Source organism: Haliotis rubra, unplaced genomic scaffold (assembly GCF_003918875.1).
Source record: "Haliotis rubra isolate DU_JTF1 unplaced genomic scaffold, ASM391887v1 Scf262, whole genome shotgun sequence".
NCBI classification, from domain to species: domain Eukaryota; kingdom Metazoa; phylum Mollusca; class Gastropoda; order Lepetellida; family Haliotidae; genus Haliotis; species Haliotis rubra.
The window spans coordinates 596,692-854,726 of NW_025766692.1; the positions used below are offsets into that span (position 1 = coordinate 596,692).

Here is a 258,035-nt window from a genome sequence, read left to right on the forward strand (position 1 = left end):
ATTGGTGTAGATGAATCACTTTAAAGTACGATAAACTCGATTGAATGAAACATCGTGGCTTGAACCAGAGGAAATATGTTCATAATTCTAGAGAAGTCAAGTTTTTTTTTCTTCCGTGAAAAGAAACTATCTTAGCACATTTTTGGTGAAGGTGACAGGACATGGTTAATCCTGGTGAATGTGTGAACATTTAATCGGAAAAATATTGAGCTTAATGGTATGCAATCTATATATTTGTACAGTCACTTGGTGTGCTAACAGCTGAACATCAGCGTCATTACCTTTGAAGCTGAAGTACACATTCCATTCTTTTGTAAGTGCCAAGGTTAAATGCCAACAGACCGGAAGTGAAGTTTAGACCGGAATTGCTTGTAAATGAGGAATTGGACTTTTAAGTCCAGGTGATGTTTTTACCCATGGGTTAAGTTTGGTACCCGGTTGTACCAAACTTTTTAGATCGAGTGATCAAGCTCAGTGACTTGCATGAACTTCAGAATATCAATGAATAGATTCATATGCCCTTGATGCTTACCAGCGACGTCATACGTCTGTCTTGTGTGAGGTGTCAGTGGGTGTATATGGCCCTATAACTGGCGATACTGCAATACAATAAGACTAGAATCACGTGGTGGTTGTTGGAAAGGTGTGTTCGTGGTCCACAAATACAAAGGGTGCATACGTGCGCCATGTTCATTTCTACAACTATATTCGAACAATACCTTCGCCAATTTGTGAACAATTAAGTATGGGCCAGGAAAACCAGTGGGCATATTCAACCCGTTTACGCATTGTAACCACCCTTTAACTGTTAGCCTGCGTTTAACGCTTTTGGATATTTGAGACTCATTCCGACCCGGAAACTCCACGAGAAAGAAGTATCCAGCTGAACCTTCCCAAGCTATGGTTTTGCAGGACGCTGCAATGCACACTACTGATTAACGGTACCACAATCTGCGGTCATATATACACGCAGTACACTAAACTGATGTACTGAAAAAGGTACACACATGGTGCTTTGGAAGAAGTTTCCACAAAAACACAACGTACCTATTGTAAAAAGTCGCCCTTTTGATTGTGACTTGCGAGTCTCAAACATTGTGTAGATGCCCCTAAAACAAGTGTAGTTTCTGTTGTACGTCAGTTTAGTTATGTTTGCTACGCCGGTGTTGAGACCAAGAACATGCCATGTATAATTTGAATGTTCAGAGATGCGCCTCATTTAATATCATCTGTGATGGCTGATGACGTTATAATGGCAAATAACTGTGTGTATTTTAAGGTACCATACTCTCTTGGTCCGGGTTAGAATATTGATGTTCAGTAACCCATGCTTGTCGTAAGAGGCGACTAACGGGATCGGGTGGTCAGGCTCGCTGACTTGGTTGACACATGTCATCGGTTCCCAATTGCGCACATCGATGCTCATGCTGTTGATCAATGGATTGTCTGGTCTAGACTCGATTATTTACAGGCCGCCGCCATATAGCTGGAATATTGCTGAGTGTGGCGTAAAACTAGGCTCACCCACTCTCCTGGATCAGCGGTATGGAATATGTCAGAAAAAGGGTCTTGTGGAAGATCGAGATAACAGGGAAACACACTAATGCTATGAAATAGCCTTGTGACTGTTCGATATGGCAATATGTATCTGATTACATTTTCAATTTCAGTAATTGCTACAACTTGGCGAACGAAATACGTTGTTCTTGTATAAGTTAGATATGTGACGGTAGTGATATATACTACTCACGAAAAGTTAAAGAGCACTCGACACCTTCATACAATTGTGCTAAATCCGTGCCATAGCAGATGAACTATAGTCTGTTTGCAGTGAAAACGTACCGATGACTTTCACTCTAAATAAAAAGTAAATCGATTAAAGCGAAATTAAGATTGCGAATCCTCATAATTTTACCTTGCCAATTGAACATTCAAATCTCAGAATTTTATTCAACTTAGGATAAAAGTTGTTTAACAAACGATCATAGTTTCAAATCGCTATTAATGGTTTGTATTACAAGGGGTATGCACATTAGATGAAACACCGAGAACAAGTAGGGTTGGTCTAAGTTAACGCTCATCACGAACCGCACGTGTATTTGTTTCACTGTTCCATCTACTGCGCTTACCCCCTTGTAATACAAACCAATAATAGCGAATTCTTTTGAGTGGTATCTGAAAACATAAAGGGTGGTGCTTAACTTATAACTAGGCGTGTAGCTGTTATATTTCTTATCTCAACGCGAAAACCCTGTTACCAACTCTCAAGGAACCCTTTTACCTTCGATGGCTGTAGACTTTTTGAATTACAAAATACACAAATGCACGTACACTTGAAATCTGTTCATACTTTTAAAAATCCGTGTTCCTGCCTGACAATGAAACTATTCATCAGTCACAGCGGGCATGAAGATTACACTATTCATAAAGAACACAACACCCATGTCGAATTCCCTTATTCATATTTTTATCAATTCCAACAGAAGCAATTAAACTTCGACCACTGCATACAAACACCACAGACAGTTCTCAATTGTACTTCAAGTAAACAATAAACTAGTGATTCTCTCTCTAAGTGAACAACGTCACCATACATTATCCACCAGACAATATATATTGTAATTCCTAATCTCGTAAAGGCTTATGGTTCAATCATATCGATCCAGGCATGGATTACTTATGTCAGTTTAATATAGTCCCTCGCCCCCTGACTGGGGCGTTGAATGGGGGGACACTGCGTAACGCCGGCTCGTGGTGACAGGGGGGTGGGGTGGAATGTTCGGCGGTGTGGTATGACTGTTTATGACAACACTATGGTTTGAACCGCCCCATAAACGTCATTGATTGTGCGATGTTTGAGTTAATGTTTGTTTAAGTTGTTGTTGTCTGTCTGGAATAGTTCGGGGTGTCAGTCAGCTATCATAACATATGGACATGGCCGCCATTATGTAGGTATTTCAACATATTCGTCGTTTGATTTTCTTTAGATTTTATTGTTTTGTGTACTGATATGAATGTTCATTCCTTGATATTATATACCCGTGAAGGTCCGGTTAGAATGAACCTTCAGTAACCCATGCTTGTCGTAAGAGGCGACAAACGGGATCGGGTGGTCAGGCTCGCTGGCTTGGTTGACACATGTCATAGGTTCCCAATTGCGCAGATCAATGCTCATGCTGTTGATCACTGGATTGCCTAGTCCAGACTCGATTATTTACAGTCCGCCGCCCTATAGCTGGAATATTGCTGAGTGCGGTGTAAAACTAAACTCACTCATTCACTTGATATTATATTGTATCCGTGAAGTAAGCAGCTTAACTGACTTTTGATGAACTTGATCATGTTGCTACGGTTTTGGAACTAGATGGCGGTATGGTGTCTCGGTAGAGAACGATCAAAATAAGGCTGTGGTTATGATTACACAATGCCATTTAGAAAGAGGTCAAATGTAAGACATGTTATATTTTGGATTACACATCCTCAGTAAAGAACAAATTCTAATTCTTTTGTTGGGTTGAGTCCCATCCGGGATACGAACCCACACCCCCTGAGTCAGGCACCTAATCGCCAGCACACAAAGTCAGCCGCCTAACCAACTCAGCCACTGCGACTTCCGGTTTATTAGAATCTGTACTTTACTTAAAAAGTGTAATCCCAGATATAACATGTGTTACAAAGTTGTGGTTGTTTAATATTAGTTGGGAAAGATCCTTTCCCAAGTTATACCTGACATTGTCTGTCACTGTCACTACGCCACTTTTAGCAATATTCAAACACTATCATGAAGGTTGGGAAAGATCCTTTCCCAAGTTATACCTGACATTGTCTGTCACTGTCACTACGCCACTTTTAGCAATATTCAAACACTATCATGAAGGTTGGGAAAGATCCTTTCCCAAGTTATACCTGACATTGTCTGTCACTGTCACTACGCCACTTTTAGCAATATTCAAACACTATCATGAAGGTTGGGAAAGATCCTTTGCCAAGTTATACCTGACATTGTCTGTCACTTTAATGAGCGAGTATGGTTCTACGCCACTTTTAGCAATATTCAAACAATATCATGACGGTGGGCATGGGCTTCACACATTGTATCCGTATAGGTAATCGAACCCGTTTCTCCAGTATAACGAGCTAACGTTTTAACCACTATGTTACCCCACCGCCTCTCGATTAAATTAACAGCCCATTGTTGAGTTTATTTACTACACGTCAACGCCAGTCAATAACCAGTTTCGATTATCTGTCGAAACAGATCCATTAGGTGTGAAGGCAAACCTATTCATATGAATTAAATACCATGATGAGTTATGACACCGGGTGTTCATGAAAAGGGTAAACATGTGCAGCCCTAAACGGTATCTTCCCATAAGACAGACCTCCCAAAAGTCAGACCGCTTGAAACAACACATTTTATGGTTGGTTACATAAGGCTTAATTAAGCTGTACCCTTGATAATAATGGTATGTGCCCAGATATAAAAGACAAAATTAGGTATTAACTATAGTTTTATCAATTCATGTACCGGGTAATGAATTATGATTTTTAAATTAAGACACATTGCATCAACATATATGTACATCAACATACATTTGCCAGATCACATTTACTTGTGAATATTATCAATAACAATAATTTATAAACATGTTCCTATCAAACATATGAGACCAAGCACCATAATATTTTACATCACATTTCAGATAAGAGCACAGAAAACACTTATTAGAAAGTCACTTGAACATCATCATTTTCTCCTTTCACCTTGCTCTTGGCATTTATGTATAACGTACGTGTTGAGAGGCTCAGTAACCGGTCGCGGCGCAGCACATCCCCTTAAAGATAATCTTGGCCCTAAACCTAACACCCGCAAGTCACACAATTTGCATAAACAGTCGACTTGTGCATGAACTCGCTTGCGTGCGTCTGTGTGTATGTATGTGTCTATTACTCAATTAGATAATCAGATTCACTTAGGTGCTTAGTCGATCCTTCTGTATCCACGAACCATTTGACGGGCGAGGAAAATGCATATGTATTACGCTGCTATTTATAAAGAAACGACGCTATTGGCTAAAATATACCCCAAACGATAATTCGCACAACTAAGGGTCCTCGGGTACAAGGTGGCTACGAAGAAAATGAAGTGATATAACTGATGATAAATCAAACCTGTCTACCTCACATCCATATATCACAGGCTCGTGATTGATAACGTATTTTGGGATAGTTTGATTTACCTTTATCCCCACCGACATAGCTGAGCCTTGAAAATCCGAATGTTTAATAAATATAATCTTATGTTGTGTGTCCCTAAAGCAGAACATTAATCATATCAAGTACAGTCTCGTCAGCTCCGTTGTGGGGAGCGGAAGGTCGCGGGTTCGATCCCCGGCCGCGTCATACCAAAGACGTTAAAATATGGTACTTGTTGGTCCCTGCCTGGCGCTCGGCATTAATGGGTACAACAAGGACTGGTCGGCTCGGAGTCTGTATAATGTGTCTGAGTGTATTCATGCTTAACTGCGACATGGTGTCTCAGTGAGCTAGCACTATAAAACCAGCTTAAGTCTGGGCTAGAACAAGCAGCCCCACATACACACGCATGCACGTCGTAATATAAGCGTGGTGTAGTGGGTACAGTGTCTACCCCACTAGCGGTCGAGAATGTTGTAAATATGAAATATTATAGCTAAAATACATGGAATTATCATGAAACGGCCCTCCCATTATCAGAAATTTGCGGGCCGCTGCAAATGATATTGGACCGCTCAACCTTAACGACGGGCCACTATCAGTTCTGTTGTCAAGTGATGTCATAGTTCGACATTAATTGGCCTTCGACTGGCAAATATTCTGGGTCAAACAAGTCAAAGCAACCCAAATTCCCGCTTTAAATAGCGGTAATATTGGCTTTCTTGTTGGTGGTAACCTTAACAATTGCACTATTAAGGCTGTTAATGGACCAAAACCGAACACTGTCATAGTTTGACATGTTGCAGGCTATGGTCTTGTCAAAGGCCAAGGTCGAATATCGTCACTTTCTGTTGTGACGTCACTTGAATCGTTCGATGACGTAATTGCATTCGGGTAGTCAAGCCCGTCAGAAGTTGATTTGGGTACACTTACAGTCAAATTCCTTCATTGTTTCCTTTTTTTTAACACAAATTCCATGTATTTTAGCAATAATAACGGTAATGCTATTTTTGAGGGCATTATCATTTGCAGAAGCCCTCGGTCTTTTTCAACTGCCCTCCTTCGTCGGGCAGTTAATGGAAGACCTCGGGCTTCTGCAAATGATAATGCCCTCAAACATAGCATTACCCTTATATTAATTGGCTTTCGGCTGGCAGATATTCTGGGTCAAACAAGTCAAAGCAACCCGAATTCCCGCTTTAAATAGCGGTAATATTGGCTTTCTTGTTGGTGCTAACCTTAACAATTGCACTATTAAGGCTGTTGATTGACCAAAACAGAACACTGACATAGTTTGACATGTTGTAGGCTATGGTATTGTCAAAGGCCAAGGTCGAATATCGTCACTTTCTGTTGTGACGTCACTTGAATTGTTCGATGACGTAATTGCATTCGATCAGTCAACCTCGTCAGAAGTTGGTTTTGAGTAAACTTACAGTCAATTTTCTTCGTTGTTTCCTTTCTTTTCAACACAAATTCCATGTATTTTAGCAATAATAACGGTAATGCTATTTTTTGAGGACATTATTATTTGCAGAAGCCCTCGGTCTTTTTCAACTGCACTCCTTCGTCGGGCAGTTAATGGAAGACCTCGGACTTCTGCAAATGATAATGCCCTAAAAATAGCATTACCCTTATATTATATGAGTGCCCATGTCATACTATGTTTACGACACGAGTGCCTAATTGTTGGTATTTACCGATATGTAGGCACGAGTGTCGTAAACATAGTATGATATGGGCACGAATATAATATTCTGTTTATTACCGAAGTCGTCAAATTGAGGAAAATAAACCCAAATCTACTTTGAAACATAGGCTGGCTACCCGCCGTCACCGCATGTAGAAGGCAACGTCATAGAAGAAATGTGACGTCATAGCATTGTTCATGACGTCACGCCACCATGACAAAGTGATATTTTGCCCTAGGGCATCGTATGAAAAATATTAACCCCGATATTTTCGCCCTCGTAGGTAATAATATGATATAAAAGGGGGTCCGATCCCAGCCCACCCTCAACCATTTACAAGATGACCAGTCCCTTAAATGTAAGTTTTCTACTCTCGTTGAGCACCCTGTACACAGTTTCAGCTGATGCAAACAGAAAGCACTGGTTCAGTGCCGCCGGGTATACCTTAATCGGGATGAGGGCGGTGGACTAGCCTAGTGGTTAAAGCGTTCGCTCGTCACGCCGAAGATCCCTGTTTGATTCCCATAGGTACAATGTGTGTTTCCCATTTCTGGTGTCGTGATATTGCTGGAATATTGCAAAAAGCGGCGTAAAACTAAACTCACTCACTCACTAATCGGAATGAGTCTTGGCCTTGAACTCACGTTTAGCTGATTGTGGTACAGGTAAGGGACATAACTCTGCCCTGCTCGCTTGGACGTCACATTCAGTTGTAAATCAGTAAGTACACAATGTGTCAATGTCTTCGGTTGATTAATTCCGTCACTTTATATACATGTACTTACGTTGTGTACATATCACATACATTACCTCACAAAGAAAAGAGAGTCCCCATAAACCCCCTGGAACATAGTCCAATGTGACAACCCATCAAACTCCACACACCAAATATTGCTGCGATCACATAGCTTCAGGATGTACGCGTAATCTTCTAAAAGCTCTTCACACCGCGTGTGTAATGTACCAATTATATTTACCTTTATGGCAGATTAATGTTACATGTACCCACTGTACTTCATTGTCACCTTGATCTACGCTGTTATGAGCTCGGTGCGTTGTGAATAATGTCCGAAAAGTGAAGGGCCACTTACAACAATGATGGCGACGCCGGAATTCATTCAATATCCTCTGATATTAGGGGATTATCCACGGCGCTCTAAATGTACATATAATCAAATTTCATTATATCTGTGATATTTTCATACGAGATTTGATAGCGGTATGTTGATATAGAGTTACTGAGAGGCTTAACAGACAGTTACAACACGTCTACAGAAATGACGCTGGGCTATTTACGTGGTGAGCGGTATATTGACTTGCTGCTCTGTAAGGAACTGCTAGGGATCTTATCTCAGGTTTCATCTCATCTGTATGTGTTTGAAGACGCTGTCAGCATTCAGGGTAAGTTTTTTATCATTTATCTTGTTCAAGGGTGGTGTCGGGACGGTGAGGAGACGTGGAAGGGGGTCACTTTGCAACTTTGAATTAGATGTCAATATTATAACCGTGATCACTGTAGACATCACCGCTTTGACATCGTGTCACCCTATTAGTACTATATAGGGGCGTGCATAGGACGGGGGCCTGTTAGATCTCATGGCACTGAGCAATGTGTGAAGCCCATTCCTGGTGTCCCCCCGCCGTGGTATAGCTGGAATACTGATAACAGTGGCGTAGAATTATACTCACTCATGACAATGTCGGTACAACTAGGGAAAGGGTCTTTCCCCTACACCAATGCGAGATTGCTTAGGCGTTTTATTTAGGGAATTCCGTTAGTTGGAATTGGTCTACTTCAAGCTGGTTTTCGTTTGGTGCGACATAACGGGTTATGTGGTCAGGCTTGGTGTCTTGGTGTTGACAGCGGGCCATCGCACTCCGACAACGTGAATATAGCTCATAGCATCCATCACTGGATTGTCTGTTCCACGTTTCGCCACACAGCTAAAGATTTCCGAAAGGTCTGTCTGTCTGTTTGTTTGCTGTGAGGTAGACAAGAGGTGAACGCATTCGCCTGCAAGGGGTTCAATGGCCCGGGTTCAATTCCCAACATGGCTACAATGTATGCTCTCCCCACTTACCTACCTCCATCAACCATTCATTATTTTGAAGCGGCCGGGTAGTTCTTGTTTATTTTTCCATACATAATTTCCGTTACAAATGTCAAGCTAATGTTTGGTGTCCCCCCAGCGTGATATCACAGGAATATAGCTTAAAGTGTTAACCATAATCCTTTACCAATCCAGCTGCTCATTCGACAGTTGCCGCATGTTTGACTATATTTTAGAAGTATATATACAATATTCAGTACACCTGTTCACATAGTCAAATAAAGTGGTCTTTGCAAAAGTTTATACAAATCAGCTCCGTGCAAAGTATAAAACTTTACTATCAAAGGGACTTGATTCCACTACATAGGTATATGGGCCAGCACGGGAAATATTAGCCCTGTAGCCCCCCGTATGTTGATGACTGTTGACTCCGGGGGGTCGGGTTACATCTCTGTGTGTACATTAAGGGGGCTGTTGTGTGACGGACAGGTATATAAATATGGAATACTAGAAAGGACATTTTCGCGCTTACGCGATCTCAACGTTTGCAAGACCGCCAAAAAAATAAAATATCACTTAATTGCAAAATTGGAAGAAAATCTTGCCTTCGCTATATATACGCTAGCGTACATTTTCAAATTCTTACGACTTGAAACTACGCGACCTAAAATCTTTTAAAAACGATTAAGTATTCCCTTTTCTCATAACTTTAGCATCAGTAGCTGTTTCTGAGGTGAACGTTTCATAAACATAGATTATCCAAAGGGACACCTTTGGATAATCTATACTTATGAAACGTAAGATTTTGACTAAATTTCACGATTTTTCATTCTCGCATTTTTTCAACTTTCAGGTGGTTTTAAATGTAAGTCTGTCTCCCAGGCAACTCAACTCAAGAATAAGGCAAGTTTAGCCTGCAATTAAGAATTGGTCCTTGAATTGTAAGTGCATTTATTAGACTGTCAGTCGATGATCACGTTGGAATGTCTGTTAAATGCTTCCATATATAACAGGCGACACCACACAGTATAATACTCCCATACACACCGTGCTTGACACGAGGACACCCGTTTGTTAGATATTCCACGTAGTACATATGTCTATGTATTGCGTACGTGTTGAGGGGCTCAATAACAGGTCGCCGCCCAGCACATCCCATTAAGATAATCAAAAACTCAAACACGTGCTTCACCTTGCTCAAACGCTGGTTTTTAAAATACCTTGATCTTTTCTATGACAAATACTTGTTCAAGTGGCGTATATGATAGCTGTTTTATTGAACTATGAATTAGCCTGACGAAAGCAATCAGTATTGAACTAAGTGTATTGTCAATATGGCAGTGGGTTCAAGGGGAGATAACTGATGTTGAATGTCGAGTGATTTCCAAATGTCTTTGATAAATTTACGATGTGCTGTATATCAACCTGGGTCAGATTTCTCGGTGGTGTTTATAGTAGGAGAGTGTATATAACCAGTATATACACTGGTTGCAGCTCATACTAAGGTGGGTGATAAATTTACAATTTTATTATTGTTATCATTATCATTAAGTTTCAGGTTATTTCTCATAATGATCATATATTTTCCGGTTTCATTATTTACGTTTGATTTTCACTATTTTGTTTCACTATTGCCTTGTGTTTATTAACGTAAAATGGACGGGGCTTTAAAAGCTGAAATGGCAGATCCATTATCTGTCCTTGATACTTTGGATTGTACAATTTGGATTGCGTGGGCAAGAAAGGTTTTACGCCGCTTTTAGCAATATTCCAGCAATATCACGGCAGGGGATACCAGAAATGGGCTCCACACATTGTACCCATGTGGGGAATCGAACCCGGATCTTCAGTGAGTTGGGTTTTACGCCGCTTTTAGCAATATTCCAGCAATATCATGGCGGGCGACACCAGAAATGGGCTCCATACATTGTACCCATGAGGGGAATCGAAACCGGATCTTCGGCGTGACGAGAGCGAACGCTTTAACCACTAGAATTAGCCCCCACCGCCACCCGGGTCTTCAGGGTGATGAGCAATGAATTAAAACGCTTTACAAAAGGTTTTGCCTCTAGGTTAGCTCACATCACAACCCACACGTAAAAATACAATGAATTAGCCCATAACATTGTAACATAACTTTTCATCAACATAGTCACATCGCTGTCCAATACTTCAGCATTATTTTTAGCCACGTCTAAGTGAAGCCAACCGTCATATCATGCATTACTGAAGTATAAATTACAACGACGCAAACAATAACGCCGCTCATTGCCTGCATTATTTTTATACATTATTATATAAGATCATATAACGCCGCTCATTTTAGTTTTAAAAGATCAGTGTTCAGCATACCATAAGGGAAAAGAAAGAAACAAACATGCAACAAGAATAATTAAACTTTACTTAAACTGGACTAGAATACCACAAACTGAATGTGATCATTACTTAAGCCACTCTCCTGTATGGGACTCGTGAAGATCCGGGTTAGAATTGATCTTCAGTAACCCATGTTTGTCGTAAGAGGCGACTAGCGGGATCGGATGGTCAGACTCCCAATTGCGTAGATCGATGCTCATGCTGTTGATCACTGGATTGTCTGATCCCATATAATCCCATATATCTGGGACATTGCTGAGTGCGGCGTAAACTTAAACTCACTCCCTTTGCGGAAGTCATTTGGTCAGGTTAGTTAGTCACACCTAAGGATCGGGTTCGATTCCCTACATGAGTTAACCGCATTTCTCGAGTCCTCATACAAAATGCGGCGTAACACAATATTCACTCACTAATCGTTTCCTGATTTCATTTTACAGAAGCAGCTGCATGAATGTTGATGCCTGAAAGACTCTGTGAAAGAAGGAAGGATGGCAGCCTACACCAAACTCAAGCAAATTCAACTGGAGAGCCTGCAAGAGAAAGGTAGGTGTGTCATAACGAGAAATAATAATACTACATTGATATGTACTTTCTTCAACTGCATGTGATAAAGAATTACAGTTAGTTTCAGGATACTTCCCTAAACTAATTTTTCTTATAGCCAGTGTAAAAATACTGAATGTAAATCACACCTTTCAATTTTGAAAATTTTGCATAGGTGTTTAAGAGTCTGTTTCAGCTTTGAAATTCGATATAATTTTGTAAAGATTGCCTGTGTAGGTGTTTAATATTTGATTTTTACATTGTATAACATGAAGGAACATAAACTTTGATTTTTACATTATATTACATACAGAAAAAATATAACGTTGATATTCACATTGTATTACATAAAGCTAAATAAAACGTTGATGTTTACATTGTATAACATGAAGGAAAATAAAACGTTGATTTTTTACATTGTATAACATGAAGGAAAATAAAACGTTGATTTTTAACATTGTATTACATGAAGGAGAAATAAAACGTTGATTTTTACATAGTATATAACATGAAGGAAAGTAAAACGTTGATTTTTTACATTATATTACATACAGAAAAAATATAACGTTGATTTTCATTGTATGACATGAAGGAAAATATTTTTTACATTGTAAAGTGACATGAAGGAAAATAAAACGTTGATTTTTTTGTATGACATGAAGGAAAATAACGTTGATTTTACATTTAATATAACATGAAGAGAAAATAACGTTGATTTTCACATTGTATGACATGAAGGAAAATAACGTTGATTTTTACATTGTATAACATGAAGGAAAATAACGTTGATTTTTACATTATAACATGAAGGAAAATAACGTTGATTTATACATTTAATAGCATGACATGAAGGAAAATAAAACGTTGATTTTTTACATTGTATGACATGAAGGAAAATAACGTTGATGTTTTTACATTGTATAACATGAAGGAAAATAACGTTGATTTTTACATTTGTATGACATGAAGGAAAATAAAACGATGATTTTTACATTGTATGACATGAAGGAGAAAATAAAACGTTGATTTTTACATTGTATAACATGAAGGAAAATAACGTGTGAGTATACATGGTTGACATGAAGGAAAATAAAACGTTGATTTTTGTTGTATGACATGAAGGAAAATAACGTTGATTTTTGAGAAGGAAGGCACATCTTGTCAGTATAATTTTTCGACAGAACATGGTCCCCAGTACCCCATGCTTGTCACTATAATTTCATGACAGAACGGTCCCCAGTACCCATGCTTGTCACTATAATTTCATGACAGAACGGTCCCTAGTACCCAATGCTTGTCACTATAATTTCATGACAGAACGGTCCCCAGTACCCAATGCTTGTCACTATAATTTCATAACAGAACGGTCCCCAGTACCCAATGCTTGTCACTATAATTTCATAACAGAACGGTCCCCAGTACTTCATGCTTGTCACGATAATTTCATGACAGAACAGGTCCCCAGTACCCAATGCTTGTCACTATAATTTCATGACAGAACGGTCCCCCCAGTACGATAATTTCAATGCTTGTCACTATAATTTCATAACAGAACGGTCCCCAGTACCCAATGCTTGTCACTATAATTTCATAACAGAACGGTCCCCAGTACCCAATGCTTGTCACTATAATTTCATGACAGAACGGTCCCCAGTACCCAATGCTTGTCACTATAATTTCATGACAGAACGGTCCCCAGTACCCAATGCTTGTCACTATAATTTCATGACAGAAAGGGTCCCCAGTACCCCATGCTTGTCACGATAATTTCATGACAGAACGGTTCCCCATGTTTGTCACGATAATTTCATGACAGAACGGTCCCCAGTACCCCATGCTTGTCACTATAATTTCATAACAGAACGGTCCCCAGTACCCAATGCTTGTCACTATAATTTCATAACAGAACGGTCCCCAGTACCCCATGCTTGTCACTATAATTTCATAACAGAACGGTCCCAGTACCCAATGCTTGTCACTATAATTTCATAACAGAACGGTCCCCAGTACTTCATGCTTGTCACTATAATTTCATAACAGAACAGGTCCCCAGTACCACATGCTTGTCACTATAATTTCATGACAGAACGGTTCCAGTACCATGCTTGTCACGATAATTTCATGACAGAACAGGTCCCAGTACCCAATGCTTGTCACTATAATTTCATGACAGAACGGTCCCCAGTACCCAATGCTTGTCACTATAATTTCATGACAGAACGGTCCCCAGTACCCAATGCTTGTCACTATAATTTCATAACAGAACGGTCCCCAGTACTTCATGCTTGTCACTATAATTTCATAACAGAACGGTCCCCAGTACCCAATGCTTGTCACTATAATTTCATGACAGAACGGTCCCCAGTACTTCATGCTTGTCACTATAATTTCATGACAGAACGGTCCCCAGTACCCAATGCTTGTCACTATAATTTCATGACAGAAACGGTCCCCAGTACCCAATGCTTGTCACTATAATTTCACATGACAGAACGGTCCCCAGTACCCAATGCTTGTCACTATAATTTCATAACAGAACGGTCCCCAGTACCCAATGCTTGTCACGATAATTTCATAACAGAACGGTCCCCAGTACCCAATGCTTGTCACTATAATTTCATGACAGAACGGTCCCCAGTACCCAATGCTTGTCACTATAATTTCATAACAGAAACGGTCCCCAGTACCCAATGCTTGTCACGATAATTTCATAACAGAACGGTCCCCAGTACTTCATGCTTGTCACGATAATTTCATGACAGAACGGTCCCCAGTACCTCATGCTTGTCACGATAATTTCATGACAGAAAGGGTCCCCAGTACCCAATGCTTGTCACTATAATTTCATAACAGAACGGTCCCCAGTACCCATTTCATAACAGAATGCTTGTCACGATAATTTCATAACAGAACGGTCCCCAGTACTTCATGCTTGTCACTATAATTTCATGACAGAAAGGGTCCCCAGTACCCCATGCTTGTCACGATAATTTCATGACAGAACGGTCCCCAGTACCCAATGCTTGTCACGATAATTTCATGACAGAACGGTCCCAGTACCCAATGCTTGTCACGATAATTTCATGACAGAACGGTCCCAATGCTTGTACTATAATTTCATAACAGAACAGGTCCCCATGCTTGTCACGATAATTTCATGACAGAACGGGTCCCCAGTACCCCAGTGCTTGTCACTATAATTTCATGACAGAACGGTCCCCAGTACTTCATGCTTGTCACGATAATTTCATGACAGAACGGTCCCCAGTACCCCATGCTTGTCACGATAATTTCATGACAGAAAGGGTCCCCAGTACCACATGCTTGTCACGATAATTTCATGACAGAAAGGGTCCCAGTACCCCATGCTTGTCACGATAATTTCATGACAGAAAGGGTCCCCAGTACCCAATGCTTGTCACGATAATTTCATGACAGAAGGGTAGTTCCCCATGCTTGTCACGATAATTTCATGACAGAACGGTCCCCAGTACCCATGCTTGTCACGATAATTTCATGACAGAACGGTCCCCAAGTACCCATGTTTGTCAAGATAATTTCATGACAGAACGGGTCCCCAGTACCCAATGCTTGTCACGATAATTTCATGACAGAACGGGTCCCCAGTACCCCATGCTTGTCACGATAATTTCATGACAGAACGGTTCCCCATGTTTGTCACGATAATTTCATGACAGAACGGTCCCCAGTATCCCGTACTTGTCACTATAATTTCATGACAGAAAGGGTCTCCAGTACCCAGTGCTTGTCACGATAATTTCATGACAGAACGGGTCCCCAGTATCCCCGTACTTGTCACGATACTTTCATGACAGAACTTGTCCCCAGTTCCCCAGGCTTGTCACGATAATTTCATGACAGAACGGTTCCCCATGTTTGTCACGATGATTTCATGACAATACAGGTCCCCAGTACCCAATGCTTCTCCCGATAATTTCATGACAGAACGGGTCCCCAGTACCCAATGCTTGTCACAAACACCTCCTTACAGAACGGGTCTCCAGTACGATATGTTAGTCACGATAATTTCATGACAAAACGGTTCCCCATGCTTGTCACGATAATTTCATGACAGAACGGGTATCCAGAACCATATGCTTGTCAAGATAATTTCACGAAAGAACGGTTGACCAGTACCCCATGCTTGTCACGATAATTTTACTTAAGAACTGTCCCTAGTTCCCCATGCTTTTCTCCAGTAGCCAATGTTTCAACGTATAATGCTTGAACATGTGTACTCTTACCCAATGACCCCACTTAATGGACAGTCTCGGTACACCTGCACTGTAAATCTCATTCAATGCGTACTCGCCATGGTATGACAGGAAACAGATCATTTGAGCCAAGATTGTATCGCCATGTTTGAGTGATTTGACCATTCTCATGGCTACGTAATTGACAGATCCGAATCACCCACGAGGCTGTTCAATATATTGATTCCGAGAAATATAAAACCGTTCTCCAGAAACGGTTTGGAACTGCACAGATATGGCACTTGGTCGGTAAATGCACAGATATGGCACTTGGTCGGTAAACGCAATAACTGACAAATTCTTCGATAAGTGAAGTGATCTTGGAGTTTCCTCATCAAGAGGAATGCCACTTTCAGTTAGACCACAATTCACTGCCATGTGTGCGTTTGTTATCGTCGTGGTCGAACGGAAGTGCGGGATTCATAGCCATTTAGTTCACCTGGGTCCGGTCTTGGCCTATAAGTTGGAAAACCGTCCTTCAAACTAATGGCATGTGTCTGTTGTGTGTATGTGTGCCATGACATTGTGTAAGAAGTTTGTTCTTGGACGTTGCGAATACCGGTCACTAGTTTGTTTGTGTGGTGACTTTATATTAGGGAAGCTGCTTCAGTTTTCTGAAAGTCTTGTCTTGCCCTGGACTTTGGGTCAAGGTGTTTAACCTCTTAGTGCCGTGAATAGCTGACTCTGTTCTTTGCATTTTACAGCTGACTGTATCTTCTTGCCGTTGGGTGGTGGGGTAGTCAAGTGGTTGTAGCGTTCTCTCGTCACGCCGACAAACCGGGTGCGAATTACCACATGAGTATAACATGTGAAGATATATATTTCTGTTGTTCCCTCAGTCGTATGTAGTATAGTAGTAGTAGTAGTAGTAGTAGTAGTAGTAGTAGTAGTAGTAGTAGTAGTAGTAGTAGTAGTAGTAGTAGTAGTAGTGCTTAGTAGTAGTAGTAGTAGTAGTAGTGAGTGAGTTTAGTTTTACGCCGCACTCAGCAATATTCCAGCCATATGGCGGTGGTCTGGAAAGAATCGAGTCTGGACCAGACAATCAAGTGATTAACAACATGAACATCGATCTGCGCAGTTGGGAACCGATGACATGTGTCAACCAAGTCAGCGAGCCTGACCACCCGATCCCGTTAGTCGCCTCTTACGACAAGCATGGGTTACCGAAGATCAATATTCTAACCCGGACCCTCTCACGGGTAACAGTAGTAGTAGTAGTAGTACAGCGGCAGTAGTAGTAGTAGTAGGTAGTTGTGGTCGTAGTCGTAGTAGTAGTAGTAGCAGCAGTAGTAGTAGTAGTAGTAGTAGTAGTAGTAGCAGCAGCAGTAGTAGTAGTAGTAGTAGTAGTAGTAGTAGCAGTAGTAGTAGTAGTAGTAGTAGTAGTAGTAGTAGTTGTATTTCTAAGGGCGGCTAAAATTGTAACCACTCACTAACATTGTAGCTGTTATTGTTATTATTTTCATTAGTTGTTTTAGTCGTAGTCGTAGTCGCGGTCGTGGTCGTAGTCGTAGTAGTATTGCTAAAAGCGGCGTAAAACTATAATAATCCATATACTCACAATCACAATTGATGCCAACCCATTGCATGAGCTAATTATATTTCAAATGTTGTTAATAGCGGCTCCTCTCCTACAGAATGATACATACATTTGTGCCGTTGTTTCATCAGATATGATTGTGTCTCAACATTGTCCTAACACTCCACTCGCGGGTTGGTCATTTTCTGCATCATTGGAAACAATGGATCTCCATGGAAACACCCAGTGGGGTCTGTCGGTTCCCGCCAGGTGAACAAACAACTCTACCATTAGCGTTACCAACTCGTGTTAATACCCCATCAGACGTCCATTATAGAAAGTCCGTCTACTAAGTTGACTGATTCAGAGGCTCTCATTGCTCGCTTGTTTTTGTCAAGAATCCTCTGATCGAAAATCGATTATCGATTGGTATTAATAAGGAAGTGCCTCGCCAGTGACCGAGGTGTTTTCCTGGATGTATATGACCGATTGGGTTTTGTAGTTCAGGCATGTGATTCGAGGATTATATTAGCCGAGTTACCTTAACCGCTCTCTGATATTTAATGGGTCATAAACAGTTCACCTGCTTTCGCTTTGTTTGCTCAATACGAACTGCTCAATGGACACTTGAAATCGTATAATGGCACTTATACAGGCGGACGAAATAATCCAACGGAATATGAAGTCGTACTGAATGCCATTTATTGCTGAAGTGACGTCTTTCGTGCATATAATATTATCCCTGGGATTTTACTGACGCACTGTTCACTTTAAAGAGAGCGAATTGTTTTAAATACTGGGAGTTAGTATGGTTTTACGCCGCTTTTAGCAATATTCCAGCAATATCACGGCGGGGGACACCAGAAATGGGATTCACACATTGTACCCATGTGGGGAATCGAACCCGGGTTTTCGGCGTGAGGAGCGAACGCTTTAACCACAAGGCTACCCCACCGCCCGTTTTAAATACTGAGCAGATATGTTTTCCCGAATGTTTTGAATACATCATGTGTTATATCTGGGATTAAACTTTCATAGTTAAGAACAGATTTTAGTACTTTCTTGGGTTGAGTTCAATCCGGGATTTGAACTCAAACAGAGTGAGATACCTAGTATCCAGCAAATAAAGTCAGCGATCATTACCCCTCAGCCACGGCTTCACAAATACGGAAATCTGACAGTTGCGCTGGCTGAGTGGGTTAGATCGTCCTCATTTGGCAGGAATGATAAGTGTTGCTATAAGTGTTCTTAAATCAGAGAGATTGTTCTAAACGCTGTCGTCTTTTCAAACTGGTTCTGCTGTCATGAATATTTGGAATAGAACCGTCAGACACATTAATATAGCCATCACACAGACGTTATTTAGCTACCGTTGAGATGTAACTTGTATATAGCCGGAATATGGCTGTGATATCGTTGATTTATAAGCAAGGCAAAAGGAAGTAAACACCTGAAAATTGGATTTGACAAAAACAAAACAACAGTTGAAACTAAGATGTAAACTGTTGCCAACAGCAAATATAAAGATATATAGTTTATAACCCAAACAATGGTACCCTTACATAACAAATCAGCATCGAATAACCATTCTTCATATATTTTTCCTTTGCAGGCACCAAACATGGGTGTATATTTTTACCCAGCATTTTATACCCTTCTTAATGCAGAGATATATGTTCGACATAGCCGTGATATAGTTGTGATGTAACCCTGCTATTGTATGCTGTATTGTTCGTTGTTCAGCTGCGCATGTGATGTATAGAGGTGATGCATTTTATACAATGTAGTCAAGTATATTATTTATATTTATAGATAGATAGTAGTTTAAACTACAACTATCAGCTACAACTAAGAAATAAGTGTCCTTTTGCTGTGTATGCTGTTTTGCTGTCTATGTATGTATTCTGTGCTGTGGTAGTCTACTGGTAAAAAATCGTTCGTTTGTCACACTGAGACTCCAGTTTCGATTTCCTGTATGGCTTTCCATATGTTTTATGCATCTTGTTTTGAGTTAGTGAGTAAAGATTTACGCCACTTTTAGCAGTATTTGAGTAATATCACGGCGTCGGACACCAGAAATGGGCTTCACACATTGTACCCATGTCGGGAATCGAACCCGGGTCTTTGGCGTGACGAGCGAACGCTTTAACCATTAGGCTACCATACCGCCCCGCACCTTGTTTTGTAAGCATCAAGCCGAACAGGAAGGCCAATGTAAATGGGACGTTTATGATTCAAGTGATATTTTTCATATTCATTATTTCTAAATATTACGTCTCACGAAACATAAGATCCGTTTAAAACTGCCACTGTCCGTTTCTGCACGTCCTCACTACTTCTCGGGTGTATGTAATAACGTTGATCAAAAACTGACGATGTTATACCTTGCTGTATACAGTAGAGTAGTGTTGAATGATGAAGAGCTAGTCATCCAGAAATTCATATCTTGTTTCTCGGTATTGTACCAAATCCCAGGGACCAATTACATCTCCCTGCCTGAGACCAGTCACGACCAAGGACAACTGCTTGCGTCTGAAGACCCTAGGTGTATAGCAAACGGTCTATTAGGCAGGGTATTCTTCTTGGCATTAAATATGTAGAGGTATAGAGGAATTCCTGACATCGCGTGTGGAGTTGATCATGTAAAGATGGCAGCCTACCCTCACAATAGATCAGCTGGACAGGCAGACCAGCATATAATTGTGTTTTTCCACACAACTGATTTTGCTCGTGTTGGGAAATGGAGGCAGATTCGCACTCAACTGGTCATGGGGAATATATATAGTCAGTAAATTAATTAGACACGCGTTTCTGAATTCAGTGTCGAAATGTGCTTGTTGTTCAATCACAGCAACAGTTCAGTTTGTCAGTTTGATGTTTCAAGAAATCCCAAAAGAAAGTAGATCTTGACCGGTAACCACTTTGGGTAAGCCCAATGAAAGGCTAATGATCATCAATATCATCAATAACCGCGATCTGCGGTTCCTGGCATGTAAAAGGGACGTAACTCTAAACCGCGCATGGTTCAGTACAGGAATATAAATGTTCATTGACAATGGCTTTCACATACAATTACAATGAAAGAATCGAAAGTAGTCGACCGAGCGCGTTAACCGCTTCGCCACCCAGAATAGTAAAACTAGAATCGTTTATGGTCCAACTGTTGGAAGCGATTAATATCGAAAACCCTACGACTTGAAATAATCCTTCAGACTAGCAGGTGCGTGTCAGTGTAGTCCCGCCGACGACCATGCTGCAGAGGCATGAAGCCGTCAATGCCCCAGCCGAGACAGCGTTGTGCTATTCCGAGTCATTATTGGCCACACGGAGACTCACATGATCCTGGCTGGCTGTCGTCTGCTGTGAAGGAAGCAGAGGTCGTACGCCTCCCTTGGTGGGCATGTTGCCAGGCAATCAGCCGAGACAGTGTCATGTTTTACTGATTCCAGTACAGTCTGTTCGTGTGGAAGAAGTATTTTAAAGCGAAGATACTGAGTGTGGTTTTCATGCCTCGGACAAGTAACCAATATCGGAAGTCGAAGGAGCTGGAAGGAAACTTATCCCGAGGGAAGAACCACTTTATTTCCAGCTGATGATGACATGCTGGTTAGATACCACCTATGTGTCTGTCTGTATCTCTCTTCATCTACATAGCAGTATCTATCAATCCATCTATAACTGCCTACCTACCTTTCTGTCTATCTGGGGCGGTGGGGTAGCCTCTGTCTGTATCTCTCTTCATCTACATAGCAGTATCTATCAATCCATCTATAACTGCCTACCTACCTTTCTGTCTATCTGGGGCGGTGGGGTAGCCTAGTGGTTAAAGCGTTGGCTCGTCACGCCGAAGACCCGGGTTCGATTCCCCACATGGGCACAATGTGTGAATCCCATTTCTGGTGTCCCCCGCCGTGATGTTGCTGGAATATTGCTAAAAGCGGCGTAAAACTAAATTCAGTCTCAGTCTATCTATCTACCTGTCTGTCTGTCTGTGTATCTATCTGTCTGTCTGTCTAGCTATCTGTCTGTTTGCCTGTCTGTGTCTGTCTGTCTCTGTCTATCTGTCTATCTATCTATCTATCTATCTATATCCCATTCTATCGTTACAATATGGCTGAACTAATGATGGTGTGAAATCAATTGTTAACTTTATCTCAGTCACTCACTCATTCTGCCCCTACGTCCGTCCATCTTTTGGCCTTCATGTCCGGCTAGATTTTGTTTAATTAGTTATTTGTACTTCTTTACATACCGCATTCGGCGATTTGTGTGGGACTGGCCATTTGGTTTTCTGGGGGGCGCCTGGATTTTAATCGAAAATATACATAGATTGTTATAAATATACATAGATCAAGAAACGTCTTGTGAAAAATATGCTCACAACTCGCGCACACGCACACGCGTGCACACACACTAAATAAAGACGTGACGTGAACTTTACATTAGGACAGTTAACGCTCTTCTAAATGTCATTCAAGAAGTTCGCACTTGATTGTTTAACCACCCAGATACCGATAATGTTTTCATCTGAGCCGTTTTCAATATTCCAATCGGTCGCAGAACCTTCAAACGTTATTTACAACCGTTTTGCCCCAACAGAATCCATCCAATAGTGCAGCGCGGTGTTACCAGGACAACGTGCCTGCCTGGATCAAGTGCAGTGTAATTTACTCCGGTAATGAAAAACATACGCCAGTGTACAGTTTTTTATGCCCCATCGTCCAACAAAAACTATAGATTTTATGGTCATGTTGAAATTATGCATCAAAAGTGATATCATTTGTTGCCGGCGTTCTATTAACGTGAAAATCAATTTTCAACGGTCTACTGGTTATGGATCGAGGTAGTTTCATCATTCTGTAAAATTGTTCATCAGTCGAACACATGCCTTGTAGAAGGAACAGAACCCCGTTGCTCTCAGGTAAAGGAAACTGGATATCAAGTCTACAATACACCTACACATAATCATTGCTTTGAAAGTAAGTAAATGTGAAGTGTTAAGGTCGGTCGCAGAACCATCAGAGCAAATCCCATCTCAGGACATGAATTACCGGCTCCGTTTCAGATTTATGACCACTGCTCTGGAGGAACCAGTCGAGCTGATTGGCCTCCTGGAGCGCCACCTACATGCTTATGTGTCAATTACCCGCCCCTGTTACGGTGATTGCGCAGTTTTCAATGCAGTGACTAAAACCTCATCTGTGTGTCTTAAGAGAGAAAATTCCCCTTGTCACTAATGGTCACAAGGCACGGTTTTGTTGTTTTTTCAGCTACAATGTAGTGATTAAATATATTGTGAAAGTCTGTGGACACAATGGTTGCTCTGTGGCGTCAACAACAAAATGTATTGTCGTATGAAGTAATTGTTTTCTCAACGCTGTTAGAGTTCATTGTAGAAGTTGATATGACAGAGTCATGCCACATGCTGCCTACAGGACTATATAGACCCATGCTGAGCCTCGGTGTGTCAGAGTGCTCCCATTTAGACAGCTTTGTGTATAGTAAGGGTGTATTGTGTCAGTGTTGTGTGAGCTGTTGGTAGGAGGGATTCCCACCCATACCCCATCTACTAGTCCAGTGAAAAGAGTCGGAACGGAGCCCCTTGGGTCACGCAGTTCAGGGACCCTCAGGTACACCCCGTCATATCCCCACTTACAGGGGCTCAGACTCCTAGTCCAGGAACGCAGAGACTCGCATCCAGATCTACACTCCTCCAGTACAGAGACTCGCATCATAAACCCTTTCTGCCCACACAGTACAGGGACCCTCACCCAGACCCAGTCATATCCCAAGTACAGGGGCTCGAACCCAGACTCCTACTCCAGCAACGCAGAGACTCGCATCCAGATCTACACTCCTCCAGTACAGAGACTCGCATCATAGCCCATCCTGCCCACACAGTACAGGGACTCTCACTTTGACCCAAGCACAGAACCTTCTGATCCGAAGTCAGACGCCTTGTCCACATGACCACATTAACCCCGTCCGCAAGCTGACAAGGTAAGGATGTCATCTGTGGGATGACTCCACGCCCTGCTACATACATTCCCGTCAACAGAAGGCACGTCCCGGGCCACACAGCAGGGTACTGAGACTCATTTTGCTCAAATTTAATATGAACGTGCTCAGCCCCACGTTGGGCGCCAATGTAGCGGCCATAAAATTTCCGATTCCCGTGCTGGGATTCGAACCACGGATCTTCTGATCCGGAGTCGGACGCCTTGTCCACATGACCAAAGAGGTTAACCCCATCTGCAAGCTGACAAGGTAAGGATGTCATCTGTGGGATGACTCCACGCCCTGCTACACTTCCATACCGACACCTTCTTCTTGTCCAGTACAGATGCAATGAACCACTAGTTCTAAGACCTGTACCCTTGGCGTTAAGTTCCTGCCTCTTCGAGGTCTCTAGTTTATCCCTGAACTTCATTATTTCCCTTCCACCCAGCCCTTTCTGCAATGCTAAACCCCTAAACGAAGCAAGTCTAGATTTCCTCAGGTTTTGAATCTCCCATCTCACTAGGCCTCCTTTTCAATTTAAAAGTAATCATTCATTTCTACCAAATGTATATATATTCAGAGAGTAAGCGTTAGTCTACGATGTCCGATATCCTCAAATAATCATCTGTCAAGCTATTGACATAGCTTCCAAGTTTTCCAGCTCACTTTGAATGTCAGACATAGAGCACACTGTTTGGGGCCATTGTAAATTCGATTTAGTTTGTTAGCTTTCTCTCTCATTGTTGACATATGGAGATTCTTTCTGATAATGTTTTTAAGAATACATTCAGTATTGTCCTAAATGAATATGCCCAGTGTGATCTTTATGGGCGTCGCTTGTACTTTGATCACGCTTGTATTTATGATGTCGTAAACTGGATCACCATTCCTTACAACAGGTTCCCACTGGTATCTCAAACACAAGGCAGGAGCAACACGCATGTCGCTCATAGATCTCATGAAACATTCACATGTTGATTATTATACTATAAAATGTATAACATGAGAGAGAATATACAAGCAGTATCTCAACTTACTGGAAGCTACCTGTACTTACCTGTACAGGTGAGAGGTGTGTGGCAAAGAGCGTTAAGGAACTTGCATTTCTATTATTGACTATTTACAACGCGAGACATAATATAAATGTGTTAGTTTAATTTATTTTTTCTGTTTCTTATCTGCATATATTGGTCCTGTTAGGGTGAGAGGTATGTTGCGTTAATAAACTTGCAATTTTATTACTTCTGATTTATAACGCGAGACATAACATAAAAATGTTATCTTAATTTATCTGATTTTTACCTGTACCTATCCGTTCTGTACAGGTGAGAGGTGTGTTGCACAGATCGTTAATGAACTGGGTCACACCTTGGACGAAAACATTCATAAGTGGATATAAAAATCTATATGTTACGTGATAGAGGATAAAGAAGGCTTATGTAAAGCGACCAGTGGCTAGGTGTATTACCTGTGCTACACGGGGTAGTTGCGTGTCGCACAGAGAGTTAATGAACTTGGTCACACCTTGGACGAAAACATTCATAAGTGGATTATTTTTTCTTACCATAAATTACGTGACATACATAAAAGAAGCGTTGTGTAAAGTTACCTGTTGTTACCGACAGATACCTGTACAGGTGAGAGGCGTTGTACAGAGCGTTCATGAACCCGGTCACACCTGTGACGAGAGTGAGGGTGTGTCCACTGTCTGGTCACCTGGATGTGATGGGCATACAAACTGCACCTGCGAGTGGCCAACCCTTGCCTGACAACACGAGAGACTGGAATCCGTCTTCAAAGACAATCCTGAGCGTTACGTGTGACTGATTAAGATCAATATGCGCTGAACCGGCGGCGCGAAACAATAACAGTTACCTGGATCTCGTGTCGCGTCCCTTGTGTTGAACCAGGTACAAATCACGTTACAAGTCTCGGAGTAACAATCACAGCACGTGGACGAGCGGTGCAGGAAAATCGAGCCCAGATTAATATTACCTCGATTTGATTAAGCCTATGTGTTTTTACGCCCGACCTGACCGTGAAACGCTGTTGTCGTGTAGATTAGATATGCGTAATACAACAGCGAGGTGACCCAGTCAAACGGCTCGTCATTAGATACCAAACCCTTAAGGGAGAACAAGCCATGGCGACTCTCCAGGATCGCGAGTTCACTTTACCTCTGATTAAAAGACAAGGATCGGTCAACAGAATTCCTTTAAGCAGTTCAAATTTAAAGTCCTTGGATCTTGGAGGTATTTCATTCGAGGGCGGAGGCGAGAAGGGGAGCTATGGACACGCGTTGTATGCTGGAGCTGGTGAGATGGAGGATAAGTTTAGTGAGTTTGGGGCGACGGAGTCGACGGCGTCATACGAAGACGACACCACGGAGGGTGGACGACGACGAGCTGAAAGGGCTGCTGAATTTGAGGTGGAGCACAACTGGATGCTTAAGGAAGCTGAGGAGATACAGTATAGGAAGTTCGACTCTATAAAACGTAGGGTGGCTATATATCTTCCAGATGAGGATCCCATAGAGAACATCAACCACCGTCTGGCCGAGATACAAGCGATGGTCAAGCCACGGGCGGAGATGTCCAGTTTCATCAAGGACTTGGCCCCTCAGCAGATGGAACGGATACTGGTAAGTACCGATTTCTGTAACATCCTATGAAACACCTTGGAAGAACGCTGTAGCATAGCCCAGTGGTAAAACGTTCACTCGTAGCGACCAAGAAGTAGGTTTGATTCTTCATTAGAACTATGTTTTAACCATGATGGTACCCCACACCGTGATAGTGGTAGAATATTTGTAAAAGCGACGTATATATTTCAAACTGCAAAGTGGGAGTACATAATCTGTAAACAGGTAACTGATAATGGTTTGAGGTCCTTTTAGAATAATTTCATTTTAGGAGCCGAACCTGCATTTTCGGTGAGATGAGTTAATGCTTCAACCATTGCTTTCGCTAATGACCACTGAAACAGTCAAGGAACAGACTGTTAGTTTTTGTAGACTGATATTCGTGCTTCTTCCCATTTCTGAAGTTGATAACTTTAGTTTTAAAGGAAAAACAATTTGAACATTATTGTTCAATTACATTTTTATATTACAACACAATACATTAAATTACACTGACATGATAATGGACTTGATTCCTAATACATGTTATCACTATATGTATCGTCAGCATTAAGAGGTCAATACAAAATCCCAATATATATTTTTTTCTTTCATATCAAATTTAAGACAAAGTTTCTTTTCATAGCATGAAATATAATATTAAAAATAAGAAAAACTGTGTAACTGTTTTGAAATTATTCGTTTTCGAAAAGCTGAATTGTTATTGCAATGTCTCCAGTTGTATACCACAGGTATATGAAAATACAAGGCTCCACTCTGTGGAAACTACTAATCCTTTTATCTGCTAACGATAATCGCTTAGTACAAATCAGATCAACTTTGTCTCGAGTAACTCAATGTGACTGTCAGATTATATCGCTCGGTGCTATCCACCACTGGCCTTTTTAACCTTTAGGAAATACCTGGCTTGGAAAACGTATAATCAATATCTGATTGATAAGTGATTGGTCCTGCCAATCAATTGATCATCTGAGTTATAACACCATGGTACAATGTAGGTGGCGGGGTCTGTGGTATTCAGGGTTCATACCTAGCGGTCAGAAATAAACATAGACTAAACGGCTGGCTGGCTGGTTGAGTAAGGACAAAATATTACGAGTGAGTGAGTGACTGACTGACTAATTGACTGAGTGAGTGAGTTGGGTTTTAAGGCCTCTTTGAACGGTATTCCAGTAATATCACTACAGATTTCTGCAGAATCCGGAATTATGTTTGTGAGTTTGTGTTTAGGTATGTTATCATACTGAGAAGAAATTGACCTACACAGATAAACACTTACAAAATACATGTATATTAAAGAGTATAGAAATAGTTTAAAGTATTACACGAATTATATTATTGTAAATCGACGAAATCAATGCATCATTTATGAAATTATAAATCAGTTTAACTAAGACTTTCACCTGTAAAGATCCGGGTTAATTGTAGTTAAGCAACCTATGCTTGTCGAAAGGCCGACTGACGGGATCAGATGGTCAATCTCGCTGACTTGGTTGATGCATGTTGTCGTATCCCAATTGCGTAGATCGATGCTCATGATATCAATCACTGGATTGTCTGGTCCAGACTCGCACAAACTAACTAGGTAACACTTTACCTGATTCATAGTTCATCGGATATTGGTTTGGAATTTTGAAATAGATATTTTGATAAAAGTTCTCTTTTCCACATACGCTTTGATTTCTTGTAAAATGTACTGTTTTAACCAATAGTGTCGAGACTATTGATTCACATTTTCTGCAACTTAAAGTAACCCTTCACAAATCCTTGCATATTACGAGTATATATGGATTTGTCATCAACCAGTTTCATAATTATAGAATAAATGATTGATCCTCAAAGATACTGAGGGAGAAATAAGACATCACATGAAAGCACAAGTGTTCCTATATTTTTTTCCAAGTTTCTTCACAAGCTGTGCGATGCAACACTTGTGAAGAAACCTTGGAACAAAAATAAAGGAAAACTTGTGCTTTCACGTGTTCCCTTATTTTTTCCCCCTCAGTATATATAAGCGAAGTCAATTTCATATTTCCGTCGAATGGTGATATTTTGATCCAATTATAGATACCATGAAATGGTACACAATTTGGCAAAATATTTGGGTTATCATCGATATTGCTGTGAATATAGACCGATGTATAATATAAAATATAAGAGATATTGCACTTAAATAGGCACATATTTGTACGAGTAAAATTGGTGTGACAAAAAGAAATGGACAAATAGTAGGATATGTATAATATTATTTTATCTATATAAAACAGTCAAATGAATTATCTATCACTTGCCTTCCTAATGCAATGTTTTAGGGAATGAATGGGGGTCTTGGGCCGTTTATATCGGCGTGAATAACCAGCTCACCGCCCCTGTATTCTAGGGCTGTAACGATGCATCGAACTATCGATGGATTGCAATTGTTGAGTCTCCGATAGCAATTAATCAATGGTAGAAACGAAAAACTATCGATGCATCGATAGTATGTGTGACTATCGATAGTTTAGTGATTGACTTCCGTTGATAAATTCGCAACGCGAAATACAGGATGTTTGGGTGCAGACTTGCAGCTTCATTGAGTTTATGTTTTAATTGTTTACTTGATCTGGGTTTCAAGTTTCTTAAAAGAGACTGAAACTACTTCAACTTGTCTTTATTTCATTTAAACTATACATTCATTTGGGAAATGAAAATTATTGCAATAGTATTGCCGCAATGGTTTAACGTCCCGCAATAGACTATCGCTATCAATAGTATTGCCGCAATAGACTATCGCTATCAATAATATTGCCGCAATAGACTATCGCTATCAATAGTATTGCCGCAATAGACTATCGCAATCAATAGTATTGCCGCAATAGACTATCGCTATCAATAGTATGTTGCAATAGACTATCGCTATCGCAATAGTTGTTGCCCCCTCAATAGTGAACCTGCCTGGCATGGCGACTTGACAGTCAATCACTTTGGCACCAGCGGGTAGCCAGATGGTTAAATCGTTCTGAAATACCTATCTTGTTATAAACACACCTAAAACGAACCATATTTTTAAAAATTAGAACCATGTAGAAATTTTCTTTGAGTGATATATTCTATGTTGGATTAGTTCCCGTGTAGGTGAAAAGTGGAAACTAACTGTACCGTAGACAAAGTTTGTTGTATGTGTGCGACCACGCCATATAATGACTTAATAGGTACAGCCTCTAAACGTCAGTACTGTAGACTGACTCACTCACTCACTGAGTTTGGCTTTACGCCGCTTTTAGCAATATTCCAGCAACATCACGGCGGGGGACACCAGAAATGGGCTTCACACGTTGTGCCCATGTGGGGATTCGAACCCGGGTCTTCGGCGTGACGAGCCAACGCTTTAACCACTAGACTACCCCACCGCCCCCAGTACTGTAGAGTAGTAATGTAGTGTGCAATATACTATTGTACGAGATATGCCTGATATATATAATACATATTTTAAAATATGTCGTTGATATTAGAGAAATCAGTAAGAAACGTGGAGGTGCAAGATTTTCATTACATTTAATTATTCTGTGTGTTCTTTGTAGTTACTTATGTAAGAATGTTTCGCTAACATGCTCATGCACTGCATGCAGGTTGAATTTATTGTTGAGTAGGTCAGTGGTGACGCGGTAGTTTTGTTGCTATTTACACAGTTCATCGAAACACTGAGCAAGGGTGTATTGTTCCCTGGTGAGTGTCATGAAAGTGTCACACACTGCATGGGTATCATTGTGAACCCGTGAAGATCCGGGTTACTATTTGTCTTGAGCGATCCATGGTTGCCGGAAGAGGCGATCGGGATCGGGTGGTCAGGCTCGCTGACTTGGTTGATACATGCCATCGTATCCCAATTGCGTAGATCGATGCTCATGCCGTTGGTCACTGGTACAGACTCGATAATTTACATACCGCCGCCATATACTGGAATATTGCTGAGTGTGGTGTTAAACAATAAACAAGAACAGGAAACAAAGATGTCATTGTGCAAAGACTGGTTCAAATCTGTATATGCGCTGCTTCACCTTTATATTAGTTAACAGTAGTGTTTGGATTTCTCTTTGTTATATACATGTGCTTGACTTTTATTTGCTATTTCATTTTCTAATTTCAAACAAACACAAACACGAAAAAAATAAAAGAGCGATATAGCACCTTACATGTTCCCATTTGTAACAGCAGACTCAAATTCACAATTTAATGTACGAGTTACATTGATGGTAATACACTTATTGACCAGGAGTCCCCAGCACCACCTACCCCTACCCCTACCGCTCTCTTCAGTCCCGGGACAGCCGCTCAATCAAATGAGAACTCATAAAACGTTTTAGAAGCCTTCATTCCCCAACAACAAGGAGGCATGAAAAACGAGCGTATTGGTTTCGTAAGGCATTATCAAGGCCTAGCGTCGGCTTATATTAATGAGCTTATTCCCGATTCATTTATCACGTTGAATGCTAGACAAACCCTGGGAGATCAATGGAGACAAAAACCTTAAGTTGTTGTTATGCTGACAGTTTCCGATAGCGCGGTATAAAGGGCAATAGCGTCCGCGTCGTGTTGGGGAGACACCTGACACTGTACACAAACTGTAGAGAGTTGTGAATGAGTGAGTTGTGTTTTACGCCGCTTTTAGCAACATTCCAGCAATATCACGGCGGCGGACACCAGAAAATGGGCTTCACACATTGTACCCATGTGGGGAATCGAACCCGGGTCTTCGGCGTGAGTTAGTCTGCGAGGAAGCCTGTACTTCGAAATACGATCTCTGATTCTCAGTGATTTTATTTTGTAAACTTCAAATTCAAGATTTAAGAATGATAACATTACCGAGTGAGTGAGTTCAGTTTTACGCCGCTTTTAGCAGTATTCAAGCAATACCACGGCAGGGGACACCAGAAATGGGCTTCACACATAGTACCCATGTGGGGAATCGAACATGGATCTTCCGCGTGACAGGCGAACCCTTTAAGCACTAGGCTACCCAACGACCCCTTCACTAACCGGACCCCAGCATGGCTTGAAGCAATGGCACTGCCAGTACGTTCAGCCTCACACTCCAGTTGTACAACCGAATAGTTACAGTGTTAACGGGTCGAAGCACAAATTCCAGCATACCGATATCGAATCACAACATCGCTCCCGGGGTATTTATCGAATTACAACATCGCTGTCGGGGTATTTATCGAATCACAACATCGCTGTCGGGGTATTTATCGAATCACAACATCGTTATCGTTGTGTGTATCGAATAACAACATCGATATCATCACATTTATCTAACTGCACCCCCGGTTTCAAAATATCAAGTTCGATTTTTTTCAATATATATTTATTTCATCAAGATAATTATCTAAATATTTGCAGCATTACCGTAGATATTTTCGCATTGCTTCAATATAATCGGGATAACTAACTTGGACATTGCTACTCTGTAATTTGGATGCAAAGATATCGGAATCCTTACCTTGATAGGCACACGACGTCCATAAAATGTTCATTAGATATTTGAAACGTAATCTTCTATACGATACGTGTCCTATAATTGTTTTATATATCACAGAATAATGAACTATTAAATCTTAAAGGGTGATACTGCATTCGACATAACAGAAGTACACATATACTAGATTAAAGGTGTGCCAATGTCAAGTACAGCGTCTCCGTCACGTGATCGATTCCCATATGCGCGGACACGTGTATAGAACAACGCTGGTCATACAGTGCTGTTTTACTAGAACTGACCACAGTACACTCGGAGACACTTCCAGTGCACCTACTAACCGTCTTGTACCATACGCTGTGAATGAGTGAGTTGTGTTTTACGCCGCTTTAGCAATATTCCAGCAATATCACGGCGGCGGACACCAGAAAATGGGCTTCACACATTGTACCCATGTGGGGAATCGAACCCGGGTCTTCGGCGTGAGTTAGTCTGCGAGGAAGCCTGTACTTCGAAATACGATCTCTGATTCTCAGTGATTTTATTTTGTAAACTTCAAATTCAAGATTTAAGAATGATAACATTACCGAGTGAGTGAGTTCAGTTTTACGCCGCTTTTAGCAGTATTCAAGCAATACCACGGCAGGGGACACCAGAAATGGGCTTCACACATAGTACCCATGTGGGGAATCGAACATGGATCTTCCGCGTGACAGGCGAACCCTTTAACCACTAGGCTACCTTCACTAACCGGACCCCAGCATGGCTTGAAGCAATGGCACTGCCAGTACGTTCAGCCTCACACTCCAGTTGTACAACCGAATAGTTACAGTGTTAACGGGTCGAAGCACAAATTCCAGCATACCGATATCGAATCACAACATCGCTCCCGGGGTATTTATCGAATTACAACATCGCTGTCGGGGTATTTATCGAATCACAACATCGCTGTCGGGGTATTTATCGAATCACAACATCGTTATCGTTGTGTGTATCGAATAACAACATCGATATCATCATATTTATCTAACTGCACCCCCGGTTTCAAAATATCAAGTTCGATCTTTTCAATATATATTTATTTCATCAAGATAATTATCTAAATATTTGCAGCATTACCGTAGATATTTTCGCATTGCTTCAATATAATCGGGATCACTAACTTGGACATTGCTACTCTGTAATTTGGATGCAAAGATATCGGAATCCTTACCTTGATAGGCACACGACGTCCATAAAATGTTCATTAGATATTTGAAACGTAATCTTCTATACGATACGTGTCCTATAATTGTTTTATATATCACAGAATAATGAACTATCAAATCTTAAAGGGTGATACTGCATACATCATAACAGAAGTACAGATGTACTGGATTAAAGAAGGTGTGCCAATGTCAAGGACAGCGTCTCCGTCACGTGATCGATTCCCATATGCGCGGACACGTGTATAGAACAACGCTGGTCATACGGTGCTGTTTTACTAGAACTGACCACAGTACACTGAGACACTTCAGTGCACCTACTAACCGTCTTGTACCATACGGGTCCCATGCGGAATTGTCTCGCTTCATCGACTGGACGTTCCATTATCTTCAAGCCTGATTCATCTCAATATTCTCAATCTACGTCAATGAAAGAGTTATCACCAGCCGTTATCTTAATTAATCAATTAATATCATTCCCTTGGCTGACCCGCGTGAGTGACTATTGCGTGATGGACAATGCCGTCTCACTAGCTGTCTATACGGCAGCATGGCTGGTGGGGTTAGTGCTACACACACCGGTGCTCCTGCTTTGAGTGAGTGAGTGAATATGTTTTTACGCCGCTTTTAGCAAAATTTCAGCAATATCACGGCGGGGACACCAGAAATGGGCTTCACACATTGTACCAATGTGGGGAATCGAACCCGGGTCTTCTGCGTGGCGAGCGAACGCTTTAACCACTAGGCTACCCCACCGCCCTCCTGCTTTGAGAGGCAACGATTCATTCCTGCTTCTCTAACAGATTAGATTAATTGTAATATATTTTCTTTATTCAAGTCCGTAACTTTTCCTTACATATTCACCATCGTTTAAAGGCAAGGGCGGTGGGGTAGCCTAGTGGTTAAAGCGTTCGCTCGTCACGCCGAAGGCCGGGGTTCGATTCCCCACATGGGTACATTGTTTGAAGCCAATTTCTGGTATATTGCTGGAATATTGCTAAAAGCGCCGTAAAACCATACTCAGTCAGTCAGTATAAATTAGCAGCAATGATATGAAGAAGAATATATTTCTGTAGCAGTTGTCTGAAAATATATCAGACATGCCATTACTTTCCGTCATGAAGGTTTACTTATTAAAATGCAACTTCTTACATGTGTGGATGTACATAGAATTGGTCGATGCTGGTCGTTTGAGCCGTCTAAGTGAATCGGGTGTCCAGGCGTGGACACAGGATCGCTGCTTTAAACATCGGACACATATTCCATTCAAGAGATCATTACAGCTGACGTGTTTGAGTACGCAATGTCTCCGGTTGACAACCATTGGACGTACTCTCTTCAGGATTTATGACATATTGATAGCACTTGGAATACCTATCACCTGGCAATATGTTCAGTGTGTTGACTAGATAGACATAGCACATCAATGTAAACAACTATTTGACAGCATATTAGTGTGCGATCTAAGAGCTGTTAAAATGAGATTGTGTGAACCAGCTCTTGAAACCTTAGTAATCTCGCTGGCTTGGCCGAGTTAAATGACAAACTACAATCGAAATTGCGGAGTGCGAATGGCTGAGTGTTTTAATGCCGCTTTGGACAGTATCTAAGTTCTTGTGTTTTGGACATTTGCGATCAAGGAGCGGTTGCTGTAAAACCAAGGTGAATTAAGGATGGTAAATATTATCAGCGGATACTCTCACAGCTAAGGGGCACCACTCTGCATGGTTGCTCGTCTTAGGTCAGCTTTAGGGTGACTTTGTTTGTTCTTACGCTGCACTTTGAATAATATTTCAGTTACATATCAGCACCGCTCCTTGATCACATGTTGACTGACGGAGTTTGGTTTTACGAATACTTTTTTAACGGTATTTCAGTTATACCACAGCTCCAAAGAGATACGGGTCTTACACGATTACCACTGTGGTGATAATCCACGTTGTGTTTCCAGACCTAGGAAAGTAATCATTGTGAATCTGGGACTCAAACTCACGATCTACAGATTCTGGCACTAATAACTCTGATTTAGAGGAAACTATCGATATATACCATAAGGCTTGAAGACTTTCAATGACACCTGATCTAAATAACGTGAATATATGTTACAGAAGGTGACAAACACGGACGTGAAGAAGATACGGGAAGAGACGCGCAAAGGATGGCGGGTAAGTAGAACGGAACCTTGTGATTCACAATACGCTATGTGAATGAGACGTACAGCCCATGTGCGTTGATAACTGAGCATTTCGGTTAGTGAGGAGTTGCTCCATGTTTACGTAAATCAAGTCTATTGCCATTGCCTTCTTTCTCAAAATGTATCATTTACTTGTACATGATATAGGAATACTTCTTTAGACGTCCCAATAGCGCAGGTCGATGCTCATGCTGTTGATCGCTGGATTGTCTGGTCCAGACTCGATTATTTGCAGACCGCCGCCATATAGCTGGAATAGTAATATAATATATTCTATAAAATAGAATAGAGTGCGGCTTAAAACTAAACTCACTCACTCACTCTTTAGACGTAGGATTGAAAGCGTAATAAAACATGCAACTAAAGTATATATATATATCCGTTCTTTAATCACACGGGCCTCGATGTTGATAGTTTGCATCCATTGTAGTGTAGTGTTTGATAAACTGAAACATAAGTGAAAACTGTAATAATTATCTACATGAACACCGTGTTTGCAGCCCCAGGACCGCCTGGCCTATGCCATCAATGTAGTGGGTCTAATAGCACGGTCAGCGGTCCCCAGGAGAAGGTATGTGTGAACTATGTGTTATATACCCTTATATGTATGACCTATATATAATATACCGTTATATGTATGACCTATATATAATATACCGTTATATGTATGACCTATATATTATATACCGTTATATGTATGACCTATATATTATATACCGTTATATGTATGACCTATATATGATATACCGGTATATGTATGACCTATATATAATATACCGTTATATGTATGACCTATATATTATATACCGTTATATGTATGACCTATATATTATATACCGTTATATGTATGACCTATATATTATATACCGTTATGTGAAAAGATCATTGTAAAAGGAAGCAACTGAGCGATATGTTGTTTAGTATTGTTTATGAAATATTTTCAATGAATGGTAGAGTGAGGAAGATCAAGACGCAGACAGCGTGCATTGTGTGTATGTGTGCGCGTGTGTGTGAGAGAGAGAGGGAGGGGCGGTAGAGAGAGAGAAAGAAAAAATATATCGATAGTGAGCGGCTATAACGTCGCATAGCAAAAGAACTATTACATATAATGTGGACGAAAGACTAGTATACTTATGGAGAAGGTCTGGGCGTATATTTCCCTTAGCTGTTATTCAATAAAGTCATGTCAGTTATTGTAATTGTGCAATGTACCTGTTGTGATTTGGACTTTAGTTGACACGGAAATAAGGTCAGTTTAGTTGTTCCGGATAAACTCTGATATTCTTCACCGTTTAATTTGCAGGCATTTTAACGACCAGGACCCAGAAGTGTCAACTTCAGTTCTGAGACGGATGCGACGGAAACAGGGCACCAACGGCCAGCAGAAAACAGCGTTCAAATCTAGTGTTAGTAAATGCTCATTGTTCCAAATTAATCTTAGCACAAGTACAGACTTCAGACGTTGAGCTACGATTGATTAAAAAAATACGGTCCACATGTTTTCAGCCAAGTAATGTTTTGTGAACGTTTGTAATGTTGTTGGTCAAATCGATTTGTTAGGTATACTTTCTTTTGACAGTCAGTATATATGTTATAGCTGAGTTATGACGGTCGTGGTGGATTGAGAGCTTTTGAACATTTAACAAAGCGATTCGTAGCGGTATGATTGTAATCCCAGTTTAACATTGAGCTACATGAAGTCGTAGTGCTTAGATTGCTTGTGAAACAAGGCCTGTGGGCACTTTCATGTTACATGGTGGAGGTGATGGTATTTGAGCAGTATGAAACCCTCTTGTTTTGTGGTAGGAAAGCCCAAAGTGATGCAGGTCACAAATGTTTACCAAGTTGCTGAAACCCACTAGCACGAGTATGGAGCTAACAAACCAAGAGATATAATCAGAGTGACGCTCGGATTCGAACTCATTCTTGCACATTTAAAGAAGGCATCGTCTCCAGGCGAAGCGGTGGGGTAGCCTTGTGGGTAGACCGTTTGTTCGTCACGCCAAGTACTCGGTTCGTTTCCCCATCATGGATACAATATGTGAATTCCATTTCTAGTGACCCCCACCGTGATGTTGCCAAAATGTTGCTAATAGCGGCGTAAAACCATACTCATTTACTCTTCTTTAAGCGCCATCGGCGAATGTCCAAGTCGTGCCCCTCTCCCCTGTTGATGGCCACTTTAGCCTTGACATTTAAACAGCTTATTTTTCTCTTTTGTTTCCAGCTGAGCTTCGACATGCAGTTAGCTCTTACAACACAACCCGAGTACAGAACAAACTACCACTTGAAGAGAGTAAGTTTGGAATCACATTTACTTCATTGTTTCATGTGCGAATTTTCTTAATTTTTAGTTGTTGTTTAGCGACACATCAGTATTCCAGCTACATGGCGATGGTCTGTAAATATTCATGTCTGAACCAGACAATCCCGTGATTGTAACCATGAGCGTCGATGTACGTCGATATACGATGACTTCTAACAACCACGTCAGTTAGTCTGGCCATCCGATCCAATAAGTCGCTTCTTACAATAAGCATAGGTTGCTGAAAACCACAGGTCTACCATGTTCATAGTTCACTGTTTACATGTTGGTTTAATTAGATCTAATTTATGCTGACTAGTGTCCATAACACGTCAACGTCATAAAATAACCAGTCTCGATAATCTGCCGAAATAGACTACATGTGGCGTAAAAGGCAAATTAGGGATGAAAGTTTTATGTGTGTATTGAACAAAATTCACTCACTTAAAATTTCGTGAGCATTTTGAACACTTCCACGATGGTGGCACCAAGCCTTTGGGGTCTTCAGCTACACTGAGCCTGTCCATTACTTCATACATCTTTGTTGATCTGATTGTGAATTCAAAGACGCTTCTCTGTCTCTGTAGGTGTCGTGGGTGCTGCGCGCCACTAAGGCCTTCAAGCACCTGTTCCCGTTGGAGATGGAGAGGGAGTTGGCCCGGGTTGTCGCTTATGAGAGGTTGGCAGAAATACGTGTGCCTTGTCACACACCCTTTTTATATAAATTGAAAACAGTATTTAAAAAAATATACTTGAAAACTGAATTTGACCAAAATAGATTTGGTTTGTTGATTAACGCCGCACTAACATGGCGTCGGTGTGTAAATCCTAGTAATCAACAGCATGAGCATCGCACTCAGCAATATTTTAGGCCACCAGCCCATACAAGCTGAGAGTTACTACATTAAGACATGGTTAATGGCGTCGGTAGAGAGAGCTAGATTGCGTAGGGTGGTCAAATAATCGAGTCTGGACCAGACATATCTCAAAGGGTAAAATGTAGTAATCAACAGCATGAGCATCGATCTAAACAAACCTGTCCTATATTTGACAAATATATTTCTGTTACACTTAAAAGTAAGTTTAGATAAATACAGTTCAGGTTGTAATAGAGTTTTAATGGGATACCATGACATGTGTCAACCAAGTCAGCGAGTCTGACTACCCGATCTCGTTAGTCGCTTCTTACGACAAGCATGGGTTGCTGAAGACCAATTCTAACCCGGATCTTCACGGGTCCGACCAAAATAGAACTTATATAAAAGTTGCTAGGATCGAAAACAGCTGCTCAGACACTTCAGATGTAATGTCCAAAACACAACTATTATATCCGTACCAAAGAGACTGACAGATAGTCGAAGAAATAAAGTTGCCTAATTAAACTGATTTATCTATATCTAGCCACTTACTGTATATATCAGTCGTAATCTAAGGTTATAACGAACTAGTCTCTTGAGTTCGTCGTTATCAAAATCTTGTAGTTCACGAATATTTAAGTTTATATTGGTTCTTTCCGACAGGACAACCAGAAATTATTGAGAATTTAAAGAAGGTGTAAATCATCCATACTGAGGATCACAGTGAAAATGCCGATGGATCTGGCAAGTAAACAAGAGGGGATGTTGCTAATCAAAATATTGATTAACGGAGTTGTCTAAAATGAAACCAAGCACTTGATATATGGTCGTAATCTTGTTATAACGAACTAGTCTCTTTGAGTTCGTTATAACCTACAATTCACATTTATTTTTATTGGTTCTATATCACAATGTTAGAAGGTTAACGAGCATGTTACAGTGTTTAATACTTATATTACGATATATCCCAGGTACGACGACAATCGCCATATCGCCTACCAGGGCCGGGCCCCGGAGAGGTTCTACTATATCCTGTCTGGCAGAAGTAAGTTGGTTATAAGATGCGTGACGTCATAACGCCTTAGGTCACTGACCTACCCGTACTTCCTTCATGGACTTGAAGACCGCCTCCGCGGTGTAGTGGTTAGAGCGTCCGCCCGGAGAGCGGAAGGTCAGGTTCAATCCCCGACCGCGTCATACCAAAAGACGTTAAAATATGGTACTTGTTGGTCCCTGTCTGGCGCTCGGCATTAATTGGTACAACAAGGACTGGTCGGCTCGGAGTCAGTATAATGTGTCTGAGTGGGGTATTCATGCTTCACTGCGGCATGGTATCTCAGTGGGCTAGCACTATAAAACCAGCTTCAGTCTGGGCTAGTACAAGCAGCCGCACATACACATACACACGCATGCACGTCGTCATATGAGCGAAATATTCTCAAGCACGACGTTAAACCTAATTTCACCTCACCTCATGGACTTGAAAGCCCTAGTGTCGATGAGAAACATCACATTATCATGTAAAATAATGTTTTACAAAACTTTTACAAATTTTCCAACCTTTTGGCGTCGATGGACACCAGAAAAGGGCTTCATAATAGTGACTAGTAATAAACCCTTTCTCTGTCGTCTATATTCCAGTACAACGACTACGTGAGTATCGACTGACGTCAGGTTGTATAAACAAGTCCATGGGTTTCCTCAGCAAGGGCATGACGTCAAACGTGAGTACTAAATATACGTAGTTCCATCCTCGTACATCGAGGGTATGTTTCTGTTCGTTCCGAGTACTACTCTTAATTCAGGCAGACTGCAGGGTTTTACAACCACTATATCTAGGGCTTGCTCTTTTATTTTACGAAGTAGAAGACAATGCAGTTTCATAGTGGTGACATAATACCATTTATTAGTTTCTACACGAAACACTAAAAGACGTCGATAAATGTTCGGTTACCGACATACCGCCTACCAATTAATCTCTTAAATGAGAATATCTATTTTTAATTCAACACCTTTATCTCGAAAAAAAAAGTACAAGAGACTTTTCTAATCAATAAGCTTTCGTTCCTACACATTAAAGGGAAATGCCATTTTACTAAAGACAAAATCGAAGCCTCGTTGTTCCGGTGCCTATCCCACAGAAATCGGACAGATTGAGAATTTAACAAATATGTTCCGTGTAAAACAGCCATCATCCACAACTAACGTGGTTTTAGCTCGATAATGAAACATGGATTGTTCATTTTACGATCTATCTATCTAACTTCATTCCGTGTCCAAGTTTCTTCAATCCTGATATGGGCTTAGCTGTATTTGTGTTGGGAATTGGTTAAAATCTAATGGAATTGATGATTGGTCTATTATACTTGTTGGTCCCGATCGATCATCGAAAATAATTGGTTAGCGTCATTTATCAAATGTTCCAGTGCTTATTTGTGTAAATACACACGATATGAGCGAAATATAAAGTAAAACTCAAAAACCTGTAGTAATTTGGGGGTTTTGCAATTGCATAAAGTCCATTTGCAAATTTTGCATATTTAAATGATGGTTAGTATGTTAGGAACACATATTTCCTGGATTCTTTAAGATAAATTCAATCATGACTTGGAACGAGCTTGTACATGTAGTGCTTATGAAATGTAAATTTAATGACACTGACAAAACCAGCTTTGTGAACAATATTGTTAATGCAAACAAGTGTTCAAAGATTGGTCGTGTTCGATTATGAGAAAACATGTTCGATTGCTTGGTCGTTTAGTCACTGAGACCAATCTTCGATTATTTGAATTAATCGGACCACCATTACTTAGCTGCACGGTTATAATGGAACTGTGCTGTCTGGAATAACGAGGTTTTCACTTAGTATGTATAGGAACGTATGTTAATTAATATTACAAGGGAACTTCTTTCCTTACCCTCGATTCTTTAATCCGGACATGGGATTAACTATATGGTTTTAATGGAACAGAACGGAATAACAAGATTTCCAATAGGTAATATGTAATAGGTATACAAGACATACCTCCTTCGGTAGTTGAACATGCTGTTCATAAAGCAGTAAAAGTCCCAAGAGAGACACTTATGAAAACAAAAGAAACGAATACAGAGATGGACTTTCTTCCATTTGTTTGTACCTACAATCCTAATAACTGTACAATTATGCCCATTATAAAAGCAAATCTTCCAATTTTGTATAAAACTGATACTATGAAAAAAGGTTTATCAGTCAGTGTAACAAAATGTCAAACACCTCGATGCGGAAATTGTTCAATCATAACTGAAAACTGCAAATTTACATTTTGTGAAGGCAAACTATCTACTATCAAAACCAACATGAACTGCCGCAGCAAAAATGTTATATATGTTTTATTTGTTTTATTCGTTTTGTTTGGCAAATCCATTAAGCAGACGCAGGGGACAGCATGTAGTTAATCTGTGCGGTGGACCATACCATGTGTTGTTTTAAGCTGTAGTTCTTATGGGAGGATACCTTCCACTTAGTCACATATAGTCACATACAGTATATGTAGCATCTTTGTTCCTTGGTTTTCAGCCGGAGGATGTGGAGAGTACATTCCCCAGTGAGTTTCACCTGGTTTCCAAGGGACCCGTTGAGGTGTTGATGCTACACAGAGATGTGAGTAACCCTAGCAACATAGTACATGACTTTCGTAGACTAACAACTAGTCTCTGAAATGAACATATTAAGTTCATTGTAACAAAAAATAAAATATAATGAAAGGGAGCCCTGAGACTTTCTTCATTTTCAGAAGAAGCTGAGGAAATCTAGACTTGCCACATTTTCTAGACTTGCGTGGGCTTTCTTGGATATATTTGCTTCAGGGTCTGTATGACAGACTAATGACTTTCGATGCTAACAGATACCCGTGTCAGAGCAGTTTTCAATGATAATAGAAAAAACTCCGAGAACCTGAATACGCTCTGGAATACGTAAGGTATCCAGGTATTGGCAGTATCTGGATGTTGATCATCGTTGAGTATGTGTACACGGATAATGTTCTTTCTGTACGTGTTTTTATCTGAACATTAACGTTGCTTCAACAGAACAATAAACAGAACTGTTTTTCTTTCAGGATTTCATCCGGCTTCAACACACAACCCAGAGCCCACCTATAGACTTTCTATGGTAGGTTCTCGGTAGCATACCTGTAGCATACCCGGAGCATACACGTAACACTCCTGTAATATTCCCGTAGCATACCCGTAACATTTCAGTGATACTAATGTATCACACCCGTAATATTCCCGTCGTATACCCGTAAGACACCCGGAGCATTCCAGTGGCATACACGTTACACTAATACAACACATCCGTTACATTCCGTATTGTCACCGTAACATTATCGCATCATACCCGTCATATTCCCGTAACATTTATGTGTCACACCATTAACACTGATGTAACACACCCGTATATTCCCTTAGCATAGCCGTAACATTCCAGTGGCAAACCCGCAACACTAATGTAATACACCCGAAGCATTCCCGTACCACACCCGTAACATTTCAGTAGCATGCCTGTTACATATCTGCCAATGTCCGTAATGCAAAGAAGCCAATGGTCAATTCAAGTCAAAACATTGATGACACAACAGTCTCGTTTCCTGCTGACTGGGTTCCGTCCTATTGCGCAACTTCGTACAATAACCAGTACAGAATTTTGAGACCAATTCATTCAACTGGATACATAAATATTAATCAGTATTATTTGATACATCTAAGCACCTGTATATTGCAACACTACGCTCCTTCTAATCCTTGCAAACACGTCGTGCAGCGTGCTCTGTCGTACAGCGTGCTCTGTTAATCGTGGAAATCTCAAAACGAGGCTCTGCCGCTAGAAAGTTTGGCGGTCTGGTACGGACTTGATATTATATCATTCAGATTGTGCGTTACAAAACTACACTGAATAAGCGCAAAGAACACATAACAGGTGTAACCAGTGAGCCAGATGAATTGTGAATCATTTTACGACCTCATCAAACAGGGGCAGTCTGTGACGTCTTAGTTAAGGTCATGCTGCCTACACCTCGCCATAAAATATAGAAATACGATGTTATTAAAGTTTAAAATTAAATTTAACTTGTAAATACCATTTTCTTATGAAACAAGAAATTGGAATTCAGTGTAACCATAGTTGTTTGTGGTGTCTCTTTTCACTTTCACTCGAGAAAATTCGCATCGGCTGAAAAGTAGGTCATTGTCTGAATAGGTTAATGAGACTCATGTTTCGGTTTGGAACCTGTTATTTTGTTGAAAAACTCCTATAATTTGGTTACCGAGACATATCATCACAGTCGTTGAATATTCATGATGTAATGTTTCACCCACAGGTCCCTGGACTTGTTCAAGGAGTTCCCCTGCGACCAGTTCCTACACAACCAAGAGGCCATAGAGTTCACTTACTACGGGTAACAACATGTCTCTTGACTGCTGCCAAATAATCGTGTCTGGACCTCACAGTTCAGTCCAGAGTAAAATGATGCTAAATGAACCAACCTGGTAGACAGTGTGAGTGTGAGTGAGTTGGGTTTTACGCTACCTTTAGCAATATTCCAGCAATATCACGGCGGCGGTCACCGGAAATGGGCTGCACACATTGTACCCATGAGGAGAATCGAACCCGGGTCTTCGGCGTGACGAGCGAACGCTTTAACCTCAAGGCTACCCCACCGCCCTTGGTAGACAGTGAGTGAGCTGGGTTTGACGCCGCCAGCTGTATCGAGTAGCCTAGTGGTTAAAGCCAGTTACGCCGAAAACCTGGGTTCGATTCCCTACATGGGCACAATGTGTGAAGCCCATTCCTGGTGACCTCCGCCGTGATATTAGTGGAATATTGCTAACCGCTCCTTAAAACCATACTTACTCACTCACTCACATCACAGTGGATCAATTTGATGTTTGCGGTCTTAGACATCTGCGGCCTTCGTGAAACCAATAAACACTGGTTTGGTGCTCACAAACCTAGAAATATAATCGGGGCAAACCTTCATTCGAACTCGGGATCATAAGTTTCTGGTTTGCCTAAGGGTGTTACCTCTGCGCAGCTAATTGACCTGTTTACTATAGATAAAGTCATCAACATGTGTAAGTATATATATGGAGTCAGAATGCAGCTTGCCCACAATTCACCATGGATTTACGTATATATATGTCTGTTTCAGTCAGAATCGAGTCATAGCAAAAGATGCCCACAATTCACCATGGATTTACGTTATAAAGTCGGTAAGTAGCATAATGCCTTTAAGCGGCTTTGAACAACTATCAGTTATGTCACAGCGTGTCAGCTTAATGTTGGAGGAATCCATGCCTAATGTGACCAGGGCCCTCTTGCACCTGCCACTACGATAACCTAGCATGATAGTCGTAGCGCTGGAATCGCTTCGTGCAAGTGGGCCAGGGGAATCTGGAGCTCGAACCCACCATCTTACATGTCCGTCATGCGTAAAAGGGATACCGAATTGCGCATGCGCTGCATACGACCAGGCTTGTGATAAAATCGAATTCGGGAACACATTTTCCCGCCACATCAGCGGATCCTGTCACAGTGATTGCTATGTTATAATTTACCATTTGACGCTTTTTCTGCAACATTTCAGCCATATGACGGTGGTTTCAATTCAAATCATGAGTTATCGCCCCTTGCTTCAGTAATCTTATTATTAAACCTATGATTAATGTAAATATCCTCGATTGTCAAGGGTTGTATTTCTATTCTGTATTTATATAAATACCCGGGACCCATTCACCAATAGATCGCCTCCGTGGTGTAGTGGTTAGAGCGTCCGCCCGGAGAGCGGAAGGTCGCGGGTTCGATCCCCGGCCGCGTCATACCAAAAGACGTAAAAATATGGTACTTGTTGGTCCCTGCCTGGCGCTCGGCATTAATGGGTACAACAAGGACTGGTCGGCTCGGAGTCAGTATAATGTGTCTGAGTGAGGTATTCATGCTTCACTGCGGCCTGGTATCTCAGTGGGCTAGCACTATAAAACCAGCTTAAGTCTGGGCTAGTACAAGCAGCCAGAAACACACATGCATGCACGTCGTCATATGAGCGAAATATTCTCAAGTACGACGTTAAACCCCATTTCACCTCACCATTATGCAACATGGCTTCCTTTAAGAAGTGTCGTAACCTTTTAGCTCTCTTATCGTTAACTTAATACATATATTGTTTCGTTAGTTCATTTTATCGTTGTGTCATTCAAATCTCCAAACGAAGGTCTGATTCCAGATATAACCATTGTTATAGATTACGGATATGCATTTGAACCTCGCTTATCCGAACATTGGCGTTTTCTCACATTTTGTCCGGATAAATTAATTTCCGGATATTTGAATCTCGTCATTCACTTCAATATCTTAATCTGCGGAAGCAAAAAGCCCTCTATGATATATCAAGCGTGTGGTTATTCAAGTATTTTTCGACGTTAAAATATTCATGGCGCAGGTGATAAGTAAGTTGGTTAAATAGGAGAAATGTTGGCTTAATTATCACTAGACACAATGATTTACCATTTATATTTTGTTGCCTCCTCTATTGGGCATTCTTTTAGATTCAGATATAGATAACCTTTGTCTTTTCTTGTAAATTAAGAATGATATAGTATCAAGGATGCACACGCTTTCTCCCATATCCGGGGCAGTGGGATAGCCTACTGGTTCAAGTGTTGGCCTGTCACGCCGAAGACCTGGGTTCGACTCCCCACACGGGTACAATGTGTGAAGTCCATTTCTGCAGCTGGCGTCCCCCGCCGTGATATTGCTGGACTATGGTTAAAACGGCGTAAAACCATACTCACTCATTCTCCCTTATGCCCCGGATAGGGTAGGATGGGTGATAAAGTGAGAAGTATAGCGTTTGGATACACTTTGAGATCGTTCATAGCATGGCCTTATGGTCAGAGCGTTCACTTGTCACATAACATTCTTCACCAGAATAACCCAGTTAATCACCCTACCCTCATTTCAGCTTTTGTTTCTTTTTTAGGGTAACGTGAAAGTAGTTCGTGTTCAGTTCGTCGTGGACGTGCGGAATGATGCAATGTTCGCGTCACAGAACACAGAGGAACTAGGTTGCGGAAGGGCTTTTAGTCACGCCTCTGGTAAGACCTTTCACCTGCAGGTGCAGAATGTTTGAAGTCCTTGGACCCGCAAATGTACGCAACGTTCCTTCTAGGATTCCGTGTGTGCTATGAATACATTCCCAGTATGTATTAAGGTCAAGTCGCGTTACTTCGAAATAGAAGGGACATGATATGGATTGCAGCCCCCATGCTCTAATTCGATATTGGTGTGACTTGATACACAGAGTTAGTGAGTGACATGTGTTAAACTTTTGTTCACATCATGCGGTTTTGCAGATCTCTGATCGTACAACATTGCTGCTCTATATGTTTTCAGATATGCTTGGACTACTTGCTAAACAGCGGAAACTGAGGGGTCACACTGATATCAATCTACCCGAGGTGAGATGGTAGGCAATGTGAGTGAGTGAGGCTGTTTTACGTCAGATGGTCATCTCTCAGTCTATACCTGTAGTCTGTACATAGTCAAGCCGTGATGTCAGGCAATGTTTGTGAGTGAGGCTGTTTTACGTCAGAACGTCATCTCTCAGTCTTTACCTGTAGTGTGTACATAGTCCAGTCCAGATGTCAGGCAATATGAGTGAGTGAGGCTGTTTTACGTCAGAACGTCATCTTTCAGTCTATACCTGTAGTGTGTACATAGTCCAGTCCAGATGTCAGGCAATATGAGTGAGTGAGGGTTGTTTTACGCCAGTATGTCATCTCTCAGTCTATACCTGTAGTGTGTACATAGTCCAGTCCTGATGTCAGGCAATATGAGTGAGTGAGGGTTGTTTTACGTCAGAACGTCATCTCTCAGCCATAACCTGTAGTCTGTATAGTCCAATATGAGTGAGTGAGGGTTGTTTTACGTCAGAACGTCAGTCTCAGTCTATACCTGATCTGTACATAGTCAAGCCCTGATGTCAGGCAATATGAGTGAGTGAGGGTTGTTTTACGTCAGAACGTCATCTCTCAGTCATATACCCGTAGTCTGTACATAGTCAAGCCTTGATGTCAGGCAATATGAGTGAGTGAGGGTTGTTTTACGTCAGAACGTCATCTCTCAGTCATATACCCGTAGGCTGTACATAGTCAAGCCTTGATGTCAGGCAATATGTGTGAGTGAGGGTTGTTTTACGTCAGAACGTCATCTCTCAGTCATATACCTGTAGTCTGTACATAGTCAAGCCTTGATGTCAGGCAATATGAGTGAGTGAGGGTTGTTTTACGTCAGAACGTCATCTCTCAGTCATATACCTGTAGTCTGTACATAGTCAAGCCTTGATGTCAGGCAATATGAGTGAGTGAGGGTTGTTTTACGTCAGAACGTCATCTCAGTCATATATCTGTAGTCTGTACATAGTCAAGCCTTGATGTCAGGCAATATGAGTGAGTAAGGGTTGTTTTACGCCAGTACGTCATCTCTCAGTCATATACCTGTAGTCTGTACATAGTCAAGCCTTGATGTCAGGCAATATGAGTGAGTGAGGGTTGTTTTACGTCAGAACGTCATCTCTCAGTCATATACCTGTAGTCTGTACATAGTCAAGCCTTGATGTCAGGCAATATGTGTGAGTGAGGGTTGTTTTACGCCAGTTGTCATTATATCACAACTGTGTCAGTTTTATATCAAGAGTGAGTGAGTGAGTATGGTTTTACGCCGCTTTCAGCAATAATCCAGCAATATCACGACGGGGGACACCAGAAATGGACTTCACACATTGTACTCCTGTGGGAATCGAACCCGGGTCTTCTAAGTGACGAGCGAACTCTTTAACCACTAGGCTACCCCACCGCCCCTTATATTGAAGGATTCCTGCTGTAATAGATGTTTATCACTTTGGTGAAACCAACGAACACGGTTTTGGCACTGACAGACCTAGTATCTTAAGGATGGAGATGGAGTTCGAACCAGCTACCAGCTGACCCTGGCTTGGCTACGGGAGCAAATCTGTGCAGTACGTGGCTTTAGCGCAATGGTGAAAGCGTTCGATGTCATGTGGCCACCTCTTTCTGGTGTCCCTTGTCGTGGTATTGCTGGAATATTGCTAAAAGCTGCGGAAAACCCCGCGTACGCTCACCGTGGGCTATGGAGCCCCATTACCTGCTAGAAGGCAGATACGTCACTATCAGGACTTACTTCAATATTCCGTGACACTGCATGTCACTATCAGGAGAATACTGAATTTGAATAAAGTTACGTTTCAGAAATGTATTAATTCACCCATCTTTCATTTTTTAGTTGATGAAGAGACGAAAGTTAAATGGACGTCTATCAGCTGGGTCCCTGACAGACCGATCGCACAGTCGAAAGAAAGCAAAATCGACCACTTTTATAGAGAAAGGTACAGCTGAGGATTGACTGTGTATTGGATGTTTTAATAGGAATAGGAATCGAAAACACTATATGCAAATAGAATGAATCGGTGATGATGATGATCGCTTAGTCTCTGAATATATATATGTAATTTTGATAATAACAGATAAACCATTTTAAATTGAAAAGGAGCCCCAGTGAGATGGGAGATTCCTTAACGTGAGGAAATCTTGACTTGCTTAATTTGGGCCTTTAGCATTGCAGGGAGGGCTAAGCAGTAGGGAAAATAATGTGGTTTAGGGACTGTGAGACAGGATAATGATGATGAAGCGCTGACCGATCCAGGTTGGTCTTCTCTCTAAGATGCAGACACTGAAGATATTTATTGATTTCTTCAGAAGTGACAATAATGGCATGACTGTATTGTTGCTATTACTACAGAGGTTCCTCCGATAGAACCTGAGAATGTGACAGCAAGCCCCACCCCAGGCCCCGACCCTGGGTCCAGCCCTGTCTCCACCCCCGTGTCAACCACTCCGGGAGAACAACGGTCTGAGGGATCCTCTCCCACAGACTCACCAGAAAAGGTAGGTATTCCAATATATTGGTTTGGTTGTTGTTTAACGCCACACTATATTACAGCTACATGTATATGACGGCAGTCTTTAAATAGTCGAGTCAGGGCCAGACAATCCAGTGATCAACAGCTTGAACATACGGGGATGCGCTGACATGTGTAAATAAACCACCCGATCGTTCGTTGCTTCTTACGACAACCATGGGTTGCTGAAGATCAATTCTAACCCGGATCTTCACGGGTCTATTCATTCCAATATATGCAGGATTATATCAGTTTATAATGTGTACACACAACTACGGATAATATTCTATTTTCTGCTGAAGCTGTTCAATATTCGTAACACCTTCATTGTTTATTCTTATTTTCTTTGAACCGTGAAGATCCGGGCAAGAATTGGTCTTCATCATGTCGTTAGAGGTAGCTCTAGGGATCGGGTGCTCAAGCTCGCCGATTTACGTGATGCATATCCAACTACGTTGATCGATACTATGTCAGTCACTGGATTGTCTGGTTCAGACTGAGGTCATGTAGCTGGAAAAAATGTGCGTCGTTGAATAGTTTTGCGAAATGTTGATGAAAATCCAGTTGCACAGAAGAAACTGTGTGGTCTAGTGAACAGAGGGCGTTAATCAAAATTTAAATCTCATTCATCCCTCCTCGTTTACATAAACTGCCGGGCAGAAGAAATTCCTGAAAAATGTGATTATGGCTAAAGATGATGCAAACAAGAGAAGCAAGAAATATTTTTTCGATTGTGATGCATTTGTTTTTTGGACATACATGTGCATTCATATTTTGAACCTAAGGTTTGCCGTGTTTGGGCGACTGTTTTCAGCTTAGTAACGTTTTGACGTGACCATTTCTAGTTAAATCCATTGTATATACATTGTTTAGCCCGACAAGTTATACATCTATGTACTCTATCAACCATATAACCTGTATAACACATCTACGTTTTCAGAAGAGCAAAAACCACTTCCAGCTTCCTCCAATAGTCGTCACCCAACCCACCCCCAGGCAACCAGGAAAGAATCCCCGGGGCAGTGCTTCCCTAGCTAAATCCACCCCGGGGGTGGCAGATCATATGACTCCCCACGGGACGTTCCTCACCAGAGAGAAGACAGAATTTGATGCTGTCCTCTCCCCAGGAAAAAGAAAGATCTGATTCAGAGGAGGGCCTACCTTCAGCTTGACACCCTCAGCCCGGGGGACGTGTTTGTAAGTGATGGGGAGGGGAAGCTAACGCCATGTTTGCTGTTGTTTATTAACATTATTGCTAAATTTCTTTGTTTTATCTGAGTTTAAGGTCAATTATAAAAAGACAAGATGTCCCATTTTGCTCCTTTTAGAAAGACCCAAGGAGCATTGATAAATTATATTTTGTTAATAATTTCAGTTTTAATCAATGTTTTTTGTATTGTTTGGTTTGTTTTGTTGTTTTTTATCCTGGTTATTTCTTCACTAATGTTGTATATGTTAGGTGTTATTTCTAGGATTTCAAAAAACCGTATATTTGTCAAAAAACATTTTTCAGATAAAGGCACAAATTGCATGTGAATTTGCTTGACATAATAGTTTGAATTAACAACGTGTGTTGAGCTAACCATTTTAAAGCATTGTTTGGATGTCTTCAATATGTACCAAACATACTATCCTTCAGACTCATTTTTCAAAAATGATAGATATTTATTACCAAAAACAATGCGAAATTTGGATTCAAATATACCCCGCGAGTAGTTAAAGCTGAATTCAGTTCAACAACCCACGCCCACCTAAAGTCTGTTGTGTACAATGTTAATCCCTAATAATATTTATACCCTTGTTTTGTAAAGAGTGTTGTTAACTGTTTTTATTTGCAGTTTGTGTTTTTGCTTTTGTTCCTAACTTGTTGTGACATTTATACCTAACTTTAGGGTTTGGACGAAATCGCTGTAAAGTTCAGGTATCAACCCAAGGATGATGAGGTTTGTATGACGTCATCTAGCTATGACGTCATATGGTTATGGGAAACGCCGTGTATTTTTCGGTGACGCTGAGGTAGAGATGTTGCATGCATTTTATTTCCGCCTGAAATCAAAAGCCTATCGACAAGAAAATGAAATAACTGAAATTTCAAAAAAATGTAAACACACGATCATCCGGTAGAGGTCAAATTTGATCAGTGGAAATATAATTAAAAACTGAAATATCACATGCACATATCCCAGCGTCTCTTAAGAACGTGCGGCATAGTATTAGCAAGTTAGCATAGAGTTTTCCCTTTCTGAATAATCTCTCTCTCTCTCTCTCTGCTTTTTAAATATCTATCTATTTCTTTCTCTCTCTCTCTCTGGTTTCTAAATATCTATCTATTTCTCTCTCTTTTACTCTCTCTCCCTCTCTGCTTTCTAAATATCTATCTATTTCATTTATTTTGTTAACTGACTACGACTCGCTTCTGTTCGCCCAATCCTGTGTATTTTGAATTGGGGTTGACATCGTCTTAAAATAACCGATATAACGGTGACATAATTGTACTGTTCTAAACATCTCACTTGTCACACAATCATGATTCTGCTTCTATATAATCACCATTAACTGCATGCTTGATCGGCAAATTCTTGCTTGTTAGCGGCTATCATTTGTACGTAATCGTCACAACTAGCCTAAGCTACTTCACGGACGCTCTGAGATAACACAATACATTATGAACACACAGTGCTCTCTGACTGTAGGGTGTTGGAGAGCGATTGTACTCCACGAACTTATAACCACTTTTAGTCGAATGACATAGAAACACTGTCTCACACGTGTTACATAAGTCCAGTCACATATAGTGAAACCCTGTCAATCCGGATACAAATTTACGGATAATAATATCATGCTTTCTTTTCTAAGTATTGGCTCTTTGTACTCAGGGGCCTGGCCCAGAGAGTGTTTGTTGAACCACGATATTCGTAAACCAGCGATAACACTTTGAGGATCGGGACCCTGTAATTGTATACAGCAGTAATTGCCCCGAAGGTGGGAGTCCGGTTTGGTAAGGTTTCACGCTATATGACTAGAAGTTGTAACTCCTGTCATAGGACAGTGCCGTTATGTAGTATCATACTAATAATAATCTGTTAAATTGATATTTGAGTAATTATGACCAACAAACAATTGCAACGAAGCAACTAATCTAAGTTTCCTTAATCTGAGGACGAGTTGCATTTACGCGTGTTCCTCACTTCAATCAATTCAGCCTGATGACAACATACGGGCACTTTCTGGCGAGCAGTTAAACCACGGACAGGTCGTTTTGAACCGGACCGCACCTCAGTATTCGTAATACGGTTTGAGTTGGCAGATCATCGAAATGGTGTTGGTGTTTGGGTGCACTGACCTTTCTCGACCCCAAATTCGAACAGGCTGTCATATTTGTTCATGTCATATTATGCACAATATGTCCTGCAGAATCTGTAAATCAGGTCAAGGAGATGGATTCCCACTGCAACATTTTGTTGTCTGTAGTAGGTGAGTGAGTTTAGTTTTACGCCGCACTCAGCAATTTTCCAGCTATATGGCGGCGGTCTGTAAATAATCAAGTCTGGACCAGACAATCCAGTGATCAACAGCATGAGCATCGATCTGCGCAATTGGGAACCGATGACATGTGTCAACCAAGTCAAGCAAGCCTGACCACCCGATCCCGTTTGTCGCTTCTTACGACAAGCATGGGTTACTGAAGGTTCATTCTAACCCGGACGGGTATTGTTGTCTGTAAGTTGCCGGCACAATATAGGATTGTAAATTATGACCATGCTTGGTACAACTGTAGTGTAAAGAAGGTCGATGGTTCGATGACCTTGCAGTGTCATACCAAAAGACGTTAAAACATGGTACTTGTTGTTACCCGGCCTCGGTTTTCGAATTAGTATGACGTGCAGATATACTTTACAGTTGTCAAATAGATAATGGTACAGTTGTATTTTTTCGAAAATTACATACATGATAAGTACAAAAGTTATATGGTAGGGAAATTCATCATGATAGATTTTAGCATCAATGACATAGATGTATAAGCAACCATGTTTCTCTCCCCCAGGGCCTAGAGAACCTTGACCCTCCCCCTTTGGCGTTCATGGAGGGGCCGGCCATCAGTCTAGTAAGTCTTATTTTAATTTAATAATAATAATCATAATCATGATGATAGTTACAAACGAACCGGGTAGTTCTGAATGTCACACTGTGGGATTCAAAAATTTTAAATGAATATTATTGATAAATGTAAAACTATATCTTGTTCATGTTTAGGATTTTGTTTTGTTAAATACGGTAAAATAATCGAGATATTTCAATGTGTTATATTGTTAAATCAAGTAATGCTCAAAAACGGGAAACAACACAGTAGAGGCATGTATAAATCTTCGCAGGTGAGCGACGGAGCCGAAGTGATAAAGATCAGCAAGAGATTCTTCCTACAGTTCGCCCAGAACAACACCATGTTGAGAGTGGAGACAATGGTAGGTAGGCACTATAGTGTGAGTTGGTGTGAGTTGGTTTATCGTAATCAAAACATCAGACCAACTCTGTCATTTGTGAGTTGGTTTATGCAAGCAATATCAAACATTATCTGCACGACATGTACCAATATTTTAATGATAGAAGGTACATTGTACCGTGGAAACATTGAACTCTGATCCATGTACCCAGAAGGTACGTCTAACCAACAAACCCTTGCACCATTGGCCTTCCAAGTGGTCATTATAGAGTGTCATTTACCCAGCTGCCAACAACGATCTTAGAACCACGACTGTTGTTGGTACATGTTGAATTATTGGTGTTAACATCTTAGTGCTGGGGTCGCTTCCTGGAATGGGGGACGGTGGGGTAGCCTAGTGGTTAAAGCGTTGGCTCGTCACGCCGAAGACCCGGGTTCGAATCCCCACATGGGTGCAATGTGTGAAGCCCATTTCTGGTGTCCCTCGCCGTGATGTTGCTGGAATATTGCTAAAAGCGGCGTAAAACCAAACTCACTCGCTCACTCAAAGCAGGAGCACCGGTGTCAGTCAGTCAGTCGTGGAATGGGGCCAGAGATGGGTGGTTGGTGAGTTGCACGGTCCGCTAAGGGGGGGAAATGGTCTTAAAAAGAGAAGAAATAATTCCTGGTTTTACGGAAAAGAATAGTTTTCAAACCTGGCCCTGCTTGACAGTCATGCTTAACATTGAACCATCTAGAGTGAGTGAGTTTGGTTTTACACCGCTTTTAGCAATATTCCAGCAATATCACGGGGGACACCAGAAATGCGCTTCACATATTGTACCCATGTGGGGAATCGAACCCGTGTCTTCGGCGTGAAGAGAACGCTTTAACCACTGGGCTACCCCACCCCGAACCATCTAGAAAGAGACGTTTCACTGGATTGTCCAGAAACGTGTCACACATGTCCTATTTTTGTGTAAAGTACACACAAGGGTAAACACGAAATATATTTTCGTATGTGTCTGGGGGGCGGTGGGGTAGCCTAATGGCTCGTCACGCCGAAGACCCGGGTTATATGGGCACAATGTGTGAAGCCCATTTCTGGTGTCCCCGCCGTGATGTATTGTTGAGCGGCGTTTTAATAGTCGTGCCCATCTCCCTGTTGATGATAATATATTGCCAAAGCGGCGTAAAACCAAACTCAGTCAGTCAGTCAGTCAGTATGTATCTGGTTTTATATATAGGTAGAGGTTTTTTAATACTTGATAATATTCTGTAACCGAACGCATACCTTTCAGCAACGCGAGTACATCACCACGGATGAGGCTAAAGACGTGTTGTATAACAAGGAGACATGGAGGCAGTATAAGAGTGTTCTCATGGAGAGGCTGGTCGGCAGTGTGACCTCTCGGACATAGTCAAAACATGGACTGGTGACCCTGAACACAGCTGTGGATCATGTGGCCACCTATTAATAACTATATAACATACATCCTTACTTGACATGGGAATGGATATGTGAGGGTTACCTGGGATTGTGACTCTATACATTGAACTCCCGCTGCACGCTTGTCAAGGATGGTGTACCAATTACAAAGGATGGGGACTTCATGACATAAATTCCTGTTGCACGTTTGTCACGAATGGTGTGTGAATTACAAAGGATGATTACCTCATAATATTTTTGTCAACAATGACAGGCTTCTGTGTTCCCGTAACATAAACGTTGCAGTGAATGGTGACAATGTTGCATACCTTCCCGTCTGGACATCTAGGCAAAGTGCAATGGCAGGGATGGTTCAGTATTCCATTTACTTCTGTGTTGAATGTGTTGGACAGCAATCGTCGATAACCTTATGTCGTGTTTGAATGTATGGGAATTCAAACAGGATCTCAAGATATTGGAGAGGCTTCAACACTAATACCTGTAACCAGGGCTTCCGGGTTGCATGAACTGTTATAGGTTACACAAAACCAAATACTTTCCCGTTGACTTCCATAGAAATATATTTTTTTCACTAAGCCATCCACAGCAATTACATGTTCATGTGTGCATAGTTTGACCTTAAAGCAGCAATGAAAAAAAGATGACTACCTCAGCCAGCTACATTTCCGTGAACTAAACAGACCAACGCCAGTTCCGCACAAAATGTTAACCGCTGGAAACTATCTGTGGTCACATTCAGCGTGAGACATCATGTTAAAAATATTACAAAACATGGTCAGTTTTAATTACTGGATGGGTGTACATTTAAAGAACAGAACACAAAATCATTCAATCTGCACTGAAGGCTACGAAAAGTGCTCGTTAAGCTACGGATTCTAATTTTGACAAGTGACAGTGCTGGTTCTTACTTCCGGTCCGCCATTTTGGAAAGTGAGGTGTGATGGGAAGGGGAGAAGATCCAACGAGAGGAGGGACATCTTATACACAGGTGTTGGTCATGCCCGAAACGGTTGTGTTTAATCAAGTCTATCGGATTCGCAGGACATCATTGTCAGAGCAAGCTACAATATGAAACAACACATCTTGAACTTGAAATGTCAACGGTAAATTCGTTTCATATTCTCCAGCATATGTTAAATAATTAATAAGGTCGAGACGGCGCGTTCAGCTTCATCCTGCACAAGCAAGCTATTACTTCAGATGAAGAAAGTTCCAAAGTTCATTATTATTTGATGGTCTAGAGACGCAGTGCTTGTACGTCACAAACTTCCCTCGACCTACGTCGAATATACAGGAATATCCCAGTCTTGTGTTATAATGATGTATGTGTTTTATTTATTTAATCTGACAGAATGACTGTTGTTTGTCAGGATAATACCAACCATGAGATAATATGTATGTATATTTATTGATAGTGATTTGTATCTGTGATGCTTGTTCAGTATCTGTGATAGCGCCATCTCGATTTGTCAGAAACCATGTCTGTGATAGCGTGTTGTTACGATCTGTCAGGACCGAGAGTGTATATTGTAAATTATGTAGATAGTATTTTGAAATATTTTGGGCATATATGTCGCTTTTTATACTGAATTAAACCACTTTATGTCTTGACGGCCTTACTGATAGTTGGACAGAGGTGGAACTACTGTTTACCAGGAATAATACGGTGAATAATTGTGTTCGTTTGTTGGGCATATGGTGTAAATAACACAACACGTGAGTGAGTGAGTAGGGTTTTATGCCGATTTAAGCACCAGATTAGTAACGGCGCTACGGGAGACACCATAATCAGGTTTCACGTATATATTATCAACATGGGGAAACGAACCCGTGCCTTTGATGTGACGAACGAACGCTTTAACATGCGTGCTACCCACCGCTCCACATGGTAGTGGACGGGATAAAAATCTTGACTAGTTTTGTTAGTGATATTATGGACAATCTACGGCAAACAACTAGTCTCATCTCTCTTATTTGGGGGTGGTGGGTAGCCCAGTGGTCGCTCGTCACGCCGAAGTCCCGGGTTCGATTCCCAACATGCGGACAATGTGTGAAGCCCATTTCTGGAGTCTCCCGCCGTGAGGTTTCTGGAATATTGCTTAAAGCAATGTCTCTTACTCACCTTTCTTGTGAGTGAATATTTTAACGCTAAAATCACCAGTACTTCAGCTCAGTAATGTCGAATGTAAATACTTGAGACTAGACCGGGCAAACACGTGACTGACATGACTGACTGACCCGTGAAGATCCGGGTTAGAATTGATCTTCAGTAACCCATGCTTGTCGTAAGAGGCGACTAACGGGATCGGGTGGTCAGGCTCGCTGACTTTGTTGACACATGTCATCGTATCCCAACTGTGTAGATCAGTGCTCGTGCTGTTGATCACTGGATTGTCTGGTCCAGACTCGACTATTTACAGACCGCCGCCATATAGCTGGAAAATTGCTGAGTGCGGCGTAAAACATTAGGGCGTGATGACGCATGACCAGCCAGATCACGGTAACATCTTTCACGATAACATCTGACAAGGAAGAAGTACCTACAACCTATTCTGTCCATAGATTCCCATTTACTCTCAGCTCAGAATTCAGTAGTTGATTATACTTATAATGAAGAAAACTAATCAAAGTATTGAGAAAGGAACATATAATTGTCAGATCTATTTACTCCTTCACAAGTATATATATATACATACATACATGGATTTGCACAACCTGAGTAGGTTAGTTTATATCAGATATGAATCTCAAAATATGTTGGAGATATCAAAGTAGGATGCTATATCTTTAAGATAAACATGAATTGTAAAAAACAATATTTGCAGTACGAACATTGATGTTAAAAATTTCCATTATATTCTACGATCACCCAAATTTGAATTTTGGGCCATACATTATAAAAGCATCCAAATTAAACCCACATAAAAGAAATTAACAATCTATCGAGGTCGCTGAACTAGGGTAAACAAACACAGATCGTAACTATGCAAAAGTCAAATACATACTACACAAAACGTAAAGAACACCCAAGTGTCTATGACTGTATTCATAACCTCTCAAGACAGATTAATGAATATTCTTTAACTTCCAGTGAGTAGTATATCTAACCAAGAGTGTCCCTCAGGGTTGGATTCATTCTACAATCCTTAATTTCAAATCTGTGGTGTAAATATGTTACTACGTTTGATATTAGTTAAAATGAGAGAAGAGAGAAATAGTTACTCAATGGCGATGTATTTTATGTGGGTATCATAGTTATGTTTGACATTCAGTTTGCAGTGTTTCTGCGACAATTTCAACCTTGTCACGTTTTTATTAAGTTTGTAATTTCCATATCAAATTTAATTTTTAAGTGTATATAAATTGCAGGGGTGTTCACGAGCATCACCTTTCGTCAACTATCAGAACGCATCCCATTCAAAATTCGGTTCCAGGGTGTCCGATTTTAGAGAAAACCTTGACGTGCGACTTTCAACGTAACCTATGACGTCAAGCATGACCTACGGTCGTAGAGTGAATCCAACGCCTGAAGCAACGTCTGACACACAGCACTAATTACTGTTCTAGACCTAGACTGGAAATGGAACCATAACATTAAGCAGCTATTCTGTTTTAAGGGCTTAGTTGGAATCAAAGTGTCACGAATACTGGAGGTTGTCAAGAGCCGTCGTATCTGGAAATCACCTCGCTCACTAGCCCGCGCTTGTACTTGACCCAATCTCGGTGAACTTTGACATGCTCGCGGATGAATACCTGTGAAGGGTAAGTCATCACCTATGAAAGACAAAACAGACCCATTTTACTGCAATCTGAGACTCTCCTCATCCCCAAAGCTATGTTGTGACAAATCAGTGGGACATAAACATTTATTAAACATGGCGACATAATACACGCAATTTGCATAAACGTAAATTATTGCGCAATATGTTGGAATTGGAGTACACTATTTTTTCTCATCACTGAGTTTACGCATCCCCAATCGATATGACTAGACGAAACTTAAGGTATATTTCCTATATTAGGAATCAGACCACGGTCTACCTGAACAAAAATGTTTCTCTAAACTGAGCTAGTCTCCTCCATGTGAAACGCTATATCTTTCCTTTCTGGGGCGTGGGTAGCCTAGTGGTTAAAGCGTTCGCACGTCACGCCGAAGGCCCGGGTTCGATTCCCCACATGGGCACAATAAGTGAAGCCCATTTCTAGTGCCCCCCGCCGTAATATTGCTGGAATATTACTAAAGGCGGCGTAAAACCACACCACCTACTCCCCATTAGCCGCGACAGACAGAGGTTTCTGGGGACCAATTCTGGGAATCCACACTGAGGTACGTTATAACTTACCATATCACTGACAACCCGGAGAGTCTTGATGTTGGCTTCCTGCAGGAAGAATTTCTTGGAGACGAAGAGGCACTCTGCTCCGTGGCTGACCAGGGTGAGTGAGGAGTTGGGCCGGTGTACCAAGGACTCCAAGCCCTGGGGACAGGGGTCAGGGTGCCGTTATACAAAGCAACCTTAGCTCTGTGATTGTCGTGAACTCATCTTCAGGTATGGGAGTTACGATCACCTGAGCGCTAACTGCGCTTTGTACAACGGGACCCGGGTCAAACAAAATGGAATTTTAACAATCAGTTGTACATTACGGAATGATAGACAAAGCTTCATCAACAATATAGACCTCGTATATTTATTCATAAAGATTTCAAAGAAGAATAAGTTCTATGGGTGGCATCTATTGCATTAAAGAACTTGTCAATCCGTAAAACGTGTTCTTCTTCGTCATATACTGATCGCGTTAGTCTGATCATCAAGGGTCCCGATCCACAAAGCGTTCGTAACGTTACGTCGTAGAACTCAGAAGTTTACCATTAGCTTACGAAGTCGTAGCGATACGAATGCTTTGTGAATCGGGACCCAGCTGTTGCTGTTTAGTGAACAAGTACTAGAAGGACTAGAATTTCACTATAACGAGGTCATGTATTGTGAACCAGTACTAGAATTCCGCAATAACGAGGACATGTTTTGTGAACCAGTACTAGAATTCCGCAATGACGAGGTCATGTTTTGTGAACCTGTACTAGAATTCCACTATAACGAGGTCATGTTTTGTGAACCAGTACTAGAATTCCACTATAACGAGGTCATGTTTTGTGAACCAGTACTAGAATTCCGCAATGACGAGGTCATGTTTTGTGAACCAGTACTAGAATTCCGCAATGACGAGGTCATGTATTGTGAACCAGTACTAGAATTCCGCAATGACGAGGTCATGTTTTGTGAACCAGTACTAGAATTCCGCAATGACGAGGTCATGTTTTGTGAACCAGTACTAGAATTCCGCTATGACGAGGTCATGTATTGTGAACCAGTACTAGAATTCCGCAATGACGAGCTCATGTTTTGTGAACCTGTACTAGAATTCCACTATAACGAGGTCATGTTTTGTGAATCAATACTAGTATTACTATGACGTATGTTTTGTGAACCGCTATGAATTCCGAGGTCATGTTTTGTGAACCAGTACTAGAATTCCGCAATGACGAGGTAATTATTCAAAAATTGAAACATTACTGTTGTAATAACTTTACAAATAATTAAATGAAGATTGTTTTTCGAGACAATTGGCGCTATTAACCGACATCTTGTGAATACCAGACACATTTAAACATTCAATATACAAGTATTGGATTGGATTGGATTGGATGTTGTTTTACGCCGCACTCAGCAATATTCCAGCTATATGGCGGCGGTCTGTAAATAATCGAGTCTGGACCAGACAATCGAATAATCAACAGCATGAGCATCCATTTGCGGAATTGGGGATACGATGACATGTGTCAACTAAGTCAGCGTGTCTGACCACCCGATCCCGTTAGTCGCATCTTACAACAAGCACGGGTTGCCGAAGATCAAATCCAACCCGGATCTTCACGGGTCATTAAATACAAGTGGGCGGTGACGACTTACAAACACAGCACCCTGCTTGAGCTCCGCAACTTGGGCGAACGACACTGATGTATTTTCTCGGAGAAAGTCCAGTTTCTTCATCTAAGAGTGAAACATCCAGCATGAACTCTGTTGGTTTGTTTGTTTGTTGGTTTAACACCGCACTCAGCAATATTCTAGATATATGGCGGCAGTCTGTAATAATCTTGACCAGACAATTCATTGACCAAAAGCATGATCATCGATCTACGAACAATTGGGATACGATGACATGTGTCAACCAAGTCAGCGAGCCTGACCACCCGATCCCGTTAGTCGCCTCTTACAACAAGCTTTTTCGAAAATTTAAAATTTAAACTCGATCGCCCATGGGCCAGCCCATGAGCGAGAATGTTTAATTTTGCTCAGAATTCATGTTTTGGAGGTTGTAAATGAATAAGTGTATGTTTACTAAAAAGCATCATGTAACACAAATTTCAACTCCTTTTGACTTAATTCGACTAACTTAGGTCGATCGAGTCTGGACCAGACAAAAATCTCGCCCATGGGCGAAAAAATATCAATTGGCCCATGGGCGAGAATGTTTAATTTCGCTCAGAATTCATGTTATGGAGGTTGTCAAAATGAATGAGGGTATGTTTATAAGCATCATGAACACAAATGTCAAAATAATAAGAAAGTCTTGAACAAAGTATCAAGCACCAGTGTATCTTATATGGTAGAATCAGTAACAGTTACGTTTTGGGCAGACGTTGCTCTGTAGTTCGACTTGGACCCTGCAAGAAACAACGGGCATTAAACAACAAGGGCGTTAAATAATATTCCTAGTGGAAATATAAAACATATATATTTTATGTATTTGTTTAGAACCATTCCAACACAGAAATCTATAGTCTGCAGAAAAGTGTCATGTATACTAGGGCTGTAACGATGCATCGAACTATCGATGGATTGCAATTGTTGAGTCTCCGATAGCAATTAATCGATCTAGAAACGAAAAACTATCGATGCATCGATGGTATGTGTGACTATCGATAGTTTAGTAATTGACTTCTGTTGCTAAATGCGCAGCGCAAAATACAAGATGTTTGGGTGCAGACTTGCAGCTTCATTGAGTCTATGTTTTAACTGTTTACTTGATCTGGGTTTCAAGTTTCTTGTCAGTAATTAAAAGAGACTGAAACTACTTCAACTTGTTGTTATCGCATATAAACTATACATTCATTTGGGAAATAACTTCAAATGAGATATATCAAGGAGAACAAGAAGACAAAGTCATCAATATCCCCCGCAACGGCAAAATACTCTTTATGAATATGTCTACTAGTTATGATTATGTCATATGTTTTGGAGTGTATACAGCAAAGTGGAAGGAGAGTATTGAAAGGTTTTAAGATCTGCTCCAGAAAGGAGCACTACCACCAAATTCAGTTGAAGCCTAACTTGTTGCCATGGAAATGCAACAAGATGACATCCTCATAGTCACAGCCTAAGTCATGTTTCCATGGAAACCGCAAAAAATAAAATTCATATCTGGGTCTAACCCCGAAAAGGCACATCTAGGGATCATGCTTGATATGCGAACGAAGTTTGATGAAGCTAGCATGTATAGTTTGGAAGATCTGCTCCGGACAAGATGATCCTCATAGCCTTCATAGCCACAGCTCTAAATGAACGTTTCCATGGAAACCGCAAAAAAGAAAAATTCATATCTGGGCAGCTAAGACTTCTACCCCAAAATGTGCTTTGAGACCAAGCCACAGCCTAAGTCACGTTTCCATGGAAAGCAAAAATAAAATTCATATCTGGGTCTAACTCCCAAAAGGCACATCTAGGGATCACGGTTGACATGTGTACCAAGTTTGGTAAAGCTATCACGAATAGTTTAGGATGCTTCGGACAAAGTGTGACGGACGCACGGACGGACGGACGTTGTTGCGGGGAATAAAAACACTATCGCAATAGTATGTTGCAATAGACTATCGCTATCGCAATATTTGCTTCCCCCTCAATAGTCATCCCTTATGTACACAGTATCATCCGGAGCTCCAATAGTCTTCATCAACAACATTAACTGTCAGCCTGTTATGGTGATGGTTGGTTGAGGTGTTGAATCAGTTGCCTACCGATTCTCCTTTTGCTCATCATCTGGCGGACGGAGGGTCCCCTCAGTCTCATCGCCCAGAACGTGCTGTCTTCATCCTCCCCGCCCTGGAGAGGAAATAATACACAACTCACAGTGTTAATACCCCCCTGTCTCCCTGTGGTTTGAGCTAGCTGTACCATGACAAGCCTATTGCTGTAGGTGGAGAGAGTGAGTTTGGTTTTACGCCGCTTTAATCAATATTCCAGAAATATCACGGCGGGGTACACAAGAAATGGGTTGTAAACACTGTACCCTTGTGGGGAATCGAACCCGGTATTCGGTGTGACGAACGAACGTTTTAACCACTGAGCTACCCCAACGCCCAATTATAGGTGAAGTAACATCGGTTTGCCTCAAGAATTCTGCACCGATGATGAAATGTGTGCGCCCACTCATGAGTGCGTACGTGCGTGCGTCCGTGCGTGCGTGTGTGTGTCTGTGAACTGCCTCCGTGCCGACCAGTCCTTCACTCATCTCCTTATTGCCATGCGCCAAGCAGGTCAAAACCAAGAACTATCTTTTAACTTTCTTTGACATGAAAAGGGGGTCGAAGTTCGTTTTATGGTCAGATGCTCTTAAGGTGCATTCTTACTCACATAGAGACGGACGGACGTTGTTGCGGGGAATAAAAACTATTGCACTAGTACGCACTAGTATGTTGCAATAGACTATATCGCTATCGCAATAAGTTGTAATAGACTATCGCAACAGTTGTTTCCCAATAGTCATCTCATATGCATACAGTATCATCCGGGCTTCCAATAGTCTTTATCAACAACATTAACTGTCGGTATGTTATGGTGATGGTCAGTTGAGAAGTGTTGAATCAGTGGCCTACCTATTCTCCTTTTTGCTCATCATCTGGCGGACGGAGGGTCCCTCCCTAGTCTCTTATCGCCCAGAACGTGCTGTCTTCATCCTCCCGCCCTGTAGAGGAAATAATACACAACTCACAGTGTTAATACCCTGTCTCCCTTTGGTGTTTGAGCTAGCTGTACTTTGACATTCTATTGCTGTAGGTGGAGAGTGAGTTTGGTTTTACGCCGCTTTAATCAATATTCCAGAAATATCACGGCGCGGGTACACAAGAAATCGGGTTGTAAACACTGTACCCTTGTGGGGAATCGAACCCAGTATTCGGTGACGAACGAACGTTTTAACCACTGAGCGCTACCAACGCCCACTATAGGTGAAGTAACATCGGTTTTAGAAGCAGTAAAAATATCCTATCAACTCCAGGCCGCCAGGCGGAACCCCTAACCAACTGAACTGGGCACAGCTGGCGTTCGGAAGTCCGGCGACCATTTACCCACCTTCTTCTAACCAGCCCTCTTGCGATCTACTGGGCGGTCCTCCGCTCCATGTGTGGTTTCCTGTGCTGGCTGCTGTGTTCCAGCCAGCGTCCCACTCATTGCCTCTCCTACTTACCTTTATCTACCTGGAATGGGGTTAGCCTGGTGGTTAAAGCGTTAATAATCACGCAGAGACCAGGTTCGATTCCACATGGTGCAATGGCGGAAGCCGGCTCGCAAATTGTCCCCGCGTAATTGCTCGAATATTTTATAAAGCGTAAAAAGAACCAGTACTTCACTGCTCACTCATTTCACCTACCTCCCAACTTTCATGCTCTGCCTCCTCACACTTTGCTCTCCCAGGGCTGAGCCCACCTTACGGTAAGCCCTGCCGCTTCCAAACCCTGACCACTGCATACCCAAACTGCGCACCCAAACGCAACGCTGATCCACGCTGACCACGTTACTGCCCTCTTTGCCTCTCCTCCCAAAACCCTGACCCGCGCTGCCCCACTTCCCAAACCTGACCCACCCACGCCCACTTCCCCAAACCACGATCCACCTGACCACGTCCCACCCTCTGCTCCACTCGCGGTACCCTCCTCCCAAACCTTGACCTGACTGTTGACCTTCTACCCACCTGGCCTCTTGATGCTGCTCCACCCCACGTTCCACCATCTGTCTCTTTGTCCACCACACCTGCCAACTCCTCCCCACCTTCTACCCACCTGGCCTCTGATGCCTCCACCCACGTTCCACCAACTGTCTCTTGTCCACCACACCTGCCAACCCTCCCCACCTTCTGGCACCCACCTGGCCTCTCTGATGCCGCCACCCGACGTTCCACCAACTGCCTCCTCATGTCCACCACTGCTGTCAACCTCCCAACCTTCTACCCACCTGGCCTCTCTGGAATGATCCACCCCACGTTCCACCATCTGTCTCTTGTCCACCACACCTGCCAACCTCCCCCACCTTTCTACCCACCTGGCCTCTCTGATGCTCCACCCCACGCACCCACCATCTGCCCCGTCCAGCCACCGCACCCGCCAAACCTCCCCGCACCTCTACCCACCCGGCCTCCTCTGATGCCCCACCCCACGTTCCACCACCAACTGTCTCTTGTCCACCACACCTGCCAACCCTCCTCCCTGCACCTTCTGCGTTCCACCTGGCCCCTCTGATGCTTCCACCCCACGTTCCACCAGCTGTCTCTTGTCCACCACACGCCGCCAACCTCCCCTACCTTCTACCCACCTGGCCTCTCTCTGATGCTTCACCCCACGTTCCACCAGCATCTGTCTCTCTGTCCACCACACCTGCCAACCTCCCCACCTTCTACCCACCTGGCCCTCTCATCCCACGCTCCACCAACCATCCGCCAACCTCCCCCACCGTTCCACCAACTGTCTCTTCCACCCCACGCACCAACCGTCTCTTGTCTGCCAACCTGCCAACCCCCACCTTCTACCCACCTGGCCTCTCTGATGCTCCACCCCACGTTCCACCAGCTGCTCTCTTTGCCCACCACACCCGCCAACCTCCCCACCTTCTACCCACCTGGCCCTCTGATGCCTCCACCCCACGTTCCACCAACTGTCTCTTGTCCACCACACCTGCCAAGCCTCCCCCACCTTCTACCCACCTAAGCCTCTCACGGTTATCCACCCTTTCGTTCCACCAACCGTCTCTAATGACCTGCCAGGCCTCCACCCTTACCCACCTGAAGCATCTCTGATGCTCCACCCCACGTTCCACCAACTGTCTCTTGTCCACCGCACCTGCCAACGCCTCCCCCACCCACCCACCTGGCCTCTCTGATGCCCACCCCACGTTCCCAACTGCCCTTGTCCACCACACACACCTCCCAACCTCTACCCACCCTTCTGCACGCCAACCTTGGCCTCTGATGATCCACCCCACGTTCCACCAACTGCCTCTTTGTCCACCGCACCTGCCAACCTCCCCACACTTCTACCCACCTGGCCTCTCTGATGATCCACCCCACTGGTGTTCCACCAACTGTCTCTTGTCCACCACACCTGCCAACCTCCCCACCTTCTGCACCCACCTGGCCTCTGATGATCCACCCCACGTTCCACCCCAACTGCCTCTTGGGTCCACCACACCTGCCAACCTCCCCACCTTCTACCCACCTGGCTCTCTGATGCTCCACCCCACGTTCCACCAACTGCCTCTTGTCCACCACACCTGCCAACCTCCCCACCTTCTACCCACCTGGCCTCTCTGATGCTCCACCCCACGTTCCACCAACCGCATCTGCCTCTTTGCTACCACCCGGCCCTGACGCCCACCCCACGTTCCACCACCACCACACCTGCCAACCTCCCCCACCTTCTACCCACCTGGCCCCTCTGATGCCCACCCCACGTTCCACCAACTGCCTCTTGTCCACCACACCTGCCAACCTCCCCACCTTCTACCCACCTGGCCTCTCTGATGCTCCACCCCACGTTCCACCAGCTGTTTTTTGTCCACCACTCCCGTCAGCAGACCCACCTCCAGCGAGTCCCGGAAGTCACTTGCTGTCCTCTCCAGAGCTAACCCCGTTTCTGCAATCACAACCTACCCGTCACGCTTTGTCATCTGTTGTAACTTACCTATTCCTGAGGTCAGAATATATGTTACCTGTACGTTCCGAACGAACGTCAGAGCTATCGCGCGTCTATTGGAGCCCTTTTGAAAATACTGCACAATCTTCTAATTACTATCTCACAGCAGAGCTTAAATACTGTCGCACGATTTTCGTAAAATGGGATAACAGATAGATTATTATAGGATATTTATATAGCGCACATATCCACGAAACTAGTGCTTGCTCAAGGCGCTGGTATTTTTTCCCCCGATCATTGAATGTCAATCTCAACGGCACATCTTACTATCAATCTCTACTCCATGTGGAGTATACAACTCTCGCAGCCACTTTTCCCATTCTTACGAGGTACCCACTCACAGCTAGGTGGACTGGGACACACATAGTCACAGCACTTTGTCCAAGTTCACTGCACGTTGCTGTACTCGCAACTAGGTGTTTGCACGTATGCATGTGGCCACCATCTGGTCAGATACCAACAGATTCGTGGGTTCTTTTAAGTGCACAGGGTTGTGTACTGTACACTAGGGGTTGTGACAACACGGAAAGTGTCTGCACACAATGTTGACTCCAAGGTTTTACACCCGGTCACTAAGTGGGTTTCGATCCCGACACCTCAACCTCGCTGATCACTTGCCTGGCGCTTTAACCGGCCCACTCGTTGTGTCGAGTTCGTTCGATTAGGAGAGCTAGTGAGCGAGTGAGAGTGGGTTTTACGCCGCTTTTACCAATATTCCAGCAATATCAATGCGGGGGACAGCACAAACTGGCTACACATATTGTACCATTGTGGTAATCGAACCCGGGTCTTAGGCGTGACGAGCGAACGCTTTAACCACTAAGCCACTAAGTCAAAGAGTGTTTAAACGTCCATCGTACTTGGTCTGCTGTTCATTTTGCGCTTCTCCGCGTAGTAAGGAAACGCTCTCTCCAAGTCCTCCCTTATCTTCAGCGGTTTCTCCTTACGCTGGCTCGATTCTTTGTAGGGTGCCACGAGAGAACACTTGCCCTGGAAACATATCATATCCAGTCAGGCTGCAGCACTTGCTCTCGTTCAGCGTTCAGTGAAGTTTACAGTGTGTGTTCCAGACTTCAGTGAATTTTACAATGTGTGTGTTTCCAGAAATTCAGTGAATTTTTACAATGTGTTTCTGACTTTAATGAAATCTACAAATGTTTCCAGATTTCAGTGAAATTTACAAAGTAAGTTTTTCATACTTCAGTAAAATTTACAATGTGTGTTTCTGACTTAGACTACAGTGAAATTTACAATGTGTGTTTCAGACTTCCAGTGAAATTCACAATGTGTGTTTCAGACTTCAGTGAAATTCACAATGTGTGTTTCCAGACTTAAGTGATCTGTACAATGTGTGTTTCTATCTTCAGTGAAATTCACAATGTGTGTTTCAGACTTCAATGAAATCTACAATATGTGTTTCAGACTTCAGTGAAATTTACAATGTGTGTTTCAGACTTCAGTAAAATTTACAATGTGTGTTTCAGACTTCAGTGAAATTCACAATGTGTGTTTCTGACTTCAGTGAAATTTACAATGTGTGTTTCAGACTTCAGTGAAATTTACAATGTGTGTTTCAGACTTCAGTGAAATTTACAATGTGTGTTTCAGACTTCAGTGAAATTTACAATGTGTGTTTCAGACTTCAGTGAAATTTACAATGTGTGTTTCAGACTTCAGTGAAATTTACAATGTGTGTTTCAGACTTCAGTGATCTGTACAATGTGTGTTTCTGACTTCAGTGAAATTCACAATGTGTGTTTCAGACTTCAGTGAAATCTACAATGTGTGTTTCAGACTTCAATGAAATCTACAATGTGTGTTTCTGACTTCAGTGAAATCTACAATGTGTGTTTCAGACTTCAGTGAAATCTACAATGTGTGTTTCTGACTTCAGTGAAATTCACAATGTGTGTTTCAGACCAGTGAAATTTATAATGTCTTCGATGGCTACAATGCTGTGATCCTGACTTCAGTGAAATTTACAATGTGTATTTCAGACTTCAGTGAAATGTACAATGTGTATTTAAGACTTCAGTGAAATGTACAATGTGTATTGTATTCCAAGATGACCTTAACTTGATTTGTAACAGTTGAAACAGTGAACGTTGATTATATACTTACTGATTTAACAACGATCAGATATCGGCATTCACGGCTATCTTTCACCACAATTGAATCGTCTCTGAAACATGCACGTGATGAAAATAGCTTTCATTATTTTAACTTGATGTACAGAAATGTACGTGAAATGGATTTAGTGCCATTATATTATTTATCATTCTTTTATGATTAGTTCAGGTCGGAAAAGATCGGGCTACGAGGCTTGATTTGACGGATTTTACGTTTTCCTTTGTACGATGATAAGCCCACGTGGATGACGTAAATACGCACAAGGGTTCGAATCACTGTTTGGACAATAATTTTTTTTAAATAAATAAACTAAACTTTTGCAATCGCATATTGTTTTTTATATGTTATGATTAACATATATTTCAAATTTGAACGAAATCGGTGAAGAAATGAATATTTTAGAAAAATCTACCGCTGCACTCATTACAAGTATGTAAGTGCGTATGTTATGTAATGAGTGAACGGTGAATATACGTTTATCATAACATATAAAACAATATACAATTGTAAAGTTATTGTCCCAACAGTGATTCGAAACCCTTTTGTGCTGTTACGTACCTTTTCGACAAAGTGTTTTAAGCTACGACTGTCGGATCATATTTTAGTGCCAAGAACACTTTGCGTGCTCGGACCATGGCCTCACATGTACTAAACAACACTTTATTTGCTCGGACCTTGGCTGAGCACATGTACTAAACAACACTTTATGTGCTCGGACCTTGGCTCACATGTACTAAACAACACTCTTTTATGTGCTCGGACCTTGGCTCACATGTACTAAACAACACTTTATGTACTCTCGGACCTTTGGCTCACATGTACTAAAACACTTTATGTGCTCGGACCTTGGCTCACATGTACTAAACAACACTTTTTACTCCCATTATTTAACATGATCGTACTACAATTCCTTTCTGCATATGGGCCCTGCAAATGTGAGATACACTTATGTATGACACTCACGGGATGTACTGGTAAAAGAAATCATCCGGCGCACTCGCAAACACGCCGCATGGGAAGTCTTCAAACAAAACAAGGGATCTGAAAAAAGTTTGTGTATGTCGTAGGTGTCAATGCATGATTAACTAAATTAAACCAAAAAACATATTACATCATAGTTGGTCATGAAGCACTCAGTCCAAGATGTTTTCTTCACTTGTTCTAAGCTTTTTTTCACATTTTACGATTTCTTGTTTGAAAACGAGGCTTGGAGTTAGGAGGAGTGAGTTTAGTTTTACGCCGCATTCAGCAATATTCCAGCTATATGGCGGCGGTCTGTAAATAATCGAGTTTGGACCAGACAATCCAGTGATCAACAGCATGAGCATCGATCTGCGCAATTGGGAACCGATGCCGGTAGTCGCCTCTTACGACAAGCATGGGTTACTGAAGGTTCATTCTAACCCGGACGTTCACGGGTTCTTGGAGTTAGGTAACATGAGTTATATCACTTTAGTTATATCACTCTAGTTATATAACATATAACGAGTAATTAAAATGCTAGACTAACATCTAGTCTCTGAAATTAACATATTTTACAGAATAAAAACGGTTCCTAAATTAAAATAATAAAATATCATGAAAAAGAGCCCTGAGACTTTCTTCATTTTCAGACTTGCCACATATTCTAGACTTGCATGGGCTTTCATGGAAGTATTTGTTTCAGGGTCTGTATGACAAACTGTGAAACTGCATGTACTCTTGAAGTGGGTTCTTTTCTCTTCCGTGATAACCATGCAACTTTGATAAGTACCGAACTTGCTGTATTCGAGGTATACTTACTGACAAAACCGTATATGACTGAGCCGCTGACGAATTAAAGGTTGACGGATTATTACGTCGAAATCCTGAAATGTATCAAAACAACCTATCATTTACGAATCATTGCAACATCACTCCGATTTAATATATTTCCCGTTTAAAACTGCTCATGTCCAAGTGATATTGAATTGCAGATGATAGAATCGTCATTTATTATTAAATGCTGGCCGTAATAGTTTTCGGCTTTTGCATGACCAGACGAGGTTGGTCTGTATTCCTACAATAAAGTATCTGACGAAGAATCGGGTAAGGCGTAAGATTCTGATATAAAAACTAGGCATCTAACAAAAGCAGCGTCGGTAACCAACTTATTTAATCGGTGTAAAACAATATGCCAACATTCAAAAGTTGTGTACGCAATCTAATTTACGTTAAATATGAAAAATGAATGCCAAATTCTATTGGTAGATATTTTACACTAATAGGAGAAAATGTCCTGATTTGATCATCCAAATCTAGATAAATTTTAACTCCAGATTTATGTAATTTATACCAAGATGTCAGAGGTTTTGTACATAATCTAATTTAGATTATATGAAGGATGTACATAATTTGTTATTCGTATGTACTTAATACATGTATACATTAATTATTCATACAAATCTAAATAATTTGTTTCTTTAGTGAAAATAGTTTACAAAAATGTTGTTCTTAACTAATCAATGTATATCAATGTATTTATTTAACAATTAATCGAACTACCGATCTATTGCACCTCGTCATCTCGGCTAATACCTCGTCATCATAAGTTTAAGTATTAATAGTTAACGTCCATGTCGCACTGGGCTCTGGAAAGTATCGATCCGACGCAATGAAATGACAAAATGCGATTTCAATTCCTTTTAAATTCGTTAGAATAACAAACATTGCTTGAAATTGATATGATAATAATTGACTCATCAAAATAGGACACAGGCGAGTGAGTTTTACACCACTGTAAAACCTATTTTAGATATTTCACAGCGTATCAGCTATAATGTCGATATCCCGATCACTTTTTATCCTACAGACAGTAATCCCACCTCTTTGAGGACGACCAGCAATTCCACGGTGGTCTTGCATATGACTGTAGCTGTGCGAGTGCTTCTCTCCAACAGAGCCAGTTCCTGCAAGTCAAGGAATTTAGAGTGAGTGAGTTCAGTTTTACACCGCTTTTAGCAATATTCCAGCAATATCACGGTGGGGGCACCAGAAATGGGCTTCATATATTGTACCCATGAGAGGAATCGAACCCAGGTCTCCAGCGTGACGAGCGAACGCCTTAACCACTTGACTACCTCACCACCACCAAGGAGCTTAGACGGGTAGGAGAACAGACAGGATGTAAGGAAAGGCGAAATGGTGTTTTAACGTAGTAGTAGCCAACTGAATGGCACAGCATACCTACTATGCCCCCACTAGTCTTATCTTATCTGCTTTAGCCGCTAGGCGGGGCAACATCAAGTACCATAGCTTAACGTCGTTCGGTGTGACACGGCCGGGTATCGAACCAGTCAGCAACATTTCAGTTATCTCATGGTGGACTGTAATCAGTGGAATTCGAGAAAGGAAAACCAGTGGTTGATACCATGAGCAACAATCCACGTATCATGTCTCCTAGCAATCAGTCTCAGAGCCTAACCACCCAAATCGATTTAACTCGGCTCTTACGATAAATTTTAGTACTTGGGGTGTATTCTAACCGAATTCCCCCCCAGACGTAAACTAAAACACGGGTATTTACCCCAAAACAGTCCCCTGCCGTCAGTTCTGAGACGGTCCTGGTGAACTTCTTGCCGTTGTTGGGGTTGATATCCTCGATGTTGACGATGAGGGCGCCCGTGAGGATGAAGTAGAAGGCGGAGGGAGGATGCCCCTGTTTCAGAACGATGCGTCTGTCTTCGTATCTGGAAACGTTGAAGGTGAGGTGAGGTGAAATTGGGTTTTACGTCGTGCTTGAGAATATTTCGCTCATATGACGACGTGCATGCATGTGTATGTGTATGTGCGGCTGCTTGTACTAGCCCAGACTTAAGCTGGTTTTATAGTGCTAGCCCACTGAGATACCATGCCGCAGTGAAGCATGAATACCCCACTCAGACACAGTATACTGACTCCGAGCCGACCGGTCATCTGTAGACAGGCTTTCGTTCCTCTTTGAAGAATCTCCTGACGGCAACCCTAACCTAAAATGGCACAAACTCTGTTATTCAGCATACACACATTAGGGAAAAATAAATGTAAGGCTTGCCAAGGAACAGTCCAATGCTTCACAAGGAAATGAACAGACTGGTGTTTCAGATGAAGGATACCGCTTTTCACGCAGGGGTACTTCAACAGTGAACTTGACGTTGTGTATTTTCTGTCACAGCTCTGAAAGCAAGCAGAAGACGAGCCATGTTTCTACCATAATAATACATTCTAAAGTGTGCACAAATGAACACAAGGTCTTTGAACATATTATAGACGTGATTGATTTAATAGCAGCCGAATCATGCTATCACATCTAAGTTAATTTCTGTGGGATGCCAAAAGAGCAGAAACTGACAGCAAATGAGCTGATATGGCCGGGGCTTGGTTGTGTCAGGAGTTATGTCACCGTGCAGAGAATGGACACATGTTTGAATTGTCTGCTGTGTTCATGAGGTACAAAGAATTAGCCTTTGAAGTAATTATGCACTTAATATGCGATTTTTGTGACCTAAACAGTTTGCCTGGAATATAATTCTGTCAACAAAAGGAAAAGATTCAGCCTTGCTTTGCATTTTGAGCAAAAATGGTTGTAAAAAGTAGCTCTTCACGCAAATACTAAAAGTCGCTCCATAAGGGAGATATTTGCAAAAATACGAAATTTTTCCTTCAGCATTTCCATGAAATCCAACATTTTGAAATCCTGAGGTACCATTATTAATCAATATATTCTAAACTGAGTTCATTGTATGGATGGAGAATGATAAATAAAACACTTTTTAAAAAATTTGAATTTTGCACTCATTGACCTTTGAACCCAATTTGTGACCTAATTAGGCATTTTTGCACGAAAAACTACCCCAGAAAATGTTGTTTGCTTGCTTTTACTCAAAAATGCCTCATGCATTCACATTTCTGAGAAATTTGACTAGTCTATTCTTGAACAAAGTTTATGACAACGTCCGGTGGACGAACCATGTTGTTGTTACATCATCATCATCATCATCAGCATCATCATCAGCATCATCATCAGTCAATCAATCCAACGTTTCCGACCGTCTGTGGTGTAGTGGTTAGAGCGTCCGCCCGGAGAGCGGAAGGTCGCGGGTTCGATCCCCGACCGCGTCATACCAAAAAGACGTTAAAATATGGTACTTGTTGGTCCCTGCCTGGCGCTCGGCATTAATGGGTACAACAAGGACTGGTCGGCTCGGAGCCCCTGCGTAAAAAGCGGTATCCTTCATCTGAAACACCAGTCTGTTCATTTCCTTGTGAACCATTGGACTGTTCCTTGGCAAGCCTTACATTTATTTTTCCCTAATGCCATTTTAGGTTAGGGTTGCCGTCAGGAGATTCTCCAAGAGGAACGAAAGCCTGTCTACAGATGACCGAACTTTGCAATGTTTCAATTTGTGCCTCAACTGGGTGGCCTCAAGAATGGATTAGATGCCCAGTTTTGTCTGGTTGTAGAGGGTATTTTTAGACTGACTGGTTTCCTGACATATGATACAAAGCTCAAATGATAAACCTTGGCCTGTGAATAGAAACAAACTTACACCAGTGCTACGTATATACCGCCACTGATGACCTCTCCTGGTACACACACTGCACCATTTGAAAAAAGAGTACAAGCAGTGCATCAACTAACAAAATCCTCCGGCACAAAGATTCCTAAAACCAAATGTGTGATTGCAAAGTCTTTTAGTACAGCCTCGATCCTTCAGTCATAGCACATGGCTTGTATGCATTTATGTTCCACTTTCGCCTTCATCTTCATACTATGTACATTATAATAATAATATAAATACTAGGGCATTTCTAACGTGCATATATCCATACTGAAATATGCTCAGAGTTCAGCAAAGTTGGAAAGACATCAGGAAAAAGGGTGAGTTTCAGTTTTGATCGGAAGCTAGAGAAGTCACTGGTGTTCCGGAGAGAGGGAAGATCATTCCAGGCTGTTGAAGCTGCGTAGGCGAATGATCTGCTGCAGTAGCGAACACTGTTTGCTACAGGAACAAGCAGAAGGTTTTTGTCCTGAGAACGAAGGGATCTAGCTGGTTTGTATGGCATAAGAAGATTGGAGAGATAAGCAGGAGCACATCCAGACAGGCAGCGGTAGGTGAGGCAGAGGAGTTTAAAGCGGATTCGGTTCTCGATTGGAAGCCAATGAAGAGATTGAAGAATGGGAGAGTTGTGGTCAAACTTCTTCGATCTAGTCACGACACATGCCGCAGCATTTTGGATTCGTTGAAGTCTCTGGATTTGTGATTTGTTTGCAACGGCTAGGAGAGAGTTACAACAGTCCAGGCAGGTCATTACATGGCATAAGGTGAGAGTTTTTGCCGAATCTATTGTCAGGTATTGCCTAATGGAACTGATATTGCGTAGAGCTGCAAAACAGATCCTAGAGAGATGTGGTATGTGATCATCCAAAGAGAGGTCGGAGTCAAGGATGACACCAAGATCTCTTACTTTCTGTGAGAATGGAATACTTTCTCCATCAAAATCAAGAGCATTAAATGAGCACTGTGAGCAACGTTTTGCAGGACCCAGTAGAATGCACTCTGTCTTTGAGCTGTTCAATTTCAGCATGTAGTCAAACATCCAGCTCTTGGTTTCCTCACAGCACTGTTGTAGGTCGTTCAAGGCGGTAGTTGCTTGATCCATAGTGGGTAAGAAGACTTTGTACATTCTAGGAATCATCAGCAAAGTGATGGCGATCAACATAGTGGGCTTCCATGATTTTCCCAAGATCTTTGATGTAAAGACTGAACAAGACCGGACCTAAGATCGGTCCTTGTGGGACACCACAAAATAGATGAGCTGGATTAGAGTAATGATCCTCATCAGTACATGCTGGTGACAGGACGACAGATCAGACTTGAACCAGCATAGAGCTGTGCCATCAATGCCATTATCAGATAGGGTTCCCACCTGTTCCTGTGATTTCCTGAACTGTTCGGTGGGTAATTATGTTGCTAAAATCACTAATCAAACTCACTGCATGAATGAAAGCAGTTCCATTTGACATGCATGTGAAGCAGTATAAAAGCATTCGTGTGGCATACATGTAAAAATGCCTATCTGAGCTGATATGGCCGGGGCTTGGATTTGTGTCAGGAGTTATGTCACCGTGCAGAGAATGGACACATATTTGAATTGTCTGCTGTGTTCATGAGGTACAAAGAATTAGCCTTTGAAGTAATTATGCGCTTAATATGCGATTTTTGTGACCTAAACAGTTTGCCTGGAATATAATTCTGTCAACAAAAGGAAAAGATTCAGCCTTGCTTTGCATTTTGAGCAAAATGGTTGTAAAAGTAGCTCTTCACGCAAAACTAAAAGTCGCTCTCCATAAGGGAGATATTTGCAAAATACGAAATTTTTCCTTCAGCATTTCCATGAAATCCAACATTTTGAAATCCTGTGGTACCATTATTAATCAATATATTCTAAACTGAGTTCATTGTATGGATGGAGAATGATAAATAAAACACTTTTTAAAAATTTGAATTTTGCACTCATTGACCTTTGAACCCAATTTGTGACCTAATTAGGCATTTTTGCAAACAACAGATTCGAAAACTACCCCAGAAAATGTTGTTTGCTTGCTTTTACTCAAAAATGCCTCATGCATTCACATTTCTGAGAAATTTGACTAGTCTATTCTTGAACAAAGTTTATGACAACGTCCGGTGGACGAACCATGTTGTTGTTACATCATCATCATCATCATCAGCATCATCATCAGCATCATCATCAGTCAATCAATCCAACGTTTCCGACCGTCTGTGGTGTAGTGTGGTTAGAGCGTCCGCCCGAGAGCGGAAGGTCGCGAAGGTTCGATCCCCGACCGCGTCATACCAAAAGACGTTAAAATATGGTACTTGTTGGTCCCTGCCTGGCGCTCGGCATTAATGGGTACAACAAGGACTGGTCGGCTCGGAGCCCCTGCGTAAAAAGCGGTATCCTTCATCTGAAACACCAGTCTGTTCATTTCCTTGTGAACCATTGGACTGTTCCTTGGCAAGCCTTACATTTATTTTTCCCTAATGCCATTTTAGGTTAGGGTTGCCGTCAGGAGATTCTCCAAGAGGAACGAAAGCCTGTCTACAGATGACCGAACTTTGCAATGTTTCAATTTGTGCCTCAACTGGGTGGCCTCAAGAATGGATTAGATGCCCAGTTTTGTCTGGTTGTAGAGGGTATTTTTAGACTGACTGGTTTCCTGACATATGATACAAAGCTCAAATGATAAACCTTGGCCTGTGAATAGAAACAAACTTACACCAGTGCTACGTATATACCGCCACTGATGACCTCTCCTGGTACACACACACTGCACCATTTGAATAAAAAAGTACAAGCAGTGCATCAACTAACAAAATCCTCCGGCACAAAGATTCCTAAAACCAAATGTGTGATTGCAAAGTCTTTTAGTACAGCCTCGATCCTTCAGTCATAGCACATGGCTTGTATGCATTTATGTTCCACTTTCGCCTTCATCTTCATACTATGTACATTATAATAATAATATAAATACTAGGGCATTTCTAACGTGCATATATCCATACTGAAATATGCTCAGAGTTCAGCAAAGTTGGAAAGACATCAGGAAAAGGTGAGTTTCAGTTTTGATCGGAAGCTAGAGAAGTCACTGGTGTTCCGGAGAGAGAGGGGAAGATCATTCCAGGCTGTTGAAGCTGCGTAGGCGAATGATCTGCTGCAGTAGCGAACACTGTTTGCTACAGGAACAAGCAGAAGGTTTTTGTCCTGAGAACGAAGGGATCTAGCTGGTTTGTATGGCATAAGAAGATTGGAGAGATAAGCAGGAGCACATCCAGACAGGCAGCGGTAGGTGAGGCAGAGGAGTTTAAAGCGGATTCGGTTCTCGATTGGAAGCCAATGAAGAGATTGAAGAATGGGAGAGTTGTGGTCAAACTTCTTCGATCTAGTCACGACACATGCCGCAGCATTTTGGATTCGTTGAAGTCTCTGGATTTGTGATTTGTTTGCAACGGCTAGGAGAGAGTTACAACAGTCCAGGCAGGTCATTACATGGCATAAGGTGAGAGTTTTTGCCGAATCTATTGTCAGGTATTGCCTAATGGAACTGATATTGCGTAGAGCTGCAAAACAGATCCTAGAGAGATGTGGTATGTGATCATCCAAAGAGAGGTCGGAGTCAAGGATGACACCAAGATCTCTTACTTTCTGTGAGAATGGAATACTTTCTCCATCAAAATCAAGAGCATTAAATGAGCACTGTGAGCAACGTTTTGCAGGACCCAGTAGAATGCACTCTGTCTTTGAGCTGTTCAATTTCAGCATGTAGTCAAACATCCAGCTCTTGGTTTCCTCACAGCACTGTTGTAGGTCGTTCAAGGCGGTAGTTGCTTGATCCATAGTGGGTAAGAAGACTTTGTACATTCTAGGAATCATCAGCAAAGTGATGGCGATCAACATAGTGGGCTTCCATGATTTTCCCAAGATCTTTGATGTAAAGACTGAACAAGACCGGACCTAAGATCGGTCCTTGTGGGACACCACAAAATAGTGAGCTGGATTAGAGTAATGATCCTCTATCAGTACATGCTGGTGACGGGACGACAGATCAGACTTGAACCAGCATAGAGCTGTGCCATCAATGCCATTATCAGATAGGGTTCCCACCTGTTCCTGTGATTTCCTGAACTGTTCGGTGGGTAATTATGTTGCTAAAATCACTAATCAAACTCACTGCATGAATGAAAGCAGTTCCATTTGACATGCATGTGAAGCAGTATAAAAGCATTCGTGTGGCATACATGTAAAAATGCCTATCGCATCCTGTCACACTCATTAACCTTTGAAGTAATTATGCGCTTAATATGCGATTTTTGTGACCTAAACAGTTTGCCTGGAATATAATTCTGTCAACAAAAGGAAAAGATTCAGCCTTGCTTTGCATTTTGAGCAAAAATGGTTGTAAAAAATAGCTCTTCACGCAAAAAATAAAAGTCGCTCCATAAGGGAGATATTTGCAAAAATACGAAATTTTTCCTTCAGCATTTCCATGAAATCCAACATTTTGAAATCCTGTGGTACCATTATTAATCAATATGTTCTAAACTAAATGGAGAATGATAAATAAAACACTTTTTAAAAAAAATTGAATTTTGCACTCATTGACCTTTGAACCCAATTTGTGACCTAATTAAGCATTTTTGAGCTTAGCAAACAACAGATTCGTATTCAGCACGAAAAACTACCCCAGAAAATGTTGTTTGCTTGCTTTTACTCAAAAATGCCTCATGCATCCTTAAAATCCACATTTTTAGAAATTTGACTAGTCTAGAATGTAAAAGCAAAATTTATCAACCACTTAAGGTTCTTAACACACCAGACCCGTGAAGATCCGGGTTAGTTCAGCAAATCATGCTTATCATAAGAGGCGACTAACGGGATCGGGTGGTCAAGCTCCCTGACTTGGTTGACACATGTCATCATATCCCAATTGCGTAGATCGATGCTCATGATGTTGATCACTGGATTGTCTGGCCCAGACAAGATTATTAACAGATCGCCTCTGTATAGCTGGAATGTTGCTGAGTGCGGCGTTAAACAACAAACAAAACAAACAAAATCTAAACCGTTCAATAAACTTAAAGAAGCGGAGGTAAAATATCTCTTTGATGGCGTATATTTACTTGAAAACGTTATTCTTAAATATTCAGGAATATTCTGGAAACGGGCTGCTGTTTGTCTTTTCTAAGATATGAATGTCATGTAAAAACTATCGGCTGACGTCACTATCTGTTTCTCAGTGGAGTTTTCGAGAATGGGGGATGGCTCCGAAAAATACCCTCGCACTAGTTCATGTTTCGAAACATTTCACTGAATATAGTGATCTACTGTACACGACCAACACAGTTTGAAGAAACATATGAATGACTTGACAATTCGTCTGTTAATATATATTGACTAATTATGTCTCATGACATAGCAAAGAATTTAAGATTTAATCAAACCGGAATGAAAGATGACAAGCATTCTCATACATTCGCACGGCGCAATCTCCCGTAGGAGACAAGGGGAACTCCCGATCGCTAAAAATAGAATGACGTAGAATGAAATAGCAAATATTTCAACCAATCAGAACTGCAATAACATGTGGAGGCGGTGTGTACAAACGTGAATGCTGTCGCCATTTTTATATCGATTCGGTTTGAATAAAACGCATTTACAGTCACCAGTTCTATATACAATAATGATCAACCGGTAGATACATTTTAGGGTACATTTGCAATGCAAAAACATGACTAAAAGACTCTAAAAGACAAATTTTACTCCACATTTCGGTAAATGTCGAATTATTGATCGTACGAGTTACTTCCCTTCCTACTAGTTCCGGGGCAGTTATGAAATGTCATGATTGGTCAAACATCATTAAAAAAGCTGTAAATCGCAATCAGTCGTGGAATCCCTGAGTTATGGACTTTTCACAGATATATGAACTATATCCATATACATTAATGTTTTTACATGCTATTACTTACTTCTGGTATAACATATGTTTGCACATATGTATTTGGACGTCCGAGGGATAATCACGAATGGAGGCATGCCCCCGGATATACGCCAGAATCTGAAGAATGAAAAAATCGATCTATTGCTGATACGAATATCTCAAAATATATAAAATGAATTTTTATCCTGGTAAACGTGCATCCTGGTAAACAGCGTAAATAATATATACTACAGCACCAAAATAAACATCTAATTTAAAATTTGGAGCATTTTATTGTAACTGAGCAAGTTATCAACATTGAGGTGTGTGATATTTTGTTACACTGACTGTATTTTGTGAATGCTCATATGGACAAATATTTGTTTATATCAGATTTTAGTCTGAATAGTGATGGGTATAAATTTACTCGTTGATAATCATTAATTACTTACCTCAATGTGGTACTCGCTCAATGAAAATTCAAAACGGCAAATATACATTTTGAGAAAACGAACTAATTACTGTCAAAAAACAACACGAAATAAATGTTTATTAAAATATCTCAGTGGAATAAGGATGAAACACAATGATATAATGCACAAATTAAATCATATATGGGATGTATGCCTGAAGGCATGGACGATAGTGTCAGTTATCGTATATAGTATTTATACACTGAAGCAATCCTATAACCTGACCTCAAGTTTCGTCTACCTTGACGACATTGGGGACAGGGGTGGTGACGTCGCTAAAGCGTTAGCTCGTCACTTCAATGACCTGGGTTCGATTCCCTCCATTGAAACCCATTGATAGAAATTTGCTAAAAGTGGCTTAAAACCAAGTTCACCCACTCTTTCGCCATTAAGCAAGCCATGTGGATCTGTGATACACATTTTTAAACTCTTACCATTTTGATATCCTTGGCAGTTCTATCCGACGGGGGTATTTGTAAGAGGTGTTCTAATCTCTCTCCCTTCCGGGGCTGAAATAGAACCAATAAAAGCGTGCAAAAACAGTTAATGTCACGTATAAAGTATTCGTGAGTTATTGATTAGAATAAATACCACGAAACCCAATATGCAAAGAAAAACAACATGGAAAAATCACCATATGGCGTATACTTAGACTTAGTACATGAGATTATTCTTGTGTTGTGTTTAACCCGTAATGTATACACTAAGTTCTGATGTCACCATTGTTACCTGTTTGGCTACCAATATGTCATCACTGTTAAATGTCTGTTACCGTCATGTCTTCACTGCTAAATGTCTGTTACCATCATGTCATCACTGTTACATGCATGTTACCCGTAATGTCATCACTGTTAAATGTCTGTTACCGTCATGTCATCACTGTTAAATGTCTGTTACCGTCATGTCTTCACTGTTAAATGTCTGTTACCGTCATGTCATCACTGTTAAATGTCTGTTACCGTCATGTCATCACTGTTAAATGTCTGTTACCGTCATGTCATCACTGTTACATGCATGTTAACCGTAATGTCATCACTGTTACATGTCTATTACCCGTAATGTCATCACTGTTAAATGTATATTACCCGTAATGTCATCACTGTTACATATCTGTTACCGTCATGTCATCACTGTTAAATGTCTGTCACCGTCATGTCATCACTGTTACATGCATGTTATCGTCATGTCATCACTGTTAAATGTCTGTTACCGTCATGTCATCACTGTTAAATGTCTGTTACCGTCATGTCATCACTGCTACATGCATGTTACCGTCATGTTATCACTGTTACATGCATATTACCCGTAATGTCATCACTGTTACATGTCTGTTACCGTCATGTCATCACTGCTACATGCATGTTACCGTCATGTTATCACTGTTACATGTATATTACCCGTAATGTCATCACTGTTACATGTCTGTTACCGTCATGTCATCACTGTTACATGTCTTTTACTGTCATGTCATCACTGTTACATGCATGTTACCCGTAATGTCATCACTGTTAAAAGTCTGTTACCGTCATGTCACCACTGTTACATGTCTGTTACCGTCATGTCATCACTGTTACATTCATGTTACCGTCATGTCATCACTGTTACATGCATGTTACCCGTAATGTCATCGCTGTTAAATGTCTGTTACCGTCATGTCATCACTGTTAAATGTCTGTTACCCGTAATGTCATCACTGTTACATGTCTGTTACCGTCATGTCATTACTGTTACATGCATGTCACCCGTAATGTCATCACTGTTACATTATGTTATCCACAATGTCATCGCTGTTACATGTCTATTACCCGTAATGTCATCAATGATACGTGTATGTTACAGTGATCAACATCATGAGCATCACAGTTACATGCCTGTTTCAGCTAAAGTCATAACTGATACAATGTATATTACCCGTAATGTAAGGCCTGTTGCACGTCCCACCCTTAATGCAATCCCCTACACGACATCACTGTTATCTGATTCTGACAGATGCAGAGTATCATGTTACCTGTTACCGTGAGTTACCGAAGTTTGATTCACCCTCTCGTTACCTGCATATGTTGCACCTGTGTGTTACTTGTGTACCCTTTGATTCGCTACCCTTTGTTACTGCATATGCTACTCATATATCTGCAAATTGTCCTTATGTTATCCGTGTTGCCAATGTATGTTTTCTGTGTTACCCTTCGTTACCTGCATATGTTAGCTGTGTATTTTACCAATGAGTTGTATGTTACCATACGTCATCTGCACACCTGACTCAAGCGTTTCCTGTGTGTTACACGTGCATGTTACCCTCTGTTACATGTATATGTTACCAATCAGTTACCCAAGCATATGTTCTCCCTTGTTGATTGCACACTCCTGCGTTACCCGTCTCTTACATGGGACATGAAGAGTCATCTTACCGGTGCAACCATGGTGAAGTTCAGTGGGTTGAACGCCAACTTCTTGTTGAGGTCATCCTGCACGTGCAAGTACATCTCCACCGACGACCAAGTGCGAGTGTCATTCTCCTTCACGTGTCTGGACACCCAAACAGAATCATTTCGTAACATCAAGATATGACTATAAAATTACTACGTACAATAGGAGGCTCGTCTTATGTATTTTTGCACTTCTCCGGAAGTCCATATTTCCGGAAGTTCTCCCGGAAGAAAAGTAGTAGAGCCCCTTTACAGACAATAGATGCTGACCTGCTCCCGCGTCTTGACCTGTGACCGAGACCGAGACAAAGACCGAGACGGTCTGGATTACGGCACTCATTTGCTGATGGAATAATCTAGGTTCTGCAGGCGAATGAATAGTCTAGGAATGTTTTTCTTTCTTTCATTTCTTGGCGTATGTTTTCTTTTTGAGTGTTTTCGGCCTGACAAAAATCCAGAAGTGCATTTTCCGAACCTATTTCTTACATGTAGGTATTACCATACAGAACCTAGTTAGTTTCAAGCCATCTTTTCGTCACTTCCGGTCTGTTGCGCACCAGCAAGTAGTCACTACAGGTGTACCAATGCATGACTGAGTGACAAAGTCAAGTGGAGACAATTACATAACGAGACCAGTTCGGCTGTACAGTGTTTTCAAGGACTCTTAAATGGTGAAGAAGAGTAGTTACCTTTTGAGAGTGCTACATATGCTTGATATGATCTTGACGGCCCGACCTATACGCTGGAATCGAGCCAGGCACTGTAAATGTATGATGTGAGAACTTTCCCTTCAGAACATCTTCACACATTTCAAGGACAACAGCAGCGCTTACACATTAAATAGTACGTTACGATCAGTGCATATACGTAAAGTTCTAGACTAACAACTAGTCTCTGAAATGAACATATTTTACTGAAAAAATTTCATAGTAAAAAAATATAAAATATAACGAAAAGGAGCCCTGAGACCTTCTTCATTTTCTGAAGCTGAGGAAATCTAGACTTGCCACATTTTCTAGACTTGTGTGGGCTTTCTTGGATATATTTGCTTCAGGGTCTGTACGACAGACTAGTAAAGTTCGATAAGTGTATTTTCTTTTCTCTCGGGTAACGTATTGTTGTTGATGATGTTGTTGTAGCAAAGTCACACTACTGGACTACGGTGGCAGGCAGTCAGTGAGGTGATTGATCATCATCGGATTCTGACACAACCAAGGGATGCAACTCTGTCACATGTGCTAAGTTCTAAAACCATTTGCTTATTCGGACCGAACAGAGGCCACGCTGTACATAGTCCTTGGCCAAAATCCTTCCATTCAGAGGCGGCACGGATGGTACCGCCGTTTAAGGCGCCGCGATTGGCTGTGGTGCGTAGCGCCCCTTGTCAGAAACCTGTGTTCCAAACTCACAAGGATTCGACCTCAGAATGTTTCTTGGTTTACCAGCAACATTTCGATATTCGTTAGTTGTACCAAAGTTGTAAACAGATGTTTTTTGTCACCTGTACAACTATCCATGAAGATCAAGGTTAGAATTGATCTTCAGGAACCCATGCTTGTCGTAAGAGACGACTAACTGGATCGGGTGGACAGGCTCGCTGACTTGGTTGACACATGTCATTGTATCCCAATTGCGTAGAACGATGCTCATGATGTTGATCACTGGATTGTCTGGTCCAGACTCGGTTATTTACAGACCGCCGACATATAGCTGGAATATTGCTGAGTGCGACGTTAAACACCAAACCAAACCAAGCCTACATAACTAATTTCGTCGAGCATTATTATGACGCATTTTGTTACCAATTTCATCATAAATAATAGACTAACATCTAGTCTCTACAATAAAAAACTGTATAAATTATAAAGTATCTATATCAAAAGCAGTTTCCTGAAAAAAAACTGTAAAATTATCTTAATAAAATATAATGAAAAGGAGAAGAGAAGCTCTCTCTATCATTTCAGAATCCGCAATTTATGTGAACTTGCATGGGCTGTATTGAATATGTTTGTTTCAGGGTCACTTTGATAGACAGTAGGTAAAGCCTCTATTTTAACACACAAGTTGGGTAATAGTCTGTCATAAACTGAAACAAATACACGTATATACAAGAAAGCCCATGCAAGTGTAGCATAGATTACTACCGTTTCTAAATGAAGATGGTCTTTGGGCTCGGGGCGGTGGGGTAGCCTAGTGGTTAAAGCGTTCGCTCGTCACGCCGAAGACCCGGGTTCGATTCCCCACATGGGTACAATGAGTGAAACCCATTTCTGGTTTACCCTGCGGTGATATTGCTGGAATATTGCTGAAAGCGGCGTAAAACTAAACTCACTCACTCACTCTCTGTGCTCATTATATTTCATGATTTTAATTTAGAAATTTAAGGATTTTCATTCCAGAGACTAGATTTTAGTCTAGCGTGGTTATATTGCACAGTGATAGAGACAATGTGAAATTGATACTCACCGTTTCTTCAGTAATGTAACTCTTCGGCGGAAGGATTTGTAGTGACCCTTTCCGGCTATCCCTCCGCCGTCGAATTGACGTAATTCCAAAACGAGGCGACACTTTCACACGGCGTTCCTTCTGAAAGACTCGGGGATAATTATCTGCACTTGTGTCGGTACTCGTCGTGGATAAATCTGTTCCAACAAACTCCCGCTGGATAATCCTAACATAACTATCCTCCGTTCTCGCCAAAGAGGCGCCTACTCGAACGCTGAAGTCAATTTTACGCTTGGTTGGATCTTCATGGTTCACGGGGTCACGCAAAAGGGGGATCCTGAACGTTGCATCGATAGCATGTAACGTGTCTTCTGATTGGTCAGAATCAGCTTCCTTCATAAGAACCGTTCTATCATTGGTCTGTTCTTTATGACTGGTTTCTTCTTTACTAAACCTATTCACAGTTGGTAATAAAGAGCTTAGTTCGGTAACTGCTGATCCTTCCATGTTTTATATATTGAGATCCGCTCGTTTCTCAACCCTCACTGGTCAGTTGATTTTACAACACGTGGCTTGGCCATCAAGAAATTCTCCCTGAAACATCACGAATAAGTGTGTAAGGTTTTAAGCCAAGCAAGCAATGATTCAGCGACAGCATGGCTGGGGACACGAGAAATGGTCTTCACATATTTTACCCATGTGTAGGATCGAAACGTTTGACGTAATTAACGGATGCTTTAACCAGTAGGCCAACCCACAAAGAGTTGATGAAGTTGAATATGCTACTGCCATCTTTACCATCTCTGTAGCCATGGTTATTAATGTTTATACTAGGAAAGTAACATGGTATTCTTGGTCTATGGGTCAAACTCTGTACGTATAGAGAAGACGCACGTTGCGCGTATCAGAAAAGGTCAATGCATTGCACATGATTTACCAGCACCTAACCCCAAACCCCTAACTCCATATCTCCATGCCCCCAAATAGGCCAGGAGGCCATTGAAAAGCCAAATTACGAGTGACATAACCACTGACAGTTAATTTGACACCCTGTAATCCAAAACCCTCCTGCGGGTGGATTGTTTTGGGAACGTCTTCATAATGTTGATATTTAGCTAGGAAGGTGACCGTAACTCCCATACCTTAACATAGCCTTAGCCTTAGCGCTAAGGTTGTTTTGTACAACGGCACCCTGTTTAACTATACTCCCCATCAAAAGTTTAGTCTCACTAGTGTAAATGTAGCCACTTACTTAAGTCAACTCTTCTAAACTAGATTTTGCAAACTTTTCCATACTGTTTAAAGGTACTGTTTACACATGAACTGATGTATTGTAAAACAAATTCGTAACGTTGAAAAGATTATTGTCATGGGTTAAAAAATGATGAAACTGAGTGAAAATTGGCGAATTTTTAACAAAATTTTACACCACACCACAGCTGTTCACATGCACGATATTTGCACATGCTTTTTAGCAATTTATTGCATGATCCTCGTGCAATTCATCTGCATAAAGTTTGCAGTTGGTTCCCCAAAGTTAGTGGAGAAATTCATCTTCGATGTAACCACACATATGTGCATAACATACAGCGAATGCTTTAAGTGAGTCTAAACTTTTGATGGGTAGTATATGTTGGCTAAATCTGGATATGTGATTCAAGATGCCATACGGAACAATAATGTCCATATTATATGTGTATTATGGTATTCGGTTTCGTAGGAAAAACATACACTTGGTTGAATTTACTAGAGTTAATATCAAAACGTTGGTAAATATACTAGAAACGATCACGCCAGAGATAAACCAGTCTCGGTTATCTGGCGAAACATATTCTGTTCCGCGTAAAACGCACAAAAGTGGTGACACCAGGTGCTGGCGAAAACGGCTTGCCATACTAGAAATCGTTTTCAATATCTCTATTCAAGATATCTCCAATTCAATTCAAGATATCTCCAATTCAATTCAAGATATCTTTAAAACAATGTAATATATCAGCAATTTATCAAAACATTATCTCTGTTTGAGATATCTTTAATTCATTGCAAGATATCTATATGTCAATTCAAGATATCAGCATTTTTCAGGATATCATTAATATGCTTCATCATATCCTTAATCCATTACGATATCTATAATTTTCTCTTTTCGAGATATCTTCAATTCAATTCAAGCTATCTCTAGTTTCATTCAAGATATCTTTAAAGCAATTTAGGATATCAGTATTTCTTAAATGTGAAAACGGTTTACCATATAAGCGTGTCCTACTCCACACACACACACACACACACACAATTTGTTTCCTAGAGCCCCACAGCACCGCTTTTGTCATACGACAATCCTCAATGGGAGAACTAAAGGTCAAAGTCCAAACCATCCTGGTGTAGACGCATATTTCAGACCAAGAATTAGCATTTGTTTCTCGCCATCGCACAGGTCTAAGTAGACTAACGCTTAGTCTCTGAATATATGTATTTTTATAGTAACAAATAAACCCATTTAAATTAGTGAGCCCCAGTGAGATGGGATATTAACTGAACTGAGTGAGTTTAGTTTTACGCCGCACTCAGCAATTTTCCAGCTATATGGCGGCGGTCTGTAAATAATCGAGTCTGGACCAGACATTCCAGTGATCCACAGCATGAGCATCGATCTAAGCAATTGAGATACGATGACATGTGACAACCAAGTCAGCGAGCCTGACCACCCGGTCCCGTTAGTCGCCTTTTATGACAAGCATGGGTTGCTGAAGATTTAAGATTCTAACCCGGATCTTCACGGGTTCCTGAACCTGAGGAAATCTAGACTTGCGTCATTTTGGGCTATAGCATTGCAGGGAGAGCTAGGCAGTGGGGGAAATAACGTGGTTCATTGACTGTGAGACGGACTAAGGTCTAAGTACGGGAGTTTCGATCGCCCTATCGCTAAGATCGCTTTGTGAAACAGCGTACTACCGAAGGGTCAGACATAATAATTACTTCCTTGTGTAAATCAGAAACTGTTCATATCTCATTTCAGGGACCGGTTATTTTGAGGACCAACCAGTTACTGGAAGTATGAAATGTATAAGTACGAATGTGGTTTCCGAGGACCGGTAACGTTTTTGCCTAAAACCGCACTGCAGATCTAATCAGTCAAATATATACTGAACAGCAAAAGAAACGCAAGTCTCGAAAAAATGAAACCTCATAAAAGTAAGCGTTCATGTTGATGGAACGTTCGTGGTAAAGTGACGAAAGGCCAGACTTGCGTTTCTTTTGCTGTTCAGTATATATTTGGATAGAGTAATTTTGGCGTAGCTAAAATTGTTGTGTGGTAAAAGTTATATTTACACATGTGAGAATGTCAAAGTTAAACAAAAAGTTCAAAGTGTTTCGAAAACAATATTCAGGTGTTTTAAGGACCACATGACAATAAAAGAATTGAATTTTAACACACGCGAAACATGAATCTATTCTAATGGATTAAAGCTGATTTGAACAGGTTCTCCAGTTATATCACGGTATATTAAAGGTTCTTTACCAGTAAGTGAAAAACATATAAGCATGGATTTGGTCCAGACAAACCAAGTAACATAATGATGGCGGACCAGGATTCGACCCCACGGTCCAGCTTTCCTATGGGGGAAGTGTGGTAGCCTAATGGTTAGAGCGTTCGCTCGTCACGCTGAAAATCCGGGTTCGATTTCTCACATGGGTACAATGTGTGAACCCATTTCTGGTGTCCCCCGCCTTGATACTGCTTGAATATTGTTAAAAGCGGCGTAAAACCCACCTCACTCGCTCACTAGCTCTCGTAATCGAACGAACTCGACACAACGAATTTTGTCAACTGAGGCGATTGGGTCAGTCACAGCCCCTCCGGCAAAAATGTTTTTTCTGTTAATTAAAATTAGTTGTACTTTAATATAAATCAGTTAAAATTAGTTTAAACAATTAGTTAATAAACATTAAACTCATGCATAGAGTGTTTACCTGTGTAACAGAAGCCTGAAGGTTATAAGTCTCCTTACATGTCCTGTCCTCCAACAATGTACGTTCTCATTTGCAGACCTGCCTAGCGGTTCTCGGCAAGTTACTGATAGCGAGCACATAGCTTTCTTCAACACCTCTTGACATTCAATGTTGTGTTGATAACAAACAATGTGTTGTAACAAATTGCCTTCATGCCGAGGCTGCTCAATGCGGTGTAAAGGTTTTCAATGAAGTCATTAAATGCACATTGATTTTCTCTGAACAGCATTTATTTATTTATTTATTTATTTATTTATTTATTTATTTATTTATTTATTTATTTATTTATTTATTTATTTATTTATTTATTTATTTATTTTTTATTTTTATTTATTCATTTTTATCTATTTATTCATTTTTTTTTTTTATTTATTTATTTATTTATTTTTTATTTTATTTATTTATTTATTTATTTATTTATTTATTTATTTATTTATTTATTTATTTATTTATTTATTTATTTATTTATTTATTTATTTATTTATTTATTTATTTATTTATTTTTATTTATTTATTTATTTATTTATTTATTTTTATTTTGGTGGGGAGGAGGAGAGGCCGGGGTGTCTGTTTCTTTTGTTTCTCAGCTTTCGCATGGTTTTGTTTTGGGCTTTTTTTTGTGTGTGGTTTTGTTTTATTTGTTTAGTATAAATTTTTGTTTGGGATTGGGGAAGGGGAGCGGGGGAACGTCGTTTGTGTTGCCTTCCTTATGCATATTTGTTTTAGCTCTTACAAGGCTTAGACCATAAAAAATATCATATTGACAGTACTGATGGGGTGGCGAAAATCAGGTTTTTCTATACGTCAAAAAAAGATACTGTCTATCCCAGGGAAGCATATTTTTTCTGCTTCTTTGTTTAACGCAAAACTCATTATATTTCAACTGTATCGAGAGTCTCTACATATTCGACTCAGGTCCAGACAATTCAGTGACTGGTATCAGCAGATCGATCTACGCCATGTATGCATCACCACCCAGTGCCGTTAGTCACCTCTTACCACATGCACGGTTTGCTGAAAACAGTCTCGAAACAGTAAAGTGGAATGAAAGCATAAACCATGGCTATGACTGGTGACCTGTGAAGACGCATATGAATACAGGTGAATGAACGCATGATTGTAGTTGAATGAACTATAGGTCGAAGTTGAGTGAATGTATAGACGCTCCTGAGTGGGTGTAAGCATGTTGTGAATGAACGCAAGCATGTTGTCAATGAACGCAAGCATGTTGTGAATGAACGCAAGCATGTTGTCAATGAACACAAGCATGTTGTGAATGCAAGCATGTTGTCAACATGTTGTCAATGAACGCAAGCATGTTGTCAATGAACACAAGCATGTTGTCAATGAACGCAAGCATGTTGTCAATGAACGCAAGCATGTTGTCAATGAACGCAAGCATGTTGTCAATGAACGCAAGCATGTTGTCAATGAACGCAAGCATGTTGTCAATGAACGCAAGCATGTTGTCAATGAACGCAAGCATGTTGTCAATGAACGCATGTTGTCAATGAACGCAAGCATGTTGTCAATGAACGCAAGCATGTTGTGAATGAACGCAAGCATGTTGTCAATGAACGCAAGCATGTTGTCAATGAACGCAAGCATGTTGTCAATGAACGCAAGCATGTTGTCAATGAACGCAAGCATGTTGTCAATGAACGCAAGCATGTTGTCAATGAACGCAAGCATGTTGTCAATGAACGCAAGCATGTTGTGAATGAACGCGTGGATGTAGTGAATGAACGCATGGATATAGTGAATGAACGCGTGGATGTAGTGAATGAACGCATGGATATAGTGAATGAACGCATGGATGTTGTGAATGAACGCATGAATTTAGTGAATGAATGTAGTGAGTGAAAGCATGGATGTAATTAAGTGAAGGTTTGACTTTGCAATAAACGTTAAATAAAGAATTCTTAGATCCTCGAATGAATGCTGTTGAATGACCACGTGGATCCTCCAATGGAAATGGTTGAATGAGCGCTTGCATCCCTAATGGATGTTGTTGAATAATCTCTTGGACCCTCGAATGGATGCATGGACGTAGTTGAATGTAACACTGGACCCATGTGAATATATATGGACATAATTAATAAATACGTAGCGCTAAGATCTTTAAGTCGTAAGTCTATGTTAAAGTATGGGAGTTACGATCACCTTAACGCTAAGATCTTTAAGTCGTAAGTCTATGTTAAAGTATGGGAGTTACGATCACCTTAACGCTAAGATCTTTAAGTCGTAAGTCTATGTTAAAGTATGGGAGTTACGATCACCTTAATGCTAAGATCGTCTTGTGAAACAGAACCAGTCGTAAGTCTATGTTAAAGTATGGGAATTATGATCACCTTAACGCTAAGATCGTTTTGTGAAACAGAACCAGTCGTAACAGAACCAGTCTATGGTAAGGTATGGGAATTACGAACCAGTCGTAAGTCTATGTTAAAGGTATGGGAATTACGATCACCTTAACGCTAAGATCGTTTTGTGAAACAGGACCAGTCGTAAGTCTATGTTAAAGTATGGGAATTACTATGTTAAAATATGGGAATCGATCACCTTAATGCTAAGATCGTTTTGTGAAACAGGACCAGTCGTAAGTCTATGTTAAAGTATGGGAATTACGATCACCTTAACGCTAAGATCGTTTTGTGAAACAGGACCAGTCGTAAGTCTATGTTAAAGTATGGGAATTACGATCACCTTAACGCTAAGATCGTTTTGTGAAACAGGACCAGTCGTAAGTCTATGGTAAGGTATGGGAATTACTTATCACCTTAATGCTAAGATCGCTTTGTGAAACAGGACCAGTCGTAAGTCTATGTTAAAGTATGGGAATTACGATCACCTTAACGCTAAGATCGTTTTGTGAAACAGGACCAGTCGTAAGTCTATGTTAAAGTATGGGAATTACGATCACCTTAACGCTAAGATCGTTTTGTGAAACAGGACCAGTCGTAAGTCTATGGTAAGGTATGGGAATTACGATCACCTTAATGCTAAGATCGCTTTGTGAAACAGGACCAGTCGTAAGTCTATGTTAAAGTATGGGAATTACGATCACCTTAACGCTAAGATCGCTTTGTGAAACAGGACCAGTCGTAAGTCTATGTTAAAGTATGGGAATTACGATCTCCTTAACGCTAAGATCGTCTTGTGAAACAGAACCAGTCGTAAGTCTATGTTAAAGTATGGGAATTACGATCACCTTAACGCTAAGATCGCTTTGTGAAACAGGACCAGTCGTAAGTCTATGTTAAAGTATGGGAATTACGATCACCTTAACGCTAAGATCGCTTTGTGAAACAGGACCAGTCGTAAGTCTATGTTAAAGTATGGGAGTTACGATCACCTTAACGCTAAGATCGCTTTGTACACGGCACCCGGGCCGTGTTATATAACAGGAACAAACTGCGGCCACCATGTCAACGGTGATCTGTTAAATATGGAATTAGTGCCACCCAAAAGAAATATTGCAAGTGTAAATGTTTCAAAGAAATTTTTTCCAACAGAAAACTGGGGATAATTCTCCTCGATGAAATTGTATGATAGGACACTTTCATTTAGGCACATATATTCTTTAGTCAAAGCAAAGCGGAGCCTCGGCGAGGTAACTTTGAAAAACGGTGGGATTCAAAATCCAGGTGTTTATATCAACCTCCAGATAAACCATATATTTGACGTACCCGTTTTGTTCCCACACAGTTTTTGTTCGGTAAAAGCGACCAGTGTTTGTACACAGTGACACGAGTAGATTACTTTTTAGCCTCCATTGAAACGACAACACGTCTCTTTCAGTGCTCAATTAATCACCCAGACACTTTTCAGTTATCGCATGGTCAGTATATAACATCGCGATTATGTTTTCGCCAATCGGAAACATTCTAAATTTCGAATCAGAGGCCACTGTTGGCCCTGGGACGGAGCGCGTGGCCACTATTTCACGGTCTGGTGACCCGAGGTCAAATTTCTCTTTGTGTTTTATATGAACTTGTCCGCGTGTCGTCTTTGTTTGGTGTAGTTGATCGTCATCGTTATAGAGTAATGTTGGTGGGACTGAGTGTGTGATACGGAGGACTAGAATGGCGGGGTGGCGAGCGGCAAGGAGATGTACTGTTACACTCACGCTTAGTCTTAAAAATATATATTTTTAGAGTTACATTTAAGTGTCATTTTAGAGTAATATTTAACTCTCATTAAACTGCAAAAGAAGCCCCAGTGATATGGGAGAGTCGTGAACCTGAGCAAAATCGAGACTTGTTCTTTTAGGGATTTTGCATCACATACAGGCTTGGGTGGGAGGGAAAATACCGTGATTCTGGGACTGGGAGACAGGCGGCTGAAGTGGGTGGGAAAGCGCGGGAGTGTGTGTATTGGTCTGTCGGCAGATCGGTGGGAAGGTGTATGCATGGGGACTACATAAGTGATAGTCGGGGATATATATGTGACGTTTTCAGGGATACATAGGTGATGTAGTCGAGGATATATATGTGACGTTGTCAGGGATATATAGGTGATATAGTCGAGGGCTATATATGTGACGTTGTCAGGGATATATAGGTGATATAGTCGAGGATATATATGTGACGTTGTCAGGGATATATAGGTGACGTTGTCAGGGAGTGGTAGACGAGGATGTATATGTGACGTTGTCAGGGATATATGGCGAGTGGTAGACGAGGATGTATGTGTGACGCTGTCAGGGATGCATCTAAGGTGATGTAGTGAAGGTTATATATGTGACGTCAGGGATATATAGGTGATATTTGGGGATGATAAAGAGGACATATAGAGGAAGGTGATGAGGATTTTGAGGGGAAGGCGTGGAGGACAGAGCTAAGATGTGGTGAAAGGTACTTGAGATATCACGAAGGTGTGGATGATATATATCGGGCGTAATAAAAGATATATAGGGGAAACTGTAGAGCATATCTCAAATTAACCATTAATTTATGTAAGAATAAGGGACCGGTGGTGATTATTGTGATTTCGCTTCTTTGGGACATTGACCTCTGGCGCGTTTACCCAAGGTAGAGTTGCCTCCCTTATGTTACTCTGCCAAATTGGTCTGCATAGGCGGACCCGGAGGGGGTGGGGGATGCAGGGGTGCAGCCCCATCCTGAAAGTTTATTAAATGACCATTGAACACTCATGAAAATGAAGTGCACACACCCCTTTTCAAGATTGCCCCCGCGCGCACGCGCACGCACGCACGCACGCACGCACGCACACACACACATTCTCAAAAAGCTGTATCCGCCCCTGGTCTGAATCCTACTTAACTGACCATGATGATACATAGTCAACATTAGCTGCTTCTTTGGTAAGACGATTGGAGAAACTACAAGATGTATGTTGTCTCTTCCGAACACCATAGTCTGAACAATACATTTTCCTATAAAAAAACCTGTTTTTACACTTGTCACGGTGACGGCCATATCATTTCCTATGACTAACGACGTTTTCGTAATAGCAATACGTAAATCTAAAGGTTATGCCCTACTATAAAACCTGATTGTGCCTTATGTCATGCTTGTTTTGACTAACGACGTGTAATAGCAAAGCACTATTTAGCTAAAGGAAGATGTTTCTACTAGGATTATCGGTTTCGGCGACTAACGGGATCGGGTGGTCAGGTTCGTTGACATTTTTGACACATGTCATCGTATTCCAATACCGTAGATCTATACTCATTCTGTTGATCACTGGATTGTCTGCTCCAGACTCGATTATTTACAGACCGCCGCGATATAGCTGGAATATTGCTGAGTGCGGCGTTAAACAACCAACCAACCAACAAACCAACCGTTGTGCAAAGCGTTCTTAGTGCTAAGGTGACCGTAACTCCATACCTTAACATAGCCCTTAAGTTAGTCTTAGCGCTAAGGTTGTTTTGTACAACGGCACCTACATGTGTAGGAGCAGGATATTTCATACTATATAAAGTATATTTGTGAAACATGATTGGAAATATCGTACCTTGTTGTATCGTGTATTAATTATATCATGCTTCCTATCGCATATTGTATCGTGTATTAATTATATCATGCTTCCTGTCGTATATTGTATCGTGTGTATTAATTATATCATGCTTCCTATCGTATATTGTATCGTGTACCGTATTGTTAACCCCAGCGCGTATCGTATTGTGTGTCATATCGTCTAGCATATTTTGTACCGAATACCTATCGTGTACCGTTATGCTGTAATGTACACTAGACGCCAAAAGAAACGTTACCCTCCTACCTTTATGAATTACTGAAAAAACTATCAAAGATATTTTAGAAGGTTTCAGTTTACAAGAAAGCTTAACAACACAGCTTTATGCAAATCACGAAAACAATTCTCAAACGCATTCATATTTGGGTGGAATGCATCTTTTTCAGAAGAGTTAAATTGTCCTATATTCGTCCATGCCGAAATAAACCAATAATAGTGATTTTGATGTCCAATAGAAAGGTTCAAATAAAATTCTGGTTTGGGACAATGATAAACCATTTAAACTCACAATTTTTCAACTATTAAACAAGAAACAGCTGTTGTAGAGTGTGTAAAATTGTAAAATAATCATTGCTATGATTTCAGTCTTTTAAAACATTTTCTGCTGATTTGCATTAGTGAAAACAAGTAAAACGTGTCTTTGATATTGTGAAAAAATGTTTAGGAACATCTACAATTATCTTTGTTAACATTTTTGCTTGCAAAGTATTTAAACAGTATTTACATCCATTCCACATGCAGAATGATTCTATAGGGTATAAAGAGAGCCTAGAAGACATGATCTGATACACAAGTACGAGAAATATGCCACGATTAACAGCTGAAGGGAGAGAAAAGAGCCATTGGGATGGTGCAGATGGGGTCGACATACAATGCTGTTGCCAACGCCCACGGATGCCACCGTATCACGGTCATAAGACTTATGAATTCAGGGCTTCAGACAGACTGGGATCACCGTAGACAGACCAAGAAGTGGACGTCCACGCATCACAACGCCAGCTGAAGATAGGTACCTCCGTCATTAAGGAAGGAGGGTAACGTTTCTTTTGGCGTTTAGTGTATTCTGTCGAGCATTCTGTTTTACAGATATTTGTTAAGATTGAAATCTTTGCAGCAAGATCGGCTACCATGTGTAATTCATCGATGAGCAAATGCGATTCCTTCCTCTTGGGATAATAAGTTTATGAATATCGTTAGACAATATAACTGTGCCCATTTGTTAAACAATAACTGGGGAACTAAATCTTGTGTAAAATATTTTTAAGAAGTTTTAATGTATGATTACGTATTAAAATGGCAGGCTAAGCTCTGGGATGATGACGGTTATGTTAATGAGAATAAGTTACGAACTTACAGAAAGTTAAGGTCTCCCGTGCTGCAGAATTTTATGTAAAAAAAATTATCTTTCGAGACTACCGTCGTATTTTAGTTAAATTTAGGTGTGGAATGTTTGCCATTGTTTGTTGAAACAGGTGGATATACCAAACCTTCTCTACCACTTGTAGAAAGGCTATGTAAATATTGTAAAAATGCTTGTACAGATTTTATTGAAGATGAATTTCACTTTTTGATCCATTGTACTTTTTATAAAGACATTAGATTTAACCTTTTTAAGGCAACTGCAGAAAGCAACCGTAATTTTAATCGCCTTTGTGATGAAGTTAAATATATGAATTTAGATGTTTTACAAAAAGAATTAGCAACTGCACTTTTTAAAATGTTTTAAAGACGTCAAATGGCGGAGTAATGTTAATTTTCTATATATATCTAATTTATGCTCATTAATTCTTTTTCAATTTTTGTAATTATTTGTCTTTTTAATTTAATTTTATCTCATTTTTGGACTTAATTAATGATTACTTTAAGAATCTCCTGTTATTCTTTTACTTTCTCTTTGTTGTTTCCTCGAGGACCCTGTTATTGTTATCAGTGTGTCCTATCTACAAACCCGTGAAGGTCCGGGTTAGGATGTGCCTTCAGTAACCCATGTTTGTCGTAAGAGGCTCGCTGACTTGGTTGACACATGTCATCGGTTCCCAATTGTGCAGATCGATGCGCATGCTGTTGATCACTGGATTGTCTGGTCCAGAATCGATTATTTACAGACTGCCGCCATATAGCTGGAATATTGCTGAGTGCGGCGTAAAACTAAACTCACTCACTCCTTATTGTGGACTTGTAGTTCAGTTTTGTTGAGGTACAGGTCAGTTTCACGATCTCTTCATTGTGGAAGCATGGTTCAGTTTCAGATTGTGTCTTACAGTGGAGGTATAATTCAGTTTCAGGTAGTTCCTCATTAACGACCCTGAATAGTACACTACATGGATACAAGTATCAGTACACTACGCTGGTACGAATATCACGTATACATCAGCATCCCTACGTAGGTATCAGCATCAGTACACTACGTAGGTATCAGCATCCCTACGTAGGTATCAGCACCAGTACACTACGTAGGTATCAGCATCAGTACACTACGTAGGTATCAGCATCAGTACACTACGTAGGTATAAGCATCAGTACACTACGTAGGTATCAGCATCAGTGCACTACGTAGGTATCAGCATCAGTGCACTACGTAGGCATCAGCATCCGTACACTACGTAGGTATCAGCCTCAGTGCACTACATAGGTATCAGCACCAGTACACGACGCATGAATCAGCATCCGTACACTACGTAGGTATCAGCACCAGTACACTACATAGGTATCAGCCTCAGTACACTACGTAGGCATCAGCACAGTACACTACGTAGGTATCAGCATCAGTACACTACGTAGGTATGAGGACAGTACACTACGTAGGTATCAGCACCAAGACACTACGTAGGCATCAGCATCAGCACACTAAGTAAGTATCAGCATCCATACACTACGTAGGTATTAGCACCAGTAAGCTACGTAGGTATTAATATCCGTACACTACGTATGTATCAACACCAGTACACTACGTAAGTATCAGCACAGTGCACTGCGAAGGTATCAGTACACTGCGTAGATATGTGCATCAGTGCACTACGTAGATATCAACATCCGTACACTACGCAGGTATCAGTACACCGTGTATGTATCAGCATCAGTATACCGCATATGTATCAGCATCAGTGCACTGCGTAGATATCAACATCCGTACACTACATAGGTATCAACATCCGTACACTACATAGGTATCAACATCCGTGCACTACGTATGTATCAACATCCGTACACTACGTAGGTATCAACATCCGTACACTACGTAGGTATCAGCATCCGTGCACTACGTGGGTATCAGCATCAGTACACTGCGTAGGTATCAACATCCGTGCACTACGTAGGTATCAGCATCAGTACACTATGTAGGTATCAGCACCAGTACACTACGTAGGTATCAACATCCGTACACTACGTAGGTATCAGCACCAATACACTATGTAGGTATCAGCATCAGTACACTACGTAGGTATCAACATCCGTACACTACGTAGGTATCAGCACCAGTACACTATGTAGGTATCAGCATCAATACACTACGTAGGTATCAGCATCAGTACACTACGTAGGTATCAGCATCAGTACACTATGTAGGTATCAGCACCAATACACTATGTATGTAGGTATCAGTACACTACGTATCAGCATCAAGTACACTATGTAAGTATCAGCATCAGCACCGTAGGTATCAGCATCAGTACACTACGTAGGTATCAGCATCACCAGTACACTACGTAGGTATCAGCATCAGTACACTATCAGCATCGGTACTCGTAGGCATCAGCATCCGTACACTACGTAGGTATCAGCATCAGTACACTACGTAGGTATCAGCATCAGTACACACTACGTAGGTATCAGCACCAGTACACTACGTAGGTATCAGCATCAGTACACTACGTAGGTATCAGTACACTACGTAAGGTATCAGTACACTGCGTAGGCATCAGCATCAGTACACTGCGTAGGTATCAGCATCAGTGCACTGCGTAGATATCAACATCCGTACACTACGTAGGTATCAACATCCGTACACTACGTAGGTATCAACATCCGTACACTACGTATGTATCAGCATGAGTGCACTGCGTGGGTGTCAGCATCAGTACACTACGTAGGTATCAACATCCGTACACTACGTAGGTATCAGCATCAGTACACTACGTAGGTATCAGCATCAGTGCACTACGTAGGTATCAGCATCAGTACACTACGTAGGTATCAGCATCAGTACACTACGTAGGTATCAACATCCGTACACTACGTAGGTATCAGCACCAATACACTATGTAGGTATCAGCATCAGTACACTACGTAGGTATCAGCATCCGTACACTACGTAGGTATCAGCATCAGTACACTGCGTAGGTATCAGCACCAATACACTACGTAGGTATCAGGATCAGTACACTACGTATTTATCAGCATCAGTACACTATGTAGGTATCAGCACCAGTACACTACGTAGGTATCAGCATCAGTACACTACGTAGGTATCAGCATCAGTACACTACGTAGGTATCAGCATCAGTACACTACGTAGGTATCAGCATCAGTACACTACGTAGGTATCAGCATCCGTACACTACGTAGGTATCAGCACCAGTACACTACGTAGGTATCAGCATCCGTACACTACGTATGTATCAGCACCACTACACTATGTAGGTATCAATATCCGTACACTACGTAGGTATCAGCACCAGTACACTACGTAAGTATCATATCAGTACACTACGTAGGTATCAGCATCAGTACACTGCGTATGTATTAGCATCAATGCACTGCGTAGATATCAACATCAGTACACTGCGTAGGTATCAACATTCGTACACTACGTAGATATCAGCATCAGTACACCGCGTATGTATCAAAATCCGTGCACTACGTAGGTATCAGCATGAGTGCACTACGTAGGTGTAAGCATCCGTGCATTACGTAGGTATCAACATCCGTATACTACGTAGGTATCAGCACAGTACACTACGTAGGTATCACCATCAGTACATTACGTAGATATCAGCATCCGTACACTACGTAGGTATCAGCCTCCGTACACTACGTAGGTATCAGGTATCAGCATCAGCATCCAGTACACTACGTAGGTATCAGCATCCAGTACACTACGTATTTATCAGCATCAGTACACACATCGTATCAGCATCAGCACCAGTACACTACGTAGGTATCAGCATCAGTACACTACGTAGGTATCAGGATCAGTACACTACGTAGGTATCAGCACCAAGACACTACGTAGGCATCAGCATCAGCACACTAAGTAAGTATCAGCATCCGTACACTACGTAGGTATTAGCACCAGTAAGCTACGTAGGTATTAATATCCGTACACTACGTATGTATCAACACCAGTACACTACGTAAGTATCAGCACAGTGCACTGCGAAGGTATCAGTACACTGCGTAGATATGTGCATCAGTGCACTACGTAGATATCAACATCCGTACACTACGCAGGTATCAGTACACCGTGTATGTATCAGCATCAGTATACCGCATATGTATCAGCATCAGTGCACTGCGTAGATATCAACATCCGTACACTACATAGGTATCAACATCCGTACACTACGTAGGTATCAACATCCGTGCACTACGTATGTATCAGCATGAGTGCACTGCGTGGGTGTCAGCTTCCGTGCACTACGTAGGTATCAACATCCGTACACTACGTAGGTATCAGCACCAATACACTATGTAGGTATCAGCATCAGTACACTGCGTAGGTATCAACATCAGTGCACTACGTAGGTATCAGCACAATATCGCCATGCACACTATGTAGGTATCAGCATCAGTACACTCAGGTATCAACATCCGTACACTACGCAGGTATCAACATCCGTACACTACGTAGGTATCAGCATCCGTACACTACGTAGGTATCAGCATCGTGTACACTGCGTAGGTATCAGCATCAGTACACTACGTAGGTATCAGCATCCGTACACTATGTAGGTATCGGCACCAGTACACTGCGTAGGTATCAGCATCAGTACACTCGTATTTATCAACACCATGTAGGTATCAGCATCAGTACACTACGTAGGTATCAGCATCAATACACTATGTAGGTATCAGCATCAGTACACTACGTATGTATCAGCATCAGTACACTACGTAGGTATCAGCATCAGCACACTACGTAGGCATCAGCATCCGTACACTACGTAGGTATCAGCACCACTACACTACGTAGGTATCAATATCCGTACACTACGTATGTATCAGCACCACTACACTACGTAGGTATCAATATCCGTACACAACGTATGTATCAGCACCACTACACTACGTAGGTATCAATATCCGTACACTACGTAGGTATCAGCACCAGTACACTACGTAAGTATCACATCAGTACACTGCGTATGTATTAGCATCAATGCACTGCGTAGATATCAACATCAGTACACCGCGTATGTATCAAAATCCGTGCACTACGTAGGTATCAGCATGAGTGCACTACGTAGGTGTAAGCATCCGTGCATTACGTAGGTATCAACATCCGTATACTACGTAGGTATCAGCACAGTACACTACGTAGGTATCAGCATCAGTACATTGCGTAGATATCAGCGCCAGTACACTACGTAGGTATCAACATCCGTACACTACGTAGATATCAACATCCGTGCACTACGTAGGTATCAGCATGAGTGCACTGCGTGGGTGTCAGCACCAGTACACTACGTAGGTATCAACATCCGTGCACTACGTATAGGTAGATTGATCTTTGTAAAATTTGACAGGTAAATGTGAAATTAACTCATAATTTCAGTTCAATTTCCCGACCACTATTTAACTTATGACATCACATTTATCAACTTACGTATTAGGGTTCCACAATGCACAATTCCACAGGCCGCCACGTTAAAGGAGTTTACCGCACTGTACATGTATACGTTGATGAAATTGTTGCCATTCTATAAATAAACAACGGAAAATTAAACAGAAATTATATGTGATGTAGGTAAGATGATTCCTCACAAATGTGCAAAAGTGGACTTGAATCTTACGAAAATTAAGTTCATGAAAATTATTTTGTCAGTCTATGGAAATTACATCAAGTGTCCGAATATAACTGGCACGAGTCTGTAGCTGTTGTAAGCTCGGCACGTGTCGATATATAGCTGTTGTGAGCTCGGCACGTGTCGATATATAGCTGTTGTGAGCTCGGCACGTGTCGTAATAGCTGTTGTGAGATCGACGCGTGTCTATATATTGCTGTTGTGAGCTCGGTGCGTAATGTTATAGCTGTTATGAGCTCGACACATAAATTTAAAGTTATAGCTGTTGTGAGCTCGGCACATAATGTTATATAGCTGTTGTGCGCTCGACACGTAAATTAATTTTATAGCTGTTGTGAGCTCGGCACGCACTAATATTGCTGTTGTGAGATCGACGCGTGTCAGTATACAGCTGTTGTGAGCTCGGCACGTGTCGTTATAGCTGTTGTTAACTCGGCACGTAATGTTATAGCTGTTGTTGACTCGGCACGTACCAATATAGCTGTTGTGAGCTAGACGCGTGTCAATATACAGCTGTTGTGAGCTCGGCACGTACCAATATAGCTGTTGTGAGCTCAACGCGTGTCAACATACAGCTGTTGTGAGCTTGACACGTGTCGTTACAGCTGTTGTGACCTTGGTACGTGTCGTTACAGCTGTTGTGAGCTTGGTACGTGTCGTTACAGCTGTTGTGAGCTTGGTACGTGTCGTTATAGCTGTTGTGACCTTGGTACGTGTCGTTATAGCTGTTGTGAGCTCGACGCGTGTTAATATACAGCTGTTGTTAGCTCGACACGTGTCGTTATAGCTGTTGTGAGCTTGGTACGTGTCGTTATAGCTGTTTTGAGCTCGGCACGTACCAATATGGCTGCTGTGAGCTCAGCACGTGTCGTAATAGCTGTTGTGAGATCGATGCGTGTCGATATATTGCTGTTGTGAGCTCGGCGCGTACCAATATTGCTGCTGTGAGCTCGGCACGTGTCGTAATAGCTGTTGTGAGATCGATGCGTGTTGATATATGGCTGTTGTGAGCTCGGCACGTACCAATATTGCTGTTGTGAGCTCGGCACGTGTCGTAATAGGTGTTGTGAGTTTGATGCGTGTCGATATATTGCTGTTGTGAGCTCGGCACGTAATGTTATAGCTGTTGTGAGATCGACGCGTGTCAATATACAGCTGTTGTGAGCTTGACACGTGTCGTTATAGCTGTTGTGAGCTCGGCACATAATGTTATAGCTGTTGTGAGCTCGGCACCTGTCGTAATAGCTGTTGTGAGCTAGACGCGTGTCGTAATAGCTGTTGTGAGATCGGCACGTGTCGTAATAGCTTTTGTGAGCTCGACGCGTGTCGATATATAGCTGTTGTGAGCTTGGTACGTGTCGTTATAGCTGTTGTGGGCTTGGTACGTGTCGTTATAGCTGCTGTGGGCTTGGTACGTGTCGTTATTGCTGTTGTGAGCTTGGTACGTGTCGTTATAGCTGCTGTGGGCTTGGTACGTGTCGTTATAGCTGCTGTGGGCTTGGTACGTGTCGTTACAGCTGTTGTGGGCTTGGTACGTGTCGTTATAGCTGCTGTGGGCTTGGTACGTGTCGTTATAGCTGCTGTGGGCTTGGTACGTGTCGTTACAGCTGTTGTGAGCTTGGTACGTGTCGTTATAGCTGCCGTGGGCTGCGTGTGCTGGTGAGCTTGGTACGTGTCGTTATAGCTGCTGTGGGCTTGGTGTGTCGTTATTGCTGCTTGGCTTGGTACGTGTCGTTATAGCTGCTGTGGGCTTGGTACGTGTCGTTATAGCTGCTGTGGGCTTGGTACGTGTCGTTATAGCTGTTGTGAGCTTGGTACGTGTCGTTATAGCTGCTGTGGGCTTGGTACGTGTCGTTATTGCTGTTGTGAGCTTGGTACGTGTCGTTATATAGCTTGGTTGTCGTTATAGCTGCTGTGGCTTACGTGTCGTTATAGCTGTTGTGAGCTTGGTACGTGTCGTTATAGCTGTTGTGGGCTTGGTACGTGTCGTTATAGCTGTTGTGAGCTTGGTACGTGTCGTTATAGCTGTTGTGAGCTTGGTACGTGTCGTTATAGCTGTTGTGAGCTTGGTACGTGTCGTTATAGCTGTTGTGAGCTTGGTACGTGTCGTTATAGCTGTTGTGAGCTTGGTACGTGTCGTTATAGCTGTTGTGAGCTTGGTACGTGTCGTTATAGCTGTTGTGAGCTTGGTACGTGTCGTTATAGCTGTTGTGAGCTTGGTACGTGTCGTTATAGCTGTTGTGAGCTCGGCACGTAATGCTATAGCTGTTTTGAGATCGACGCGTGTCGATATATTGGTGTTATGAGCTCGGCACGTAATGTATAGCTATTGTGAGCTCGGCACGTGTCGTTATAGGTGTTGTGAGCTCGACACGTGTCGATACATAGCTATTGTCAATACCTCCCAGACGAACACGTCTGATACACGGGCGGCGGGGTAGCCTAGTGGTTAAAGCGTCCGCTTGTCACGCCGAAGACCCGGGTTCGATTCCCAACATGGGTACAATGTGTGAAACCGTGATATTGCTGGAATATTGCTAAGAACGGCATACAACTATACTCACTCACATCTGATAGACGAACATAATAATCAGAAAAAATGCGTTGTACAAAATTTGTCCATCTGAAATCGTAAGCGTGTAGAGGAGTATAACCAGAAGACGTATATACGTCTTTGATGTAGCTAAAACACATGCTCTTGAAGACGACACAGAATAAGTATGATAGTCAGTATCTGTAAAAGTCTAAAGTGTGAATATAAAAACACTCTGTATATATGTGCATCAGTACATTCTGTGAGTATGACCATCTGTACACACCCCAGGTTTGTTTGTTTGTTTGTTGTGTAGCACCACGCTCAGCAGCATTCCACTAGTATACTAGTATAACGGTGATCTGTAAATAATCGAGTTTGAGCCACACGATCAAGTGATTGAAGTCATGAGCATCTCTTCATGGCTCAGCACGAAATACATACACTGGATGTAAACCGCTGTATCAAATTATCAAATTCGAAATTATGTATTATATGGTGCTTTCTTCACATATTAAAAACATCCTACAGATTGTATATGACAGGATTTTATTGATTCAGAATATTTTCAATAACATTATTTATGCCTAACATTTTAGGAGCTTGAGTGTGTATAAATTTACATACCCGTGTCAACTAGTTTTATATACATAACGAGCACTACTTACATACAACTAATTACCATTGTTGGTCATAAATATTTATAGGTAAATGTGCGCTCAACGTGTTAGATATGTATATTTAGGGGCGGTGGGGTAGCCTAGTGGTTCAAGTGTTCCCTCGTCACGCTGAAAACCCGGGTTTGATACCCCACATGGGTACAATGTGTGAAGCCCATTTATTGATGTCCCCCGTCGTGATATTGTTGTAAGATTTCTAAAAGCGGCGTAAAACTAAACTCACGCAGATATATGTATATTTATGCACACAACACGCACGTGTCATTCGAACTAAAAAGGTTTAAGGTATGTAATGATAAAACTTGTGCGAATTTCTATACGGATGTTTCCCTAAAAACATGTTAATGAATTTGATGTTTAGATTTTTCGATTTAAGGTCTTTATCCATGCGTGATTCTTTAAACATTACAGGCAACAAATTTATAGATGACGACTTAAATCTATACTCTATTAAAATGCAACGTTTCGGTATAGATCCTCATAGCATGATCAATCAAGGGTGCGCATGATTAATTACGCATGTGATTCATTAAAGATAGATCATACATGCGGATTAGCATGTTCTCTTTAAAAATATATTTATTTGGAATTTCTTTCGTTTCTTCATCCAAGGTATAAATTTGATTTTATTATTGATAGTCAGTGGTAATTCATTGCTAATGTAGACATAAGGATAGTCCAAATATGGTTCAATTATTATTCTTTTAGTTCTAAGTTACTTAATAATGTACCGTTTTAATCATACAAGCTCTTATTTCAAACCTCCTTAAATAAATACATGCAAAATTACACTAAATCAACAAAAACATTAAAATTCAGCTCAGTTTTATAAATATACATTCAATACCGCTACCCTTACATAATAATTCCTCATTATTTATGAAATATTACAAATACAAAAGGTGGGCAATTAAATTATTTTGGAACGATTAGTATTATTTTTTAAATGTTACTGATAACATAGAATAAAATAGTTCACTATAACAGCTTTCATAACAAATTCACCGCCTCATTTAATTATTTTACTGACAATTTTCTGTTAGTACGGACAGTACCAGAGCCGCTGTCTCCCAGAAGCTTTGACGCGAAAGGTTTGAGAGTATTTTTATTGCCTTCCCATAATTCTTAATCGTAGCGTTTCGGAATATTCCGTTATGTGAGGTTATGGTTCCGAAAATGAGCTCAAGGTGCAACGTGACCTCGTTTGGCCAATGAGATTGGCCAATTTCTGAATAATTAATTTCCGGTAAAGCTATCCCTGTTCGGGAATGTTCGGCGTGTGCTGTCACAAGCGTAAAACTTTTCATCAACAGCCGCCATCTTAGGTGTTCCTGATCGGAAAAATCGACAGATTTCCATCAAAAAATCTTATTTTTGAAGGAATTTTGTTCGACTTTTATCCTTTGAGGAGGTCTTTAGGATTCTAAGGGAGGCTTTAAGATCAAGAATGGCTGTCCGTAAGGTAACTTCGCCGGGTTTTTGAAGCGAAAAGTTGAATCGTTCGCGGCTTTGTGCTCACAATCATGGAGTAACACGGTTATCGGGAATTCCTGATGAGTGTTATTTGGATATCTGTCGAAGATATGGGAAGAATTAAAGACTGGAAGACATTTTGTATTATAATGAAGCCTAACTGAGGCTAAAACTCTTCGAAGAATCGGAAGAAGTCGTGCTGTTCCGCTAATTTTTGGAAGCTACCTCCAAAAACATGGCTGACCAGCTTGTGGATGGGCCCCCAGCGGCCAAGCGACAGAAGATTGCCTCGCCGACACTCACGCCCAGTGACAGTGGAGGTATGTTGCATTTGTTGCAAAAATAACGGAACACTACTACTTGTTACGAATTTAAAGTATGGAATAGGCATATGCGCAATTGTTCAATGCGATAATTTTATGCGTAAAATGTTGTTAATTTTCATGTTGACAGTCGGCCCCCGTGCATCGTGTAAAATTGCATTTTTAGCTCGGTGCAGGGAAAATTTTAGCTCAGGTGAGAGCGCCGACTGTTTCGTAAAATTCTTGCTTTGTTGTTGTATGCATTTCCTTCCTCTTTGTCCACTTAAAATGGTTATGTAGAAAATTTGCAAGTCCGTCCTAGTTAGCATTAATTTTCTACATAGCCACAGTAGGCTTAGGCATCGTTTTTGACAGATTGAGTTCCACGAAGAACTCCGCGTTTCTTTTCAAAATCAAAGTGCAAGATATATTTTCCAACTGATTTCTTGTCGTATTCATCTTTATGGAAACGTTTAGCACTGGATGCATGTGTTCCAACGTCAGTGCACATTTACCAAGACCATTTTAAATCTGTATTTCAAACGTCTCGTAGGTTATCATTTGTGTTTGATATTTGATTCCACGTCGGATTGGGGGTTCTAGAAATATCTTTACCAATTTCATTCTCATATGTAGTCAAGAGTCTTAATAAATGAATATATGTTAGTAGCACTAAGGAGCTAGTTATAGTAGACCTCGTATTTGTTAGTTCCTTGTTTGGTACAGTGGTGGAGGTGATTTTGTCTAATGATCAGGCATGATGTTATGAATACTACTCTTTACTGAGGTTCATTTAGTAGGTTTATGAAGCCTGTTATAACAACTTTTTCAAGCCAAAAGTGAAGTAGGAAGTAGAATTTATGTAGTTGTCTTTCCCTTGTTCAATTATGTTATGATCCATGCTCAGAAACAAAACAGGCACAGTACATCTACAGCCAAAGCAAAACTACAAATAGTTTCCCAGGACATGGAACATAATGAAAATGTTTAAGATGTTCATTAATTAATCTTTGTATGGACATTCTAGTTGGTATTGAGATTTATCAAGTATCTGAAACCAAGTGCTATATTGGTCAGCACATGAAGGGGACAAGTCATGATATATTTAAGATTTTTTACTTGTTTGAATGTTGTTACTTTCATTTAATCTGGGAAGTATTTTTTTCGAATTGGGAATTCTTACTTGTCATTTTTGTGCCATGAAACCACCCTGAGACATCATATGATTTTATTTTGAAAGGTGTAGTTATTGAGGTCCATAAACTGACACATTATGAAAATATCAATCTGCTAAACTGAACGATATAATTCTCTGGTCAAGGGGTTTATGTGTAAATGTATGTGTAGTTAACATGTAGTGTAGACATGTGTAGGGTCCATTTTTAAGTAAATCCTTGTGAATAATTTGTAGTTACTAAATATTAAGGTCTCTTGGTTCTGAAATGTTCAGCATTAGCACATTCTTATACATACTGTATATTACATGTTTTTTCTTTCAGAATTTACCTTGGATAACTTGCTGAATATTGCCAATGCACTCCCTGATGAACTGGTTGCTACAAGTGATAATAATAACCCTGGTACTCTCGATACTCCAAGTTTAGAGACCACTTCACAAAATCAACTTTCCCAACTCTTGTCAAGTTCCACTCCAACCCCACAACCAAGTGTCTCCTCTATTATAAACAGTATTGCTGCAAGTCCGCAGAATCAAAATGCAGGGCCTGCAGGTAGAAGTCCTGGTGTTGGAACTATGGCTAATGCCAATGTGAATGCAGTGAAGAGTCCCCATACAAACAATATGTCCCCAGTTCATGGTGCAGTTGGTAAAAGTGGGCCAATGAATCCACAGAACATGATGAGTATGTCAGACTCTAATTTGCAAAATAGTGGGTTTTCTCTTGTGTCAAGTGCAGGAGGGACAGTGAAGCCAATGACTTCTCAGCTTCTATCTGTCAGTAATGTTAACATGAGTCAACATAATCCAAATCAGCTGATGAATGGACCACACTACTCTACAAGTGGTATGGGACAAGCTAGAAATGTACCATCTAGCAGTATTGGTAATGCCAATGCAATATCCATGCAACAAGGCCCTGGGAATGTGATGGGGCAGTCTTTGAACATGTCTCCGTTGCCTGGTCATCAAAACATGGGACACCCAGGGCTTGGTTCGTCTGCAGCTCAGCAGCAGTTGGTCAAGGTATGTAACACATTTGAGATTCTGCTTTGCACCATATCAGCTCACTTCAATATTCACTTAGATGGAGGAGTAGTCATAGATATTCTTCTTTGGTAGTTGGATGGTACCTGTAGAACCATTTGTCATTTATAAATCCTGTTTCTTGTCATCTTTCACAGGATGCACACTATTATATTTTTGCCTCTCATAGTGAGGACCACTCTGTCTTTGCACTGTAGTCCATAACCTGCCATTGCTCTTTTTATTGTTTGATATCAGTGTGTGCACCAATCAGTAAGCTTCTCTGTATCTTTCTTGGTTCTCTGCTCACAAATCATCCTAAAATGTAAGATACTCGCTACATGTAGTTCCTTGATGCTTTTCAGCAAAAGAAATTAAAAAGCCCATGAATTATCCATAAATGTAAATCATTCACACAACAGAAAATAAGATGATTGGGCATTTTGACAGTGAGGATGCAAGTTATTACAGGCAGGGACCACGATGCAGTGTTATGTTTGTAGGAATGTTACGGATAATAATGTTTTTAACCCAATGAGGAAATCAATCAGTTCATATCCTAGTAGTTACCTGGGGTAAGGGACTTGTGAAGCTTGTAATTTTGTCAATAAACCAGCTATCAACAGTGAGATTAAGTTAACAGGTATTGAAATTGCAAGTGAAATTGGAATCTTTACAATTCAAGAATACTACCTTCGAGCTTGGGTCCAGATAAGTAGTTTTCAAAATGCACTGGAGAGAATCTGGCCTTTTCAGAAAAAAACTACTTTGTATTTACTAAGAGTACATTAGACTTTGTGAATGCACAGTGAAAAACATTGCCTTTAATTAATTTTGCTACAAGTCAGTTGCATGAGTATAGTGAAAATATTTGGACAAGTAAGCTCTGTTAACAATACTCAACATACGACTGAAGTCTACTTAAAATTGTACAAAGTCACATTTAAATTCACCAAGGAAAAAAGCAGAGCAGCTTTCTAATGCAATATCTACTTATAAGTAGGTCCATCTCATGTTGAAAAAAGCCCCTGGTTCAACTAACATATTCACTGCAGAGGACAATATTTTTGTCCAGTGGTTCTTCCTGTCAGTTGCCTTTGATTTCTAGCTGGTACTATGGAATCAAAGTGTCAACAACTTGTTACTCATACTAATAATAAGTCATTCGTTTGGTTCAATTTGAAATTCTTACTTTACAAGTATGATGTCATCAAAATGGCCATTCAGATGATAACATAAAATTTACAGGGCCTCTTTTCACAGAGCACTAAGGTGATCGTAAGTCACTAAGGTAACCTTAGTGCAATGTTAAAGAATGGGAGTTAAGGTTAACCTTAGTTAAGGTTGCTTCGTGAAAGGAGCCCCTGGTCTTCAAATGATGAAGTTATCCCTTCCATTGACATCTAATAACCTGCATGGTCAGGTGTCCTTCCTTAACCTTTCAAAGAGTAAATTCCCTTGAAAACAAGAACTGTTTGGTTGGTCTCAGTATTTTAAGATCCTGTTTCAAAATACTCACTGGATCTACTGAAACAAATCACTTTTGCAGATTTCATATAGGCATACCAAAATACTTAAAGGAAGGTGAATACAACAAATCCATCTGGTTCCATGACAGAAAAACACTGTTAAAAACAATCTGTCATACCCTCAGTAACTAACCGTTTTCCTGACCACAACAGTGTGCAGTATTCACCAATATGGCACTAAATTGTCATTGGTTGACTGAGCAAGATTTCACATAATTATCATGATGAAAAATCAATAACTTGCAGAATTCTAAGTGGTGTTCATATTCCTAGTCCCTCATTCACCGACCCACATTGCAATGTTGGTACTTTCTACATGGATGTTAAAGTCAAGTCCTAAAAGAACCATGCTGACATTCATCAACTGTTGTTATCCGGATGCTATTGTTTATGAATGCAGTGTTCATTAGTTTCTTATTCACTCAATTAATATCCAGTGACCCAGTTTCAAATTTTCAGAATTAAGATAGTTTTGGAGTCATGGGTAAAAATGATACATTTTGTTTAGAAATAAAGCTTGAAAGTTAATCGATCCTTGTCATAACCATTAATGATATCACTTGCAAAGTTCAAGGATCCTTTGATTCAAATACGTTTATGGGATCAAACATTCAAGAATCCGTTATGTTAGGTTTATGACCAATATTATTGGTAATGAAAAATCTGCTCATGGTAAAAGGTTTTCTAAAGTAAATGAATTACATGCAGGAGATATTCACAGAAGTCATATGCATAAGTTAAGAATTGTTGACAAATATGAAAATTAAACAAATAAGGATCTGAATGAAAACAGTCATCTGAAAAATGTTTATGCATAGGGTTGGTGATGATTTGATTAAGACATAGTAAATTATGTGGGGACATTTGAATTTAAGCAAATAAAACAAGATTGATGTCTGTTTGGTCATCTCTTACAACATTCAATGTTAGCCAAGACCTTTCATGATCTCCAAATGGTATGTCTGCTATCTTTCAGTTGAAAAAGTCTTGATCGAGGCTGATAAAGTTTTCATCCATTATTGTAAAATTGTAAATGTTGCCAGAATGTTCCTATTATCTGACTAAGGCTGGGTGTGCTTTGCTGAATTTTTCTCGATATTTTTTCTGAAAGAACAAACATGTCACTACTTTTATGAAGAGAAATTGATTATGGTAGTGTTCAGAATCAGAGATGAAGGTCATGGAACCTTTGTTAAAATCAGGGATGCTACATAACTAGAAACATTTAAGAGCCTGAATAGTGAAAACTCATGGAAACATTTCCTATAACTCCTGGAAGTTTATTATTAATCAGGATTGCTTGGAACATTAGACAAACTGATTCAGGCTAGTGAGCTATTGCAGATTATTTTGCATCAGTGTGATTTCATGTTAGGAAATGAGAGACAGATTCCTTCCTTTAAATTTCAATAGGACAAGACCCAGGGATTTATGGGACACAAATTCCTGCTTCCTATACGCATAAAAATTGACAATGGACACAGGGACGCAGAAAAAGTCTGAATACTTTTTGTAAAAATTTCGATCAAGAGTCTGAGTCTGCTACTAGCCTGGTTATGGTATCATTTGCAATTTAATTACTGTTATTGTAGTGTGTATCATGATCATCACATTGCTACAATGCAACAACATATTAGTATTAATAATAATATTTAAGAGCCTTGGACCCCCATTTTGTAGTACGGGACCCCTGAAAATTAAGAGTATGAGTCCCAGGGACCCTCAAATACAGGACTCAAGGTAAATCCTTGAAGACCCCTTAAAATCACTGCAAAAATAGTCAAGTTCACAAGCCTAATGCTGTTTAGTACCAGACTCTTATAGAAGGCAGGTAGAAACTTAGTTTGTTTTTGTTGTGCTGACAGTCTGTCCCACCTGGTGGTGGCGGTGGTGGTTCCTTCAACTTCTCCTCCGCCCCCGGTCATCCATCATCAACTACCTTCAATGCACCACTCTCAAATGCAATGACAACTACTCTGCCTATGGCTTCACCCCCTATAAACATGCCTGCCAATGCTATCAACAATGTAAGTATCTCACTCATCGTCATTGTTTTACAGTTTCATCATAAAACACATTGACAGTGCTATGCTTATTAAACAAAGTGCAACCTGCTACCTTGGACTAGTTTTGGAAATTGGTAGAGTTGGGGACAAATTTATAACAAGGCCTACTGACCATGCTGATCCAAACTAAATTGATCAGAAAATTCTAACAGAAAAATTTCACATGAAGGTCCCAACTAACAGGATTTGCATTTTGTTCATGCTTTAAGATAGATAATCACAGAAGTACATGGTAATCTTTCTATTACTTGTATATCTGAGCACATACTAGTTATAGTTTCTATTTAATGCCACAATAATACTGTGACTGCTAATGTTAAAAGATAAACAAAATGCTTACACACTATTAAGCTTTTCTTTTTCAAGATACTAAATAATGACCATGTTTATTTACCAGTGTATCATATGCATAGCTTTTTTATTTCCTCACACAAGATATGATAAATATGCTTTCTGCACATATTGAATAGCTATTGCTATTTTCTAATCAACTGTAGTATCTAAAACCAAAGACTGTGATTTCAGAGTACTTATGTTTTCTGTCAGTTACTGTATGTATTTTGTTTGTGACACTCAGCCTGGTCAGCCTGGCCAGCCAGGAGCAGGTCGACAGCCGACGGCAGACCCCGATAAGAGTAAGCTGATACAACAGCAGCTAGTGCTACTTCTACATGCCCACAAGTGTCAACGACGAGAGATGGCTAATGGAGAACAAGCATGTAGTCTCCCTTATTGCAGAACAATGAAAAATGTTCTCAATCATATGACAACGTGCAGTGCTGGAAAGGCATGTCAAGGTAAGCAATCCAGGTGTTTCTTGTAGTTTATGGTCTAATGATTGTATCAAGAACAGTGAGGAAATGTAGTTCATCTTATGTTCTAACGTCGTAAGTGCGTCTTCAATTCTGGCATACCTGAAGAACGAAATAAATTGTTTTTTCTACTTTGTCAATCAACAAATTATTTCATGTGGACTGTATTTCCACCGTCACAATTTCTACATTTATCTTGTAGGGGCAATATCATAATTTCTAATTTTATCTTTTTAAAACCTTTCTATAGATCATCCAGCCATTGCCTGAGATTCAGTAATGTCTCTTGATCAATATATCATGATTTATCCTCCAAAGAAATTGATGACCAAATATTTTACAATTCCTCTGTCCACTTCACACCGACAAACCAATAACCAAAGTTTCCAACATCTGTTTTCTTCTTTCAGTTGCACACTGTGCATCATCTAGGCAGATAATTACCCACTGGAAGAACTGTACACGAAGTGACTGCCCTGTGTGTTTACCTTTGAAGCATGCATCTGACCGTAGAAACACTGCTGCAACAGGTACTACATATTGTAGGGGCAATTACAGTCATGGTGGGAATAGGAAATATTGTATTGTATGTATGGTTGGTTTTGTTTTTGCTGACCTCATTTGTCTAACTACAGACAGATTCCTTGTTTTCACTTGGTCTGAAGGGTTTCTCAACACAGCTGTCGTGAAAGAATAGCATTTTTTGTTCAGGGTTTGCAAAGATTAGAAGAAATGCTTGAATTTATGTATGTCCTATGAAAAGTATTAGATTCTGTCAGGTTTACGTAAAGTTTTGGAAGAGCACTGGCATTTGACAGTTTTGTAAAGTGCTGGAATGTGAATAAGATTAGTATAGCTTTAACAAAATTGTTACTAAAAACTATTTTCCGTAAAACAAACATTTTCATATGAATAGTGCTTGAAAGATCTGATTAACTCTGTTGTTTTTTATTGGTTGTAAATACTTTCATAATCCATTTGCAGGGTTATTTCATTATCCTTATTTAGATGGTTTGTTGTGCTGGTCTGATATTGGTTTCCTCTTAGTCTTAGGACTGACTGCTGCAGGTGGCCTGCCGCAAAACACTCCTTCACTACCCCAGACTAGCAATGCAAGTGCTGACATAACATCTGATGCCATGAAGAAAGCCTATGACGCTCTTGGATTGCGCTACAACAGACCAGCTACCACAACATCACCCCAGATATCTCACCCACAAGTACCATCAGGCATGCAGCCAGGTAAGTTGTCTATAATCTAAGTGAGTCAGTTTTAACAGTGAAATGAATGAAAGTACCAGTTCTTTAGATAGAAAAGTATTGTTTAAATAAAAAAAAAATAGTCTAAGCATGGTGTAGAAGATACTATTTTCTACACCTGATAGTAAGTTTAAGATTACTTTCTGTTGTGATTGGTTTTCCTCTGTCTTGAATTTTGGATTCTTTATCATATATTCCTCCTTGGGGTACATATAAGCATTTAAATGTCCATTTAAAATCCCTACCACAGTTGTAACGCTATTTGAATAAAAATATTTACAAAACAAAAAACTACGTTTTTGTCTTGTGAGACCACCCCTACAGGGCCCACGGACCCTACAGCCAAGAGCAGGTAACTCTAGCCTGTAACCTCGTACCTCACTTTCCATGCTGTCGATTGACTGATTAGACATCGTGTCCAGATGTACAAGAGAGTTGATTTTGAAAATTCCTTGCTAAAGATGAGTGGTTCCGAAACAGCTACTGTATGTATGGTTCTCTTTTTTCCCTGCATGGGCGATTTTTGTTGTAACATTGTCATCCGTAACATTGTACCTCCCTGTCGGCTTGCCATGTACTTGTCAAGATGGCGGATGGGTACCTTCGCTATGCTCACCTTTTCATTGTATCCTCTTAAGGTTATTCAATGTTTAGTGTAGTTATAGCGTCTCAATTATATTTTGAAGTTAGGGCGTGTTTTCCGCTGCTTACATTTTTCCTATATACGATTTTTGTCGTATTATGGTGGTATATTGCGGCATATTTGCTGGTGTTCAACTTAATGCTTGCTCTATCTTTCACATGTATGTGTTAGTTACATTAGCATTAGTTTTTATCGCTCATGCATGTCTTTTATGTATATGTTATAAGGGTAGGTTGTTGCACGGTTTTTATTTCACTTTTTGCAGTTTAAAACCTGCGCTTTGTGCCTTGCATCTATCCCCCGTGAAAGACACACACAAGGTGTGTTTGCGTTGTCTTACGGAGGGTAAACATGAAGAGAAGGGTTGTCCAGCGTGCGCTAACGTTTTTCCCCCCAAGACTATTAAGTTTTGAAGGGCGGATGCGCTGTTCTCCAGCAAATTAATCAGGGCGGGGGGTGATATCTGGGCCCAGGATCCCCCATCCAAGCGTTCGCTAAAAAAGAAGGCCTTGATGCCCAGGCGTGGGTTCCACCAGGGGGCAGGGCGACCCGAGCCTTTTGGCTCCACTTGATCTTCTGAGCACTTCGTGTTCGGCATTAATGGCGCCCTCAGTGACCTCTCTTGATTATGAGAGTACGGGAGCCGAGGAGTGTGTAGAGGAGGATGAGGAGAGAGAGGAGTCAGAAGTCGGGGTTCAGTACTCCTTCGGGTCGTCCCTGCAGAAAGTTCGCGAAGGTATTGCGGAAGTGCTGCCCCAGGTGGCTATACCGGTTCAGGCGCCCGATCCTGAGGAGTTTAGACTCCCGGAGGAGGCTTTTACGCCTTGCCGGGTTGCCGAGGTACGTTTGCGCATTCTGCCATCACTGGTGAGTGAGGTAGTGAATCCTCTGCTGACTGGTGCACGGTCTCGGTTTGATTTACCGGACGTAGGCAAGCAGTATCAGTTGGGGGAGGATTCACTATTCGAGTCGCCAGTGGTGGACGAGTGTGGGTTTGCCTCAGTTACCCTCGGGGTGTCGTCCACGTCCTCCCTGGCTTCCGCCAGACAAGGCAGGCGGCTACCACCCTTTCAAGCCAATGCACCCACGCTGAAGTCTGCATACCGGTCCTTTGAGGAGGTTTACCGGTGTGCAGCTCAACAATTATGCGTGGCTGTCCACTCTGCTTACCTGTCGGCATTACAGGGGCAGCTAGTGGACCAGAGCACTACTGGTGACGACTTGTCGGCACCTGTGCTCGCACACCAGCTCACTGACGTTCACTCTCATCTGGTTAGGGACAGCATTAGGTGCTGTGCCAGCCAGATGATGGGTGCTGTCATGGGCATGCACAGGCTTTGGCTTTCAGTGGCACATTACTCTCCAGCCACTCAACAGGCACTACTTTCCCTGCCTTTCACAATGGGGTATTACCTATTTCCTGGGGCATTACAAGTAGTGCGGGAGGCGGCGGAGGTGGTGTCAACTTTCAAGGATTCTAAACCCTTGTTAGAACACCCCTCCACTTCTAGCCAACGGCCTTCCCCTCTTGCTGCCGCGTATCCTTCTGCCTCGGCAAAGGAGCCTGCAAAGTGGACTGCCCCTTTGCGGAGCAAACATAGCAAGAGAGCACGAGGCAAGGGCAGGCCTGCTCAGTCACAGCAGCCTTTTCGGGGCAAGGGGAAGCCAGCCCCGGCTTCCCGTTGATTCTTCCCTCAGAGCCCTTACTGCCCCCCACACAAGCAAGCGGAGACTTGCCGACTGTGGGGGTGCATTGCCTTCTGCCAAACATGTGCTCCGTGCTGAGGTTCAGTCCTTACTGGACAAGGCAGCCATCGAGGTGGTTCCAGAAGGTCAGCAAGGAGAGGGCTTTTATTTGACTTACTTCCTAGTGACCAAGAAAGACGGAGGGTTCAGACTCATTCTGAATCTCAGAGGGTTGAACAATTTAATAGAGGTACCGTCCTTCAGGATGGAGACACTCAGGTCAGTGATCTCATCCGTCGAGACAGGGGATTGGCTTACGTCAATCGATCTCAAGGACGCATACCTCCATGTACCAATGCACCCCAAGTTCAAGAAGTACCTTCGATTCTCCTTTGACGGGATGTGCTACCAGTTTCGTGTGCTCCCCTTCAGCATCTCCACGGCCCCAAGGATGTTCACCAAACTTTTGTCCTGGGCGACCACTCGGTCTCAGGCCTATGGTCGGAGCAGGAAGTCAGCCTGCACATCAATGTGTTAGAGTTGAGAGCAGTCCGCCGGGTGTTCGAGAGCTTTCTAGAATTTGTCCATGGCCGAGTGATTCGTCTAGAAATGGACAAGCTGACGGCCATGACTTACATTCTAAAGCAAGGCGGCACAGTGTCCCTGTCACTTCTTCAAGAGGCGTGGCAGTTTCTACTGTGGTGCAACCAGTTCAACATTCGGGTTTTGCCTGTTTATCTGCCGGGGGTAGACCACGTGCGTGCAGATGCTCTCTCACGGCATATACTAGCCCCACACGAGTGGATGCTCGACCGGGGGATATTCGGGATTATATCCCAGTTGTTCGGGTCGTTCCAGGTGGATCTGTTTCCTTCTGGGGTGACAAATCAGATTCCTGTGTTTTGTTCTCGGATTCCGGATCCGAGAGCGATAGCCAACGACGCCTTTCAGCTAGATTGGACGGGCAGGGTACTGTGGGCGTTCCCACAAATACCGCTGATTCGCAAGGTCCTATCTCAGCTAGCCGCTCAAGCAGCTCGACTGCTTGTGCTCCTTGCACACCTTTGGTCTGCTCAAAGCTGGTTTCCAGTCATCCTCAGGTTTCTGGCTCAGCCTCCTGTACTATTACCTTTTCGACCGGACCTCCTATCCCAAAACGGAGCGTCCCACCCAAATCCCAGGATTCGGTGGGTGGTTTGGCCACTGTCCGGAATCGCCTCCAAGCGAGAGGAATTCCTGCACCAGTTGCAGACACAATTCTGTCTTAGCGGAGGGATTTGACAAACGTTCAGTATGAGGATAGATGGGTCTGTCATGCGTGCTGGTGTGTCAACAGGGGGATTCTCGATCCCTTTTCTGCCGATTTAGTCTCAGTGTTAGAATTCCTCCAGTCTCGGTTGGAAACCGGTCTAGCGGCTTCAACTGTTCGAGGATATTCAACGGCTATTTTGGCATTTCATATTCCTGTTAACGGTGCACTCTTGGGGCAACACCCTCTTGTTCAGCGCTTTTTAGCAGGCGTGGACAGAATCCGTCTGACTATCCGGCGGATTAATCCCCCGTGGGACTTGTCAGTCGTTCTTGATTGGCTGTCTGTCCTCTATTTCACAATCTGTCGGCTCTTTCCCTCCAGCTGTTAACGTGGAAGGCAGCTTTTCTCGTGGGGATAACTTCGGGCAGGCGGGTAGGCGATATTCATGCAATGTCAGCCGACCCTGCGCTAACTGTTTTTCATAAAGACAGAGTTAGCATTCGGTTCCCTGATACTTATCGTCCTAAGAGATAGTGCCTTTGATGTAACGGCGCCTATTGAGCTCCCGGCTTCCACACAGCCTTCCCTGCCCGGTACCTCTCTACGACGTGCTCATGTCTTAGATGTCCATAAGACCCTTAAGGCTTATATCAAACGAACAAGGGGTATCCGTAAGGATAACCAATTGTTTTGCTGTTATGGCGGGGGCAAGGCTGGTCTTCTGGCGAACAAGCAAACCATTTCTAGGTAGCTTGTCTCTGCCATTTGTATGGGATATACGCACAAAAGTCGTATACCTACTAAACGGTTGAAGGCTCATTCGGTTAGGGCAGTGGCCACGTCAAAGGCATACGCTGCAGCCATGCCCATTGAGGAGATCTGCTCAGCAGCTATATGGAGCACCGAGTACGTTCATCCGTCACTATCAACTTGACAGACACTCAAGCGAGCGTGCTTGGTTCGGTCAGTCAGTTCTCTCCAGTGGGCAGGGTTCCACCTCTCTGGCCGATTGAGCTTTCGAGGTTTTAAGACATGAACCATTTATCTGCCGATTTTACCTGGTGTTGGGTATCTAGAACGTGCCTACCTATATCCTTGGTGTCAGGTTTTATGGTGGTGGTTTTATCCCATGTACTGTGCATTCCTCAGTACTGCTCTAGTCCTATTGCCTTGGAAACCTTTGCTTGTATTGTACGGCAAAAGATTTCTCAGGGTCTATTGATAAATTCCATTAACTTCGCTTCCGACTACTTACGGGAGGGAGGGGGGATTATTTGAGCAGTTTACATTAGCGAGGTTTCGCATTATAAACATAATATGTTTGACCCCCTGACCCTGGCTCATGCCCCCACCCGATTGGCTGTGGTGGATGCGTGACCAGATAAGTGAGCTTTTCTGCTCAGGAATTACTCTCATTGTCGGGGTTGTGTTTATACTGACAGAATACCGCTCCCTAGCTCAGTCTTTAGGAGTCTGTCTTATGCTTATATGTACCCCAAGGAGGAATATATGAAAAAGAATCGAACTAACCTGTAGTGGTTTCAGATTCTTTGAATATAGTCCTCCTTGGGGTACGGCCACCCACCTCCCCACATTCTGTCTGATTCGTTCAGCATAGCAAGTGAGGTACGAGGTTATAGGCTAGAGTTACCTGCTCTTGGTTGTAGGGGTCGGTGGGGCCCTGTAGGGGTGGTCTCACAAGACAAAAACATAGTTTTTCAGGGTTCGAAATAGCCCATATATTAGCGTGCCATGGCAGGGTAAATATCGAAATGGCACGGATAATAAATGTTTTCGGTGCCCTTATGGCACGCCTAATTCTTTAGAGATATAACACACCTTTGGACTCTTAATAACCAAACAAAACACTTATGCAAATGACAACCAGGCAAAAACATTTATTGACTTTATCACCAAGGAAATCACTGGAATTATGATGGTTCGTGTAAAGAAATCTGGTTGTTTTTTTTTTTAGAGTGTTAGCAGTACTGATAGTTCCGTTATTGAAGAGGAAATTGTGCATGTTAGATATATAGAAAAAAGTGAACCTCTCACACAATTCTTAGCTATTAAAGGTGTTGGGAAAGCAGAACAAATGAAACATAAGAAAGCCATCTTAAACAGAAGACATATCAGTGATAACAGAAAACTGGTTACATTTGTTGTTTTCTGACAATAAATTTCAAAAGATCATCATCCTTTCATCATTTCTATGCCTGTTTTTTGTTTTGTAAATATTTTTATTCACATATTGTTACAACTGCCGTGGGGATTTAAAATGGACATTTAAATGCTTATATGTACCCCAAGGAGGACTATATTCAAAGAATCTGAAACCTCTACAGGTTAGTTTCGATTTTCTTTTGTCCAATCTCACTACATCATGTATATTTTTTACATTTCAAGCCATTCATTAAAAAATTTCCTTTGTATTTGAAGGTGGCATGAGTGCTCCACCAACACAGAGCAGTGCTCTACAGCAATTAATGGCTGCCCAGCCCAGTCTAGCCCAAGGGATGCCACCTCCCAACTCAACAGAAGGACTAGGAAACATTGCCCAGAACAGTCGCATGACAAAGGAGTGGCATCAGCATGTCACCCAGGATCTACGTAATCATCTAGTACACAAATTGTGAGTGTTAGTCTTTGCAGTTTGTATAGAAGTAAGAAATCAAATAATTAGTTCTTAGGTTTGCATGACAAATTACAGATGTAATGGATTGCTTCTAGTTCATTTTAGAGATTAATCACAGGCTGTTGGTTTTGTCCAGGGTTCAAGCCATTTTCCCAACCCCTGATCCTGCTGCACTTAAAGACAGTCGAATGAAGAATCTAGTCGCATATGCCAGGAAGGTGGAGGGAGACATGTATGAGACGGCAAATAGTCGGGTATGTCAATTACTGTGTGATTTGTGCTTGGAAGCTTTATAAAACATGTTCTTCCCATGTTTAGGTGGTGTTTCGTCCATCCAATGGCAGCTATTACTTCAGAATATTATTTGAAGTAATTTCAAGTCTTTTATCTGTAGGGATCTCTGACTTTTCAAGTTTTCTAACTTAGGTGTTATTGGATGTAGCACGTGATGGTTTGGCACAAGTTTTGGAACTGTTGCAGTGCATATGCCTTGTATGTTCTTGAGATGATGTTTATAGTGCATCCACTGTATTTATCAAACAAGGAGTGACTGCAATCATTGTTTGCCAGTATCATGTACATTTGTTTTGTAACATTTCTGACAGTTAAGTGTTTGATTAGAAGTGTATTTTACAAACTTCTGCAGGAGGAATATTATCACCTTTTGGCCGAGAAAATATACAAGATACAGAAAGAGCTGGAAGAAAAGAGAATGAACAGAATGCGTCAGAGTGCACCCCCAAGGGGACCAATGGCTCCAGGACAAATCAGACCACCAACAACACAAAGTGAGTATTTAAGATGCTGCTTGTCTTGGCTTGAACCTAAGTCCAGTGGCCGATGAAAAGGTGTGTATCATGATGAAGTTCCTTAACCCATGATGTCAATTTGTCTTTTAGATGGAGCTGCTGGAAATACAAGTCAGATTCAAGCTGCCCTGAATGCCACGGACAGTTTCATGTCCCAAGTGCCCCAGGTTCCCCAGGTACCCCAGGTACCGCAGGTCCCTCAGGTCCCTCAGCTGCCCCAGATGCCCAACATGGCTCGAATGCCCATGGTACAGAGAACAACTCCTCCCCCAAACCAGGTATGTTATTGGAACTGCCTTTTAGTCAACTGTACAGGGAGTAACTTCAAAGTGTACTACTGTTGATTGAATGAATCTACAAGAGTTAAGACTGATAGTGACTTTGTTTGTGTCCTTCAGATAAATGCCCAGCCCAGTTCTATTGGCCAGATGTCTATGAATGCTGCCCTGCAAGAGTCTCAGAGACAATTCCAGGAGGTAATGAAACAACGTGCTCAAGGCCAGCAGCAGCAGCAGCAACAACAACAACAGCAGCAGCAGCAACAACAGCAGCAGCCTAGTCAGAACCAGACATTGTCATCACAACAACTGCCACCAATGTCTTTACAGGCTCAAGCTCAGAACCAGAATCAAGCTGGCATACAAGGAATGCACATGGTCCCAGGGACCCAAACATCACAACAGATGGGTATGCCACCACAACAACAAACTCCTCCGCATATGGCACGTCCACAGCCATCCCCACAGCAGCTGCATCAAATTCAACAGCAACAGCAAGCAGCAGCAGCAGCAACAGCAACAACAGGCACAGCAGCCCCAGCAGCCCCAACCTCAATCACAGACCCCAATACAGCAACAACAGCTGCAGACCAATCATCAGACATCAACACCACAGTCCCAGCTTCAGAACCAACTAACAGAACAAAATCAGACACACACTCAGCAGCAGCAGCAGCAGCAACAGCAGCAGCAGCAGCAGCAACAACAGCAGCAGCAGCAACAGCAGTCACAACTGAAACAGCAGCTGCAACAACAACAGCAGCAGCAGCAGCAACAACAACAGTTAACTCAAGCTGTAAGTACAAGTTCTAGAATTGGTGTGTGTACTTGGTTCCATGTTAATTTCACTTGCAGCTAAAGATGTGCCAATATTGACTATCATTGATATTTGATGGAGAATTTAAGCCAGTTCCATTATTTTTCTGTAGCATGTTTTCTGTGTAATTGGATTGTAAAATCAAGGAAGCTTTACTTTTCGTCTCCAGTTCTTGCTTGTCACGTTGAGATAATGATCAGCAAACCTTTTTCAGTCCTAGAATCAGACATTGAAATTTAAGGATGATGGATCCTGCTGTAGTTACATTCTTCATAGCAGTAGGGGTGTATGTTGGACAACATAAGTTAATACTTTTCAAAGATAACTGATGGATGTATAACATCTTATTCTAACTGCAGTTGACAGTTAATTGCCTATTTTCCATTAAAATGTGTGGTTGCTCTGTGCTCATTAAATATTATTCTCTATTTGAAGACAAACAGTTCAATGAAAGGAAAGCCATCAACAATATCTTTACAAGGAGACCAATCTCAGATGAATCAAGACGTGGTAGTGAAGCAAGAAGTACCAGAGGCTAACCAGCAGCTGGCTATTCTTTTGGCCAGTGATTCGTCAACATCAAATGCTATGTCACCACTGAGCACCAGCCATGTGACGCCAACATCTAATACTCAGCCTCTCAGTACAAGCACAAGCCTGGAAGACATTAAATCTGAAATTAAGCAAGAGGTCAAAACAGAACTAAAATCTGAGCCTTCATTGGACAGTGTGAACAGTGTTGGAGGGAAAGGTTTTGGGAAAGGGTCGGGAAAGGGATCGGGCAAGGGATCTGGGAAAGGCAAATGCATGCCAAGTGTTGAAAAGATGGACACAGAGGATTCACAGGGCTCAGTTCCTATGAAGGATGAGGCAGGTTCTGTGTCAGGTTCAGTGCCTGAAAACTCTACCCCTAAACAAGAACCAGCTGATTGTAATGCTGAAGCCAGCAACAACACAGAAGATAGTAAGGCCAGCTCAGGAGACTCATCTTCTACCAGTATCCAGTCATCTGTTCCTATAGGAGCTGCAGCTGCTGCTGCTCAGAAACCCAGGAAGAAAGGTAACATTGAGCTTAACTTGATGTCCACGTTTTGAAGGACAGAATCGAAAATTGTTTCTTATTTATCAAGTTTACCATCAATTCAGTGATTATTCTTTGCTAAAGAAATGATTATATCAACTTTTCATGTTGTATTCTCTATCAGATGTGAATGAAAATCCTTTGACATTTAGGATGACAAGCAGCAGAAAATTAACATATGAAACACTGCAATAATATATAGAAATTTCATGGGGTTCTTTTAGCTTTAAATCTCAAATAGGATATCAAATTAGGAAAAGTGTTTTTGTCTTGTTTCAGTATTTAAACCTGATGAGTTGCGGCAAGCTTTGATGCCTACACTAGAGAAGTTGTATCGTGTTGATCCTGAATCACTGCCCTTCCGCCAGCCTGTTGATCCCATTATGCTTCAAATACCAGTGAGTATTCTATTCAGAAAGCATATAAGCAGGGATGAAAATTTTCTGTGGACTTAGTTGAATGAGGGGTCACTTTTGTGACAGAAGTCATTACAATACACACATGAATTGTATAGATTCTCAGTTTGTGGTGGTGGTGGTTGTTAGGGGTCCCTGCATTAAACTGATTTCATGTGCTGCTCGAATGTACCTTAGGGTCAAAATGAGAACATAATCTTTAATAAGTCATCATGTTTAGATCAAATGTATAGATTATTTCCAGGATAGATAAATTTTTGCCCAAATACATGGACAAACTTGTTAAGATACCAACTTGACTTTGCCAGGATTACTTTGAAATTGTGAAGAAACCAATGGACCTATCAACTATCAAGCGGAAACTGGACACTGGCCAGTACCAGGACCCCTGGGAGTATGTGGATGATGTATGGTTGATGTTTGACAACGCCTGGCTTTACAACAGGAAGACATCTCGAGTCTACAAATACTGTTCAAAGGTAAGTTATAGAGGGAAATTATTTTTAAACAAAAATATTTGTAAATAGATTTAGCTAAGTTTCCAAGGATATTTTCAATATGAAGTTCTATTATTGAACATTTACATATTTTTTTGCAGCTCTCCGAGGTGTTTGAGAATGAGATCGATGGTGTGATGCAATCACTTGGCTATTGCTGTGGTAGGAAGTATGTCTTCAGCCCACAAGTTCTGTGTTGCTATGGCAAGCAGCTGTGTACAATCCCCCGAGATGCCATGTACTACAGCTATCAAAACAGGTCAGTTAGTCATTGTAGTTTCTTAAGGCTACTAAAAGTAACTGATGTGCATTTCAAAAACACTATATAAATTGTGATCTTAATGTAATCTTAATTCAGACAAGTCGATAATTATTTTTTATAACACTAAATATTTTGTTATAATGTTTTGTCTTGACATGTTCCATGCTTGTTTGTCACAAAGTATATATTCATATCTATTATACATATATATCTATATATGCCTGTGCTTTATGCTTGAACATTACTATTTTTACTCAAATTCATTTTTAACTCTCAATTCATATTTTAATCAATCTCAAGTAAGAAATAAAATATTGTTTTGATAATTTTATGAACATCTTAAGTGAGTTACATAATTGCCTTTTCTAATGAGACTGTCAGGATTATGCTCAAGATTATAGCCTAAACTGGCATGTGCACATGTAGCAGCAATCCACTTTATACACTGCATCCTCCTTCAATCACTGTGTATCACCAACTAGTTAAAAGCCTTGCATTCACTTCTATTCTTTTACATAAATGATCATCATCAATCATTCAATCATTTATAGAAGTGAACTTGCACCATTTCTTGATTGTGGAGCCCAGATGAGAACCTATCACTATGTTCTTTGCTAAACTGATGTGGGGAAACATTTAAAAGTAAAATTTGCATTCATGATTTTGCTGTGTTTTTGTGTAAAATGTTTCAAAAAATTATGTACTATTTTAACAAGGAATTATTAGGTTACCTGGATACAAAAGCATATAAAACTTCAGGTGGATGTCTGTTTTTGGTGGATTGTCAATATAGAATTATATTTAACCAATTCTTTCATAAGGCTATTAACTTTGTCTTGATCATTATTGCCTTTAGCTAGACTTTCATAGTAATTCCCATAGCTAGTAAACCTAGTAACCCATTATAATTCTAATGCACTAGCAGGAGTAAGACACATCTCATGATTTGCTTCACTTGGTTTTCTACCACCCCTGTTCATGCTCATCTTTTTATTTCCTCCCCCTGCTTATTTATCTGCTGCTGCCGCTGCCCTGCTGTCAATGTGGTGTTGGTGTCCATCACAAATACCAATGTCCTGCCCTGCCTGTTTTGCTGTGTCCCTTGTGTATTGGGGCCCATAGCAGACTAAAACCTGGAACTATTTCTGACAGATACGTGTACTGTGAGAAGTGCTTCCAAGAAATCCAAGCTGATGAGGTGGAACTGGCTGATGACCCAACACAGCCTCTTACGTAAGTTGATAGCAATATCTTTTTTCTGTTGACTTGTCATATCTTTTAGGTAACTCTTATGTAATTAATATTTTGTTGATACATTCTTCTTGTTGTTTTCTCATTCAGAAATGTGAAGATTAATGTATATGCTACATATGTGTTTAATGTAGCTAAATGATGAACAACACTGACTTTCTTCATGATGTTTTATGTTTGCAGGAGAATCAAAAAGGAGAAGTTTGATCGGTTAAAGAATGATCAACTAGATTATGAGCCGTAAGTTCTTTTGAGATGTCTGACAAAATGTCAAATCACCATGTCTCGAATATTGTTTGCCTGATAAGCAGTGTGGTTGTTGTTAGGCTTTGTTGTTAAATACAACCTCGACTGCACTAATGAGGCAAATGAATATCTCTATTTTCTCACCTAATTAATGGAACAACAAAATATGTCATATCTAGGGGATGTAATTGTTTAAACTTTGGTGTAGACACATAACTATTTCACCATGAATCCTCATTTCACCACAAACTAATACAACTGATTTTTCATGTGAATTGATATTTTTCTATCTAATCTATTAGAGTAGACAGTTAAAATAACTATCAGCAGAGTCAATTTAATTTTTATTTGGCTGTTTTTCGTTTGGGTGAATCCACAAACTGTAACTTTGTTCCATAAGCTACCTGGAAGAAAAAGCCCCCAGATGATGACATTATAGTTGAAAATACAAAATGTGCTTTTGAAGTTATTATGTTGCAACATCAGAAATGTTTTAATGTGTTTGTTTTCCAGATTCATAGAATGCTTAGACTGTGGAAGAAAACTTCATCAAATTTGTTGTCTGTGGTTCGAGCCAATTTGGCCGCAAGGGTAAGTATCCATGCAATATCTGTATTAATATGTTTTCTTTTTGTGAAGGTTTATGTGAGCAAAGTGAAATAGCTGTTCGCACAATAGTTAGAAAAGACATGATTGAAGAATCTGTGTGTTGTGGAATATTTAGGGACTACACCATACACAATATGTGGATATTATAATGTGTGTTATTTTATCAGTACATAAAGTAAGTATATAATGGGCTTCCTCTGATGTTGTAATAATATCTGCCACTTTGTGCAAATACTAAGTTTAATTCGTTGAATAATTGGTATGCAACATGATATTTTCATAGTCACTAGACCTTTCTTTATATTTCCTCATTTCTGTTACTTTTGAAATCTACTTGTCAAAAAAAATTTCTGTATTACTACAATGAAATTCTATGTTGTTGTTTTTCAGGTATACCTGTGATAATTGTTTAAAGGCCAAAGGTGCGAAGAGGAAAGAGAACAAGTATTGTGCAAAACGTGAGTTTGTTTTTGATTATTACCAATGAGAAATTTAGGAATCATTTGTTAATAAGTAATTATTCATGTTTGGGATTCAAGTTAGTTCAAACCAATAAAACATGAGGTTTCTTTTATGGTTTTGTGAAACGTTTTTTCAGTGATGTTGGGGTTAAATTGTGCAACCCAAATATAGATCAGTGTTTCCTAAACTGTGTTTGTTATTATTGTTACAAGGAAGCCAGACCTAAAACACTTTTTGACAGTGTAAGAAACTATTGTCAAGAATTACCTAAAATAATTGTCCTTGCAGTTCATTCCAAACCTACACTTGTTCACACTCACAGTTAATGGCTTTGGTTACAGGTGCCCATACTTACATTTGAGTGCCTTTTTCTCTTGGTTTTATTTAATATACTGTAAGCCATTAAAAACGCAATTTGACATTCATACTTTCTTTACTCACACCAATTTCAACATATATAAACCTAACTGGCAGATATGTTTTAAGTGAACATCTGTGAATAAATTCATCGGAAAATGTCTAGTCAACAACAACATCAGTGACGCAACAACGACATCAAACAAAGGTGGGGTCACTTGCAGTCAATATCATGTGTGCCCACTGTGCGCTGCAAGACATGCTCGCAGTCTTTGGGGCATTGAAAGACACACATTTCTCAGGAACAGCTGTTGGATGGTCTGCAGCCTCTGATGGTCTGTGGTCTGATCATGACACAACCCCCTCCAAAACGATCATGTTCAAGGACACAGTTTGGCGCAAGTCTTTCTCCTTTACGTCGATAAATCTGTGGACGTCCATCTGCAAAGGATAAGTTAAACCTGGATTCATCTGACAAAATGACATCTGGCCATGTCCTGTTGCCAAGATTGGCCCCATTTGCTGCCCATCGCTGTCTGGCAAGTCTGTGGCGATGCAATAAGGTTGGACCACGGTACAGGTGACGACACCGGATGTTGAAGGCAGCAAGGCGTCCTTGCACCTTTTGGGCGCTGAAATGACGTTGACTTGTCCCAATTGTCCTTCTTGCCTCATCATCAGCTGTTTGGAACCGATTTCGCAAGTGTGAAACTCGGATATTGCGGTTTTGTCGAGCTGTTATCACAGGTGGTGCACCAGGTCGCGGACGATCGGCAACACTTCCGGTAGCCCGAGAACGTTGGTTGAGTCGACTTCCAGTGGATGGAAGTGCCTGGCAATCATCACATCTGAAGCACCTTGGTTGACCATACCGATAACCTGATTCCTTTCGTCTTGTGTCAAGTGTGGCATTTTCTCAAAGTGATTTAGTTCCACAATTCCTTGTGCTTTTACAGGGCCTAGGTGCAGGTAATGCATGTGCACAACGTGTTTCATGAATGTGGTTGTGTTTACGAGAAATGACAAAGGTTCAGTTTTAAGTATCAAATTTCATGTGAGAGGAATGCTCCGGGACTCGAACTCGAAATGGGCCAGAATAACAGCCTTTTATCCCTACATCCTCTGTATCGCAGGCAAAAATCTTCAATAGAACTTTTGAGAGTTTCAGGACAACAAATACCAATTGCGTTTTTAATGGCTTACAGTATAGTTATATTTTATGGTTAAAATTATTGTCAAAGCTTCTGGACCAAATGAAATGTCTAAGAACGATGTTGCAACCTGCTCTCATGCTCAACATAGTGGTTTACTTTTGTATTCATTGTCCATGATACAGATGAATATGTATCTTCATCAGTTTTTCCACATATATACACATTTATATAACAGTTAAACATGATTGAATCTATATTTATTTCGGTATCCATTTGTTGCAAACATCTGTAGACAGTGTTTGATGATTGCTTGAAAAAAGTGTTTGATGATTGCATGAAAAAGCCTGAAATTTGAACATTTTACTCCGAAAGACCCTGAATTCAATTAAGCCTTGAAAAGACCCTAATTGCCAGTGAATTGTCCTGAAAAGACCCTAAAATTTGGCGAACTTGTAAAGTTAGGAATTTACAGAAAACTGAGACCCCCCCAAAAATATTTTGCAATGATAATGTTTGAATTTCCATTGCAAAGCAAAACTTTTGGAGTTTCCCATCTCAGTGATGAGCTAAGAGTTATTTCCCTACGATGGTCTGTCCTACAGTCTACCAGCCTAATGTTTGTTCAACAATATGTGTTTCTTTATTTGGCCTAAGAATTGTTTATTGGGCTTTAACCCATTCAACACCGTAGGCCGGAAAACCGGCCAAGACGTCACGAGTCCCCAGACACCGTAAGCCAGTAAACTGCCCAGGCAGTAGTCGCATCAAAATTATCTATAATTTTAGGAACCTAACTAACATACGATTCTTTTATCAAATCTATCACTTTTCACAATGTCTGAAAACACTTATTAAATTTCAAATGGCCATATATTATCGACAGGATTAGAATTATAAACTATTTTTTGCAATGTTATTGAAAAAAACAATTCTTGGACACATGCTTCGTCAAGGGTCCACGGCAAAGTTGTCAAAGAGCAAAGTAACAATGTTATTTGAGAAAATAATCAAACAAACTGAATAAACTGAAGAATAAAATCCACAACAGTACTCATAAAAGTTGTCAAACGTACATTGCAACTTACTATTTCCATCTTTTTGGGCGTTCGTGTAATGTAATTCAAGTGCATTCTTGGCTTTCGTCGCCTCGAACTTCACTCTCGGACACAATGTTTAGTGCTAAAATATATGCATGAAGCATTTTTGTCACAGGTCATAACCTAGCACGATACGTCCACTAAGTTCCGTAATATACATATAGGTGGTGATTTATTGCGTAACACGTTCAGAATAGCGTGATTTTACCCAAATCTTTAGTCTGAATCATTAGTTTTCGTTTACGAGGACGATTTCCATTGCTGTAATATGATTGGCTGCCTGAGGTCACGTGCAGGATTTTGACCAATCACGATCCTTATATCAGACTGTGGCGAAAAAGCATTAGAAACCAATTTTTATCCAATAAAATCGCTTCTTACAACTGTGAACATACTCTTAGCAAGGGTACAGTGATATTGTTGATGTTCACAGCTTTCGAACGATACCCACCATCAAACGAATCACCTCACATGTTATTCATACAAAGCTTCGAAAACCGAGGTATTTCCCACTGTTGTATCACGTAACCGAGCGGAAAGTCACTGATACCGGGAAATAGACGACCATACATATTATTTGAGAAATCTTTTTTATGATAATTTTCTGATTACGTAAAAATGAAAATATAGAAGAAAAAAGGGAAGTAGAGGTGTGACGATACAGAAATTTCACGATACAATACGTATTGCGATATCTTGGAATGATATGATTCGATGCATATCACGATATGCTATCTTTAGTTATTTTCTTTCAAAATGTATATTTTGATAACAAGTAACAGTGTAAATTTTTACATAACCGTCAATTTCTGGTGAAAATTAACAATTTTAAGGTCAACGATACATATCACGATACGAAAAAAAGTATCGATATATTTATCGTTAGATAAAGTATCACGATTATCGTCACAGCTCTAAAGGCAAGGGGATATATGACATGTTACAAATGGAAAGAGTTGCCGCATTTTGTGCTCCCTTTGTGGTTTATCTAGACATTATAAATGTTTAAGCTTGCATTTTCATTAAAAGTTAAATTAATTATGTTGTAATTGGATTATTTGAATAAAATGATCAAACATTTTTTTTCATATTTATGAACAGTAGGATTAGACCTTTCAAATGGTGTATGATATGTAGTAGCAATAACGTTTTACAAGCTGATATTTTCCTTGAAAAACATAGGCTCCATCTATGACCTCAGATTCTCTGGGAACTCGGTGTCATGGCAGTAAAATCCTCTGGTTGACTGGTGTTGAAGGAGTTAATACCCTTAAAAGGCCTTACATCTGAAAGATGACAATGTGTATGAACCGTGTAAAGGAAAATCAGTACACCAGATATACAGGCTTCGAAAATGCACCAGGGGGTTGTTCTATTCTGCAACTTTTGTCACCAGAGTAAAGTCAGAGCTTGAGAGAGTTTTATTATATAGAGTTGTTTTATTCCTTCGTGTATTTCTTGATAAACTTCACATTATGCAATATGCAAACTACATCACACCTCAGACAGTAAGTGTAACCTGATAATCTATATGTTAAAAATAACCCTAACTAAAAGTCCAAGTGTGACAGTTAAATATATGATAGAAGATAAGTAAGACATGCATGGGCTTGTGGATTCAAATGTTTTGCCAAGACTCCTATATACACTTAAATGTAGGGTTATTTGGGGATAATGTTCTATACACTCTGATTCTGCTGAAATGTAGGGATTGCCTTGGAATCTGATAATAATAGCCTTTTATTTCTGATATCCATTTTTCATATTTTGGTCTTTGTGTCTGAATTCAACTATTCCTCTTTTACAATTGCAGGACTTCCAAGTACAAAGTTAGGAACCTATTTAGAAAATCGTGTAAATAATTTCTTGAGGAAGAAAGATTGTGGTGCTGGAGAGGTGTCTATAAGAGTGCTATCAAGTTCAGACAAGCTCACGGAAATCAAGCATGGAATGAAGAAGAGGTAAGCAACACTTTGGAAATAGTTATAACTTGCACTTAGCTTGCACAAGAATTTGTTCACCACATTTCATAAATTGCCTGAGTTTTATTGTCACACGCCATGAAGTGGGAGGGGCATTTAGGTTTGAGCTCCGTCCGTCTGAGATGATGGGGACAGATTTTCTCAAAAAAACGTTATAGATAGGGAAACCAAATTTGGCATGTGTTTTCAGGAAATGAATGCCTTGATGGAGTTCGAAAAAGTAAACCGTGTTCCTCATGTCATGTGTTTCTTGATTTAGTGCATGTTATCCCCAATGGTGACAGATTTTTTTTAGCAACCGTTTTAGATAGGGAAACCAAATGTGTGAGTTTTCAGGACATGAATGTATAGTGGTGGAGTTAAAAAACAGGAACCAAATAGGAACAGGGCACTGTGGCGGGAGATATTGATGACCATGTCTTGTTATCATCTCTGTTGTAATGGAAATATTTTAAGAATTACCAAAAAAACTTGAAATTGTTCCTTAGTAGGATGAATTTTGCAAAGTTGTTGCATTATTTTTTTCACAGATTTGGTGGTGAAGTACCAGATGGCTTTCACTATCGATCCAAAGCGATGTTTGCTTTTGAGGAAATAGATGGAACAGATGTATGCTTCTTTGGCATGCATGTACAAGAGTATGGATCAGACTGTCCAATGCCCAACACAAGGTTAGTGCTTGAGCTTGTTCCCCTCTGCTGTCAAAATAAGGTCTTTTCAAGATCAAAGGAAACGGGACTAAGATTCCCTCCTTCACTTCTGTGAGGAAAGGGACATAAGTATTGAGAAAAGGATTATTGTCCCCCTCCGGAACGGGGGACTATGTATTCAGCGGCGTACGTCCCGATTCTTGTTAACCCGATATCTCATGAACTGTTGTACCCAATGTCTTGAAATTTGGTGACGGCCTACACTAGGGAATTACGCAGACACCAGTTGATTTGGGTGACCTTGACCTTATTTTCAAGGTCACCACGACACAGACCACTTTTCAAACTGTTTTTAATGTGATATCTCATGCACTGTTGTACCCAGTGTCTTCAAATTTGGTGAAAGCCTACATTGGGGGACCTTATCTTCAAGGTCACCATGACACTTTGCACGCTTTTAACTCTTCTTGACACGGCGTCTCATGGACTGTTGTACCCAATGTCTTCAAATTTGGTGACAGCATACATTGGGGGATTACAGAGACACCAGTTTATTTGGGTGACCTTGACCTTATCTTCAAGGTCACCACGATACTTTGACCGCTTTTTAAAGGCGATATCTCATAAAACATTGCACCCAATGTTTTCAAGTATGTTGACAGCCTACATTGGGTGATTATGCAGACACCAGTCATTGCAGGCATCTTGTATGTGACCCAAAAATAAAAAGTAGTAAATATAGATATTCCATTCTTTAGTGGCGGGGGACATTGCCATATCAGTGGCAAACACTTGTTTCTCTTTGAGTTGGAGGTTTGAGGCATTAATGTATGAAAATGTTGAAAATAACAAAATTGATAATTTCTTTTATTAGAACAATTGGAGATGTATCAGTTTTAAATCATGAATGTAAATATAAATATGTGATACTTATACCTCTCTTTACTCCTTTTCTGTCACATGAAAGATCTGAAATAAGATGGCAAAAAAAGCTTTTGTATATTTTGCTGTACTCAGCAACACATCCATATCTTCAGTGCAAAGAGAGAGACCTCAAAACCAGACGTTAGGACCTTTTTTAATTTTTATACTACATCTTATTTTACCCCACAAATTAAAACAACAGTTATGATTGGAATATTATTGATCATATTCTTGGTTTAAAACCAGCAACAAGTAACATGAAAGATATCTTATTGCAGCAGATGCTTATGAAAGTGAAACTTAGTAAATCATTTATGTGTGTGTGTTTCAGGAGGGTATACATATCATACTTGGACAGTGTTCACTTCTTTCGCCCTCGGGCCTTGCGAACTGCTGTGTACCACGAGATTCTGATTGGCTATTTGGAATATGCGAAGCAGCTTGGCTACACCATGGCACACATCTGGGCTTGTCCTCCGAGTGAAGGTGATGACTACATCTTCCATTGTCACCCTCCGGAACAGAAAATACCCAAACCAAAGAGACTGCAGGAGTGGTACAAGAAGATGCTAGACAAAGCTATCATTGAGCGATGTGTCACAGATTACAAGGTGATGATACGCATTCTTTTCCTATCATACTCAGATGATTTCTTATTGTCAGATTGTTTGTTGGTGTGAGAAGTAATATCTGCCTGTTATTTCTTTACAGATTTAAGAATTATTTTTATTATTACAATTGTTTTTGTCCTGCCCTACATTGATCAAATTTGGAGTCATGTTTATATGAATTTTACTTGAGAGGTATTTTTATATTTTATGCTAATTGATTTTTATTTGTTGCAGGATATCTTGAAGGATGCAATTGAGAACAATTTGACAAGTTCCAAGGAGTTGCCATACTTTGAGGGTGACTTCTGGCCCAATGTGCTGGAGGAAAGCATCAAGGAGCTGGACCAGGAGGAGGAGGAAAAGAGGAAGCGCGAGGAGGCTGAGGCAGCTGCTGCTGAGGCTGAGAGCCAGGAAGTCATAGATGAAGTTGGAGATGTGGTATGTAGAACTCATTTCCAGGCTTATCCACACTTTCCAAATACACCTTTCACAATTAAGCATTAAAAACAAGACGTTCTTGTAAGTTTGAAAGAGGTAGCCAACCCATTGATTGTCAGCCTAATATTCAGACTGTCATCTGGAAAAATGTATGGTCTTGCAACCAGTTGACATTTTATTGTTATTAGTGTTAAGTGGTTAATAAAATTGTGTTGGTAAGTGTTGACTTTACTTTATGTACTTTTAATTTTACAAGTTCTTACACCTTGTACAAAACTATGCTTGTTTGCAACAATTTAGATAGTTTTTGCATGGAAATATGTGAATCAGGTAAAGGATGAGACATGAGGGATGGTTTCAAAGTTTGTGTTCATTATATCTCATTCTTAAATGGTATGTCTGAGGAAAGTATAATAATACTTTAGATTTTTCAGTACTTTTTACAATAGGAAAGATCTAATACAAACAAGTCTTCGTTATTGAGATTATTGTTTGATGCATGATGTAAGATTGATATAAACCTTTCTATGAAATTGCCTGTCTATATGTTTTTTCTCTATCAAACAAAACACACACACACCGCCAGGATCCTATGACATACTGTTGCATTTGTTTTATAGAATGATGCTGACAAAAAGAAGGGAGAGAAGAAAGGTCGAAACAAGAAAGCCAACAAAAGTAAAAGTAGTAACAGGAAAAACAACAAGAAGACTAATCTTCCCCATGGTGGAAATGATCTCACTGCCAAGCTCTATGCTACCATGGAAAAGCATAAAGAGGTGAGTCATTGAGAATCTAGGCGTAATGCTTTTCTCTTTGTTGTGTCCATTCTTAGAAGACTCCTTGCCTTGCAGATCTTGCAAAGGTTTATCTGATTGGACCATAAAGCAAAAATAAAATAATTTGAAAGGGGGACCCAAATATCAAATGAGGATCTTGGGACCTGTTCCTCACTATGTCTATCATAACGTTCATGCATCAACATTGACTTATTTCATTTGAGGGCTGTGATTACTTTGTGACACTGGGCTCAGTTTATCAATGCTTGTTTTTAATGTGTTTGTCATTTTGCTATTTCCTATGGATCATATGGACATAAATAGATATGTTTTGCATTCTTGTGTAGTTAAACACAGTGTGCCTTAGATTCTAATTGTTCACGTTGGGTATATGTAGTCTTTGTGGCATTGTTTCTGTGACAAGTGATAGCCTTTTCTTTTGTTGAGTAGTACTAAGGATACGTACGTCTATTTTCAGGTGTTCTTCGTGATTCGGTTAAGACCACAAGCAAACCATGAACTTCCTCCCATTGTGGATCATGACCCAAACATCAGTTGTGAATTGATGGACGGGCGAGATTCCTTCTTGACAATGGCAAGAGAAAAACATTATGAGTTCTCCTCATTGAGACGAGCAAAGCTGTCCACGATGGCATTGCTTTATGAATTGCATAATCAGGGAAGAGACAGTTTTGTGTACACTTGCAACAACTGTAAGACGCATGTGGAAACAAGATATCACTGCCAAGTTTGTGATGTAAGTATAGAATGTTTTCTTTGAAGTGGGTAAATAATCCGATGCATGTCAATTGAAAAGACATTGTTTTCAAATTGTGTAGATATATACTCATGCTAACCACTTGATGTGTGGTCCAGTATTGCCGATTACCATGCTGCTGTCATTTGGCGGGAATATTATTGTGTGCAGTGTTGAACCACAAACAGTTGAAATAGAATATTTTCTCTCCTGTGTTTTGCCGAAGATGCACATGGGTTTCTCCAAACGTGTAACTGCATTGCTTTTAACTGTCATCTGAATTAAGCTTATCAAACCTTGATGAAACTGAAATACTGCAGAAAGCACCTTCTGTTTTATTCACTTGCATTTAGTCCAGCCGTAGTTACTTACTGGTGTTTTTGGGGCAATGGGGTAGCCTAGTGGTTATAGCGTTGGCTCATCACGCTGAAGACCCAGATTTGATTCCCCACATGGGTACAATATGTGAAGCCCATTTCTGGTGTTCCCCACCGTGATATTGCTGGAATATTGCTAAAAGTGGCGTAAAACCAAACTCATTAGCTCACTCACTCACTCTAGTGTTTTGTTTTCATACTATGCATATGGCAAGAAGTCAAATATGACTAATGAAAATATACTTATATATTCTTATAACACTTCCACTTGATGAACCTTATTGTAACCAAAGTTGTGAAGTGAAAATTGTAAAGCAAATTTCTTGTTTTAGCAAACCATCCAGACATGAAGGTATCTTGATGTTTATAGATCCTTTCTGTCCTTGTCAAAATACATACAGTATATGATTCATGTCCTAAAATACTGTCTTGCTCTTTTCCAGGACTATGATCTCTGTATAAACTGCTACAAGAAGGATGGCCACCACCATAAAATGGATAAATTGGGTCTGGATCTTGATGACGGCTCATATTCTGGTGACAAACAGGACAATCCTCAGGAATCTCGCCGTCAATCTATACAAAGGTGTATTCACTCATTGGTGCACGCCTGTCAGTGCAGGGACGCTAACTGTAGACTGCATAGTTGCAATAAGATGAAGCGTGTTGTCGCTCACACAAAGAGCTGCAGGAGAAAGACTAATGGTGGTTGTCCCATCTGCAAACAGTTGATTGCATTGTGCTGTTACCATGCCAAACATTGTGATGAGAATAAGTGTCAGGTGCCCTTCTGTCAGCAGCTTAAGCATAAACTCCGCCAGCAGCAGCTGCAACAGAGACTTCAACAAGCGCAGATGCTGCGGCGTAGAATGGCCATAATGACTGCTACCACAAGCAACGCCAATAGTGTGAGTGCTTCTACTGCTTCAGGAGCAGGTACTGCAACTGTCAGTGCAGGTGGAGGAACAGTGCCAGCCTTACCAGCTCCTATTCCACCAGCAGCATCACCTCAACAGTCAGCATTTGGTAATGGTGGGAAGCCTCCAGCAGCCCCACCACAAGGGGCCTTGCAAGCTGCTCTCAAAGCTCAGAAAGCTGCAGAATTACAACGTACAGCGATATTAAGTGGAAAGCCTGCAGCCATGCAACAAGCCATGCAGCCGCCAAAGATGCAGCCCAAGCCACCTATGCAGCAACCAACTCAACCAAATCCACAGATGGTCCAACAACGCCCACCCCAACAGTGGCCCCAGCAGTATCAACAGGCACCTCAGCCTCAGCCTCAACAGCAGCCGCAGCAACCCCCACCACAGCAACACATGCCTATGCCGAATATGAGAATGCCTATGCCACATCAACCACAGCCATCTCCTGTGATGAATCCTGGCATGGCAGCACCTCAACAGCAGAGACCACAACAATCCAGTACCATTACTTCTGCTGCTGTTCATCAGTTACTGCATGCTCTCAAAAATCAGACAACTCCACACACAGAACAGAAAGTGCTAGCTATGCTTAAACAGAACCCAGTGTTAATGGCATCTGTGCTGAAGTTAAAGGAACAACGCATGCAGCAGCAGCAGCAACAACAACAGCAACAGCAGCAGCAGCAGATTCAGCAACAGCAGCAGCAGCAGATCCAAAACATGTCCAATATGCAAACCATGCCACCTCAGCAACAGCCACAGCCATCACCAATCACCCGCAACAGTTCCGCATGCTGCAGCAGATGCGTCAGCAACACCAACAAGCAGCAACAACAACAGCAGCAGCAGCAGCAACAACAACAGCAACACCATCAGCAGATGAACCAGTTCCAACAACCAATGCAATCCTTCCCACAAAGGCAGCGAATGAACTTCCCGCCCCAGCAGGCATACCAGAATGATAATTCGTTGCAGCACCAGTTCCAACAACAACAACAACAGATGATGCAGGTACAACAAATGAAGCAGCACATGCAGGCTGCAAGTAGTGGACAGCCTATGAGTCCCAATCAGCTTCTGGCACAGACAAACCCCTCGCCACAGCACCTTATGCAACAGGTGCGATCACCCCCAGCTTCCGCTGCACAGCTTCCACAAAGTGTCCGATCTCCACAACCTACCCCCTCACCCCGTCAACAGCCCATCCCCTTCCCGTGCCAGCCACAACAATCACCTCATCACATACCTCCCATTCACTCCCCTCACCCAGGGGTAGGTGGCCCACCTGTACCATCCGATCCTAATCAAATGAACTCTGACCAAGTCATGCTTCCTCAGCTGTCATCAACTCATGCTACAATATCCCAGTTACAAAGCCCTGCTAATCCTTCAGACTTGGGACTGAGCCAAGCGGAATCTGATGTGTCTCCGCTTCCACCACAAGACCAGCTTTCACGCTACGTGGAGACATTGTAGTAGTGGGCTGGCCGGATGACCGGCAGTTGAATGTGTTGTGTACAGAGACAGAAAAGACTGAAACCCAAACATAAAACCCATGCAACAGATAATTTATGTATCATAATTATAACTTTATAGAGATTGGTCATCATTGTATTTTGTCATGTTTTTCATTTTTGCAGAACAAATGTGTCATGTTTTCATAAAGAAGATGTATGTTTTATTATATAAAGAGAATTTATATCACCTGCAGATAAAATCAGCCTAGTTAGTCATAAGTTAATCTCATTGGACTTTCATTGCCCATGGACTTGAAACATTTCTACTTGTGTACCATGAATATGTATGAAACTTTATTTGTATAGTTAGTTTCATAAGAACCACTCTGTCCTGTGTCTTGATTTCATTATGGCTCAGCTCTCTATGCTGTAGTTAGTTTTATAGCTTGCTAGTTTGTTTAGATGTATGTTTTTTTTTAACTGGCTGGAAGAGAGAGTGATGCGACACTAGAGGCAAACTGCCAGAGTGTCCAGTGAATGTTGTATGTGATTGAATGACCACGTGATGACCGTTAACGTATTCTTCGAAATTGGTATTTTATGTCCAGTTGGACGATGTACAGTTTCCAGCATGAAATATCAACTACTTAACTTGTCCTTGTACCACAACCAGTGAAAAACATGCTCTCTTCCTGCCATTAGGAAAAGTGCATCTGCTGTTCCTTCCCTCTCCCTTCTCTGCCCCCACCCCTGCTGAGGGTAGCTGGCTGGTGTGTGGGAGATGAGGAGGGTGGAGATTAGGGTACCTAAGTGTCTGTACAAACTCTACTGTGTGTATGTAGCTACTGTGTCTTGGAGATGCTGGACTGCCAGTGTCTCCAGTCTTTACTACAATCTTTCCAATTTGCATTTGAAAATTCATGAGTGACATATTGTAAATAAATAAAAATTTTCCTACAAGGAAATTGAATGAAATGATTTTGAGATTTTGTCATCTTTTTTGTTGTAGATCTCTTTAGGACTGATTTTCATTGTCTCCTTGAAATAGCGTTTAAATGATATGAATACTACAATGGACCAGTGATAACTGTTCATTGTGGGACAGTGATTTAGTAGGAGTACTATGATAACTTTCAGTCACTCATAAGGCTGTTATTGTCGCTGTATGTTGTGTCTGAGCACTGAAAAATCACACAAGTATGAAAGAAAAACCTGAGGTTGAAGTTGCTTTGAAAAGATGCAGGTGGCTTGAAATATTACCTAAATAGACTCAAGAAGTACCTGTTTCCCTTTCTTTACCAAGCTATACCCAAATTAAATCCTGTGTGCAGAATGAGTTTTGCCAGCAAAGCCGCCGCAAGCTTTACTCAATTCTTTTAGAATGTATAGCAGTTATTTGAAATGACAATTTTAGGTCCACAAGAAACAATCACCTCATCACATACCTCCCATTCACTCCCCTCACCCAGGGGTAGGTGGCCCACCTGTACCATCCGATCCTAATCAAATGAACTCTGACCAAGTCATGCTTCCTCAGCTGTCATCAACTCATGCTACAATATCCCAGTTACAAAGCCCTGCTAATCCTTCAGACTTGGGACTGAGCCAAGCGGAATCTGATGTGTCTCCGCTTCCACCACAAGACCAGCTTTCACGCTACGTGGAGACATTGTAGTAGTGGGCTGGCGGATGACCGGCAGTTGAATGTGTTTGTACAGAGACAGAAAAGACTGAAACCCAAACATAAAACCCATGCAACAGATAATTTATGTATCATAATTATAACTTTATAGAGATTGGTCATCATTGTATTTTGTCATGTTTTTCATTTTTGCAGAACAAATGTGTCATGTTTTCATAAAGAAGATGTATGTTTTATTATATAAAGAGAATTTATATCACCTGCAGATAAAATCAGCCTAGTTAGTCATAAGTTAATCTCATTGGACTTTCATTGCCCATGGACTTGAAACATTTCTACTTGTGTACCATGAATATGTATGAAACTTTATTTGTATAGTTAGTTTCATAAGAACCACTCTGTCCTGTGTCTTGATTTCATTATGGCTCAGCTCTCTATGCTGTAGTTAGTTTTATAGCTTGCTAGTTTGTTTAGATGTATGTTTTTTTAACTGGCTGGAAGAGAGAGTGATGCGACACTAGAGGCAAACTGCCAGAGTGTCCAGTGAATGTTGTATGTGATTGAATGACCACGTGATGACCGTTAAGCGTATTCTTGAAATTGGTATTTTATGTCCAGTTGGACGATGTACAGTTTCCAGCATGAAATATCAACTACTTAACTTGTCCTTGTACCACAACCAGTGAAAAACATGCTCTCTTCCTGCCATTAGGAAAAGTGCATCTGCTGTTCCTTCCCTCTCCTTCTCTGCCCCACCCCTGCTGAGGGTAGCTGGCTGGTGTGTGGGAGATGAGGAGGGTGGAGATTAGGGTACCTAAGTGTCTGTACAAACTCTACTGTGTGTATGTAGCTACTGTGTCTTGGAGATGCTGGACTGCCAGTGTCTCCAGTCTTTACTACAATCTTTCCAATTTGCATTTGAAAATTCATGAGTGACATATTGTAAATAAATAAAAATTTTCCTACAAGGAAATTGAATGAAATGATTTTGAGATTTTGTCATCTTTTTTGTTGTAGATCTCTTTAGGACTGATTTTCATTGTCTCCTTGAAATAGCGTTTAAATGATATGAATACTACAATGGACCAGTGATAACTGTTCATTGTCGGACAGTGATTTAGTAGGAGTACTATGATAACTTTCAGTCACTCATAAGGCTGTTATTGTCGCTGTATGTTGTGTCTGAGCACTGGAATACACAAGTATGAAAGAAATACCTGAGGTTATTTGAAGTTGCTTTGAAAAGATGCAGGTGGCTTGAAATATTACCTAAATAGACTCAAGAAGTACCTGTTTCCCTTTCTTTACCAAGCTATACCCAAATTAAATCCTGTGTGCAGAATGAGTTTTGCCAGCAAAGCGTCGCAAGCTTTACTCAATTCTTTTAGAATGTATAGCAGTTATTTGAAATGACAATTTTAGGTCCACAAGAGAGCTCTCCTGAATAGGGTGGAAAATAATTTGTTAAGTAATAATATTCAAAGGTTCCAATATTGTATACGTCCACTTTTATTGTAGTTATACATCATCACTCATTGTTGAGGAAGCCACAGAATTGTAAGAGATGTCAAAGAAATTTTAGTTTCATGTGCAACCACACAGACATATCAGCGTTATCAACATGAGTTTGGAAATCCATAATTGTAACACATACTATATATGCTGTATGAATATGGACAGCATAGCAGTAATTAGTGCATGATTAAAATCAAAGAGTGAAACAATTACCACATCCATAATTCATTCCAAATTTCAGTTCGAACCAAAAATTACCAATCAATATGGCTCTTGTGGTAGCCATGTTTAACATTGGAACATATAATTTTCACTTTAAAAAGCTTTAAATAAGATTCCCATTTCTATATAGAAGGATCACTGTCTTGCTGGTTCCAGTTCCCAGTGAGCACTGCTGTCCCAGTCCTCAATGTGTCAGTTTGCTGTGCAGAGTTGTGTCCCTTAGGCATGACTGAAACTATGATTGTTCATTCAAATCCCAGGCTCATCTGAAATATTTCAGATTGCACTGTGCATGTTAATACACAAGTGTTTACAGTTCCTCAGAAGCATCAGTGCCCCAAATGAATATTGTGCCTCAATTTGCTTTGCTGAATCCTGATCTTGGATTCAAGTCCCAGATTCCCATAATTTTGTGTCCAGGTTACAGCACATGCTGTGCCAGTGGGTTTCATTACGCAGACATGCTGTGACATATCTGAAACACTGTTCAAAGTAGCATTAAACACACTTTCAACTAACTTAAGTTGTCCCTAGACAGACAAGGCATAGAAACCAGGGTCCTGATCCATTCGTAACATTACGACCTGTCGTAACTCTATAGTTTATCATAGGCCTAGAATGTCATAGCACTACAAACTTTTTGTGGATCGGGACTCTTGATCCAAATGTGTGAACAAGCATCCACATCATCCACTTTGCTTGGCAATCACTGAGGCTGGAACTATGTAAACATAAACTAACAAGCATTTGAGTGTTACAAAGAAAGTAAACAATATGAGTTTAAACTTCCTTTATTTCATTTCTGAATAAATAAAAACTCTACTTCAAGTAGCCATCAAAAATACAAACATCACCAGACAATTCTACAAACATAAACACCTAGCACTTTCTACAACCGGTACAGATTAACAGTCAACAGGACTATAGTGTAGACTGGGAATAGCCTTTACAACCAAAAGAACAAATCACCACTTTCAGAGAATTCTGTCAATAAATTTATGCAGTTAGTGCCAAACTTATGAATACACAAGAGTACCACTAGACAGTTTGAATCACAACCACCCATTTCCAAATCAGTTAAGGAAGTAAGGGCAGGTTACTCTAATTACCTACCAAATTACCTCCCCTGCCCAAAATGTCTACTGTTGGAAAACACATTTCAGTATGAACTCAATTTGAATTTGCCAAAAAAAACGTATTAAAATCTTTCATAAAGCTAAGAAATGTTTATGATTATAGAGAAGGCAAAAGCATTCTTGTACCATCAGGGAAAAGGTTGTATCTGCATCCTTTGGTTGTAAGGCATCCGTCTAAACTTCTACAACATGAATAATCAGACATGACTTTCAGAATGTTAGCTTTGTGAAATATCAGCAAACATCCCAGTAGATCAACAAGATTTAAAAAGGTAAGAAATTTATAAATGTTAAAGGAATTAGTAATAAACAGACAACTTGTTTGAGCATACAAAGTGTTACATGACGCTTGAAACCAGCATGAATGGAAAGCATGTGAATTATAGCAGAGAAACAGTCAGTGGGTAACATTTGCTGGCTTAATATAAATAATGAATAGATGATTTGGGTGAACTTGGTTTAACATGGATAGCCTGCCCCTGCCAATTAATATCCGTTGTTTTTTCTCAACATTGCTAGAATGTTTTGTTTTTCATCATCAGTTTTCAAGGTCGAACTTTCACTGACATCTCGCAAACAGAAACAATACAATTACTGTTACTATGACATTTCATTGGAGGTTTACAACACATGTAAACTAAATCGAACAAGGCTTCAAAAACTTACAAAAAGGTTTGGAAAATAAACTTGGTATCAAGACTGAATCTACACCATGTCAATTTGAATTGACACATCAGTCATCCTAACAATAAGTCAAAATCAAATTTTATTCAAAACTTATTTAGAGTTTAACCACATTTTAACTGATGCACATATCTCAGACTTTGCCTATGTGTTGACAGAGTATGTAACTTGATATGAAGGGGAAATATTAATGTTCATTACACTTCAAAGTATACAGCAAACATCTGTTTCTAAAAAATCACATCTCAATATCATAAGTAATAATCATATTTATGGTAACCATATTCACAAGGTGGGAATTTATGGATGTCAACTTCTTCATTTGAGGTACAGGACGAGTCGGAATATATTCTTACTCATTCATCAGACGAATGACCTGATTAAGGAGTAAGAATATACATGTACTCGCAAATGTCGTGTTCTTCAAATAAAGAAGTTGGCTTCCACAAATTTTCGCCTTTATGTGTATCACTTCCAAATGCCGTTCAAAAGACCATTTTCTAATTTTAAGTCCAATAACATCACCCAGGATAGTGAAAAATACTGAGGAATATTAACTCAGATTCAGTAGTGAAAGAAGACAGCATGTAATGCTGATCCTAACAATTTTCCATTAAAGTTATAACAATGAGACACAGTATGGACTTTACTCTTGGTACCCTTGTGGAGAATTAAGCCAGGCCCCAAGGTTATAAAGAAAGAATGTTCAAGTCAATTTTGTGCTGAGTACAACTCTCACTCAATGAACTCTTTGTTTATGACACAAGCAGAAATGTGAGCTGCCATTGTTGACATCGGATTGGTGTTGAGCACGGTCCAAAACATCCTTAAGATCATAAGTTTTCATGCTCAAGTTGAGCACGAACACATGCTCAGATTTTTAATAACCCCGGATGAGTCTGAGTTTTGAGTTGAGCACAAAACCATATTTGAGCATGAAATCTTACCAAATACAATTTTATAACCTCAGGGCCAGGTCTTCTAACTGATGACACTAAGCTTTAACCCTCCCTGACCAACGTGAACATCAGGAACAGTCCTATTTTGCCAGTAGGAATACTTCTCTCTTAACATTCAACTCACTCTTAAACAGTACCAAACCTCAGCTGGGTATAGCTAGTTGGAAAGAATGTTATAAAAATGAATGAATATATTGTATATTGGATAAACAAATCAAAGTATATCAAGCACAACCTAGTGATTGTCAATTATACTGATATCGATAAAAAAAAGTATAAAGGTCAATATTTTCAATGCTATATATTTCTTGGTTTTAGCGACTTTTTTGGGTGACAATTATTCATGAAGAAAATACAATCCTTGAAATATGTTAGTATCACGAAATTTTTACAAACAAAATTTTAGATTAAAAAAAACAAGAGAATGTAAAATACTGGAGTAATATTTATGTAGTATACACTCCCTTACATTAAACAAAACTGTATTTTTCACATACTTGGTTAAAATAAAATGGTTTGAGTTGCACACAAGATGCTGTCATGAATATTTTCTATTTGATATCTGTGACATGAATCATAAACACATGCGACTGATTAAAAGACATAGAAAACCTCCTACATACCTTATTTCTATTTTCAATACTTTCAATTTGACAAATAACATTTTTGAAATATACAAAACATGATTTCACAAAATAATGATTTTTATTTGTGATTACCTCCCTTGATGTTTCCCATCACCTCAAACTTCCCATCCCTGATGTTGATAGTAACAGACAACTTTCCTACGACATTAACATGCTTATTAGAAAAGATACAATATTCATTTTCAAAAGCATACACCTTCATGATATGATGAATAAATAAGAAATGTCAAAAATACAGTAAATATATATATATATGTATGTATATGTATGAAATATTACACACACGATGGTTGACTGAGCACGGTGAAGTTTAGGTATATTTACAATAGACCAACAAATACACAAACTATTCAACACAAACGATCAGATCCTTATCATCAAATATAGAGTGTACACTTTATGTAAATGGTTTTTCCACATATTCAGGCATTCCAACTCTGAAATCGAAGGATTACTGATAATTGCGTTTCTCAGGGGATAACATTGAGCTATGGCATATACTCAAGTTCCACAGTTGCCATGACAACCAACACTCAGCTTATGCAACCTACCATTCTAATTTTGGGAGTACCTGGTATTTCTATTCAGGAAAAATTAATCAGACGATCAAAATAGTATGCTTTGGGCTAAAAGATAAATTGCTAGGTGAAAGGCATTCTTAAAATTGAATGTCTTAAAGGAATGACATGAAATAGTTTCTTTGCAAGTAATCAAGGGATTAAATGGTTGGTTGGTCCCCCAGTTCTGGAATGGGATCCAACCAGCATGAGGGGATTTTCAGCAGTTCTTTATGATCAATGCTTGGGATTGTTTCTTAAATCCCAAAGGAAATATATGATATCGAACAGCATGCTAGTCTGAGAATTATAATTTTTTATGACAATTGATCTTCCTCTTCCAAAGCAATTTCATGAATGGCTGAATCAAAAGAAAAATTTCCAACATTGATGCTGTTCTTTGAAGAACAATTCACATTTTCCAAGGAACGTATGAAGACGAACCCCTTTAAAAATTAACCAAGACCCAATTTTCATTGTTAAATTGAAGAGATAACTAAAACTGTATGCCAAGCCTTGACTATTACCGTGTCCCATGAATTTACTGTCATATTCGGATAATCTGCTGACTGCAAGAGTTTCCGACTACCAGTTTACCGTAAGTGACAATCAGCTGACTGACAGTATCTCACAATGAACTGTCAGTGTCTGACAATCACTTGATTGTAATGGTCTGACAGCCACATGAACTGTCTGACAATCAGTGACTGTATCAACAAATGTACTGAGACAACGTCTGACAATCTGACTGCAACAGTTCCTGACAATAATGTCACTGTGACATCACCTTAAAGTCAGTTGACTGTACCAACGATCAGTTGACTGTACCAACGATCAGTTGACTGTGTCAGGCAATGAGACATAGCTTCCTCGTAGTAATTTGTCCTACTAATCAATTATCCTTTCGTTGGAGGGTGCTTGGAACACAACACAAAACAATCATACAAGAAAACTACTTCAACTGGTTAGGTGCCCTGTAGTAAACACGAAAATAATACTTTCTTGGTTTTAAGGAAAAAGTCAGGTTCACAGAAACAATGAATATAGAATGGCTAAATTTCACAACTTCATAGTGTGTACAATTCAAGTCACTTCACGATATAATACAAAGCCAATATCAATATCTCAGCCATTGATCATAGTAAACATGACTAGTTGAAAGTGGATCGCTGATGTAATGGATAACAAAATATGGTTTTGAGTGACTATTTTGGGAGATCACCCTTCAAATTCAATGACATATGATCTTACTCACTAATTCTGCCTGACTTAATGGATAAAACAACTAAATGTTACCGTTCATGTGGGAATGAGTGAGTTGGGTTGAACACCTCTTTCAGCAATATTTCAGCAACATTCTAGCAATACCACAGCAAGAGAAGACACCAGCTTCACATACATGCTAATCAACCAACCTTGATTTGGAAACAGAAGTAATGTTATTTGAACTGCCTGTAACTGCTTTAGAACATCAGGATAATATGGCATCACTCAGACATGACGGAAGTTTAATAGAAAAATAACGTCCACAAAACATGACACACATCTCCAATTTTAAACTAAATCTTCAGCTCACTTGACTCCAGACAATGATGCATATAAATCACAGGATATATCTGCCAAACTGGCCAACAAGGAAAGGGTCAAGCAAGCCGTCTGCTCCAGATGACATTTTGAAAGCTGCTTCAAGATCCAGGAAGAATGATACTATCCTTGGAAGAAAATTTGATGATAAAAACTGTCCAATGGTTGCTTGGTTCCAAAATGGCTGCCGAAAATGGACACTTGATTACCTTTGACAGATGACTCTCACACAAACTAACATTTTCCATAATGTTCCTATTCCAAAACAATAACTTGAGAGCTGGAGGAGTGTTTAAGATAAGTTCAATGATATCCAAAAATTCAAAGTGATAAAACTGTTGAAGTAACAAAACTTGACAAGACAAACGGTAAATGCCAGTCGATATGGTTTGTGGAGTTATTTCCCTTTACAAGTTGCCTTGTCTTGACGTCAACTCGACACTGGTTCTTCATGATGACAATCAAGTGAAGGTGGTCAACACAACTGTAACAACACATTGTGTCACAATACGATATGTATCTAGATAGTAAGATGTGAAACTGAACACCTTTAAGGGTACAGGTTTCACTTTGACACCAGCTCACCAACGGTTTTCTAAAGAGGCGATTTAGTTAAGTTGGATGGTCAATCTACTTGGCTGTTCCCAAAATACATTTTGAATTTTAAGTATCTTTATATTGTGATGATTGTCATTAAGTTTACATTCATTTTGTTGTAAAAATTGGACCATCAGATGTGATCCTCCGTTCAGGCTGCAAGTATCACGAAACACCAATGCTGAATGTTTGAGGCACATGGCAATATTCCAGTTATAGGACAATCACCTGTAATAATCAAGTTTTGACCAGACAAACCAGTGATTGATATTATTATGAGCAACAATTCCTGTCTTCAGGATGCAATCCACCAAGTCTGACCACCATTAAATCACCTTTTACAACACACCTCTTCTAACTGGAATCATCAAATTGTTATAGCCAAGGCAACTCATATAGGGAGTGTTAAGGTAGATATGCTGGTATGATATGAAAAGTCGAGAGATTTATCTACATTTGAAGTGAATATCTTCCAACTGAGCATGCTAACCTTGCTTCACATTATCTTAAATCAGCATATTTACATATGAAAAAAAAATCTTCAAAGTGAATTTTTCTAAAATATCTAAATCTACTGCTGAAAACAAGATCTAACCAAAAATATCTAAAATAAAGCAACAAAAAAGTTTTAAAAGTGTAAATTCAGAGAAATTAGAGTTTAAAGAATTACTTCCCAAAACATTGTAGTTTTCCATAATAAAATTTTCGGAAAGCAAAAGCAGAAAATGTAAATCCAAGGAACACAAATCTAAAAACAATCGCACTGAGACGTATTCTTATTGATCTTTTTTCCATTTATAAACATGTATCCTGAGTTTGTCACTTTCCCAAATGCATATAAAACAATAGATAATTGTCATCATTGAAAACAAAAAGTAAAAAACCTTGTTCTCAGAACAGGGATTACTCTGGGGTAACAAACCACGTGCATTTGGCAAACAGTGAAAAATAGGTAATTTGTTCAAAAATAGGGTTTTCTGAAAACATCCATATTTTTGTAAATTTAGGGGTATTATAATGTTTCTTTCAAATGCAAAACGAAACGTTACAGATTTTTCTTGTTCATTGGTTCTGTTAGAAGTAAAATGCAAATCTGCCCTGCACTGCAGTAACATTAGTTATTCCTGGAACAACATTGTAATTTGTTCTGTTCCAATTTGGGAAGTTTAACCAATATTTCATTCAGAATCATGAGCCTCTGAGCAGGTATTAATTGTTTTTGCAGAAAAACCATTGTGTTCATAAATTCTTCTACAAAATAGAACACAGAACTGTACCGGTTATTTTCATTACATGGATGTTTGCCTCAGGTACAAATATAGATCTACCTTTAAATAAAGTTAAATACCTCTTGAAAACATCTACCAGTCACGGCATACTGTGTTAGATGTCCCCTGAACATCAAATAATGTTATATTTATACAATACTTTGGGACAGCAACTTCTAAATAAGAATTTGATATAATAACATGTCACAAAACTTCACTTCATATTACCGGTACACATATTTGTGGCATATGTCAGCTTAGCAAGGATACAGACGTTGAGGTATGAAAACATGATTCTTGTAAGCATGATAAATGCAATGTTAAAAACACAACAGAGTTTGAGTGTCTGTCTTGAAATATCTCTTCTTTTACACAGTGGTAAAAGAATCACATTCATTGTCAAGTAAAAGTGGATTCAGTGAAGTAATTATGCTGATAAATCACCAACAGATACTGATGCCGGAACATCTCTTCTGCCAGTTTATATATAGGACTTCCAAGCTAAGATCCTTCCTCCAAGTAATTACTGTCCTGTCTAGCAGCTATACAGGACTGAACAGTCTTTGCCTCAATCTTGTAATGCCCAGCCTCGGTTTGATATCATCCAGCCTCACTCTGATGTCTAGCCTCAGTCTGGTATCATCCAGCCTCAATCTGGTAAGCCCAGCCTCAGTCTGGTATTATGGAGACAATGAAACATGCTGGTAATAGAAGTAGTTCATGAAATTAAATGCAATGACAGAGTTGACATGTACTTTGAGCTCATATCCTGACAATACATCAAGGAAGGTCAGAGTATCTGAACTGCTGACCACTTCCAGACTTGTGCCAGTCTGTTGAATACACACATCAATGTACACAAGTTCTACTTGTGTGGTAAGAATACTTGAGTAGACAGACAGAGACTGTATGTTGCTCCTTGAGGAATAGATATCCTGTCACAAAAACCATGGATTATGTGCTGATCATGGGCAAGCTTCTGCTTTAGGATCATCCATTTTACATGCTTGGAATCAGCTTAATTCTTTGCAGAAGAATCACTTCAGTTTCTTAAGTGTCAAAGAATGTTGCTGATATGGGAACATCCACCAGTGCTTCTGTCCATGAATTTTAATTATGTTCTTTAGTCACCTCACTGCTGCTCCTGTCTATCTTCATTATCTCAATGTTGGTTTCTAAAGTTTGTCACCAGCACAGTGGATTTGTTTTAAGACATTCATGGATCCTGTAATGTAAGGTGGCATAAGAGGGACCTCACAATCTTCATCCTTCTCTCACTCAGTGAGTCTGGATGTGACGTCAGTGAGCACCACATACAGTATGATACCCTCGTATCAATACCAGTAATCACATAGTTAAATGTTTGTTCTATTGAAGCATAACCAACCATGAGTGGCAAGATCCAATAACTTCTGCTGGTGATCATCACTGGGGCAGGAACAGTCTTGCTTGTATTTCAATATTTGCTGTCAACATCACGGGTATCTTCTTCATGTGAAAATCATATCTTCAGTATCACCAGCAACCATCACATACCCGAGAAGCCATCTTGATAATTTAGGTTTGACATCTTCTCATTTCCATTCAGCAGAGTCCTTCTTCTTAACAACAAGATACGTCTTCATCTGACCCTTTCCTTTGACCGTTATCTCATCTCGGTATTCAAACTCGAACATATCTGCTAAGTAAGTAGCTGTTGACTGCGGCACTTGTATTTTGTTTGCCACGCCTGTGGAATACATTCTACTGGCGATATTGACCGTGTCGCCCCAAATGTCATATAACAATTTAGTTGTTCCAATAACCCCTGCAGTTACCTCCCCATAATTAAATCCAATGTTCAGGATGAATTCAAAATTGAAGATACTCTCGTTAAATCTTGTTACCACATTTTGTAGCTCCATGGCAAAGCACAGCAGGGCGTACAGATGTGCTTTGGGATCTTCATTCTTTGCCCGACTCTGCTCATTGAGTCCTGATGCGGCCATGAAGGTGCTACTGATTGTCTTGATCTTCTCTACATCTTTGTACTGCGGCAGATCAAGGAGTACCTCATAGTCACTGACCAACTCGTTCAGCACTCGCAAATATTCCCTTCCACCTTCATACGACTCATCGTAAAACTCATTGAAGTTGACTATGGCGGCAAAGATGACACCACAGTCTTTGTGGTTCTTGGAATACTTGGATGTTTTCTTGACGATGTCGGAGATGTGCTGTGGGATAATGTTGTGCAGCAGCCAATCAGCTTGATCCTTGTTATCATGCATCTGCTTCTGATCTCGGTCAGCCTGAGCACTGCCATAGAAGCTAAGGCGGTAGCTAATCTCAAATTCTCGATTCATGAACAAGATGAGTAGAAGCAGAAGTATCATATCCAAGATAATCTCGTAACGGATGTAGCTTCGTCCTGTGAAGAGGCGACGATAGGTATCATTTCCTACTGGTAAGGGCATGTTCAAGGTGATGTTGGAGGGCGTGACGCTTGCGTTGTAAGTGGCTGAGAGGTTCAAATCAGATTCAAGCGGACAGAGTTCGATGTTGAGGAGGATTAGAAGGATGATGCCAGCTATGGCTGCTACAATGGACTTCAGCCACGAACTCAACATCGTGAAGTTACAGAAGTGAAGAATGGACACAACAATACAGAAACACAGGAAATAATCCCGGTCCCTCTGGTCATGAATCAACGTACACGACAAGTTGGAATAGACAGCAACAGCAGGCAGACTTGCTACAAGAGCCCCAAGGAAGTTTCGGAAGTACCAACCAGACACTAGCTGCATGACTGTCTCGAACTGTTCGGCCTTGTCCTGGCTGATGATCACTTGAACCAGGACCAGGATCTCGATGACCAGAGCGATACAAAACACGATGATCCATGGCAGCTCACAACCAAACATAATAAAGCAACAGATAGAAATGATGGTGAAGACGATGAGAGACACGATGATCTCCAGGAGCGAGTGGTAGCGTGGTGATGCCGTGGCTTCTTCCCGGAACAGCTGGCTCTCAAGGTAATGGTCCCGGTAGTCTTCCTCCAGTTCGCTCTGGTTGAAGCTCAACGTACACTTGTTGATTGGGGGCTGGTAGAAGAACTCCTTATTTGTCACGTCTTGTTGTAGGCATTTGATGATCTGTTTATCATTTTGGTCACGGATGCGGCGCATCTTTGTCCAGGTTTCGTTCATAGGCATCGTGCTAGGATCATCCACGTCTGCAGAATGGAAATAAAAATGTATATTATATAAGGCAATAATTTTGGGGGGGTTCAAACAGATCCATGTTTTGGATTAATAAATTAGAAATTAGCTTAATCTATGACAAAGCAAGACTAAAAGAATAAGATTGCTAAATTATTTGGTAAATAAAAAGTTAAATAATTAAGACAGATGCATTACTAAAAAAGAATACTTAAGGAAACAAATAACAATATTAAGTTACGCTACAGAAAGTTCCAAAACAAGCCTTTAATATCAACAGAAATATATGTCTGCTTACATCGGTTTGAAACACCCAATACATCTTATACATAAAAATGTCTTTTTCAGCTCGTTTCCAGCTTCCAAACTATTCAAGGAATACAATAAACCAGAGAGTGGATTTTGACTGAAATCGTCTTTCAAGATGTCAACATTCCAACAGAAACATCTGACTAGCTGTATCAAAATAATCAAATACATCTGCAGTATCTTTAAATTTCTGAATTGTCGAAGAACCATAAACTCAATGCCAACATCGAAATAGGAACCTTTCAATCAACCAATCCATTGCTAATATGATTTCCTTAAATACCAAGTGTCTCAGTTTTCTATGCCATAATAAAACCTGACAGTTCCATACTGACATTACAACTCAAATGTCAAATGTTCAATACAAAAATATGATTTTTGTCTTGACGATCCAAAAAGGTTTAGTTTCAAAGTATCATGAGTTTCTTGGACAATAATGATGAATCTGATACTGCACACACGGCTCACAATGTAGAAATCTTTTTTCTCGCTGATTCTTAATGATACCTCTCAGCTACAGCATCTTTACCAAAGAGTTAAATTATGAATAAGTAAAAGGTGCATTCTCATTTCTCATTTCAATTTTTAAGAGATTTTTAACTAACTATAATACCTAATTCGTTCATATTACTACAGTTAATCTGACATGTCAATGTTTAACTGTAGTGGGGGCAGTGGGATAGCCTAGTGGTTAAAGTGTTCGCTCGTCATGCCAAAGACATTGATTCGATTCCCCATATGGGTACGATGTGTGAAGCCCATTTCTGGTGTCCCCCGCCATGATATTGCTGGAATATTGCTAAAAGCGGCCTAAAACTATACTCACTCACTCACTTAACTGTAGTAACTGTAGCAATATGACAGAAACAGGTGTTCTGACGTATTTTAAGAAGTAAATTTCATCTCTGAAGTAAATAAATGAAGTCGAGGGTTAAGGATACTGAAGGGGAAGATGCTGCATCAGTGAGTGAGTGAGTTTAGTTTTAGCAAAATTCCAGAAATATCATGTCGGGGACACCAGAAATGTTCATTACACCTTGTACCCATGTGGGGAACCGAACCCAGGTCTTCGGTCTTTAACCACTAGGCTACCCCAGTGTCCCGATCAGTAATAATGACAGAGAACAGACGTCTGATACTCACACTCGGTGGATTGATTGTATTGGAATGTCGACCCAGGGATTTAATCGTAGTTATAAGCAGACATATTCACTGGGGGTGTGACGATAGTGAGGTCTAAGGATTGTGGACACAAGATCAGCATCATTGTTCAGTTAATTATACCATGCTTCCAAAAGGGATTCGATTCCCACCGATTCAATACTCATAACCAACCTGACATGATAAACAGTACCATATTTCCCATAATAAGTGTTAGGACACTGAGATTGGTCGGTTTGTTGTTTAACGCTGCACACAGCAATATTCCAGCTATATGGCAGCAGTCTGTAAATATTCGAGTCTGGACCAGACAATCCAGTGATCAACATCATGAGCATAGGTCTACACAATTGGGCTACATGTGTCAACCAAGTCAGCTAGCCTGACCACCCAATCCAGTTAGTCAGCTCTTGCGACAAGCATGGTTACTGAAGATCAATTCTAACCCGGATCTCACAGGTATAGGACACAGAAACTGACTACAAGTTAAGGTAGGTTAATTCAGAAAATGTTCAAAACTGGAATTGTTTTTTCGTTCATCCTTTCACAAAATTCTGAGGTAGTTTAGCACTGCATCAGTGCCATGATGGATAACGAAGTGTGAAAGCCTATTCCTCGTTTTTAGTCCAGTTTTTAATTCTAAAAAGTCATGCAGGTATTAAATACTACTATAAAACGACTAATACATATAATTATACATTCCAACTTGAGAATTTGGGCAAACATTCAATGGAAACCTGGGCCTTGAACAAGTTGATATAAATTCCTGCAAATATTTAGGAAAAACATTTGAAACTCTCACAATCAGACAGTTGGATAAACCTAATGTCTCCATGAACTAAATCGCTGTATTATGTTTCAACTGACCCCAGTTCGATGCAAGCTGAAAATTCAATTAGTATTTTAGATCCTGTCAAACTCGCTTTACATTTGTTACAACAGTGTACCACAATACAATGCTCCATATCGTAACATCCCCAGTGTTAAACACCCGTTCAGAGTTAGCCACGCTTTATCTCACACATAATAAAGTCAGCGGAGAATGCCCGGCCGATACCATTATCATGCACCGCTGAAAAGATACAGAGACTGAGAACATGCAAACAATAGAAAGCAGAAACCAACAAAACAGGTCATGCAAAATGTTAAAGGCACAATGTCACACATTTTCGACAATATTTTGGCCAATATTATATATACTGGGGCATATGCACTCACTTTAGGTTCCTATTGATGCAATAAAGGACTTATTATCCCTTATGACTTGCCTGAAATCGATAATTGAAATTTTGAGGCAAACAGCTTCCAAACAGTGACCACTTGGAATGTAAACAATTGTTCCATACATCAAAAACTGTCACACACGGTGTTGTTACAAGTTGTGCATAGAATGTTCGTAAAGAGCGCTCCAAGGGACATAACTCTATGGGGTTCGCTTGAAATAATGTTCAGCCAGTAGAGGGCACAAGAGTCGATTTAATGCAACGTTGCATTAATTCATTCAAACTTATTAATTTAATATTGTAATCTAAATACATAATTATTTTTTAAAGAAATTACATGGTAGCTTCTCTAAGAGCTGATAGTATTATTGAGAGAAATGCACTATTTATTTTTAGAGAAGTGTGGTGTGATATAATGCCTTTACATCTGGGACCTTCCACAATCTATGTTTGACTACATAATTTGTTACAACGTTGCAGTTCAGATACAAAATATACATGGTCACACACAAAAATACTAAACACGGAAACACCACGGCCATCAAACAACATATCACGTATAACACTCAAGAGTTGAAGCATTGTAGTAAATGTATGATTCTGATTCAAATTTTAATGCTTTTGTGGCTTAGATCAATAGTGTCCAAAACATGTTTGATTAATTCCTGTAAATAAATTCCCATATTGTAATGCTATGAAACAAAAAGTATTCTCTAGGAATTTGGAATATGAAAAACGAGATATTTGAAATAAAAGTATCACTCAACATGATACCCTTTCATTGCAATGTAAATCTACAAGTTTAACCACAGATTTTAAATTTAAATTCCATTATAGTTTAAATATAGTTAATGGTAGAGCACGAAGCTAAAGCAAGAGTTTAGAAGATTACATACAAAGAAAAAGCTTTTTTAATAATTCTTTATTGGCAGTACACATTACTCCAACTTCACTAAGGCACTTGAGTGCCTTCAAGTCCTTTTCTTCAGTGTCATCAATCTTATCAGGTGTTGGACCTTTCATCCACATATGATCTGACCATACTGAAATTTACCTTTTCGACAATTTCATATAAAATCTAAACTAAATCAAATAATTCAAAAAGTATCTGAAGGAAGAACTATAATTACCAGATCCCTTCACTGAAAAGTGTCGTTTCCAATTTCATAATGCCCACTAATATTCCATAATCTTAAATGCTAAACCATTTCACACAAATTAATCTCAAATCAGCCATAGCATTATGTTCCAGTCAAAATCATATACATTGTTAGTCATTGCTTGGACATAATGTTACTGATGTGTTAAGGGAGACAATTCATTAGTGCTGAGCCCTGAACAAAGGGAGGCAACTAGTAGACATGCATATCCAGAGGGCGCTACAACAGGAGTGGAAGTAGACTAGTCAGTTAGTATGGCGTGCATGTAGCCTGTTAAAGCGGCAACCTTTCACTGCTCCGAGATTGCCTGGTTTGCCATCTGAGGTCTGAGAAGATGATTTAGAAGCACAGGTAACGTTATTGTTTAGATGGGATGAGGAAGGTCGGCAGGGTTTAGTCACATGATCAGATGCTGATGAATGCGAGTCTACACAGCAAAACAGGCGAGAGAGACTGGTTTGGTTAAACGATTTACCTGTACAGAAATAAAAACCAAAACAAATGAAAATAAAAAACAATCAAAGATAAGTTGAGTCATGAAACAGATATATGTGAATGATAGCATCCAGTTAGAGACCAACACAAAAACTTAAACCATAAACAGACATGAGAAGCCAGAACTTATTAAACATAACTGAACTGAAAATATTCTAGTCTGGGTTACGATAACCCTTTTGGGGGATGGCGTTTCTTTCTGGTGAAAATTTTCACCCGTTCAATCATCTCATCGAAAGAGGGTGCTACTTTCTTAAATTCTCAAAAGGGTACCTTTACAAATGTACAGGCCATTCCCTTGCCAAATCATATCTGCTCTGAGGACATGAGAAACATTAATTAATTACTAAGTCAAAAGACAGAACCATGTCTTTTACAGAACAAAGACAAGTTCTGCAGATGAATCTGTTAGGGCCGGGACGGGTAACCCGGATACCCGGGATGGGTGGGTAATGAGTTGGACCCGGGTACCCGTCTCAGTATCCAGACCCTTTATGATCATGTGACTAATACATTTAAAAAAGTAATTTGTTATTCTTTCATGATTAAAAGGTTGTATATGGTCTTTGACTGACTGAGTATGGTTTCTACGCCATTTTTAGCAATATTCCAGCAATATCACGACGGGGGACACCAGAAATGGCTTCACACATTGTACCCATGTGGGGAATCGAACCCGGGTCTTCGTCATGATGTGCGAACGCATTAACCACTCGGTTACCCCCCCTACCCCTCTCCATCTTACGAGGGCTGAAAAACTCAAGATTTTAGCCTCCGAGCTGAAGAATATATTGCCATTTCTTGCAAATTTGATGTCAGGAATTAACATTACGGGTATCCGGGTAGAGTAGGGTAATAGGGGGTGGGGTACCGGGTACAAAATTTTGACCCGTCCCAGCCCTAGAACCTGTCCATTGTGGAGACTGCCATTAGTTATGAATAGTCATTGTGATGTGAGTTTGCAACATAGGAATTTCATGATAATCACAGTCTCTACCCTGGAAGTAATGGCTTCCCAAACCTGACATCATCAATACTGGTTGCAATACAAAACATTCCTCGATCACCCATGGAGACATACAGCCATGTTGTCTCTTCTTGTATCAGTAAATCAAGGTCTGGTTCCAGCAAAAGGGATGCTGTCCCAACCAAAGACCATTCAGTATTGCCTGGCACAATGGCAAGAAAGCTCAACAACATATGCCTCAGCCTTGCCTCCTCTAAACATTGCTTTTGAGACAGGCTGGCTACTGGCTGAGTATGGTTTTACGCCGTTTTTAGCAATATTCCAGCAATATCACGGCGGGGGACACCAGAAATGGGCTTCACAAGTTGTACCCATGTGGGGAATCGAACCCGGGCCTTCGGCGTGACGAGCGAACGCTTTAACCACTAGGTTTGAGACAGGCAATTGTAGGGTTTGCATAGAGTTAATGGATGGAACAGGTTTCATTTTGACGTTCCACGGCTTCATTTTCATTAGCTGACAATAAACAGCAAGACCAAACAGTTACCATGTCATCATGGGTGACAGAGAAACACTGTATGAACTGTAGTGATGATGACTGTCATAATTCCTGTCTGATTAATGACTACATACAAAAGAGGTCACGGTGCCTCCATATAAGAATAACACAGAACATGCAAATATATGTAGAGTTATTAAAAACATATTTTGATAGAAACATGCAAAAGTTAAAGATAGATATACATATATACTGAAATGAAAGACAATACATGCTCATATTTAATGGATAGCTTAATTATGCATTAACTGATTGTGGGTCTCATTTTACACATCACAGAAAGTACCACCATGGAGATCTGTGCTCACCTGCACATTTTGCTGAACCATACGCATTAATTTTGATTGACCATCTCAAACAATGATTCATCACTGGTAAACCACAGATAAGATTGTGCAGTTACAGAAATGGCTGATGACTCCATGTAAATTAAATTGCATTTTGTACGACAATAAAGAAACCTGTTGATACATTTATTACTGCAGAGATTCCAAAGATTTTCTGTTACATAAGTAACAGCCAAGTGTTATTTTAAAAGAATATTATTAAGGTCAAATATTCAAAATAAGTTTAAATGGCCATGTGAACAGGTCTATGACACAATTTGGCTTCTTACCTATATTCTCATATCCTATAAAAGGATCAACAATGGTAGAAAATAGTTTTCAATATGGCAGCTCCAACAGCCATGTTGAAATGTCGACATAATACTTTATAGTAAATACACAGTTTCTGAGATTCATTTTGAAGAGTGATGAGGAGAAAGGGCGATAATATTCAAATTTAACCCACATAGTAACAAACAAATGAAGGAACCAATATCCACCTGTATTATATTTGAAAGGACATCATTTAACTAACTGACATGGCTGCCATTGTCGCCATATTTGATTTCAACAGTAACTGCTGTCTGGTCTGAGAAATTACCTTTCCTAGATCAACTTTTCCTTTTCTTATTTGTTTCAGAAGAGTATTTGTTCATTTATTACTGATAATGGAAAGCTCACATCCCCAGTTCAGGTGAGCTGAAAATACATACAACCTCCAACCCCACTTTTCTATAACTGGTCTTAAATTAATAAGCATTAATTATTAATGTTTCTACCCAATAATCTATTTCTTTTAAGATACCCTACACAAATGGAACTCTATTTTCTATCTTCTATTTTCAAATGCAACTTTCTATCTGCCAGTACATCCAAATTGCCAGTATGGTCATATCTTATCAATATTCTTCATTAACTTCTTTAAAATTGTAAGTAAGTTCTACAGCAGTAGTTTGAGTTAGTCTCAAGTAACAAGTATCCACCAATGGGAACAGCCCTGATCAGTGACCACCACAAACCTTCTTCTGGAATACGGTCCACTGAGGTTGTGCTGGCGAAGAAGCCGCTGCTGTGTCTGCGGCCCAGCAAGGCAGTAGGCGTCACTCCATTAATTTCTGGGGCCTAGAAGGAAGGGAAAAAAACAATTAGTACCAAAAGAGGGAAACTTATGTACAAGGCAACCTTTCCACATGATAAGATGCACATGTTTGTGAAGTGTGGCATTAAACAACAAACATTCTTTTAATGGAGCTTTTTTTGTTGCTATGTGAAAGCAGTGAACACCTTAGGCAAGTGAGTTTGTTCAAAGTTTCCTCTGTTTACCCAGCAGAAAATGGGTACCCGGTAGGATAAGTCATCACAATGTTGTATGTGCAAGTGGCGAGGGGTAGCGCAATATAAGTGGCCATATTATTATTATTATTATTATCATCTTTGTTCTGAGAATTATAGGAGAAATGTGTTGGAGATGTTGCTTGTAACATGCTTGGGGCTGCTTCTACTTGCCTAGGTCATGCTGGTTGGACAGAGCTAGCGACTGAGACGCAATCAGGGCTCCAGATAATTTTTCATGATCAGGAGTACGTACTCCTTATTTATTCAATATAGGAGTACTGGAAAACCTTAAGAGTACATTTAGAGTACTGAATGGAAATTAATGGCGTATCAGTAATCTTGTGTTTCGTTTCATCAGAGACCATATAATAGAGGGACGGCCCTCCCCAACAGTGTATCACTAACCATCAGCGCTACGGCCTGGCATGTAACTGATACACATCGACAACCTGCTATTATATGGTCTCTGGTTTCATACATGCACCGCAACATTGCTAGTCTTGTGTAAACAGGTCAATAAACAATAAAACAATAATTTTTCAGATAAATACGTCTGTAAATCATTCTAAGACCGTACACCATGGCTGTGGTGCGTATCTGCTACGCTTTCTAAATTATTTCCTACCATATCTTGCATATTTTTATCCGTACATACGCCGATATGACCCTTATCTGGAGCCCTGGCAATGCTGAAGCTTAACATGGATACTCTACATTCAACACAGCCTACCAACCAGCCCTCGTAAGGTGGACAGGGGTGGTGGGGTAGCCTAGTGGTTAATGCGTTCGCACATCATGATGAAGACCTGGGTTCAATTCCCCAAATGGGTACAATGTGTGAAGCCCATTTCTGGTGTCCCCCACCATAATATTGCTGGAATATTGCTAAAAGCGGCGTAAAACTAAATCACTCACTCACGTAATGTGGATAAGCAGGCAGGGTAACAACAGACTTTTCTTCTCTCTGAGCAGAAGCTCTACTCTATTCACATGACCACAGATGGAACCTGACTCAGAAGGTCTCTTTTCTAGTTTTGTAGGTATTAGCCTATCAAACTTCAACAAATATTCTCACTGTTATGTCACTGTAATATTTCTTACATCAGTCTGTTTTCAGTCAGAACTAAATCCATTTTCATTTTATTCTGTCTGTCAGCACTCTCAACAGCAGAGCATGTCATTATAGTTAATGGTTAGTCTCTGAACATATATAATTTTCAAAAGGAGCCCCAGTGAGATGCGAGATTCAGAACCTGATGAAATCTAGACTTGCTTCATTTAGGGCTTTACCATTGCAGGGAGGGCTAGGCTGTAGGGAAAATAATGAGGTTCAGGGACTGTGAGACAGACTAAGCATGCCATTAATGTTAATTTTTTATATATTTACTTGTCATCACTGTTACTGGCATGCCATCATGGACAATCATGACCCATCAATAATTTATTCAATCGTTCCATCAATGTAAGGCCACTTCGTCACCATGCCTGCTCGGTAGACTGAGCACACACTATTATGCTCATTGAATATTCACATGTGGATTGTTTTTTTCAATCCATCAACAACGTAAAATCAGCTGAACCTCCACGATAAGCGGACGTACCTCCCTGTCTGGGTGGTTGGATGTGGCAGTGACAGAGTTGTCTCCCCCTGAGGCTGGGTCGGCTGCAGGCTTGGCCTGGTAAACAAGAAAACATACATCTAAGACATGAAGTTGACTGACGCTTAGGCTCTGAATATATGTAACTCTGAGAGAACTAAATAGCTCCATGTAAATTGAAAAGGAACCCACCGAAGCTGGGAATATTCCTGAACCTAGGGGAATCTTGACTTCCTTCATTTTGAATGTTGATCCGTAAAGATCCGATTTAGAATTGGTCTTCAGCAACCCATGCTTCTTGTAAGAGGCAACTAAGGGTATCGGGTGGGCAGACTTACTTGACACATGTCATCGTATCCCAATTGCATAGGACCCGTGAAGATCCGGGTTAGAATTGGTCTTCAGCAACCCATGCTTCTCATAACAGGCGACTAACGGGATGGGGTGGGCAGACTTGGTTGACACATGTCATTGTATCCCAATTACATAGATCGATGCTCGTGCTGTTGGTCACTGGACTGTCTGCTCCAGACTTGATTATTTACAGACGGCCGCCATATAGCTGGAATATTTCTGAGTGTTGCGTTAAACAACAAACCATCAATTAGAGTGTTACTATGACTGGCAGTGCACAACCAAAGATTAAATGGTTCAGGGACTGTGAGACAGACTGGTCTTGCGAAGCTGGCACATTTTTTCAGGTAAACATTTGACGAACTGATACTGAAAATCTGTTTTGATACCTTCTCTGATGATAAAGTGTTTGTTGACAGCTAAAGTACCATGGCTTCTAAATAATTGTGTCTGACCATCCAATCCACTAAGTTGCCTCTTGTGACATGCATAGGTTTCTTGAGGCCTATTCTACCCTGGACGGGGATGATGATATTGTGTAGTGAGCTTCCTTTAATGTCTCTTTGACCAGTATTTCAGTTACAACATGATACTCATCCTCGATAATCTCCAGAGAATACGTTCCCAATAAATCTCCACTACACCCTGGATGCATCTTCGTTTGGCCCGATGATTTTATTACCTCCCTTGGTTGGCTTTTTATCCAATCAGGTGTCTACGATGGGAAGTTGAGCGTACCAATCACAACTCACTTTCGCTTTTTAAATTATCTAACCGATTAAACTTGGCAACACAATACCATATTGGCAGAGGTACTCTGAAAGAGGTAGAAGGAGTTCTTGCATATATTTTTTTAAGGTTTCAGACCTGTCAATTTGTCTGCATGTTTTCCCCCCAAACCTGAGTCACACAGCGAACAAACTTTCGCGGCTGCGACCGCTATCTTTGTTGACACTGGCAAGCTCGGTTGTAGCAGCGGATTATCTGATTGGCTACTGTGAGAATGCGGAGCCAGCACAGGGAGGTAATAAAATTATCCGGCCAAACCGTAGATGCATCCAGGGTATAGTGGAGATTTATAGGAACGTATACCCTGGAGATTATCGAGGATGCATGATACTGAGGATAACACAACAGTATTAAATGCTTCTATTTCACAATCCATCTTCTCAACCACAGTGTGTGTATGGAACAAACAGACCACAACAGTATCTAATAATTCAACAACTGTACAACCCCACGTCCTTGTCACAACCTCCCATCTTGTCTCACCCACCCAGTGTGTGTAACGGAACAAACAGACCACAACAGTATCTAATAATTCAACAACTGTACAACCCCACGTCCTTGTCACAACCTCCCACCTTTTCTGCCTCGGGGGTGCTGCCATCTTCTATCGGAATGACGGTGCTGTTGGATGTCTGAGCAGGTTCAGCCTCGGGGCTCGTCCCTTCCTTCTTCTTCGGGCCCAGGATGAAGTAAGTCCGGATATCTGAAACAACCATGATACATGGAAATGCTCAGATTTGAAAAAAGGTCAAAACAGAGCTGATGTTTTGATAGCCACTACAAACTCAACACATACCAAATTTCATTACATTTCGACTGGAAATGACCTATGAGTAATGCCTATATGTTTAAGCTGTTAGTATTGTCGAATCAAAGTCAACAGTTTGAATATTGCAAAGAAACAAAACATATATATTTTCAGTCTAATAACTAACTATGCATACATAGCAAATTTCATTAGTTCACTTGACTTCAATGTGGTGAAATGTGGTAATTATTGATCAGGGCTCCAGATAATTTTTCATGGTCAGGAGTACGGACTCCTTATTTTTTCAATATAGGAGTACTCGAAAACCTTAAGCCTACATTTAGAGTACTGAATGGAATTTAATGGCGTATCAGTAATCTTGTGTTTCGTTTTATATATGCACCACAACATTGCTAGTCTTGTGTAAACAGGTCAATATACAATAAAACAATACTTTTTCAGATAAATACGTCTGTAAATGATTCTAAGACCGTACACCATTGCCGTGGTGCGTATCTGCTACGTTTTATAAATGATTTCCTACTGTATCGTGCAAATTTTGTATCCGTACATACGCCGATACGGCCCTTATCTGGAGCCCTGATTGATTATTAGAATGAAAACCATTAACACGTAGTTCAATCTGACCTCCGAGATTATGTGGGAGAGTGCAAACATAGTTGTAATATCATTGACTCTCATGTAATATTTATTTTAGAGGTTTGTACTGGCACGCTTATAAGAATTACCTGCAGCCAGGTCTAGAGATTGGTCTGTGGTTGCTTAAAATGGCGCTGGGTGATTAAAGCAGAAAGTATGCAAGGGTGGAAATAACCCATTGCCCGAAGTCCGAGTCCAGTGTTTTTTTCTGTCGGGCAAGCAAATTTGTATATCATGCTGTACCGGTGTCCAGTTGACTTTCCAATGTTAATAATGTTGTTTATTTAAAAAATCAACAAGAAAACAGCCGGTATAGTGGAAAAATGATCAGGGCAAGTGATTTTTTTACATGTGCCACTGTACCAGAGAACACTAGCAATTTTAAAGTTATTTCCACCCCTGATACGATATATGAAGGTAGCTGTTAATTGAGCCAGGGTCAGACCAACTAGTGATTGATAGACTGTATGAGAAACAAGTCACAAAAGTCAGGGCACACACTGTCTAAATTAAGTTGATTTAATAATAAGCACAGAAAACTTGGACCTTATCTACATGATTCTATGGGGATTCTCAACTAGGCAGAAAAATAAGTGTGCAGTGGGTTAGCTTAATGGTTAAAGCGTTTGCTGGTCCTGGTGAGAGGCCCTGGGTTCAATTCCCAACATGGGCACAATGTGTTATGGTTACTTCTTATATCCCCTGCCATTTATTTTATTCCAACTTTAACTTCAGCCAGTAAACAAAAACAATGAACCCAGAGATAGATGTTTAAAGAAATACCCCTTCTGTCAGGGCATGATGGCGACGCAATCCAACAAGTCATCAAGCTCACCCATCCGATCTAGTTAGTCACTTCTAAACCAAAACTGGATCTGGAGACCAATTCTTAACTCAACTTTTCACTGATTAAACCATTATGATGATGCCACGCTATTTTCTTGCCTTTGACACTAAGCAAGGACTGACTGACTGACTGAGTATGGTTTTACGCCGTTTTTAGCAATATTCCAGCAATATCACGGCGGAGGACACCAGAAATGGGCTTCACAAATTGTACCCATGTGCGGAATGAACCCAGGCCTTCAGCGTGACAAGCGAATATTTTAACCACTAGGCTACCCCAACGCCCCACTAAGCAAGGAATTCACTGGCTATTCTGAATGCAAATTTTAAACAATTAAAGGTGATGCAACTAAATGTAATAATGCAAAATTATAGTGAAATTATATTGCAGCCATAACATGGTTTAAGTCCGAGAAGTCATTTAAACATGTTAAATCTAATTCCTGAATAAACAGATTCAAGTCATTTCTCTATTAATAGTACAAGAATATGAATGATCATTATCTAAATACAAATATTGTCTACATGTAAGGAAAGTCGTATCTACTGTCAAATTATAACAGCCTAGAGACTAATTATAAGGATTAGAGTCAAATTGTTAAAGATGGCAGTAAAATTACTAATATTGACAGTTAAAATAGCAGTGCCCACAGTGACATTATTGCAGCCAAGAGAGGAATTATAATAATTTGAAATAATTTTCATCCACAAGCATTGTACATGACGCAATGTCCTGAGTGAATGAGTGAGTGAGTTTAGTTTTACGCTACTTTTAGCAATATTCCAGCAATATCATGGCCGGGAACCCCAGAAACTTGGCTTTACACATTGTACCCATGTGGGGAATAGAACCCGGGCCTTTGGGTGACGGGCGAACGCTTAAACCGCTGGGCTACGTCACAACCCCTAGCACGTCCTGAGTATTCCTACCGTTGAGGTCCTCGGTGTGCCTGATGGTGAAGCTGGACTTGGTGATGTCATAGTGCTCAATCAAGGTCTTGTTGGTGTTCAGGTCTGGAACAGACAAAAGGACAGTCAATGTCTACACAGTCACAGTATATACACACTTGTGTGGACCATAAACCACTCTGGTTTGAGTGGTTCAAGCATTGAATCAAATATATCACATAAAAATATGGACGATTGCTTGAACCAAATATATTTCTTATTGTATATATACCATTTTGGCCTCATTAAAGTGAAAGCTCATGAGGCATGTATAAAAAAAATATTTTTAAAAAAATTATAAGGTTAATGTTTAACTTAATTTTTGAAACTATTTGCTGCCAAGATGTCATTAAACTTGAAACAATATTGACATTCTTTGAAGTGAATGAGTTTGGAATTACGCCACTTCAGGGGTGGAAATAACCCATTGCCCGACGTCCGAGTCCAGTGTTGTTTTCTGTCGGGCAAGCTAATTTGTACATCATGTTGTACCGGTGTCCAGTTGACTTTACAATGTTAATTATGTTGTTTATTTAAAAGATCAACAAGAAAATCAGCCGGTATAGTGGAACAATTATCAGGGCAAGTGATTTTACATGTGCCACTGTATCAGAGAACACTAGCAAGTTTAAAGTTATTTCCACCCCTGTCGTTGACACATGTCATCGGTTCCCAATTGCGCAGATCGATGCTCATGCTGTGGATCACTGGATTGTCTGGTCCAGACTCGATTAATTACAGACCGCCACCATATTGCTGGAATTAGCTGAGTGCGGCGTAAAACTAAACTCATTCACTCACTCACTCCACCCCCTGTCACTTTCAGTACAATTCCAGCAATATCATGGCAGAGGAGTGAGAGGACACAAGAAATGGGCTTCACACATTGTACCCAAGAGGGGAATCGAACCCTGGCTTCAGCATGACAGGCAAACACTTTAACCAATATGCTATCCCACTCTCCCCCATCTTCAAGTAAACAAAAACTGTTCTATTTTTTTATTCTTATTTCATCAATATTTTAAATTTAGACAGTTGGGGGAGTTGGGGAAGACAGACTTCCACTATAGTATCATAATTCTTACTCAAATAGTTGTTGCATCATCAGTATTGTAGAACTTGTACTTTAATCAGGTTTGTACTTTAATAATAAAGTACAATCCCAAATATAACAGTTGTTACATCAGCATCACGTCTATCATTAATAGTTGTAACAGCAATAGTATCCAGCAATGAGAGCTGACCCAGTAATAGATTTATGACCAGGACTTGAAATTGTAACAGTAAATACTATTAGTGTAACACCTGGTTGATAATAATGTCGAGGTATTTCATTCACAACTTGTTGAGAGCCCACTTCACAGCAGTCCCAACCAAACCATGTATCAATGGCTCTCCTGTAGTAACCTTGACCTTGGTTTATACCTGGACACACTACGACCCAAACACTACATCCCCCCAACTCCCTTCCCCTCCAGCTGAAAGTAAGCTTCCTCAAACTTTGCACCACAAATAGATTCTAGGCCTCGGCATGAGGTCATGTGGCTATAAATAGCTTGCCGTCTGTAACCCGATCTGGTCGTAAGATAAATATAGCCAAGGACCTCCTTCCTTGTATTCCTCAGCAAGGAAGAGACATGAAGATGGCAGAAGTCACCGTGTGGGTAAACCGCCTCGGGACAAAGGCATCGTCAGTATTGATTCATTGAATCTTGCGAAACATATTGCATTCTACCAGTCAAAACACGGCCCAACTCTTGACCTGGCATATCTTTAGAGAGATACACCAATCATTAACCCAGTCAGATGCAGGCAAATATATTTTGTCTCAGTATGAAAACAAACTGATAATAAAATCTGTTTAGAATTTCAGCTGTTTTTCATAAAGTGTTGTACCATATGCTGTACTTAGTTTGAAATTATTGAATTATGAAAACATTTTGTCTGCACACTTTCTGTATTTCCACAAATGTATTTATGAACTCATGTTTAAAGTTTATGTTTTAAGGAAAAACATTTATATAGGCTGATGCAGGTTGTTTACTGATCCTGTTTCCTTTTGAATTAATTATATTTTATTGTGTGATACATGTCTCTCGGGAAATAAAATACTGTTTAAAATCAAAATATATTTTGGGTTATCTGTGCTGAATATTTTTTCACAAATTTAACTTAAAAACTACAGTTTTATTTCAGCTTTGTCAACTTCATGCTGCACTGACACTGATAAATGAAGGAGATAACAAAAGTATTGCAGGTGATAGATAATATATTATAGGCAATAACTAACATATCATAGGTGATAATAAACACATCAGAGGAAACAGCTGTTTATCATATCCACATTCAATCCAATATAAGTAGCTGAACATTCAATATTGAGAGAATTTTCCTAAACCTAATTAGAAAAATATCTCCCAAAAGAATTTCATCCGAACATGGCAAAATAATGACATTGACTGAGGCCCTCTCATAGCGTTGAATGTCTTGGTGATTAGACATTAATATTGGATTCCACAACTAGTGTACCATCAGCAAACACTGACTGACTGACTGAGTTTGTTTTACGCCGCTTTTAGCAATATTCCAGCAACATCACGGCAGGGGACACTCAGCAAACACAACATGAACTATGTGTAATGCTTATCTCATTGGAGATGTCTTCGTTTAAATCGAAATTTGGTGACTCGAAGAAGACAACTGTACCTCAACTTTCTGTACAAAGACTGTAATTCTATCAAAACCAAAAGATTTGATAAATCTGTTGCATAATTTTACGTAATTTCAATCAATGCAAAATTCATACAATTTTCTGTCCTGAAGTTGTGTTCATTCTTTATCTAAGCACCGGTTGCAGCATCTTGCATGCTCCCAATTCCGTCATATCGTATCTGTAATAAACCATATCCTGTATCTATCTCACTATTGCATCATTTCAGCCCTACGTTTGTTCTGCTCTAATGTCAAGCATTTGTCCCGCTTAATTTCATCTGTACATTGTCCTAACATTACATCAAACAGACACCATCAAATTATGTAATTCCAACAAATAATCTGCCACGGAACTGGAACCCTGTTTTGTGTCCAAATCTTACGTCGGAGCAATCTAAAGTCGAGCGGTTATACATGCAGCATGATTTAATAACATTCCACACAGTGCAACGCATGTCCGTCTCACGGTCTCACAGCCTGCCGAGTCGGTTGTCTTAGTAACAAGTTCCTTTCAATTGATGGGAGTTCATTCTGCCCGAATCAATGAGAGTAATAATTTGCCCAACATTCCCTTTCCAATTCCACTTCACAAGGTTGACACCATGTTGTGACAGCTGGACATCAACGGAACACTAGTCGGTCAAGAAATGTCCATTTCCATTAGAACATAAACTTGCTGAGTTACCCATAGATCCATACTCCCACCAGACAGAGGTGGTGCAGGAGGCTGGATGTCAAGCCAAGGAAGTAGACCGAGAGTAATAGGAGTCAGTGTTATTTAAGGAAGAGAGTTTTATGGATGTCAACTTCTCTATTATGAGGAACACAACATTTCAGAGTATATCCTTACTCTGGCCTGCTCCCGAATCCGGCATATATCTGCAACAAACTATATCCTGTCTGAGCCTACCAGTCACTATTGCATCATTTCAACCCTTACTTTGTTCTGCTCTAATGTCAAGCATTTGTCTCGCTTAATTTCATCTGTACCTTGTCCTAACATTACATCGAACAGACACCATCAAATTATGTAATTCCAACAAATAATCTGCCACGGAACTGGAACCCTGTTTTGTGTCCAAATCTTACAGCGGAGCAATCTAAAGTCGCGCAGTTATACATGCAGCATGTTTAATAACATTCCACACATTCCATGTCTCTTTACTTTTGTCGTTCTTACATGTACATATATATGCTCTCTGCCTCGTATCATTCATTCACCTGATGAAGGAGTAAGGAGTTATGTTGTGTCCATCACAGGGTTTATACTAATGATAATAATACATAATAATTTTATGATCCATAACCTCTTTTAGGCAGTATAAAAATTGGAATAGCGATAGCCAATCAAAACCTATCATGTTACATTACGTTATGTTACGTTATGTTATGTTATGTTACGTTACGTTACGTTATGTCCATCACTGGCTTCATACTAACTATAGTCATACAAAAGACTCGGTTGATCCTTAACTCCTCTTGAGTAGTATATCATTTAGCATGGTTATAACACATCAAAAGCTGTTGATTAATGCAGGTCTTGCAGATGTACGGCCTATATTTTATTCAAACATTCAATGGGCTATTGCTTGCAGTAAATATTTGAAAGCAGGCCATTCAATATGAACACTCAGGTCGAAACAGTTAAATGGCTGCATCAAGGCAGGGGTCTAATGTAGCAAATGTGCCAAGCCAGGTGGAATGGACACCGAGTAATTTATTTAACAGTCCTGTGACACGTTTGTGGCCAGAATGAAGTGTTCATTACCCCGATCTCCCTATTAATGACGAGTAATCAGACTGTGAATTAACAGAACTGATGCACCTAGACTGGGAGTAAGTGGACTCAAGACTTGTCTTTCAGTTCCAATAAATCCCAATTACCTTAGCACTGAAGGAATACATTTAGCAGTTCATCAACGCTTGGAACAGACCTCTGCTTGTGCACCCTTGTGACACTTTCTTGAAGCCAGTTATAAGGCATCTAAATATGTTAATGAGTGAGTTAGGTTTTACTCCGCTTTTAGCAATATTCCAGCAATATCGCTGCGTGAACACCAAAAATGCGCATCACACATTGTACCCATGTGGGGAATCGAACTTGGGCCTTCGGTGTGACGAGCAAATGCTTAAATCACTAGGGTACCCCTTTATCCCTGAATAGCTTAATGCTTTTGATGAACTTTTTGATGAACTGCTAAAGAGGTGAATTTGTTCTTAAAAGACCCACTCAGGTCTACGACACCAGGGTGTAAATAGTCCAGTCTGGATCAGACAACCCAGTGATTGGGTATTACGCCATGCACTCATGAACTATTTGGCCACCTCGTATAACCAGTACAGGTTCCTGGGGGCCGATTCGGACCCAGATTTCAAAGGTCAATTCCAAAACGTTAGTTGTATGTTACTATGGAACTATCATGCATATCTGATTCTGAATATGAAATCTATAGGAGAGCATTAGGCACACAGTGTGTCATGTTGGAGTGAGTGAGTATTGTTTTACGCCGCTTTCACCAATATGCCAGCAATATCATGGCAGGGTGACACCCACCAAAAATGGGCTTCAAACATTGTACCCATGTGGAAAATCGAACCCGGGTCTTTGGCATGACGAGCGAATGCTTAGACCACCAGGCTACCCCACTGCCCCTGTCATGTTAAAATACTAAGAGATGCAAAGGAACCTTTTTGGTTCATGAGGTCGGAATAATTACCAACATGGCCTATATTTGTCTATTTCACGATGAAGTATTAACATCCATTGTGAGTGAGTGAGTGAGTGAGTTTAGTTTTATGCCGCACTCAGCAATATTCCAGCTATATGGCAGCGGTCTGGAAAGAATCGAGTCTGGACCAGACAATACAGTGATCAACAGCATGAGCATCTGCGCAATTGGGAACCGATGACATGTGTCAACCAAGTCAGCGAGCCTGACCACCCGATCCCGTTATTCTCCTCTTACAACAAGCATGGGTTACTGAAGATCAATATTCTAACCCAGACCATCACGGGTCTACAAGCACAGAGAGCTTCTCATAACCCGAACATGACATACACACAGAAATTGCTTTGAGAGAATATGTTATTTTTGCCCAAAGTCTGTTACATCATAATGACGTGATAAAATCACATCCAGACCAGCTAAACCAGTGGTTGATTACATGAGCATAAATCCCAAACCAAGGCAAAATAGCACTGAATCAACCAGTTCACACAGTGTGACCACCTGATCTTCATAGCCACCACTTGCAACAAGCATTGGTTGCTAGGAAACGATTCTGACTTTGCATCTCAAACTGGGAAACTGCTTCCAGAACTCATGCCATACAATACCTACAACGCCTAGTTTAACTTGTATCTGTTTAAGTACGCAACATTCCAAAACATACCTAGTCTGCTGAAAGATGAGAAACTATGCGTGTTTAAGAGTCATTAGGTTTTTGGCATCATTTTAAACAATTTTGCAGCCACTTCACAAAAATGTCCGAGCATCCTTTTAAAAATACAACAGGATTTGAAACTTTTACAAGTAAATCAGTTTATCCACCTTTGGGATGAATGCAACACAGATAAAAAGATAATCGGGTACAAAAAATTATGAACATGCCAAAATAACCTCAATGGAGGTTCCCATTTTAAATCCTTAATCCATTCTTTCAAAATTTAATACAAACAAACATTTTGCCCTAATGATCAAAGCCCTTGTCTTGGAACTAGGACTTGTTCTTACACAAGCGTCTAACGATTCGGTAATTTTAGAAACAAGTAAAAATACAGAAATGTACGGAACAGCTGTCCCCTCTGTGTTTCCCCATTGCCATGCTAAGCAGGGCAAATATAGCACGAACACCGTAGTAGTACAAGCCACAGCCAAGCTGAGAAAAAATCAATCATTGTTACACAAAACACCAGCAAGAGTGATGACATCAACATCACCTCTCTCCCTCAACATCGCACAGATCTCATCGTGAAACAGACAAATCTAGCTCCAGCTGGTAATTGATTTGACTTCCTGAACCAAAACAGTTCTTTCGCAACAAATCTTAAGCCTGGAACAGCAGAGGATTGATCTGCTGTGATGAGAATAGAAAGGAAAGGATCTGAATTTGTAGGACAGAGTTACTGAAATCGTAACTGGTTTTTGGTGCAACTTTTTGCACGGCAGTCTTGTTTTCCTGGTAATAAAAATGCATTCACGGATACTTCTTTGTAGAAACTGTAACAACTGTCAAATTATAACTTTTCAGCGTCTGGGCACAATGCAGTTGTCAAGCTGAAAGTTGTTCCAATCACGAAGGTGTCATCTGAGCACAGCTATTTGGCAGTCTGACTAATATCTCTCCGGGAGAAGCAATTTAATGAAATATTAATATAGCAATTCCAGAACTGTAATGAAGACCTGTGCCAATTTGCAAATCCTTGAATGAGACTAGCCATTCGATTTTCAGGGGGAACAGACTGGGATTCTTTTGAACAAAATCATTAGTACTATAAAATACTTTTAAGAAATTGCCTCGGGTTTCAGTCCCTCTCCCCACCCAAATATGTCTAAATGTAGTGAAAATAATGGTTGTGGGGAAAAAAGGCAGTGTTTGGCTTGTATGTCTTGAAACAGGAACAGACATAGTATTCAGTCTTCAATTCAAATTACAGCATGTTGGCTTCAAGCCATGAACGTCTGGCTATTCTTTCATAAAACTGGTCTCTACTTTTTAATCATTATGAATACATTCCTGTAGGCCTCCATTGCACCTTAAAGAGATGTCAATAGTACCAGCTACACTCTGTGAATAGAACATTCAGACATGTTCAGCCTCTGCTCTCGCTGTGGAATGACAAGATCCGAGATTGATGAGCCGGGTGAGAGGTCCGCCAACTAGAACTGGGTGGAAGCTGGGCTGCTGCATATTGAACCTGAATTGATTTTCAGTGTGACATCAGGTGTTGCCTAGCATGTTCTTGTCTCAGTGAACGTTGTTGTAGGCATTGTTTCAGCACATCATACCTTAGAATCATAGGTATTGTTTCAGCACATCATATCTTAGAATCATAGGCATTGTTTCAGCACATCATATCTTAGAATCATAGGCATTGTTTCAGCACATCATACCTTAGAATCATAGGCATTGTTTCAGCACATCATACCTTAGAATCATAGGCATTGTTTCAGCACATACCCAGAATCATAGGCATTGTTTCAGCACATCATACCCAGAATCATAGGCATTGTTCCAGCACATCATAACTTAGAATCATTGGCATTGTTTCAGCACATCATAACTTAGAATCATAGGCATTGTTTCAGCACATCATACCCAGAATCATAGGCATTGTTTCAGCACATCATACCTTAGAATCATAGGCATTGTTTCAGCACATCATACCCAGAATCATAGGCATTGTTTCAGCACATCATACCTTAGAATCATAGGCATTGTTTCAGCACATCATATCTTAGAATCATAGACATTGTTTCAGCACATCATACCTTAGAATCATAGGCATTGTTTCAGCACATCATACCTTAGAATCATAGGCATTGTTTCAGTAGAATCATAGACATCATACCTTAGAATCAAAGGGATTGTTTCAGCACATCATACCCAGAATCATAGGCATTGTTTCAGCACATCATACTTAGAATCATAGGCATTGTTTCAGCACATCATACCTTAGAATCATAGGCATTGTTTCAGCACATCATACCTTAGAATCATAGGCATTGTTTCAGCACATCATACCTTAGAATCATAGGCATTGTTTCAGCACATCATACCTTAGAATCATAGGCATTGTTTCAGCACATAGACATTGTTTCAGCACATCATACCTTAGAATCATAGGCATTGTTTCAGCACATCATACCTTAGAATCATAGGCATTGTTTCAGCACATCACACCTTAGAATCATAGGCATATGTTTCAGCACATCATACCTTAGAATCATAGGCATTGTTTCAGCACATCATATCTTAGAATCATAGGCATTGTTTCAGCACATCATACCTTAGAATCATAGGCATTGTTTCAGCACATCATACCTTAGAATCATAGGCATTGTTTCAGCACATCATACCTTAGAATCATAGGCATTGTTTCAGCACATCATACCTTAGAATCATAGGCATTGTTTCAGCACATCATACCCAGAATCATAGGCATTGTTTCAGCACATCATACCTTAGAATCATAGGCATTGTTTCAGCACATCATACCTTAGAATCATAGGCATTGTTTCAGCACATCATACCTTAGAATCATAGGCATTGTTTCAGCACATCATACCTTAGAATACCTTAGAATCATAGGCATTGTTTCAGCACATCATACCTTAGGATCATAGGCATTGTTTCAGCACATCACTTACAATCATAGGCATTGTTTCAGCACATCATACATTAGAATCATAGGCATTGTTTCAGCACATCATACCCAGGATCATAGGCATTGTTTCAGCACATCATACCTTAGAATCATAGGCATTGTTTCAGCACACCATACCTTACAATCATAGACATTGTTTCATCACATTATACCTTAGAATCATAGGCATTGTTTCAGCACATCATACCTTAGAATCATAGACATTGTTTCAGCACATCATATCTTAGAATCATAGGCATTGTTTCAGCACATCATACCTTAGAATCATAGGCATTGTTTTAGCACATCATACCCAGAATCATAGGCATTGTTTCAGCACATCATGCCCAGAATCATAGGCATTGTTTCAGCACATCATACCTTACAATCATAGGCATTGTTACAGCACATCATACCAATGTTTAAGGAAATCACTGAGGTATTGTTTCATCATGTCATACCCCTGAATCAGGAGATCAATTAGGCATTGTTTCAGCACATCAGACCCCAGAATCATAGGCATTGTTTCAGCACATCAGACCCCAGAATCATCGGTATTGTTTTAGCACATCACACCCATACCAAAGGAAACCACTGAGGTATTGCTTCAGCACATTAGCTCAAACTTCAGTTAGGCATTTCACCAACTACAATGCCTTCTGAATACTGCAGCTTAGATCAAGGTTCAGTGACCTGTTTCAGAACATATCAAACTGGCTCTGTTTCAGCACATTTCAGCCTTGCCTGGTGTTCAGCCAGGATAATTAAACAAGTCTATTTTTACCAGCTAAGTCTGAGTGTAGACAGCATGTTTTCCTGAGTTCACTACTTCCCTGTGTGGAGATGATAAGATATGATGTATGTGTAATGATGGATAAGGCTCTGTGCACATACTTCCCTATCCTCAACAGATCCGGCCTGACACTGCACAAAACATTAGGACATTCTTCACAGTCTTCTGGTAGACTAATGCTTAGTCTCTGAATATATATAATTTTGGTTGTAACAAATAAACCCATTTTATTGAAAAGGAAATCCAGGGAGACCAGAGAATCAGAGATTCCTGAACCTGGGGGAAATCTAGACTTGCTTCATTTAGGGCTTTTGCACTGCAGGGAGGGCAAGGCTGTAGGGAAAATAATGTGGTTCAGGGACTGTGAGATAGACTAAGATTTTGGGGAGAAGCTGCTTAATCGAACGACTCTTCTGGGCTTGTACTGGAACCTTTAGACTAACGCTTGGTCTCTGAATAGTAACATTTAAATTGAAAAGGAGCCACAGTGAGATGGGAAATCCTGAACCTGGGGAAATCTAGACTTGCTTCATTTACTGCTTTAGCATTGCAGGGAGGGCTAGGCAGTAGGGAAAATATTGTGGTTCAGGGACCTGGGGACGGACAATAGAACCTTTTGCAAAATATGCATTTACTGCTTTAACACCACATTCAGCAATCACTGACTGATGCAGCTGTTGAGTGGGTGAATGCTATTTTATGCCTGCCTGCCATATTTCAGTGACATAAATGAGAAACTAAGAAAGATAACGAGATGAACAGGATTCATACCTTCATTCATAGATTTCTGGTGCACCCAAGGGAAGTAACTCACCACAGCTAACAAGTCCTGGCCACTGTTGGGACATCAACTGACTGTAAAATGAACCTGGTTCAAATCCATCAAACCACCTGTGCTCACTTTCCAGTATTGCATGGGCAGGTGTCTTTCAATACATACACACAGCGCTGTCTATTTCCAGATGGCACTAAACACATTCCAGTTTGGCTGTCACATAAACTAAGTCATGTGATGTTTACCTAATCCTCTACAGTCTTGACTTCATTGGAGCAAATATCGCCAAGCTGGAGTACATTTCTGTATTTCAACTTTTTGAGGGTACACTTGTAGATACTGAAAAACTAAAGGGACATTTCAATAGCAACGACCTGTGAAGCCCATTTAAAGCAGCAGGACAAAAGTAATCGTACCACAAAGACATCGTAACTTATACGTATGCACTGACTTCCGATAACTGTAGCACTAAGATCACTTAGTGGAACGGGACAACTGGTCAGTTTTACGAAGCAATCCCATGTGTTCTTCGCTGAAATTGTTCTTTTAATTACAAAAATATCTACCTCATTCAGACGATTATTGTACCACCAGAACACTTATTAGCATAGCTTGGTCTTCGCATCAATATTTGTCTGTGTTACGTCAACACTGATCCATGAACCATGAGGTCCCTATGCCATATCACATGACCATCGACCTACTTCAACAGATCAATTCAGCTACGTATCATACCTGACCTGTGTTATCACAGGAAATGTTTAGGAACTAAATCTGTAAAAGTCTGTCAATATTTGTGAAAGTTATCAGACAGTTAGTGACATAGGCACACAAGCACTCCCTTATGGTTGGTTGGATGGTTTGTGGTTTAACACTGCCATTCCGCAATATTCCAGCTATATGGCGGTGGTCTGTAAATAATCAAGTTTGAACCAGACAATCCAGTGATCAACTACATGAGCATCGATCTACACATTTAAGATACGATGACATGTATCAACCAAGTCAGCGAACCTGACCACCCGATCCCGTTAGTCGCCTCTTACAACAAGCATGGGTTACTGAAGATCAATTCTACCCTGGATCTTCACGGTTCCATCCAATATGAGAATATGAGAGTGGGACTAGGCTTGGGGCTAGGGGTGGGGCTAACACGGATCTTTACGGGTTATTCACTTATGGAGTAACATACACTGCTACACAGTGATCACTTGTGGTCCATCAGTTCGGCCTCCTTGCACCCTTCCCGATTCAAAACCCGTGATGATCCCGGTTAGAACTGATCTTCAGTAACCCATGCCTGTCGAAAGAGACGATTAATGGGATCGGTTGATCAGGCTCACTGACTTGGTTGACACATGTCATCAGTTCCCAATTACGTAGAGTGATGCTCATGCTGTTAATCACTGGATTGTCTGGTCGAGACTCGATTATTTCCAGATCGCCACCATATAGCTGGACGATTGCTGAGTGCGGCGTAAAAAGTAAACTCACTCACTCACTTCCTGATTCAAACCTCAATGACCCAGGAACCTTTATTTTCTGTATCTATACAAAGCTATGATATTGCAGGGCTTGTTTTAAATATAAACAACATACAAACATGCACCCTTTATTGAAAAAAGCAACCTAATATTTATGTCTACATCCAACAAGTGATTGTCTAACTAACCTTTACTTGTCACCAAATATCAATTTTGGAACAAACTAGTATCTGTGTTCTATTTACCTTACCATATAACTAATCCCTGTGTTGTGTTGGTTTCCTAACACATGACAATCATCAAAGATCTGTGATTTTACTATTTAATGCATCTATGTTTCAACTTGCAAAATGGCTTAGTCTGGTGCAGCTAGCTATTTGCATCAACGTGCACCTTGCACAAGTTAAATCAAGTTCCTTATTGAGTCCTGTAGTTGAACAAGCACACAAGTTCTGAATTGTTATCTTACAAGGACAATTTAACACCTGAATGATAAAAAGTATCCAAGTCAAGATGAATTACATTTTACAGGCCACGGCTGTATCACATTACAAAATGACTATGCATGTAATCTGTGGTGGATAACATAAGTTGATATCTTGATCTTCATGCCTGTGCAGGTTAAATCAAGTTCCCCATATTGAGCCCTGTATTTGAACTTATACCCAAATGCTGCATTGTTTTCTTACATGGACAATTTAACACCTGAATATTAATAATAAAAATGCCAAGATGAATTAAATTTTTCACAACAGGCCTTATCTCGTTACAAAATGACTATGAATTTAATCTCTGGTGGATAATATAAGCTAATGTCTTGATTATCATTCTTTAGCCAATTAACCGGGTTGGGTTGTTCCATACAGACTTTCAGAAACTACAGTCCTCCTACAGACACTAAACAGATGGTGGCTCCCCATGGAGGACCTAGAAACCTGGCCTCGTAAACCAGGGGTAATAATTCTGCTAGTGTACATGAGAAGTAGAGGCAGTGGTGCATGGCAGTACCATGGCAATAGCAATACACCCTGCAGTAGGTATACAAGAACGGCAGCGCTTCTACACTCTGACAGCGCAAGGCTAGTCTGTCTCACAGTCCCTGAACCACATTATTTTCCCTACTGCTTAGCTCTCCCTGTAATGCTAAAACTCTAAATGAAGCAAGTAAGGTTTAGTCAGGTTCTGAATCTCACATCTCACTGGGGCTACTTCTCAATTTAAATAGGATAATGTGTTACTATGAAATCACACATATTCAGAGACTAAGAGTTAGTCTAGTGCTAGGCCTGGTCGCCCACCTACATATCAAGTCTGCTAATGTTCATTTCAGATAAGTTTTGAAAATATGCTTAACATACTAAGCACACAGGATGAAGCTCATGGCAGGTACCGATGAGCATCTTTAAAACATTACCAACACATTTAACATGGGCTTAACAAATTAGTTATTTTTATAGATCATAACTGGCTCGGAGAGTTATTTGGGTAAGGACTCTTTGATGGTAGTCTGTGAGGGATTGGTATGCTACTGCTAGATACCACTAGATGAGGTGAAGAGCTAGATACTAGAATGTGTGAAACAACCATGGGCAGCAGATTATCAACAAAATATGCCTTCCACAGGAACTAAGCTTGGAAAAAGAATACATCCCTGGTAATGTGAGTCGTCAGATCCATCCGATACGAGTGAGTTTAGTTTTACGGCTCACTCAGCAATATTCCAGCGGTCTGTAAATAATCAAGTCTGGACCAGACAATCCAATGATCAACAGCATGTGCATCCATCTATGCGATTGGGATACGATGACACGTGTCAACCAAGTCAGAAAACCTGACCACCCGATCCCGTTAGTCGATTCCTTACAATAAGCATGGGTTACTGAAGATCAATTCTACCCTGGATCTTCACGGTTCCATACAATGTGAGAATGTGACAGTGGGACTAGGCTTGGGACTAGGGGTGGGGCTAGGGGTAGGACTAGGGGTGGGGCCTGTTGAAAAGTAGCATATGTGGGTTGGGTCCTTCTAGATGATATCATGAAAGGTTGGTAGACCAATAAATCCTCCCCAACATCCCAGTCCCCACAGCATGGTGTAGCTGCTGCTGCTGCTACCGCCGGAAACCATACATACTTCAGCATCAGATTAATATTTCATCAGCACAGAGATGTCATGTTGTGGAACATTTCCAGTTAACACTATCGGCAGTGCATAAAACTGTATGGAACATAAGAAGTCGTCTATTAACAAATTAAAAGCAACTATTGATTGTGAAACTCACAATCGCAATGTTCTTGTTACATTAGCTCGAATCAGGTCTGACATCCACATGTTGGACATCTTAACATGTGAATATGCAGAGTTAAATCATATTGATTGCAAAGGATGGTGATAATTGTTAGGGATGTCTAGTAAGTACAGTGTGTGCAAAACAGTTTCCAAATTTTGCTAGCCAGTCAGGCTAGCTATACCTGAAATTTACTAGACCACAAAATAATTCACTAGCCCAAAATTTGAAAGTAGAAACTAGCAAAGATTACATAAAAGGTAAAAAAATACCACCATGAAAACAAATGACCCCATGAAAATTCACTAGCAAGTCGGGACAGTGACCGTGGAGATTTACTGGCCCGACTGGATTTTTACTAGCCACGGACTAGCGGGCCAGTGGTTATTTCACAGACTGGAAGCAGGGGTGGGTTTCTAACAAAACCATGTATCTGTCCTCAGATAGCTGCATTCCATCAGCGACATTACCCATCTGGGTTACACTTGTATGTCATGCTGAAAGGTGTTGCCGTTCGTTTCGTGGGTTTGTTGAGGCCTACAAATAGTGCACCCAATTAGTCCTTGTTGACAAGGGATGGATGATGTGGAGGAGGAACACATGCCAACAGTGTGGATTCAGTAACACAGTCCCTGAACCACATTATGGATGGATAAAGATGTGGAGGAGGAACACATTATGTTCCCTAACAGTGTGGATTCTAGATTTCCTAGTCTGTCTCACAGTCCCTGAACCACATTATGTTCCCTACTGCCAAGCCCTCTCTGCAGTACTAAAGCCCTAAATAAAACAAGTCTAGATTTCCTAGTCTGTCTCACAGTCCCTGAACCACATTATGTTCCCTACTGCCAAGCCCTCTCCTCAGTACTAAAGCCCTAAATAAAACAGTCTAGATTTCTCTGTCTCAAGTCCCTGAACCACATTATGTTCCCTACTGCCAAGCCCTCTCTGCAGTACTAGCCCAAGTCTAGAAGTCTGTCTCACAGTCCCTGAACCACATTATGTTCCCTACTAGCCCTCTCTGCAGTACTAAAGCCCTAAATAAAACAAGTCTAGATTTCCTAGTCTGTCTCACAGTCCCTGAACCACATTATGTTCCCTACTGCCAAGCCCTCTCTGCAGTACTAAAGCCCTAAATAAAACAAGTCTAGATTTCCTAGTCTGTCTCACAGTCCCTGAACCACATTATGTTCCCTACTGCCAAGCCCTCTCTGCAGTACTAAAGCCCTAAATAAAACAAGTCTAGATTTCCTAGTCTGTCTCACAGTCCCTGAACCACATTATGTTCCCTACTGCCAAGCCCTCTCTGCAGTACTAAAGCCCTAAATAAAACAAGTCTAGATTTCCTCAGGTTCAGCTATCTCTGAATCACGTGTAGCCCCAATGCAGATGTTCTTTGTCTCTGACTCTGAGGTCTCCCTCGGGCTCCTATTCAATTTAAATGGGCTTGTTTGTTACTTTCAAAATTATATATATTCACAGACTAAGCATGAGTCTATGGATTCAGAAAAGGTCCCCACCATCTGGTCATCTACATACAGATTTGTGGGTTCTTTTAAGCGCGCAGGGTTGTGTACTGTACACTAGGGGTTGTGACAACACTGAAAGAGTCTGCACACAAAGTTGACTCCAAGGTTTTTTTTACACCATGTCACAGGTGGGCTCGATCCCGGCACCTCCAAGCTCGCTGGATTACTAGCCTGGCGCCTTAGACAGCTCGCCCACCACGCCCCCAAGCTCCATCAGGACAGCAGGTCAACAATGGAGTCAAAGCAAATCATGAGCTCTCATGAAGAGTGACTTTTTTATGCCGCTTTTAGCAATATTCCAGTAATATCATAGCGGGGGACACCACAAATGGGCTTCACACACTGTACCCATGTGGGACATCGAAACTGGGGTATTCGGCGTGACAAGCAAACACCTTAACCACTAGTCTACCCAACCACTTCCTCAAGTGATAAACACTGAGCAGGTTCCACAAATCAAACTCGCCAGAGGAAACACACTAACCACTGTCCTATTCATGGTACCCCTTCATGAGGAAACAAATGAGTGAGTGAGTTTAGTTTATGCCACTTTTAGCAATATTCAAGCAATATTACGGCAGGTTGACACCAGAAATGGGCTTCACACATTGTACCCATGTGGGGAATCAAACCAAAGTCTTCAGCATGACAAGCGAACGCCGTAACCACTAGGCTACTCCATCGCCCAAAGACTGACTGACTGACTGAGTTTGGTTTTACGCCGCTTTTAGCAATATTCCAGCAACATCACAGCGGGGGACACCAGAAATGGGCTTCACACATTGTACCCATGCGGCGAGCCAACGCTTTAACCACTAGGCTACCCCACCGCCCAAAGAAACAAATGACTGACAAGTTCTGCAACCACCAGCATCCCTTTCAACTAAAATAACAAAAATACACATTCCTCCACAAAACAGATAGCTCATTGTTCCAGATGCAATCTATTTACACCTCATAATTCCAAGTTCCCAAGGAACAGCGAGCCTGCAGCTGATATAAAATTATACAAAACATTTTTTTTCCAGTAGCTCAATCCAATTTAAAATTGATTTATTACAGCATTTGTGTTGTCACATTCGGGCCGAGACGAGTTCCTGGGAATTGCTGCCTAAACTGCACATTCTTCAGCCCAGTAAACTCCACACAAATCAATGTTTGATCTTGGAAATGTATCGACTGCCGACTGCATATTCTTGCAACATTTGTGTACCATTATTGACTATTCAGCGAGATTGTCATGTTTCAATCAAGCCAGCTAGGAGCTTCAGTGTCCATATTTGACAAATAGGCTGGTATCACACCAGCTCTGTATATCATGTACAACACAGGGAAGCCACAGGATGATCCTGTTTACACGGGGAATATTGATCAGAAGTAACCACTTCTAGTGACTGTGTTTCGCCATGATTATAAGACGACCTCTGATAAAATAAATAGAAAATAATGGTGTCTGAAAATATTGGTTATGGCTTGGATAAGACAGGGCTTTGATCAGCCGTTTCTGACCAGCAGGATCAACTGGAACAAGGAATGGTTGTTTTTGGAAATTTGAGGCTCTAAAACAGATGAACGCATAACATTAAAACAGTGCTCCAGATAAACATATATACATATTGAAAGTAAAACAGAAATATTTACAAATAGATTTATCTCAAAACACTGATAAAATACAGACAATTTTTGAACATGATATTGAACACAGATGTCTATTTTTATTCATATTACAAGTCGCATGAATATCTATGGACAAATACTACGAAATGCAGTTGCTACACAGTGCAATATAGATGATATATGAATACAATTTTTTCACAATGTTAAATAAAAATTTAACTCAAAATGTCAAGTAGATAGGAAAGAAGTGTTTCATAAATGAATAAATATTTATCTGTGTAAACATGGTAAACTTGAATAAATATGTGCATGAGAAAAAGGATTTCAGAACTTCATTTTATCACTGTCATTTACTTTTTATTCCACGAGAGAAAATCCTTCAGTTGTTTCAAATAAGATTTTGGCCATGCTATCAAGACAAAGGAAAATTTACTTCAAATTGTTTTTAAATCACTCCTTTTTACTAGCTATCACAAAAGCAATGATTACAAAAATAGACAAACGTAATTTCCAATTGCCTGAAAAACTACTATCGGATTTACCCGTTACTTCTTTCATCCAAAGTGTGGCGTAAAACTGAACTCACTCGAACTCTTTCATCCAGTCCTTCTTGTGCTCAAACCTTGTTTAAAAACCAAAACCCATGTTCAAACCTTACTCAAGCTCAGTGCTCAAAACTTGCTCAAACCTTGCTCAAAACTTGATGCTTTAGACACATATTTTTTTTAAAACATGTAGAACTATCTGTATAATCCTGCGCATAATATCAAAATGAAATCGCCATAAAGATTACAAAACACTGAAAAGACAGGGTTGACATAATCATTACGATCATCTTATAGATATCATATATATTGTCAAAGCACTCTCATTTTACTGGCTACAATAATTCCATCAAAGAAAATTTACATTAGGGACATAAGAGGTCAATATTTGTTCTTAACGCACCTTTGATCATGAGGAATAACCATATCAACATCATGTCCCCTTAATGATTCAATGCTTGGATTCATTTCAAAGTTCTTGAATTGACTCAAAATAAACAGCAGAGACTGGAGAATCAATTGTCAACTCATGCATACAGCATTCTGTAAATACATCATATAGAAATTCAATAAATGGCAAGATTACATAAACACAATCCCCATGGCAACATAAATGTATCAGTTGGTTCCTATGGCAACAAATGATAAAAAACTGAGGTAGTTTTTTAAAGAAACGCTTTAACACAGGCTCACAGGGCCGTTTGAATGGCTGTAGGGTCCCGAGAAATATCCATATATTCCAAATTCTCTTCAACCTCTCTCATTTTCCCACATGAATTGACAGTCAAGCTACCGGTTTCCTCAAAACTAGTTTTCAATCATAATCTTTCAGAACCTCATGTCATAAATCATTCCGATATTAGTCACATGCAAACAACTCCCAGTTGACAGCCCTAAGCATAATTTCTTTACGGTCACCAAATTTCTGTAACAGAATCAGACGGACAGCTCCAGTATTCAATTCAAACCAATCAAATTTCAATTTCATGAACTGCAATTGAATTTCAAAGAAATCTACTGTTACGACTGCATACAAATTGTGAGACAATCTAATCAGTTCGTTGCTATCACATTCTCTGTAACCCTGCCGGCAAGCATAGCAATACCTTTAGGTTCAACCCAGTGTACAAGCATAATAGTGCTTTGAGGTAACCACGAGGCAAGAATTTCTATCCACACCTCGGTAATTTCTGTAACAAATTGAGTTTGTTTGCACAAACCATATTCACTTTCAAACATCAATTTCAGATCCATCGCACGACGCAACTGTTTTTGTCTCATATGCAAAAAATATATTTTCCTCCGAAAATGCAAATTGCAACAATTGTTTTTCCCGAAAGAAGAATGTTAATAACCTTTCTCAATGCAAGAGTTGAACTCTTTCTCTGAATTACGGCTCAAGTGTGATATTTAATCATGAAATGTCACCGAGAAAGTCACTTTGTACAAGCTGAATAAACGTTTATCTTGACAGGGATGGATCAATGTGTGATTACTGACACAGCATTACAGCTGCAGTGCATTGTGACGGGTAGGCCGGGTTGTCTCCACATGTATATTAGGTACATTGCGTTACATCTCAACAGCAACAACATGATGGTCTGAAAACATCTCCATAGCAACATGGCTGTCCCATGACTGTAACATCTCCATATCAACAACATGGCTGTCCCATAACTGTAACATCTCCATAGCAACAACATGGCTGTCCCATGACTGTAACATCTCCACAGTAACAACATGATGGTCTGATAACATCTCCATAGCAACATGACTGTAACATCTCCATAGCAACAACATGGCTGTCCCATGTTTGTAGCATTTCCAAAGTAACATCATGGTCTGATAACATCTCCATAGCAACAACATGACTACATCTCCATAGCAACATGACTGTCCCAGACTGAAACATCTCCATAGCAACATGACTGTCCCATGACAGAAAACATCTCCATAGCAGCGACATGACTACAACATCTCCATAGCAACATGACTGTCCCAGACCGAAACATCTCCATAGCGACGTGACTGTCCCATGACAGAAAACATCTCCATAGCAACACCATGCATGTCTTGCATCTTCTCAATGTGCCATCATTGACATCTCTGAACAGAAATTATAAGAAGAAACAATGACAGACATAATTAGGCTGTTTTATTCATTTATTAAATTTAACAGTTCCATTCACCAATCAATAAAAGTGGAAAGCCTTACAACAAACCATATTCCACTTTCACAATTATTTCCTAATCTCAAAAGGATTTCTCAACAATACTGACCAGCAGTATCAAATTTCTTTCGGCATCCCACAAGTATCATTCAGTATCTTGAAGATTTAACAAGTGTGATCAAAATCCTACACGGCCTGAAATGTTTCTATAATAATCTCACAAATGTGTGATTAATTCTATAAAAATCAGCCTACTACTGCTCAACAGCAAGACAGGAAGGGGAAGATGATCCTATTTCACATTTCCTTTTCGATTTCTTTGTGTTTCAGATCCGTTTTCATTCCCAAAGAGATTGAAACCATTCTGCGGAATGATAAGTGAGATTGGTAATTAGCACAAACAACACAAAAACCAATACCCTGACAAGACTCATCTAATCACTTCTAATCATCACTAACAAGCACTAATCTGTCAGGACTACTGCAGACAATTTTGGCAGGTCAGTGTACTGCCATTCAAAATTGCCCTCATCTCCCATAGTGAGCTTAATTAACACTACTGAAATAACAAATGCCCAACTGAACAGGATTTCCCCATTTGGAATCGTTAAAACTAATTAAAGCCTTGGCTGATTAGGTAAAAACAAGCAGTGGTTCCCGTAAGAAACATATGTCGTCAATGAATTATTTGGATGACATTTCAGCCCAAAGCCATGGACACGCCACCGATCCTCCCCATAAGTGCTGTCAACTGAAATCCGAAATCCTTTTGCAAAGAATACATAACTCGTAATTCAGGATCTGCGTTCAGCAGCACATTGTCCATTAGATGCACTGGAATATTCATCGTGGCTTTCAAGGCCACCCACTACATCACTGAACTTTCACATTTTCATGATGATTATCTTGCGAGAATTTCACAAAGCAAGCTGTTGTTCTTCAGCTGTTTCCACAGTCCAAAAAGGAAAAGAAAATTATGTGAGAAAATACGATCTTGAAACCAAAGTGAATAACGTTTCTGACACTAAGGAAAAGTTTGCATCCCCATTGAGGAAACTGTTTTGAAAATACTGTAAACGGAAATGTTATTTCAACTCCCACTCAAGGGTTAAATTGATCAAAAATATTATTTCTTGTAGGATTAACACGACATACAATCATTGACTGCAGCCAACAAACGATGACTATAAACACACACACTTTGCAAACACTGTTGCATTCAATGAAGAAAATCAGATCAAGTATAGATACGGCATTGCAGATAACATCCCTACAGCACTTTCTCATGAAACGACCTGTGAAAACAAATTACGATCTCTGGATCAAGAAGAGCGATGGCAATAACTTGTTGCCTGTACAAATGACATGTTATGAGATTGATGGAAACTTGATAAATGTGTATGAAATCTAATAATCTTCAAGCCCTAGTCAGTGTAAGACGACACGAAATTACTGATGCATTAGCTAGCAAACATTTCCACATCCTGAGAGAACATAAAACAGTCTATTTATTTATTTATGAAAATTATGGACAATATGACTAACCATCTAGGTAGTCAGCTTTTCTCAAAAGGATGAATGGTTCTCATTACCTCAAGCAAACAAGATAAAAAATACTTGTAATGAGGCACGGCTATCTAATTGGTTTAAGTTATAGGAATAATGACTGAGAAATTTCCAAGAAAAAGTTGAAAAGATTAACGAGAGACGAACACAGCCATAAGGCCAAGGACGTTTGCAATTTCGTAAGCTTAATCACAACAGTAGACTATATTTACTTTTTAACCCTGAAAACTTTACCCAATCTCCTCCACTTCTTTCTTAAAACCCAGCTATGTCCTTGTAAACCATGGCCTGTCTTCGCCTATTAGTGAGTGATTGAGTGAGTGAATGAGTGAGTGAGTGGGTGAGTGTAGTTTCATGCTGCTTTTAGCAACATTACAGCAATATCACCACTGGAGACACCAGAAACTGGCTTCACACATTGTACCCATGTTGGGAATCGGATCTGGGTCTTTGGTGAGCGAGTTTTGTTTTACGCCGCTTTCAGCATTATTCCAGCAGTATCACGGCAGGGGACACCAGAAATGGGCTTCACACATTGTACCCATGTGGGGACTCGAACCCGGATCTTCAGCGTGACGAGCAGGCGCTTTAACCACCAGGCTACCCCACCGCCACTTGGGACTTTGGACTGACAAGCAAAAGTTTTAAGCACTAGGCTACCCACAACCCTGAACGAAGCGGCCCAGATACCCTTAGTAACATATGTAGATAGTTTCATGACTAGACAAATTAACTTTAGCAAAATGAAAAGAAATCTGGTGATCCCTAAGTTAATTTGAGTGGTATACATGCTTTAATTGAATTAAGTTCGTTCCAACATCCATACCCTTCTGCATCCAATGGACCTAAATTATTTGCAGTCATTCCAAATTTTTACAGGAACAGAACAGTTATTTTGCATCTGGTAAATACAGCATAACACATCCTTCAAGATCTATACACACACACCACCTTTGCCTGTTTGCATTACTGAGTAAATGACAGTGTGATTCTCCATGTTCTGGTATATTTTGACCGCCATGTTATTCTAGCTATTAAGTCAGCCCTTCCCTTTCTCGCAAGCCAATCTCGAACCTTCAGGTCTCCAGTCAGAGCGTTCCTCTTAAAGTACAGCACTGGGGTATTGCTGCATTGGTTTCAATAGTGATGCAATGACTTTCAAGTGCAGCATTTGGGCTCATGTTTTCATTCAGATCCATGTTAATCTCATAAATGTAACATGCTCTTGTAACAGAAATATTTGTTAAAGTGCTCAACCTGCCGGTATGTTTACAAGCCCTGGTGAAGTTATAAAAAGTCATCACACAGAGATACTTTCTTACCCAGCAGGATTTGATCGAAGGGAAGAATGTAAAAGTTTGAAGCAGACGTGCAGATTACAGGTAGCTGACGGTCTGTTTGATTGGCTCTTACAGATAAACGGCTTCAGCTCCTACCTTCATGTCCGATAATTGACAGATTAATGTTGGTGCTAAGAGTTTTACAGCACTCTTGAGTACAAACACAATACGGATATCGACAATCCGTGTGTAATAATTCAGTGAGGCATAATTTTGTCATCTTCCATTCATGATTGTGAAGATCAGAAAGTTGAAGATCAGAAGTGGCAACCAAAGACAGACCTGCTGTCACTACAGGCCTAGCATTAACTTGGACTAGCCTTTAATTTCAAGAAAACATGCTGTCTTTCTTTTCCTTGAATTCTGTTTGAAAATTATTACTTCCATCGTGCAGTGGATAGAGTGTTTGCCTGGAGAGTTGAATGAGTGAGTGAGTGAGTTGAGTTTTACGCTGCACTCAGCAATATTCCAGCTGTATGGCGGCAGTCTGTAAATAATCGAGTCTGGACCAGATATTCAACAGCATGAGCATCAATCTGCGCAAATGGGAACCGATGACAAGTGTCTACCAAGTCAGCGAGCCTGACCACCCGGTCCCGTTAGTTGCCTCTTACAACAAGCATGGGTTACTGAAGATCAATATTCTAACCCAGACCTTCATGGGTTAGTCAGACAGCTGAAGATCAGAAGTGGCAACCAAAGACAGACCTGCTGTCACTACAGGCCTAGCATTAACTTGGACTAGCCTTTAATTTCAAGAAAACGTGCTGTCTTTCTTTTCCTTGAATTCTGTTTGAAAATTATTACTTCCATCGCAGCGGATAGAGTGTTTGCCTGAGAGAATTGAATGAGTGAGTGAGTGAGTTGTGTTTTACGCCGCACTCAGCAACATTCCAGCTGTATGGCGCAGTCTGTAAATAATCGAGTCTGGACCAGATATTCAACAGCATGAGCATCAATCTGCGCAAATGGGAACCGATGACAAGTGTCTACCAAGTCAGCGAGCCTGACCACCCGGTCCCGTTAGTTGCCTCTTACAACAAGCATGGGTTACTGAAGATCAATATTCTAACCCAGACCTTCATGGGTTAGTCAGACAGCTGAAGATCAGAAGTGGCAACCAAAGACAGACCTGCTGTCACTACAGGCCTAGCATTAACTTGGACTAGCCTTTAATTTCAAGAAAACGTGCTGTCTTTCTTTTCCTTGAATTCTGTTTGAAAATTATTACTTCCATGGTGTAGTGGATAGAGTGTTTGCCTGGAGAGTGTGAAGGTCTGTGGTTCAGTTCCAAGGGAAGGGCCGGTGGGGTAGCCTAGTGGTTAAAGCATTTGCACGTCACGCCAAAGACCCAGGTTCGATTTCCCACATGGGTACAATGTGTGAAGCCCATTTCTGGCATCTCCAGTGGTTATATAGCTGGAATAAGCAGATTTTACTATTTAACTATTCACATAAAATGAAAGAAAAGTGGGAGAAAAGTTTGTTTCGGTAAGTCAGAACATTACCTCCCTTTCCTTTCTGACCTCCTTTGCAGTATATTTCCAAATGTGCAATTAGGAAAAGAAACCATAATTGTTACCTAAATAAAACTTTTATTGCACATTTGTGAAATTTTGGGTTGCGAAATCGGAAAAACGTGAAATTTTTCACATTTTTTTTTCAAACAGACAATATTTACCCTGCAATAACGTTTCTTCAACAACACCTGAAAGTCAGGTCCATGTACTATGATGAGTAGCAGAATGGCGCCGTGATGCCCAACCCGTTCCAGCTGCTCTGGCAGATGGTCGGGCCTCATCACACACTGAATGCCTCGCGCAGTACCAGTAATGGCTCTGGCCTCCTCTGTTTCCGATTATTAAGTGGTATATTTTCCAACATGTGCCTCCAGCAGTTCACAGACATACAACTGAGGGTTCCCATGGTTCGTTGGGGGAATCGGTTCAGGAACTACAGAAGAAGAATGCTGTAGGGTGCTTAGAAGATATGTGATATCCAAACAGTCCTGTAACTACCCACTTGGCAACGTGATGTATTTACGAAGGCTGGAGGCGATATCTTTGTGGATAAAACCACCCCTATATTCATACATATGGATGTAACATATTTCTCCAAAACACAGAGGAAAGGGTCAGGATTTGATGTGGGTTGAGTAGTGTTAAAATGAGTGAGTGAGAGAGTGAGTGTAATTTTACGCCGCTTTTAGCATAATTCCAGCAATATCACCACCAGGGGTGGGCGATAATACCGGTTAACTGGTATATTGCAATTTGTACTTCACAATACAATATATTGCTGTACACTTTTCGCGACTGGTTCAACCGATATGATCGGCAATTTCCGTGACCATGAACAGTAATTTTCGTGATGTAGTAAAAAATACTATTAACATTTGTATATCCTTTATATTATTATACATTAATAGTTTTGAAAATTTGAGAATAGTGTATTGGTCATATAATTGCATTTGGGAGACTTTTAACCATATAAATAAAATATAATAGATTGGTACCGGCACTCATTGTAGGGATAAACAATTTGGAAACATTTTCAATTGATCTCTTGTACAATCACATCTGAGTCCTGACAGTGGCCAGTGGCATTGTTTCAAAAGAAAGGAAACAGTAAAATCATTACCTTATCATTACTTTCACAATATATTGCAATACATATTGCAATATGCCAACACATATCACGATATATCGCAATACAAAAATTTTGGCAATACCCAACCCTAATCACCACTGGGGACACCAGAAATCGGCTCAACACATTGTACCCATGTGGGGAATCAAACCCAGGTCTTCAGCGTGACAAGCGAATGCTTTAACCACTAGGATACCCTACTGCCCGAATAGTGTTAAAGCATGGGTGACTAACAATTGTATTACAACACAGTCAGCAATTTCGGATCTATTACAACAATTTGTACATTATTGAGTTGCTGCATGGAAACCAGTGGTTGATAACATGAACAACTTTGTCCAGCATGCTGGTACACAGTCAGCCAGGCCTACCATGAAACCCCGCCATAGTCAAATACAATAAAACTTTGGTACCTCGGACACAGGTGGCTTAGTGGCTTGAGTACACCAGGAACCCTGGGTTCATACCCCAGCTGTCTCTAAGTTTGTCATCACTTATGTTCATAGGCTTCACTGAAGTAGTACACTTCTGAGATCCGGATCACTTCAGGATATCTTCCCATATAGTTAAGCTGTCACGCTGTGATGTAACTGTCACATAAAGATCCGGGATAGAACAGGTCTGCTGTAACCCATGCTTGTTGTACGAGGCAACTATGAGATCAGATGGTCAGGTTGACCTGGTTGATGCATGTCATCATGTCTAAGCTGCATAGATCGATGCTCATGATATCAGTCACTAGGCTGTCCCACCCCGTCTTGATTATGTACAGACCACTGTCATAGAGCTGCAATATTGCTGAGTACAGTATTTAGCAACAAACAAACAAACACTCTTCAAAGCAGTGTTTACCCAAGCTCATTCACTCACACATCAGAAAAGATCTGGGTTAGAATTAATCTTCAGTAACACAATCTTGACCTGAAACTAAAAGGCGACGAATGGGATGAGTTGATTAGGCTCGCTGACTTGGGTGACACATGTCATCATATCACAATTGTGTACACCGATGCTCATGCTGTTGGTCACTGGATTGTGTGGTCCTGACTTGACTATTTGCAGACCACTGCCATATAGCTGGAATCTTGCTGAGTGCGGCGTTACACAGCAAACAAACAAACAGACACTCACAACCGATATAATATATGTAATACTTGGGAATACACTTTCTTAGTAAAGTACAGATTCTTGCACTTTTGTTGGGTTGAGTCCAATTTGGGATTTGAACCCACACCCTCAGAGTCAGGCACCTAATCGCCAGCACACAAAGTCAGCCGTCAAACCCCCTCAGCCACAGCAGCTTCCACAACCACTCACAACCGAGTTTAATTTCCTGCAGTGTTAAATTCAAAGAAGAAAATATACAGTGAAACCATATGAACAAAAAGAATAAATAAAACATCAGTTGACATGCTAAAAGCTACTTATTTCTACATCACCCATGTTCAACACAAATTAACGGTTGACTCACATTCCCAGTACATTTCAATAATATTTGCATTTGTTTGGAGAAAAATAACAATGATCTGTGTAATGATTGCAAACATAAACAGCGAAGTCTGTTGTTATCAGAACACATGGCCCTTCTCCCTCCAATATGGCCACCATTGAACATTGCAGAACATATCTTCCTGACAACTCGTTACAGGCTGTTTGTATCAGGCCTGACCTTTCCTTACACAATATACACTCTGTGCAGTATGTTTATACATCTGACTGGTGTCACCTTATCTTCACACACCCAAAGAAGAATAAACAATACAGGTGATAAACAGATAAAACTGGCAAAAACAGTCAAGTCATATTTTGAATATTTACATTAATGTTTGCAAATCAAATCTTCACACAATCAATCTAGGTCTTTTTGTTAACCTAAACTGACCCGTCAAACAAATAAAACACAATATTCTGACACATGTTTTCCATTGCAAAGCCTAAAGAATTCTGAGGTGCATTATCCATAAAGCATTTTGTAATAACAAGATCATTCCTATGACCTGACTGGAGGCATCAGGGTAGCTGGATGGGTAAAGCATTTGCTCTTCACGCCAAAGACCCAGGTTCCATTCCCCACTAGGATGCAATGCGTGAAGCCCATTTCTGGTGTCCCCTACTGTGATATTGCTGTAATATTGCTAAAAGCGGCATGCAACCTGACTCAGTCACTCACTATGATCGAACTCTGTCAATTCTAAATAACATTATGAAGACGCCTTGTAGGTGAGGTGAGGTGAAATTGGGTTTTACGTCATGCTTGAGAATATTTCACTCATATGACGACGTGCATGCGTGTGTATGTGTATGTGCGGCTGCTTGTACCAGCCCAGACTTAAGCTGGTTTTATAGTGCTAGCCCACTGAGATACCATGCCGCAGTGAAGCATCAATATCCCACTCAGACACATTATACTGACTCCGAGCCGACCAGTCCTTGTTGTACCCATTAATGCCGAGCGCCAGGCAGGGACCAACAAGTACCATATGTTAACGTCTTTTGGTATGACGCGGTCGGGGATCGAACCCGCGATGAAGACGCCTTGTAAGTAAATCATTGATTAAGTGTGGTCAGGAAAGAACGTGAAGGAGAACTACTTAACATATAACAATCGGGTGCCTGCATTGCAGAGCAGATTAAAGATGATGTCACAATGGTTACTCTCTCAAAAACCACATTAGTCCGAACAATCCAACAAGAAGCATCACACACTTTTGGCTCCGTGCACAACATGACAAAAAACTACACCACTAACATCAAAATGGCTCCAAACAACATCAAGAAGGACCCGCAAACATCAACATGGCTCCATCAGAAGCTTACAATCAAATTGTACTTTTTTCCCCATTTCGTTCTGGGGGTGTTATACAACGGTACCTGGATGGTTGGCAGATCAATAGATTCCTGTTCAGCGATATCAATGTCTTGCTGATTCCTCGGGGAGATAGAACTGCCAAGTGATAAGGGCTAATTATAGAAGACACTTCCAATCAGGGAGTGATAGGATTTTCAAAGCAGAAATAACACTTTGTAAGACGGTGCACTACTAAACATTTCATGAAACAGCAATAGCTATTTTGTTTTCAACACCATCACTGCTATGTTGTCAGATGCAGGAGTGGGTTGGCTATCATTAACCTTCGTTATGCCTGTTGGAATATTATTTTACTTCTGTCACAGCATGTCAGTTTAACGTGGGAGTGAAGTCCAAGACTGAATTTTTTACCACTTTGATGCTGACAAGAATCGGATATTGCGTTGCTAAAGTAAGCATGATGAGTGAGTGAGTTTAGTCTTATGCTGCTTTTAGCAATATTCCAGCAATATCACATCTGTGGACACCGGAAATAGGCTTCACACATTGATGAAGAATGATTATGGCATAAAAGAACATGATCCTGCCAAAACAAAGGGACACAACTCATGAATCACTGAGTCTGAAACCAACCATGCTACCAATGAATGCTGGAATAAAAGTTCCAGTAGAAAACATTCATGCTTGTAAAATGCAAGTCAAGATCAGCTGACAGGATGCCAGTATGTAGTATAAGTTATAAGACAATTTGTTATTGTCTATACAGTCTAGGAATTCTGATTAAAATTGATTGTCATTTCTTAAGAGACTTCTGCAAGTTAAAACAGCAAAGAGTTTGACACAGATGGATTCAATGATTCATTCCACAATTCAGTGAGATCAACAGAGTTTCAATAGCACAAGAAATGAATCAAAACATGATTCAGCTCCAGAATATTTTATTTGTACAACAATTCCCATTAGAAAACAAAATAGGATGCAAGAAAAATACTATTACACCTCTATAAACAGAGACATCAAACATCGGGGACCTCATGCTACAAATTTCTAATATCTTTTCTTCAGACAGATTCACCAGATGATACATATCAAAGGTGACAAAAAGATTAACTTGCCAAACAATTTCAAAGAAATCAGAGTGTCTGCAAACTTCAAACATCAAACCCTACCCAGGAGAGCCAAAAACTTAATATCCAGTCACAACATTATTTCTACAAGCATAATAGATAAAATCATATATACGTGCTGTAGGTGGAAAGAATAGAATCTTTTGAGAATAAAACCTATAATTTCAATTAATACCATGCCAGAACTTTAACATCTGGTACTACAATTATACAACATTCAGGTCCACTCAAGCACAAAATCCAAATATTTGTACAACAATAGCATGCAAATGGTCGTCAATTGCCGTCTGATAGCTCCTAAATACCTAACAGATACCATCACAGGTGATCTGCATTTTGCTTGCATTCTCACAGACAAAACACAACACCATAACCATCCCAACATCATCACTGTCTCCTCGAACAATACAACATACACGTTCGGATCTGTGAGAAACCGTTGTCTGGTCTGATCGCTGTCTGAAAACTCTACACCACGACCACATTATACCCACAACAATGACTAGGCAGCTTCTTTCCCATGAGAAATCAAATGACACAATGTCATGCCATTTTAATATTCATAATAGTATTAACACATTACGAACATCCCCATGGATGATATGAAATCAGCACTCTATTTTCGACTTCACCCTATTGATCACACAAATTTTGTGCACTGTCATCGTTTTCAATGTTATAGTCGGTTGAGTGAATCCTGATTTAAGTGTAGGATAATATTTTCACTATAATGGAACACATTAAAACAATATTTTCATGCAGTAAATATACATAAGTACTTAACACTGCAGAACACACAAGGAAATAATTATGTTATTGTCACTTAGCCTGTGGTTATGCTTGAATATTAATCAAACCACTCAAGGCTTGTCATTGTTTAAAACTTGTTCTTGTTCAACAGTCACATGGGAACAATTTGAGGTGAGGCCAGCGGAATCAAAATTGACACCAAAGGAATAGTTATCAAGCAACATTATGTAAACTTGACAAAAATAAAGCAGAATGTTGACTTAAAAAATGTATAACAATTTTGTCTACCCTTCTGTAAAGCTGCCAATGTGAGCATATGTATGAAAAAATTAAGAATTTTTATGGTCCTCATAAAAGTATAATGCTAAATTATTTTAATATTTTTAATTTTTCTTTATTTTAAATAAACTTTTCCACATTATAATGAAATATAAAGGCATACAGACTGGACAAGTTGAATAATTTACAAAATAATATGAGCAAAAATATATTACCACAGTTTAATCTATTACAGAGCAAAAGATACTACATTTATTGTTGGACTCAATCCTCGAAAACTAAAACGTCTCATATCAATTTCATCAGACAAATATTTCCTAATGTAAAATACAGCATCCAATATGATCCCAATCAAAATGATCAATAGCATAATAGACAGCCTTGAAATTGGCATGCAGTAACTCATCCCAATTAGCAAGCACAATGCCAGTACACTCACCACTAACAATTTCAGCAATCGATCCACAAATAGAACCCCTAAACACTGAAGACTGGCTTTACGACACCTGAGGGACTTGATACACAGACCTTAATGGCCCCAGCTCTATTTCTGGCCAATCACTAAATAATGCACATTTCCTGTGTATAATGCCTTGTTGGAACCAAAGTATCATTCAGCCCTAACCTGCCACTTTGAATAGTGTGTTGTTCAATCCTGTTAAGAATTTTCTGAGCACCTGATATATGACATTGCCCTCAACTGTCTCATCCACAAATAGAAACGGTTGAAAGTTTGAAAAAAATATACTTGAATGCTCTTTTGTCAACAAAAATGAGTGAGAGAGAGTGAGTTCAGTTTTACGCCACTTTATGCAATATTTCCGCAATATCACAGCAAAGGACACTATAAATGGGCTTAAAACATAGTACCAATGTGGGGAATCGAACCCGGATCTTCGGCATGACGAGCAAACGCTTTAACCACTAGGCTACCCCACTGCCCCTGAAAGAACGCAAAATTTATCATGTCTATAGTCTGTCTGTCATGCCATGACAGTTAAACCATAGTCAAGTAACATAACTTGGGTGTTTCATTGTTTAGTTTTCAGACAAAGCTGTTTCACTGGTAGTTGAGTGAGAAAATAATGTCTTACGCCGCTTTTAAGAATATTTGGACAATATCACCCAGAAAACACCAGTAATAAGATCCACATATTATGCCAAAGTCACAATCAAAGCCAGGTTTTCACCATGACAAAGGACAGCTCCTACCACCATGATAATCCACCAAGATTTAGGTACTTACATCTGTGTAATTTAACACAGAAGTTACTGTAAATCGTGAAATTAATGCGAGCATTTCATTAATGCGAAAAATGCGTCTGTACTCTTCTTGCATTATTATAATGACGCATTTCAGTCTGACCATGTCTACTTGATAAAAGACAGAAAACGTAAATCTGTTGACACTACACATTACACCAATACAGGTCACTTCCTCATTACAGGTATCTCAAGCCACATGTAATTATCACTGGTTACAATCACTGGTCATTGTTTAAAGTCACTCAAGCACATCAGCCAGACCGGACATTCTCCAGCCACTTGTTTGTTGTACCTTGGTAGATGACTTGTGTCTTTCAAGTCGGATAACGTTTATACATGTTGTCATAAGACAAGTAGTAGCAAGCAATCACGTGATCAAACATGGCAGCGTAATCAAAACATCGTCAGCTCATTTCCATTCATTGCTTAACAAGCTCAATTCAGGTTATTTGGTAAATAACAAGTGTGAAAAGAAAAAGAACAACATCAAAGATTCAGGGTGTCACATTTTATCATCAACACAGATTCCTGAGCTCGCATTAATTTCGTGACGCATTTTAGACTAGACCCTCGCACTCGCATTAAATTTGTGACGCATTAATTTCATGATGTACAGTAAATTATAATTAAGGCTGAACTTATTGAAAACAACACTGCTGGAGTCTAATGTACTGTGATACTAACACTTGTCCTTGATCAGCAGGGGTATTTCTCAAGCACCAGCGATGTCTTCATCCAGAAGATTCCTGGAGATGGTCTGGACCAATGGTCAGTGGCCATTTCTCCTGTATGTCTAGACATTGTAGTTAGTGCCCTGCGTGAAGTATAGACACGGTCTCTATTTGATTAGGGCAAACGCTTACTGTCAGATTAAACTAGATCGACAAATTAACATTAAGCAGATGAGTACAGACTTGTTACAATGACCTGCTTGAAAACACCTCAACCTAGCAAATCTGTAACAATTCAAACAGAAAACAAAATCAGTCAGTATAATCCAATATCAATTTTTGGTTAACATGTTGGTAAAACAATAGATATAGATTTAGGATTCCCAACTCAGTGTAAATGGCAGGCAAACATGGACACAAAAAGGTGCTGTTGATTTTTGCTCAGTTCAAAATTCTACTTTTTCTAACTTAATATTTTCATAAAAATGGAAGCATTTTAACTATGTATTCAGTGGCATCAAAACACCTTCCTCTATATCCGACCTGATAATCGTTGATATACATGACAATTCTGAAAAACCGTACCATTAGTTATAAAATTTAATAATATACCCAACAAAAAAAGTAAGTGATTCTGAATATGATATTTGCTATGTGTTCAGTTTTCACTACAGAAAAGTATTCCCAAATTAACAATCGCTCACTTTTTGTTCCAATCGATGAAGCAGGATTATTACGAGCTCATAAATTCTAGTCTGTTGCATATTTGCAGACTTGGAGCCAAATATTGGCCTACAGAGCAGGTGCATGAAAATCTTTGAAATCCATCTACACAACCATATGATACTGTTTCCTGGACAACACATTAATATGCATCAGCTAAATCACAAAGTTTTTACTGCATCCCGATAAATTGAATAATGGCCTTAAACCCATTTACTTGCGCTGTTTCCTGTGTGTATTCACGTGTAACATACATCCACTTGTACAGTTTGCCACATGAATTAATGTACAGAGTTTCAAATGTGTATTCATCAGCTGTGAAATTATCAACTGTTTTCGCGCAATGAACCCACATGTATATATTTGCTGCATGTTGGGTATAAGGTATGAAGTTTATGGTTGCTTGTTTCTGAACAACAGACAATATCACCTTCAAGTTGTGCAAAAAATTGTACATTTGACATTCAGATTTGACCCCAAAATTACGAAAAAATTATCAAAATATTCAAGGCTGAAAATTTCTCCAGGAGAGTGCAAATCAAATATCAAAATATCCAATTGAAATAGTTCATCAAATTTCCACTTCTTGGTTTATTTTTAGTCACCATCAATTATGGGTGTATATATACTTTTTCACACATTTTTTCTCATCAGGTGATTGATATCATGAGCAACACAACCAGTCAGTGAATGAGTGAGTGAATTGTGTTTTACGTCGCTTGTAGCATAATTCCACCAATATCACAACAGGGCACACCAGAAATGGGCTTCACACATTGTACCCATGTGGGGAATCGAACCTGGGCAATCAACGTAACGGGCCAACGCTTTAACCACTGAGCTACCCTACCACCCCCTCAGTCAGTGTAAGATGACATGCATCAAAAACAAGCCTGACATCCTGATCAATAAAGTGTCCTCATACAACCAGCATTGATTTCTGGGGATGAACTCGGTGAAGTATCTAACGAACATATTTAGGTTGACACTGACAGATAATTCTGTTCTGATATATTTAGAATCTTACATGCAAGTCAGTACACATACAAAATTCTTTTCAAAAGAAACTGAGATGTTGGCGTTCTATATTTTTGGACATTTTACTCCTTTGTACTTTTATCAAATGTTCAGAGCAGAACACACAAACAAAATCAAATTTAAAATTAAATCAAATTATTTTGTGATAATAGCGTTGTACTGTTAGAAGATCCATACACTGAATGAGAACAAAAGAGTGGCATTATCTCCCTTTGTAATATCATACAAGGGGGAATGACCTCCATCCATTCCACATACACTCTAAGATTCTGTCACTATTGCTTGTCAGGACAAAGATTTATTCTGCACTCTTAATGTTGTTTAAGTAGACATGAAAGGACTGGTTAATTCAAATCATGTTAAATAAAGAGAAACTAAAAGTTGGTAATATGGAATCGATGCCACATGGAAATATTTCCGCCATTAATAAGCAGCTGTAGCAGTAGAAAACCCATAAAAGCTGGAATAGTTAGCACGAATGAAACTAAAAAAACTTCAATTTATTTGATACGCTGTCTCTTGTGGTATTGTGTTGTATATCATACTGCACACTTCAATTCCTTTATGAAATTATGTAATGTAGTAAAACAAGTGAAGCATATGGCTCTAAATCTGTGGGGAACAATATGACTACAAATCTGTTTGTAGGGAACCATATGGTGCAATATGAAATGAACGCAACGACTCCGTATCTGCAGGAATAAATATGGCTTTGTACCTAGGGAGCAATATTGGTCTGTATGCGTCATGAGCATGTTTACGATTAAAAGGGATTTGTGCGCACTATAAATAGGCACTATTAATATTATTATTATTATTATGTATAAGGGCAATTACAGGGCTCTGTATTTTCATGCAGTGACCAATATGGCGCCACATGTAGTGAACAATATGGCTCATATCTGTCCAGTGACCTGTGGATCTATGTGGTGAAACATATGCCAGTGCTAACGCAGGGGAGAAGTGAATCAAACTTTAATGTCATACATGTATAATGTTGAGCAAACGAACCTTCTTGGAGAGTGAGACAGCTTTCAGTGTACACAACATATCAAAACTGGCAGCACTGTTACAACAAAAATACAATAGCTGAAATACCACAGGCTCTGCTACTGCTGTGGTCAGTCTCATGCAAGTACTTAATACTTGACTGCTTTAGCCAAGTACTAGTCAGTCTCACAGTCCCTAAGCCACAGTATTTTCCCTTCCGCCAAGCCCTTTCTACAATACAAATGCCTCAAAAAGAGCAAGTCTAGATTTCAGGTTCTGAATGGCCCATATCACTGAGGCTTCATTTCAGTCAAAAGGGATTATTTGTTTCGATCAAAATTATATATATTCAGAGACTATGGCTACCTATATATTCAGAGACGAAGGGTTGGTCTAGCCAAGTACATACCCCACACTACAAAACACTCAACCTGAATACAGGCAAATCAAAGTCTACCCCAACATCTCACTTGGACTCCTTTTCAATTCAAAAGGGATTATTTGTTTCTATCAAAATTATAAATATTTAGAGACTATGACTACCAATATATTCAGACACTAGGGGCTAGTCTACCCAAGTACAGACGAACACAAGACAAAACCTTCAACTTGGATACAAGCAAAACACAACCACAACATCTCACTTGGACCCCTTTTCAATTCAAAAGGGATTATTTGTTTCTCACAAAATTATATATTCTACGACTATGACTACCTATATATTAAGCGACGAATGTTAGTCTACCCAAGTACAGCCGTACACAAGACAAAGCCCTCAACCTGAATACAGGCAAAACAAATCTACCACAACAGCCATTAACGCTGATCCGACACTGTGACCATGAAGGCGAAACAAAATCACTCCACCTTATGTAAGTCTTGGCTGATATACGCCATGGAAACTGACTGCATCTCACAAACTCCACTGATGTGCCTGGCTAATTAAGCAGCCATAATCAGCATCCTACTATAACTCTTCCCCAGACCCATCTGATCAATCGGCCTCCACTCCAGGAGAGTTTATAAACCAGAACCCCGAGCCGGTCTGCTCAACACAATCAAGACGGAATGTTTCCATACATCAGCATGTTCTAGTTAATGGATACATTTTGTAAAAGGAATTGGCAGCCAAACCTAAGTGAAAGCTCATGACTCGGAAATGCTTCAGTTCAAGAAACACATGTCGAGTTCATTGGGTGGGGAGCAGCTGACCATATCGGATAGGTAGTTTACGTGTAACCATGGTAACGAGTAGCACAACCACGTGTAAGTTATTGAACTGTCAATACAAGGCTGGTAACTGAGAAACTGTATATGTAACATATGCGGAACTTTGGATACAAGTCAGGTTTACCAGATGTCACGATACACAATTGACGTTGACACAGCTAAAGCTGCAATTTATTATAATATTATGATAATGACTTTGTGAACAGCTCAACTCATTGTCTTATCCAATAAACATGAATTCACACAGAATAGCAAGTATTTGTTTACATTATATCGACCCAACATTCACAATACTGCTATAATTTGAACAAGTGTGTATCACCATCAGAAAGGACTGAAATTACTGATCAACTTGCTGTTTCTTTGAGCCAAGACAAATTCAAGTCAGTAAGGTTTTACACTGCTTTTAGCAATATTTCAGCAATATCACCATGTGAGGAAGCGAATCAAGCTCCTTAACGTGACAAGCTAACAATTTAACTACAAGGCTAAACCCTTTTGATATGAACAATAAATGGTGAAACCATGATGTCATCAATCCAGGTGCAACCTTTCGCAAATATTTCACTGATATTCGTTGCACACTTGGGTCATAACATCGGCCTCTGTACAAGCCAAGGTAAATTCTTGTGTTCCGGGGTGGAAATAACTTTAAAATTGCTAGGGTACTCCGGTACAGCGGCACATGTAAAATCACTTGCCCTGATCATTTTTCCACCATACCATCCGTTTTCTTGTTGACTTTTTAAATAAACAACATAATTAACATTGGAAAGTCAACTGGACACACGTACAGTGTGATATACAAATTTGCTTGCCCGACAGAAAAACCACTGGACTAGATGTCGGGCAATGGGTTATTTCCACACCTGGTGTTGGGCATGTATGAGCAAATCATTATTAAGGATCATGGGTATATTCATTTTAAGGAATATGGGTATAGAGTAATGCAGGGCTCCAGATAAGGGCCGTATCGGCGTATGTACGAATAAAAAATATGCACGATACGGTAGGAAATAATTTAGAAAACGTAGCGGATATGCACCACAGCAATGGTGTACGGTCTTAGAATCATTTACAGACGTATTTATCTGAAAAAAAAAGTATTGTTTTATTGTTTATTGACCTGTTTACACAAGAGTAGCAATGTTAAGGTGCATGTATGAAACGAAACACAAGATTACTGATAGTCCATTAGCTTCCATTCAGTACTCTAAACGTACACTTAAGGTTTTCCAGTACTCAATATCGAACAAATAAGGAGTACGTACTCCTGATGTTGAAAAATTATCTGGAGCCCTGGTAATGTCTCTTTGTTATGTTATGGATCATGTTTCATCTGTGTTTGACATTAACACAGGTCTGATAGTCCAGCTAGTACAATTCTGGATGAACAAGAGACAGTTTGTATTGGACTACCACCTTTAATATTCTGTTGTACATTTCACACGAAAGAAAACCTTAATTTCTAATCCTGCAGCTTCCCAAAGTAACTAGCTGGAAGGTAGTTTCTGAACCAAATATGATTAAAATAGACTAACCAATTTGGATGAACTAATTATCACCAGGGAATCGTGCCCGTTTTAATCAGTTGGGTTTAATGCCAGTTTGAACTGCATACTCTGGTATAACCCACAAGTGAACAGTGCACGCTAACTTAGAAACATAATCGGGCAGCCAAGGTTAAAAACAATGCAGTTAGTTAGGTTCCACATGAGTCCTGATCATAATGAATAAGGTGACGTGAAATTGGGTTTAACGTCGTGCTTGAGAATATTTCGCTCATATGACGACGTGCATGCGTGTGTATGTGTATGTGCGGCTGCTTGTACTAGCCCAGACTTAAGCTGGTTTTATAGTGCTAGCCCACTGAGATACCATGCCGCAGTGAAGCATGGATACCCCACTCAGACACATTATACTGACTCCGAGCCGACCAGTCCTTGTTGTACCCATTAATGCCGAGCGCCAGGCAGGGACCAACAAGTACCATATTTTAACGTCTTTTGGTATGACGCGGTCGGGGATCGAACTCAGCGACCTTCCGACACTCTCCCAGGTGGACGGTCTCTAACCACTACACCACAGAGGCGGTCTCATAATGAATAAAGCTCCCAAGAATCTTAAATGGCATTCAGAAATGATACACATAAAGGTGAAGATTTATGGACGTCAACTTCTGTATCAAATTAGCATAGTGTATAGTCTCCTGATGCAGGAATAGAATATACTCCTAGCCACTGCGGCAGAATATACTCCGAAACATTGCCAGAACTACTGATAACTTTTGAGTCATTGAGTGCGGCGTAAAACTTAACTCAATCACTCACTGTAGTGGTTACATTAGAAATACAATATTTCTATCTTATATATAAACGTATCTTCTTCCCCCGTCTCACGCAACAACGCCACAACAATCCCTGTCATCCCAAGAGTTTATGAAGCCATCTCATTTCCACTGCTGTAAAAAATATCAACGCAATAAAACATTCCGGTTTATTAGTATTATCCCTTGACCTGACTCTTAAAGGGGACAGGCTACATTCCTGATTAACCACTGTTAGCAGTGCATGAATGACCGTGGATTATACATTTCCAATGGAGATCTTAGTCCAGCCTCGCCAACCTCAGGCAGTAAGACTAATCCTGTCATGAAGTACTGGGGATCTTCTTGGTCAATGGAAGAAATCTCTTCCCAATCAGGTTCTTAGATTACTGGAGCTTTCAGGTACTTACCACCAAGCTTAACTTTTCAACGTAACCAAATTTTATCTGCTCAGAACTAAAACTTGAAGTAGGGTGAGTTTAGTTTTACACCACTTTTAGCAATATTACAGCAGGGACCCCAGAAATGGGCTTCACACATTGTACCCATGTTGTGAATCAAACCTGGTCTTTGGCATGATAACCACTAGGCTACCCCAGCGCCCCTCGAAGAAGGCCAGCCAGACCGAAATAATGTCCAACTCCAACTAGATAATAAAAAAGCACCATAGTTTTGTAATGGGAAACCACTGAATGATCCAGTAACCTTGAAACACACAATTTACAGTTACAATGACAGGTTTATATACGCCATATAAATAAGTTATTAACCACCCAATTCTTCCATATGTAGTATTAGTATTAGTACTTGGCTCAGTCCACAATGACAGATATACTGCAGTAATATGACAGAATCTGTGATCCTTCACTTCTTTTGAGTAGCATAGTTGTACACCCCAGTTTGATACGGTGAGTGAGTTTTGGTTTTACGCCGCTTTTAGCAATATTCCAGCAATATCACGGCAGGGGACACCAGAAATGGGCTTAACACATTGTACCCATGTGGGGAATCGAACCCGGGTCTTCGGCGTGACGAGCGAACGCTTTACAGTTTGATACGGGATTGGCGGGGTAGCCTAGTGGTTAAAACGTTGGTTTGTCACGCTGAAGACCCAGGTTCGATTCCCACATCGGTACAATGTGTGAAGCCCATTTCTGGTGACCCCAGCCGTAATATTGCTGGAATATTGTTAAAAGCGGCTTAAAACCATACTCACAGTTTGATAGGAGATATCACAACTTTCGATTGAGTAAAGAACAGCATTCCCCTACTCCTTTAACAAAAATTGCCACAGTGTCATTCTCATGAAATAACAGAAAACACAATGCCGTAATAATTTAGCCACATGTTAAAATTCATCATTCCTTATATTTTGCATTTAAGCCTTCAGGTATTTTGGTTAAAGACAAAAAACTACTGTAAGTAAATTGATCTGACTGCAGCTCTATAAGGGAGTAAAATGCCGAACACCTCGAGCATGTTGGGTAATATTCCGTGTGGCATGCTGTAGACGAATTATGTTACTGCAATCTATTGCAGAAAGTCTGTCTCAAACATATATATGATTAATAATCCATTTCCATGATAAACACTGACAATGATATATCAGACTGTTTTCATCATCCATACAGCCATTATACATATGTAAATGAGAAATACTTGCAGAATAGACTGTTATCATGCATGAATAATGTCTACAGCAAAAAATCAAACATTTATGAAAGGTACATATGACTTAGATACAATATTGGTTGGTTTTAATGCTAAACAAACAATTAACAATCAAGTGGGTTTCGTGACCAGATTTGCGCGATTATCAGGGGTGAAATGGTATATCGCGGTATTGATAGTACCATGGTATGTTGCCTTTGTTTGGTATACTGTAATGCAATTCGGTTTTCGTACCATCATTCCTATCTAGTCATAAAATGACGGTTTTGTTCATTCAAAATAACAAAGATTATGGTTAGTTTTTATCCATGTTATTAAGCAATGTAAGGTTTGGCTCTTGTCAATTTTCTGCAATACGATCATATCTCATAAAATGAACCAAAACAGACTGAACCGAAGGCCTTGTATCGCTATACATACAGAACTGTGGCAAGAGCGTACCCTTTGACCCCTAGCGATTATCACTAGCCCGTTGACAGTTGTATGCAGATTGAACACATACAAATTCAGTAAATATTCATGATTACCCAAACAACCTACATAGTGTAGCAGCTTCAAGAATATACCTAAGATATAAAGAGGCACTCAGCTGTTACCAGAAATATGACACCTAATGCTGTCAGAGCCCTGTACTTGCAGATCTCTCAACTTATCGCTCACTGATGAGCTGCTCTATGCTAGTCTGCTGTCCAAGAATGTGCCATGGCTCCCTAAATCACTAGAACATTCCTTAATGGAAAGAAATGTATAAGCCTTTGGATTCCCCAGATACTGGTTTGGAATTGGGAATAGTGCAAGACATAATTGCAGGAGGTAGTTAACCTGCTAAGTAATAGATACAATTACAATATATTCTACTAATATGTCTTAATTACAGTGTAATTAACTGTAAGCTCTGTCGTATTTGTTACATAGACAGTCTGTTGTGTTTCAATGATTTACAAACAGGGTTTTATCTTGCCTAACGAAAACTAGAGCCAGGGCTCCAGATAATTTTTCAACATCAGGAGTACGTACTCCTTAATTTATCATTCAGGAGTACTGGAAAACCTTAGGAGTACATTTAGAGTACTGAATGGAATTTAATGGAGTATCAGTAATCTTGTTTCATTTCATATATGCACCACAACATTGCTACTCTTGTGTAAACAGGTCAATAAACAATAGAACAGTACTTTTTTCAGATAAATAGACCGTAAATGATTCTAAGACCGTACATTGCTGTGATGCGTATCTGCTACGTTTTCTAAATCATTTCCTACCGTATCGTGCATATCTTGTATCCGTACATACGCCGATACGGCCCTTATCTGGGAGTCCTGTGGAGCTACACTGATAAATATTTCAAGTGAGTGAGTGAGTGAGTTTAGTTTTACGCCACACTCAGCAATATTCCAGCTATATGGCGGCAGTCTGTAAATAATTGAGGCTGGACCAGACAATCCAGTGATCAACAGCATGAGCATCGATCTGCGCAATTGGGAACCGATGGCAAGTGTCAACCAAGTCAGCGAGCCTGACCACCCGATCCCGTTAGTCGCCCCTTACGACAAGCATGGGTTACTGAAGGTTCATTCTAACCCGGACCTTCACGGGTAATATTTCAAGGGTCTATACAGGAAATATGGAGATCTGTATTTGAATGGTATGGTTTACTGTAGTGATAATTATTTCAATGATAGAGGATCTTTATATGCACTGTCAAGAATTTGGTACAAGGAATATTACTGTATGACCCTTGGTTCATCTAAAACCTGCATCTTACACATTTTTAGCTTGTTAGATTGCCTTTCTCGGCAATTTTCCAATTGTATGACTGTCATTTGTAAATAATTGAGTCTGGACCAGACAATCCAATGATTGACATAATGAGCATCGATTTACAAGACTGGGATACCATGACATTCATTAACCAAATCAGAGAGCCTGACCGAGAGATTCCATTAGTCACTACTTACAAAAGGCACGGGTTGCTGAAAATCAATTCTAATCCGGCTCTTCACAGGTCCCTTTTAACCTTGGGAACATGATAAACACTCTGTGACTTTTGTGTTCAACAACAAACACTATTCTTATCATCACCTACTATACCCCAAACCAGATGATGTATTAGCATTAAACATGACACATGTCACTCAACAAATCTGAGGCTTGCTCTAACAACACTGAGGACATACTGGCAGTGAACTAGGCACACTGTTGCATTTAATGACAACATGATATAGATAAATGGTAACAATTTTTGTGGAACAGACAAATGTCTCCAGTGAGTTGTATACAAACGAGGAAATATACTATTTTTAGAAGAAAAATAAAATGGAATCAAACAATACGATACGTATTGTGATATTTTCCCTACGATTACGATACGATACGTATCACGATACATACACCTTGAAAGAATGACACAGTATTAAGATTTAAAACGATTTATTTCAAGGTATTTGTGTATAACAATAACACTATTGTAAAAAGAAACAAGTAACTCTATCATATTTGCATATTTTTCTCTAAATAAGTACTTTAACATGTTTAAGATGTTTAACTGTTTTGAAAAAAGGTGGTGTATCGTTTTGTATCGATACACCAGTCAACAACACGATAGCTGTATCAAACTTAAATGTATCATGATGTATTGGTGAATCGTCCCAGCCCTAATCAAAATATTGTCCAAATGTCTTGTAAGGTACCCCAAACCAAATTTCTCAAACAGTTCACTTGGGACTGCAGAACTGTCAAAATTGCAATGATCACTGGCGCCACCATAGCAATATGTACATATATACATATATACCGTACTTGTTTATTCCATGGACAAGAAACACTTGCTACTGGTTACCAACTTGACAGTGTTATTACAACACTTGTCATTCCGAAACTATCACACGTCATGTTGGGTTGGTATAAAACCACGACCGGCAACAGTACCTGTAATATCAGCCTCTATCAGCAACTGTTTACTGATTTATAAACAAACCGTTTGACATTACACCATTGGTAAATTTCCACACAACGGTCTATCTGACAAAACATTTACAAGAGACAGATTGAATCTCGTCAGATTTCGAATAGTCCTGTACCATACATATATTTATTACATACGAGGGCGGAATTATCGGGATTCATATTTTTCATACATTGCCTTAAGGCAAATTATCACTTTGTCATGGTAACATGACGTCATGAACAATGCTATGACGTCACGTTTCTTTAATGACGTTGCATTCTACATGCAATGACGGCGGGTACCCAGCCTGTGTTTGAAAATAGATTTGGGTTTATTTACCTCAATTTGACAACTTCAGTAATAAAAAGATATTTATATTCGTGCCCATATCATACTATGTTAACAACACTCGTGCCCAAATTATTGGTATATTCCTCGCTATCGCTCAGGAAATACCAACATTTAGTTCACTCGTGTCGTAAACATAGTATGACATGGGCACTCATATAATATCCTCTATATATGTCCAACTTTTTTTGGATACTGCCAAATCAAACCAGTACTCATTTTTAGCATATACATGTGTAAATATCATGCATAAATGTGCAATTTGAAGTGGTACACTGCTCAAAGAAGAATCAAGTATCCATATTCAATATACGTCTAGACATGCTAATATATCACCATGGTGGAAACTAACATCTCTGAACATGTGTTGTTGGATTGAAATGAATACAAATCTGAATTTACAGAGAGGCAAACTGAACTCTCCAGGATTTCAATTCATGAATCCAATTTGCTGGTACACTCATTATTAACATAAAAGAACCATGCTACTTAAACTAACGCTTAGGCTCTGAATATATATAATTCTGACTGAAACAAATAAACTCATTTAAACTGAAAAGGAGCCCCAGGGAGACCAGAGATTAGAACCTGGGGAAATCTAGACTTGCTTCATTTAAGGCTTTAGCATTGCGGGGAGAGCTAGGTTGTAGGGAAAATAATATGGTTCAGGGACTGTGCGACTGACTCCATGCTACTCTGCTCCTGTTTAGATATACATCGCACTTTAGATACGCCACAAATCACAATACTCAGTGATCCCTGAGACAAGAAGCTGTAGCTATGAACCAGTTTGTGTTTAACTTGGGGTTCATTTTCACCCAATCCTTGCTCATTATGCAATCATAGTGTCAAACCTTAGTACTCAAAAACATTCAAACATATACTTTTTTAAACTGATACAGAATTAAAACTGAATTAAAACTGTCAGTTTAACACTCGCAATGAATCCATATCAACATACCCAGAAGGCATGTTCCAGACGGTATGTTAAGCTTGCGCACACTATAAAATGTATCTCATCACTGATAATGGTTATGTTAAACAAGTACAATGTACCTGTGATCTCAGAGTATTTTTACAAAAATATAACAGAAATTAAAATAAAACAAAACCATTTACTTCAGATATGTTTTCTGAAAGGTTCTCCTATTTTCAAAACTCCATATGTACGTGAATCAGAATGAGAAGCTATTTCATTAACTCTTATCCAAAAGGGCAATAGAAAAGGCTTTATATGAGGCTAAGCCAGCTGAAGCTGTAATACGAATTAGCCAGTAATGCTAGAGAAATAGCTTCCATAATGATTAGGACTTGCCATATACCATTTATTGTGACGATATATGAGACTAAAAGAATCTTGTGGCTCTCATTAAACAAATTTTAAGGTAGAGTTGATTGACATCACCAAATGTATGGCATTTATTTTATAGTAACATAGCATATGTCAATGAAACTCTGATTACATTTGGGTATTGTTTGTCACAAGCAATAATATTGGTATCTATCCTGACTGGTGCCCTGAAGGCCTAATAAAGATGATACCATGGTTGTGACTGGGAATAACAATGGTGTTTCTTGCTTAGTCAGCAAAATTACAGGCATATTATGGCTGCCTGTCACCCAGGAGATGACGGGGAGAAACTTGATCCCACTCTTATGTACAATGAGTGAGTGAATAAACAGTGTACAGCACACAGTCAGCATTTTCCATGGATCAATATATTACATATCTGCAAGAACGAGGGCCTCAGACGAACAAACCAGTGATTAAAAGCATGACCAACAGAGCATGACAACAGGCGCAGCCAAATCACAGAGCCACGACAAACATGTCTTTACCAGTAATTAAAAGTAACTTTGGCTTTGGGGTTTCTGGGAATTGCTGTTATTGTATCTGAATCCAGGACCGCTTAATTCTTTACTTTACAAATCAATTGGAAAGTTATGACAAGGTCCCTTTGACTTTCATACTAATTTAGAACACTGTAGTCAAGAGATGACAGCCAAAACTTTGCCATCCTTTCTGGTCACCCTCCAAATAGTGGACAATTCCCCTTCAGCTGTCATGGTCAGCTGATGCTCATTTAATGGCATACGATTGATACCATGCAATATGAAAATCACAATCGACTCCAGAATTAGATGGGGGTAGAGCTGTCACAGACTTTGTGTTGTGAAGAAAAATCAGTCTTACCTTCAACTACCTCTCCTTCTTCCACCTCATACAGATCCTTCAAGAACTTGTAGGTCATCTCTGATATATGAACAGTTCCTGGACGGCCAGATGACTCCATTGTATTGGCAAGAGTGACATCATTGGACCACACATCGAATTTGAACCTTCTCGTTCCGACAATTCCACAGAGTACGGTTCCGGTGTGAACTCCCACTCTCATGTTAACCTCCTCTTGGTTGTCCTCATCAAACTTCTTGATCAGTTCAATCATTCCCAGGCCCATCTCCACGCAGCATATGGCATGGTCTGGGCGAGGCTCGGGACATCCAGACACACAGTAGTAACAGTCACCAAGGGTACTGATCTTCTCACATCCACAGTTAGTACACAGCTTGTCAAATCTTCCAAACAGGTCATTCAGGAGACTCACCAAATGCTCGGCAGTCTTATTGGAACTCATTTTCGTAAAGCCGACAATGTCTGCAAACAGGATACTTACATTATCTAGCTGGTTCATGTTGAATGGTCTGAATCGAATTTTTCCTTTGTCAGGTTCCTGTTTTCGGTTCTTGTTCTTTTTCCTGCTCTTTTGGTCTTCTGGTTCGTCTTCATCTTTGTCACGTGACTTCATCACAGCATCTGCAACTGACGGCGGCATAAGAGAATGGATCATCTTTTCCTTCAGCTGTTTCTCAACCTGCAGATCTCGACGCGACATCACTGATTGTCCGATCTTCCAGAAGGTACTATGACGACGAACTTGGGACATTATGAAAATATGGATCCCTATCAAATGGATACAACAATGGAGCAAAATTTTCCCGATAATGAATGTAGCCTCTTGCATTCCTGTTATCGTAAGTGCTACCAAAATTTCGTACAAAATGGAATAGACAATGCCTATCAACACTGCAGCGAACAGTGGCATGGGTATGAAGGTGTATATCATTAGAAGAATTTCAACAGATCCTGAAAAAAGACCCAATTGTCGAGAGATCTGAGGAGGACTTAAAGGCAAAGGGACATAGGATCAAGGCCATAAGGAAAAGCACAAAGACGATAGAAGTTGGCAAATAAAAACGTTCATATAATGGGATCTTTGTAAATCCAAAGATGAGCAGAGTCACAGCAAGCAAACATCCTGTGCCGCCAAGGAAATACATCCAGTTTAGTTCCTTGGTCAGACCGAAGAATATAAGCCATGCTAAACATGCTGTCACAATGTAGAAGAGAGCATATTGGAACCGTCTCCGAGTTTGTGGCAAGTAGCAACTCCAGAGTTGATCTTCCAGAATCTTGGAATCAAAAGTCGGGTTCCACCAGCTCCCTGACGCTCTCTCGAACAGGACGATGGGGGCTTTCTTGTTAGGGCTCAGTGGGGTGCCCTTGTATCGGTTTTTGGCCGGCGATTGAAGATCCACGTGCACAGCTTCGGGGTCATTGGTCGTGTTGTAGCGAACTACACTATTTTCAGTGTTTCTATCCTCGCCGCTCGCCATTTTGAAACACGATCGGTGTTGTCACTAACTTGAAATCTGCTAGATCCACCGCTTCATACAAGCTGTACAGTCTTGCAAAGAACGCTGTTTGAAGCCGAGTGTCGCTTCGAACCAACACCCTGGACGCACCTGAAGGCTATGCCCCACCCCCTGTTCTCAGATCGATCGACTCAAGCCAAGGTGCTCGCCGTACGGTTATTCCCGAAGCGCCAACACCGAGTCTTAGCGCCAAATGCTCTTTTTGACAGCACGCGGATTGAATACAGCATTGTATCTATCCTAGATACTTCCTTCAAGAACAAAAAGCTCCACCAGTCATGACAATACTCGATCCGTTACCCAGCCGAACGCAAAGCCGACTGGATTACTCCGTTCAATGCAGTGGTTATGTTTGAGCTGTTCTGATTCCCAATTGGCTCCCCTCGGTTAGAAGACGCGCTGTTACAATTAGTGTATTGAACCCCTCCGTTAATGTGTAACAGTACTCCAATGGGCTGTCTTAATGTTATCGGCAGTCAACATAGACTGTTTGGCGAATACATCTCTAGTTTTCCTGTTTCATGACGAACTGTCGTTATTATGAAAATGAGGTTAATGTCGCATTTATAATCACCAAGCACAACTGGAATTTTGTTTGACAGGCAGACAACCCGAGAGTGGGGGTGGCAATGCGATTATTAAAACGCTTTTCCAGAAATATGAATGAATATTTAGATGACAGTGGTGAAGAAAATAACAATTAGTTTTATAGAAAATGCGCTGACGTCAAAATATGTATGCTCATAGTGAAAATAAATTGATTGATTGATGGTCCCCATTAAATAAACAGTTTCATACAGCTGAAAAATAGATTGTTCCATTCCATTGCCCCCACCCCCCTACAATCACATGGATGCTTCCTAGCTCCGTACGCAATGTAAGAAGCGCAACGGTATGTTAACACCGTTCAATGGATCACTGTACTAGAGATTTTCACAGTAGGCTACCTAATGAGTATACAACCCAAGCTGCCTGTGAGCCACTAGAAGGTTACCAGTCATCTCATCCCACTCAAACGTCTCCAAAGAACGTCGTTTTCAGCCTTATTTGGATATTTGCTTATTGTAAAGTTTTTCTAAATTTTGAAAGCGATATGGTTACAAGCAGAAAAAGGGAGGGTTATTCGTAGCTCGCCAATACAAGCTAATATGGCTGATTGTAGACTTGGAGTCGGGGATTTATTTTTATTACACAATATATTTTTCCATCTCTCTTTTCTCCCCTGATTGTGAATTTGGGTGGAATAAAGCTGTCTAGACTTGGTATTTTATCATTTCGAAGGGCATGGTTTGGGGAAATGCATAAACTCTACACACATGGTGTAAGACAGCAGGCTGGTGTCCCAATCGTAATGTAAGGCCCAATAACTCACATGCAGTGTTGCGATGCCTTCTTATGACCGTGCATGCTCATTCAGGGGTTCGAATCGTGAACCTTGGATGCAGGCATCTCTCGTGTAATTTTTGTTTTCAGGGGCGGTGGGGTTGAGTAGTGGTTAAAGCGTTCGCTCGCCACGCCGAAGACCCGGGTTCGATTTCCCACATGGGCACAATGTTTGAAGCTCATTTCTGGTGTCCCCCGCCGTGATATTGCTGGAATATTGCTAAAAGCGGCGAAAAACCTAACTGTTTTCAGTGCAAATCTACAACCACCGCCACATTCTGTGATGTTCACATATGTAAAAGTCAGTACGTACGCATGTACACTTATGGAGGAAATATGAATAATATATCCCAAGCATATGTGACACAACTTGCCTCCATTAATGTCCGTTTCTCCAAAGGACTGGGTCTAGAGTAATTCAGATTTTAGAACAGGAACCAGGTATCTATTGAGAACAGAAACAATTTTAATTAAGTTAAGATCAATAACATAACGGTTACTGAAACAAAGCATCCCCTCTGGCCATTGACGCGAAAGGAATAATATATCAGTTATAAATAGAGGACATACGGTAACTCTAATAGGAACGTTGTTGTTTCCGAGCCGAAGCTATTTTCATTTTGTGATTTCATTGGGAGTTTCCTCTATTAAGACTAGAAAGGCGTAGAAATAAGGTACAATTACAGCTTACAATTTAATCCCATTACATTTTATAAAATAGCCTAACTACCAAACAGACGCAGATATTTCAGAGCAGGCCTGAACAAATGAAAAAGTGTTATATTTACCGTAAATCCTCGATAAAATTAATAATCGACGAAATGACAATAGCATGTCCTCACCAGGACTGACGCTTAGTCTCTGAAAATATATAATATATACTTTTTTATAGAAACAAACTGCAACATTTAAACTGAGCCCTTATGGAATTCTAGACTTAGGGCTTTTGCATTATAGATAAGGATGCTTGGAGTGAGTGAGTTGGGTTTTACGCCGCTTTTAGCATTGTTCTAGCAATAACCCGGCGCGGGACACCAGTGATGGACTAACACGCATTGTGCCCATGTGGAGAATCGAACCCGAGACATCCGTGTGACGAGAGGACGCTTAAACCACTAAGCTACCCCACCGCCCTGGCTGCTCGGAAAGGGTCTGCGAGGCAGACTGGTTCTGTCCCTACATGATGTATACGTGGTATACCTTTGCGTTGTTTGTTGTTTAGAGCCACTCAATATTTAGCCATGTGGCAGCGGTCGGTGAATAACCGAAACCAATGATTAACATCATGAGCATCGACCCGTCTAACTGGAATACGATGACGTGCAAACAATAAGTCACCGAGACTGATCACCTATATAGTCGCTTCTTGTAGACTGCGTCATGGGGACTGTCATATTGTTACCAGGAGGACCCAAACAGGTGTACATTGTATACGGTACGTCAACTACTGTTATAACGAACTCAATGGGGGCATTCGTTTTAGTTCGTTATAACCGTAGTTTGTCATACGCATTTTGAATAAAACAAAATGTGGCCGAGATGGAAATGTCAGTTTGGTATAAACCACACAATTAATTAAACTTCCCACATAAGCGACTAGAGTGAGTGAGTTAAGTTTTACGCCGCTTTTAGCAATATTCCAGCAATATCACCAGAATGGGCTTCACACACTGCCACTGGACCCATGTGGGGAATTGAACCCGGGTCCCCGGCGTAACGAGCGAACGCTTTAACCACTAGGCTACCCCATAAGCGACTGAGTTTGGTTTTACGCCGCTTTTAGCAATATTCCAGCAACATCACGGCGGGGGACACCAGAAATGGGCTTCACACATTGTGCCCATGTGGGGATTCGAACCCGGGTCTTAGAAACGCTTTAACCATTAGGCTACCCCACCGCCCCATAAGCGACTAGAATAAGCTATGCCTAAACGTAGGATTTACGGTAAGCTATGGTTTACACCATATACAATGCTTCAAGTATCACTTACAATATTTCATGACCGACAGGTATGCTTTATCTGCGCGTGGAGCATGTAATATAATATGTGAACGGTCCATTATACACAGGTCGGTCGAGGATGTAGAATACGATCTCTTTGTTCCGTGTTGTATTAACTTCCTCGTCTAAATACAGCCACACGGTTTAACACGTAAAGCGTACTACTGTACTACTAGATTTAACGAATTATATATTTGATATACAACCAAAACACAACCCAGTATATACTATATCAATGTATAGATAGATAGATTTATAGATATCTGATGTCCACTCACCAAACACAACACTCCCACACCCACCCAATCAATATGCAGTTCTAAAATGCTACTTTTTCCAATACTTTTTATAAATTAAGACCAAGCATCATCAAACAGTTATTTAAAAAAAATCTAACCTCTTAAAAATGAAATGCTAAGGATGATGGTGATGATGATGATGATGATGATGATGAAACAACATGACCGATACAACATGGCCTTATTTTCTGAGAGCATTTTATGATAAATGACAAACGTCATTTCGTGTGAGGCTTTATAAAATAAAGAGTTCGAACCTTGAAGGAAACAAAGAAAATCGTTCGCGGAATTTTCTCTTTTGTAAACCTGACACCACGCTGGTGGACACAAATGTCTCTGCCTTTTAACGGTAATTGCTCACATGAAAGCCTGTAGGCTGCAATCTGAGACTGCTGATAATTAACAGGGAATAATGAACCGTGAACAAAGTACTGGGAATGCACATTTCTCCACATTGACCTATCAGGCGAGATCATGCCACATGAATGAATGAACGAACGAACGAATGGATGAATGAATGAACGAACGAACGAATGAACTGTCACGATTTTGAAGTTTGACCAGCATTGTGAATTAATCTAGGAACCAGTTATGTATGGGGGTTTTTAAAATGAGATTTTTCGACACCTTGAGCTTCCAAAGGTTAATTGTGCAGCAGCTTTATAACATAAGGCCCTGGTGATTTGAATGTACAGAGTGAGTGAGTGTGTTTAGTTTTACGCCTCTTTTAGCAATATTCCAGCACTATCACGGCGGGGGACACCAGAAATGAGCTTCAAACATTGTGCCCATTTGGGGAATCGAACCCGGGTCTTCGGCGTGGCGGAACTCGCAATCACTGATGCAACTGATCCGATCCCACGTTTTGAAATACCATCAATACAGCATCTCACAGAACAGACAAAATGGCGAATTGTTGGTTCTACAAGTGACTCAGTATCCCAATTTTCCCGATTGTTTGTCAAACCGAAAAGCGATTGTTTTTTTCAATGCTGAGACAGGTGCTGTCAAACGGGTTAGAGATTACACGATCGATTCAAATCAGCTATCAGCAGAGGATTCCGTACAGGACGGCGAATTTCAACGTCTTCCCTTACAAACCGTCCTCGTGGTACCCGCCTGAACACAAGGCGTCCTGGGAAGGGGTAGCAGGGGCGTAGGAACAGGGAGAGTTTTTGTTTTGTACGTTTTTGGGGGCTTAGCCCCCCACTCTGAAAACCGTTCCTACGCCTCTGGGTAGACACCAACAGCTTACCATAGACAACATACCAACAACAGGAACGGTCTGCGCAGCATTTGGCATTACACAGCGTTTACGGATGAATCAAAGGGTTTTTTTGTTTGCTTGTTGTTTAACGCCGATTATTCCATCTATATGACGGCGGTCTGTAAATAATCGAGTCTGGACTAGACAACCCAGTGATCAACATCATGACCATCGATCTACAATTGGGATACGAATTGGGATACGATGGGGGTGTGTGTCACAGTGTGTGCGGATGTGTGCTGTCATTTTGTTTAGAAATGGGGGTTGTTTTTGCATACTGTGTGTGTTGAAGGTGGGAGGGTGCATACATTTGTGGTGCCGCATTTCAATTTCCCCGAGTTTCAATGTTCATTTAACAACTTTCAGGACCAAAGGGGGTTGGGGGATGCGCAGCCCCTGCACCCCCATTCTGGATCCGCCTTTGTGTCAACCAAGTCAGATCACAAGACCACCAGATCCCGTTAGTCGCAACTTACGACAAGCATGGGTTGCTGATGGCCCATTTTAATCCGGATCCACGTGGATGTCTACGATTGATGGCAGAAAATGTTTTGGGCGACGTAGTGACGAGCGGTATGCCCAGGCATCAATTCGCGACAATAATCGGCATCCTGTGTCGTTGGAGACGGGGGCGTATCACACATGTCAAAGCGATATGTTAACAAAATTTGATGATATCGTCCTGTCCTTGCTCCCCTCGCTTGGAATATCGTCAGAAACGTTGAACTGCGAGATCAAAACGCCACAATGCGGTCGTCCAGCACTCGCCAACACGGCCATGCATGAGGTAGCTCTTGATGCGGATTGGGGGCGGTGGGGTAGCCTAGCGGTTGAGCGGCGAAGACCCTAGTTCTATTCCCCACATGGGGATCATGTGTGAAGCCTATTTCTGGTGTACCCCGCCACGATATTGCTGGAATATTGCTAAAAGCGGCGTAAAACTTAACTCACTCACTCAGGCGGATGGTGGCAATGCCAGGGTTGACCATACTTTAGTTAATCAACAGTATGTCACCATGGTACCGAGCGTGTAACGTTCAACATGATGGAGACACCACGTATTCATTTACACTCTTGGAATTCATTTACAGACATTAATCCTCCTAACACCGTCAGTGGCATTTCTCCAGTTCCATATGACAAGTTGCATGACTTTTACGACATATGTCCGGGTTCGAATCCAAACATGGATAAAATGTGTGAAACAATTTCCCAATGTGATGTTGCTGGAATATTGGTAAAATCGGTCTAAAACAAAAAAGGCATTTTTCATACGAAATTGATTAGTCAAATATAATATGTTAGCAATATAATTTAACAATATATCGGCTATATTCTGTTTGCAGTCAAAACGTACCGATGAATTTCACTTTTTCTGTTTTCACTGCAAACAGACTATAGCAGAGGTTTTGTATCGGGGATTTGAAAGAGCCTATCACACCGGAATACCGGGTTCGATTCCCTAAAATGGTAGGGTGTCTAAACGTTAAACCGTAGTCCCCTCTGTGGTACAATACGAATGGAATAATGTTTAATAGTGAGAAAATCCAACCCACTCATTGCAAGCAAGCGACATCGCTTCTTTTGTGCCTTCAAATCGTCAGAGAGAACAATTTTCCTGCATAGCTTTTTAGGCTGTTTTTCAATCCACACAGTCCGATGTACTACAGACGCTCCGCTCAGCGACATGGCTAACGCGGAAACAACAAGTGTTTTTAGCATACGAGACAGATGCCAAGTCGTTAAACCACGTTTTAGATGATCTGGTCTAGTACAGCAATGTTTCTTTTTTTGTCGTCAGTAATAGAAGATTTAGGAGGGTTGTGCAGAGTTGCGTCCCTTGGGCATACCAGAAACCTATGATTATCACGAATATCGGTTTGTCCCGATTATGTTTCTAAGTCTTTCGACTGCCTCCGTAGTGTAGTGGTTAGAGCGTCCGCCCGGAGAGCGGAAGGTCGCGGGTTCGATCCCCGACCGCGTCATACCAAAAGATGTTAAAATATGGTACTTGTTGGTCCCTGCCTGGCGCTCGGCATTAATGGGTACAACAAGGACTGGTCGGCTCGGAGTCAGTATAATGTGTCTGAGTGGGGTATTCATGCTTCACTGCAGCATGGTATCTCAGTGGGCTAGCACTATAAAACCAGCTTAAGTCTGGGCTAGTACAAGCAGCCGCACATACACATACACACGCATGCACGTCGTCATATGAGCGAAATATTCTCAAGCACGACGTTAAACCCGTTAAACCTCACCCCATCTAAGTCTGTCAACACTAAACCGTGCACTAAACGTCTGAGACCTGCTTCGCTTGGGGGACTTCTTTCCCCATTAAGCTGACACGCAGTGATATACTCACTCACTAGGAGGTAGCCTAGTGGTTAAAGCGTTCGCTCGTCACGCCTAAAATCCGGGTTCGATTCCCCATATGGGTACAACGTGTGACCGCCATTTCTGCTTTCCCCTTCCGTGCTGAAAGTTAAAAGCGACGTAAAACCATACTCACTCACTATTATATGATATTATATGATAAGAGTTGTATGAACCCCAGGGAGTTGAGACTGAAAAAATACGATGTGCCGTTGATATTGACATCCAACGATCCTTTGAGCAGCTTAGCTGAATATTGGCGCTATACAAATATTAGTAGTCACAATATGGCTGAAATATTGCCGATGTGACTATGAATCTTAACTCACTCACCCAAATATTATATGAGTGTGTATATACCTCAGGCAGCGGTAGTGAGTGAGTAAAGCGAGTGAGTGAGTGAGTGAGTTAAAAGTTAACGGCACATCGGTATTATTTCATATGTATACTTTTATAAAAAGCTGTCATCGAAGGACAATATAAAAACTAGTCACTGATAATATTTATAACTAGTTTGAGATATTTTTAGAATGTGAAAACATTATTTTCTTCAATCTTGGATAGTCTAGGATAGCTTAGTGGTCAAAGCGTCCGCTCGTGAAGCTGAAGACGGGTTCGATTCTCCAAATGGATACAATCTGTACCCACTTTTTGTGTCGCCGCGATGTTGCTGGAATATTGCTAAAAGCTGCGTAAAAAGCACTCATTCACCTATTCGCCCATCAGAAACATTAACAAAACATCGGAAACCACAAGCGGACATATACGAGCGGTCTATATGTCAGGGACATGTATTGAGCTCGATGCCCTATATAAAAGTCATGAGTGGATATAGCTCCATTTAATGTGACCTACTTTTATTTTCAGTTGATTCGGTTTACATTAATAAAAGCAAACATTAATGATTCTATTATTACCATTTCTATATATTTTTTCAAAATTGCAATTCAAATTGAGAATATTCGAATCTCCAATACGCTGATGGCTGCATTGTTGAACGCCCTATGAATCACTAGGCCACCTGTTACGTATTGTTGTGGAGCGCGTGATATTCTATCTATACACATTTCAGACAATAATAGCGAATGGCGATATATATAGGTAGGAAATTGAACTTCCTTTCTAATTCTGTTAATTGAATCGTGTCATAGATTCATTCATCCATTTAACAATCGATATTTACTACTTTGCACTTCAGTCACATAATAATCCGTTCCAGGTGTCAAATGTGTTTGCGGTTAGATAAATGAATCGCCATGATAACCTGTCTGCCAAAAGGATGTAGAATGTATGTCTGGTCGCAGCTAAAAATGAGAACGAAAAGAGAAATGGGTGGGGTTTTTTGTCCGGGGTGGTATATTTCATGCTGATGTTTTATGTTTTGGACTTGCAATGTCTCGACGATTGTTTTCAACACAGTAACGTTTCGATAAAATTTGTAAGTAATTGCCACGACCAATTTTCAAACGTATGCTTTCTTTTCCCCTTTAGTATAGATACTCTACACCGAATAGTTGTTAACATCAAGGGCGATGGGGTAGCCTAGTGGTTAAAGCGTTGGCTCGTCACGCCGAAGACCCGGATTCGAATCCCCACATGGGTACGATGAGTGAAGCCCATTTCCGTGATATTGCTGGAATATTGCTAAAAACGGCGTAAAACCAAACTCAGTCAGTGTTAACATCAATGTTATTGTAGCAAGTGGCGGCTTGTTTTAAGCTTAGTCAGCAATATTCCCCTTATATTACAGTGGTTGATAGTATGAGCAACGGTCGAGGCCGTCACGTTTCAAGGACACAAATCAGCCAGGAGTGATGTAAATACCCGCTCACCATTTGAGGTTACTCAGGTTACCTTACGAAAAGCATGAGAATAATGGGATCTTTTATTTTACCACGAAATTTATTTGCCACAAGGCTGACTCACCTGAACGGAAGACATGTTGGGCAAAGCCTTTTCCTCGTTCGTCCAAGAGGTGATATAAATTGGATTCTGTTCAAAGCGGCATAAAACACAACTCACTCGCTCAGTCGTTCGTCAAAGGTGGACGTTTATTTTAATTACGCCCTCTCTGAAACTGCTGCAAGGCTTCTGGAACCGACATATTGGCTCTTCAAAATCTCACAAATCCGATTTTAAACATGTCTGCTGCGGTAGCCATATTGAATATGCCTATGTCTATTACTCAGTTACTGCTCCGCGCAACCTTATGGAATTTGTCCTCAGGTGGTATAGGTGATAACAGATAACACGTAAGTGTTCGAATCCGAATGAAGGATCTTTCTTTGATGAACACATACCCCCTCCTCTCTCTCCCACCAATAAACCGAGCTAAGCTGCAATGCGTGATTACTTGTTTATCATCAATGTCTAAACCACTGGTTGTATGACACTGTATATGAGTACGAGCGACAAACCGATGTAGTATCTGTCGCAAAGGAGGCAACACTGCAGTGAAAACGTATTTTGTTTCTTTGTAAAGATTTTTACAGCAATTATATCTCTTGTGTAAAGTTGTATGTTAAAATCAGTCGACCTGTTCGTTTGTTGGGGTGTGGTAGTGTAACTTACTGGTTAAAACACCCGGGTTCGATTCCACACATGGGTACAATGTGTGAAGCCCACTCTTGGCGTCCCTCGACGTGATATTGCTGGAATATTGCTAAAAGCGGCGTAAAACATTACCCACTCACCCACCCACTCACTCATCTGCTCAGGAGGCCTAACACCTCCTGGGTTTTTTAATAACAAGTTTATAACCGACTTAGCCACTTGTCAATGAGATAGCACCTAGTGTTAAAAAGTCTCAAAGCTGTCACGTTAAATTTTCACACCGGGGTCTTCAGCCACAGGTCGCTGAAAACAAAAGTTGTTTTGCTCAACTGTCTGCTTTTAAGAGTATTTTGGGCTAGAATTTAATGTCAAAGCAAACTAATCGAAATCAAAATAACTCCGATACGTCTTGTTAACTACTGCAGTTCCCAAAATACACGGTCTGAAAAAATGTCGGTGGCCGGTTTTGTTGCTGGGAACGAAATTATATTTAGACTGATGTTTTTCATCCTGTGTCAATTTATTTCCAGCGTGTTTCGACCAACATGTACTGGCACCTCTTCTATTAGGGACGAAATTGACCGATGGCATTTATGTTATTGCTGCGACCATTTAACAGCCTGGCGATAGTACGGAATGTTCCAGTCCAGACTTGAGTCTTTCGGGACTTCAGTCTGACAATTTCCCGGAATTTCCACGCGCTGGGTGAATTCAATTATCCCTTGAATATCAGTGTTATTGAATACAGACACTTGCAGACTTTGTGGTCACGTTTGTCAAAGACAGGCTAGTTGGTCTAACTCGATTGTCTTAGGACGATGCAGTAACCGGCGGTGTAGTAACAGGCATTAACGTCAAGACAACAAGGCTAATCTACCAGAGCAGACGATACCGTCGCCATTTTGTCTGACCGCTGGATCGCGACAAAGTATCTTGTATCATTCGTGCCTGCTTAGATATGGCATTTGATAATGATTATAATGTCTTAGAGGTGTTGTCTTTACCTTTAGCGTGCGAAATCTCTTGTATTTTGTACTCAAGGTTTCAATGAATGGGGCCTTTCTTGAGTTGAAAGTGACAGTGTTGCTATGGTAATGTAGGCTATACCCATCTATCACTGGTTTACCAGATGAAAAATTAGATTTGCAAAGTGTAAGTACTCCTACTGCGGTTTGATATTGAAAATTTGAAAATAAAATTTGAAGTAACAACAGTAACTTGTTATGAGAGTGGTTTTTTTTGTCATTTGTAATTTGTAATATCACATTGATTAAGTGATATTTATTATGGGTCACAATGTTTAAAGTTTTGAGTGTGGGTAGTGGGTCACATCTCGTATCATAATAATAGTATTTTTAGCGGCAGGCCTTTTTGATAGCGCTTCAGAGTTGCCTCCCTTGGCAATCTTGTTTATTTACGGCTGTCATCATGCCGTGGAGTTTTCCACCGATTTCTATAAAGTTCTGAGCGGATAATGATACAGCCTATCTTTGCTAGAATGCTCGAGAACTGTGTAAGAGCTATATAAAGGCCGGTTGTTGCGTTGCACACACGGACTTATTAAATGACTGGAGTTATACACATCTGTCTGCCGCCATCGAGCTGATACATCTGCCTACCGTCGTCAAGTCTATCTGACAACATTTCAAGCATAGGCGCATGACTCTGATATGTTTATAAGTATGACCTATATATAAAAGATATAGGAAAGGTGTGTCAGTAAATCGAAACAAAATGGCGGCCCGGCTCGGCTCGGCTGGGTTTCGGTCTGACAAACGCTTCCATAGCTTTGACCGTTGAATAAACTGCACAATTTATGCTCAGTTGACCTCTATAAATTACCTTATGTATCACTAACCTGGTGATTTTATTCTCATTTAAAGCTTTCAATAATTTTGCCGTCCATTCTCGCACGAAGTCAGGACATATGCCCGGAAGTAAACAAATCTCAGGCCACAGATATGCACCGAATAGCAGAGCGAGTCTCTGATTGGATAGCGTCTTCTATTATTCCCACCTCTTTTAACGTGCAACTATATTATCCAATCATAAACTTATAAAAATATCAGAGTCAAGCGCCTATGATTTCAAGATCGTGCTTGCCTATATTCAAACCTTGCCTATATATAAACAACCTTCAATCTGTATATCTGTTCTCATCGTTAATGTCAAGACTCTGGTGAGTTAATATTTTATATTTGTGACCCAATATTTTAGATTTGTGACTCAATTGCATTGTACTAGAAATCTGTATTGTCATTCATCGTTGTTCAATATATTATTGAAGAATTTAGACTTGTCCGTGTTCTATTTTGCTGGTTCAAACGGGACTCTTAAACTTTTTGTCAGGGCAGTTTTTAACCGTAACACACTGCAGTATGGAATCCTGGAAGGGACACTGTCGCATTGAAATACAATGACCCTTGAAGGATTCCATACTGCAGCTTGTAAAGATATGGACATACAACCAGGCGGAAATACAAGGTTGTTGTGACAAGATGTAGACGTCGGTATGAATTCCAGAAAGAATAGCATATGCAAATATGGCTTTGCAACGCAAAATGGGTACCCGTGAGGATGTGCTGCCAATGTGAGTGATTAGTTCATTTCGCCTAACAGGCAGCATGGCTGTATGACCCCAAGGGAGCTGAAAAAGTATCGGATAGTACGATGGTGTCCTATGGCCGGGGATAGTAATGTACGGAGCGCCGTGAGCAGGTAATGTGCCTGGATATGAGCGCCATATAAGACTATTACTATTACTATTAAAAACAATAAGCTTCTAGTCTTTTCTAAGAATTCGCACATTCTTAATCTCCATCTACTGAATGTGGGGTGTCAAACTGTTATGACTAGCTTCAGTGAGTGAGTGAGTTTAGTTTTACGCTGCGCTCAGCAGTATTCCAGCATTATGACTGCAGTCTGTAAATATTCAAGTCTGGACAATACAAAGCAGTGATCAACAGCATGAACTTTGATCTACGCAGCTGGAATACAATGACACGTGTCAACCAAGGCAGCGAGCCCGACCACCCGATCCCGTTAGTCGCCTCTTACGACAAGCATGGGTTACTGAAGATCAATTTTAGCCCGGACCATCACGGGTCACTAAGTTCAGTAACAGAATTCGTTATTTTCCTCCCTAGATTAGGCCTGCACTCAAATGTATTGTTTGTTGATCGTTGTATGGTTTAAACACATTTTTATTCATGAAAGAATCTGGTTTGGTAAACAAGCAACGCTTTGCTTTTGTGAATACCTCACCAGTACAAATATAACACAAACAGAACACACAAGAACTAGACAAAAAGACAGAATGAAATAAACAAAATGAAAAACTAAAATCGTAACATCGTATGTGCATTGAGAATTGTAATTAACAACGTGCTTGCAGTTACGTTTCATTACTTTTTGTTAAGATAATTGTTATTTATTATTTGGTTTAGACTGTTTTTTCGTTGTATATGCTTAGATTGACTGATTTGTAACTGATGTGTAATAATAATGATACCTTTTGGTTCACCTAATTTTCATATCATGAGATCATTGTTCATTCAAGATTTGGTAAAACAAACGTGGGGCAATGTAGAAGGTGCCATCGCAAACTATGGTGTCCGCTGCAGTAAGGTACTCCATGTTCTAGGGCGTGGTGAACAGCAGGATGCTGTTGTTGAGGCGGTACAGGAACTGGTCTCCTCCATGGGTCTGGGTCCACTTGCCTTCCAGGACGACCTCTGGTCTTGACGTAGGCAGCCGAGGAACGGCAGTGTATCTCTGTTTGTACATGATGGTTCTCATGGATTAGAATGACGGCAGGGCCTGCAGAAAGTCATCCGGCGTATGCTGACGACTCACGGCGGCGATCTTCTCGGCATAGATGGTAGGGGGTGCTCTCTGTCTTCGCTCTCAGGATTAGTGTAGACTTAAAGATGCTAGCTTCAGTCTCAAAAGGAATGACAGGGTGTGTGTGATTCTGTTCTTCTACAGCAAATAATTGAGCAACTTTAACTCAGTGTCAAACGGATTTGTCTTTATATACACGCTTGATTACTTAGCAATATCATTTCAGTGCCAAACTGGGGGTTTTTTTTAGCAACTTTAACTCAGTGTCAAACGGATTTATCTTTATATACATATACTTGCTTACTTAGCAACATTAACTCGATGCCAAACTGATTGTTTCCATCGGCTCTTTGATCAATACTGTAAGTTAATTAGTGTTGTAACAACACAAAGGCAGAGATAACCTGTGGTCATCAAGACTTGAACAGTGAGCTCTTTTTTCAGAAAACGGTAATCACTCAACGATATAATGCCCACAGTGCCACAAACTGCAGTGAAATCAATTGTAGCGCTCCTGGGACTATACTAATTGGGAAATGTGGCGGTCCCGGGCTGACACCCCTTGTCCAGCGTTACCTGAAAGTGGATAAAATCTGTCAAGCTTCTTGTTTTGTTCTTTTGGTTCCTAAAGAGACTTGTTTGTCAGTTTACGCCGCCATATTCTAGCTATATAACGGAGTCTGTATTATTCGAATCTGAATTAGACAATCTAGCATCGATCTAAGCTGTTGCGATACGATGACATTTTATCAACCGAGTCACCGAGCCAGGGACGTTATTCTCGAAATGTTCGTAGCCCTAAGAATTCTTAACTTTGATCGTAGCCAATGTGTTAAGAATTCGCTTAAGAGGTTTGCAGGGCTACGAACGTGTCGATAATAGCTAGCCTGATCACTAGGGCTGCGCAATATAACCGGTTCACCGGTATTTACCGGTTTAGACATGAAAACGATACGTATTGCGAATTTGCGATACGCTGATCGAAAACCGGTATTTTGACATGCATTCGGAAAACTTCGTAACACTCGGAAATCTTCGGATATTTCCGTTTTTTATATTGTTCCTTTCCTTGTTTCATTTGTGCCAAACATTATTTACATTTTTATTCTGTCATGATTAAAAGTTTTTATTAAAGCCCAATCAAGCATAGATTTTATTGTGTTTTTGCTTTATAAATCAAGCATTAACTCGATTATAAGTAGTTTTTTTGTCGATCAACTTATCCTGCATGGCTAAGGGTTGCAACGTTGCACATCGGTTAAGATGGCCCAAAGCACTGGGACGCCATGTCCTATTCTATTAGACGAGTGTAGGTATTTATCGACCAGATGGCCCACCTAGGCTGCTTAACCTTTCCCTACGCCATTACACCAACACACGAGATGTCAATCCGATTGTTGCTATTCAACGACCTGCGTCTCCCTCGCTGTGACTATCAGCTGCTGGCGTAGATGTCGTAGATGTTAACTAAATCAACAACGTCGAAAATGTAGTTACATCCCTCCTCCGCAGGTCACGGCATCCAGCGCGGAGACTACCGAGGTAAGCAAGACACATCGATCCAGGAAGGGGCCGTAGTTTTCAAACAGAAGAGACAATAGAAGAAGTCTCATTAGGGGAACTGTGACCTTTGCGAAAGAAAATATAGAAAACGAATAATGTCTGTAAAACCGAAGAAAATCGAAACGGAATTCTAAGTTAATCAGCTGTTTGTTGCTAGGATATTTCAACATTTACCTTGAGTATTGATTTATGCGTCATTAAGGTTGTAAATGTCGCGGCAACGAAATAAACTGATTGTTTTTGATTCCAGTTCGTTCTTCTTTGAAGTGTGAGCATTGATGTCTACCTTCTGTCTTCTTATACGTTCGCCATGACAGCCACGTCTCCAGAGTCGCCACTCGAACCAGACCCTCGACCCATTATTTGTCGATTGTGCAACAAGAAGATTTTTTATGTGAAATTCTTTCGTCCAAAATTACCTGAAAGAGAATGATTTACCGTTATCTTGTAACTTTATACGTAGTTATTTCGACTTAACACACAGTAACCTATTTCACCATTGGAGGGTTTAAATAGAAATAGCCAGCTTCAGGAATGACAGAAATGGATATCGATCAAAATTTAATTCGACTTCATAGGGACCTTGGAAAATGTATCATTTTTTTCCGTATTTCGAAACAAGCATGCAGAGTAGATTAGATACATCGTGTGTAGCGGTACATCGTGGAGATCAGATCATGTATGGTGAGGATTTCGTAACATCTATTCCTGAAGGAATCTCATCTTGGATTAAAACCAATAACCAGCGGATCCTGGTACGTATAAGAAACAAAACTACGGACGACACATCATTATATCGTGAATAAATTCGAGTAAAAGAGTAATCATCTAGATTAACTATTAATGAATCCATTTAAGTCGACGTTAAAGACTTACATGATCTCTAATACAATTGGAATTATGGCTTTATGTAGGAACGAATTTGTACCAAGTATGTCGAGATCGGCAATAATTCGTTATAACCGAACTAAGAGTCGACTGGAGTGCAACTATGAAACCTCAGTCAAGAATTTGAACTAAATTGGGACAGGTCTTTCAAAATTGATGTGGGGCGATGGGGTAGCCTAGTGGTTAAAGCGTTGGCTCGTCACGCCGAAGACCCGGGTTCGATTCCCCACATGGGCACAATGTGATAAGCCCAATTCTGGTGTCCCCCGCCGTGATATTGCTGGAATATTGCTAAAAGCGGCGTAAAACTAAACTCATTCAGAAGCTCAGTCAAAATTGATGTTTGATACGAGAGATGCACTTCGAGATAAACGCCATCTATTGAATACATAATCAAGAAAATCGAGTACTGACTGGTGTCTTCCTTAAAGAAATCAATAGATGTTCCCATAAAATTTTATAGACTTGCAGGAATTTGGTTAGAGAAAAATGGTCTCAGTACATGCCCATGGCTTTATTAATTTCTGAAGGAAACAGCTCTTTCTCTCTCATCCCAAATGTCCGAAGGCAGTGGGAAAACTACTTGTGAAAGTCCGGAGAGAGAAAACAATCTGAAAAAACCGTCATTTCCCGCGGTTTTCGAAATAACGGAACTCGAGAGCTTTGTGTAAAGGTCGTTGTGACTCTGGAAAAAAAATATCGATAGAACAAAAAAACACACATTTGCAATCAGCAGTTACAGAATGATGTATGAGCCCATTTGTAATATGCTTCTTACATTGATTATATGTAAGATTACAGTAGATATTCAAGATGGGTTTACTTCATTCATATCATTAACTCTGATGATATAGAATTCCATGCAGCGAGGAAACTGACTCTGTATCTCCATCTATCATTGCAGGCATAAGACCTTCAGTTTTCAATTACAGCTGCGTACAACACACGTGCCTCATCTCACTGTTGAATCGGATGAAGAGCCTCCGAAGGTCCTCACGTCAACATCTGTGTAATATTGTAACAGTAAATGAAATAGTTGATGACATTTGGTGCGGGTTTTGTTTTTTTCTGATTAGTCTTCGATGGAGTGAGCTTCTTGTATATGAGTGAGTGAGTTTAGTTTTACGCCGCTTTTAGCAATATTCCAGCAATATCACGACTGGGGACATCAGAAATGGGCTTCACACATTGTACCCATGTGGGTAATCGAACCCGGGTCTTCGGCGTGACGAGCGAACGCTTCAAAATAACCAGCAGGCTACCCCACCGCCCCGAGCCCAACTCGGAATTTTCAGCCACAATCGTAATAAGTGCTTTCCTCTGCAATATACTTGATGTGCTATAATAACAGATTTACGAGCCAACGCTTCCTTTACGTCATGCCATTAAACCGGATATGACGTGTAAGGGTCAATGCCCTTTCCGAGGATCACGTGACATCGTTTTTGGCCCTTCCACTTTGGCTTCCCCAATCCATAGCGGCTGTTAGTTGCCTGACGCCACGCCGGCAGAGGATTCACACCTTTCCGGCAATTCCTCGGTTAATAATTGATCAAGTAGTTTTCAAAGAGAACGTTTAGGTCACGCTCGCTTTGTTATTCTAAAAAAATCAGTTGTTTCCTATTCATCGATATTTCTCGGGATATTATTTTTCACGGTCTGGCGATTGTTGCGATTGGCTGAGGGAGATCGTAGGTTTATTGGTTTGCTGTTGCTTTTTTCGTTAACAGAGGTAATGACTGGTAGAACGAATGAATTATTAACCCTTCGAACACCTATAGCTGGTACAACAAGAGATACAAAGTGAACACGACATGATGCTTTCCTAAAAGGGTTAATCGGTTCTACGCTGTTTTCTAACATATTATAGCTATAAATCATGGCGGGTTAGGAAGTGATTTAGCCATATGATCGATAGTAAGTACTCAAATTCACGATGATCACTCATTGATTGATTGATTTTGGGTTGGTTGGTTGGGTGAGTGAGTGAGCGAGAAGGTCAGTGAGTGACCAATTACCCATATTGTTAAACCCCACTATCATACGACGTCACGTATATTTGACGTATATTTAATATATTAATGCTTGGTCTGGCCACCAGTGGTTGATAGCAAGAGCCTAGCATCGATGTTTACGAAGACATATCACCAGGACACTCATTTTCACCACTCGAGCTACAACCAGGGGCAGTGGGGTAGCCTAGCGGTTAAAGCGTTCGCTCGTCACGCCGAAGACCCGGGTTCGATTCTGCTCAAGGGGATAAAGCGTGAAGTCCATTTCTGGGGTCCATCTCACCTGGGTTTTTATGTAATATTGGTAAAGCGACGTAAAGCCATACTCGCTGAAAAGATATGGGCACTTTAGCCCAGCCAGGAACAGTTACTCTTCCTTGGTGTCGATTCTGAAAAGACAACAACCACATTTTCACTTGTGGCGTCAGTGAACTCCGGGGAGACACAGCATCCTCTGTTATTACAAGAAACAGATGTGATATCATATTTCGTAATAGACCTGTTGTTATAATAACCATTAACTCCAGCTAAAGGTGTCAGCTTGCGTGTGATGCAATTCCACTATGTTGTTTCAAATCGATTCTCGACGCAAAAAGACATCTTCCGAATGCCATTCAGCATGGCACTATTACCAGCTAATCAATGGTATCCCGCGCGCCGAAGCAGACATGTATGAAAAAGTAATCACGAGGACCATGCACGTCCATGGTATTTTTCTCTCCGCCCAAAAAAGGGAGTTAATTTACAGTTTCAAAAAATAAGTAGTTCCTCAAATCAGAAAATCTGGCCATAATCGCGAAGAACCTACAGGGGGTTGTTCGTGTGTAAGGCGAGGAGAGAGAATAGCCAATTTTGTATGATCTTGCAATTTCCTGAGGACGGTGTTCACAGGATAGTGGTATCTGAATGCATTGTGCAGTTACCGGTCCATGGTACCGTTGCCTAGCAACGTATGTGGGCTGAAACGTGCTGACTTTGATAATTTTCCAGAAATAATTTAACACTGATAGGACACGTTTATGGGCTAATCAAACACGTTGAAAGACTGTGATAACCTCGGGAATTAATTGAGTAACTAGCAACATGCTTCAATGGGTAGACGTGCGTGATGAAACTCGACATGAAGCCAATATGATGACTTCATTGAAACAGTTTGGGCGTATAGAAATGGCGGTCCGAGATTTCAAGTTGATACAGCTAATGCCGAAACAGGTAAAAAAACGAAATATGATTTTAAAGAATGAAATTAAATCGTTTGTTGTTGCTTTTAATGTATATATTGCTAAAAATAGGAAATGTGAAATAACGTACATGTGAAAATTTTACATAAAAAAGTTTGATTTTTTCTCTTATAAATACAATATTGCAGTTATTTGGTTATTCATATGGGAGACAACCGCCTCCGTGGTGTAGTGGTTAGAGCGTCCGCCCGGAGAGCGGAAGGTCGCGGGTTCGATCCCCGACCGCGTCATACCAAAAGACGTTAAAATATGGTACTTGTTGGTCCCTGCCTGACGCTCGGCATTAATGGGTACAACAAGGACTGGTCGGCTCGGAGTCAGTATAATGTGTCTGAGTGGGGTATTCATGCTTCACTGCAGCATGGTATCTCAGTGAGCTAGCACTATAAAACCAGCTTCAGTCTGGGCTAGTACAAGCAGCCGCACATACACATACACACGCATGCACGTCGTCATATGAGCGAAATATTCTCAAGCACGACGATAAACCCAATTTCACCTCACCTCACCTCATATGGGAGACTTATCCAGTGTTAGTTTCAAGTATGACTTTTATTTAGCTACACACTGATGAACAGATTGACAAATGGGTGAGTGAGTGAGTTTAGTTGTTCGCCGCAATCAGCAATATTCCAGCTATATGGCAGCGGTCTGTAAATAATCGAGTTTGGACCAGACAATCCAGTGATCAACAGCATGAGCATCGATCTGCGCAATTGGGATCCGATGACATGTGTCGACCAAGTCAGCGAGCCTGACCACCCGATCCCGTTAAACGCCTCTTACGACAAGCATGGGTTACTGAAGATCAATATTCTAACCCGGACCTTCACATGTAGATTAAGACATACGAGATTACATGTATATATAGTATGGTGTAATGAGAAGCTGACCATGCTGTGCGATTTCTTTTCAGGCAAAGTAATTATTCATAACTCTTCAATCAAGAGTCTATATGCGTACATGATGCATGGACTTTGCACGTTATAAAGTACGTAACATAACTGTGATGAATGAACGGCCCAAAATAATAAACGATGAGTACAAAAGGAACAGTCATACACCCTGTTACCCGTACCTAACACAGAATTCTAGGAAATATTATGTGCTTTTTCAACAGTACTCCAGACTGCGCTTAATCCGTTGCTAAATCGATAATCAAGGTGTAATCAATCATTTTTCACCAGCAAGTCAACAGATGGACGGCGTAGTCTACCAGCTGTTATATCTATAGCATTGGCAGTTTTTCAGGAATGTTTAGAGGAAATCGATATAATTTCGACAACACTTTGCTTATCTTGTTCAGGGGAGTTGTAGCAAAGGAGCGTGTAACGCTACAAACTGACCTCAAGGTGTAAATTGTCAATGACGTGATCTTAGTACTATATCAATCACAGGGGCTTGTAACGCCAAAAACTGGCATCAAGATATATAGTGTTACTGACGGGGTCTTTGCACTATATAAACTACAGTGGCCTGTAACGCTGAAAGCTGGTATCAGGGTATATATTGTCAATGACGGATCTTTAGTACTCTATAAACCACAGTGGCCTGTAACGCTGAAAGCTGGTATCAGGGTATATATTGTCACTGACGGATCTTAGCACTCTATAAACCACAGTGTGCTGTAACGCTGAAAGCTGGTATCAGCAATATCCCAGCTATAGGGCGGAGGCCTGTTAATAATTGAGTCTGGACCAGACAATCCAGTGATCAACAACATGAGCATCGATCTATGCAATTGGGATACGATGACGTGTTTGAACCAAGTCAGCGGACCTGACCACCCGATCCCGTTAGACACCTCTTACGACAAACATGGGTTACTGAAGGCCAATCATTACCCGGATCTTCACGGGTCCAGTAACTGTGTGATAGACATAGGCATTTTCAATATGGCTACCGCGGCAGACATGTTTAAAATCGGATTTGTGATATTTTTAAGAGCCATTATGTCGGTTCCAGAAGCCTTGAGTTTCCGAGAGGGCGTCATAAACATACAAGTATGGGTTGCTGAAGATCAGTTCTAACCCAGATCTTCACGGGTCTGTTTTGCCTTACAGGCCCCAGAGATCCCCGTTACAGTTACAGGTCGGAAAGAGAACGGAAGGTTTGCATGATTGATTGAGTGTACGCCTTGAACTGTAGACTGACGCTGAATATAGATCGTTTTGAGAAAAAAGATAATTTTGATGGAAAGAAGAATCTACATTTGAACTGAAAAGGAGTGAGTGAGTATGGTTTTACGCCGCTTTTAGCAATATTCCAGCAATATCACGGCGGGGGACATCAGAAATGGGCTTCACACATTGTACCCATGTGGGAATCGAACCCGGGTCTTCGGCGTACCGAGTAAACGCTTTAACCATTAGGCTACCCGACTGCCCGAACTGAGAAGGAGACCCAGTGAGAAGGGAGTTCAGATCCTGTGGAAAACCTGCAGCACTTTCCACTAGAAACAGTTTACGAAATATCGAAAACCTCAATTGAAGAAGAATGTGGGATAACTCTTTTTATTGACATCACAAAATACTTTATACTTTTAGATGTCACTAATTTGATATAACGAGATCATAAAAAAACATTTTCAGATAATTATGTCAATAATATATTCATAGATATTCCCAAATGAATCATTGACAGCACAAAATCGAATAAATGTTATTTAATGATATTTAATTGTGTATAAATTTTGATATAATTTTATATCATGTATTCGAAGAATTTTGCTGCCAATGATTCATTTTGGGACATCAGAAAATCAGGACTAAACGGTAAATCGGCCCCTCATATTGTAGAGTTAATATCGGGTCGACGGGGTAGCCTGCTGGTTAAAGCGTCCGCTCGTCCCGCTGAAGACCCGGGTTCGAGTCCCCACATGGGTACAATGTGTGAAGCCCATTTCTGGTGTCCCCCGCCTGATATTGATGGAATATTGCTAAAAAGCGGCGCAAACCCATACTCACTCACTTACTGTAGAGTTTATTACGTGCATGGTGTTTCTATAGCCAGTTAGTGCCAGTGCCAGTCGTAAATCAATATGTGTTGCATTTCATATTATTGTCAACACACAATATAATGTCAATGACATTAAACTTTCAAAGTTTATCATCGCGGTTTTCGGACACTTAAGAACATCCGTTGTTGTCTCGATTACCACATGAACAACGATAAAGCATGTCACTAAGTTATTTAAAACAACTTTATCTTAAACACAAGATATCATTTGAGTATTTAAAATGTCTTTATGACGCAACTAATGTCGTTATAACGCGAGTAAACACTGCCGTCCGAATACATTTGACGTCCGAAAACCCATGATCAGGCTATATATTTTCATAAACATATTTTCACAAATCTATTCAACATTGGGTCAAATTATTAACTCTGTCGTCGTCATGTTTCTACTGCCTCTGGGATAATATCAAATTATCTTTAATTCAGCGATACGTGATAACTTAAGACCCCAGAACAGTTGGCGGTCTGGAGCAAGTGCAGGTGCACCAACAGCGCTATTGACCTCGTTCGAGATGCCGGTACCGCTATAAATATATCCACCGCTCTTGACTTTTGACTCTGACTACCGATCATTGCCCGGATGTAACCACGTGATCAAAACTCAGCCATGATGTTTTTACCTAGCAAAGTAGCCTATATATCTCATGAAAAGCACTCTTTACAATAAAAAATGTCATTACAGAAAGTTATATTCTTTATCATCTCCGCAATGGTATGTTTTACATAAGGAGCGGCAGTGTAGCCCAGTGGTTAAAGCGTTCCCTCGTCACGCCGAAGACCAGGGTTCGATTCCCCACATGTGTACAATGAGTGAAGCCCATTTCTGGTGTCCCCCGCCGTATTGGTGGAATATTGCTAAAGGCGGCGTAAAACCATACTCGCTCACTCACTCACTCTGGTATCCCTGGGGCTCCTTTTCAGTTTAAATGGGTTTATTTGTTACAAATCGCATTGCTCTCTCTCTCGCTGGAATGAGTGAGTAAATTTGGTTTTACGACGCTAAGAGCACCATTCTAACAACATCTTGGCGGTTGACAGTGTTAGACATCCGACATGTAATTCCCACATTTTACTCATATGGGAAATCGAACCCTGGGTCGTCGACGTGACGAGCGAACGCTGTAGCCACTAGGCCACCCAACCACAAATATTCACTGGAATCAGGACATTGCTTCTTTGATATATGTAATGTGTGAGAGTTGGATGGTCGATAAAGGTAGTCGGTGTGGGTGGAGAAGAAGCTGTTCGTTTGGTGCGTTACCGTTCGTCAACCTCCAAATGACCTGTGGGGGCGGTGGGGTAGCCTAATGGTTAAAGCGTTGGCTCGTCACGCCGAAGACCCGGGTTCGAATCCCCACATGGGCACAATGTGTGAAGCCCATTTCTGGTGTCCCCCGCCGTGATAGTGCTGGAATATTGCTAAAAGCGGCGTAAAACCAAACTCAGTCAGTCAGTCAGTCAGTCAGCCAAATGACCTGTGAAGATCAGGGCTAGAATTGGTCTTCAGTAACCCATGCTTGTCGTAAGAGGCGACTAACGGGATCAGTTGGTAAGGCTCGCTGACTTGGCTGACACATGTCATCGTATCCCAATTGTCTGGTCCAGACTCGGTTATATACAGACCTCCCCCATAAAGCTGGAATATTGCTGAGTGCGGCGTTAAACAACAAATCAACCATCAACCAACCTACCTCCAAATGTTTTCCGTTTCATGAACAACTCAGTTGTACGTCAGATCGAGTCGAGTCCTTCACCTTGGTACTCTCACGATCTTTGTCAGTCAATGACACAAAGCAACCTGTTAAGGTGAATCCTGCTCTGATTTTAATCAAACCCTCCCACTTCACCGCAATTTCATCGTCACAAACAAACAAAAGGGTATTTATAGCTATCGATTTTACGTCTTTAACCAATCAGGGCACCAATATGGTGTAGTTGAGTGATATCCCAATTTGGTGTTGAATGAGACGAAAGTAGTCGGTGGTCACAAGAGAGAGCTGTGAATTTCCAGCAAGGACAATGAGCTGAACGCTGAGGGAGACATGTGGATACGGAACCAGACGCTGAAACAATTAGAGTTCAATATTCTTGTAGAATTTGATCATCTTAATAATGATACAAACTTTCTAATTAAATACCACAATAACAATAATATAATATTAAGAACAAAGGTTTCGGAAAATTGGTCGTGTATTTATTATTTATTGTTTTGGTTTTCCAAATATATTTTGTTTTGTCAACAGCGTTGTGGGTTTACTTTAACTCAACTGTTAAGGTAGGTAAGTAACTGGTTAAAGCGTCCGTTCTTTGCGCTAAAGACCTGGATCGAATCACAACATGTGCAGACACAAATTGTCTCTGGCCAGGTCTGGTTTCAGTCGTTCTTACACTGCTCGAATAATTCCCTAAATGATATGAAACCCTACTCGTCCACTAGTTACATGAGTGAGGGAGATCGGTTTTATGCCGGAATGATCAGTATTCCAAGGCACACTTGCGCGAAACGGTCTTAGCGCTAAGGTGAACGTAACTCCAATCAGACTCTAAGGACCTATTAGATTATGCTGAACTGGTTTTGGTTTCTGGAAAACCATGAACTCGATTATGTCGAAACCTAAAACTGGGTTCTGAAACTTCGAAACCATCTCCGAGGCAGGTTTCGTAGTTTCGGTTTCGCGTTCTGTCACAACAAATATGGCGGAAATGAAGTTCAGCTGATCTTGGTGGCAAAATAGAGCAGCTGATCTTGGTGGCAAAATAGAGCAGCAGTTTCTGTAACCCAAGTAATGATAAAAATCAACTGAGAACTAGGAAAATATTATTTAAAACCTCAGTCTATTGAACATGACTATTTTATGTAACTTGTATACATATAATTACTTGTAACAGTATAATTACATATGCGCAAATATTTACCTCAAAAAGCATCTCATCTCTTTACTACCTTCGGCAATGCTGTCATTCAGTTCGTTCCACATATACAGCAGCTGAGACATTTTGGTATCCATTTTGAAACCTGATGGTGAAACCATCCACTCGTTTATAAAACTGGACACTAGTTTCACTATGAAACCATGTATCCGAAACTAGACACTCGTTTATAACAGGAGAAAGCATTTTCAGAATCCAAAACCAGTTTCGCAATAATCGAACAGGCCCTAACATACATGTAGGCTAAAGATCGCTTCAGGTAAGTGGGCCCAGCTACGTCACGGCGTTACAGTTTTCACGATAGGTTTGCTTTGGTTTGCTGTTTTTCCCCGCACTCAGCAATATTCCAGCTGTATGGCAGCGGACTGTAAATAATCGAGTCTGGACCAGACAATCCAGTGATCAACAGCATGAGCATGAATCTACACAACTGGGATACGATGACATGTGTCAACCAAGTCAGCGAGTCTGACCACCCGATCCCGTTAGTCGCCTCTTACGACAGACAAGCATGTGTTGCTGAAGACCAATTCTAACCCGGATCTTCACAGGTCATTTTCAGTGTATACATTTCAATATAAATTTGGCCGCCTTATAGCTGGAATATTGCTGAGTGCGGCGTAAAACTAAACTCACTCACTCACTCACTCAATATACTTTTGTCAGCAATACAAACGTGTTCAGTATATTGACAGACTGCCATCATACATCTGGAATATTGCCAAGATTAAACAAAACCTATTCACAGCTGTTAGGTTTCTGATATAGATACTGGTTTGTAACTGAACGCCGCCAGATGATAGAAATAGCAAATGGTTTGTAAGGTGGTAACTGGATATCAAAGGTTTACTTAACATGAAATATGTCATGAGAATGCCTATTTTTGACTGACATTGAGAGCTAGGTAGAAGTAGAACGTATAAAATGAAGCTGAGACAAAAATATGAAACGTCCTTGAGAAATGTAGAACATTGCCACCGTCAACGTTATTCAAGCCATAACACGTCTATACTGACTGACTGACTGACTGACTGAGTTTGGGTTTACGCCGCTTTTAGCAATATTCCAGCAACATCACGGCGGGGGACACCAGAAATGGGCTTCACACATTGTACCCATGTGGGGATTCGAACCCGGGTCGTCGGCGTGACGAGCCAACGCTTTAACCATTAGGCTACCCCACCGCCCCACCACGTCTATAAGTAATAGATGTTTTGCCGTACAAACAAGTAAATGAAAGGATAAGCAAAAATTAATATCTCGGGAGAATGACGACATACATACTATCAGGTCTGTCATTGTTTTATGTTTGTTTCCACTGGTAAAAAAAAAAATTGTATAATGTAACTTCCGTAGAAGTCTCCACTACAAAATATATTCCTTTGCTCATGAGTAGACATGGGTACAATGTGTGAAGACCATTGCTGGTGTCCCCTGCAGTGATTTGCTGGGAAAAGCGGCCTAAAACCAAACTCACTCACTCACTCACTCATGTGTAGAAACACACCGATATGCGTTACAGTGAGTGAATGAGTTTAGTTTTACGCCGCCTTTAGCAATATTCCAGCAATATCACGGCGGGGGACACCAGAAATGGGCTTCACACATTGTACCCATATGGGGAATCGAACCCGGGTTTTTGGCGTGACGAGCGAACGCTTTAACCACTGGGCTACCCCACCCACTTCAACACTGTAAGCGATCTTAATTATTCATAACGTCATAATTGATAAAAAATGCATTAAGTGAACTTAAAGTTGTTTGATTGGCATTTTTAGAAGATGCTATTTGATGAACATAGAGAATATATTGTATGGTAAAACGTTTTCAGGCAGGCCAGAACAAGTCCTGAAACGTTGTACCATACAATAAAAAGAAGATGAAACACCGAAAATTCTCTGTGTTCATGAACTTAAAGTTGACATTTTGAATTATTGATAACGGTCATAATTGATAAAAATGCATTAAGTGAACTTAAAGTTGACATTTTGAATTATTGATAACGGTCATAATTGATAAAAATGCATTAAGTGAACTTAAAGTTGACATTTTGAATTATTGATAACGGTCATAATTGATAAAAATGCATTAAGTGAACTTAAACCTGACATTTTGAATACCGGGACACGTATAAGAAAACTCGAAACGCATAACAAGCCATGTTTGAAAACAAATTGCAATTCTAAATGTTAATACATTGTTTTTCTTTGTAAGTTTAACACCACACTTCAATTTTCCTGCCATAGGACAGCGGGCTGTAATTAATTGTTTCTGGATAAGAAAATCAAGTGATTGAAGGAATGAGCATCGATCTACGCTATTGGTATTCGATGACACGCATCAGCATACAAACGCGGCGAGGATGACCATTCGATTCACGTTCGTCGCCTCTAACGAGAAGCAAGGGTTGCCGAAGGCCGTTCCTAAACGGGTAGGCATTGTGTTAAATTCGGCGTCGTTACATCACACACACACACACACACACACACTCTCTCCTCCACACACACACACACTCTCTCTCTCTCACACACACACATTGTAACGTATCTACTTATAAAAGCTTAGCAGCATATGAACAAGTTCTACAGTAAAGCCAAGTCTATATTAGGCAATGTACAACGCGGCGAGTGTATCGCCTTAGATGGATGTCGCCAAGGCACATGTCAGATGAAGCACGCCTCTCAACAGTATATGATCTAGCGGTGCAAAATAGGAACTGAATGAAATATAATGTCACAGATATTCCAAAATTATTAGTGACTTTATTAATATGGTTATAATTATTTTACTCAGTGATACGACAGTAGAGAATGAATGAAAGAATGAATGAATGAATGAATGAATGAATGACACATTTTGGTATTAATCAAATCATAACAATATTGTTGGCGTTGCGAAGAACGTGTGTTTTATAGCGAGAGAGATCGACAGGAATATATTCTCAATGTGAGATCACTACAGGTACATGCTTTCTGGTTTCTATGGTGTGAGATGTGAACAAAAATTCATCTACGGTTAACTGTTTTAAGCATAAATCCTACCCATCATTAACAATAATGATATCTAGTACGTTATTGGTTCTCCAATGGTCCATCCACAGGAGCTTGTAACGCAAAAACTGGCATCAAGGTATATATTGTCACTAACGGGGTATTTACACCACATAAAAAGATATCCTTTTATATAGTGCTAAGACTCTATAACTCAAAACGGTGGCATCAAGGTATATATTGTCACTCAATCCTTTTCTTTATGGGGCGGTGAGGTAGCCTAGTGGTTAAAGCTTTGGCTCGTCACGCCGAAGACCGGGTTCAATTCCCCACATGGGTACTATGTGTGAAGCCCATTTTGGTGTCCCCCGCCGTGATATGGCTGGAATATTGCTAAAAGCGGCATAAAACCCAACTCACTCACTCGCTTATTCCTTTTCTACATAGTGCTAAGACCTCGTCAGTGACAATATATGCCTTAATGCCAGTTGTTTAGCGTTACAAGCCCCCGTGTTTCCACCCACTTAGCGAAGTATCTTACATTCAAACCGTTCTTTATCATTTGGTGCGTTTCTCAATTCTGTATTTAAATATTGAATATGTTTCGATGTATATATATGTACATGTATCAGTCAAGTGAGTGGTATGTTGTATCATTACAGAATGTAACACAAAATGTACCTCGTATTGATTCTCCGACATCGCAAGACGCCTGTCATCCTACGGTTAACTCGGGAATTATTAAACATATTTCCCTGTGTAATTCCAGAAGATTTCAATAAATCATGCTACTAATCATTTTAATACATTTTGAAAATCTGATACCAACTTTGTTAGCCTTGACATTTTAATCTGACACCGGAGAATCGACTTTTGATTACACGTAATACATTTTCCGATTTGTATATTTTTCTGTATTTAAGAAATCACCTGGAACCCTGTAACATTTCGTTTTTTAGACGAAATTCTACCCGCGCTGAACGAACGTGATTACGAGATTAAAGCCGGAGCACATAATGATAATAATAATAATATAATAATAATAATAATAATAACCATATACAGCCTCAGAAGAATTCCTGCCAACAAACCTGATCTTATCCTTTTGATAAAGCCAATGAATTTATATATATCATTGAATTTTCTGTCCTTTTGACACCAATGTGATGCATCCCAAGTACACTGTCGTCAGGCTCCCCATTGTTCTCGGTGCCCTTGTTTATACCTCCTGATCTCTTGGCACAGATAATAATCCGGAAAATAATAATAATAATATAGTACTGTGACATACAATTTTTAAGTAAAACATAATAATAATAATAATATAGTATGAGAAATTTTGAGAAGGAATATGTTTAATTGGATTTCTAGTATAAACAACCTTGACCAGCTATCAAGTGCTTGGTTACATTCAAGAGAGACAACTCCGTTAATCCTTTTCACTAGTTTGTGAAGAGTTATCCCCCTTTGTTTACTTGCTAGCAGACGACATTTTCAGTGATCCTCAGTATGGATGATTTAGAGAAGCGGAAGTTGATTTTAGAGTATTATAACAAGGGCATCAGATCAGCTAAAGTGATTTCAAGTAGAACAGGCATCCCTTTGTCCACTGTTTATCGTGTTTTGAAAAATATTGCAAATGGATATGGCACTGAGCACCAGGGAGGCGCAGGTAGGCCCAGAAAATTGACTGTCGGTGACAGGAGGCGGCTTGGTATTCTTGTTTCTAAAAAGAAACCAAGGAGTTTAGAAAACTTAAGGCTGGATATGATTGATAGAGGAACTGTGGCTGTCTGTAAGGAGACAATTAGAACTGAGCTGCATGCAATGGGTTGGCAGAAAAGTCGAGGAATTCCATCACCGATCATGAAACCTGAACAAAAGGAGCGAAGTTTGAACTGGTGCTTACAGCATAGAAATTTTAACTGGGACTTTCTGAGTTGAAAGTTCTGTGTGGCTGTTTCCTAATGCACTGAAATTCTGGACCAAACAAACTGATAAACCTTTGTATCAGCGCCCAAAGTACAGTCCGATATTTAATGTTTGGGGTGGCATATCTGTGTATTTGAACGGGGCGTTGAACAGTGAGCGGATATTCTCTAGGGACATTTATTTCCATCTGCTCGCGTGTTCTATGGAAATTTTTGGATTTTCCAGCAGGACAACGACCCAAAACATCATTCAAAGCATTCACAGGCCTGGTTTCGGACCCAAAATATGACATTATTAGATTGGCCAAGGTATAGCCCTGACCTAAATCCAATAGAAACTGTTTGGGGACTTATGAACGAAAGTGTCAAAAAGAAAAAATTGACTTATATTGCTGAAATGAAAGAAGAGGTGGTCCGATATTGGGACAGCATGGACCACGACTTTCTAACTTCTTTGATCAGTAGTATGACCCGCCGCTTTGAAGCCTGCATTGCTGCCCATGGTGACTTGACAAAATACTAACTGTTCACCTGTCTTTGAATCTGGAGTTATGTTCTGCTAATATTCACATTTAATACGCGAGTAATGAGTGAAAAGTATTTTTTTAAATATAATCTTAAATTCTCAATAATTTCTGGTTGTACTGTAATAATAATAATGCTAATATTTGCGCCTAGAATCCAACACGATGCTGCTCTCTGGCGTTACATTATTACCCTGACAGAATTGTATTTTCAAAGCTGCTACTAAGCGCTTCGCGCGACCGTATAGGTCAGTACATCCGCTTCTCAGGTACCCATTTTAAACAGCTGGGTGGACTGAGTGCAATGTGCACGGACAAAGTGCCTTGCCCAGGGACACAACACAGTATGAGACCCAGGTCACAAATTTTGGTGTCTCCACCGGGATTCGAACCCGGGCCTTTGGCGTGAGAGGCCAGCACGCTAACCACTACACCACCGTGCGCCATATTTCCTTGGTTTTCGACCTTTTCACCATGTAGCTATGTTTTATTTTTTTCTGATTTGGTGTATGTTTACCAATTCCATGTTCAAACTTGAATTTAAGTTAGAAGATTAGTTTTGGGATCCGCTATTGCGTAGTTTCTTGATGTCCATTGTTCGACGATTCAAGAGCGACTTGGTAGAGTAATGATTATGATCGTTGGTACAAGGTGGGTTTCTTGTTTAACGCCATCCTCCATGATATTTAAGCTGAAGGCTTGTAATGTCTCGAGTCTGGACCAGATGCTTCAGTGAGTGATGTCATGAGCAAAGATGCACGGCTTTAGGTTACGATAACCCGCTCTCAACCCAGTCACAGATCTCAACCATCCGATCCAGTTGGTCGCCTCTTGGGACAGCACAGGTGTTTTTGGGACTTATTTGTTTGTTTGTTGTTTACGTCGCACTCACCAATATTTCAGCTGTATGGCGGCGGTCTGTACATAATGGAGTCTGGGCCCTTCAATCAAGAGATCAACAGCATGAGCATCTATCTACGCAGTTGAGATAAGATGACATGTATCAACCAAGTCAGTGAGCCTGACCACTCGATCCCGTTAGTGGCCTATTAGGACAAGCATGGGTTGCTTTAGACCAATTCTAACCCGGAAACAATGCGGGTACATCTTTGTTGTAGGTCAGTCTATGGATGACAATAAGTATGTTAATCTGCTTAGATAACTTCCTGAAAACATCACTAAATGTAAGTGACAACACTCTTTCCACATCCATAAGAAATCATGTCTAATAGTCCATTGTATAGTTCCGACTATATCATAAGCAAATGTTTACTAAATCAGTGAGTGAGTGAGTTTGGTTTTTCGCCGCTTTTAGCAATATTCCAACAATATCACCGGCGGGGACACCAGAAATGGGCTTCACACATTGTACCCATGTGGGGAATTGAACCCGGGCCTTCGGCGTGACGAGCGAACGCCTTAGCCACTAGGCCACCACACCGCCCCTTACTAAATCAGTCAATCCAGTGATCGACATCATGAGCATTGACAAACGCAATTGGGATGACATGTGTCAACCAGGTCAGAGAGCCTGACCACCCGATCCCGTTAGTCGCCGCTTACGACAATCATGAGTTGCTGAAGACCAATTCTAACCTGGATACAATGCGGGTACGTGTTTGTTGCCCTCCCTGAGATTGTGGGAGAATGTTTCCATATGCGATTTTAAACGTGGTTCATCTATGCTGGGATGTTTTCAGAGGCAAGTATTTCCCCCAGAGCCGAGTTTTAAGAAACCTTTACTTTTGTCTCTGTTAGTTTCGATTCAGAGAAAAAGACGGGTAATGTGAATCCGTGGTCACGTGTTATATTGTGTGTTATCTGTATGCCAGCAATGTAGACTCGACGACTGATGGTGGCAAGAAATGAAACAAAAAGAGACTGTTATTCGACGATGATGTAATTGATACAGGTTTTATAGATACGTTGTTTTCCCTAGGTTTGCAATGATTTGGAGACTGGTATCGTCTTTTTCAGCCTGGTCTCGTCTTGACACCTTTTGTGTTTTTTGCCAGATCAAATTATCAAGTGTATACTTTGTTTCATTGTTTCCACATTTTCGGCCAGTGTCAAATCTCTCGTTTCTGTCGAAATTGATTGAGAAAGCAATCAACATTCGCCTGAAATCTCACCTCTCAGATAACCATCTTCTTGAAAAATTTCAATCAGCGTATCGACAGCTCCACAGCACTGAGACTGCACTGCTCAGAGTTACAAATGATCTTCGACGTGCAGTTGATAACGGTAAATTAGCAGCCCTTGTGCTACTTGACCTATCTTCTGCATTCGATACCATTGACCATGATCTCCTCTTAGCCAGACTACAGTATTCATATGGTATCGAGGGTTCCGTCCTAAATTGGTTCTCCACCTATCTGGAAGACAGGGAACAGTTCATCATGATTGGACGTGACCGATCAAGTCGAGTGAAACTAGAGTTTGGAGTACCCCAAGGATCGGTACTTGGCTCTGTGCTGTTTGTACTTTACACAGGCAGTGTTTCCGACATCATTTCCAGACACGGGCAAAACCATCACTCGTATGCTGATGACACTCAGCTCTACACATATTTTCACCCAAGATCTTCAGGAGAAGCTTTGGACACACTGTCAGAGTGTACTAAAGAATTGAAGTCTTGGATGACTGTCAACAAACTAAAACTGAATGACAACAAGACTGAAGCCCTTGTGGTAGGCACTAAGCAACAACTTCTCAAATCGGATATTCAATCTATTACTGTCGCAGACTCTCTTATTCAGCCTTCTCATACCGTGAAAGATCTGGGAGTATTACTTGATTCAAGTCTTTCTATGGAAGCCCAAGTCAACAACCTATGTAAGAAGTGCTACCTCCACCTTAGGTCCATTGGCAATATCCGTCCTCTCATCACCACCGAGGCTGCCCACTCACTTGTCCGATCCCTTATTCTCAGTAGACTGGACTACTGCAACAGTCTCTACTCTGGCCTCAGCGATTTTCTACTGGACAAGCTACAGAAGGTCCAAAATACTGCCGCACGGATAATAAACCGTTCTTCTAAACAGACTCACATCACGCCGGTGCTTAAACAACTGCACTGGTTACCAGTGAGGGCCAGAATACAGTTCAAGATACTTTGTCTCACTTATAAATCACTTCATGGTCAGTCTCCTTCTTACATATCTGAACTCATAACTCCGTATGTTCCAGCCCGTGAACTGCGGTCACAACAGCAGAATCTCCTGACAGTACCTCCCTACAAGCTTAAGACCTTCGGTCACAGATCCTTCTCACACACTGCTGCGGTCTTGTGGAACTCTTTACCCTTTGACCTGAAGCTCGCACCAACTCTGGACTCCTTTAAAAGCCATCTCAAAACGGACCTTTTCATTCAGTTCTATGACTCATAAACAGCTCACTCTTACTGTACATATTGTTTTAATTGTAGCGCCATGAGCATGCTTACGAGCGTGGATTTGTGCGCACTATAAATAGGCACTATTATTAGTGGGAAGTGACTGGTCCTGAGCAGCAAAAAGGAAGCCCTCAGTTTCACATTTAAGACCAGCCGACTTCATCCAGACGAAGGAGTCGGTGGGATTGCTATTCCGTTCAACACACTGCATGTCCACACGATGCAATGGCTTCTCAGAAAGATTCTCCACAAAAGACCGACTCTGGGCAGACTTGGTGAAGGACTTCACCTGGTTTACTCCCATCACTGTACCGTCCAGCAGTACATCGCCATCAACAAAATCAACCTCAAATCTCAGATTCTGTCCAACAACCTTGGCACGCTTAAAATAGCTGTGGAATTCCTTGCTTTCATCATGAGTCTTCACATGCATCACTAGAGGATCATCCGATAAATAAATATGTGCAAAAGTACACAATAAAATTCTATCATGAAGAGCCTCCACATTAATCAAACCCCGACCTCCAGAATTGATTGGCATGTATAAACGGTTAAGAGAGGAACGAGGGTGGTGGGCTCTGTTATCAGACATGATCCTTCTGGTCAGGCGGTCAAGACTCTGGATGTCTTGTTTTGTCCAATCAACTACTCCAAAGGAATAGGAAAGGACTGGCACAGCAAAAGTATTGGTGGCTTTGACCTTGTTTCGAGCATTTAGCTCTGAGCTCCAGATTTCCTTTAAACGAGATTTGTACTCGGCCCGAAGTTTGTCTTGAATCTGGGCATTCTGGAGCTTGTCTCGAACTTGCATTCCAAGATAGGTGTAGGCCTGATCTTCCACAAGATGCTCAATAACTCCTCCCCCTTGTAACTTGACTGATCCATCATTAGTTACCTTGCCACGTTTCAAATGAAGAGTATTACATTTGTCGAGTCCAAATGTCATGCCAATATCATTAGAAAAGGACTCGACAAGGAGAACCTGCTCTTTCAAATTGGAATCTGCTTTGGCAAGGAGCTCTATGTCATCCATGTAAAGTAGATGAGTAAGAGGTGTTGGGGATCTGTGCTGAGGAGGTCCGGGATGGTAACCCTCCTCTTTATTGAGCAGAAAGCTCAAAGGATTTAAAGACAGACAAAAAAGCAAAGAACTAAAGGAATCCCCCTGAAAAATTCCCCTTCTGATTGGAATAGATTCCGAAGTCTGCACCTGCCCTTGCGAGTAAATCTCAAGTTGAGTCGACCAGCAACTAATTAAAGACTTGAGTAAATCAAGTAGTCCCTCAGGGAGGTCAATACAATGAAGAAACTTCAGAATCCATTCGTGAGGGACAGAGTCGTATGCTTTTTTGTAGTCAATCCAGCACATGGAGAGGTTGCGGTGATATGTTTTAGCCATTCCAAAATCATTTTCTGTACAAGAAGTTGATCCTTGCACCCCCAACATCCCTTTCTTGCTCACTTCTGCTCTCTGTAAATTATATCATTGGAAGAGCAGTAAGATGACACGAGGTTTGTCAAACACCCTGTGAATATTTTGTATTATGTATTCAAACATGTGATAGGGCGGAAGTTTTTGGGATCAGTCAAGTCTCCTTTCTTGGGGAGAAGTATTGTGCGACCTTTGCAGAACCATGGAGGAACATCACCTGTGTCCACGAGAGTATTGGTGAGATGTAACAGACAAACGACCTAGTTACCTTCTCATGCATTGCATGGTCATAATCACGGACCCATGGTGCCTCAAGGTTACAGTTGCCGGGTACAGACCACAACTGTTTCCAGAACCTTTCATTGGCATCCATGGGAGGCCGTTTGTCATGTTCACCATCACCCTTTGTTTTCAGTTGCCTGTAGAAGTGTTTTTCATTGTTTCTAAAAAGTTTATTTTGTTTGATGAATATATTTTTCTTTTCCCATTTTTTCTTTCTTTCAGTCCAAACCTTTATTTTTGCCTTAAGGGAATCGACAATTTGGAGAAGTACCTTTTCTTTTGTTGTCTTGTATTGTAATTTTAATTTTCTCCAAATTGCCTTTTGCCGTTTTGACATTGGACTCCCTGATGATCTTAACTTCAGGCTCAGCTCTATCCAGGAAATGTATTTTCCGTTAGTTTTACTTGAAACCCTTTTTTCTTTGGTGTATTGTTCTTAGTATTAGATGTTTTTTCTTTGGAAACTGTGTGAATTTCCTCCCAGGTTCGAGCGGCAGCATAGACACAACAATTAACTTCATGTAATGAACAGTCCGATGAAAGTTTCATAGAAATAATATCATTTAATAAATTGATTTCATTTTTGGGAAAAGATTCATTTGTTTGTTTAATTGGCCTCCGAATTTCTAAAGGTATGCCAGATATCATAAATAGAATGAAACAAAATATACCCAGGATTTTCGGAAAGATCTGCAACTGAGGAAGAGGAAGAGTGAGGGTTTGAAATTTCGGGACCAATTGGCTCTATGCCGGAAGAGTTTCCATCAGCAAGAGGAAAGAGGTTGACACGGACGTCCATTAGAAGTTTTGGGTCTGCTGCCACTTGAGCATTCTGTTCATGCAAAGGTTCCTGACGGGCACCAGTTGTGGGTTGAACTGGCTCACGGGGCAAGAGATTTTTAAGCCGCCGGAATTGATCTCGGAGATTTTGCTCCGTCAGGTAAGCATACATGGGCATGGCATTGTCCCAATGCAGCTTAAGCGACTTGCCATTGATACGTGGATTTTCAGGCCAACCTGTCCCTCTCGCACACTCAAGTAGTGTGGTTTTAAGGTGGTTTGACCAAGATATTCTTGGTCGGGTTCTGTGCCTTCCTCTGGGGCAAGTCCCATCTCCAGTATGGTTGGTGTCACGACCGGAGGAAGGCTGACTGGGCTGCGGAAGTGAATTATTACTTTCTCTTGTCGGCGGTTCGTAAGTGAGTGACTGAGTATGGTTTTACGCCTGCTTTAGCAATATGGCAGCAATATCATGGCAGGGGACAACAGAAATGAGCTTCACATATTGTACCCATGTGGGGAATCAAACCCGGATCTTTGGCGAGACGTAACCACTAGGCTACCCCACCGCCCCGGCCCGTTGGTAACTCACTTTTGAATAGGACAAAGCAGTGGTTGATTGCATGAATGACAGTCCAGGCCGTGAGAGAATAAGACATCCCCATGAAAGTTACTGAACCCAATACCCAATTTAGAATACTGGACACGAGTTTAGGGGTCGAACATGCTAACCTTGTTGATGCGAAGGAAACACACCTGGTACAGTTGTAATGTAGTTGTCAGGGGCACCATTATATCAGTCAGTCAATACACCCCCTCTTTCTCGCCCTCAGTTTTTCGCTCCCTCGCTCTCTCTTTTTGTTTCTCTCTCTCTGTCTTTTTGTAATGGTCTCTCTTCCTATTTCTCTCTTTCACTCTCTGTCCCTCTCTCTTTGTAGCTCTCTCTCTCTGCCTCACTGTCTCGCTCTCTCTTTCTCCCCCCCTCTTTCTCTCTGCCTCTCTGTCTCTCTTTTTCTCTTCCTGTGCCCCTCTCTTTCACTCTCTCTCTTTGACATGTTGTATTTACACTACTGATAACAATTTCCTGATTGAGTTATCATGTTCCCACAAGTAAAAATCGATATCAGCAACCTTTTCCAGAACTTCTGATATTTCAGTCCAGCCGGTGATGACTCCTCTTTGTCTCCACTGAGCAAATAATACACTCGCGTGGTGCTGCGTCCGACGCTTACGGATCCTTCTCATTCCGTCCACAGATGAAAACAGATCTGTTCTGGACCCAGGTCCTCAAAGGTTGTTTCCATCCATTTCATCGTGGACATTTTGAAGCCACACGTTGACGGATGGCCGTATTCCCACCTGACAACATCAGTGTATGCGAGCACAGAATTAGACGACAGTGAAGCGGCATGAGGATGCAATTAACAGACCGTGTGGTGATGGAGCGACATGTTTGAATGGCTGTGCGACGATTGAATGTTTGAATGGCTGTGTGTGACGATGAATGTTTGACGAATGGCTGTGTGTGACGATATGTTTGAATGGCTGTGTGTGACGATGTTCGAATGGCTGTGTGACGATATGTTAGAATGGCTGTGTGGCGATATGTTTGAATGGCTGTGTGACGATATGTCCGAATGGCTGTTTGAATGGCTGTGTGTGACGATATGTTGAATGGCTGTGTGACGATAAGTTTTAAAGGCTGTGTGTGACATGTTTGAATAGTTGTGTGTGACGATATGTTGAATGTATGTGTGACGATATGTTGAATGGCTGTGTGTGACGATATGTTTGAATGGCTGTGTGACGATATGTTTTAAAGGCTGTGTGTGACATGTTTGAATGGTTGTGTGTGACGATATGTTGAATGTATATGTGTGACGATATGTTGAATGGCTGTGTGACGATATGTTGAATGGCTGTGTGACGATATGTTTTAAAGGCTGTGTGTGACATGTTTGAATGCCTGTGTGACGATATGTTTCCAATGGCTGTGTGACGACGTGTTTCAATGGATGTGTGATACAATATATTTGAATGTCTGTAAGCTCTGACAATGTTCAAAAGGATGTGTATGACGATATGTTTGAATGGCTGTATGTGACGATATCTTTGATTGTTGTATGTGACGATATCTTTGATTGTTGTATGTGACGATATCTTTGATTGTTGTATGTGACGATATCTTTGATTGTTGTATGTGACGATATCTTTGATTGTTGTATGTGACGATATGTCTGAATGTCTGTATGAAACAACAGGTTTGAAAGGCTATGTGTGACGACGTGTTAGAGCACGCACAGTAACCATGTGATCCCTATTCAAGACACAAACTATAACCACCCGCAACACATTTCAGTTTGATCTTCTAACCAGGATGGGACACTGAAGAATGAGTGAGTTTAGTTTTACGCCGCTTTTAGCAATATTACATCAATACCACGGCCAACCATTTCACAGCATTGTACCCATGTTGGGAATCGAACCGGGTCTTCGGCGTGACGAGCGAACGCTTTAACCACTAACCCACCCGCCCCTGGACCCTGAAGACCGTTTATGCTCCGGTGTGCTGTTTATTGTATGTATGAAGACATACAATTGAAAAATCAAACACCCAGTAAGACAGATCTGGAGGACCGACACCGCTACAGGACTAGGAGATGTCCTACCCGTACCTAAATCTGCTTAGACAACCGGTCACGTGACAGGGGCACTTAATATGGTAATATGGCCAATTAACTACTACTGTATTGCTGAAACTCGTGACAGCCGTGCGTTACTTACAAGTCAGGAGACGTTAATAATCTCAGCCACAACTAAATAACGAATAACGACCCATACCGAATGGAGCAATCTTTGTATCACACGCGCCATTTATCGTCACTCATGGACAACACATAGCGGTATGTTATAAGTGTGGGTCCCCGCGGGGAACGCGGGTCGTCAGAAACAACCACCAGCACACTAGGCTTCTTTGTAAGAGTCAGTTTAAATGAGGATCGGGCGGTTATAGTATGTGACTTAAGGATAGGGTGGTTATAGTACGTGACTTAAGGATCGTTCTGTTATAGTACGTGACTTAAGGATCGGCTGGTCATAGTACGTGACTTAAGGAGCGGGTGGTTATAGTACGTGACTGAAGGATCGGGTGGTTGTAGTACGTGACTTAAGGGTCGGATGGTTGTAGTACGTGACTTAAGGATCGGATGGTTGTAGTATGTGACTTAAGGATCGGGTGGTTGTAGTACGTGACTTAAGGATCGGGTGGTTATAGTACGTGACTTAAGGATCGGGTGGTTGTAGTACGTGACTTAAGGATCGGATGGTTGTAGTACGTAAGTTAAAGATCAGGGTGGTGATAGTACGTGACTTAAGGTCGTTCTGTTATAGTACGTGACTTAAGGACCCGGTGGTTATAGTACTTGGCTAATTGGAGGATGGGGTGGTTATAGTATTTGACCTGAATGATAATCGGGTGGATACAGTTCTTGACCTAAATATCAGGGTGGATATTGTCCGTGACTTAAGGGAGGATCGGGTGCTTATAGTATGGGACTTAAGGGAGGATCGGGTGGTTATAGTATTGGACTTAAGGGAGGATCGGGTGGTTATAGTACGTGACTTAAGGGAGGATTGAAAGGTTATAGTATTTGACCTGATTGAGGATCAGTAATTGTACTTGATCTAAGGGAGGATGGTTTATAACACGTGAATTAATGAAGAGCGGGAGGTTATAGAGTGATTTAAATGAGAATTGGATGGTATAGTTTGCGACTTATATGTGGACCGGGGGATTATAGAAGTGACTAAACTAGGTGGCTTTTGTGACTTCTGTATTACCGGGCCTGTGTAATCTGTGTAAACATTTTATACCAAAGCATTCCAGGTCACCAACAGTGTCACGTCTTCAGTTCCGTAGTGGGGGGCGGTGGGGGTAGCCTAGTGGTTAAAGCGTTCGCTCGTCACGCCGAAGACCCGGGTTCGAATCCCCACATGGGTACAATGTGTGAAGCCCATTTCTGGTGTCCCCCGCCGTGATGTTGCTGGAATATTGCTAAAAGCGGCGTAAACCCAAACTCAGTCAGTCAGTCAGTTCCGTAGTGGAAAACAACAACTTCTGCTTTCATCTTATAATTCCCTTCCATCATTTATACAAGCATGAAATATGAACACAAATTTGCTGTACTATTGTCCGAGTTCGTTAAAGCGTTCTTCCTCGACTGAGTATAATACGGAGCATTGTTGCGCCACAACCTGGTGTTCAACAACTCAAAGCAAAACAGAAATAGTTCCTTTTTCATGTGATCTAACTGCTTTGACACTTTTTCCGGAAGCCAATCAGTGTCCTGTCCAACAAAAGAAAGCCTCCTAGTTTGGGAACAGGGATGTGGATAAAGACGTCTAACGCGGGTTACAGAGATTCCTGTGCAGGCGTTTTGTCCTTACGTAGGAGACAGACATAGCTAATGCGTGCTGCATTAAGACGCTTCCGTATGGCAGTCCACAACTGGAGTCTGTTGAATCTGTTTCATGGCCCATGGAGATACATTGTGTGCTATAATGGCTGTAGTTTCCGTCTCCGAATTAACTAATCCGGGAGGGATCACAGTTCACAGACCTAAATTCAGAGATCACACACACTCCAGAGACCCCCTACCAACCACCAGGGGCTCCTTTCACGAAGCAACCTTTACTAAGGTTAACCTTCACTCCCATTCTTTAACACTGGGGTTACCTTAGTGACTTATGATCACCTTAGTGCTTTGTGAAAGGAGGCCCTGGGGGTTGGTAGGGGGTCTCTGGAGTGTGTGTGATAACCTTAGTGCAGTGTTAAAGAATGGGAGTTGAGGTTAACCTTAGTAAAGGTTGCTTCGTGAAAGGAACCCCTGGTCATCAGGTCAGATCGCTACTGAACCCGCCCCCCGCCGTGATATTGCTGGAATATTGGTAAAAGCGGCACAAAACTAAACTAAAAATACTTGACTGAAAAAACGAGCAAGTGAAAGATTCTGCTGTAGAACACACATGGTGCTGGGCTAGAACATGAATCAGCCATGACCGATACATCAGTGTAGCGACACGCTCCGTCACCAACCAGGACAGAGCCTTTCTTATGATTCCACCAGCTGTGTAATTCCTGACCGATGAAAACAGTGTGTAAATCATTCCCACAATTGATTGTAGGGGATCTTTGACGAAGCGAAGGTTATTCATGCTCTCACAGAGGCAATTGTCGATCACTTTCTCTCAACGTTAACTGTAGGATCGAAGATGTAAACGACCAAGACCCCAATATCTCTTTATCATTCAACCCGGGCGACATGAGAGGTCAAGGTCACTCGGAGGTGCAGACGGTCGGCTAGTTTCTCCCGGCGGTAATTTCGTCAGGGGTTTTATATAACACGAAATCACTCTGACCTATGTGAGTTATATTGAAGTGTATATAAGAAGCACTGATCGGCTTTCTAGATGTATAACCGGATTAGGATCGGTGTCGTCACGGCTTATTGAATTTCAGCGCTGGACGACTACCATTGAAGGAAGAGGATTAAAGTATGGATACTTTGCCTGGACGTTGTGTCTCGTTTGACACTAAATTGAC

At 40.6% G+C, this 258,035-nt stretch overlaps 5 protein-coding genes across 5 annotated transcripts; 2 read left to right on the forward strand and 3 right to left on the reverse strand.

Annotated features, from left to right (window-relative positions):
* The first annotated feature begins 25,312 nt into the window (after positions 1–25,312).
* Positions 25,313–55,914, forward strand: LOC124280215. Its single transcript, XM_046716111.1, is given in 22 exon segments — positions 25,313–26,288; positions 35,057–35,113; positions 35,643–35,713; positions 36,446–36,548; positions 37,370–37,438; positions 38,035–38,126; positions 39,276–39,349; positions 39,946–40,028; positions 41,861–41,944; positions 42,402–42,454; positions 43,662–43,739; positions 44,493–44,553; positions 46,320–46,434; positions 46,733–46,797; positions 48,641–48,743; positions 49,157–49,302; positions 50,257–50,437; positions 50,440–50,513; positions 51,209–51,259; positions 53,362–53,421; positions 53,690–53,779; positions 55,038–55,914. Coding segments are annotated over 22 exon segments (2,328 nt in total). The 5' UTR covers positions 25,313–25,790; the 3' UTR covers positions 55,158–55,914.
* Positions 55,915–57,834: 1,920 nt separating this feature from the next.
* Positions 57,835–90,214, reverse strand: LOC124280236. Its single transcript, XM_046716141.1, has 21 exons — positions 90,134–90,214; positions 86,183–86,755; positions 84,406–84,476; positions 83,699–83,816; positions 81,725–81,799; positions 80,867–80,955; positions 72,880–73,042; positions 72,179–72,262; positions 71,118–71,182; positions 70,299–70,376; positions 69,327–69,387; positions 68,066–68,195; positions 66,939–67,145; positions 66,048–66,389; positions 65,648–65,878; positions 65,096–65,442; positions 63,261–63,411; positions 61,873–61,910; positions 61,156–61,236; positions 59,530–59,664; positions 57,835–58,960 (listed from the first exon to the last, which is right to left on the reverse strand). The coding sequence occupies exons 2-21, from the start codon at positions 86,666–86,668 to the stop codon at positions 58,844–58,846; spliced, it is 3,069 nt and encodes a 1,022-aa protein (XP_046572097.1). The 5' UTR covers positions 86,669–86,755; positions 90,134–90,214; the 3' UTR covers positions 57,835–58,843.
* Positions 90,215–104,455: 14,241 nt separating this feature from the next.
* Positions 104,456–107,733, reverse strand: LOC124280237 (stress protein DDR48-like). The gene is made up of 3 exons (XM_046716142.1): positions 107,714–107,733; positions 105,124–105,405; positions 104,456–104,807 (listed from the first exon to the last, which is right to left on the reverse strand). The coding sequence occupies exons 1-3, from the start codon at positions 107,731–107,733 to the stop codon at positions 104,456–104,458; spliced, it is 654 nt and encodes a 217-aa protein (XP_046572098.1).
* On the forward strand, positions 107,702–141,490 carry LOC124280238 (histone lysine acetyltransferase CREBBP-like). Its single transcript, XM_046716143.1, has 27 exons — positions 107,702–108,206; positions 109,688–110,391; positions 113,786–113,947; positions 114,564–114,783; positions 115,209–115,328; positions 115,846–116,040; positions 122,079–122,271; positions 122,411–122,528; positions 122,921–123,062; positions 123,174–123,361; positions 123,482–124,157; positions 124,440–124,456; positions 124,614–125,238; positions 125,539–125,657; positions 125,984–126,154; positions 126,274–126,431; positions 127,587–127,667; positions 127,869–127,925; positions 128,445–128,522; positions 128,931–128,998; positions 133,424–133,571; positions 134,123–134,263; positions 135,498–135,777; positions 136,012–136,215; positions 136,836–136,994; positions 137,473–137,751; positions 138,572–141,490. The coding sequence occupies exons 1-27, from the start codon at positions 108,122–108,124 to the stop codon at positions 140,528–140,530; spliced, it is 7,347 nt and encodes a 2,448-aa protein (XP_046572099.1). The 5' UTR covers positions 107,702–108,121; the 3' UTR covers positions 140,531–141,490.
* Positions 141,491–144,665: 3,175 nt separating this feature from the next.
* On the reverse strand, positions 144,666–216,093 carry LOC124280216 (adenylate cyclase type 9-like). The gene is given in 9 exon segments (XM_046716112.1): positions 144,666–154,539; positions 157,017–157,067; positions 158,665–158,853; positions 161,745–161,847; positions 163,662–163,736; positions 165,377–165,504; positions 167,986–168,069; positions 214,208–215,165; positions 215,167–216,093. Coding segments are annotated over 9 exon segments (3,753 nt in total). The 5' UTR covers positions 215,689–216,093; the 3' UTR covers positions 144,666–152,896.
* Between the last annotated feature and the right edge of the window lie 41,942 nt (positions 216,094–258,035).

Coding starts and splice junctions, on each gene's coding strand:
- LOC124280236 (XM_046716141.1), bottom strand. CDS start 86,668: ATGGAAGGATCAGCAGTTACCGAACTAAGCTCTTTATTACCAACTGTG. Junction 83,817..84,405: donor ATATGTAGCACTCTCAAAAG/GTAACTACTCTT, acceptor TTGGGTGTCCAG/ACACGTGAAGGAGAATGACA. Junction 63,412..65,095: donor AGTGGGCGTGGGTGGGTCAG/GTTTGGGAAGTG, acceptor GTCATGGTACAG/CTAGCTCAAACCACAGGGAG.
- LOC124280237 (XM_046716142.1), bottom strand. CDS start 107,733: ATGGCGGCTGTTGATGAAAA. Junction 105,406..107,713: donor ATGGCGGCTGTTGATGAAAA/GTTTTACGCTTG, acceptor AGCTCACAACAG/CTATAACGACACGTACCAAG. Junction 104,808..105,123: donor CACAACAGCTATAACGACAC/GTAAGCCACAGC, acceptor AGCTCACAACAG/CTGTAACGACACGTACCAAG.
- LOC124280238 (XM_046716143.1), top strand. CDS start 108,122: ATGGCTGACCAGCTTGTGGATGGGCCCCCAGCGGCCAAGCGACAGAAG. Junction 114,784..115,208: donor TGCTGGAAAGGCATGTCAAG/GTAAGCAATCCA, acceptor TTCTTCTTTCAG/TTGCACACTGTGCATCATCT. Junction 136,216..136,835: donor TAGATGAAGTTGGAGATGTG/GTATGTAGAACT, acceptor TTTGTTTTATAG/AATGATGCTGACAAAAAGAA.